This window comes from Perca fluviatilis, chromosome 4 (genome assembly GCF_010015445.1).
Source record: "Perca fluviatilis chromosome 4, GENO_Pfluv_1.0, whole genome shotgun sequence".
Taxonomy (NCBI): domain Eukaryota; kingdom Metazoa; phylum Chordata; class Actinopteri; order Perciformes; family Percidae; genus Perca; species Perca fluviatilis.
Genome location: NC_053115.1, coordinates 40,609,916 through 40,885,280, shown reverse-complemented (window position 1 = coordinate 40,885,280; position 275,365 = coordinate 40,609,916). Strand labels below are relative to the sequence as shown.

At 40.0% G+C, this 275,365-nt stretch overlaps 8 protein-coding genes, 3 long non-coding RNA genes and 2 pseudogenes across 17 annotated transcripts in view; 1 reads left to right on the top strand and 12 right to left on the bottom strand.

The window, feature by feature from the left end:
• Window positions 1–12,432, bottom strand: part of LOC120557310 (myelin-oligodendrocyte glycoprotein-like) — a 41,406-nt gene extending 28,974 nt beyond the window's left edge. For 3 of the 4 annotated variants that reach the window (XM_039797509.1, XM_039797511.1, XM_039797512.1), the window contains exon 1: window positions 12,101–12,432. In XM_039797509.1, coding sequence (XP_039653443.1) covers window positions 12,101–12,185 — 85 coding nt within the window. In that variant the 5' untranslated portion in view covers window positions 12,186–12,432. The remainder of the gene's footprint in view (window positions 1–12,100) is intronic. The other variant, XM_039797510.1, reaches the window with a different exon arrangement.
• Window positions 8,060–9,964, top strand: LOC120557314. Its single transcript, XM_039797518.1, has 5 exons — window positions 8,060–8,655; window positions 8,786–9,261; window positions 9,385–9,436; window positions 9,530–9,707; window positions 9,888–9,964. The coding sequence occupies exons 1-4, from the start codon at window positions 8,379–8,381 to the stop codon at window positions 9,568–9,570; spliced, it is 846 nt and encodes a 281-aa protein (XP_039653452.1). The 5' UTR covers window positions 8,060–8,378; the 3' UTR covers window positions 9,571–9,707; window positions 9,888–9,964.
• A 6,787-nt stretch (window positions 12,433–19,219) lies between the features above and the next one.
• On the bottom strand, window positions 19,220–25,234 carry LOC120557128 (annotated as a pseudogene).
• Window positions 25,235–27,634: 2,400 nt separating this feature from the next.
• On the bottom strand, window positions 27,635–44,293 carry LOC120557313 (annotated as a pseudogene).
• A 19,890-nt stretch (window positions 44,294–64,183) lies between these two features.
• Window positions 64,184–78,053, bottom strand: LOC120556655. The gene is made up of 10 exons (XM_039796295.1): window positions 77,973–78,053; window positions 77,567–77,689; window positions 76,887–77,086; window positions 76,624–76,783; window positions 76,279–76,392; window positions 76,101–76,151; window positions 70,908–71,243; window positions 65,100–65,366; window positions 64,802–64,939; window positions 64,184–64,592 (listed from the first exon to the last, which is right to left on the bottom strand). The coding sequence occupies exons 2-10, from the start codon at window positions 77,682–77,684 to the stop codon at window positions 64,465–64,467; spliced, it is 1,512 nt and encodes a 503-aa protein (XP_039652229.1). The 5' UTR covers window positions 77,685–77,689; window positions 77,973–78,053; the 3' UTR covers window positions 64,184–64,464.
• A 9,178-nt stretch (window positions 78,054–87,231) lies between these two features.
• Window positions 87,232–146,390, bottom strand: LOC120557677 (V-set domain containing T-cell activation inhibitor 1-like). Of its 2 annotated transcripts, XM_039798229.1 has the most exons (6): window positions 146,217–146,390; window positions 141,984–142,328; window positions 101,261–101,299; window positions 100,303–100,326; window positions 88,342–88,426; window positions 87,232–87,280 (listed from the first exon to the last, which is right to left on the bottom strand). In XM_039798229.1, the coding sequence occupies exons 1-6, from the start codon at window positions 146,284–146,286 to the stop codon at window positions 87,247–87,249; spliced, it is 597 nt and encodes a 198-aa protein (XP_039654163.1). In that variant the 5' UTR covers window positions 146,287–146,390; the 3' UTR covers window positions 87,232–87,246. The 2 variants fall into 2 exon arrangements, with proteins under 2 accessions (XP_039654163.1, XP_039654164.1); XM_039798230.1 differs by lacking the exons at window positions 87,232–87,280; window positions 88,342–88,426 and adding an exon at window positions 96,635–96,761 and having other exon boundaries at window positions 146,217–146,387.
• On the bottom strand, window positions 110,974–112,252 carry LOC120557697. The gene is made up of 3 exons (XR_005639004.1): window positions 112,193–112,252; window positions 111,168–111,696; window positions 110,974–111,077 (listed from the first exon to the last, which is right to left on the bottom strand). It is a non-coding gene; the product is annotated as an uncharacterized LOC120557697 (long non-coding RNA).
• On the bottom strand, window positions 112,847–125,472 carry LOC120557698. The gene is made up of 5 exons (XR_005639005.1): window positions 125,289–125,472; window positions 125,116–125,154; window positions 120,384–120,407; window positions 113,064–113,195; window positions 112,847–112,874 (listed from the first exon to the last, which is right to left on the bottom strand). It is a non-coding gene; the product is annotated as an uncharacterized LOC120557698 (long non-coding RNA).
• Window positions 146,391–150,803: 4,413 nt separating the features above from the next.
• Window positions 150,804–163,585, bottom strand: LOC120557681. 2 transcript variants are annotated; one of them, XM_039798235.1, is made up of 7 exons: window positions 163,421–163,585; window positions 160,498–160,776; window positions 160,095–160,187; window positions 154,112–154,135; window positions 152,005–152,115; window positions 151,790–151,817; window positions 150,804–150,859 (listed from the first exon to the last, which is right to left on the bottom strand). In XM_039798235.1, exons 1-7 carry the CDS (start codon window positions 163,488–163,490, stop codon window positions 150,844–150,846), a joined length of 621 nt encoding a protein of 206 aa, XP_039654169.1. In that variant the 5' UTR covers window positions 163,491–163,585; the 3' UTR covers window positions 150,804–150,843. The 2 variants fall into 2 exon arrangements, with proteins under 2 accessions (XP_039654169.1, XP_039654171.1); XM_039798237.1 differs by having other exon boundaries at window positions 152,005–152,109.
• A 5,574-nt stretch (window positions 163,586–169,159) lies between these two features.
• On the bottom strand, window positions 169,160–200,459 carry LOC120557684 (butyrophilin-like protein 1). The gene is made up of 7 exons (XM_039798240.1): window positions 200,344–200,459; window positions 200,192–200,230; window positions 199,254–199,526; window positions 185,382–185,657; window positions 184,507–184,530; window positions 176,281–176,389; window positions 169,160–169,747 (listed from the first exon to the last, which is right to left on the bottom strand). Exons 3-6 carry the CDS (start codon window positions 199,333–199,335, stop codon window positions 176,322–176,324), a joined length of 450 nt encoding a protein of 149 aa, XP_039654174.1. The 5' UTR covers window positions 199,336–199,526; window positions 200,192–200,230; window positions 200,344–200,459; the 3' UTR covers window positions 169,160–169,747; window positions 176,281–176,321.
• Window positions 200,460–216,538: 16,079 nt separating this feature from the next.
• Window positions 216,539–219,082, bottom strand: LOC120557687 (butyrophilin subfamily 2 member A2-like). Of its 2 annotated transcripts, XM_039798243.1 has the most exons (3): window positions 218,346–218,429; window positions 217,769–218,113; window positions 216,539–217,109 (listed from the first exon to the last, which is right to left on the bottom strand). In XM_039798243.1, exons 1-3 carry the CDS (start codon window positions 218,350–218,352, stop codon window positions 217,105–217,107), a joined length of 357 nt encoding a protein of 118 aa, XP_039654177.1. In that variant the 5' UTR covers window positions 218,353–218,429; the 3' UTR covers window positions 216,539–217,104. The 2 variants fall into 2 exon arrangements, 1 of the variants encoding a protein (XP_039654177.1); XR_005638994.1 differs by lacking the exons at window positions 216,539–217,109; window positions 218,346–218,429 and adding an exon at window positions 218,783–219,082 and having other exon boundaries at window positions 217,775–218,113.
• Window positions 219,083–228,634: 9,552 nt separating this feature from the next.
• LOC120557700 lies at window positions 228,635–229,422 on the bottom strand. The gene is made up of 3 exons (XR_005639007.1): window positions 229,344–229,422; window positions 228,910–229,248; window positions 228,635–228,771 (listed from the first exon to the last, which is right to left on the bottom strand). It is a non-coding gene; the product is annotated as an uncharacterized LOC120557700 (long non-coding RNA).
• An 8,344-nt stretch (window positions 229,423–237,766) lies between these two features.
• Window positions 237,767–240,093, bottom strand: LOC120557675. The gene is made up of 5 exons (XM_039798225.1): window positions 240,022–240,093; window positions 239,739–239,932; window positions 239,430–239,577; window positions 238,581–238,785; window positions 237,767–238,493 (listed from the first exon to the last, which is right to left on the bottom strand). Exons 2-5 carry the CDS (start codon window positions 239,888–239,890, stop codon window positions 238,186–238,188), a joined length of 813 nt encoding a protein of 270 aa, XP_039654159.1. The 5' UTR covers window positions 239,891–239,932; window positions 240,022–240,093; the 3' UTR covers window positions 237,767–238,185.
• Between the last annotated feature and the right edge of the window lie 35,272 nt (window positions 240,094–275,365).

The window sequence follows — 275,365 nt, the reverse complement described above, 5'->3', positions numbered from 1 at the left end:
TTTTAGTAATCGAGTATTCTACCGATTATTCCATTGATTAATCGGATAAGAAATACTAACAGCAATAGTAAATATTTATTATTGCTGTTTACTACTGTCGTTTGTATATATACAAAAGACAGGTTTCCTTTTTTAGAAAAAGCAACACTTTTTATTGCCAAATTCCAAGACCCTTAAAAAAAAATACATTACAATAGTAAATTTTTGGTGGCCCAAATGTTAATAGTTTTCACCCCATTCCCCTTCTTGCCTCTGGCTCTTTGAACTGGATATGCAAAAGAGCTGTTCACTGACCAGAGGGTAAATGTGACTGTACAAAGCTGACAGCAGGGCTATTCAACTACACTGTTCTGGGGGACACATTTTCAGAAGCCTAATACACAGTGAGGAGAAAGAATGAAGAATACAGACATCCCCGGCATGATGACGTCATTCACGTGCATATTAAGTAGCCATGCTGGGGGGAGGAGCCGGTTTGTCTCCAAAGATTAGTTGCAAACTAATAAACAGTTCTACAAACCAGCTTTCATTTTAGCTTGTTGGTAAAACATGGCATGCTGTAGGCTAGTTGTGTAAAACAGCGCGGTGGACGAGAGCAGCAGTAGTGATGTGCGGATCGATACTAAAGTATCGATATTTACGATCCCAACGTCTCCTGCTCTAGTATCAATTCTCATATAAAAAGATCGATATTTAAACTCAGTAATATGAAGTGAGTGTTTATGTTATCATAAGTAACTTGTTGTCACCATAGACAGTATATAAGGTTGTCACCTGAAAAGTCTAATTATATCCGGTTAGGGGAAGGAACTACTTCTCCTTCCGCCTGTCAGTTGTGTGTACACTGCGGCTCTGTGACGGAGCCAGCCGCTGCAACAGCCCTTCTTTAATTTCCCCCTACGAAGACTGCAGACTGCAGAGTGTTTATGGCTGACCGCAAAAGGAGTCATGTCTGGCTGTATTTTAGATGTAAAGACAGCAGTGTGGACATTTTTTTTATTTGTGTGTTTTTTTCAACCTGTTTTACTGTACAAGTCTCTGAGATTTTCTTTATAATTAAATAATATGAGAGTAGTTTATTGTCTTGTCATTATGCAGCTATAGCCTACTTTGGAATTGGTATTTGTCACATCACACTACAAATAAAATACGTAAAAAGTATTGGTATCGGTATCGGCAATACCAGCCTGGGTATTACTTGGTATCGGATCGAATAGGAATTAAGTGGTATCGCACATCACTCAGCAGCAGCCGTGAGCTACCTTGTGTCGGGTTGGCTCTGTGGAATGGATGAGTACACCGGATGTTTGTTACAGAGGTGATGTAGCAGCATATTTGCAGCTTAAAATGATGCCAAACTTTGTTGTTTTCTCTTGCCTGTCTCTTGTGTTTATATACTGTCCATGCCTGTGGTGTGCACAGAAACGTCAACCTCTTGTGCGCTAGTTATAATCCTCCGTGCGGAAACACAGTGAGCCGTACAACCTTAATTACATTGATTTAACGATGCTTCGAGGCAAAGATTTATGCTTCGAGGATTTTTTGTAATCGAATTATTCGAGGAATCGTTTCATGTGCAGTCATTGTTTTCACCTTCGTTTGACTAGTTCATAACTAAACTAAACCCAGCCATGCCGCGCCGCCACATCCTGTGCCACACACCACCGGAAGTAGGCTACATCCCTCTCACCTCGGGCACAGTTTGGACCCCTCCCCTCTGGCAGGAAGCTCAGGACCAAAACCTCCCAGCATAAAAACCTTTTTTTGTTGTTTCTCCCTCTCTGCAGTCAGCCTAATATTACAGTAAGACACAGACTGAGGGCTCAGTGTGAGCCAAGTTTCAGAAGATTTAACTATGTTATTTACGTTTGTTTGAATCTCTCCTCTGCCGCTACGTCATCTTGTCTTTCCACGTAAGCAACAGATCAATGCCACTGATGGTCCTGCTGCCTGCAGGATCTTCTAAATCCTGGTGTAGGACCTGAGTCTCTGCCTCTGCTTACTGCTGCTCTAATGGTAACTCAGCTGCTGCTTGCTTTAACCACTCGGCTTCCAGGACCAGGGGAGGTTTGAGTATTTTAGATCCATGTTTACTAGTTTGCTTCTTCTTCTCTGTCATTGTTGGTGCATGGCTGCATGTTCTGACATCTTTCAGTCTTGATACTAGCTGATAGTCTAATCTCCCTCATTAATATATCATAAATATGACCTGTGTGTGTGATGTTGAAACTCCATTATCAGGCTCAGATCATTTGACTAGTTGATGCTATTAAACCATCACCCTCCACTTAATGTTTTCATTTTTCTTTCAGAATCTGTCCTAAAAGACCGATCAGGAGAAAACAAAGGTGATGATGTCACTGATGTGTGCTATAACTCTGACCAAAACCTCCCACCATAAAAACTGGTTCTTCCTGTCTGCGGTCAGCCTTATTACAGTAAGACCCAGACTGAGGGCTCAGTGTGAGTCAACCTCAGAAGATTTAACTATGTTATTTATGTTTGTTTGAATCTACAAAACACTTGGCAACACTTGAGAAATGTCATCGCTGCACCAGCATTGAGGTTATTTTATTTTTGCCTTGTCATTATAATCATCACCAGCAACAGGTGGAGCACGAGCAACTCCAACCTGAGAGACTTTTATCTACAAAAGGAATGAGAACTGGAATGAGCTTAACAATATATATTATATTTGGAAAATCCTCAGAGTCTGGAAGTTGAGTCTAGTCATTTTTCAAGCTCAAATATCAAACATTTGCTTGTTTCAGCTTTCAACTGGAAGAATGTGATACTTGTTTTGTTCTATATGAAGAGTAAGTAAAATATCTTAAGGTTTTGTTGCACTTGTATGACTAAAATGTGGCCATGTTTATCTCAGAATGAGCAGTTTCAGAGATGTCTGAAGCTGCAGCCAACAACCAGGAGAAACTGGTTAGCACCGAGGAATATTTGGGTTTAGTCCGGTTTAATCTGTCACTTCACACAATCAAACAGGAGTTACTGTTACTACACAAAACACGCTTCAACTAAACTACCAGACACTACTTTTCATATGCATCCGGTTTAGATTGTCCAAAACTGAGGTGGGGAAGGCATTCTGTTATTGTTATGCCATTTATAAATATAATGTGTTATAATGATAATTTTGTGATAATCTGAAATGTGAATTTCTATGTGCAATATAATGACGACGCAGAAGTTGGCATCCGATTCGCAGCTTCCGATTCGGTAGTTAAGGGGAAATTTAAGGGAAACTTAAAACTGTCCGATTCAGCAGGGAAACACAATTTACATTGCTAAGTGACTGATCCTGAGTGTTAGTCACTAAGGTAAATTATTAATTATGTCTAAAACACACTTTTAGATTTGTGAAAGCTTTATTGTCTTTATGAGAACACAATAAAGGGAGATTTCACTGTTTTTTTCATATGTAGACCACATTGGACCAGGTCCAGATCCAAAACCGCAATACCTAGACTTGTCAAATCTGGACTACATTATCCCAGAGAGGCTAAAGAGTCTTAAAAACAGATTTCATACTTTTATAGCAGGTCCACTGTTTTATTTTATTGCCACAGCATGACCTTTGCTAACTGACATTCAATGTAGAAGTCCACGTCTCTCCATGTCATTTCCTATATCCATGAGCAGGTCTTCCTTCTCACTTCAAAAGAAAAGTAGAAAACGTTATTTTTACCTTTTGGAAATCAATCAAAATATCTTCATAGATTTGCCAATGGTTTAATTTACTCTTCAAATCCTTCTCCTTCAACATAAGTGTTGTTCTCTCACCTTTCCTCAGAAAATAGAGGCAGGACTGAGTAATTATTAAGATTTCTTCTTTGATGATGAAACTCAGCTGGACAGGATTGTGAAATACCTGTCAAACTTCCTCGACAGCTGTAACACACTCTCTGATAAAGTGTGCACCATGGTGTCTTCTGACAGGATCAAATACATCATAAATGTGTTGCTGTCACAGGTAGATCCACAGCAATTCCACATTATATTTATGAAGATATTTTTTTTCTATGACTTAAAGTGGATATGTAACTTTTAGTTTGTGTTGATTCTAGTGGCCACTTTGGACAAAAGTGGTAGTATTTTCACCACACCTGCTGTCGTAAAGGTCTTTTCTTTACGGTGCTGTATTGCCCACTGTAGATTACAGAGTTTGCGTTACCGTGTTTACACGAGTACAGGGGAAGACCTGCTCATGGATATAAGAAATTACATGGAGAGACGTGGGTTAATTCTTGTCCAGTTTTGACAAGTTTAGGTGTAGTGGTTTTGGATCTGGACCTGCAATGTCTTACATATGCAAAAAAACTGTAAAATCTCCCTTTATTGCATTTTCACAAATAGAATAAAGTTTTCACAAATCTGACATTGGGTTTGTAACACTCTTTAGCCTCTCTGGGATAATGTAGTCCAGATTTGACAAGTCTAGGTATTGTGGTTTTGGATCTGGACCTGGTCCAATGTGGTCTACATATGAAAAAAACAGTGAAATCTCCCTGTTTTCTCATAAAGCCAATAAAGCTTTCACAAATATAAAAGTGTGTTTTAGACATAATTAATAATTTACCTTAGTGACTAACACTCATTCAATACAATAAGAGGTTAAACAAACGGAGGATCAGTCACTTAGCAATGTAAATTGTGTTTCCCTGCTGAATCGGACAGTTTTAAGTTCCCCTTAAATGTCCCCTTAACTGTCGAATCGGAAGCTGCGAATCCAATGCCAACTTCAGCGTCGTTAATGTAATGTAAAATAGCATTTTCAACCACGAGCACACAGCGAAAACAAACAAATCAACAGAGCAAAAAACTGTAGGCTAACTGTACGTACACACCGCCGCCGACTTGAGCTTCTAAAGATACCGGAAGTCATTAATTTACAATGGAAGCTGGCTTCTCTCAGCTGCAAGGAGCGTCAAAAATCGGTCGGCGTCGCATTTTGGGCGTTTTGAGCATAGATATAGAACAATACATATGACATGACGTCATAACTAATGGCATAACTGTCCACCATCTTACTAGGGTACTGTTTACTATTGTCACATTGACATATATATAATGGACCAATAGACCCCGTTGCTCTGGACGGAGACCAGTGAAGGCTATTAGAAGCACTTTTCCGGTGATCTCTTGCTTTACTGCGTAGCCTCCAACTGACGGAGACAACGTAAATGTGACGTGAGCAACCTGTCTGAAAGTGTGAAGTCTTCTGGTAGCTGTGCCAAGAGAAATCTCAATCATTCCCAATCTTACAGAGAAGGAGAGCGTAGGTATATGTAAGGAGATAACATAGGCACAGGCTAATTATTGCTAACTAACATGCTAGTTAACATTAGCAATTAAACCTAAACAGCTAATGTAAGTCGAAACTGCCTGCAAGCTTCTCCTGTACTATACGGTAATTCCTCTACTGTGCGACAGTAAGTCGCGTGGTTATGACACAATCGTTAGCCTATTTTTACAAAAACGTCTGCTAGGGAGCCATAACGTGAGGTACAAGCTAATGGAGCCTTTTATACATTGTCGTGTTTCTTTAGAACTAAACAATGGACAAATAGAGTCTTTAAACGCTTCAGATGTAAAGTTATTCGCTGTCAAAGTGACGTAAAAAAAAATGGCGGTCAGTGGAATGCTAACAGGAGGTGATACCTTTGTAGCAACAAAATGGCGCCATCGGAGGTTCGAGTTCTGAAGCGAAGCTTACCCCCTTGTATTGTCACCTATGGCAGCAAGTATGGTTGTCAGCTGTGCAGCACCTAACTGCTTTACCAGAAGGACCAAAGAGACCCAGGAGGCTGGCATCACTTTCCACATATCGGTAGAAGTAGATAGAGTATTTTTTCTCTTCTTTTTTTAACTATAAATACAGAAAAGTTGGTGACCTAGCTAGCTAGCTAGCTACGTTGCCTAGCAACTGTTAACAGACCGGCTGAGATGTCAGTTAGTGGTGATTGCTAGATAGCTCTTAACAGCATTTATGAACAGCAAACATTGTTTTAGTTGATTGATTTTTGACATCAAATAAGACGTTTAGTAACGTTAACGTTCTAACAGTTTTTTCTAACAGTTAATATTACCCCTACATTGACTGCTATGAGGCTGATTTCACTCAATCGGTTTTAAGTTTTCAGTTAAATTAAAGTTAACTACAAGTACTCTTCTTTACTCCTAAATGTCATTTTACTAGCCTGACGTGGTCATACTCAGATTCTAGTCAGAATGTGAGTCTGAAACCGCTCCATTGGGCTCTGATTATGGGGCGTGTTCCAACTGAACCAGGAAAGAAAATTCCTCTGCACTCATTGGATAGACCTACAACCAATCAGAGCATGTGACGTATGTTGAGCGACACATAGTTGTCAACAGCAGCACGGTTGTCAACAGCAACAAAAATCAGCTGGTCGTTCGCTGGAAGATGAGTGTAAACGATCTTTGCCGGTGTTGTAAAACTAATGTAAGGATAAAAGGAGTACTTACGAACACGAAATGTATATTTGAGAGAAATAATAAAGGTGAATGTATTTATGAACAAGTTCTCCGTTTAGGATTAGAACTCGAAAATACAGCAAAAAAATCTTCTCGCATATGTCGGTCCTGTCAAAACTTGATAACATGGTTGGAACGCGATATGCCCGTTTTAAAAAAATGGACAGACGACGAAGGAGACCAGGCTGAAAAAGAAGAAGTGTGTTCATCTGAATCATCAGAGAAAAGAGAACGGGAGCCTACTCCCTCCAAGACGCCCAGGGCTCTGAAGAAGTTTTGTCCCAATCCGTCAGATTCAGAAAATAGCACTATTGTATCTGGGTAAGATTTAACGCAACAACCAATGAAAAAAAAGCAAAGAGCAGCATACAGACACTTCCCTAAACATTTGCTCATTCAGAGACCTGAGGCCTGTACTACGAAGCAAGATCAACTTGTCCTGGATCTCTTTCAGTTCCCGGCTTCACCTAACCTAACAACCGCGGTCCTGCATAACCCGTGTCACGACGCTGGTTATCAACTAGTTAGTAGGAAAGCTGGCAAAAAAAAAAAATATAGCATAAAAATAGCTGACGCTGTAGATGCGTAAATCACAACGCTTATTAATATCACTTCCTCATCAGTCAGGACCAAGATCTGACCATAATTACACTTGTGCTTTCCATAAACTGTCGTTGCTTTAGCCTATTATTTCAGTTGCAACCCTGGCAGTGGGAAGCGATCGTGAGAGCAAATAAAAAATATAAAAACATAATTCAAACCGATGTGCGCGTTGGCGACACACGGCTCAAGAAGCCGATATGTAATTCCCTCCCATTAAAATATATATTTCATAAAAATACCAATCAGGGAATGTTAACGGGGTTGTCGATCTCTAAATATTTTAACTTTTATGAGCGAATCTCTCTCTCTCTCTCTCCACCGAGCTCCGCCTGATCTTCTTTAGGAATGGTGAGAGGCGGGTATGGCTGCAGCCTGGAGCGTCCCATGTCAAGCCGTGAGACGGGACGGCATGACATGGGACGCTCCAGGCTGCAGCCATACAATCTTGAATGGTGGTCGAGTATTGATTGGTCAGTAGGCGGTGCTTTAACACCGGTTGATCTCTAATCTCCAACTTAACCTGCTCCCGACCAGGTTAGGTGTTCAGCATGAGTTACCACGGCGATTGAACCCGATAACAAGTGAGCCACCTTCGTAGTAGGCTACAGAAAATCCTCGGTTGAGCCTGAATTTAGCTCGTTAACGCCAAATCCTGCTTCGTAGTACAGGCCTCAGAGGTGTCACTCTTGCCTGTCTTCAAAACTTGAGAGCCCTGTAATTTACCTATGGTTAAAGTTAAAGCCAGCCCAAATTTTCAGGCTAGGTGTAGTGTGAGCAAATGTTACCAGGATAAACTAGCTGGCTAGGCTGTACCATATCTCGTCACACTGTTCAATTTTCATATATTTTCAGGTTTTCACCCATTACCCATCACAGACTGTTGCCAAGGTATGTCATCCAGAAGATGCCTCAATAGTGAACAGCATCAATAAGAAAAATTGCTGCAAAGTTAATAGTGAAGCATAATCATCTTGTGGAGGAAATAAAGGTGCACATCCTGGAGCTAGTAAGCAACGAATGTAAAAATATCTGTAATCCCAACAACGATTTTATCCTGTGAAAGTCAACTCCAGATGATCTGAAAGCCTTTTCATTCACCAGTTTAGAGGCAGACCTAAAAAGTTTTTCACCATTCCTTTTCTCCATTCTCACAACTGTCACCAACCACTCTGGAACTGCAACTTGCGCAGCAGCTTCCATTGCTTTGAGAGGAAGAGAAGCCCGCCTGTCAGCCTTTGCATACTACCTAGGTAGTATACTACATTATGGTGGGGCAAAAAAAAGCAGTGTTTCACAGGCTGAGCAAAATGGCCATAACAACAACTCACAAAAACTCTGTAGATAAGCAGAAAGAGTTGGCACTGTTATGTGGGGGGTCTGTAAAAATGTTAAAGGTCCAGAATGAAGTTTTCCTGAACTCTGAAGCAGAAGGGAACATCGATGTTGGCCAGAGAGTGGACACCAGCGAAGACCAAAGCACAAGTGATCCGAATGGGCCACTTAACACTATCGGGAAAAGCATGGAAGAGCTTCACTTGTCAGGTGAGATGACAAATGACCCATATATATATATAAACACACCAAAACACATGAATGAATGTTATGTGCCTATCTTTTGATTAATAATAATAATAATTATTGTAATTGTTTTTACTTTTTTCTTTTCCAACAGACGAAATGGCTCATAGCATAAATGACTCTGAAATCGCTGTGCTACCTTTCAGCAGATTAAGTGACTCTGAAGCAGCAGAGCTGGGCTTGAGCTCCTTCGCTTTTCCGATCACACCCTCCACTCCTCCACCAACATATTCCCTAATATTTGACAATCTGGACTTTTTCATGCATGCACATCATCAGTCCACCCTGCACAACAACAAATCCATACACTGGATTCATCATATTGCAGTCCAAGATAGAATAACGACATTTCACCTTGGCAATGACAGACCGGACCATGATATCCTTCAGTACGACCTTTGCAACTCACTCCCCGGACTAGAAACCCAAGCCCATATGCGTTGTGAGTTCATTGTTCTTGGGAGCCGCATCCTTACCCAGTACCTGGCTGTTTTTAAACCCTTCTTGAATGTAGTGGTTCACCACTTGCCACATCAATATACAGAGGAGATGGCTAAGTGCTCCACTGATGTAAGTAATGATTTAAATCTGCAAAAAAACAACTAAATACACATAAATTCAACTCAAAACATTACTGCAATGTCATCTGATATTTATTCTTCTCAAAGTACCCTCTGGGACTACTCTTTAAAGATGAGAGCAAAACGTCAGATTTGGTGGATGTACTTCGCCACCTTCAGAAAGAGTAAGAATATAATCAGGCTCCACTATCAGTTTTTGGCAGGAGAAGGGCTTTATTGAAGCTTATAATTCCACCATTTGCATGTAATCCTTTTAGGTATGTGCCAAAGGGACCAGATGGGGTGTCAAATGTTTTAGTAGGAGGTGACCGGCTGACTGAGGGGAACTGCCGAAACATACAGTGGGCCTTCGCAGATGGTGCTACAAAGGAAGACAGGCTGGAAGGTCTCATCTTTAAGTTTGAGGACTGGCATGCCATCAGAAACCTCTTTGAAGTGAGTAACAAACTATAGAAGAATCTTGATTAGTAACGAAATGAAAGTGTCACACCACTACTTTAGATAAATATTTTGTTTTTTACAATTGAGTAACACTGTTTGATAGAATACTTCAAGTGCTTTTGCGTCAAGTTATGTTTATCCTTTTTTAATCACAAGTCTTCAATGTTTATTAAGGTCTATCATCGGATTTTCTATGATGGTGCATCCTCAAAAGACCATGGCACACTTCTTGCCAACATGATGAAGTTGAGGTACATCTGCTATCTGCAATACCATAAATACATACTGTAGAATTATTACAGTTGTTTCAACGGTCTGCTTTATTTTTTTTCATTTTATTTTCATTTTCTTTATTTATTTAAACAGGGACAACGTACAATATACATTAACCTTAGACAGGAGAGATGCATTATACCAGGTTGTAGCACATGTGCTAGTTTCCACCTGTAGTCCCTGGGCAGGCTGATGATTATCATTACATTACGCTTGTCTTTATAGTCTAAAAAATATTGTTGTTAACTCCAATGATTGTAAGTACTTTTTGGTGACAATGCTTTTTCCACAGCTGTTTCACAGAAATCCAGTTCACATGTCTGGATATTTAATGAATTGGGTTGTTATGGGATGGGGAACACAGTCCTACTATCATGAACGCAGCCCTGCTGTTCTCTGGGGGGCATTATTTCAACTAATGCACTGGTATGGTATGCTTTCAACTTAATGCATATTTTCACTAACTGTGTGTGGGCAGTAGAGGGTTTGTCAAGATGGTTGGTGCAGCAGTGTTAAAGAGCACACTGGATACACAATACTCTTACTGTGCTTTAACACATAACGTGTGCATGTGTGTGTGTGTGTGTGTGTGAGAGAGAGTGAGGCGGTGGTAGCGTAGAGGTTAAGGACCTGTTTGGCATGCAAAAAAGTTGTGGGTTCAATGTCCTTATTCAATCCCCTTGTAATATAATTGACATTTGTAACTGACTTTGGATAAAAGTGTCTGTTAAATGAATACATGTAAATATCTTTAAGAGATGGACAGAATAACACTGAGAAAACTATGTCAGCCATTCGCTAAACTATATATTTCTGTTACATAGGTGCAGCAATGCAAAACAAGGTCCCCATGCAGCTTACAATATCTATAAGGCTACACGACTCAATTTGAATGCATGGTCTTCTTTTCTGTGACTCGGTGGTAACAACTGTGTATATCGACAATATTAGACCACGAGTTATCGTTACTGTTAAAAAATATGTATCAGTCTCAATGTGTAGCTTAGTAGGTGGCTGTGATGAAGTAGTAGTAGTCCATATGGCCGTAGATGTGAGGAAAGAAACTGGAAGCGGCTTCATACAGAGCTTTGATAGCTCACTGTGTAGAGCTGCCGACTCAGGTGTTAACTATTATATTTATGCCACAAGATCGAAACCAGCTCGACCCGAACTTGAATGATTATATTGTTTTAAGATCTTTTTTTTTTTGGAGGTGGCTGTGATGTGGTGATTACTTAGAAAAACATGTTTGCGACAGTAGATCTGGGAAACTATTTGAAAATCGGCAGTAATATGTTTGTGTGTGACGAATCTGGTGACACAGGCGGACCACATCGGCAGCTGTTAGTTAAACACAACATACGGAAACCAGTTAGGGTAGAAACCAGTAAGGTTATAACACCGGTCACCTCGTTTCTAAACAGTCCGCTCGCAGTGAAGTCCTGCACGGATGAACAGCTGGCGGCAGCTCGCTCTGCCTGCATTCTGCTGCGGTTCAGCGGCTAACGAGCGATAACTGCTAACAGACACCGCTGCGACCAACAAACAATACAAATTCTGTCCTTATATATGTAATCTATAAAAGGTTTCTAGTGTCAATGTATTGGCCGTGCAGTGGCTGCTTGTGCTTTTTCTTCAATCGTGTGTTGAACATGATCGAAGAATGCTGCCGTGTCAGAGCGGCCAAAGCGTCAAACAGCTTCCCCGTACTTTATGACAAGCGTCCTCGACTCGACAGGGCGGCCAGAGCTTCTTTGCAGCTCAAGTCGGCGGCGGTGTGTACGTACAGTTACAAGTGTAGTGAAGCGGCTCTTTTGTAAAGATAACGGTTTTCGGTTAGCTAATGACAGCACGTTTAAAAGGCACAGTCTGAAAGATATTTTGTAACCACTGACATATATAAAAGTTCATAACCGAGTAACGTAGTTACCCATCATGCTTACAGCATTGTTAACTACGCTAACAGGTGAGAATACTGTCATTAGAAGTTAGCTAGCTAAAGTCAGCTTCCATGTTGGTGTTACCCAATACACCCATAGTGCTAGCTAGCTAACGTTACCACTGATAAACTGCGTATGGAATTAGCTAGCTAGTTTTACAGTTAACTTTCTCACCTTGTTGTTGTCCTAGTGTCAGTCCAGAGAAAGCTAGCACACAGAACAGAAACAGCCGCTTCAGAAATCCAGTGAGACCAGACATGACAAAACGTTGTTAACTAATATCAGTTAATGGTGCAGCTATCAAGTAGCTAGCTAGTCAGTTTGCCTCACGTTAACTACCGTTAGAAGTCAAATGTCCCAAAGTATCCGATCTCATAGTCCTGGGACGCTGAGTCCTGGAGCAGAGCCGCTTTGTGTCCACTCTCTCTGTAAGAAATAGAGATGAGCAGTCAGCGCAGTTGATTATAATGGACGCGCTTCTGTGGGTGTGTAATGCTTTCCAGTTTATCCGGTTTGGTCTTTAAACGGGTGTTACACACACACACACACACACACACACACACACACACACACACACACACACACACACACACACACACACACACACACACACACACACACACACACACACACACACACACACACACACACACACACACACACACACACACACACACACACGTTCTCTCACTACATTCATGGACTAGCTACACCAAAGACTTTCTAATGAGTAGACCGGCTTTACCCATCTCTACAAACATGATCAAAGCCATAAACAAGATGAATTTTAATTTCATATGGAGAAACAAATGTCAGTAGGCTACATAAGGAAAATCGACATGGTTAAAAACTCTGAAGATGGAGGTGCAAATTTTGGTTTATTGTCCCAAATTTCATATTTTCAAAAATGGTTGGAATAGACTTTCTTCTGCGATGTGATTTTGAATGCAATTCGTTACTAGCTAGTCAATCTTTCTGCTGTCCATCAGCAGGTCCTTCTCTATTGGAAGTTAATCTACAAAAATAATTTCACACGTCATAATACTCCAGTTTGGAATAATAGATAGGCTACATATTGATAAGCAGAAAATCTGTGGACATGGAGGAATGGAAATCAAAGGGAATCTGGGCAATTTCTCATTTTATGGACAGTAATGGACTCTTGTTATAGCACGAGTTTTGTGAGAAATATCAACTTCAATGCAATGTCAAGCGTTATGACAGATGGTTGAAAGCTATACCAATGTCTCTGAAATCACTGGTGAGAGAAGACGTTAGGTACTCCAAGGTTTCTCCTGGTCTGAGGCAGCTCTGCATCCAAGGAATTGATTTCTGTGATTACTGATTATAAATATGTCCTCATTGGTGTAAAATGACCTCTGCCAATGATCTGACTTATACTTGTAGGGCAAGAATTTCTTATCTGTATTTACCATTGACATATATATAATGTATTTACATTGGACGGGCAAGTAATTCCGCCATTTTGAAAAACTCTAATCGCTGAGAGGGACATAGAGCACTAGCCTACCTGTCTAGCTAATCCCCAACGTGTTTTCGTTCAGAGCCAGCGTCACGTGACTGAAACCAGCTGAACCGGAGAAGGAGATCAGTGAGAGGCGCCTGTCACCGCCCCGGCAAATGTGAAAGCCTGCGCATTTTGCGTATTTATTGTCATGACACATAAAAAACACAATGTCCCTTTATGATAGAAAAAGAGAAAAAAAGTAGTACATTCTTGTAGTGCATTTTTTTAAATTTGCACACTTATGAATTCTTTGGCCAGATAATATGGACGGCATCTTAACATTAAAACAAGAATGTAAAAATGAAGGAAATAAAAGAATTTTATGTTGTCTGGAGGCAAAATATTTCATGAGGGAAGAACTGTTTGGCCTCAAAATAAACACTGAATGTAAATATGACATGTGTTTTTTGAATTGGTTCAACAGCTGGAATGGTACGGCCCTGCACACCGCGTAGACACAGCGGTGAACGGTTGTCTCTCTGACACCAAACGTCTCGGCCCCAACCCTGATTCTGGCTAGATGGCCGACTGGTCCAACACTCCCTCTCTCCATTTAGCCAAAGAACTCAGCTTCTACACTCTTTGATTTAACGAGACGGTTTGAAATCTCTAACCATGTCTAACATCAACTTGTGATGAAAGAGTTGAGTTTATTCACTCTAGACCAGTTGATGGAAATTCTAAGTTGAATTTTTTCTTCTTTTTTTTTGCGACATTTTAGAAGTTCCCTTAACAATTAGATGGAAACATGGCTATTGAGAGAAAGATATGAGATCTGCTGATCAGACAGGTCCTCCCTGTTTCTGTAAAGGGTAAAAACATTTTTTTTTATTTTTATTTTATAAGAATAAGAAAGAATTGTTTTAAGAAATACATTATGCCCACATGTGCTATAAAGACACCATAGCATATCTGAATGCCTAACAAAGACATGATACATGCTTTTCTCAAAAAATCTTCTCCAATAAAAAAAAAAAAAAAATCCAAATTAAAACATATTTACACACAAGTAATAAAATAATTAAGGCAACATATGTTACGAAGTGCTTTACAATTTTTTGGGGTTTTGATTTCCTTATGATCTGTTGGTATTATTATCACAACTGTATCTTCATAATGATTATCTTGTCATTGATATCTGGAAGAGAGTTCTTTATTCAGAATTAAAAATAAAGTCACTCTCTAGTTGACAACTTGTTCAGACTTCTGAACTTTAAACCACTTTTAGAGAAAGAGAAAATAGTATCAACCATAATTGCCTCATTTCACAAGCGTCCTCTGAGTTTTAGAATAATTGAATGAATGACATTTTGATCATGGCGTCATATAAATAACTATGGCCAGCTGGCATGGGCCGACAAGACACCATAAATTCATACAACAAAGAGCAGAGTGCAGCGTAGACATTTCACACAACAGAAAGTACAAAAATCAGCTTAAGTATCTTTTTACAATGAAATCATCAGACCATCATTATCTCCAACTGCAGGGACTGACCCGCCAACTTTTAGATTGGTAATAACACCAACAGACAGACCAAATAAAACCACAACATAGGTATACACGTTTTGAAAACAATAACAACCACACAAAAAAATTTAAATAAGAAATTACATTAAATAAAAAATCAGGAACTTGACAGTGCACACCCACCCCTTCCCACCCCAATGTAGTGCCACTTAGATGCCCTAAAGACTAATGCCTGCGTAGTGAATCTTAAAGGGGTGATAGAATGATTATATAGGGTATTTCACACTGTTCCTTATGGTCTCCTAATGGGGTATGTAACATTGGTTGGGCTGAAAATGGCCTGGTTGATATTTGATTGGCCCTTATGCATCCCTGTGTTTTGGCCCTATTTGTAACAAGAGCTTTTCTTCCAAATATGGTATGGTCATGAATATTTAGATGAGCTGCGCGCTCTGATTGGTTGAGCGAACTTGCCATACGCGCACATTAGAGACGCGCTGATTGGTTGAGCGAATCCCCAATACACATACATTAGAGAAGCGACAGAATCTCATATTCCAGACACTGCAATGTTTCATTACCAAATTCCCTTCTGAGACTTTTTAAGCGAGAAATCAACTATATAAAGCTGAAATATGGGCCGCGTTTACAAAAATTGATGGCTAATTGCAAATTTGGTAAGACGTGTCGGACTTTAGGAGCTCCACACAGTCTGAGAAAGCGGCAGCCTGCTGGGCTCCATACCCAGGGCAAAGTCACCCTTTGTGGATACTGCACTACGGGGCTCCGCCGGCAGCTGCGCGGCATAACTAATATATTTACGGTTTGAATTACCCCGATGGCCACTTATATAACATCATTCCCCAATGTCTTATAAAGCTAACCGTTGTGTCCGATTTGATTTTAAGGCATTTTTATGAACGCATAGCGTCTTTGTAGGAGCGAGCAGCTGCTTGCTATATGTCCCATTCATTACAATGGGGAAATACCGCAGCTAGCTAGCTACATTTCGTCATAACTAAATTATATTTACAGTTTGAATTTCTACCACTTATATAACATATTCCGTCTTATAGCTACCGTTGTGTCCGATTTGATTTTAAGGCATTTTATGAACGGCATGCCTTTGTAGGACGAGCAGCTGCTTGCTATATGTCCCATTCATTACAAGGGGAAATACCAGCTAGCTAGCTACACTTGCCATAACTAAATTATATTTACAGTTTGAATTTCACACCACTTATATAACATCATTCCCCAATGTCTTATAAAGCTAACCGTTGTGTCCGGATTTGATGTTAAGGCATTTTTATGAACGCAAGCGTGTCTTTGTAGGATCGAGCAGCTGCTTGCTATATGTCCCATTCATTACAATGGGGAAATAACGAGCTTTGCGCTTTCACCTCGCATAACTAAAGTATATTTACAGTTTGAATTTCGACACGGCATGAATATTACAGGTTCCTCAAGGTCTTACAAAGCTTAGCTAACACTTGTCTGATTTCGGATTTCAATTGAATGTATTTTTGTGAATGTCAGAGTTAGAGAGGAGGCTAGCTAGCTCTCATTGATGGACTCCATCTCACCGCGGCTCTATCAATGAGACTCGCGGACAAAGAGGCTTATTTCCCGATTGTTTGTTTAAATAACTCAACACACATACCCATTATAAGATTAACTGGAACCTGCGGGCTGCGGTAAAAGATTGCGCGGCTAACAAGCTCGCTGACACTGCGGGTCAGGGCGGCGATGTAGCAACCCAGGCAGCACCAACACCGGCACTAAACTCCGACACACAGAAAAATTTGCAATTAGCCATCCTTTTTCGTAAAGCGGCCCATATTTGAGCTTTATATGGTTGATTTCTCGCATAAAAAGTTTCAGAAGTGAATTTTGTAATGGAATAGCAGAGATCTGCGTGACCCAGCTAGATTCAGAAGACTACCTGATCTCAGGTCAGTTGTGTAGCCTATGTAAATGTTGGGGCTGACCGTTCTCTTAATGGGCGACAAAGGTTCCGATTTTGGGGCGCTTACGTAAGCAACTCAGCTTTGTTGAGATTCGCCCGTTTTCAGCGGCAGTTTCAAAATATGAGATTTTCATAGTAAAGGGGTTGTCAGTGGGACTTTGAGCTTCTATGTATGTCCTATTTACCCACCGAACTGTCGTTATTCAACTATGACAGGGTAAAATCGGTTTTGCATTCTATCACCCCTTTAACCGTTCACTTTTCCATAAATAATATTTCCCTTTAAGCCTCCCAGCTATTGAAGTAAATATAACAACGATATTTACATAGACCTTTTCATGTAACAGATGTTACAAACTGCTTCACAAAACAAAACCTGAGAGGATCAATTACAAAAAAAATCAAATAACTTTAATTGTATCAGGTGAGTTTCTTTCTTCATTTCTTTTCTTATTACCACTTTAACATAGGTAATGATTTTTGTAGGTTTTGTTCATCTCATTATCACTTTGGTAACTTTTCACTCTGTTTAGTTGAGTTTCTTTGGAGCTTCATCTCGTTCATTCAGCTGCTATAAAGTCTGTAACTATAGTCCAGTGGAGAGACTTTACAACAGTGAGAAAATATAATATGAGATGGTGAAACAGAAAAATAAAACAAGGTCACATACAAAATAACATAAAAAGGAACACGCAGAGAGCTTAACAATCATGTTGACCTACAGCAACATTATAAAATAAAATCCCTGTAATATAAACCTTATTAAATCTTTGTTGATCTGTCAGAGTGTAGATTGTTATGTTGTTGATTTTTCTTGTTTTTGTAAATTATATAGTAATATTTATTTGGTCAAACTCACTCTGTAGGTCCAACCAACAACAGACCATAATAAGTCTCACAAAGATCTCCTATAAGGCAACAGGTTGCATACCTTACACTCAACATTATTTACAGACACACAAACACACCGTACTTCTATACTTGTGAGGACATTCGTTGAAATAATGCATTCCTTAACATCAAACTTCACATCTAAATGTTTAACCCAAACCTGATTCTGACCTGAATCTTAAAACCAGAGGCCCGTTCCAGAAAGCAGGTTTAGTGAAAACTCTGAGTTGGTTAACCCTGAGATGAGGGAAACTCTGGGTTTTCCGTTCCAGAAAGAGAGGTAACTTCACCTCGGAGTCAGTTACTATGGTAACTGAGTCTGTGAACCTAACCTGGTCGGGAGCAGGTTTTCTTCAAGAAACCTCGAGTTTCTCTCAGTCTCCTCCCTCTGAGAGGGAGGAGAAACTCATTTCCTCATTCATTCATTCAGTCTGTATCAGGCGCATTTTAATGCAGTTTGTTAACTGCATGAATAAAAAAACGTATTGGTTTATGTTAGGCAGACTATAAAATGTTTTTTTTCTCAAACATGTCATGTCCTTTTGTCGACGATCCCGCTGATGAAAAAGCTGTATTAATTCACAGAGAGTTTACGTCGGGAGATGATATTGAGTTTTTTCATTTCCACATAACCGATTTGAGAGGTATTTTTTATCACAGTATTAGATATGTAGATACCTTATCCTTCCACTAGTTCAACATCGTGGACAGGCTTTAACATCCCAGCAGATTCTTTGTGTCGCATTACGTTTTTTGCAAACAGCAGTTTTCTTTCTAACAGCAGCGGATCATACTGTAATAGTAAAGCCACTGTATGTAGAGCCGTCAGAAAAGTGTGATCGCTCTGAAACGTTTTTTAAACGTGTTCCCTGGACACAACCAGTGAGAGCCATTAAAAAGAAATACATGATTATACTTATAATTCTGTTAATGATCATGGTGCTGCAGCCTCAGAATGGGAATAGTATAGTTTACTTTTTCGCCCGCAGGATTGCACCTGAATAAAATTATAAGTGTAGTCTACAATTCCAGTTTTCACCAGTAGCCTAATATTATAAGTTAACTGTGATTAAATATGAAATTAATACACTGTTAATGCGTACGCATTGACTCGCAGCAGCAATTTTTCTCCCCACACCAATTCTCTCTCTTTTGCAGCAGCAGCCGCGCGGTCTTGCTTTTTAACGAAATACATATTCAAACTCGCTGTTTGTGCGCAGGTATTTCCGCCGACCCGTTTGTTTGTGGTTGTTACCATGGTGAATCGTAGAATCATGGCTCCATTCATACTGCCTTTTGTGCACGCGCGTAACCCTGAGTGAACATACTCCGAGTTGATTGAACCAACTCATATAAGCTGTTCTGGAACCGAAAACTCAGAGTTTCCCCTCTCAGGGTAAATCAACTCAGACATCAGGGTTAGACTCAGAGTTTGTTAAACCTCCTTCCTGGAACGGACCTCAGGTCTTGACCCCCAAACAGGCATTTCAGAGTCTGTCAAAAAATGAGGACCGCACAAAAAAAAAAAAATTCAAACTGGTTTTCACAAAGATATGTACAAGTAGTAGGTAGCTCAAATAAAATCTGATTGGCTCATAGCCGTGTAATAATAACCACATACAAAGGCTAGGATTCAAATTCCTCAGAATTAGACTAAACTTACCTCTAATGCGGTGTATTGTGATGATCTTTGTGACTCTAAGCAGAGCTTGAACTGCACCAACAATCAGAACTCCCAAAACCAATCCACCAAACAACCATCCGATGGCCACTTTACTGGAGGAGTCCTCACACAGTTTCTCTGAAACGCATCACAAACAGCTGATGTAACTCAAACTGCATCTCAGGTACAGCACACAGACTACACACAACACTTAAATGTGTCTGAAAATATTTAAAACTAATAATAAATAAACAAATTAAATTATTTCCTGATTAAACCACCAAGAAAGAAATCTCACCACTGATATGAACAGAGGTCTCAGCGTGAGTCTGATGACTGATTTCCTCCTGTGTTACTACACAGAGATAGTTGTCTGTCTTGGTCACAGTAGTGTTGAGAGTGATTTAGTAGCTGCTTCCTCTTTCTAAGATCTGTGGTTCCTCAGCAGGAAGGGTGTTTCCAGCACTGTCCTTCCACTCTAGTTTAGGTTCTGAAGCCGCCCTTTGGACCTCACACTGCAGCAGGGCCCAGTCAGCTGTAGCATCAAGTATTGTGACAGATGGTTTCGGAGTGGCAGCTGTGAACAAAGTTTAAACAAAAGCTTATTAAAGATGAATACAATAAAATGATAGAAATGTGATAATATAACATTATTGTTAATCCCTGACTGTAGATACATTGTGTTTAAAGAGAAGAACAGAGAAACAGGAAATCAGAATGTGAGCTTTAACTATTTTTGGGTTATTAGATTACATCAGTGACATCATCACCTTGGTTTTCTCCTGACCGGTCTTTGAAGACTTGGTCTGAAAGACAAAGGAAAACATTAAAGTGATGGTTCGGAGTAATTTCACCCTAGGGTCCTTTGCACCATGACCTCGAGCCAAACACCCCCCAGAAGCTTTTTTCACCTGGGTCGAACATTGGGAGAGTTAGCGTAGAGTAGCGTTATCAGCTGGATAGCTTAGCGCAGAGGCTAATGGATCCAAAGTTTCTCTTAACATTACCCCACTAATAATGCCCGAAATAATATCAAATGTCTACAGTAGTACAGATAGGTTATGCACTCATAAAACGATGGATTGTAAAGTTTGTAAGTACACCAGAAGTTTATGTAAATAACACTTGCCTGCTGGCTTCTGCTCTCTGCTGTTGTTGTTGCTGCTGTAAGACGAGTGCTTAGGGACCGTCTACAAATTACAACACCGAAAAGAGATGCAACAAAAATATTTATTAATTTAACTTTTTTTTTAAAATAAGTGCTGTAGAATAACTAGCAGGAGACAAGTTATAATTGAGGTAAGTTTGGAGACATTACCTTATTTAATCATTAAATTAATAAATATTTTTGTTGTATCTCTTTTCAGTGTTGTGGTTTGAACGGCCTTAAGCACTCTTACTGCCCGGTAGTAACAGCAGCAGCAGCAGAGCAGAAGCCAGCAGGCAAGTGTTCATAAACTTCTGGTGTACTTACAAACTTTCCAATCCATCGTTTTATGAGAGCATAACCTATTTGTACTACTGTAGACGTTTGGTATCATTTCGGGCATTATTAGTGGGGTAATGTTAAGAGACACTTCGGATCCATTAGCCCCTGCGCTAAGCTATTCAGCTGATAACGCTACTCTACGCTAACTCTCTAACTCAATGTTAGACCCAGCTGAAAAAAGCTTCTGGGGGGGTGTTTGGCTCGAGGTCATGGTGCAAAAGACCCTAGGGTGAATTACTCCGAACCATCACTTTAAGTGGAGGGTGATGGTTTAATATCATCAACTAGTCAAATGATCTGAGTCTGATAATGGAGTTTCAACATCTAAAATGCAGCGGGGAAACACCAGTAATGTCAGGTTTACATGGACTTTCCGTTTGTTGTTTCCCATTCACATTCCCCAGCACTCACTCCCCTCATCCGCTCACAATCTCCTCAAGTACTGATTGCACACACCTGCACTTCATCACACCACATCATCAGATTCACACCTGCATCTCATCAATGTCCACCTACTTAAGCAGCACAGACACACTCACTCTTTGTCGGGTCTTACATACATGTCTTCATGACTCTCTGACTGACACGCTATTCCAGCTCAATCCAAGTTTACCTGTGCTTTGTCTCCTGTTGTCTGCCGCTGATCTACACCTGCCTGCTCAGCTACAAGATTCCTGCCTGTTGCTTCCTGTTCCTTGTTTGACTCTTTGTTAATTAAAGATCTACTCATCACTTCAGTCTGTCTCCTGGTCAGTCGTGACAAGTAGAAGCACAAATCACACACACACACACACACACACACACACACACACACACACACACACACACACACACACACACACACACACACACACACACACACACACACACACACGTCATATTCATGATATAATGAGGGAGATTAGACTATCAGCTAGTAACTAAATGGAGAAGATTAATACCACTCACGTCCTTACAGCAAATATGAAGCTACAGCCAGCAGATGGTTAGCTTAGCTTAGCATCAAGACAGATAAATGCCAGAACATGCAGCCATGCACCAATAATGACAGAGAAGAAGAAGCAAACTAGTAAACATGGAGGTAAAACACTCAAACCTCCCTTGGTCCAGGAAGCCGAGTGGTTAAAGCAAGCAGCAGCTGAGTTACCATTAGAGCAGCAGTAAGCAGAGGCAGAGACTCAGGTCCTACACCAGGATTTAGAAGATCCTGCAGGCAGCAGGACCATCAGTGGCATTGATTAGTTTCCATATTTTATACCATAAGCATCACATGTTGAAACTATGAGAAACCTCCTGGTCCAGTGAATAATTCTGAATTTGTAACTTTCTCAACATCACTGAGAGTGCTCCTCGTTGACAGATCGTATTTAAACAGTGGAAATGTCTCTGGATAGTTTACTGAGGCAGCTCCTCCATTAAACCCATGACAAAACTATATATTTGGATGAAGACATTCATAAAAACTCAACATGTGATTTATGTTTTGAGGTTGTTGATGATTTAAGGAGGGAGCAGGAGGGGAACCGTTCACATGCTGCCTGTCCATCAATCTTAGGGCTGGGTACCCAACTTTGATACTTTTTAGGCACCAACTGAACTTCCTCATAAGTATCAAAAAATTAAATATCTAAGAGTAAGTCTCATCACTGTCAGTGAGCCAATAGGCATGCAGCATGCTTCTAAAAAGATCTAATCATGTTTGTGATTGGCTGTCCAACGTTTCACGTCGTACAGACATGCAGCAAAAACTACGTTACGGGGCGCCCGGATAGCTCAGTTGGTAGAACGAGCGCCCATATATAGAGGTTCACTCCTCGACGCAGTGGGCCGGGGTTTGACTCAGACCTGCGGCCCTTTGCTGCATGTCATTCCCGCCTCTCTCTCTCTCTCCTTTCATTTCTTCAGCTGTCCTGTCAAATAAAGGCCTAAAATTAAAATAATAAAATAAAAAATAAATAAAATAAACTACGTTACGCACAGAGATGGGGCTCATGTGTGTGTTGTTGCATTTTGAAAAGGCTGGACTACAGTGTGTGTGTGTGTGTGTGTGTGTGTGTCACAAAAACTTTTGTACCATAATGTGTAAAGTTGTGATTTATTTTTGTTAAAATAGGAACAACATCCAATAGTTGTGTTGTTCATATGTTTTAACAACATCCTGGATCTGTAGTTTCTTTGTCAGAGGTTTAAACAGAAGACTGAGTGGACAAAGAAGAACAGTCCATGTTCTAACCTCAAATGACAGCTGGAGATCAACAAACAATAAATCAAGAATTTAATGTTTAATAAAAATACTCACCAACAACAAGTTCAATGGAGAATGTTTGACGTGGGCGAAGACGAGGAAAATCACAGGTGTAGTTTCCACTGTCAGATATCTTTGTATTTCTGATGATTATGGAGGCGTTGCCGTACTCAAGTTGATCTGGAAAATGAGAGACTCGACCTTTGAACTCTTCACTCTGACCTGGACGACCGTTGTTGTAATGAATGCCTGCGTCATACATGAACACCTCCTGATCCTCATCTTTCTGAGGAACCTTCTTCCAGTCAAAGAGTTTTGATACAATACTCTCCTTGGTGCTGAGAGAACAGGGTAACACAGCATCACTGTCTTCTTTCACAACCACTTTAACACCACCTGGACCTGAAAGACAAAACATACTTTAATCATTATGTTTAAATAGTGAAAGTCAGGTTAAGGCAAAGAAAGTGAGAGAAAATCTGAATACACATAACATTCTGACAGTGTTTTGCATCATCTGTCTTTTCTTCAACGGTTATTTCATTTCACCTTGCCATTATGAACAACAAGTTATTATTATGAGAAACTCAAACTCAATTAAAGCTGCAAGCAGCGATGGACGGGCCCTCGCGCCTCTGCGCGCGTCGGGGTTACCGGTGGACGCTGCTCCTTGCAACCGTGCATTTGCGCGCCACTCAGACACCGCAAGTCATCACCAATGAAAAGGCAACTTCCCGCTGAGTTCAACAATACATCACACAAGACTCTACGTCATAGAGTTAATTAGCTGTGAAAGGCGGCGTGGCCAAAGTATAGGGTGCGGGCCAAACCTTTACCAATAAAAAAGGAAGTCTCTGCTGAGTTCATTGATACCTCACATAAGACTCTACCTTAAACGGTTTAAATGCTATGAAAGGGGGCGTGGCTCAAGCATAGGGAGCGGGCCAAACCATCACCAATGAAGAAAGAAGTCTCTGCTGAGTTCAATGATACCACACACAAGGGTCTACATCAAACGGGTCATTTGTTATAAAGGGGGCGTGGTTAAAGCTTAGGGGGCGGGTCAAACCCTCACAAATTAAAAAGGAACTCTGTGCTGAGTTCAATGATACCTCACACAAGACTCTACCTTAAATGGTTCAAATGTTATGAAAGGGGGCATGGTCTGAGTAAGTGGGCCTGGTTAAAGTATAGGGGGTGGCTCAGTATCATAACGTACACTCAAGTTAAATGTTAAAGTATAGCACCTTGACTTTTAGGCCTTTATTTGTCCTCAGGGTTGGACTCTTATGAATCGTGAAAAGTTTCGAGGTAATCGGACAATGTACACTCGAGTTACACCCACTTCCTGTTTCGGCGGCGAAACGCACAAAATGGCTGCCCCGCCACGGCCACACCCTATGACGAAAAGTTTTTCTTTTAACAACTTTTCATCTTTAACATCTTAAGATGGCATCTTAAAAGAGTTTAGTAAATTGAAACAAATAAGACAGACTGAGACTAAAACCAAGTTGGGTTTATTAATTAAGATATATTTGCAAATAGGAGCAACATGATTTCACAAAAGGCCGCAGCCCAGTGTGGAGTCAGTTTCTCAAATGAGTGAACAGAACACCAGGCTTATATGCATCTTCAGAGTGACAGCACACACACACTTGGATTATTATGACACTACAGTTCTTACAGGCAATCTGATACACATGAAGACAATCAGAAAAAACACAAGAGACATCTCGGAGCCATCTCACCTCCTCCTCCCTGTACGAGAGTTTTAGGGTGACCTTGTAGCCCCTATCTGTTCAGGCAAACAGTGCTCACATTATGTTCCAGACTGGACGTCTCAGCAGTTAGAATCAAAATCTGCATGTGGGAATGAGATAAACTCTTTCAGCATTTGTGAAAGAAGTAAAGTACAAATTAAACATAAAAATATAAGGAATTATGCTTAAATGTAATTTTCCCATTACATTACCGCCATCTTGTGGTGTTGAGAGGACGGAGCACTGAAGGACGACATGGTTCTCTTAATACATCCATGGCATTGACGGTCCATGATGGACTACACTCAAGGTTGGAATAAGATACTGTCGGTACACGATCCGTTCTGCCTGCACGATCCGTTCTGCGCATGCGCAAGATAATACTGTTTTACCGAGGATACGACCTGCATCATCTGTTCCACGCTAGCCTATTTTTAGCCTCCACCGGGAAGCTAACGTTAGTTTAGCTAACAGCTAATTTGGTTAACCGCTAGCTGACAGCTAGATTCAGTCTAAAATAACGTTAAGTCAAACTTAATGGGAAAAGCAGGCTACAGCTACATTAAGACTTTACAGTAATAACAATAAAGACAAATATTGAGTGATTGTATTTTAAATGAGCACAAGTAAAGTAGAACTGACGTAACAGCTGTTATATATGTTAACGGTTATTTTCAAGTTTTATTTTGAGGGTTTAAAGTTTCATGTTGTCTCAGCTAGCGGTTAGCCGAATTAGCTGGTAGCTAAACTAACGTTAGCTTGGCTGTCGACCGAAAGCGTGGAACGGATCGTGCAGTGTCGTTAATCCTCGTACAACAGCGCATGCACGAACATTTTGCGCATGTGCAGAACGGATCGTGTACCGACAGATACTACAAAGCTATATAATTCACGCGTTAATTTAGAACGTAAGTAAACAGTCAGTTTTACCAGATCTACTTCCTCACATTTTAATGGTCACCCTGCAGCCAATCAGAGTAAAGTATTCGCCCAGACCAGACCATGGTATAAGCTTCTTTTTTAGTCTATGGATATAAACCATTTTAATGGATTATTTCAATAGTTGGTTGAGAGTAAAGAGATGACAGAAAACGTTTCAAAGTAAAAATATTTTGCATATTTATACATTCAGATTTTTTTTTTAATTACAATTAAACTTTTAACTCAGTTTTTCACAAGAAAACTTCACAGTAACTTTAACCCCCACAAGGCCACCAGGTTGCAATACTTTATTGAAGAAATGAAAAAACATAATTATGTACACAATAATATCCCCAGATGTATAAATCACATACATATTCAAAAGGCCAAAATTCCTCCTGTCTCTCTATTAGGTGAGAGCCAGACAACGTTTATCTTTAACTGTATCAGGCAAACTCTAGATGGCTCTTTATGAAATATAATCTACAGTTTTTACTGCACAGTATTCTATTATCCTTTGGCAATATGATTTTAAAAACAAACAGACTCCTGCTTCAAAGATTCAAAATAATTTATTAATCACACACTTACAGCAGCAGCAGCAAGGGCAAACAGAGACATGATACACACTTTTATAAAAAATATTCTCCAACAAAAAACATACATTCCAAAAGTAAAAAAATATTTACACAAAAGTAATAAAATAGGCAACATATGTTACAAAGTGCTTTACAATAAAAACATGTCATTTCTAAAGGATATTTTCCAGCAGAGTTCAGAGTAGACATTTCACACAACAGAAAGTACAAAAATAGAAAATCAGCTTAAAAATCTTTTTACAATGAAATCATCAGACCATCATTATCTCCAACTAACTTCTATCACCTGACATTTGGATTAAACGGTTCTTCAGATCAATTTACATGTCTCGTGTGTGTGTGTGTGTGTGTGTGTGTGTGTGTGTGTGTGTGTGTGTGTGTGTGTGTGTGTGTGGTAAACTTTTAGATTGGTAGGCGACCTCTCTACCACCCGAGACGCTCCAATAATACGTAACAGCAATGGGACCATTCAGAATGTTAACGTTATCTAACAACTAACTAACTTCTCAGCATCCTATTTAGTTATTTAGTTACAGAATTGTTGCTTTGTGATCGACCCAGCTGTTTCTTTTCTCGTCTCCAGTTTTAACCTACATGGTGTAGACGTTACATTACATAAACATAACAGATCTGTAAGATAATTAAAAGTGATGGTTCGGAGTAATTTCACCCTAGGGTCCTTTGCACCATGACCTCGAGCCAAACACCCCCCCAGAAGCTTTTTTCACCTGGGTCTAACATTGGGCGAGTTAGCGTAGAGTAGCGTTATCAGCTGGATAGCTTAGCGCGGGGCTAACGGACGTTAGTATTGTCACGTTTGTATCTCGTAAATGACCCCACTAATAATGCCCAAAATGATACCAAACGTCTACAAGTAGTACAAATAGGTTATGCTCTCATAAAACGATGGATTGGAAAGTTTGTAAGTACACCATTGCGATTTTAAACATTTTAAACATACTGCAATATTCTGCGATATATTGCAATGTATTTACCTTTTTTCCAACTTCAGATTTTTCCCAATTTCAAATGATGTCCCAAAAGGACAGTTTTGTCAACATCTGTTTTATCTAAAAAGATAAATTTCTTTGTTTGTTCATCTCACTTCAATTGTATTGGTGCAAAATGTGATTGTCAAGCAGACAAACTGACCAAGAAATATATCATAAAAGAACGATACTTGGCTTCTGTGTATCGATACAGTATTGCCATGAAAAATATCGTGATACTATGCTGTATCGATTTTTTCCCCCACCCCTAGCCTGGGGGCTAAGCCACCCCCATCTTTCAATCCTAGTAACGTCCTAAAATAGGCCTAACCACGTCCCTGATTGAATGTCTGTTATATTCATACCGTTGCCAAATGAGTTGCTACAATTAAATAATTAAGACTATTAGCTCCACTAAAGTCTCTCTGGATTTCTCAGTATGGCTATGTGCGGGATCACGGAAGGCTTGTATCATGTGGACGCATTGACAGTGTTGTTGTCACTACTTAGAATTTATCATGGGGGTTACAGAAACTACGCATTAAAGCTTTACACATTTTGGGGATTAAGTGGCAGCCCTTTTTGGATCTTCAGATGATCGCCTGTTCTGGTTGCCCAAATCTAGAACCTGCAGCAAAGAAAAGAATACATTTCATAAGGTCAACTTTTATATTCTACAGACATGATTTTGGTGGCCAAAACAAATAGATTTACATTTCATTAAAAGTCTGTTATAAAACGTGTAGCTGAAATAGGCCTGTCACAATAACTTGCTGGATAATAAATTGTCCCAGAAATTATTGCAATAAACAATAATTTCTTATTAGTCTTTGTTATTGTCGTTCCGAGACCATTTTCATCTAATATAATAATAATGGCATAATAATGCAGGTACACCTTTTCAAAGATCAATACACTGTTAGTTCTAAAGAATATTTAACACTGGAACTGGAAGACATTTTAAATATCGACAATATGTTTTTGACCTCCTTTTAGTATGTTGTCTTTCACGCTGTTGGACAGTTGTGGAATTGACGTTTGTGACACGTCTGTTCTCCCAGGTAATTCATACTAGCTGTCAAATGTTTGCAGCATTCGTCGAGTGTTTGTGCGATAGACTACAGACTCTGTACTAGGGCTGTCAACGAATATTCTAAATTCGAATATATATTCGAATAGTTTTTAAAAAACGAATTTCGAAGGTGAAAATTAATATTCGAATAAAAAAAAAAAAAAAAAAAGTATCGCGGTAGCAGAGGCTGTCTGCTTTGCTAGCGCGCCTGAAAGCCGTTACATACTGGATGCAGCCCAGCTGGAGAATACAAATGTGACATCATGAGATCGCCGTGACAATTTATACCTGCGCTGGTGCTCGCAACACTAGCTGCAGTCTGACTATCTCGACAGGCCTAAGCTCAAATCAAGCAATCTGATTGGTTCATAGCCGTGATAATAACCATATACCTCAGCAATTATGTCTAATTCCTTTACACAGTAAGTATCACTGATAAAAAATGTTAGACTACTGAACTGATAGCTGGTAACACACACACACACACACACACACACACACACACACACACACACACACACACACACACACACACACACACACACACACACACACACACACACACACACACACACACACACACACACAGGACCCCCTGCTGGCACTGCTAAGAGACTTCACCATCCAGACAGACTATGAGAGTGACACTGATTTGCTTCAGAGCAGGTACCTAAACAAAGAGTCTCCTCCGTTCTTTCTGACCACGGTGGGAAACGTGGAGCAGGAAAAGTTAACCCCCTCCTTGATCTCATGTTGTTTATGGAGAAGGAGAACCAGGAAATGAGTCGGGGGGAATGTGATGCTACCAAGCCACGGCCGAGCTGACCAATCACAGTTGTTACAGTCTGCGTCCACATGTAGTTAAATTTTTTGAGAGGTGCACGTTAGGCTACTATGTAGGTATCCTATCTACGCATACCTATGTATGTACCTACAGGCTAGATTTAACACAGGACTATAAATTGGATTTAAGCCTACACATTTTAAAAGTAGTTGTTAAGGTCAATCTGTTATGTTGATGTTAACAAATTACAGATGTTGATTGAAACCAATTGTATAAACCTACCTTTATAGCAGTGTATTGTGATGACCTTTGTGACAACAAGCAGAGCTTGAACTGCAACAATAATCACAGCTCCCAAAACCAATCCACCAATCATCCATCCGATGGCCACTTTACTGGAGGAGTCCTCACACACTTTCTCTGAAACGCATCACAAACAGCTGATGTAACTCAAACTGCATACCAGGTACAGCACACAGACTACACACAACACTTAAAATGTGTCTAAAAATCTTTAAAACTAATAATACATGAACAAATTAAATGATTTCCTGATTAAACCACCAAGAAAGAAATCTCACCACTGATATGAACAAAGGTCTCAGTCTGAGTCTGATGACTGATTTCCTCCTGTGTTACTACACAGCGGTAGCGACCGGTCCTGGTAACAGTAGTGTTGAGGGTGATGTAGTAGTGGTCTCTCTCTGAGGTCCGTGTCCCCTCAGCAGGAAGTCTGTTTCCAGCACTGTCCTTCCACTCCACTCCAGATGTTAGAGAAGCACCATGAACCTCACACTGCAGCAGGGCCCAGCCAGCTGTGGCATCAAGGATTGTTACAGATGGTTTTGGAGAGGCCGCTGTGAACAAAGTTTAAACAAAAGCTTATTAAAGATGAATACAATAAAATGATAGAAATGAGAAATGTGATAATATAACAGTGTTGTTTATGCCTGACTGTTGATACATTGGGTTTAAAGAGAAGAACAAAGAAACAGGAAATCTGAATGTGAGCTTTAACTATTTTTGGGTTATTGGTTATTTTGATTGTTGGTCAGATAGAACCAGACACTGGGACACACTGGGCTCTGGGATCTTGGTCGGTCATTCTAAATAATAGTAATAACTCTTGGTCATTCTAAATAATGGTAATAACTCTTGGTCATTATAAATAATGGTAATAACTCTTGGTCATTATAAATAATGGTAATAACTCTTGGTCTGGTCATTATAAATAATGGTAATAACTCTTGGTGAGAAAACGTTGACGGGCCGTTTAGAGACAGAGTCAGACCTTCAAACACAGATCAGGAGAAATCATTGGTCAGTCCTGATTGATGATGTCAGTGATTTCTACACCTGCAGCGTGTGCTACAACTCTGTCACCCAGAGGCTGGGGATTATTATTATTATTACTATTATTATTATTCAAAAATTCAGACACAATACCTTCACTTAAAATTGTTGGCATTTAAACATTATAGAGATCAGTGACATTATTCAAATTAGGACTCCCTTCATCTGTGTTTTAAGATAGATCAGTGTAGATCTAAAATACATTAGATCAATATGATATTTCATCTTAATATTAGATATTGATCTGATGTATTAATATAACAACACATGGACTTCATAGAGAACCAAATGTGGCTGAATGAACAGAGAGTGAAGGGGAGTGATCTTGTGATCATTAATAGTTAGTTAATCCCTGTCCCCCTCTGCTCCTGTCTACCTGCTACACTGGGTGACAACAACAACAACAGGTCAACATGAAGGTACTGCATCCCAAGATTTAAATGATCCTGAGGTCTACACAGTTATAGCACACATCAGTGACATCATCACCTTGGATTTCTCCTGATCGGTCTTTGACCACAGGATCTGAAAGACAAATGAAAACATTAAGTGGAGGGTGATGGTTTAATATCATCAACTAGTCAAATGATCTGAGTCTGATAATGGAGTTTCAACATCTAAAATGGAGCGGGGAAACACGAGTAGAAGCACGAATCACACACACACACACACACACACACACACACACACACACACACACACACACACACACACACACACACACACACACACACACACACACACACACACACACACACACACACCACGTTTAGAATGAGCTTTAGAATGTTCAGACTATCAGCTAGTAACTAAAGGGAGCTCAGCAGGTGGGAATGATAGGGCAGCACTCCACTTATCAATTACAACCCGAGTTCCAGAAAAGTTGGGACGTTTTTTAAATTTTAATAAAATGAAAACTAAAAGACTTTCAAATCACATGAGCCAATATTTTATTCACAATAGAACATAGATAACATAGCAAATGTTTAAACTGAAGAAATTTTACAATTTTATGCACAAAATGAGCTCATTTAAAATGTAATGCCTGCTACAGGTCTCAAAAAAGTTGGCACGGGGGCAACAAATGGCTAAAAAAGCAAGCAGGTTTGAAAAGATTCAGCTGGGAGAACATCTAGTGACTAATTAAGTTAATTGATATCAGGTCTGTAACATGATTAGCTATAAAAGGTATGTCTGAGAGAAGCAGAGTCTCTCAGAAGTAAAGATGGGCAGAGGCTCTCCAATCTGTGAAAGACTGCGTAAAAAGATTGTGGAATACTTTAAAAATAATGTTCCTCAACGTCAAATTGCAAAGGCTTTGCAAATCTCATCATCTACAGTGCATAACATCATCAAAAGATTCAGAGAAACTGGAGAAATCTCTGTGCGTAAGGGACAAGGCCGGAGACCTTTATTGGATGCCCGTGGTCTTCGGGCCCTCAGACGACACTGCATCACTCATCGGCATGATTGTGTCAATGACATTACTAAATGGGCCCAGGAATACTTCCAGAAACCACTGTCGGTGAACACAATCCACCGTGCCATCAGCAGATGCCAACTAAAGCTCTATCATGCAAAAAGGAAGCCATATGTGAACATGGTCCAGAAGCGCCGTCGTGTCCTGTGGGCCAAGGCTCATTTAAAATGGACTATTTCAAAGTGGAATAGTGTTCTATGGTCAGACGAGTCCAAATTTGACATTGTTGTTGGAAATCACGGACGCCGTGTCCTCCGGGCTAAAGAGGAGGGAGACCTTCTAGCATGTTATCAGCGTTCAGTTCAAAAGCCAGCATCTCTGATGGTATGGGGGTGCATAAGTGCATACGGTATGGGCAGCTTGCATGTTTTGGAAGGCTCCGTGAATGCTGAAAGGTATATAAAGGTTTTAGAGCAACATATGCTTCCCTCCAAACGACGTCTATTTCAGCAGGACAATGCAAAACCACATACTGCAGCTATTACAACAGCATGGCTTCGTCGTAGAAGAGTCCAGGTGCTGAACTGGCCTGCCTGCAGTCCAGATCTTTCACCTATAGAGAACATTTGGCGCATGATTAAACGAAAAATACGTCAAAGACGACCACGAACTCTTCAGCAGCTGGAAATCTATATAAGGCAAGAATGGGACCAAATTCCGACACCAAAACTCCAGCAACTCATAGCCTCAATGCCCAGACGTCTTCAAACTGTTTTGAAAAGAAAAGGAGATGCTACACCATGGTAAACATGTCCCGTGCCAACTATTTTGAGACCTGTAGCAGAAATCAAATTTGAAATGAGCTCATTTTGTGCATAAAATTGTAAAATTTCTCAGTTTAAACATTTGCTATGTTATCTATGTTCTATTGTGAATAAAATAATGGCTCATGTGATTTGAAAGTCTTTTAGTTTTCATTTTATTAAAATTTAAAAAACGTCCCAACTTTTCTGGAATTTGGGTTGTATTATGATTTGCTTTGTTGTATAAGAAGATCGATACCACTCACGTCTGTACGGTAAATATGAAGCTACAGCCAGCAGATGCTTAGCTTAGCTTAGCATAGGGTGAATAGATTTCCCAGAACTAAAACCGGGACACTTTGCGCGTGACCGTAGTGCGCGTGCATCCCCCCGCTTTTTAACAAGAACATGTGCCAGCCCAGGTCAGACAGATTACAGACGTAGACCGCTACCATTGACTGACACACACGGTGGTTAAATTGGCTTTTGTAGGGAGGGGGAGCCCTTATTTACGGTGAATGGTCATCATTCAAAATCGTGCCGTAAAATGACTTAATGGGTTTTACACCAAAGGGGCTCTTTTTCCAGTATGTGTAAGGTAGGGTTGAGTAGTTATTCAAGAGAAATACTTTACAATTCACTTACTTTATTATTATTTTGTACCTTTAATGTTAACAGGCAGGCAATGGATTTCACCCTCGGAAAATGTATGAAATTGAACATGTTTGAAAATACTGTTTGGCAAATATGTAAACATCTTTTTAAACAAGAAAATTATGTTGATTTAAGAGAATCAGGGCCAATTTCTTTGGCAGTTTATGTTATGTTTGATTTAATCACACCGACACGGGAGGTCATTACTCAACTCAATGCATTAAAACAACCCAAACAACACTTGAGGCACTTGTGTGCGGACATAACAGTTTACACTTTAAATACATCACATTTACTTATTAACATACTACAATTCATGCATTCATCAGCTTCCAAATGTAAAGGCAGGCTCCTCTGGTTTATGCTGCCTTTGTCTACAGGCAGCATGGTCTGCTGACCTCCTTGTCATCACCCACTTCCTAACAAACTTAGTTGGTTTCCACAACTCTAGTGGTGGACCCACTAACTAAACGCCTGGCTCTCAGCTGATCCAACAGCTGATTGGTTCAGAATCAACTCAACATGATGACGTTTTGTATAAGCTTTTAGTTTTGCTATGTGTCTGATTTAAAGGATTATTCTGTACAGAACACATGTAGTGTGGCTGATAGTGACGTTAAGAAGTGAGAGAGACTAAATCTGTTCAGATTACAGATCATCTACAGTCTGTTGTGTATTAACATCAGCACCAGATCGCAGGTAGAGCATTTTGACAGCTACTCTGTCTTTATAAAACAGCTGGAGACTGTGTAGCCTACAAGGTGATTTATGGGTCTGATAACATTTTATTTAAATCGGAATTGGACCTAACAGGATTTGAGTGATTCTGTGACTTCCTGTTCAGCCTGAAGGCTGCTGGAAACGGCTGCAAACTGTCCAACTTGACAGCGGATTTTTTAGCGTCCCGACAGGCTTTTGTAGGGACTTGGGACAGGCAGCTCAAAATCAGGACTGTCCCGGTCAAACCGGGACATCTGGTCACCCTAGCTTAGCATCAAGACTGAAAGATGCCAAAACATGCAGCCATGCACCAACAATGACAGGGAAGAAGAAGCAAACTAGTAAACATGGATCTAAAACACTCAAACCTCCCCTGGTCCAGGAAGCCGAGTGGTTAAAGCAAGCAGCAGCTGAGTTACCATTAGAGCAGCAGTAAGCAGAGGCAGAGACTCAGGTCCTACACCAGGATTTAGAAGATCCTGCAGGCAGCAGGACCATCAGGGTCATTGATTAGTTGCTTACGTGGAAAGACAAGATCAGGTAGTGGCAAAGGAGAAGAGAAGAAAAAGATGGCAGGTCAATTTTTATACCATAAGTATCACATGTTGAAACTATGAGAAACCTCCTGGTCCACTGAATCATTCTGAAATTGTAATTGTCTCAACATCACAGAGTGCTCCTTGTTGACAGATCGTATTTAATCTGGATAGTTTACTGAGGTAGCTCCTCCATTAGACCCATGACAAAACTATATATTTGGATGAAGACATTCACAAAAACTCAACATGAGATTTATGTTTTGAGGTTGCGGTTATATTTAAGGAGGGAGCAGGAGGGGAACCGTTCACATGCTGCCTGTCCATCAATCTTCGGGCTGGGTACCCAACTTTGATACTTTTTAGGTTTATCAACTGAATTTCTTAAGTATCAAAAGATTAAATATCTAGGAGTAAGTCTCATCAGTGGCAGTGAGCCAATAGGCATGCAGCATGCTTCTAACAAGATCTAATCATGTTTGTGATAGAGCTGGGCAATATATCGATATTATATCAATATCGTGATATGACACTAGATATTGTCATAGATTTTGGATATCATGATATCGTAATATGGCATAAGTGTCTTTTCCTGGTTTTAAAGGCTGTATTACAGTAAAGTGCTATAATTTTCTGAACTTACCAGACTGTTGTAACTGTTCTATTATTTCCCTTTACCCACATAGTCATTATATCCACATTACTGATGATTATTTATCTAAAATCTCATTGTGTAAATATTTTGTGAAAGCACAAATAGTCAACCCTACAATATCGTTGCGGTATCGAGGTATTTGGTCAAAAATATTGTGATATTGGATTTTCTCCATATCACCGAGCCCTAGTTTGTGATTGGCTGTCCAACGTTTCACGTCGTACAGACATGCAGCAAAAACTACGTTACGGGGCGCCCGGATAGCTCAGCTGGTAGAACAGGCGCCCATATATAGAGGTTCACTCCTCGGAGCAGCGGGCCCGGTTCGACCAACCTGCGGCCCTTTGCTGCATGTCATTCCCCTCTCCCCTTTCATTTCTTCAGCTGTCCTGTCAAATAAAGGCCTATAATGCCCAAAAAAATTATAAAATAAACTATGTTACGTACAGAGATGGGGCTCAAGTGTGTGTTGTTGCATTTTGAAAGGCTGGTGTGTGTGTGTGTGTGTGTGTGTGTGTGTGTGTCAAAAACTTTTGTACCATAATGTGTAAAGTTGTGATTTATTTTTGTTAAAATGGATCGTTCAGGAACAACATCCAATAGTCGTGTTGTTCATATGTTTTAACAACATCCTGGATCTGTAGTTTCTTTGTCAGAGGTTTAAACAGAAGACTGAGTGGACAAAGAAGAACAGTCCATGTTCTAACCTCAGATGACAGCTGGAGATCTACAAACAATAAATCAAGAATTTAATGTTTAATAAAAGTACTCACCAACAACAAGTTCAATGTTGAATGTTTGATGAAGACGGGGAAAATAACAGGTGTAGTTTCCACTGTCAGATATCTTTGTATTTCTGATGATTATGGAGGCGTTGCCGTGTTTCAATTGATCTTTAAAATGAGAGACTCGACCTTTGAACTCTTCACTCTGACCTGGACGACCGTTGTTGTAATGAATGCCTGCATCATACAGGAACACCTCCTTCAGATCATCATCTTTCTGAGGAACCTTCTTCCGACAAAGAGTCTTGATACAATGTTCTCCTTGGTGCTGAGAGAACAGGGTAACATGACATCACTGTCTTCTTTCACAACCACTCTAACACCACCTGGACCTGAAAGACAAAACATACTTTAATCATTATGTTTAAATAGAGAAAGTCAGGTTAAGGCAAAGAAAGTGAGAGAAAATCTGAATACACATAACATTCTGACAGTCTTCTTTTCTTCAATAACTCTCCTAAAAGCATCATACTGCAGAGAGTCTCCATCAAACACTCTGATCTCTTTCTCTGACAAAGATCAGAGATATTGTTGCTGAACCAGCATAGCGGTTATTTCATTTCACCTTGCCATTATAAATAACAAATTATTATTATGAGCAACTCAAACTCAGCCACTAAATCTGAGAACTGGGATGTTGAAACATCAAGTGTTTTTGGACCTATAAAAAGTAGTAAAGTTTTTTTCTCTATAACACTTCACACAGACGGTTTAAATCAACGGAGAATAACTGGAAGACAGAGTACTGAGCATCAGTAGTAACATGAGGAAATCCTGCAGTAATCACATGACTCCTGACTGTAAGTAGACTTTTGACAAGTCACTTATGGCCTGGACTTCATGTAAATAACATACCTACTAATGACTTAAAATAATAAATATTTATCCATAATTATTAGTACTGAGATTCTTGCTGAAAGCAGCTGCAGTCTAAACTAAACTAAACACCAACCTGTTGGAACCATTGACTGTATAAACTAGGGGCTAACACAGAAACATGAGGTTTAATATGAACTTCACCACAACATCAACACATCATGTACTTGATATGATGACAAGATGCCTGAAATACATTTTACACTCCTTTAACAGCACAGCTCTCCACCTGGAACGTTCATAAAACCAAAGACTCGACAGATCTTTAACAACATCTGTATGACAGCTCTTTAACATCTATATGACAGCTCTTTAACATCTATATGACAGCTCTTTAACATCTATATGACAGCTCTTTAACATCTATATGACAGCTCTTTAACAACATCTATATGACAGCTCTTTAACAAGTCTATATGACAGCTCTTTAACATCTATATGACAGCTCTTTAACAACATCTATATGACAGCTCTTTAACAATCATCTATATGACAGCTCTTTAACAACATCTATATGACAGCTCTTTAACAACGTCTATATGACAGCTCTTTAACACGTCTATATGACAGCTCTTTAACATCTATATGACAGCTCTTTAACATCTATATGACAGCTCTTTAACATCTATATGACAGCTCTTTAACATCTATATGACAGCTCTTTAACAACATCTATATGACAGCTCTTTAACAACATCTATATGACAGCTCTTTAACAACATCTATATGACAGCTCTTTAACAACATCTATATGACAGCTCTTTAACAACATCTATATGACAGCTCTTTAACATCTATATGACAGCTCTTTAACAACATCTATATGACAGCTCTTTAACAACATCTATATGACAGCTCTTTAACAACATCTATATGACAGCTCTTTAACAACATCTATATGACAGCTCTTTAACATCTATATGACAGCTCTTTAACATCTATATGACAGCTCTTTACAACATCTATATGACAGCTCTTTAACAACATCTATATGACAGCTCTTTAACAACATCTATATGACAGCTCTTTAAACATCTATATGACAGCTCTTTAACAACATCCTTATGACAGCTCTTTAACAACATCTATTACAGCTCTTTAACATCTATATGACAGCTCTTTAACATCTATATGACAGCTCTTTAACATATATATGACAGCTCTTTAACATCTATATGACAGCTCTTTAACATCTATATGACAGCTCTTTAACAATCTATATGACAGCTCTTTAACAACATCTATATGACAGCTCTTTAACATCTATATGACAGCTCTTTAACATCTATATGACAGCTCTTTAACAACGTCTATATGACAGCTCTTTAACAACGTCTATATGACAGCTCTTTAACATCTATATGACAGCTCTTTAACAACATCTATATGACAGCTCTTTAACAACATCTATATGACAGCTCTTTAACAACATCTATATGACAGCTCTTTAACATCTATATGACAGCTCTTTAACAACATCTATATGACAGCTCTTTAACAACATCTATATGACAGCTCTTTAACAACATCTATATGACAGCTCTTTAACAACATCTATATGACAGCTCTTTAACAACATCTATATGACAGCTCTTTAACATCTATATGACAGCTCTTTAACATCTATATGACAGCTCTTTAACATCTATATGACAGCTCTTTAACAACATCTATATGACAGCTCTTTAACATCTATATGACAGCTCTTTAACAACATCTATATGACAGCTCTTTAACAACATCTATGACAGCTCTTTAACATCTATATGACAGCTCTTTAACACGTCTATATGACAGCTCTTTAACATCTATATGACAGCTCTTTAACATCTATATGACAGCTCTTTAACAATCTATATGACAGCTCTTTAACAACATCTATATGACAGCTCTTTAACAACATTTATGACAGCTCTTTAACAACATCTATATGACAGCTCTTTAACAACATCTATATGACAGCTCTTTAACATCTATATGACAGCTCTTTAACATCTATATGACAGCTCTTTAACATCTATATGACAGCTCTTTAACAACGTCTATATGACAGCTCTTTAACAACATCTATATGACAGCTCTTTAACAACATCTATATGACAGCTCTTTAACAACATCTATATGACAGCTCTTTAACAACATCTATATGACAGCTCTTTAACATCTATATGACAGCTCTTTAACATCTATATGACAGCTCTTTAACATTATATACAGCTCTTTAACATCTATTGACAGCTCTTTAACAACATCTATATGACAGCTCTTTAACAACATCTATATGACAGCTCTTTAAACATCTATATGACAGCTCTTTAACAACATCTATATGACAGCTCTTTAACAACATCTAACAGTTTTAATTATATATTTATATATATTTTAACATCTATATGACAGCTCTTTAACAACATCTATATGACAGCTCTTTAACAACATCTATATGACAGCTCTTTAACATCTATATGACAGCTCTTTAACATCTATATGACAGCTCTTTAAACATCTATATGACGCTCTTTAACATCTATATGACAGCTCTTTAACTAACATCTATATGACAGCTCTTTAACAACATTATATAACGACTAGCTCTTTAACATCTATATGACAGCTCTTTAACATCTATATTGAAAAATGTGTAACAACAACAAGTGGGTCCCAATTATGAAGTGGAACGAAATTCATTGGCTATTTCAAACTTTTAAACAAATAAAAACTGAAATATTGAGTGCAAAATTATTCAGCCCCTTAAGTTAATACTTTGTAGCACCACCTTTTGCTGCGATTACAGCTGTAAGTCGCTTGGGGTATGTCTCTATCAGTTTTGCACATCGAGAACTGACATTTTTGCCCATTCCTCCTTGCAAAACAGCTCGAGCTCAGTGAGGTTGGATGGAGAGCGTTTGTGAACAGCAGTTTTCAGTTCTTTCCACAGATTCTCGATGGATTCAGGTCTGGACTTTGACTTGGCCATTCTAACACCTGGATATGTTTATTTGTGAACCATTCCATTGTAGATTTTGCTTTATGTTTTGGATCATTGTCTTGTTGGAAGACAAATCTCCGTCCCAGTCTCAGGTCTTTTGCAGACTCCATCAGGTTTTCTTCCAGAATGGTCCTGTATTTGGCTCCATCCATCTTCCCATCAATTTTAACCATCTTCCCTGTCCCTGCTGAAGAAAAACAGACCCAAACCATGATGCTGCCACCACCATGTTTGACAGTGGGGATGGTGTGTTCAGGATGATGAGCTGTGTTGCTTTTACGCCAAACATAACGTTTTGCATTGTTGCCAAAAGTTCGATTTTGGTTTCATCTGACCACAGCACCTTCTTCCACATGTTTGGTGTGTCTCCCAGGTGGCTTTTGGCAAACTTTAAACGACACTTTTATGGATATCTTTAAGAAATGGCTTTCTTCTTGCCACTCTTCCATAAAGGCCAGATTTGTGCAGTATATACGACTGATTGTTGTCCTATGGACAGAGTCTCCCACACTCAGCTGTAGATCTCTGCAGTTCATCCAGAGTGATCATGGGCCTCTTGGCTGCATCTCTGATCAGTCTTCTCATTGTATGAGCTGAAGGTTTAGAGGGACGGCCGGGTCTTCGTAGATTTGTAGTGGTCTGATACTCCTTCCATTTCAATATTATCGCTTGCACAGTGCTCCTTGGGATGTTTAAAGCTTGGGAAATAATTTTGTATCCAAATCCGGCTTTAAACTTCTCCACAACAGTATCTCGGACCTGCCTGGTGTGTTCCTTGTTCTTCATGATGCTCTCTGCGCTTTAAACGGACCTCTGAGACTATCACAGAGCAGGTGCATTTATACGGGAGACTTGATTACACACAGCTGGATTCTATTTATCATCATTAGTCATTTAGGTCAACATTGGATCATTCAGAGATCCTCACTGAACTTCTGGAGAGTTTGCTGCACTGAAAGTAAAGGGGCTGAATAATTTTGCACGCCCACTTTTGCAGTTTTTTATTTGTTAAAAAGTAAGTTGAAATAGCCAATGAATTTCGTTCCACTTTATAATTGGGACCCACTTGTTGTTGATTCTTCACAAAAATTACAGTTTTATATCTTTATGTTTGAGGCCTGAAATGTGGCAAAAGGTCGAAACGTTCATAGGGGCGAATACTTTCACAAGGCACTGTATATGACAGCTCTTTAACATCTATATGACAGCTCTTTAACAACATCCGTATGACAGCTCTTTAACATCTATATGACAGCTCTTTAACATCTATATAGACAGCTCTTTAACAACATCTATATGACAGCTCTTTAACATCTATATGACAGCTCTTTAACATCTATATGACAGCTCTTTAACATCTATATGACAGCTCTTTAACATCTATATGACAGCTCTTTAACAACATCTATATGACAGCTCTTTAACAACATCTATATGATGGCTCTTTAACATCTATATGACAGCTCTTTAACATCTATATGACAGCTCTTTAACATCTATATGACAGCTCTTTAACAACATCTATATGACAGCTCTTTAACATCTATATGACAGCTCTTTAACATCTATATGACAGCTCTTTAACATCTATATGACAGCTCTTTAACAACATCCTATATGACAGCTCTTTAACATCTATATGACAGCTCTTTAACATATATATGACAGCTCTTTAACATATATATGACAGCTCTTTAACATCTATATGACAGCTCTTTAACAATCTATATGACAGCTCTTTAACATCTATATGACAGCTCTTTAACAACATCTATATGACAGCTCTTTAACATCTATATGACAGCTCTTTAACAACGCTCTATATGACAGCTCTTTAACATCTATATGACAGCTCTTTAACATCTATATGACAGCTCTTTAACAACGTCTATATGACAGCTCTTTAACAACGTCTATATGACAGCTCTTTAACATCTATATGACAGCTCTTTAACAACATCTATATGACAGCTCTTTAACATCTATATGACAGCTCTTTAACAACATCTATATGACAGCTCTTTAACAACATCTATATGACAGCTCTTTAACATCTATATGACAGCTCTTTAACATCTATATGACAGCTCTTTAACATCTATATGACAGCTCTTTAACATCTATATGACAGCTCTTTAACAACATCTATATGACAGCTCTTTAACAACATCTATATGACAGCTCTTTAACAACGTCTATATGACAGCTCTTTAACAACGTCTATATGACAGCTCTTTAACATCTATATGACAGCTCTTTAACAACATCTATATGACAGCTCTTTAACATCTATATGACAGCTCTTTAACATCTATATGACAGCTCTTTAACATCTATATGACAGCTCTTTAACAACATCTATATGACAGCTCTTTAACATCTATATGACAGCTCTTTAACATCTATATGACAGCTCTTTAACATCTATATGACAGCTCTTTAACAACATCTATATGACAGCTCTTTAACAACATCTATATGACAGCTCTTTAACATCTATATGACAGCTCTTTAACATCTATATGACAGCTCTTTAACATCTATATGACAGCTCTTTAACAACATCTATATGACAGCTCTTTAACATCTATATGACAGCTCTTTAACATCTATATGACAGCTCTTTAACATCTATATGACAGCTCTTTAACAACATCTATATGACAGCTCTTTAACAACATCTATATGACAGCTCTTTAACAACATCTATATGACAGCTCTTTAACATCTATATGACAGCTCTTTAACATCTATATGACAGCTCTTTAACAACATCTATATGACAGCTCTTTAACATCTATATGACAGCTCTTTAACATCTATATGACAGCTCTTTAACAACATCTATATGACAGCTCTTTAACAACATCTATATGACAGCTCTTTAACAACATCTATATGACAGCTCTTTAACAACGTCTATATGACAGCTCTTTAACATCTATATGACAGCTCTTTAACATCTATATGACAGCTCTTTAACATCTATATGACAGCTCTTTAACATCTATATGACAGCTCTTTAACAACATCTATATGACAGCTCTTTAACATCTATATGACAGCTCTTTAACAACATCTATATGACAGCTCTTTAACAACATCTATATGACAGCTCTTTGACAGCTCCTGAATTATGATAAACAGCATAAAGATTATAAAAGAAACATTTACATATATATATGATGTAGGAAAAAGATGGTAGCCGATCCCTCTCACCCCGGACACTAACAGTGTGAACCCCTCCCCTCTGGCAGGAGGCTGAGGCCCATCAGGACCAAAACCTCCCACCATAAAAACTGGTTCTTCCTCTCTGCAGTCAGCCGTGTTAACAAGGGCCCGGGACCCCCACTGACACTGACAGACCCTCTAGCCCCAGCCCCATCTCTAGTCACTACACTCTGCACTGACCAACACAGGGCTTAAACTGGTATACGTGCAGTTTAGTGTCCAAAATTATTTTCCAAAAACTGATCATCAAAATGATGAGGGTCTTATTTGAGACAGGTTGCCCTAACCCTAAACCATAATCATAACCATAACCCAAACACATGTTAAACAGCTGGTTTAGCTGGTTCATAATTAAGGACATTGTATGCAGGCTTCAAAATTAACTTTTTCGTCTACCAGCCAAATGGCTAATGAATGTTCAAATATTACCAGCCATTCAATAGATTACCATTGGGTTTTTTGGCTGGTGAGTGAAGCCAATCTACCAGCCACTTGCATATTTCACCAGCATTTGGCTGGTAAACGGTGCTAATTTAGAACCCTGATTGTATGGGGAATGTGGGACAATATGTCAGGGACAGTGAATTCCTTCATCTCAATGTAACAAAGACTAAGGACCATTAACCCATGAGAGTAGTATGATCAAGGGACAGGTCCTAGACTTTGTAGAGAACTACCTAAATACCTGATTTATATCGACGACAAGCTGAATTTTAATTTTAACACTGAGGTGATGTGAAAGAAGGGCCAGCAAGAACTACGAACTGATTAGCGTCTGATATCTGTTTCTTACCGTGTTCCTGTCCGAGTATTAATCCATTTAAAGTCAGAGGAAAGAAGAGGGTCACCCAAAGTTTAACACCAAACATGTTTCCTCGAAGTAGCGCAAATAAACAAACGACGTTAGCTCACACTGCTGTGTTAGCAAACAAGTTGGTGTAATAAGTTAGCTCCGGAAATGTAGCACATTTCCGTTTCCTTCTTCTTCTTCTTTGGGATTTTACGGCAGCCGGCATCCAAAAAGTTGCATTGCTGCCATCTACGGAACTATCACCTTAGTGCACTATATCCGATGATACAGTCCAGTGTCTACTAAAAATTTGAAAAAACAACGTTTTCCCCTCCCGCTTGATCCTACTTCTAAAATACTTTTCAGAGACACTTCTTCCAAGCCAATTTCTTGCAATTCTCTGAGTAGATCATATCGTTGGCGGTCATAATTTCTACAAGAAATCAAAACATGTTGCACTGTCTCCGGCTCCTGACATGAACACAAACCACTCTGGTGCTTTCCTAAAATAAATACAGTGCTGTTCAGAAACGTGTGACCAATCTTCATTCTAGAAATAATAACCTCTTCCCTACGTCTACCCTCCCTTCTTTAACAAACATAAACTGAGTCAGTGACCTTACTAGAGATTGAGAATAAGTGCCCCCCTTTGTGTTCTTGCTCCCAGAGCTGTTGCCATTTTAAAATTGTTCCCTGCCACACAATACTTTTACCCTCCGCCTTAGATAGATTAATGGTGACATCTATAGCCTCCTTTTGAGCAGCTTCCTTGATCAACTTATCAGCCTGTTCATTTGTTGCAATACCTACATAAGCTGGGACCCATGCGAATTATATATCATATCAACACTTTTTGGTTCTGAATCTGTTCAGTCCATTGCACTGCCATCAGGATTGCATACAACTCCACTGTGAACACACTTAGGAAATTTGAGGTTCTTTTACAAGCTTGGGCATTCCACCGCTGAACAACAGAAGCTGCTCCTGTAGCACCTGTTTCTTGATCATTTGAACCATCAGTAAAAATTAATATGTGTTTCTGATATCTTTCCATTATATGACATTGGAATTCATGAACCAAATCCGATTCAAGATTTTCTGACTTAAGCCAAAGCATCTCTAAATCAGGCTTTGGGACCTCCATTTGCCATAAAGGAACTGATGGCCACAGTACACCTGGACAAAAGGTCTTGTCATGTATAGACATTTCCTGTGCTACTGTCTCCCCTGTATATCCAAAACTTGGAAGTCTTGTCACGTCTCTCTCCCAGCTTTTTCCGTTTCCTGGAATGGCAAAGGCTTTTTACTCTGCCTCTGATTGGCTAGTACTCGTTGCCTTCGTTGGTTGGATTGGTTGGGTTTAGGCAGGGAGTATGCGATTAGGCGGAGTTTTTCCTTATACTCTTATTTCTCAATCCTGAGAGTTTTGTTGGTCAGAGGCATAGACTGTATATTATTAACAGTCTGGTCAGAGTTTTTTTTTTTTTTAAACATCTTTATTTAGAACACAAAAGAAAGATTACAATGACAAACTCAATGTCTGATAATTCAAGTAGGCTATAATTCTATCAGTAATACAGTCACACCTCCTGAACTGAATATTTTCATTTAACAATATTCATAAGTATCCATTATTGTCAGTGAATGATGACCTATAGTAAATAACAAATAAGGTTTAAGTACCAAGAAACAGTACATTAAAGAATAGCAAAAATGCATATACAGTATATACACGCACATATATATGTATATAGATATACAAATAAAAATAAAATAAAAAGGGAGCAAGGGGCTAGAAAAGGTTAAATTCAGACATAAGTGTACAGAGCTTCCTGGCTTGAGCGCTACTGACCTTTTTATACATTTGTTGAGCATAGAAAGTTTGTTTGGTAGTGCATTTCACACTGGGGGGGTGGGGGGAGGAGTCTTTGCAAACTGACATTTGTGTATATAATATTTAGTTATTATTATAAGATTATTAACTAAGAATTCAATTCTTTGTCCTTTTAAATTATTCCTAACTGGATAGTTTTGAAATCTATATATGGATTTGTAGCTTAGCCAGTCATGTAATGATTTCCATAAGCTTTGGATCATATCACAAGTCTAACAGGTGCTCTGTAGTTTCTAGATCTGTAAGACAGAGGTGACAGTTATCAACATCAAATTTGGACCTTGTAGCGATAAATTCATTTGAAGGATAAATATTCACAATTTTAAAATACATCTCTTTGTATTTAGGAGGAATTGGAAATTTCAGGAATTTAGTTCTAATATATCTCATATATCAATATTTTAGTTTTTCCACAGTTATTGAGAAGAAGTTTCGTCCTTGTTGAACCAGGATACATACAAACAATTGCCTTAGAAATGCATTATTGCATTTTTTATGTAAAAGATCCACATAATCAATATTTATAATTTGTAATGTAGGTGTTGGTGTATTATCTAGATTATTTTGGATTATCTGAATAAGTGCCATTGGAATGTTTGGTGTCATAATTTCAAAATCGAATGCCTTTATCCCACCTTCCTCATAACATTTGAGCAAATCTCCTTTTTTGATGTAATGATGTTTATTTTTCCAAATAAAATCTTTTATCTTCGATAAATCTTGTAACCAAATATTCAATATTTTCTTACATTTATCGATAGTGTTTTGAATATTCTTTTTCTCACTAGTGTCTGATCATTTGGTTATCCAGACTCCTGTGTTGTTGTGGATGATCATAAGTTCACAATATTTTGTCAAGTTTCAGACGCAGACCGAAAGCTTGAGAGAATGAGTCTATAGTATGTGAGGCTAAAGGAATTTGGTCTTTGTTTAGAAAAAGCGTTGTGTCATCAGCTAGCTGACTTATGCAGGGTTTTTCCTGCATAGAAAAAGTATTGCCCCCAAAGAGGTTTTAGCCAGAGGCAAAGAAAAATCACGAGCGCCAAAACATCAGATTTTCAGCAGCCAGCCTCCATTTAATCCAAAGCAACTACTTTATGTATATACACATATACCACATTTCTAGGATTTTTCTTAACATTAGCCCCAATGTTCCCACAGCCCTATGCTCCCTCATTTGTAGCACATTTTCAAAATTAGGTCTTGTGTTCCTACATTTCCCTTCAATTTAAGCCCTATCCTCCCACAACATATTTTAGGGTTAGGGGGATAAAATCTGATACAAATTTATGAAAAAGGAAATATGGGAACATAGGGCCTAATTTTGGAAAAGAATCTTAGAAATGTGGAAACACTGGGCTGTGGCAACATAGGGCTGTGGGACCATTGGGCTGTGGGACCATAGGGCTGTGGGACCATTGGGCTGTGGGACCATTGGGGTGTGGGACCATAGGGCTGTGGGACCATTGGGCTGTGGGAACATAGGCACGCTCCCGTCTAGACAGCCAGTCCTTTTGTAAAAGGTCATCAGCGAAACGGATCCCTTCTTCTTTGCAGACTGCCGATGTTTTGGTTCGCCTCCAGAAGTCATATCTTATTGCCCGTTTGGCAAAAAGAATAATGATCTGCCGATGCCTGAAGAATAATGATCTGCCGATGCCTGTTTTCTATCATCCTTCCAAATCTGTGCACGACGTCGACTGCCTCGTCCATATGTGTCGCCAGGTTAGGTGCAATTTTACCCAGGAGCTCCACAACCTCCACTCTGATTTACTCATTGACTTTTTCTTTTTTACCTTTCATACGAAGACACCATCTTCTCTTGTATGTTTCTTGGTTCAGTAAACGTCCCTTCATGTCATCGTTTTCCTTCCTGAGGATGTCCAACTGTTTTTCAAGGTTTTTGACTTTCCCCGTGCGTTCCTTTAGCTCCTCCGAATTAAGCTGCACCGTTTTAGCTATCGCCGCTAGCATACAGCGTCTGCTCATTTCTTCCATGCGGTCATCGACCCGTTTGCCCAGTGAGTCGATAGTGTGTAATATAGTTTCCATAGAAGTGTTTGTGGCTACTTCTGATAACGTACCTTTTGATTTCTTCTCCACATGGGCTTTTTTCTGGAGTAATTGTCCCGTTACCTCTATCATGTTTGTTGGAGCTAGCAATCTCCATCGGCGAAGCATTAGCATAGTTGTGCTCTCTCCACAGTCTTTGGTATTTTTGAAAGGCATGTTTTTAGCAGCTAAAGGTTTATTGTTTTTCATCATGTTTTAGGCTGAGTTCAGGAGAAATATAGACGGAAAAGTGGAATTTTAAGCTTCAAAAAATTTTACATCGGGGCTCAGTTGGCGGAGCTCGGAGGAACAGGTCTGTTCAGCACGCCATCCAACCGGAACTCTCATTTACAAGGTAAGTAAATGGTCAGCTTTACTGGAACTACTTCCTCACTTTTTAATGGTCAGCCTGCAGCCAATCAGAGTAAAGTATTCGCCCAGACCATGGTATAAGCTTCTTTTTTAGTCTATAAGTCATTTTAATGGCTTATTTCAAGTTGGTTCAATCAATCAATCAAAATGTATTTGTATAGCGCTTTAAAACAACCAGCAGGTATCCAAAGTGCTTCACATCTGGAACTAAGAATAGACAACATATCTTGCAATAAGAAGGATGAAACGTAGAAAACCGTAAAATCATAAAAGGTTACACAGAAACAGGAAGAGGAAATTGTCACACCACTACTGCGTATTAAAAGCCATTCTAAACAGGCAGGTTTTGAGTTTAGACCTAAAAAGAGCTACATCTGTAGTTGTGCGAATATCAGGGGGTAACTTGTTCCAGAGTCTCGGGGCAGCAACCGCAAAAGCCTGATCACCCCATCGTTTGTACCTTGACCTTGGGACTTCTAAAACCAGTTGGTTAGAAGACCGCAAGGACCGGCTGTGCTCACGCAGGGTTAAAATCTAGGTACTCCGGGGCCAGGCCATTAAGGCCTTAAAAACAAACAATAAAATCTTAAAATCTATTCTAAAACGCACAGGGAGCCAATGTAGGGTGAAAAGAACGGGAGTGATGTGTGCACGTCTAGATGTTTTTGTTAAAAAGCGAGCAGCAGCATTTTGCACAAGTTGAAGACGTGAGATGGAGGTTTGATTCACACCAACATAGAGAGCATTGGTTGAGAGTAGAGAGATGACGAAATGTTTGAAATTAAAAATTATTTGTATATTTATACATTCTGAATTTTACAATGAGGAAAAGTAGATTTTTTACATGGCAATTAAACTTTTAACTTAGTTTTTCACAAGAAAACTTCACAGTTCCTTTAACCCATACAAGGCCACCAGGTTGTTAATGATTATGAAAAAACATAATTATGTACACAATATCCCCAGATGTATAAGCACAAACATATTCAAAAGTCAAAAGATTTAATCTTTAATTAATACCACAATGGGGACATGAACACAGTTGCAGCAGCAAACATAAAGACATGACACATGCTTTTATCAAAAACAACATGAACATGAAATTCAATAAAAGAGGTATTTCTGCCCCTAATGATAGGACAGCTCAAACATGAAAGGGGAGACGGGGGGGAGACATGCAGGAAACCATCACAGGTCGCACACAAACCCTGGACCTTCTGCGTTGAGGAAAAACCTCTATAGATACCTGCTCTACCAACTGAGTGAACTGGCCACAGTAATAAAATAAATAAGGCAACATATGTTACAAAGTGCTTTACAAGACAATAAAAACATCTAATTTCTAAAGGACATGTTTATGGACATATCATAATTCCCTCATTTAACAAACTTCCTTTGAGTTTTAGAATGAATGACATTTTTATCATGGCGTCATGTATATACACTGTAACTATGGCCAGCCTGCATGGGCCGACAAGACAGCGTCAATCCATACAACAAAGAGCAGAGTGCAGCGTAGACATTTCAAACAAAAATAAAAAATCAGCTTAAATATCTTTTTACAATGAAATTGTCAGACCATCATTATCTCCAACTAACTTCTATCATCTGACATTTTGATTAGACGGTTCTTCACATCAATTCACGTCTCATGAATGTAAATTAACTAGATTTATTTACATTAATAATAATAACGATATTTACATAGAACTTTTCATGTAACAGATGTTACAAACTGCTTCACAAAACAAAAATTGAGAGGATCAATATAAAAAAAATCAAGTTACTTTAAAGGTCCGATGACATGCTGCTCTTTGGATGCTTTTATATAGACCTTAGTGGTCCCCTAATACTGTATCTGAAGTCTCTTTTATATAGACCTTAGTGGTCCCCTAATACTGTATCTGAAGTCTCTTTTATATAGGCCTTAGTGGTCCCCTAATACTGTATCTGAAGTCTATCACGCACACAGATGTATGGACACACAGATGCACAACTCAGGTACGTAAAATGCCAAAAAAAAACAGTTTACTGGAGACTCAAACTCACAAGCAAAGGTGTCAAAATCGGCAGGCAAACACGGTAATCCGAAAAACAGGCAGTGGTCAAAATCCAGGGAAACAACAAACTACAAAACAGGACACTAGGAACACGCTTGAAGGCTGAACACAAAGGAAGCAGACGATCTCGCACTGGGGTAAGGGAAAGACTGACCTTAAATACACAAAACAGGTGAGACAATGAGACACAGGTGCAGCACATTAGGGCGGGGACATGTAATCACAATGGAGGGAAAAAGACAAACAGGAAGGGAACAAGAACACTAACAGAAACCTTCAAAATAGAACCAGACATGGAAAGAACCTACAACAGTGAGAACAAAACGTAACACAATAACTCGACACAGGAGCAGGCATGACAGTACCCCTCCCTCAAGGGCCGACACCCGACGGCCCAGGACCCTCAGGATGGAGGCGATGAAAGTCACGAATGAGGTCAGGATCCAAAATGTTGCTGGACGACACCCACGATCTCTCCTCCGGTCCATAACCTTCCCAGTCCACAAGGTACTGACGACCCCTGCCGCGCTTCCTGACAGCCAGAAGTTTCTTAACCGTATACACGGGACCCCCATCGATGATGCGAGGAGGAGGAGGAGCCGGAGCCTCAGGAACCAGCGGACTCGCCAGAACCGGCTTAACTCGGCTCACGTGGAAGGTAGGATGCACTCTCATGGACCTAGGAAGCGTCAGTCTCACAGCAACAGGATTAATGACTTTCCTCACAGGAAATGGACCAACAAAACGGGGTGCCAACTTACGGCTCTCGATGCGGAGGGGAAGGTCCCGGGTACTAAGCCAAACTTTCTGTCCTTGAGTGTAGGTAGGAGCCTTGGATCTCCGACGATCCGCAGCTTTCTTGTACTCGGAAGACTTATGAAGCAAAACTTGACGCGCCTGGTCCATCCTCCCCGACAACGGCGAACAACGGTGGGCTGCCGGAACCCCCACCTCACGTTCGAGCGCATCAAAGATGGGGGGTTGGTATCCGTAGACACACTGGAATGGAGTAAGACCGGTAGAGGAGCAGGGCAGGGTGTTGTGGGCGCATTCCACCCAAATCAGTTGCTTGCTCCAGCTAGCAGGATCCCTGGAGGACAGGCAGCGAAGACCCACCTCCAACTCCTGGTTCAGCCGTTCAGTCTGTCCGTTGGACTGTGGATGATAGCCAGATGACAGACTCACGGTGGCCCCAATGAGACTGCAGAACGCCTTCCAGAATCGTGAGATGAACTGGGGTCCCCGATCTGACACCACATCCTTGGGAAGTCCATGAAGCTTGAACACATTGGACAGCATAATCTCTGCCAACTCTTTGGCAGAAGGTAACTTGGGCAACGGAACAAAATGAACCATCTTGGAGAACCTATCTACAATGGTGAGGATAGTGGTGTTACCCTCAGAGAGAGGCAAACCTGTGACGAAGTCCAGCGATAAGTGAGACCACGGTCGAGAGGGAACAGGAAGCGGATGGAGCAATCCAGCAGGGGGTCGATGAGAAGACTTGTTCTGGGCACACACTGGACAAGCTGCCACGTACTCCTTCACAGTATCCACAACCCCGGGCCACCAGAACCGTTGACGCACCACATGAACTGTTCTCTTCACTCCAGGATGACACGACAACATACTGGAGTGGGCCCAATGGACCACTGTAGACCTGAGCTCAGGAGGGACAAACAAGCGGTTCGGTGGGCAGCCGACCGGGACAGGTAAGTTAACAGTAGCACCCTTTACTCTCTCTTCTACCTCCCATGAAACAGCACCAATAACGCAGGATGCAGGAAGAATGGTCTCCTCCGACTTGGGGAAGGAATCAGGGTAAAACAGACGAGACAAGGCATCAGGCTTGGCGTTCTTGGAACCAGGACGATAAGACAGTGTAAAGTTGAATCTAGCGAAGAACAACGCCCACCTGGCTTGCCGAGAGTTCAGCCGTTTTGCAGACCGCAGATACTCCAGGTTCTTGTGGTCGGTCCAGACCAAGAAAGGGAGCTCCGCCCCCTCCAACCAATGTCGCCACTCCTCCAACGCCACTTTCACGGCCAGCAACTCCCGGTTGCCAACATCGTAGTTCCTCTCTGCAGGAGACAGTTTATGGGACAGGAAAGCACAGGGATGTAGCTTACCATCCGAGGGAAGGCGTTGGGAGAGAACCGCCCCCAGCCCAACATTGGAAGCATCCACCTCCACCACAAACTGTCGGCAGGGATCAGGCATGGTCAGAACAGGAGCCGTCACGAAACGTTCTTTCAGGGACTGGAAGGCAGAGTCGGCTCGAGGAGTCCACTCGAACCTGGTCTTGGAAGAGGTCAGTTTATGCAATGGTGCAGCAACAGAACTGAAGTTTCTCACAAATTTCCGATAGAAATTAGCAAACCCCAAAACCGTTGAACCTCCTTGCGAGTAGCGGGGACCGGCCACTCCTTAACTGCCTTGACCTTCTCGGGATCCATGCGCATCACCCCCTCTTCCACAACGTATCCCAGAAAGGACACCCTGGAACTCACACTTCTCCGCCTTAACAAACAGGTCATGGGTAAGCAGTCTCTGCAGAACAGCACGGACATGTTGGACATGGTCATCAGGGTTACGGGAGAAAATCAGAATGTCATCCAGATACACAAACACAGAAACATTCAGCATATCTCTGAGGACGTCGTTAACAAAAGCCTGAAAAACAGCAGGAGCATTAGTCAAACCAAAAGGCATAACTAAATATTCGTAATGTCCACTAGGAGTGTTAAAGGCAGTCTTCCACTCGTCCCCCTCCCTAATCCTAACCAAGTGTTAAGCATTCCTCAAATCAAGCTTGGTAAAGATAGCAGCACCTTGCAAAAGTTCAAAAGCAGAAGAAATCAATGGGAGGGGGTACCTGTTCTTCACTGTAATGTCATTGAGTCCACGATAGTCAATGCAGGGGCGCAGCGACCCGTCCTTCTTTCCCACGAAGAAGAATCCAGCCCCGGCTGGTGAAGACGAGGGCCTAATGATACCGGCCTCCAGAGCCGAGTCAATATAATCCTTCATGGCCCGTGTCTCAGGTGAAGACAAGGAGTACAGACGTCCTTTCGGCGGTGCGGACCCAGGAAGCAAGTCAATGGGACAGTCATATGGTCTGTGTGGCGGTAAGGCAGAAGCCCGAGACTTATTGAATACCTCCCTCAAATCCATGTAACAGGAAGGAACAGAGGATAGGTCAGGAAAATCCCCCTCCGCAGCAACCTCCGCGGTCACCGAGGGAACAACAGGAATCACCTCCCCGGGGCCGGCCGGAGAGGGTACCGGGTCCATAGCCACCCTGGCCAGAGTAGGCACAGAAACGACCCCCACCGACGCACCTGCTGGTCTGGACTGGAAACACCTACTGGAACACTCCGTCCCCCACCCAGTAACAACCCCCAAAGTCCAGTCGATGTGAGGGTTGTGTTCACGGTGCCAGGAAAACCCGAGAATAACTGGGGACAGAGAGGAATCAACCAACAAAAACGAAAGAGTCTCCGAATGCAGGTCAGGAAAAACCAGAGCCACAGGAGGTGTGCGATGAGTTACCTGCCAGAGTAACCGGCCGTCCAGCGCTGTAGCCTTCAATGGTGTGGGTAGGGGAATCGAAACCAGTCTCAACTCCTTCACCAGGGAAATGTCCATGAGACTGGCATCTGCCCCGGAATCCACCATAACCTCCAGAGACCTGGACATCTCCGTGGAGGAAACAGTCACAGAAAACAATGGACGAGAGGGAATGTTAGTAACAACAGTATGGCTCACCAGGATCCTCTCCCGCCCTGGTGAGCCTCTCCTTTTACTGGACACCGCCCGATGAAATGACCCAGCTGCCCACAATAGATGCAGGCTCCCTCTCGGAGTCTCCTCTGTCTCTCCTCAGGAGTGAGACGAGCTCTACCCAGCTGCATGGGCTCCTCCCTCCCAGCCGGCTGCGGGAGAGAAGCCACCGGTCGAGGTGGCGGTGAAGGAGATCCTGTCTTGCCCGAGAAGCCCCCACCGGGAAAATCCCGCGATGAACTCTTGAAGGCGCCCTTCTCTCTCTCACGCTCCATCAACCGTTTGTCAATTTTGATGGCCAGAGCAATGAGAGCGTCGAGGTCCTCTGGCAGATCCAAAGCCGCCAGGTGATCCTTTAAAGCACTAGACAGGCCACACAGGAAGGCATCCAAAAGAGCAGTCTGATTCCATCCACTCTCAGCTGCCACCGTGCGGAATTCAATGGCGTAGTCCGCCACCCTCCGCCTGCCTTGACGGAGATTCACCAGCACCCGGGCCGCTTCTCTGCCCGGAGTGACATGCTGGAAGATCTGTGTAAATGCCTGGGTAAAGTCAGCAAAAGAGTTGCACAGGTGTGAATCCCTATTCCACTCTGCCGTAGCCCATGCCTCTGCCCGACCAGTCAGATGAGAAATCAGGTACGCTATTTTAGCTCTGTCTGTGGGATAATGGACTGACTGGAGCTCATAATGCAATCCACACTGCGTTAAAAAGCAACACGACAGTCACCGGACTCCACGGAGAACCGTTTTTCGGCCGGGACAGATGAGGCAAATCAGAGTAACTGGCAGGCGGCTGAACCGATGAAGCAGCAGAACCAGCAACCACCGTGGGCCCAGGGGTAGAAGCCGGACCCATGGAGCCTTGAGAAGCAGATGACGTAGAAGCAGACTGGATGGCTTGGAACTGCGTAGTCAGAAGAGAAACTCGATCGCCAACGGCTTTCTGGAATCCCAGCTGACGCTCCGCCATACCACTCAACTCCTGTTGAATGGTGGACAGCATTTCCTCAAACTGGTGAAGCCGCTGTCCTTGAGATCGCAGCGTTCTTGTACCTTGTTTGAGTCGGCGGTGTCCATATTGTGGCGAGATCGTACTATCACGCACACAGATGTATGGACACACAGATGCACAACTCAGGTACTGTAAAATGCCAAAAAAACAGTTTATTGGAGACTCAATAAACTCACAAGCAAAGGTGTCAAAATCGGCAGGCAAACACGGTAATCTGAAAAACAGGCAGTGGTCAAAATCCAGGGAAACAACAAACTACAAAACAGGACACTAGGAACAGGATTAGCAAGAAGCTGAACACAAAGGAAGCAGACGATCTCGCACTGGGGTAAGGGAAAGACTGACCTTAAATACACAAAACAGGTGAGACAATGAGACACAGGTGCAGCACATTAGGGCGGGGACATGTAATCACAATGGAGGGAAAAAGACAAACAGGAAGGGAACAAGAACACTAACAGAAACCTTCAAAATAGAACCAGACATGGAAAGAACCTACAACAGTGAGAACAAAACGTAACACAATAACTCGACACAGGAGCAGGCATGACAAAGTCTCTTTTATATAGACCTTAGTGGTCCTCTAATACTGTATCTGAAGTCTCTTTTATATAGATCTTAGTGGTCCCCTAATACTGTATCTGAAGTCTCTTTTATATAGGCCTTAGTGGTCCCCTAATACTGTATCTGAAGTCTCTTTTATATAGGCCTTAGTGGTCCCCTATTACTGTATTTGAAGTCTCTTTTATATAGACCTTAGTGGTCCTCTAATACTGTATCTGAAGTCTCTTTTATATAGATCTTAGTGGTCCCCTAATACTGTATCTGAAGTCTCTTTTATATAGACCTTAGTGGTCCTCTAATACTGTATCTGAAGTCTCTTTTATATAGATCTTAGTGGTCCCCTAATACTGTATCTGAAGTCTCTTTTATATAGATCTTAGTGGTCCCCTAATACTGTATCTGAAGTCTCTTTTATATAGACCTTAGTGGTCCCTAATACTGTATCTGAAGTCTCTTTTATATAGATCTTAGTGGTCCCCTAATACTGTATCTGAAGTCTCTTTTATATAGGCCTTAGTGGTCCCCTATTACTGTATTTGAAGTCTCTTTTATATAGGCCTTAGTGGTCCCCTAATACTGTATCTGAAGTCTCTTTTATATGGCCTTAGTGGTCCCCTAATACTGTATTTGAAGTCTCTTTTATATAGACCTTAGTGGTCCCCTAATACTGTATCTGAAGTCTCTTTTATATAGACCTTAGTGGTCCCCTAATACTGTATCTGAAGTCTCTTTTATATAGACCTTAGTGGTCCCCTAATACTGTATCTGAAGTCTCTTTTATATAGACCTTAGTGGTCCCCTAATACTGTATCTGAAGTCTCTTTTATATAGACCTTAGTGGTCCCCTAATACTGTATCTGAAGTCTCTTTTATATAGACCTTAGTGGTCCCCTAATACTGTATTTGAAGTCTCTTTTATATAGACCTTAGTGGTCCCCTAATACTGTATCTGAAGTCTCTTTTATATAGACCTTAGTGGTCCCCTAACTAGAGCCAGTCCCACAATGATCTTTCCTTAGGATGTGCCATTTCTGTGTCTGTAGCTATTGAGGAGGAGAGAGGGGGGGGGGGCAAGGTGGAGGGTGGGGGTGTGTCCTTGACCAACTGCCACTTTGCTCATTTGAAAGCCATGATGTCTCTCTCTCTCTCATGGGTTGGCCAAATTCTCTGGGCGGGCAAAGCAGAGAAAGGGGAGGTAACCTTTCTCCTTATGACCTCATAAGGAGAAGATTCCTGATTGGTCCATCTGAGCTTTCATTTTCTCAAAGACAGAGCAGGATAACCAGGGCTCGGTTTACACCTATCACCATTTCTAGCTACTGGGGGACCATAGGCAGGCTGGGGGAACTCATATTAATGTTAAAAAACCTCATAAAGTGAAATTTTCATGCCATGGGACTTTTAATTGTATCAGGTGAGTTTCTTTTTTCTTAATTTGTTCTCTTATTACCACTTTAACATAGGTAATGATTATTTTTTTGTAGCTTTTGTTCATCTCATTATCACTTTGGTAACTTTTCACTCTGTTTAGTTGAGTTTCTTTGGAGCTTCATCTCGTTCATTCAGCTGCTATAAAGTCTGTAACTACAGTCCAGTGGAGAGACTTTACAACAGTGAGAAAATATAATATGAGATGGTGAAACAGAAAAATAAAACAAGGTCACATACAAAAAAACATAAAAAGGAACACGCAGAGAGCTTAACAATCATGTTGACCTACAGCGACATTAAATAAAATCCCTGCAATAAATATGATCTTTGTGAAACCTTATTACATCTTTGTTGATCTGTGTAGATTGTTATGTTGTTGATTTTTCTTATAGATGTAAATTATATAGTAATATTTATTTTGTCAAACTCACTCTGTAGGTCCAACCAACAACAGACCATAATAAGTCTCACAAAGATCTCCTATAAGGCAACAGATTGCATATTTACACTGAACATTATTTACAGACACACAAACACACCATACTTCTATACTTGTGAGGACACTGGTTGAAATAAGGCATTCCTTAACATCAAACTTCAGATCTAAATGTTTAACCCAAACCTGATTCTGAGCTGAATCTTAAAACCTGAGTATGGTGTTCATTTTAGGACATCGTCAGATCTCAGACTCAAACAAAACGGCCTCAGCATCAAAAAAACCTCTTTCAATCCCAGAAAAAGTGGTCTCAGAAAACCCTCTGTCAGCCTCAGACAAAAAAGAAAGTTGTCAGAGATAATGTTGCCCAAATGAGGGAGCTGTTGACTAGCTTTCTGAATTAGCTCTGCCAATGATCTGACTTATCCTCGTAAGCCAAGAATTTCTTATCTGGATTTACATTGGACGGGCAAGTCATTCCGCCATTTTGAAAAACTATAATGGCTGAGAGGGACATAGAGCACTAGCCTGTGCTAGCTAATCCACAACGCGTTTTCGTTCAGAGCCAGCGTCACGTGACTGAAACCAGCTGAACCGGAGAAGGAGATCAGTGAGAGGTGCCTGTCACCACCCCGGCAAATTTGAAAGCCTGCGCTGCACTTTAGTTCATAATGGAGGGTCATACTTATGCCGAGCCACGGCAGAAGGAATCCTCGTCGCCGAAAAAAGGGAACGGCTACTATAACGGCTACTATAACGGCTACTATAACGGCTACTATAACGGTTACTATAACGGCTACTATAACGGCTACTATAACGGCTACTATAACGGTTACTATAACGGTTACTATAACGGGTACTATAACGGCTACTATAACGGTTACTATAACGGCTACTATAACGGCTACTATAACAGCTACTATAACGGTTACTATACGGCTACTATAACGTATACGTTTATAACTTACGCGACTATCGGTTACTATACGGCTACTACGGCTACTATAACGGCTACTATAACGGTTACTATAACGGTTACTATAACGGGTTACTATAACGGCTACTATAACGTTTACTATAACGGCTACTATAACGGCTACGTTACGCTACTATAACGGTTACTATAACGGCTACTATAACGGCTACTATAACGGCTACTATAACGGTTACTATAACGGCTACTATAACAGCTACTATAACGGTTACTATAACGGCTACTATAACGGCTACTATAACGGTTACTATAACGGCTACTATAACGGTTACTATAACAGCTACTATAACGGTTACTATAACGGCTACTATTACGGCTAGTTAGAACACGCATTTGAAAAAGCGAGGCGCTAGAGAGCATTATTCGTTTGAATGCAAAATACAATTTCACCGCTAGAGGGGAGAAATTCCTACACAGTGTGCCTTTAAAAAAGATTGAAGCCATTTCATTTTTAATACACCATTCATAATTTCAAAATCTAATGTCTTTAACCCACCTTCCTCATTACATTTGAGCAAATCTCCTTTTTTGATGTAATGGTTAATTTTAAGTTCACATTTGTCAAGGTTCAGACGCAGGCCCAAAGCTTGAGAGTCTATAGTATGTAAGACTAAAGGAATTTGGTCTTTGTTGTTTAGAAACGGCGTTGTGTCATCAGCTAGCTGACTTATGCAGGGTTTTTCCCATAGACAGTATATAATGGACCAATAGACCCCGTTGCTCTGGACGGAGACCAGTGAAGGCTATCAGAAGCACTTTTCCGGTGATGGCCAGCTTTACTGCGCAGCCTCCAACTGAGAGAGACAGCGTAAATGTGACGTGAGCAACGTGTCTGAAAGTTGTAAGTGTTCTGGTAGCTGTGCCAAGAGAAATCTCAATCCTTCCCAATCTTACAGAGACGGAGAGTGTAGGTATATGTAAGGAGATAACATAAGCACAGGCTAATTATTGCTAACTAACATGCTAGTTAACATTAGTAATTAAACCTAAACAGCTAACGTAAGTCCAAACTGCCTGTGAGCTTCTCCTGTACTATACGGTAATTCCTCTACTGCGTGAGTAAGTCTCGTTAGTTATGACACAATCATTAGCCTATTTTTACAAAGCCGCTGCTGCAGAGCCATAACGTGAGGTACAAGCTAATGGAGCCTTTTATACGTTGTTGTGTTTCTTTAGAACTAAACAATGGACAAATCGAGTCTTTTAACGCTTCGGATGTAACGTTATTCTCAGTCAAGTGACGTAAAAAAAAAATGGCGGTCAGCGGAATGCTAACAAGAGGTGATGGCCAGTTAGCAACAAAATGGCGCCATGATGGCTCGAGTTCTGAAGTGAAGCTTACCCCCTTGGTTTTTCCTGCATAGAGAAAGTTTTGGCGCCCCCAAAAGAGGTTATTAAGGTATAAACACAATGTCCCTTTATGATAGAAAAAGAGAAAAGAAAAAGTAGTACATTCTTGTAGTGCATTTTTTTAATTTGCACACTGATGAATTCTTTGGCCAGATAATATGGACGGCACCTTAAAGTGATGGTTCGGAGTAATTTCACCCTAGGGTCCTTTGCACCATGACCTCGAGCCAAACACCCCCCCAGAAGCTTTTTTCACCTGGGTCGAACATTGGGAGAGTTAGCGTAGAGTAGCGTTATCAGCTGAATAGCTTAGCGCAGTGGCTAATGGATCCACGTTTGTATCTTGTAAATGACCCCACTAATAATGCCCGAAATTATACCAAACGTCTACACTAGTATATATAGGTTATGCACTCATAAAATGATGGATTGGAAAGTTTGTAAGTACACCAGACGTTTATGTAAATAACACTTGCCTGCTGGCTTCTGCTCTCTGCTGTTTTTTGTTGCTGCTGTGAGACGAGTGCTTAGGGACATCTACAAATTACAACACCGAAAAGAGATGCAACAAAAATATTTTTTAATTAAACTTTTTTTTTTAACTAAGTGCTGTAGTATAACAAGCAGGAGACAAGTAATAACTGAGATAAGTTTGGAGACATTACCTTATTTAATCATTAAATTAATAAATATTTTTGTTGTATCTCTTTTCGGTGTAGTAATTTGTAGATAATCCCTAAGCACTCGTCTAACTGCAGGTAGCAGCAGCAGCAACAGAGAGCAGAAGAGAGCAGGCAAGTGTTCATAAACTTCTGGTGTACTTACAAACTTTACAATCCATCGTTTTATGAGAGCATAACCTATATATACTAGTGTAGACCTTTGGTATCATTTCGGGCATTATTAGTGGGGTCATTTACGAGATACAAACGTGGGTCCATTAGCCCCTGCGCTAATAAGCTATTCAGCTGATAACGCTACTCTACGCTAACTCTCCCAATGTTAGACCCAGGTGAAAAAAGCTTCTGGGGGGGTGTTTGGCTCGAGGTCATGCTGCAAAGGACCCTAGGGTGAAATTACTCTGAACCATCAATTTAACATTAAAACAAGAATGTACAAATGAAGGAAATAAAAGAATTGTATGTTGTCTGGCAAAATGTTTCATGAGGGAAGAACTGTTTGGCCTCAAAATAAACACTGAATGTAAATATGACATGTGTTTTTTGAATTGGTTCAACAGAATGGTACGGCCCTGCATGCGTAGACACAGCGGTGAACGGTTGTCTCTCTGACACCAAACGTCTCGGCCCCAACCCTGATTCTGGCCAGATGGCCGACTGGTCCAACACTCCCTCTCTCCATTTAGCCAAAGAACTCAGCTTCTAAACTCTTTGATTTAACGAGACGGTTTGAAATCTATAACCTTGACATCAACGTGTGATGAAAGAGTTGAGTTTATTCACTCTAGACCAGTTGATGGAAATTCTAAGTTGAATTTTTTCTTCTTTTTTTTTGCGACATTTTAGAAGTTCCCTTAACAATTAGATGGAAACATGGCTACTGAGAGAAAGATATGAGATCTGCTGATCAGACAGGTCCTCCCTGTTTCTGTAAAGGGTAATAAAAAAAAAATTAAACTGGACAATATATTAAACAAGCCCACTCATTTTTTTAAATATATATTTATTTTATAAGAATAAGAAAGAATTGTTTTAAGAAAGACATTATGCCCACATGTGCTATAAAGACACCATAAAATATTTGAATGCCTAACAAAGACATGATACATGCTTTTCTCAAAAAAATCTTCTCCAATAAAAAAAAAAGAAATTCCAAATGAAAAAATATTTACACACAAGTAATTAAGGCAACATATGTTACAAAGTGCTTTACAATTTTTTTTGGTTTTGATTTCATTATGATCTGTTGGTATTATTATCACAACTGTATCTTCATAATGATTATCAAGTCATTCATATCTGGAAGATAGTTGCGAATTCAATGGCGTGATCCGCCCCACCCTCCGCCTGCCTTGACGGAGATTCACCAGCACCCGGGCCGCTTCTCTGCCCGGACACATGCCTGGAAAGATCTGTGTAAATGCCTGGGTAAAGTCAGCAAAGAGTTGCACAGGTGTGAATCCCTATTCCACTCTGCCGTAGCCCATGCCTCTGCCCGACCAGTCAGATGAGAAATCAGGAACGCTATTTTAGCTCTGTCTGTGGGATAATGGACTGACTGGAGCTCATAATGCAATCCACACTGCGTTAAAAGGCTCGAGCATTCTATATTCAAAATAAAGGAATAAAGTCACTCTCTAGTTGACAACTTATTCAGACATCTTAACTTTAAACCAGTTTTAGAGGAAGAGAAAAATAGTACTAACCATAATTGCCTCATTTCACAAGCTTCCTTTGAGGTTTAGAATAATTGAATAAATTACATTTTTATCATGGCGTCATGTATATAAGTATGGTCAGTCTGCATGGGCCGACACAACACCGTAAATTCCAACCCAGTCTCACGTCAGTTCGTGATGGCATCACGAAATTAAATCTATTAGAACCGAAATAATATAATTAAAATAAAGAAATGCATACCACGATAACAGCTAAATACATGTTGATGTAGTGTTATAGTTTTAAAAATATCAATAAACAAAGCAATCCAGCTTCCCTGGCCGAAATAATAACGAAATAACATTAAAAGAAATACATATAAACCGTGATAAGATCTGGTGAATAAATGTTGATTTAAACAGCGATTATTGGGCTAAAAATACCAATAATATCAAAGCTGTATCCAGCTTCTCTTCTGCAGCCCAAATGGCAGAAAGATTTGTGCTGTGATTACGAAAGATGCTTCTCATTGAAATACATTAGTTTAAAAAACACGTAAATCTTCACAATAACTTGAGGGTATCAATTTCTAAAAGATTTAGAACTGACGTGAGACTGGGTTGTAAATTCAAACAAAGAGCAGAGTGCAGCGTAGACATTTCAAACAACAGAAAGTAGAAAAATAGAAAATCAGCTTAAGTATCTTTTTACAATGAAATCATCAGACCATCATTATCTCCAACTGCTGGGATTAAACCACCAACTTTTAGATTGGTAGGAGACCTCTCTACCACCTGAGACGCTCCAATAATACGTAACAGCAATGTGACCATTCAGAATGTTAATGTTATCTAACAACTAACTAACTTCTCAGCATTCTATTTAGTTATTTATGTATTTACAGAATTGTTGCTTTGTGATTGTTTTCTCATCTTCAGTTTTAATGTTTCAAATATTTTTATTATGAAGCATAAGAACAACAGTATTACAGTTGTTGTGGAATGGATATCTTGCTTCTTTTCAAATACTGAACCAAAAGACAAACCGTACAAAGATGTAAAGGGCCCAGCATTACACAAATAACACCAACAGACAGACCAAATAAAACCACAACATAGGTATTCAAGTAATTGAAAACAATAACCACAAAAAAAAAAAAAATCAGGAACTTGACAGTGCCCATTCACCCCTTCCCACCCCAATGTAGTGCCACTTAGATGCCCTAAAGACTAATGCCTGCGTGGTGAATCTTAACTGTTCATCTTTTCCATAAATGATATCATCGGTCTCCTGATCTTTTCAAACTCCTCCAGCCTATCATTAAGGATATCGTCTCCAGTTTTAAACTCCATAGTGTAACTACACGTTATATTACATAAACATTAGAGATTTTAATGTAAGCCTGAGAGCTGATCTGAGATCTGTCGGTCTCACAGGTCACCTGATTATTGAGGGCTTTAGTTCTGTCCTTTTTCCTTTAACCCTCCGAGCTATAGGAAGTTAATATTTATAATAATAATGATAATTAAATAGAACTTTTCATGTAACAGATGTTACAAACTGCTTCACAAAACAAAAAATGAGAGGATCAATATAAAATCAAGTTACTTTAAGTGTTTAAAGAAGAAGAAAAAAAAGTTTCTTTTTTCTTCATTTTTTTTCTTAGTATAACTTTAACAATACACAATAACACAAGTTATTTCGGATATAACGGATACTTATGAATATTGTTAAAAGAAAATATTCAGTTTAGGAGGTGTGACTGTATTACTGATCGAATTCTACTTGAATTATCAAACATTGAGTTTGTCATTGTAATCTTTCTTTGTGTTCTAATTAAAAGATGTTTAAAAAAAATAAAAAATTACTGTTGGTCGCGGTTTCCTTACTCCACCTCTGATTGGCTTACACTGGTACCTCAACCAATCCCACTCCTCATGCCTAAACCTAACCAATCCAACTAACGAAGGCAATAAGTACTAGCCAATCAGAGTAAAATGCCTTTGCCATCCCAGGAAACAAAATGTTTCCCATCCGGAGCTAACCTTACTTGTTTGCTAACACAGCCCTGTGAGCTGTTTATTTGTGCTACTTTGGGGAGACGTGTTTGGATGTAGCATCTCTGAACGCTCTTCACATGAACCCTTTACCTGGTCGCCCAAACCGTTTCCCTGCTGACGAGAACCTGCAGCAAAGAAAAGTATACATTCCATAAAGTCAACTTTTTTATTACACAGATATTATTTGGTGGCCAAAACAAATAGATTTACATTTAATCAAAAGTCTGTTATACAAACCGGTAGCTCAAATCAAATCTGATTGGTTCATAGCTGTGTTATAATTACCACTTACAAAGGCTAGGATTCAAATTCCTTAGAATTAGGCTAAACTTACCTTTATTACAGCGTATTGTGATGATATTTGTGACTTTAAGCAGAGCTTGAACTATAGCAACAATCAGAGCTCCCAAAACAAATGCACCAATCATCCATCCGATGGCCCCTTTACTGAAGGAGTCCTCACACACTTTCCCTGAAACACATCACAAACAGCTGATGTAACTCAAACTGCATCTTAGGTACAGCACACAGGCTACATAAAACTTTAAAATGTGTCTAAAAATCTTTTAAACTAATAATACATGAACAAATTAAATTATTTCCTGATTAAACCACCAAGAAAGAAATCTCACCACTGATATGAACAGAGGTCTCAGCGTGAGTCTGATGGCTGATTTCCTCCTGTGTTACTACACAGAGGTAGTTGTCTGTCTTGGTCACAGTAGTGTTGAGAGTGATGTTGTAGCTGCCTCCTCTTTCTGAGGTCTGTGGTTCCTCAGCAGGAAGTCTGTTTCCAGCACTGTCCTCCCACTCTAGTTTAGGTTCTGGAGCCGCCCTTCGGACCACACACTGCAGCAGGGCCCAGCCAGCTGTGGCTTTCAGAGTCCTGATGTAGGGTTCTGGAGAGGCAGCTGTAAACACAGTATGAACAAAAGCTTATTAAAGACATGTGATAATATAACATTGTTATGTTATTTTAAGTATTTTTTCTTATGAGAAATTAGATAATTAATTATCACTGAAAGAACAGTTTTCTATGTATGTAAAAACTGGTCTAGATCTATGAAATCATTTCTATGGCACTAAAATTAAGCTGAAACGACACATTTTCTGCTTCTGTTTTACATCTTTGTAAACTGAATATTTTGGGGGGTTTGATTGTTGGTCAGATAAAACCAGACACTGGGACACATTGGGTTCTGGGATCTTGGTCGGCCATTCTAAATAATGGTAATAACTCTTGGTCATTATAAATAATGGTAATAACTCTGGGTCATTATAAATAATGGTAATAACTCTTGGTCTTTATAAATAATGGTAATAACTCTTGGTCATTATAAATAATGGTAATAACTGTTGGTCTTTAAAAATAATGGTAATAACTCTTGGTCATTATAAATAATGGTAATAACTGTTGGTCTTTATAAATAATGGTAATAACTCTTGGTCTTTATAAATAATGGTAATAACTATTGGTCAGAAAACGTTGACAGTAGGGCTGCACAATTAATCGCAATTGTATCGAAATTGCAATTGCAAATTTTGTCTGTGTGTCGGAGTTCAGAGGCTGGTGCTGCCTGTGTTGCTGCCTCGCCGCCTGGCCTGCCTTCCTCCACAGACCCCGGCCTGCTGTGAGGTAGATGGAGCTCAGTCACGGCTGGCAGCCCACAGCACTCCATACCCGCGCAAAGTCACCGTTTTGGGCTAATGGACTACGGAACGCCGCTGCTCTGACAGAGCACCAGGGCCTCCAACTCCCCTCTTCCTGCTAGCTAAATGCCTGGTATGTGTGAGTGAGAGCGCGGTCAGCGAGCTTGTTACGCCAGCAATCTGTTACCACAGGTTCCAGTTACTCTTTTAATTGTGTGTAATTATAATGTGTTGAGTTATTTAAACAAACGATTGGGGAAATAAACGCCGCTTGTCCGTGAGTCTCATTGATAGAGCCTGCGGCTGGATGGAGCTCTATCAATGAGAGCTAGCTAGCCTCCTCTTAGAATTCCTCTGGAATTTACAAAAATTCATTAACTTGAAATCTGACACAGTTGTTAGCTTTATAAGACATTTAGTTAGATGTTGTATAAGTGGCGTGACGAAATTCAAACTGTGAATATACTCGAATTACGCCGAAAAGGAATCTAACTATCTGTGATTTAGGATTGAAGGGACAGTCACAGCTAACGAAACACCTAGTCTTCACAAATATTAATTGACTTGAAATCGGAAATATGAAATATGAGACCTGCTGTCGAGTCTCCCATGTGTTTCTATGTAGTTTGCTCAAACCAATCAGCACGTAGCTCATTCTGAATATTCATTAGCATACCATATTTGGAAGAAAAGCTCTTGTTCCAAATAAAGCCATATTCACAGGATAGTTAAGGGCCTAATAAAATAGCATTCAGGCAATTTTCAGCCCAACCAAAAGGACACAAGGAACCTCAAGGAACAGTGTAAAATACCCTATATAATCATTCTATCACCCCTTTAAGACAATCAGGGCCAATATCTTTGGCAGTTTATGTTATGTTTGATTTAATCACACAGACACAGGAGGTTATTACTATACTCAATGCATTAAAACAACCCAAACAACACTTGAGGCACTTGTGTTCAGACATAACAGTTTACACTTTAAATACATCACATTTACTTATTCACATACTACAATTCATACATTCATCTTCCAAATAGAGTAAAGGCAGGCTCCTCTGGTTTATACTGCCTTACAAACTTAGTTGGGTTCCACAACTCTAGTGGTGGACCCACTAACTAAACGCCTGGCTCTCAGCTGATCTACCAGCTGATTGGTTCAGAATCAACTCAACATGATGACGTTTTATATAAGCTTTTAGTTTTACTATGTGTCTGATTTAAAGGATTATTCTGTACAGAACACATGTAGTGGTGCTGATAGTGACGTTAAGAAGTGAGAGAGACTAAATCTGTTCAGATTACAGATCATCTACAGTCTGTTGGGTATTAACATCAGCACCAGATCGCAGGTAGAACATTTTGGTAGCTACTCTGACTTTGTAAAACAGCTGGAGACTGTGTACAAGCTGATATATGGGTCTGATAACATTTTATTTAAATCGGAATCGGACCTAACAGAATTTGAGTGATTCTGTGACTTCCTGTTCAGCCTGAAGGCTGCTGGAACCAGCTGCAAACTGTTCCTTTTTGGCACTGCCCCCGGCTGCTGCCGCCCGCCCTCACCCGCAATAAAACGAAGAAGAAGAAGTTTCAGTTCATTTCCGCCCAGTATTTCCGCTCTGTTTGCGCACAAGACAGGTGTCAACAAAGACAGATGTAAGTGGACAAACGAGGAGACAAGATACTTTTTTAATTTAATTTACCAGAAAAATATAACAGCTATTTTAGATAGCAAAAATCAAAGAAACGCCATAATTTATCAGGAGCTCGCAAAGGAAATGTCCAACAAAGGTTACGACAGGGACATTCTAAAAACGCTTAACGTGAAAAAGCTTAACGTGAAAAAGCTTAACGTGGTTTAATGTATCTAAACAACGATCAATCATCACCAGATTTATCATGGTCATATCTTGTCATGAACACTTACGCCTGTCAAAAAAACTAAATCGAAATCCAACGATTATAGAAGTTATCTCACGTTAATGTTATCTTCATCAGTGGCCGTATGGCGAGGAAAAAGCTTAACGTGGTTTAATGTACCAAAACAATGATCAATCATCACCAAATTTCTCTCTCATATTACCCATCATAACCACGGAAAACTGTCAAATAATCTAACCCAATGTCCAATTATTATGGACGTTATCTGACATAACGCGTTTCTGCTTCAGGGCAGCGGAGTGGCTGGGGGTTGACTCTCCACGGTTCTCATTGGCTTTATAAGTCCTAATGTGAAAAAGCTTAACATGGTTTAATGTACCTAAACAACGATAAGTCATCACCAAAAAAATCCTCTTCTATATTGCTCATCATAACCACTTAAAACGGTCAAATCTAACCCAATGTCCAAATATTATGGACGTTATCTGACACATTAACGTGAGATAACTTCTATCGTTGGATTTCGATTTAGTTTTTTTGACAGGCTTAAGTGTTCATGACAAGACATGACCATGACACATCTGGTGATGATTGATCGTTGTTTAGATATTAAACCATGTTAAGCTTTTTCACGTTAAGCGTTTTAGAATGTCCCTTACGGCAAGCCGTGGGACGTCCTGCGGAGTAAATGGAAGGCGCTCAAACAGCGATACACGGCTCAAAAAAGAGAGTTGTCTCGCAGCGGTGCCGGAGGGAAAATATAAAGCAAGTTCCACCTTTTTGATGAGCTGGATCATATCCTCGGCCAAAGGCCCATCGGAGCTTATAGCTTGGCTTCTAATATTAACAACAACTACTTCAGTCTAGCAAAACTTTGTTCGCAAAAGTTTGCTTGAATCTTGTGCGATTCAGTGCAAAAATGAATGGAAACACCTTAAAATGTCTCAAATCAATTCGATATACCAATTTAATCGCAAAACAGCATGTGACGTCATTACACACAGGTTTTTATTCGCTTTAAAGCCGTTTGATGGAAACACACTTTCACCAGCTTTATTCGCATGAGTTTTTTTACCGAACTTCAGATAATTCGATTGACAAGTTGATGGAAACTTAGCTAATGACAGGCAAGAAGAAGCAAACTAGTAAACAGGGATGTAAAATACTCAAAACTCCCTTGGTCCAGGAAGCCGAGTGGTTAAAGCAAGCAGCAGCTGAGTTACCATTAGAGCAGCAGTAAGCAGAGGCAGAGACTCAGGTCCTACACCAGGATTTAGAAGATCCTGCAGGCAGCAGGACCATCAGGGTCATTGATTAGTTGCTTACGTGGAAAGACAAGATCAGGTAGCAGCAAAGGAGAAGAGAAGAAAAAGATGGCAGATCAATTTTTATACCATAAGTATCACATGTTGAAACAATGAGAAACCTCCTGGTCCACTGAATCATTCTGAAATTGTAATTGTCTCAACATCACACATCATCAACATCACAGATACTATATCTCAAGGGGTTATCCTGAAATAAATTCAATCCAATTCAATTCAATTCAATTCAATTCAATTCAATTCAATTCAATTCAATTCAATTCAATTCAATTCAATCACTGGGAGTGCTCCTTGTTGACAGATCGTATTTAAACAGTGAAAATGTGCTCTGGATAGTTTACTGAGGTAGCTGCTCCTTTAAAGCCATGACAAAACTATATTTTTGCATGAAGACATTCACAAAAACTCAACATGTGATTTATTTTTGTTTCATGTTTTGAGATTGTTGTTTTATTTAAAGGAGGGAGAGGAGGGGAACCGTTCACAGATACTGTTTAGGTTTATCAACTGAACTTCCTCCTTAGTATCAAAAAATGCAATATCTAGGAGTAAGTCTCATCAGTGGCAGTGAGCCAATAGGCATGCAGCATGCTTCTAACAAGATCTAATCATGTTTGTGATAGAGCTGGGCAATATATCGATATTATATAGATATCGTGATATGACACTAGATATCGTCATAGATTTTGGATATTGTAATATCGTAATATGGCATAAGTGTCTTTTCCTGGTTCTAAAGGCTGCATTACAGTAAAGTGATGTCATTTTCTGAACTTACCAGACTGTTGTAACTGTTCTATTATTTCCCTTTACCCACATAGTCATTATATCCACATTACTGGTGATTAATTATCAAAAATCTCATTGTGTAAATATTTTGTGGAAGCACAAATAGTCAACCCTACAATATCGTTGCGGTATCGAGGTATTTGGTCAAAAATATTGTGATATTGGATTTTCTCCATATCACCGAGCCCTAGTTTGTGATTGGCTGTCCAACGTTTCACGTCGTACAGACATGCAGCAAAAACTACGTTACGGGGCGCCCGGATAGCTCAGCTGGTAGAACAGGCGCCCATATATAGAGGTTCACTCCTCGGAGCAGCGGGCCCAGGTTTGACTCAGACCTGCGGCCCTTTGCTGCATGTCATTCCCCCCTCTCTCTCCCCTTTCATTTCTTCAGCTGTCCTGTCAAATAAAGGCCTATAATGCCCAAAAAAATTATAAAATAAACTATGTTACGTACAGAGATGGGGCTCACGTGTGTGTTGTTGCATTTTGAAAAGGCTGGACTACTGTGTGTGTGTGTGTGTGTGTGTGTGTGTGTCACAAAAACTTTTGTACCATAATGTGTAAAGTTGTGATTTATTTTTGTTAAAATGGATCGTTTAGGAACAACATCCAATAGTCGTGTTGTTCATCTGTTTTAACAACATCTTGGATCTGTAGTTTCTTTGTCAGAGGTTTAAACAGAAGACTGAGTGGACAAAGAAGAACAGTCCATGTTCTAACCTCAGATGACAGCTGGAGATCTACAAATAATAAATCAAGAATTTAATGTTTAATAAAAGTACTCACCGACAACAAGTTCAATGTAGACTGTTTGATGAAGACGGGGAAAATAACAGGTGTAGTTTCCACTGTCGGTCACCTTTGTATTTCTGATGATTATGGAGGCGTTGCCGTACTCAAGTTGATCTTTAAAATGAGAGACTCGACCTTTGAACTCTTCACTCTGACCTGGACGACCGTTGTTGTAATGTTTGCCTACGTCATACAGGAACACTTTCTGACTTTTATCTTTCTGAGCAACTTTCCTCCAGACAAAGACCCCTGATACAATGCTCTCCTTGGTGCTGAGAGAACAGGGTAACATGGCATCACTGTCTTCTTTCACAAACACTTTAACACCACCTGGATATGAAAGACAAAACATACTTTAATCATTATGTTTAAATAGAGAATGTCAGGTTAAGGCAAAGAAAGTCACATTCTGACAGTCTTTTGCATCATCTGTCTTTTCTTCAATAACTCTGCTAAAAGCATCATACTGCAGAGAGTCTCCATCAAACACTCTGATCTCTTTCTCTGACAAAGATCAGAGATATTGTTGCTGAACCAGCATAGCGGTTATTTCATTTCACCTTGCCATTATAAATAACAAATTATTATTATGAGCAACTCAAACTCAGCCACTAAATCTGAGAACTGGGATGTTGAAACATCAAGTGTTTTTAGACCTATAAAAAGTAGTAAAGTTTTTTTCTCTATAACACTTCACACAGAAGGTTTAAATCAACGGAGAATAACTGGAAGACAGAGTACTGAGCATCAGTAGTAACATGAGGAAATCCTGCAGTAATCACATGACTCCTGACTGTAAGTAGACTGACTGTAAGTAGACTTTTGACAAGTCACTTATGGCCTGGACTTCATGTAAATAACATACCTACTAATGACTTAAAATAATAAATATTGATCCATAATTATTAGTACTGAGATTCTTGCTGAAAGCAGCTGCAGTCTAAAACTAAACTAAACACCAACCTGTTGGAACCATTGACTGTATAAACTAGGGGCTAACACAGAAACATGAGGTTTAATATGAACTTCACCATCAACACATCATATACTGGATATGATGAAAAGAAGCATGGAAATACATTTTACACTCCTTTAACAGCACAGCTCTCTAGCTGGAACGTTAGTGAAACCAAAGACTCGACAGATCTTTAACAACATCTGTATGACAGATCTTTAACAACATCTGTATGACAGCTCCTGAATGATGATAAACAGCATAAAGATTATAAAAGAAACATGTACATATACACACACACACATATATATACACACACACACACATATATATATACACATATATATATATATATATATATATGGGCGATTCTTAGACTACGGGCACTTCCATGTCCTTTGATCATATTTTATAAAAAAACATTTAATTTTGAAAAATTCACACTTTCATAGTTAACTTTACAATGAAAGTACTTCAGGAACTTTTTACCGGTAGTCTACAATAATTTTTTCACCTTTTTAAACATCATTATAGATGCAAATATTGCTGTTTTGTGCTTGTCCCACACCCAGACTTCAGATCTTCAATAATGAAAAAGAAGTGTCAAAAAATGATTTATCTATTTTTTTTTAATATGACTGAATAAAGTATCAGTAAAATAATCAAAACATAATTGAGGTATTTAAGGTCAGACAACTATTAATGTGATTTTATATACAAAATGTAGTTGTCCCACAGTATTGCCGTCATTTCCACCACAACGCTGTAATGTCCCTTTTAAAAAGATTTTATGAAAGATTGTTTGGGTAGTTTCTATGGAGATGAACAATGACATCACAGCACATGTCTGCCATGGAGGAGATTTTGAATTTCTTCAACAATTTGGAGAAGAAAACTCAAGTTAAATATTGCTTGAAATGAAAATATTTTTATTGTATGTCATTTCCAAACATGGCGTAACATCAATTGAGTTTGTAAATAAATAGATTTTTTAACATAAATAGATGTATTTTGCATGCATGCAATGCTAGCTACTAATTCATAGCTAATCTGTAATACTAGCTTGGATTTATTTACAAAATACTATAGGATTGTCATTTCCACCACCGTCATTTCCAACACATTACCTTCTTGGGTGGAAATGACATTTATACTTACCAGGTGCAATTTATAGATTGTGTGGCCACATATGTATACCAAATATAACCAATTAGAATGTTACAATTTTACAATCACAATTAATGCGTAACTTACATTTTTCATGTGACTATTTGTAGTTAAAGTCGTTTACAGTAAGACTGTAACTTTTCATCTGGTTATGGAACCAAACAGACTAATGACTAATGAGACTAATGATTTGTTAAATGGAATTGTCTGCTTCAGAAGGTTTCAAATAAATGACTTCTGTTTTTCTACATGGACGTCCATTAATTGTCATTTCCACAACACCCAGTCATTTCCACCACCTCATAACTTTTTTTTAAATATCAACAAAATTCTAATCACTCATTAAAAACTTTTGCATAGTTTATTGGATAATGTTCCACTTAATGTAATAACACAAGTAGTTATTTTTCTGAAATGTATCTAACCAATCCAATATTATATTTCAGGTTGCGGTGGATGTAAGCTTTGTGTTTGGTCCTCATGACAATTAATTTACTTAATCCACAAATCTATGGTAATTGCAAAATAGGTATAAACTGGTAAAACTATGTGTGAAAGTGGTCTTACACTGTTAAGAAATGATGTATATCATACTATTTTTAAATAATAATCAAATATTTACATGTGATGGAAATGACATTTGTTCAGCTCGGGTCAGAAAATAGGTTAAAATACACCAATTTGTCTTATAATGTAAGTGCGTTCTCTTATGGATCATCAAACTAGACTAGTTATATTAACCTGTTAGACTGTGACAATTTTGATTTGAACACTTTTTTCCCCTTCATGTTCACAAGGCCAAAAGTGCCTGTAGTTGAAGAAACACCTTCAACTTATATATATATATATATATATATATATATATATATATATATATATATATCTAATAGAGTATATATATATATCTAATAGAGTCTAAAATAGAGTCGGGACTTTAACACGTTAATTAATTACAGACTTTAATGTGTTAATTAATTACACAAAAACACGTTAAACATTTTTTACGCATTTGAATCACACTTATTTTTGCCCCGCGGGACGTTTCTCACGAGATGAGTTTCGGCGGACCGATTATACTGGAGCACCAACTAGCGTTCATGACTTCAGACAACAACAAACCACAGTGAACATGAACGAAGAAGCTGACGAGACCGCTTTGGTTGGCCCAAATATATATATATATATATATATATATATATATATATATATATATATATATATATATATATATATATATATATATGACACTGACCCTCTAGCCCCAGCCCCATCCCCACCTTTAGTCACTACACTCTGCACTGACACTTCATCTGACTATACAACACAGGGCTTAAACTGGTATACGTGCAGTTTAGTGTCCCAAATTATTTTCCAAAAACTGAGTGTCCAAAATGATGAGGGTCTTATTTGAGACAGGTTGCCCTAACCCTAAACCATAATCATAACCATAACCAAAACAGCTGTTAAACATCTGGTTTAGCAGGTTTTTAATTAAGGACATTGTATGGGGAATGTGAGTGTCAGGGTCCCACCGGCACTAGCACTCACTCCTCCCTCTCATTCTCCAGCACTCACTCCTCCCTCTCATTCTCCAGCACTCACTCCTCCCTCTCATTCTCCAGCACTCACTCCTCCCTCTCATTCTCCAGCACTCACTCCTCCCTCTCATTCTCCAGCACTCACTCCTCCCTCTCATTCTCCAGCACTCACTCCTCCCTCTCATTCTCCAGCACTCACTCCTCCCTCTCATTCTCCAGCACACACTCCTCCCACTGATTCATACTCCTCGTCACTCACGCCGATCAGACTCTCCCAGTCCCCTTAGTACTAATTACACACACCTGCACCTCATCAAGCCTCATCCTCAGTTCACCACCTGCAGCTAATCAACAACCACCTACATAAGCAGCACAGACTAGTCTAGTCTCGTTTCTACATGACGCTCTGACTCACACACGTTATGCCTAGTCTATCCAAGTTTACCTTACCAGTACTTTGTATCCTGTTGTCTGCTGCTGCTCCTCCTAAACCTGCCTCCCCAGCTACCGGATTCCTGCTCTTTGTTGGATCATTGTTAATAAAGATCTGCTTCACTACTCCAGTCAGTCTCCTGGTCGTCCGTGACAGTGAGACAATATGTCAGGGACAGTGAATTCCTTCATCTCAATGTAACAAAGGACCATTAACCTCATCAAGGGACAGGTAACTACCTAAATACCTGGCTTTTATCGACGACAAGCTGAACTTTAATTCTAACACTGAGATGATGTGAAAGAAGGGTCAGCAACGACTGAACTACGAACTGAAAAACATCTGAAACCAGTTTCTTACCGTGTTCCTGTCCGAGTATTAATCCATTTAAAGTCAGAGAGCAGAAGAGGGTCACCCAAAGTTTAACACCAAACATGTTTCCTCGAAGTAGCGCAAAGAAACAAACTATGTTCGCTCACAGTGCTGTGTTAGCAAACAAGTTAGCTTCGGTATAGGAACGTATGGGAAAGGTAACACCTTATATATATCAATGGGTAACACATTTCCATTTCCTCGTTAGTACTCGTTGCCTTCGTTGGTTGGATAGGCGGAGTTTTGTCTGGATTGGAGACCCCCAAGCAGATGTGGATCAGCAAGCAGAAGTCTTCTAAAGCTTCTAAACAAGACTGTTCCTCCTTCCCCTCCCCAACCAAATGCCCATCAACTTCAGCTCTGTGGTAAACAACCACACCACATTTTTCATACAAGTTACAGTATCATACTGTACAATGGAACTGCGGTAAGGGCATCATACTGTAAAAAACATGTACACTTATGGTATTGTAAGGGGGTAGTTACAGTGACTCCGCATATCTACATAACAAGTCTAACAGTGTATTTCATGGTACATTTTAACGTCCATTTTGAATTTGATGCCAGCAAGACATTTTCAAAAAAAGTTGTTGGGGTAGCACATTTTTTATACATCTTCATGCAGTGAAGATAAGGCTGTATGCCTAGTGAAGATGAAATACGCCTCTGTTTAATGGTGGGTTAGACAGAGGAAGAAAAAACAATCATTGGAAGACACTTACATTCACTTTCGCAGCTGCTGGAATCTGCATGAGGGGGAGGCATCTGCTTTTCTGTGTTGAAGAAAAAAATTATCAAAATGTAAATTACTTAAAACTCCAACCATTTGCAAAGGTATAGATCAGTCTTACAAAAAAAAAAACATCACCGTTACTTGGCCTTACTAAAGGCCTTGTGTACCTTTTTCTGTTGCTCTTTTTTTTCTTCCTCCATTTCGGTCTCCACTGTACTTCAGCCAGGTTTTAATTTTTTCCTCGGCTTCCACCACTTTTGTGCCTTGTTTTTTGGCTGCATCTATCAGCATGAAATTAAAGAAAATTAAACAGAGAAAGGGTTAGCTGACAGATCATCTGAGTTGTATTTTGTAGAGTTCTGTACGATTAGTTGATTAATTGGCATTCTTCCATTGACTTGTATTTCATTCAATGACACATTATGTGAGACTGTAAGGGGTTGTTTCCTCTTTTGCTATTTCAAAGTTATGTCTAAGTTTTGAATATTTGAATGTTTTTTAAAACATATCACCTATGACAACTTTTGCCAGCAAGAGCGCAGAAAAGGGGCTCTTCTGTCCTCTCCCTTGCCAATTAAAATTGTTGGCCAACTCATTGGTCATAATCTCCCTCATGATTCTGTGGACAATGTCTTTGGCAGATGTTCCACCCAAGCTGGTAAGATATCTTGTCTATGAAAACAAATCATGTGTTAAGCAGCAGTAAATCAGGTCTAGGTCTCTATATATGTTAGTATTATTTTAAGTGAAGTTACAGAACATCATTAGAATTTACTAGAGAACGTTGTGTGTCTCTGTTTGACAGCCTATCCTCCAGATCTTTTATGCCTGTCATGCTCCTTAAAGGAAACTGAAATTCCTCATTTACAACTTCAGCTGCATTCTCTCTTCTCAGTATGGCCTGAAGGAGGAGCGAATTCTGCCTGACTTGACCCTTTATCTCTTCCAGCATCTGATAGAGCCGGAGTTCTCTTTCTGAATAAGACAAACATAAGATGCAACATTATAACTATACAGAATTGAACGTATAAAGAGAGAGACTGTGTCTCTTGTTTTGTTGTCTTTATCATAACATAACTTTTCCAGCCTTTTGTTGTATCCATCCCAGCTTTTTTTTTTAGACATGTTGCTGGCATTAAATTCAAAATGTGCTTACATTTCCTATAAATTAGTAAAATTTGACATTTTCAACATTTGATATGTTGTCTATGTCCTAAATATGGGTTTACAAGAGTTGGACATTTTACATAACATCCCAAGTTTTTTTTAAATTGTGGTTGTGAAAAGGGTTTGTCATTTGAAAATAGTAAAACTTAGCCAGGCAAAGTTCTTTTTGGTTACATTCATTTTATTTTTGTTACTTGAACAGTTTCTAATTCATGTTATAGACTAAAAGGGTAATTGCTAAAAACTCCAAGTAAACTATTGTAAAAGGTTTGGAATAGTTATACGTACCATCTTGTCTTGGTTCAGGGACTGTCACAGCAGGTGCTGATGGTGCAAATAGAGGTATGGTTGGCAAGGTCAGGCTTTTGGCTCCATTACTGCAGAATTTCTTTTTTGGTCTTTCCATTGTCTCTGCATATGAAACAGTAAGAAACAGAATCAGTAGAATGTACAATCTATTTACTTCCATCCAGAGTTTCGCCGCAATCTTATACAACAGGAAAGTGACTATTGTTCAAAAGTTCCTTTCAACATATCGTCCCCTTGGAATTATTATTCTATTTACATTCTATCTACAACTCTAGGGACGATATTCCCAAATCTTTAATTTGGATTTAAGGAATCTTTGGTGACCATTATGGGGAAATAATTCCTCAAGGCTGGTGCAATGACCACTGAATGTTTTCGTCTGTACCTGTGTGGAGCCGGCTTGTTGAGGCCTGCACTGGAGGTCTTCCTGAGGCTGTACCAGATGTAAATCCATTTACATATTTTGCCAATGGTCTGTTGGACACATTAAGAGTAATCAATTTTTATACTGCAAATAAGCAGTAGGCTATAAAAGGAGAACAGAGAATAGTGGAAACATACACTCTTTTCCGTACACTGTCCTCATCTGTAGACTCCAAACTGTTGCCTTCACAGAACTTCACCAGCTTTCTTCTGGCTTTTTCATAGGAATCTAAATATAGAAACAAACAACATCACTATCTGAACATTTGAAAAGAACTGCTTGTCTAGGCATAGCTCACAAGGAGCATCTTTAATTTTGAGCAATAGATTTGAATAGTTATTTCTCTATATTTCTTAATACTTACTCAATAACTTACCATACTCAGCCACCCATTCAGTTTCATATTCGTCCCATTCTTCATCAGGAGTTTCATTTTTTTCAACTGCTTTTCTACATCTTGTACCGTTATATGGGGGCCAAAAGGAAACTTTTTTGTCGATGCTCAGCCAGTCACTTGGTATAACCTCGATCTCATTCTTTTCAGTAAAAACAACTATTGAATACATCTATAAAAAAAAAAAATTTAAAAAAATATCTAGTGTTACAAACTATATACATTTATTGAAGCTCTATTAATTTCCCTAACTGTGGAAATGATCTAAACTATTCTAAATCTTATTATTACTATTCGTTATGATTGGTAAGTACTGTACATTTGTCAGATGCAGAAGGGGGGGGGAAATCAAGCAGTATGCAGTAAAGGATATGCCACAAACCCATCCTTATACTGTAAAAGAAGGACTTTTGAAACAGTCTGCGTAGGAACAATAGTCAATGACTGCCCGGGTTGTTTCACAAAGGATATATCAAGACTCGATGAATCAATGGGATAGGTGAAAAAAGATGACTTGTTTTGGAATTTAAGACAGACTAGATGCGATGCTTCCTTGTCTTTTAAAATATTTTTCACTATATAAATATCTCCATTGAACAGAATATAGTTGTCTCCCTCTGATAAACTAATTGAAGATCCACCATTTACATATTGCTTATACTGTGTAAACTGCTGAGATGTCACATTGTATGGAAAAGGCCCATTCTTATGTTCCTGGTAAAAACCATCCTTGCACACCCTTTTTTTAGTTCTGACATTTGCTTTTTCTGACAATCTCCTGATGATCTGTTGAAGGGGGCCTGAGGGGGTCCTAATCATTTTTTTTAATGTGTAGAGGAAGTTCTCAAATGGGAAAGCTGAGAAATTATGCAGCACACCAAACTGCCTTGCATCATTGGCAAGATGTGTCAGCCCGTGTATGTTATACACAACGTAATTACCATAAACAGATTGAAAATGCTCAACAAATGTGATCAGTAACTTTTCAGCAAAATCACAGTACTGGAGGCACAGTGAGGGGCAGCATAAAATCCGAATGGCTACATGCAGAAGCATAAAATTGTGGTATAGAACATTTGGCAGATGGTCTTTCAGTGCCACTGGACCAGTGTACAGGAGAAAAGTTCTGAACTCTGTTGCTTTCCACCTATCTACCTCAACAAGTGATCTCCCCTTCCGTGCAAACTCTCTGGGGAGTGTCATGGCAAAGGACATAAGAGCTGCAGAAATTAGGCCTATCTGATGAGCACCTAAACGAGTTGGAAGTGGTCCCTTCATCCAAAAACCTATCAACTTTCTCATAACCCCAAGAAAAACCAGGTGCATAACATCTAATGGAAATTGGGTAACCATACCAATTCCAACCCCTGTCAAAACACTGGTCCCTTTATGGTGAAACTCATCATCTTTATTAATAAAAGACGTATCTGTCCTTAAGGGTGAATCAACTTCAGGAAAAGTCATGCGATTTTCCGCCCATGTTCCCTCCTGTGTGCATTTTTCACAGCCGTGGTATGCATTGTGGGCTTTAATGTTTTTTACAAAAGCCCTCGCACTTGCGTCGCAAACAAAATTGGAAATTTTAATATCTACACATTTGCCAATTACATCCACACCCTCTAATTTAAGCTTTCCATATTCATTCACAAATGTTTCCAGGAACAGATTGACATTCTCTGGTTTTTTAGATCCAAGATATAAAGCGATGACGAATGGTTGCTTTGTTTTGTCTTCCTCTACCAAGCCTAGAATGGGCCAGAACTGCTGATTGCTGCTTTTGAACAAAGGTAGTCCATCAATATTCACTTGTAAATGAATGGCTTTTGGGAGAGGGTCTATCTGGTTTAACACATGCCTAATGCCTTTCTCAACTCCAAAATAATGCATGGTGCCACCAGCAATCTGCTGGACCTCATAATTTGTTTGAGTACTTAAAAGAGTGCGGGCATCCTTCGGGAGATATGGATGATATCTTCTCAGGATGCCCAAGAGCCCATTTAGGTGGCATTGTGGTATTTGGCTGTCTATTGCCCAACCTCTGAGCTCCTCCCCAAGACACTCTGCAGACTCAACAGATTCGTCATCACTTGAGTCAGTTTCTGTTAGAGCATCTGACCAAAATTCACCAATCACGTTATCGTCAACATTAAACTCAGTCTCTAACTCGTCTGATTCATAGGACATGGGCCAATCAGATACAGCGTCTGACCACACATCATCAGCAGGGGCGTTTTTTGCCAGGCATATATTTACGTCGGCTGCGTCAGATTCAGCATTGACGTTAACCTCACTATGAACCTCACTAAGGACGTTGTAAGCCCTCCGCTTTGCCTGACGTTTAAGTGTTCTGTCTGAATAAATGTTTGCAGACATAGCTAGTGTGTAGTTACGTAGCTATCTCTGTAGCGTACTATGCTGCCAAACAAATAACTAACGTTAATTACAGCTGATTTCGATTCTGTTTAATCTAGCTAGCGGTATGCCTACGAAAGCTATGTTTACCTAGCTATGGCTCGATAGCTAGCTAACGTTAACTGTTAGCTAGAAGCTAGCAGGCTAGATGTAGATGCTAGCTGTCGCTAAATTACCGGTATGCTAAATTATAAGGCGAAATTTACATCAGATTGCTAACGTGAAGCCATATAACAGATCGAGCCTTACTAGATAACAGATTGATTACATATTGAAACAAATAGCTATATAACAAAACAATATATTTAATCGAGCAGATTACCTTGGACTGGCTGGGCTAACGTTAACGGCTGAAGTGGAGGCTAACGGTTAGAAGATAACGGAAAATAACGGTATACAATTCTATATCACACACTCACCGTTTCTCCTGTAAGAATGAGCTCGCGGCTCATCTTTAGGGCCGATGCATCCAGACGTTTAGATGGTATTCATGTTGTGTAAGTAATATAGCGAGGACAGGGTATGATACCTATAAAATACGGTATTTACATAAATAAACTGTACATTGTTTACATACGGTGTTTTATATGTCAAACGGATCTGCTGCTGGGTAAGGTTTGTTTAGATGACTTGTCAGACAAATAAAACAATGATTAACAAGTAAATGTTTCTGAAATGTATTGTATGAAACCGGGTAAGCTAAAAGTAAGTGTCTGTGTTGGTGACTTGTTTGTCAACACACTGGGCGCAGATATGAGGCTGCTGTCTGTAGCAAAGCTCTTTTTTTCGATAAGGGATTAGCCCAGGAAAATTTATTTAAAACCAGATGTAACGTTTTTACAGCAGACTGTAATAAACAGCCACTGTGTCACAGCACTTAATGAAAGATTCTGGACTTAAAACACATTCAATGCATATTATTATATTTTGCACATTATGCAATGATTTGCACATGTTTTATCTTGTTTTTGTATGTTATTACTTATACTGTATTTATACAGTAAACTTGTTTTGCATAAACTTTAATAAAGTACTTAAAATAAGGAAAGATTGAACATGTTACCTCATTTTACCCCCTTATGTTACATTTTCAGTTTTACACAAAATGGGAATGTAGAGGAAATTATTATTCTTATATTATTTTATTCATCCATCTTTTGTCATATGATGTCCTGTCATTTCTTTGTAATCTTTAATAAATACATTGTTCTGATTTCACACATTTGATGCATTGTATTGCTTGGAAAAAACGTCATAAAAACGAGCCAGACAAATATTCTTTTCGCCATGTTTACTGGGAAGAGTGATAAAACATGAAATGCTGCAAGCATATATTTTGAAGTAACGTAATTCGGCCATTGCAGCTGACCATACGAACGTTGGCCCAACGTTGTATTTCTGTCAGATAGGTCGGGCCATCGCAGCTGACCATGCCAACGTTGGCCCAACGTTGTATTTCTGTTGTATAGGTTGGGCCAACGTAACCAACCAATATTGACGTTGGCCCAACGTCTGTTTGCTACCTGGGTGTCCTGCTAAGTACAGGAGTTGAAGAGGTGCTCTGTCTGGATGATAATGCAGGCCAGCCGGTCGTATCACAAATCTCAGGGCGCTGTGCTCTGCCCGTTAGTCGTCCTCCCATTTCCCAGGAAAATTATTTACTCTTAGGTTTTGCACCAAAAGAGTTCCAGGGAGGACTGCCACTTGTTGATTTAGTATCCGTTCCACAGCCCTCTTGTTTCTTTGTGGTCTTGCTGGTGCTAGTTAGCCGTGTGTTAGCATGCTTTGTCCATTGTTTTGGGTCACTGGTAAAGTGGTGTCATTTCCACATGATCTGTTCACTTCCACGTTTACTTCTAACTGGTAAATTTTGGTTTCCAGAACTGCAATCTTCTGAAGGAGTTTGTAGTAGTCCTCTATGGAGAAGGGTGGCATCTTGCTGCTAATTAGCTTTAGCTACAGTCACTTTAGGACAGGCTTGAGCTATTGGTAGGCCACGCTCACGCAGAAATATGTTCAAATATGACAATAGCCTACTAAGTATCCAAGAGCCGCTGCTCATAGTTTCTGTCAGAGGAAAAGCAAGATTATCAGCAAAAATATGCAAGCAGAAGCAGGAGCAAGCAATAGAGCGTCTGCACTGTAAGAAGCAGGATGTAGGAAATGAAAGGGCGATTTGTGGCAAACCGGATAGCAGAATGATAGAGAGTGTCGACGTTATTAAGTCGCTCATGAAACAATGTCCGATTATTGAAATGAAATGAGCTGGTTTGACCATAGAGATGAGAGAAATATGCACTAGTCCAAAACACAGCACCTTCTTCCTGTATTTACATTTTTGCTCCCGCCCCCCTAGACACATCTGACCAATAAGTGCTGGTTGAGTATCTCCATTTGATGCTACTTTATACATTTTACTTCACTACATTCATCAGACATATACAGTAACATTAATTTCATCTTACATATGTATAAAACATTATATAATACTATAATACTTGTTTGCTCTTTAACCCTTGTGTGGTCCTTCGGGTCCCAGTGACCCGAAGGACAACACAAGGATTATGTACTTCCCTTTACAAGAAACAGGGTTTAGAGAGCAATTCTCAACAAAGTAAAGTAAGTAAGTAAAGTTTATTTCTAGAACACATTTAAACACAGTTTAAGCTGACCAAAATGCTGTACAAACAAGAACTAAGGTGCTGTATTAACCCTTGTTTAGAGAGCAATTCTCAACAAAAAAACGGTGAAGTACATAATCCTTGGTTGTCCTTTCCTGGTCACTGGGACCCGAAGGGCAACACAAGGGTTAACCAGCTGACCGCCAGTTTCTTTGGCAATGTAGCACCAATTTATAATATATATATATATATATATATATATATATATATATATATATATATATATATATACATATAGTACAAGCCAAAAGTTTGTACACACTTTCTCATTCAATGCATTTCCTTTTATTTTCATGACTATTTACATTGTAGATTCTCACTGAAGACATCAAAACTATGAATGAACACATATGGAATTATGTACTTAACAAAAAAGTGTGAAATAGCTGAAAACATGTCTTATATTTTAAATTCTTCCAAGTAGCCACCCTTTGCTTTTTTATTAATAAGAGAAAACATTCCACTAATTAACCCTGACAAAGCACACCTGTGAAGTAGAACCCTGCCATGGGCCAAAAACTCCAGCCCTAACCCGGCCCTGGCCCGTGGTGTTCAAGCCCTACCCAACCCCAGCCCGACAATGAGGAGAGAAGCTAAAATAAGCCCAAGCCCGACCCGAGCCCGATCTGTAAAAAAAAAAAATGGCCCGAGCCCAGGCTTGCAGGGCTCTACTGTGAAGTGAAAACCATTTCAGGTGACTACCTCATGAAGCTCATTGAGAGAACACCAAGGGTTTGCAGAGTTATCAAAAAAAGCAAAGGGTGGCTAATTTGAAGAATCTAAAATATAAGACATGTTTTCAGTTATTTCACACTTTTTTGTTAAGTACATAATTCCATATGTGTTCATTCATAGTTTTGATGCCTTCAGTGAGAATCTACAATGTAAATAGTCATGAAAATAAAGAAACACATTGACTGAGAAGGTGTGTCCAAACTGTACATATATATATATATATATATATATATATATATATATATATATATATAAAATACACATACACACATATATGTATATATATATATATATATATATATATATATATATATATATATATATGTATATATATAAAGCGCCATTCTACTGACAGCCCAGTTTTATACCAAAAAATCAACCCTCTTTTCAGCCATAAAATACATCTAAGTAAATAATCTGAGTACTGCTTCCAATAATAACCTTGGTGTGGACATCCAATGAGAGATGTCAGTCAGACAGGCAGAGGTGCGAGCTGCTACCTGTGTTTTAGACTGGGGAAAAGAGAGAATTAGTTGGGTGACGTCTGCGTAGCTGTGATAGGAAAAGACATGTGAGTGAATAACAGAACGAAGAGAGTTGGTGTACAGAGAAATGAGGAGGGGACCCAGGACGTAACCTTGAGGGACCCCAGTTGTGAGTAGACATGGTTCTGACACAGATCCTCTACAAGTTACCAAGCAGGTGTGGCCTTTGAGGTAAGATTTGAGCAAAGAGAGTGCCGAGCCTGAGACACCAGATGCTGAAGGGTGGAAATAAGGATCCACTGGTTCACTGTGTGTGACTGTTAATATTAATGGACGGGTGTTTTGATTTTAGCAATTTCCTTTGAGTAAGAGAGCAAAGGAATAAAGTAAAATAAGTAAGTCAGATGACTTCTCTGTCTGAGTCGCCAAGAAAAAGCAGTGGAGGGGCATTTTCTGGGATGTTTGAAAGGAGGACCTCTAATTCCTCCAAGAACTCTCCCAAAGGTCCTGGTGGACGGCATATAACTTATGGTCACAGCGTGAAATTTAAAAGACAGTGGAAGAAAATGTGGCGGTGGGTAGAGAGAAAATCTCCATTTGGGGGTGATGAGTAGGCTTGGGTGTTTGAGTAGGCCCAGGAGAGAACAGCAGGGGTGGATGTGTTGGCTGTTGGGTGTGTGGAGCTGGTGGGATAGATAAGGGTGGTTTGGATCTGGTACTGTATGTATGTCCGAGGCTGATAGGAAACATGAACAGGAATGAAAAATTTACACATGATTCAAAAGGTAAAAAGATACTTAGCTCACCTAGCCTTCTGAAAGGATTCCCGCCTAGACCCTTCCGTAGACTCATTTGTCCTTCTGAGTCTTCGTCGGAGGAGTCTGCCGCTGAAGCTGCCCCTTCAAACAAATGCCAGTTGTTAAATACAAGAGCTGATGATGGTTGGCTACATGTGCTGACCACATCCCTGCTAATGAGCCAAACAATGTCCCTGCTGGTGATCGCTCAACAACAATGCACACACCAGCCTACTTACCTAAACAGGTAGAAAGTAAATCAGAAAGTAAGGCTACATTTACACTGTTTTGTTTTTTAAAGAAGCATTTTAACCCAAAAAAAATCTCCCGGCAAGAGTTTTTGTAGCCTGGCTCCGCCCTCCTACGTACTTCCGCTCAATTTTCATTTTCCTTCAGTAGTCCGTCTGGTTTTGCGGTTTTCTCCGGTCAAATCTTTGGCGGCCCAATCAGCGAACAGAGGGAGTGGCTGAGAACGATGACGTTGAGGTTGTGTGCTAGTTTGAGTTGTAGCTCCGTAATGGCGGCAGAAAAAGATGCAAGCGAAGCCATTCGGTCCTTTGTGGCAACACTGCCGAATATCCAGAAGTTAAAACCCGAGCAAGAAAAATCTTTGCTGAGTTTTGTTGGTGGCCATGATGTTGTGGCCCTCCTCCCCACGGGGTTCGGGAGAAGTTAGATTTTCCAGTTCGCTCCGTTAGTGGTGAAGGAGTTGGCTAAGGCTAACGCTAGCAATGCTAACATTAGCGATTGGTTATAGCAGATCCAGAGTGGCTCTGGACAGATCCAATAGTTTTAAACTTCAACAGAGTACCCGCCTTCAAGGAAGTTAACATGGCCAGACTCTCTGTACAAATGAAATGTACCATAGTCTAGTAGGACCAGGCTAGAGTTTTACCTCCAGTAGCAGAACTAATCTCTGTCCTTAATAACGTAAGAGGAGTATCAATTGACAATTTTGTCTTTGTTTAGACTGATGATGAGGTAGAACTGTTGCTGAAAGTAACGTGACTACAAGGCAAAAACGGCAGAACACAGACTAGGAGTCCATCTGACGTTACTCTGGGGTTGAAAATCATGGATGTATAAGTTCAACATAAAGAAAATACTTTGGAGAAGAGCAGGGATTTATTAGCTTGGACCGACGGAGAGGTGGAACTGTTACTGAAAGGTCTGTAAGCCACCTAACCGATAAGACTGAATGACCAAATGTCTCCGTTTGTGCCCGTCCAGACTACAAAGCAACCCTAGAGTTTTCAAACCAAAACAGGGGCAGCAGTGTTTCCAAAAGTCTCCGTTTTAGGGTCTCGGAAACGCTGCAGTAGTGTGGACGCGAGGCCTAAACGTAGGAAAAGATATTTGTTTTTAAACCAAAACGTAGTGGTGTAAATATAGCCACAAAGGTTCAGTTTTCACTCAGTTTCAAACATTTTGAAAATGAATAACCAACTATTTAAATTATTATCTATTGAATAAATAAACTCACCACTGATATGCACAAAGGTCTGAGCATAAATCTGTTGGTTGGTTTCCTCCTGTGTGACGACACAGCTGAAGTTGTCGGTCTTGAACACAGTAGTTTGGAGGGTGATGTAGTATCTGTCTCCTCTTTCTGAGACCTGGGGCCCCTCAGCAGGAAGTGTGTTTCCAGCACTGTCCTGCAGCTCTACTTTAAGGTCTGGAGAAGCATCTTGAACCTCACACTGCAGCAGCACTGAGTTGTTTGTTGGATTATTAAGTATCTTGACAGATGGCTCTGGAGCTGCTCCTGTGAACACAATGTGTTAACGGACAATATGTGTAGTGGCCCTTCTCACTGCAAACACTATTTCTGAATCGTTTTTTTCTGATATAATGTGTTTCCCCACTGTAACACATATGGCAAACAGGTGAACAAGCAAAAGACATTCATTGCAAAGCCATATTAAACCAAATTAACAGGTCAGGTTAGCAAAGACAGGCCATCCTCAGACCACACCCACACAGGATGGACAGATGTAACTAGACTATAGGAACAAACAACCCGGTCTCACGGCATTTCGTGTAAATGTCACGTTATTTTTAATCTATTGATACGTGTTCACAGGGACGTTTTTCTCGTTTTTTATATATTTTTATAATTATTTTTAAATACCCTACGGGGAAAGGACGCCTCACACGCCAGGAGACGGCCGAAAAGGACGCCTCATACACGCCGGGAGACGGCCGAAAAGGACGCCTCATACACGCCGGGAGACGGACGAAAAGGACGCCTTATATGCTGGGAGGCGGCCACTGGGGACGCGACTATGGGGAAAGGACGCCTCACACGCCAGGAGACGGCCGCGGGGGACGGCCGCTGGGGGCCGTTTTCTTTTACCATTTATGTTATGTATGTGATGTTGTGTATTTATGTGATCGAAATAAAATTAAAAAATAAAAATAAACTTGTCATATTGTAGTTTCTACTTTAGCTTATTGTAATGATAAGATACTTCAGGCCACCGTAGTCGCGGGGGCGACGACATTGGGGTGCGTCTGGAATGAGTAGGCACAAGTGTGTAAGCTCGTCAATAAAGAAGCAGGTTAACTCATGTTGGGCTAACTAATCTTTATTAATCATTACCGTTCATGACACATCAAAAAAAAAAGAAGCTACAGGCAGTTGGCAGGATGGACAGTTTCTGGGAAATCCAGATGCCCCACCTTCTCACGACAAAATGGCACACACACACACACACAAACACACACACACACACACACAGAAATGATGCCACAGCATGATTAAAATTAAATGTAAAACAATGACATTTCCAAATACATATTCAGTGTAATGATCAGTTTTCTTACCGTTTAGTTGAGCAGACGTGATTCCAGAGTGAGTCAGGAGGCAGAGACACAGAAGAGGAAGAAGCTCCATCGCTGTCGATGTCTCCTAAAGATAAAGCATCACTTTAACATCTCAACGTCTCTAATAACAGAGATGGAGCCACTCCTAACGGGTACCAGCAATTACAGCACCACTTCCTGCACAAATCCTTCAGAATAAAAGCGTCATCCTCACATACAGTAACTATGACTCATGCATTCTGCACAAAAGCTGCTCATAATGTGTTCAAACTGCAAAAAGCGCTTTATCTTCACACGGACATTACATCTTGTTATTATATGAAAACCTCAGAGCCTCAAATTAACTCTTAAATTCACTGCACAGTTTCAACTTTACTGTTGCACAAATGTCTTCATCTCCTGACCACTTTATCAGCAGAAGTAAAACCGTTTCCGGTGCAATTTCTTCAGAATAAAAGTTAATTATCTAAATGTTGTACAGAAAGGAGATACTGTGTGAGTTGGCAGTAAGATGCCGCCGTTCTGCATCACCAACCAGGTAAAATGTTATTAATACTTTCTGATAATTTGATTATGAAGTAAGGTATGGCTAAACCACAGATGCATTCTGGCATAGGACAACAAAACTCTGGGTTGGAACTTGTTTTGGTGGAACATTTGCACCCCGCAAAAGAAAACAGCCACATACAATACTGAATGAAGTTAACTGTTGACACACTACAGTAACATGAGCTATTTAAATGAGCTGATACATAGTTAAACCTCATTAGATCTTACCAGTGTATCTCCGTGTGTACTTCGTCCACAGCAATCCCACACACCTCACACGGTGGATGTGAGACAGTTATCCTGGAAATGTTCTTCCGTGGATCCAGACTAGCAAAAGGGTTAAAAAAGGTATTCCTGCAGACTGTACCATTACACCCATCTTTTGTAATCCTAAGACTATTATGTGTACTTCTACCTGAGATCTTCTCTAACAGTTTGTATTGATGACAAACTCCTGCAGCTGAATCTGACATAAGAGAGATATTACTTTTAAACAACCATTAGCGTATAGTTAGACTTAAAGGATGTGTAAATACCACTTTTTTAAGTGAACTTTGGGTATACACATAATGACATAATGAATAAAGATGATGAAAAAGCTTAATTTGAAAGTGTTACAGTCTATCTGTATTATTAAGTCATGTTCTTCCACGGATTCTCCCAGATTCACGTTAACTTCCAGCTGCTTGAGTAAATATATATTTAGATTTATATAGATGGAGTGATTGAGAGTTTCCCAAAAGTCATTCTAGATATCAGAATTAAACTTTATTATGACGATCAATGTGGAGGATTAATCAAAAAACTGAAACCTGTTGAGCAGCCAAGATACATGTTGAAGGATCAGAAGTATGTTTGTAGTTTGTTTCTTTTATTAAAGTTTGAACACAGAAAACATCCACAACAGTCACAACATACAGTTTGACATATTTCATCTTTTATTTAGATAGAAATAGTGAAGAGCTGCCTGAAATTACATGATGCCCTGAGAGTGCATCAGATAAAACATACTGTACATACACAATTCTGATATCACAGCCAACAACAGTGTCTAGTTTAACCTGACAAACTCTTGGCTTAGCACCTTAAGACATAAAAAGAAGCAGAACATGATTGTCCTAAGCAATGTCAATTACACAAATATCAAAATAAAAAAATAAGTCACATTAGATTTTACTTTGACTACAAAAAACATCACATTTCTTTTACAGCGCGACAGCAGGCTCTGGTCTTAAAAGTTCTGTTTTCTAATGCCCATCACATCTAGCTCAGTTAGGACTTTTAACAACTACAAGCAGCAGTAATAATAATATTAATAATATTAATAAAGCAGTTTATATGTCATTCATCCATTCACACCCGATGACAGTGAGCTACCATGCAAGGAGCTGTCTGACCATCGGGAACAATTTGGGGTGTCTCAAGGACACTTGGACGAGTGGACAAGAAGAGCTGGGGATCAAACCACCGACCCTGCCAGCAGGTATCTCAACATTATCTTTTAAAGGAGACATATTATACTAATTTTCAGGTTCTTACTTGTACTTACTTGAACATGTTTACATGTTTTAATGTTCAAAAAACACTATTACTTACTTTACTATTTTCCTTTCCGCTAATTTTGTCCAGTGGACACTCGCAGTACTGCAACAAAAAACCTTGAGCTGAGAAAGTGATTTAAAAACCTGTGACGTGAACTCTCTCTCTCTCTCTCGTGTGTGTGTGTGTGTGTGTGTGTGTGTGTGTGTGTGAGAGTCGGTCTCTCTCACTGCGTGCCTTATCACCTGTGTCTCTCTCTCTCCAGCTGTGAAGTCAAGACGTCCAAAATCACCATAATCCTGGGTGTTTTATTTTGAAATCTGTTCCATTTTGTAAAGTATGCGGCTGTGCTGTGGCCTTCCTGTATATGATTACCTTCCTGGCTTGACATATTTGCTGGCGGCTCGCCAAAGAATTAGAGGAGACGCCAAAATGATCGCTGCAGTGCGCGGGCTGCTGGCGCGGCCGCTCTGCTCATGATCGCAGCCGATATGAACGGACAGATTGGATAACGGGTGCCGAAATGGAAATAGCTTAGAATACATCCATGGTGGAGATGAGGGGCCGTATTCACCCTTTGCAAACACGTGACCACGACCACGTGACGACGCCATGACGGACGGCAGAATCACCGGAAGCACAAGCTAAACAGTGTAGTAGACGAGCGGAAAGTTTCATTAGTTTCAATCAGTTTAAAATTATTAACACTAAATAAAGTGTAATAATAATACTATCTTCGTCGTGCCGTTATCGGTGGAGGTAGGGCATCTGGTAGGTGCTCACAAAGAGCAGGATTTGAAGAAGTTGGAGATGGGAGGATTGGATACCTTCTTCCTTCCTCCGTTTTCACGGGTTAGGGTGTAGGGTTCGGATGTAGCTAGACCGGAAGCAAAATTACGAATCCCACTATGGCCACGCGGCATAAACATTCAAATGCAAAATAACACTCAGTAGCCTAGCTAACCCGTTTCACACACACACACACACACACACACAGACAGACGGAGACAGGCAGACACACACACGCAAAATGTCTGAGCGGAGACACGGGAGAGTGGAGAGGATCGCAAATCGAGAAGAGGAAAGAAAACACTGAGAAACATGGAGAGACGCTAGTTAGCTTGGAAACGATCTAAGTGGAATAACGAAGCTGAAGAGGTGTAGCTACACTACGGCACTTTTCCTGTCTAACAGCAGTGCTTTAGAACAAACGTTGTGCTAGTGTGCCTGGCTAAAGTTGGAGCTGACGGACTAGCTAGCTAGCTAAAGTTGGAGCTAACGGCGGAGAGTTGCTGGTTCGGAGGACGCTGATTTTGGACCGCAGAGGACAACAGCGTGTTTCCCTGCTGAGGAGGACTTTGCCGTAGCTGGTGACTGGTTTTCGTGTTTGAACTGTGTTTCTGGGACTAACAACTAACTGTAATTTGGATTTCTGTGTGTTTGCTTCACTGAAGATAACGTCCTGCTGGCTGCTGCACGTCCACATGAGCCCGCCCGTGGTAACACAGTGGTTTAATAGGGTTTGAGTAAGTTTTACATTGAAATGCTGTAGGGGAGGAATCATTTTGTGTAGCTGGAGTGGTATAAGTGGAAACTGATAAAGAAACGGGTAAAGGGGTAGCTAGTTGTGTGTAATATCATTTGAAGAAATATTGCAGTTAGCATATTTGAAGGGTGTGATTTGTGTGTGTTTTTTTGTTATTCAATCTAATGGCTAAATGTTATTTATACATTTAAGTTATTGTTCAGTAAGCCGTACCTTTTTTGTTAGAGTTGTCTGGGGTCAGTTATTCCAATACAGCACAATAGATTTGCTGGTTAAAAGTAGGGTGGTATATGACTAATATATGACTAAAATAGGGTGGTATATGACTAATATATGACTAAAATAGGGTGGTATATGACTAATCCAAAATAGGTAAACCTCTGTGGTAGCTACTTTAAAGAAATGAACCCAAACACTTCATCATTCCAGTCTAAAGTTACTTATTGCAGCTTGGGCATTGCACTTGACAATGCAAGTTTGTCAAGTCAAATATCCTATATGGCTTTAATAGAAAAATGTATTTTGAAGCGTCGTGATGCATCGAGATATCGAATCGAAGACCTGATAATCGTAATCGAATCGAATCGGGAGACCATTGATTCACACCTCTAGTAGCTAGTAGGCTCGTCACGGCAATTAGCTTCGGAGCGAGTAGTGACTCTACAGTCAGTGAGAGAAACAAAGTGTCTCCTCTGTTCTTTCTGACCACGGTGGGAAACCTGTAGCAGGAAAAGTTAACCCTCTCCTTGATTTTACGTTGGTTATGGAGATCGAGAACCAGGAAATGAGTCGGGGGAAACCATAATCACTATGACGACCAGCCACGCTTGCCTCAGGCATGAGGCAGTACTATCTGCAGTGGAAAATGGAGGTAACAGTGTTACATTATGTGACAGATTATTAGTTCCAAGTGAGAATGTTAGTGTGAAATTGAACACTACGTATATGCCAATGTTGTTTTCAATAAAAAAAACATTTGCACAAAGCAAGCCGATCCACTTTTCCATGTTGATAAGAGCATGAAAACGAAAAAATATAATGGGACAAAAAGAAATCAAGGGACATTTAGAACAGATAAAAATGTGTGATTAATTGCGATTAATCGTGAGTTAACTATGACATTAATGCGATTAATCGCGATTAAATATTTTAATCGTTTGACAGCACTAATTTTTTTTTTTTAGGTCGGGTAGAATCTAACAGTTGCGTGACCAGAGATGTAACAAACCCCGGGTAAATATTGGAGATGTATTTGAAAGTTGGAGACAGCTGAGAGCCCAAAAGGATGCCGAGTTGGCTAATTTCCTCCTGAACAGGTGAGCATTAGCTTCAGGCTAATTTATCACGGCTATAAGGGACGGGCATTTTATGTCATTTCAACATTAGTGTACTCACACGGAATTAGCTATATAGTAGGGTTACAAAAATGTATTTGAGCGATATCCTCCGTGTTACTTGGTGTCCTGTTTTCTCCCTTTCATTCCAAACCACACAGTTACCAACCTGCAGGTGGAGGCGGTGGAGACAGGCTCGGACATACACACTGCGGGACGCTGTGGACTTGTGTCAGTCTCGCAGGTGGTTTCAGGAAAGAGGCTGCATGTGCAACGGTTAATGATCAGTTATTTAATTTCAATGTGCTATCTTTTGGAAGGCTGGCTGCCAAAAATCGCCACTTACTAGCTAATTAATTAGCCTGAGGTAAATGCTAGCTATCAGTAAACAGAAGTGACGTGGTGGCTGGCGTCTGTTGTGTGCGCCAGTGTGTGTGTGTGTGTGTGTGTGTGTGTGTGTCGGCCCGCCCCCGCGAAGCTCCAACATGCAGACAGCAGAGGAGGAGAAGAAAGTAGCTGCACCTTCACCAAAATGAAGACTGAAAAACTGAACTATTTTGGTACAACAATTTCTCACCATGTGGCACATATATATAGATAGATATAATTTATTAATTATATATTATTTAAATTTAATATTTTGTGTTAGTGTAGTGTAATAAATAATTGTTAAATGTAGTGCAGAGTCTGTAGTCTATCGCACTTATACTCAAATGTTTGTGCACCATGACTGAAAATGAGAGATTTCCATTATACAGTGCCTTGCGAAAGTATTTGGCCCCCTTGAACGTTTCGACCTTTTGCCACATTTCAGGCCTCAAACATAAAGATATAAAACTGTAATTTTTGGGGAAAAAAAAAAAAAAATGGGTCCAATTATGAAGTGGAACGAAATTCATTGGCTATTTCAAACTTTTTAACAAATAAAAACTGAAAAGTGGGCGCAAAATTATTCAGCCCCTTTACTTCAGTGCAGCAAACTCTCTCCAGAAGTTCAGTGAGGATCTCTGAATGATCCAATGTTGACCTAAATGACTAATGATGATAAATAGAATCCAGCTGTGTGTAATCAAGTTCCGTTATAAATGCACCTGCTCTGTGATAGTCTCAGAGGTCCTGTAAAGCGCAGAGAGCATCATGAAGAACAAGAACACACCAGGCAGGTCCGAGATACTGTTGTGGAGAAGTTTAAAGCCGGATTTGATACAAAAAGATTTTCCAAGCTTTAAACATCCCAAGGAGCACTGTGCAAGCGATAATATTGAATGGAAGGAGTATCAGACCACTACAAATCTACGAGACCCGCCGTCCCTCTAAACTTTCAGCTCAAACAATGAGAAGACTGATCAGAGATGCAGCCAAGAGGCCCATGATCACTCTGGATGAACTGCAGAGATCTACAGCTGAGGTGGGAGACTCTGTCCATAGGACAACAATCAGTTGTATACTGCACAAATCTGGCTTTATGGAAGAGTGGCAAGAAGAAAGCCATTTCTTAAAGATATCCATAAAAGTGTTGTTTAAAGTTTGCCACAAGCCACCTGGGAGACACACCAAACATGTGGAAGATGCTGTGGTCAGATGAAACCAAAATCGAACTTTTGGCAACAATGCAAAACGTTATGTTTGGCGTAAAAGCAACACAGCTCATCACCCTGAACACACCATCCCACTGTCAAACATGGTGGTGGCAGCATCATGGTTTGGGCCTGCTTTTCTTCAGCAGGGACAGGGAAGATGGTTAAAATTGATGGGAGATGGATGGAGCCAAATACAGGACCATTCTGAGAAAACCTGATGGAGTCTGCAAAGACCTGAGACTGGGACGGAGATTTGTCTTCCAACAAGACAATGATCAAACTAAACAAATCTACAATGGATGTTCACAAATAAACATATCCAGGTGTTAGAATCAGTAAAGTCAGACCTGAATCAATCGAGAATTGTGGAAACTGAACTCTGTTCACAAACTCTCCATCAACCACTGAGCTCGAGTGTTTTGAAGGAGGAATGGGCAAAATGTCAGTCTCTCGATGTGCAAAACTGATAGAGACATACCCCAAGCGACTTACAGCTGTAATCGCAGCAAAAGGTGGCGCTTACAAAGTATTAACTTAAGGGGCTGAATAATTTTGCACGCCAATATTTCAGTTTTATTTGTTTAAAAGGTTTGAAATATCAATAAATTTCGTTCCACTTCATGATTGTGTCCCACTTGTTGTTGATTCTTCACAAAAAATTACAGTTTTATATCTTTATGTTTGAGGCCTGAAATGTGGCAAAAGGTCGAAAAGTTCAAGGGGGCCGAATACTTTCGCAAGGCACTGTATGTCCCCTTTAAAATTAAATTAATTGAGACAGCTGGTGCAGTCTTGTTTCCTTTAGCTGAGGATCATAAACAAAATGTAGTTAAAAAAAAACAACAACCACAGATTGTATATTGACTGACTTTATCTAAATAATTCCAGGAGAACACAAACAGTCCGTTCTTCAGCAGCTGCCTTTTGAATTTCAGATTCTGTGGTAATAATGTTTTGGTCACTTCATGGTCAAACTACAAGTTACTTTACTAACATTGGAGTCACTTCTGCAGGTGGGGTGGTTTTCAAAGTCATTATATATATATATATATATATATATATATATATATATATATCATAAAGTCATTTCCTTGCTGACTGCGTGAGACCTCACAGCGGCCTCAGTACAGAAGAAATTGTCAGACGAGGAGTCCACGAAGACACGGAGATTGTAGAAGTTCCCTCCATGCAGATTTATCTGAAACAATCACATGTTTACAAGTCAACCAGCTGTCCTGGACTCATCAACGGACTTCAGGCAAAGTCACCTCATATAGACAACTGACCTTTTTTTTACGGCATTTTGGGCGGTGTTAGGACACATTTACACACACACACACACACACACACACACACACACACACACACACACACACACACACACACACACACACTTACATCCTGTTTCTTACATGTAAAAATGGCTTTGAAATTATTCTATTTTTTAATTCAATCTCCTAATGCATGGGCATACACAGGGTTTAAGAAATACAGAGGTCCAAAGACTAAGCTTACTGGGGAGAGGGGGGGGGTTCGAAGAAAAAAAAAGAAAATGTGCATTTTAAAACATTTGGAGAGAAAAAATTTGATAACAATAACTTTAAAACCATGTAAGTGGGCAGGAGCATCATTGATCTGTCATAAAGTAATACATAAAAATCAGTTTAAATGTCGCAATTATTTAGTAAAGTGGAAGAGACTATACATGTTGCAATACCTGTGTCATTGATCATTGATCATTGATCATCAGGCCTCTCAGGTCATCAGGCAGAGGTCTTCAAGCTGTTCCCAGAATCAGATCCAGGTCTGGTGTCTTCAGTTACTGTGGTACTGCTCTTTGGAAGAAGCTGCATTTGGACCTGAACTACATCACTGTGTCAACATTTTAAAAAAAAACTAAACTTTAATATTCTCTCAAGCTTTTGGTTAATTACAGTGTGTGTGTGTGTGTGTGTGTGTGTGTGTGTGTGTGTGTGTGTGTGTGTGTGTGTGTGTGTGTATGCTTGTACTGTATTCTTATTTTTGTTGTTTATGCTTTTTTGCTTTCTTCTTCATGCTATGCTTATATGTTGTCTTTGAATGTAAAAGGTGCTTTATATATAAAATTGCCATTGATCATATTACCTTAGAACAGAGCCAGACACTATTTAGTTTTTATAGTTGTATACATATCCTAATATGCCTATCTCAGCTTTGACCTGTCTCTCTTACACAGAGAGAAGAGTCTCCTCTCTAAGTGAGCTGGGCCTAATTTGTACTTAAAACATGATGCACTAAATGACAACATAAACACCCATCTTGATACATGATTGATAGAGAATGTTACTAAACTTACAGAACTAGAAAGCAAAGGGAAAGTGTGTGGGACCTGTAAATGATCTGGATCCCACAGTGGGATTACATAGTGAGGTCACATGTATCTGGTTTCCTGATTATAAGTGTAAGAGTATTTACAATAAAAATGTAATATATATATATATATAAAAAACCACATATTTCTTTTTTTTTTTAAACGATGGTGCTGTTGGTTAACCTTCTATGTTGCATCTTCAAAAAATTGAAACAGCACATTGTAATTTCTGCATCTATTATCAAAGTATTTATTAGTAATACAGTGGAAATGATTAGAAATGTGAATATTTGGTTAGCATGTTGATTTACGGTATGTGCCCCTAAATCTTCTGGTTGCGCCCCTAAAATTTTCAGTTGGGGGCCACTGTGCTCCTAGTGAAAAAAGTTAGTCCGGATCCCTGGTATCATATTCTATCTGGTTTGTTTAATATGTAAAAAAGTGATTTCTTTCTAAATCATCTTGTCATGTTGTCATTTTTTTGTTTCTGTGTTTGAGAAATTTATTGCTGAACCCAGCCGTTACATCCCGCGCCACCCACCACCACAACTACATTCTCAGCCTGTGGGAATCACTGCTCTGACCTCCATTGTAATAATTATTTTAGAGAAACAGGTCCGGTCTGAGATCTTGAGGCAGTTTGCATACAGGCCTCACAGAGGGCTATCCTTTGTTTTCCGACCAGATATCCGTTACCTAATGCTTCCTTTGTGTTGGAATTCTAAACTCTGGTGGATTTATGAAGACTATGGTTAACTGCTCCTCAGATCTCTGCAGGGTAAATCTGAGTTTTCTGTTGTCTGAGTAAAACAACGTTTGAACGTACACATGTTCCACTAAAACATGTTCCTTCCAGAGGCTATTTAGCAGCAGCACGGGGCTCCGTGCAGCGCTTAGTGCCGTCCAAGACGGTTGTGATTGGTTTAAAGAAATGCCAATAAACCAGAGGTTGTTTTTCTCTTATCCCGTAATGCTGTGTGGACTAGCCAGACCCTCCTCCGCAGCGTTGTGGAGGAAGGTCTGGCAAAGCGAGATTAGGGTCAAAGGTATTTTGTCTGACCCAAAGTGTTTTTGTAGAAGGAAAAATCACATGAACAAAGACACTTTAAGAGTCAGACCATTGAGTACCTGGAATGCTATAAATACCTTGGGACCATCATTGATGCAAAATTGAACTTTGAAGCCAACTGTGAAGCTGTGTGCAAAAAGGGTCAACAGTGCTCGCATTGTTTAAGGAAACTCTCATATTTTAATATTGATCCAACCATAATGACCATGTTTTATCTGGATTTTACTGAGTCAAGATGGGTGTCCATTAGGCCTGCACGATTCAGGGAAAAATATGAATCACGATATTTTAGCCTAAAATTGATATCATAATTCTCTGCCACGATTTTTGAAGTGTAATGTTTATTGACCACATGAACCATGACAAAACAAAACAAATTGGCAGTACCAAACAGATTTTATTTTGGCACCTATAGCACATTGCGCATCACCACAAGCCTGTAAACATAGAGGCTTCAATGAATAAAGAAAATAAAGTATATACTGGCCATTTAAGTACAGTAGGCTACCAAAAATAGTGACATATAACACATTGAACTAAATATGGCCCTGATACAGGCTCTATCTGAACTCCTTGAACATGTCTTTACATAATTAAAACATGTCAATCAACATGCTGCAGCTACAGCTTCAGTCTCTAGAGAAATGGAATTTGTCAATTGCCAATTTAAGTACAGTATAAAAAACAGAATGATTTGATGATTATCAAAATAAAGGCCGAAAATACCCATAAAATAATCTTAAAAAAAAAAAAAAAAAATCAAATAAAAATTAAATTGTGAACAGGGGTGAATCGACATTGTGATTTTATAACGATTTATCGTGCAGGCCTAGTGTCCATATAGCCGTTGTTTTAACAGATGGGATCACCTCACTTCCCAGCATTGCTCACTAGTGAGCTTGCCACCAGTTTCTCTTCACTGACCACTGACAAGCAAAGAAACCAGTCTAGACCCTCCTACAACCGCGATGGCTGCAGCTGATTGGACGAACACTTCACATGGGGCTGACTGCTCTCTGATTTCAAAACCAACCATATTGGCGGCTCGATTGGAATACGATCTCATACTTTACTGAAACGTGTTTCTGAAAACATTTTAAGCGAGAAATAGGCTTCATTTCAGATCGACAAAGGTCAGCTTAAATGATTTTTGTCAGCTTTGGAGAGACGGCGAGCCGAGCCGGCTGTTCCTCACTGGCATAAAGTTGGTTGGATTCAACTTTATGCAAATGAGGAGATGGCGACTCGATGCCCCACTTCTCCAAAGTCCCCGCAACGCTACCAGATTGCAATGCACGGCGCTCCCATAGAAATGAATGGGAAGCGGGAAAAAGACGCTGACAATGGAGACACACCATCAGTCTTGTCATGTTCCTTGGGGTCATGGTTTGGTGAGAGGAATCCTTAAACCAGATAGTGAAATGGTCCAGTCAGCTGATTGGGGAGCCACAACTTAACCCAGCATCCCTGTACACCAGACAGTTACAGAGGATAGCTCCATCTATCTTAAATGATGACCCCCCCCCCTTTGGACAGGGATTTTAAGCTTCTTCCCTCCAGACAGAGGGTTTTAATCCCACGGTGCAGAACAAAGCTTTGTTCCTGCTGCTATCACTGAGCTGAACAAGAGGTAGTGATATTTGCACAAATATGATAGAAGCATTTTAATTGGATTGTAAAACTGCTTTTATCTTGACTTTATTTGAGAGATTATTTATTTGATCTCTCTCTCTCTCTCTCTCTCTCTCTCTCTCTCTCTCTCTCATGTCCTAATTGCTGGAAACTTGAGTATTTCTATTTGTATTAGATTAGAGTAGTAGTAAAGGACTTGTGTCAGTTCTTGGTGGGTTTTCGTAGTTGTGTGTCATGATGGATGTCTTACTCTTGCTGCAGAACAAATCTACCTACGGGTACAAATAAAGTATCCTGAAAAATGATCAGTAAAGATACTTGTTGATGTAGAGATCAGTGACGGCATCAAAATCAGGACTCACCTGAGGTTTTCTCTGGTCCTTTACCTAAAAGAAAAAAACCCAAATATGTTAGAGTGCTTGTGAAATATCATTCATTATCTTGGCAGAGAGGCAACACTGAGAAAAACACCTGAACTTAGTTTCCTGTTGAGTGAACAGAATTTGGTTTTCACCATCTAAATGTGATTGGAGAAAAAGAAGCCAGTCTCATTCTGTGGGGACTTAGGAGGGTCGCTGGTTCAAGTCCCCGTATGGACCAAGTACAGTCTGTGGACTGGTATCTCGAGAGGAGCCAGTTCGCCTCCTAAACAAGGCACCGGACCCCCAACTGCTTGGGGTACATGTCCATGGGCTACTCCTTTGCTCTGACACTTCCTCTCCATGAATGCATGTGTATAGGTCCTGGGGGATTTCACAGGGAGCTTTTCTCAACTGCAACTCCGCTAACATTCAACAAAGTTGATTAGAGTCAACAGAAAAAGTGTAATTGCAGAGCAATTGCAATATAAGGGAAGTGATCGCACCAGTGACCAACAAAACCTGGTCTAAAGTCAATAGCGCAGCATTTCATTGTTATTTTAACAGCAAATTAGTAAAATGCGCCTAGGCTTATGCACAGCGCGCGCACTCTGTGCTTGACACACACACACACACACACACACACACACACACACACACACACACACACACACACACACACACACACACAGTCCTGGTATTATACAGATTAAAATGTTTCAGTATTAAGAGACAGAAATATACATGATCAAAATGAGCCCTAAGAGAACAGGCTAAACAGAACATTAGTTAGTGCTTGTGAAGTATTATCAACTTGAAAAACAGTTACAAAGAAATAAAATATGTTGGTGTATAAATGTCACAGTATGATCCCCAGATTTAACATGTTTTGAATCATATCAGGCCTGTGATCACATACATGTGAGAAGTAGAGAGTAACGTTATTAAAATCAGGACTCACCTGGGATGTTTTCCCTTCTTCTGTCTTTTAAGACAGGATCTAAAAAGGTAAAACAAAAACATTAGTGCTTGTGAAATATTAGCCCTTTTTACAGACACTTCAAAATAAATTGTATTATCTTGCAGACATATTTAAATGTTTAAAAAAAAGAGCAGACATAATGAAAATACTCACCAACAACAAGCTTAATGTAGAATATTTGGGGTGGCTGAAGACGAGGAAACTCACAGGTGTATTCTCCGCTGTCAGATATCTTTGTATTTCTGATGATTATGGAGGCGTTGCCGTGTTTCAGTTCATCTTGAAAATGAGAGACTCGACCTTTGAACTCTTTACTTTGACCACCTAGACCGTTGTTGTAATGAATGCCTGCATCATACATGAACACCTCCTTCAGACCATCATCATTCTGAGCAACTTTCTTCCAGACAAAGAGTTTAAACTCAATGTTCTCCGTTTGGTAAGCAAAGGGTAACACAGCATCACCGCCCCTCTTCCATGTGTACTGTTGGTCCTGAAAGATAAAATCATGTATTAATCAGTATGTTCACATGCAGAGTAATTAAGTTAAGACAGACATATGGAAGTTTTTTTTTGTGATAAACATACAAACTTAAGCTATAACAAAAAAAAAATCTTGTTGTTTTGGCCTTCTTTTGCACATTGTATTTAGAAAATCCTTTGCACTGCCCTCCAACCACATGTTTGCCCATTTTAGTTGTTCAGGATATATTTCAGATTTTTATCCTGAGTTTATAACCTGTGGAGGTGGAGCTGCAGTGGAGACAGGTGTGTGGATAGAGCAGGAGAGCAGTGCCAGCTGAGTTGATTGTCTCAGCTGTTGGTTGGAATTGAGGGGCCATCCACACAAATTAATCCTGTAAACGCACTGCCTGAAGATGCACTTTTTTGAAACCTGGTCCCAGGGTGAAAAAATTCGAAAATGCCGGCCTTGCGTCTTCGTTTGGACGGTGAAGCCTCTTATCCCGCGACGACGTCTCATAACAAAAACAACAACAACAATGGCGGACTACATGCTTGTGTTCCTGCTGGAGAAGATATTAGGCTCGTTGGAGATGAGCCAGGTATGTGAAACCATGAGAGGAGGGCAGGGGACCCACCAGACCCACGTTTACATGGTCAAAACGCCTCTCTGGAACCAGGAACAGCTCTAACGGGGCTTTAGTGTGGCGGTGTACTTTGGCCCGTTGGCACTCAACCCAGGTGTTAGCCCAGTCCCTAACGTCCTTCTTGAGGCCGTGCCAAACAAACTTTGCTGCAACCAGTCTCTGTGACGCTTTCGAACCTGGGTGGGAGAGACCATGGATGGCATCAAAACTCACACAGGAGTGTGGTGCCGACATCGCCAAAAAACACGTCCTCAATCTGCAGCCCTGTAGTTGAGGTCCTCAGGAGTTGTACGTCCGGGTCTGTGGCCTGATCCGTTGCCATGCGGTTGTAATCCAAACCAAGATGGACTGCCCCTGCCACAGCCCGTGACAGGCAGTCCGCCACGTGGTTGTTCTTACCGGCAACGTGCTGCAAGTCCATAGTACGAACCACATAGTACGACCATGGAACCAAAGTGTCTGATGGCGAGGTAGAGACCCAGCAACTCCCGGTCGAAAGTGCTGTACGTCCGCTCACTGGGGCGCAACTGACGGCTAAAGAAAGCTAACGGCTGCCAGGCCCCGTCTACCCACTGCTCTTAGACAGCACCGACAGCGTAGTCCGAGGCATCTGAGGCGATGGAGGCCGTAGGAGAAGGATGCGCCAGCATTGTGGCATTCGCCAGGGCTGCCTTAGTGGCAGCAAAAACCTTGTCCCTGCTCTCAGTCCAGTCCACAGCGTGCTTGGGTTTACCTTTCAAGGCCTCATGCAATGAGCTGAGCAGCTCGAGGGATGAAGCGGTGGTAAAAATTCACCATACCGAGGAACTCCTGCAGGGATTTGACAGTGAGCGGGCGTGGGAACTGTGTGACCGCCTCCACCTTTGATGGGAGAGGGACTGCGCCGTCCTTAGTGACTCTGTGTCCCAGGAAGTCAATGGTGGAGAGACCGAAATGGCACTTGGCGGGGTGACTTAGCGCCGGCCCTGGCATTTCCCGACCCGCCGAAACTGCATGGTGAACGGCATTTGTTAGCTTTGGGTCCAAACTTTGCATGGTAAAAACACAAGCCTGAAGACTGTTCGGGGCCAGAAAGCTGTTGTAGGCCAGAAGACTGCCGCCAAAGAGAAGTGGTTGCAGCGATGAGCATGATGTGCGTGGGAAAAAGCGCTCTCACTTGGGAATGCAGCTGACGCAGGAAAAGCCAAATGAACAGAAAATCGGGTCTGTGCTCACCCAAGAGATCCAGCATACGGTCCATGAGCTCGGACGGTTTGCTGTCACCCAGTCCTTGAAGGGAGAAAAGCCTGCTGGCTCTCTCAGCGTCCGACAGTTCAAAAGTTTTCAACAAGTGGGCTTTGAGTGGTTTTATACTTTGTTTTATCTGCGGTGATCTCACGCAACGCGAAATGCGCTTCAGTCTGGGCGAACCATGCCGACACCGATGATTCCCAGCAGGGGCGGAGCTAGACTCTCAATACAGTGGGGCGGAGCTTCATCATGGGGCCCTCTGCTATAAAGTCATTTTAAAATTGTAACCGTTAAAAAAAAAACGGTAAAATATCTGATGAATGCACGTTATAATGTGTCACTTGTTGAGCCAAGTAAACCTTTATGTCCAATAAAACACAAGGAAAAGCCACATTTTTTAACAAGTTTGTATTGACGAACAAAGAAAACAGTTTGCCAGTCAAGTAAAATGTTTCAGCACCATGGACAGCGACAGCTGATGGACAGCGATGGTGCTGAACAGGCCAAGTGCACTCAATCAGTGCCACACTATATAATTGACATGGCACTATTGTATATATGTTTGATAAGAAGAGCAGGATTATCACAACGTGAGATCATGTGCAGTAATTAGCTTCTTTCAGCTAATAATCTGCAATGTGTCACTTGGCGAGGGCCCCGTTCTCGTCAAGTGACGCAAGATCGGCGGCGATTGAGGGGCCCCTAATTGGCACGGGGCCCTGGGCCGGCTGCACCCAAGCACCCACGCTATCTCCGCTACTGATTCCCAGAATTTGGGGAGTTTGAGGGTAATAGCGTTGGCGGTCATGATCGTGTCGTGTCTCTGGATCCGTCCAGCAGACTAACGTCAGGGTCACCAGTGTGGAAATTGCAGTAAATTGCAAGACACAATTTCTATTATATACGTGTGTTGTTACATTTTTTGCAGGAAAACAAACTCACAGGAAAAAGGCGTTCAGGGTCCGATGTCATCAGATCCCTGAACAGTCATAATTACATGTATATGTATTACGTTTATCACTGTATGAAGAACCATACTAAGAACAAAGTGCTGCGTTTATAATCAACAGTGTGTAGAACCACACTTAACAAATAAGGTGAATTATGGAAGCAATTAATTCATTTTCAGTTGGTAAATCTCCTGGTATCGATGGAATCCCAACCGAGATGTATAAGATTTTCTTTACAGAAATTAAAAAACCCCTATTAGAATCTTTCAATTTTTCTATTCTATCTAACTCACAAAGAGAGGGAGTTATCTCAATACTCTTAAAACAAAATCCTGATGGGAAATATAAAGATCCCAAATGGTTAAAAAATTGGCGGCCATTGACCTTGCTTTGTTGTGATACTCGTATTTTAACTAAATGTATTGCTTTAAGAATAAAAAATATAATTGGAGATCTTATAAAAAATAATCAGACAAGTTTTATTAAGGGAAGATTTATTGGAGACGGTTTGAGACAAATACTGGACACGATAGATTTTTATGAGAACCATCAGGAACCAGGATTATTGTTTGTTGCTGATTTTGAAAAGGCGTTTGATAAAGTACAATGGAAGTTTATAAAACAATGTCTTGGCTTTTTTAATTTTGGGAATAATTTAATACAGTGGTTTGAAACTCTTTATAATCATCCTGTTAGTCGAGTGATCAATAATGGTCATATATCAGACACTTTTGTATTAATGCAAGGAGTCCGTCAGGGGTGTCCTTTGTCGCCATATCTTTTTATTTTATGTATTGAAATTCTGGCTATTAGAATTAGGAATAATCCAGATATACCGGGTTTATTTCCAAATGGGCAAGAGATTAAACTGACAATGTATGCTGATGATGCTACCTTTTTCATAAAACCAACACAATCCACTTTGGAAGGATTAATAAAGGAATTAAATATTTTTTCAAAAATATCTGGATTGAAACCTAATTTTGAGAAATGTAATATTTTGAAAAAAATTAAAAAATACCAATTTTATTTTAAACAGTTCAGCCCCTGTTAAATGGATTAATGGAGAAGTTAATATATTAGGGATTTATTTACCGGACAACTTCAAAGAAATTGTTAAATATAATTATGAGAGAAGGATGGAGAAGGCTGATAGAATTTTACAACCTTGGAGGGGAAACTCTCTGACAATTCAAGGAAAAGTAACTCTGATAAATACATTAGTAATTCCACAATTTGTTCACTTATTAATGCTTCTTCCTTCACCTAGCACAAAATTCTCACAGTTTGAACAAAAATTTTTCAAATTTATATGGAATGATAAACCAGATAAAATTAAAAGGCAATATTTATATAATTCTTATGATAACGGTGGACTGAAGTTAAAAAATCTTCAAATGATGGACTGTTCCTTGAAAGCCTCTTGGGTGACTAAAATTTATCACAACAAACAATGGATTACGAGCCAGAGATTATATTCAGCCTTTTCCTTCTTTTCGAATAATTTGTTTCCTTTTTACCAATTAAAAACAATACATATTGATAAACTATTTCAAAGTAGTTTAAAAGAATTATCACCATTCTTCAAGGATGCACTGAAGGCTTGGTTGAATTTCCAGTACTACCCCCTCAGATAGAATTCAAGATATTCAGACACAGTTGCTATGGATGAATTCCAAAATTATGGTTGGAGACAGGCCATTGTTGTGGGAGGAATGTGTTAAAAATGGTTTTAAATTTTTGTCAATGACCTTTTAGACTTATCTGGAGATTTTATTTCTTATGAAAACTTGAAAACATTTTTTAGCATTTCTCTCGATCGGTTACAATTTAACCAGTTAATTTCTGCAATTCCCCCAAATTTGGAAAAAGAAATTGCAAAATGATAAGAAGAATAAATTAATGGTTTGTCTCCCACCAATAAGATGTTTAAAATGGTTATCTGGTGCAAAGATAAATAAAATAATATATATTTGGAAAGTAAATATCACAGGCACTGCACTTTTTCCACACAGAACCTGCTTGTTTTGGGAAGACGAATTTAATGAACCAATTTTGTGGAAAGATTACTTTAAAACAATTTATAGAACTACAATTGATTCATATTCCAGAATATTTCAACTTAAAATCTTTTATAAAAATTATTGCAACAAAAAAGTCTCTGGTTAAGTGGCAGATAGAAAAAGACCCTTGTTGCAAGTTCTGTGGGGATGAGGAGGAAGACCTGATGCATTTGTTTTATTTTTGCCCGCATGTGGCTAAATTTTGGACCAAGATACAGATATGGTTAAGGTCTATGGATATTGTTTTGCCGAATCACACCTCAGAATGTTTTGTTATGTGTATATGAGGGTAAATGTAATCACTTTTTGAATATGATTGTTTTGATAGGTAAAATGTTTATTTTTAAAGCTAAAACTACATCAAATTTATGTATAAAACACTTTAAGAATAGACTTTATCATCAGCATATGCTGGAAACAATCATAGCAACAAATAACAACAGAATAATTGAACATGAAAAGAAATGGAATGTTTGTTTACTTGAATTAGAGGATTGATTTATATTAATTTTTTTTTTTTTTTTTTTTGTTGTTTCTTTATTTTTTTTGCTTTTTGTTTTTTTTTATTTTTTTTTTTTTTTTTTTTTTTTTTTTAAAACACTACGAATGTGGAGTTGAATGTGGTGGTGATTGTGGTGTGATGGGAGGGTGGTAGGGGTGGGTGGGGGTGTTTGAAGCTTGTTTTGTCTTTGTAATTCTTAATTTGTTCTATGTATTAAATAAAAAAAAAAAATAAAAAAAAATAAAAAAAAAAAATAAGGTGAATTATGTATGTCACATTCACTACACTCTCATATTTAGTTTTTACACTGTGCTCTCTCTGTATACTTTCTTTCCTTTTTCATTTCATTCCATTTTATTTCATCTCTCTCTTATTTTTAATAATGTTAATCTGTATTTTTATTTTTAACCAAAAGCCCTACTAGGGACACGTGTCATGAATTAGCTTCAGCTAAAAACACTATGATACATACATCAGATGACTGTTTAAGCTTATCTATGTTTTTTGTCCCTATCTAAATAAACTTTAATATAAATGTAATATTTTAAAATGCACATCAAACCTCAGACCAGAAAGTGGAGAGCTGGCAGGAAGTAACATGGGGAGATTGGGCAGTATCCCATAATAAACACACAACTGTTTTGATCCTTTCCAGTTTCTAAAATGTGAGGATTTTTCTGCATTGAGATACTTTTACTACTTTAAAGCCTACATTTTCCAGTGTTGTAATAGTACTTTTACTTAAGTAAAGGATCTGAATACTTCTTCCATCACTGCTTGTCATAAAAAGAAGCTACAGACAGTTGGCAGTAGATGGACAGATTCTAGGAAATGTACAACAAAGCCCCACTTTCTCCTCACGACAAAATGGAGACCACACCCACATATAGGCAGCAGAAATTATGCTACAGCTAAAGTTAATAAAATTATCAATATTTTTTATCTGTGCTAAATATTACAGTCCTTCCAGAAAAACGCGATTATGCGATCGCATAATTCAATGCATAATCAGCCAAAGTCCGCATATTTATGCGGGGCCCGCATTTTTTTCAAACACGCTGCACTTTCGCCGCATAAATTGCCGATTTCCGCGCAAAATATGCGGGGGTTGCATGATTTCATAATAATTTTCGTTGCAAAAAAAGTCACATATATCTTGAAAAATGAAAAGAAAAATGTTGTGATTACTTCACACAAAAACAGCCATTTTCCCCTGTTGCCATGGGACCGTTATGACGTGACATAAATGTGTCATCAAATCACTTGTTTTTCTCTTTTTCTTCACACCGCAGTTTTTGCAAGTTCGCGCAATTTCATCGCATAAAATTGCATAAATATCCAGCATACTCCATCGCATTTTTTAAGGAAACGTGCCGCATAATCAAGGATTTTTGGCCGCAACAATCAAAAAACTGGAAAAGCATTTTTCTGGAAGGACTGATATTAGGAAACATTTTGATGTGACAGAAGCTGAGCAGCATGATTAAAATTCTGTTTCCAGACCTCTGCATGTTTACAGTTGCTTCAGACGTTTAAATAAAATGAAAAATTACATTTGCAAATACATAACTCAGTGTAATAATCAGTTTTCTTACTGTTTAGTTGATCAGACGTGATTCCAGAGCGAGTCAGGAGGCAGAGACACAGAAGAGGAAGAAGCTCCATCGCTGTCGATGTCTCCTAAAGATAAAGCACCACTTTAACATCACAACGTCTCTAATAACGGAGATGGAGCCAATCCTACTTGGTACTGATGTAACAGCACCACTTCCTGCACAAATCCTTCAGAATAAAAGCGTCATCCTCACAGAACCAAGACGACTCAGGAATTCTGCACAAAAGCTGCTCATAATGTGTGCAAACTGCAAAAAGCTCTTTATATTCAAACTAATATTAAAATATTGTTATTAAATAAAAACCTCAGAGCCTCAAATTAACTCTTAAATTCACTGCACAGTTTCAACTTTACTGTTGCACAAATGTCTTCATCTCCTGACCACTTTATCAGCAGAAGTAAAACCGTTTCATGTGCAATTTCTTCAGAATAAAAGTTAATTAACTTCCACAGAAAGGAGATACTGTGTGAGTTGGCAGCAAAATGCAGTCGTTTTGGATCACCAACCAGGTAAAATGTGATTAATACTTTCTGATAATTTGATTATGAAGTAATAGGGATAGGAGAAAAAAACTCTGGGTTGGAACTTGTTTTGGTGGAACATTTGCACCCCGTAGTGTTGACACACTACAGTAACATGAGCTATTTAAATGAGCTGATACATAGTTAAACCTCATTAGATCTTACCAGTGTATCTCTGTGTATTGCGTCCACAGCAATCCCACACACCTCCACACGGTGGATGTGAGGCAGTTATCCTGGAAATGTTCTTCGGTGGATCCAGAATAGCAAAAGGGTTAAACACATGGGAAGGTACCAGCAGCAGCGGAACACAGAGTGTTCTTAGTCAATATATCTGCTCGCTCCCGTTCCTGCAAACTGTACCGTTACACCCATCTTCTGTAGTCCTAAGAGTATTATGTGTACTTCTACCATGAGATCTTCTCAGGTAGAAGTATTTGTATTGATGACAAACTCCTGCAGCTGAATCTGACATAAGACAGTTATTGCTTTTAAAGAATCATTAGCATATAGTCAGACTTAAAGGATGTGTAAATACCACTTTTTTAAGTGAACGTTGGGTATACACATATTAACATTAGTATGGCGTTATATTAGTGCCAAATACTAATATAACGCCATACATTAGTTTTTTAGGAAAAAAGTAAAGATGATGGAAAAACTTTATCTGAAAGTGTTACAATCCATCTGTATTATTAAGTCATGTTCTTGCACGGATTCTCGCAGATTCACGTTAACTTCCAGCTGCTTGAGTAAATATATATTCATATTTATATTTATATAGGTGGAGTGATTGAGAGTTTCCCAAAAGTCATTCTAGTTATCAGAATGGAACTGAAACCTGTCGAGCAGCCAGGATACATTTTGTAGTATCAGAAGTATGTTTGTAGTTTTTTTTTTTTTTTTCAAAGTTTGAACACAGAAACATCCACAACAGTCACAACATACAGTTTGACATATTTCATCTTTTATTTAGATAGAAATGATGAAGAGCTGCCTGAAATTACAGGATGCCCTGAGAGTGCATCAGATAAAACATACTGTACATACACAATTCTGATATCACAGCCAACAACAGTGTCTAGTTCAACCTGACAAACTCTTGACTTAGCACCTTAAGACATAAAAAGAAGCAGAACATGATTGTCCTAAGCAATGTCAATGACACAAATATCAAAATAAATTATATTTTACTTTGGCTACAAAAAAATTCACATTTCTTTTACAGCGCGACAGCAGGCTTTGTTCTTAAAAGTTCTGTTTTCTAATGCCCATCACATCTAGCTCAGTTAGGACTTTTAACAACCACAAGCAGCAGGATAATATTAATAAAGCAGTTAATGTCATTCATCCATTCACACCCCAATGACAGTGAGCTACCATACAAGGAGCTGTCTGACCATCAGGAGTAATTTGGGGTTCAGTGTCTTGCTCAAGGACACTTGGATGAGTGGACAAGAAGAGCCGGGGATCAAACCACCGACCCTGACAGCAGGTATATCAACATTTTCTTTTAAAGGAGACATATTATACTCATTTTCAGGTTCATACTTGTATTTTCAATTTGTATGAGAACATGTTTACATGTTTTAATGTTCAGAAAACACTATTACTTACTTTAATATTTTCTTTTCCGTACTTCTCTCTCTCTTTTCTCTTTTTTTTTTTTTTTTCTCTCTCTCTCTGTGTGTGTGTGTGTGAAGTCAAAACATCCAAAATCACCATAAACCTGGGTGTTTTATTTTGAAATCTGTTCCATTTTGTAAAGTATGCGGCTGTGCTGTGGCCTTCCTGTATATGATTACCTTCCTGTATATCATTACCTTCCTGTATATGATTACCTTCCTGTATATGATTACCTTCCTGTATATCATTACCTTCCTGTATATGATTACCTTCCTGGCTTGACGAGGCTGACGCGGCCACTCATGATGATAAAGGGTGCCGAAATGGAAATATCTTATAATACATCCATGGTGGAGATGAGGAACAGTATATTCTAATCAGCCTGCATGTGACATAGGAAGAGGAGCTGAATCTGAATGGCTTGTTGAATTACATCAGATTGAGGATGCCCACAAAGAACTGGCTGGGTTGTTTGATTTCAGGTTTTGGGTTGGTCGGCCCTCCAGATACTCAAATGTTTGTGCACCATGACTGAAAATGAGAGTTTTTCATTATATGTCCCCTTTAAAATTAAGTGACAATGCTGACGCAGTCTTGTTTCCTTTAGGATCATAAACAAAATGTAGTTATTTAAAAAAAAAACACAGATTCTATATTGACTGTCTTTATCTAAATAATTCCAGTAATTTCCTTGCTGAGTGTGTGAGACCTCACAGCGGTCTCAGTACAGAAGAAATTGTCAGACGAGGAGTCCACGAAGACACGGAGATTGGAGAAGTTCCCTCCATGCAGATTTATCTGAAACAATCACATGTTTACAAGTCAACCAGCTGTCCTGGACTCATCAACGGACTTCAGGCAAAGTCACCTCATATAAACAACTGACTGTCATTTTCATAGGACTACCTTTTTATACGGCATTTTGGGCGGTGTTAGTAGGACACATTAACACACACACACACACACACACACTTCAATCCTGTTTCTTCCATGTAAAAATGGCTTTGAAATGATTATATTTTTAAATTCAATCTCCTACTGCATGGGCGTACGCAGGGTTAAAGAAATACAGAGGTCCAAAGATTAAGCGTATTGGAAAACAAAGAAAAAGGATTTCCCTGATCTAAATATGTGCATTTTAAAACATTTGGAGAGCAAAAATTGGATAACAATATCTTTAAAACCATGTCAGTGGACAGGAACATAATTGATCTGTCATACAGTAATACATAAAAATCAGTTTAAATGTTGCAATTATTTAATAAAGTGGAAGAGACTATACATGTTGCAATACCTGTGATCTTTGTCATCAGGCCTTTACGGTCATCTGGTTGAGCTTTTCAAGCTGTTGCCTGAATTAGAAAACAAACTCAAAACTTTAATAATTTAATATTCTCTCAATCTTTTGGTGTGTGTGTGTGTGTTGCTTGTACTGTATTCTTATTTACTACTACATTACTACATTATTCTTTTGTTTTTAATGTAAAACACTTTGAGTTTACGTAAAATGAAAGGTGCTTTATAAATAAAATTGCCATTGATCATATTACCTTGAAAGAGAGCCAGACACTATTTAGTTTTTATAGTTGTATACATATCCTAATATGCCTATCTCAGCTTTGACCTGTCTCTCTTACACAGAGAGAAGAGTCTCCTCTCTAAGTGTGCTGGGCCTAATTTGTACTTAAAACATGATGCACTAAATGACAACATAAACATCCATCTTGATACATGATTGATAGTGAATGTTACTAAACTTACAGAACTAGAAAGCAAAGGGAAAGTGTGTGGGACCTGTAAATGATCTGGATCCCACAGTGGGATTACATAGTGAGGTCATATGTATCTGGTTTCCTGATTATAACTGATTACAGGACAGACATTACAAGACTAAACTTAAAACAATACCTAATAGAGTATTTACAATAAAAATGTACTTTTTCCTTATCTAGGTGGGTTTCCTGGGTCTTGTGATCCTGCAGTAAGGAAAACAAGTTAAGAAGTAAAACCTAACTGACTTGATCCTACTCTGGTGTAAATACCAACACAATGATTAATGACTGAAGATAATACAACCTCAAAGACTCTAAACATGACATACATATATAAATAATGTGTTGTCTGCTCATCATGAATATGTTGATACAATATTTTATTAAACTTACCTTTTTTATAATTGGGTTGCCTAATTTCAAGAATAACAACAACAACAAAAACTGCTGCAGCAACAATCGTTCCAATTAATCCAATAAATGAAACAATCAATGCAACATCCAACAATCCAACATTGGGAGACCCTGAAACAGAAGATAGAAAGTTAATGTAAGACTCAGAATGGAACACAGATCATATACAGCAGATTGAACATCACAGTCTACACAAAGAGAACAACTGAAGGTGCATTCTCCTGAAACCTGAACTCTAAAACTCTTTGCAGATAAAACCAGCCGTAGGATGAATGTGACCAGAAACAGAGATGTTAGCTCTGATCTTCTGGACAGTTTCCTCCTGCTTGGTGAAATATTACAGTATGATGCAAACACTGGACACTACGCCTGCATAAGTATCCCACAATGCAATGCGGTAGTAACGACAACATTCCCAGACAAACTGACAGAAACCAATCAATAATGCTCTAAATTACATTTCTACATATTTAAATGATGCTCAGCGTAAATTCTAAAAGGAAGACTTCATATATCTTTTCCATCACTCATAACGATCAGCTGTTTCATGGTACGTCACTTGTCAGTAGTAATCAGTTCCAGCTGTGTCGTTGTTAGTAAACCAATCAGAGTCGGCCATTTGTCACGAGCCTATCACAGCAGGACATCCTGCTTTAAAATCTGCTCTCTCTTCCGCGGTTGGCAGTTGTCGTTTCAGGAAATCGAGTGCGTCCCGCCTCCTCCCCTTCTACCACCGGTGGTCACACCCTCGGACTCGGGTGTCGTCTGCGCTTGGTTGTCATGGTTCCTCTGCTCCTTCATCACCACCACCAGTGTCTGGACTCCATCGGGGGATATGTTTGGGTTTCCTTAACCCTTTATGACATTTGGTTTCGATGGAGTCCAATCTCCAGAGACTTGTTATATTTACATGTTTGTCTGTACAATAAATATGTTCATAATTGCAAAGGAAGTCTCTCCTGATTGAAATGACTGTTGGTCTAGTTATTTACCCTTTTTCAGTTATTTAAGCGTTATCTGGCGATGCCGCTAGAGCAGAGGTCGCCAGGGGTTACCTTGGTTACGACGTTGAAAATTACACTAAAATGATAGTTTACATGCTGAGTCTGTGGTGCAGAATATGTGATTTCAGACGTAAGCTGAGTGTCTGTTGGTTGGGGGGTGGGGTCAGCTCTGCAGTTATTGGGGCTCAATAGGAACAGAGAGATACAGTTTGGACTTATGCAGCAGGAGTCTCTTGAAGCTCCAACTCTTGAAGCTAAATATACGTTGAACTCATTTATAAAAAGCTTTAAAGAATATATATATAGAGATTCATATTTAAGAACGCTCATATTGACATACAGTTTCAGGTCTCTCAACACAATTATCTCTTCTAGCGAATTAAACAACAAAAGAATCTATATTTTGTTTTGGGAAAATGTTTGAGCATAATTCTATTGTGAGACAATAGACATTATATATATATATATACAAAAAAAAACATATTTCTTTTTTTTTTAAACGATGGTGCTGTTGGTTAACCTTCTATGTTGCATCTTCAAATGTGACACTGAAATTGAAACAGGACATTGTAATTTCTGCATCTATTATCAAAGTATTTATTAGTAATACAGTGGAAATGATTAGAAATGTGAATATTTGGTTAGCATGTTGATTTACGGTGTGTTCCCCTAAATCTTCTGGTTGCGCCCCTAAAATTTGGGGGTTGGGGGCCACTGTGCTCCTAATGAAAAAAGTTAGTCTGGAGCCCTGGTATCATCTTCTATCTGGTTTGTTTAATATGTAAACATGTTATTTTTTTCTAAATCATCTTGTCATGTTGTCATTTTTTTGTTTCTTTGTTTGACAAGTTTATTGATGAACCCAGCAGTCACATCCCGTGCCACCCACCACCACAACTACATTCTCAACCTGTGGGAATCACTGCTCTGACCTCCATTGTAATAATTATTTTTGAGAAACAGGTCAGGTCTGAGATCTTGAGGCAGTTTGCATACAGGCCTCACAGAGGGCTGTCCTTTGTTTTCCGACCAGATATCCGTTACCTAATGCTTCCTTTGTGTTGGAATTCTAAACTCCGGTGGATTTATGAGGACTAAGGTTAACTGCTCCTCAGATCTCTGCAGGGTAAATCTGAGTTTTCTGTTGTCTGAGTAAAACAACTTTTGAACGTACACATGTTCCACCAAAACATGTTCCTTCCAGAGGCTATTTTGCAGCAGCACCGGGGCTCCGTGCTACGCTCAGCGCCGCCCAAGACGGTTGTGATTGGTTTAAAGAAATGCCAATAAACCAGAGGTTGTTTTTCTCTTATCCCGTAATGCTGTGTGGACTAGCCAGACCCTCCTCCGCAGCGTTGTGGAGGAAGGTCTGGCAAAACGAGATTAGGGTCAAAGGTATTTTGTCTGACCCAAAGTGTTCCTCCACAGGTTCCCCACAAGGGTGTGTGTTGTCAACTTTGTTATTCATTCTTTTCACAGATATTTGTCAGAGCAAATATGACAACAGAACCATAATCAAGTATGCAGATGACTCTGTTGTTGTTAGTCTGCATCGTGACAACGAGACCAGCCTCGGTCCACTCATTAATGAATCTGTGTGCTGGTGTGAGGAGTCTTACCTCCAGGTTAACATATCTAAAACTAAAGATATGCTCATTGATTTTAGAAGGAAAAAAAATCACATGAAAGAAGACACTTCAACGGTCAGACCATTGAGTACGTGGAATGCTATAAATACTTTGGGACCATCATTAAAAACAAAATTGAACTTTGCAAGCCACTGTGTATTAAGCTGTCTTTGTCAAAGTCAGTTAAAAAGTCTCCATAAATCTTATATTGTTAATCATTATGCTGTTTTATCGTGGTTTTTACTGAGTCATTTTTTTTAAAAAAAATTTTTTTTATAGACAAAAAAAAAAAAGTTAAAAAAAAAAAAAAAAAAAGATACATACTGGCCATTTAAGTACAGTAGGCCAAAAATAGTGACATATAACACATTGAACTAAATTAGTCCATGGGCCAGACCAGATATTGGTACCATCTGGGTGGGCAAAACCATACCTATACTAAATTGTTTATGGGGTTAATATAAGTTAATTATAATATGATAACCTTTCCACAGGCCCGGCTTTTTATACTTTTTTTTAGAATTAGTCATTTTCCTACTTTTATGTATTAGAATTATTTTTGAAAAATACACAAAACGTCCAGTACCGTAATAACAGTGATCTAATATTAATCCCAAGCAAACTAAAATATATTTTACATATTAATAGGCATAATAAAGTCGATATCTTTGAATTGAACATTGTTTTGAGATGTGAAAAATATAAAAGAAAAGAAAAATAACACATGTATTGTCGACTCTATGCTGTCTACTATTGGAAAGTCATAAAATGTACAGACGATTTGTTCTTAATTTTTGGATAATATATTTGAATTAGTTTTGTTATCAGGCTCATGTGGAATGTATTAGGTTTCAGCTTTGTAACACAAGAAAAGAAGAAACATTGAATTTCAGGAAAATATTAACACATATGCCCAGAAACTCCATTATATTCCAAAATCTGTGTTTATATTGGTCACAACCTTCATTGCTATTCAGTCTCAGGTGTAATGGAGGGCAGAAAGTATAACAGAGCCGTCCAGCTGCACAAGATAGTCTACGAAGCACTTGCGCCTTGCCTGGAGAGGCTTCCTACCATGGCTAGAGGTCAAACACCCGACACAGCTCCCTCAGCTGGAGCAAGCCCTGGAGAGCATTGCCAGCTTCAGCGACGATATCAGGCAGGAGGCATTCACCAAGCTTCTTGATAATGCAGCATGTGCCTGCACCATGCAACTGTTCCAAGTCTACCTCGAATCTCTGCAAAACCAGCATAACCTTTCATCCTTCTGGATGTCCTACATTGACATAACAGAGATCATGCTTGGATTGATTCGCGCTACCAGAGAAGGCAACTGGATGCTGCATCTTGCATGCATCCGAGAAATGATTCCCTGGTGCTTCGCTTATGACAAGCTCAACTACGCCCACTTCCTGCCCTACTACTATGCCATGATGAAGCAACTGCCTGTTGACCACCCAGATGTCCATGAGCACTTCTCATGAGGAAGCTTCTCTGTCCAGATTGGCTGCAAAAACCCCTTCGGGAGTATACCAGTCGACCAGACCATTGAGGAGACCGCTACCAGAAGACAGCATAGATCAAAAATGCTGAGAGGGTTAAGAGAGGCACAGACACAGGAATTCAGTTCAAGAACATTGTGTCAGGCCACAAGATCCAGCAGTGGAGGAGACTGCTCTCCAGTGCTACCAACAAGACACGCCTGATCGCCCACTTGGTTGAAGAATGGAAAGAGTCCAAACACAGAGAGAAGCTCCAAGACAAGACTCTGTACCTCACATGTGGCGAAGACTGCTTCAAGCTGGATAAAGAGCACTGCGAAGAGGCAACAGAGCTGAAATCATCACAGGAGGAAGCGGATACGTGCATGCTTTTGCATGCTCTTCATGCAGCAGAGTCAGGCTACAGCGCGGTGATCATACAGATGTTCTGGTTCTGGGTGTGGCCTTCAGCAGAGATATCCCATGGCCACTGTTCCAGAAGAGCGGCACCCAGAACAGAATGAGGTACATTGACAAATCCAAATTGCGCCTGTCTCTCGGCAGCAGTTCCGCATATGCCCTGCTCGGCATGCATGCCTTCAATGGCTGCGACACTGTCAGTGCATTTGCGGGACGTGGCAAAGTGGGTGCCCTGAAACAGATGAAATCACAGGAAGATTGCCGAGAAGCCTTCCTGGAGCTCGGTCGGTTATGGGCTGTGTCTGATGAGCTGTTCGAGAAGCTGCAGGCAACCACCTTTAAGATGTATGTGCCATCAACCAGCACTGCAGAGGTCAACACTCTTCGCTACCAACTATTCTGTGTCAGGTGAGGAAAGGTTGAATCCAGCCAGCTTCCTCCATGCAAAGATTGCCTCCTCATGCACGCCATCCGAGCCAACTACCAGGCTGTTATCTGGAGGCTCAGGTCTCTGCAAACCATGCCGGCTGTGCCGAGTCCCGAGGAGCATGGGTGGAACACAGATGAAGACGGGCAGCTGACAATCCAGTGGATGCGAGGCACCCCAGCACCTGATGCCGTCCTGCAGCTATTATCCTGCAAGTGCACCAGGTCATGCAAGCTACCTGATTGCACGTGCCTCGCCAACAGCCTGAGCTGCACCAACCTGTGCAAGCTGCAAACCTGTACTAATCAACCTTGTGAGGAGGAGCCCGCTCCACAGCTGTCAGAGTCTGATACCGAAGATGATGATGACTAGTACTTTATTGAAATTTTGTGATGATTTTGTAATGACCGTTGTTTTCACCATACATTAAACATTGTGGTTTTTCTAATCTTTGACTGGCTCATCAATCATCGTCTCAATGCTCTTTCATGATATTGTGGTATTGCGGTTTGACGCTAATACTAGCCATGTACTAGCCATGTTTTTTGGAATTATTGCCTTTATCTCATTATTTCATTAATTTAGAACCTACTTTATTCATGATGAATAATAAATTCACTTGATAAATTATCAAATGGATGAACCAGATTATTTCCATGGAAGGTACTTTTACTATTTCTTTCACTGACAGGGGTCAGTCACTTCAAACAGTCATAACCACTACTAAGCTGCCAGTTGGCAAGGGTTATCATGTCAAAACATTATCTAGGGGTGCATAGGATGTAAAAAATCGCAACTAGAATTTGCCCACCTAGATGGTACCAATACGTGAAATTTTGGGTCTTGGCCCAAGGACTAAATATGGCCCTGATACAGGCTCTATCTGAACTCCTTGAACATGTCTTTACATAATTAAAACATGTCAATCAACATGCTGCAGCTACAGCTTCAGTCTCTAGAGAAATGTCAGTTTGTCAATTGCCAATTTAAGTACAGTATAAAAAACAGACTGATTTGATGATTATCAAAATAAAGGCCAAAAATGCCCATAAAATAATAAAAAAAATAAATAAATCAAAGTCATTTAAAAATTAAATTGTGAACAGGGGTGAATCGACATTGTGATTTTATAACGATTTATCGTGCAGGCCTAGTGTCCATAAAGGCGTTGTTTTAACAGATGGGATCACCTCACTTCCCAGCATTGCTCACTAGTGAGCTTGCCACCAGTTTCTCTTCACTGACCTCTGACAAGCAAAGAAACCAGTCTACACCCTCCTACAACCGCAATGGCTGCAGCTGATTGGACGAACACTTCACATGGGGCTGACTGCTCCCGAATTTCAAAACCAACCATATTGGCGGCTCGTTTGGAATACGATCTCATACTTTACCGAAACGTGTTTCTGAAAACATTTTAAGCGAGAAATGGGCTTCATTTCAGATAGACAAAGGTCAGCTTAAATGATTTTTGTCAGCTTTGGAGAGGCGGCGAGCCGAGCCGGCCACTCCTCATTGTTTAAAAAAAATAAAGTTGAATCCAACCAACTTTATGCAAATGAAGAGGGGGTGACTCGACCAGAATGCATTGCACGGCGCTCCCATAGAAATGAATGGGAAGCGGGAAAAAGACGCTGACAATGGAGACACACCATCAGTCTTGTCATGTTCCTTGGTGTCATGGTTTGGTGAGAGGAATCCTTAAACCAGATAGTGAAATGGTCCAGTCAGCTGATTGGGGAGCCACAACTTAACCAAGCATCCCTGTACACCAGACAGTTACAGAAGATAGCTCCATCTATCTTAAATGATGACTCCCCCCCCCCCCTTTGTACAGGGATTTTAAGCTTCTTCCCTACAGACAGAGGGTTTTAATCCCACGGTGCAGAACAAAGCTTTGTTCCTGCTGCTATCACTGAGCTGAACAAGAGGTAGTGATATTTGCACAAATATGATAGAAGCATTTTAATTGGATTGTAAACCTGCTTTTATCTTGACTTTATTTGAGAGATTATTTATTTGATTTATTTTTATTTATTTATTTGTTTTCTCTCTCTCTCTCTCTCTCTCTCTCTCTCTCTCGTCCTAATTGGTGGAACCTAGAGTATTTCTATTTGTATTAGATTAGAGTAGTAGTAGTAGTAGTAGTAGTAGTAGAGGACTTGTGTCAGTTTTTGGTGTGTTTTCGTAGTTGTGTGTCATGATGGATGTCTTACTCTTGCTGCAGAACAAATGTACCTACGGGTACAAATAAAGTAACCTGAAAAATGATCAGTAAAGAGTTACATCATATACTTGTTGATGTAGAGATCAGTGACGGCATCAAAATCAGGACTCACCTGAGGTTTTCTCTGGTCCTTTAACTAAAAGAAAAAAAAAAATATGTTAGAGTGCTTGTGAAATATCATTCATCATCTTGGCAGAGAGGCAACACTGAGAAAAACACCTGAACTTAGTTTCCTGTTGAGTGAACAGAATTTGGTTTTCACCATCTAAATGTGATTGGAGAAAAAGAAGACAGTCTCAGTCTGTGGGGACTTGGCATAGGAGGGTCGCTGGTTCAAGTCCCCGTTATGGACCAAGTACAGACTGTGGACTGGTATCTCGAGAGGAGCCAGTTCTCCTCCTAAACAAGGCACCGGACCCCCAACTGCTTGGGGTACATGTCCATGGGCTACTCCTTTGCTCTGACACTTCCTCTCCATGAATGCATGTGTATAGGTCCTGGGGGGGGACACCGGTCGCTGCTCCTGTGGCAGACCACGCTACCCCCGGCTATTTAGATTTATTTTATATTTTAAGACTTTTTTTTATCTGCGATGGACGTCAAGAAGTGCTGGTTGTTGCTGTTTTGCACATACCTCCTGCAGTCTTTGGACAATCGAGGGTGTTATGCCGTGAGAGTTTGTTACTCGTTTGCTGAATTGAAAAGGGATTGGAGCTGGCCTGGAACAATGGCATTCAAGAATTTCCGAAAGAGATAATAAGACGGAAGAGAGGTAAATCTGGCGGAGTTTTAAAGAGACTTAAATCACGGAGATGTCGGCCCTATATTCCGTCTATGATCATGGGTCGATTGGGAACAAAATGGACGAACTGAAAGCCAATGCCCTGTTCCTCCACGAATATAGATCAATAAGTTTGATTGTCTTTACCGAAACTTGGCTCAACAGAAATCACACTGATGAACTAGTGGTGGTGGATGGATTTAAAGCTCTTCGAGGAGACAGAACGGCGGATTCGGGGAAGAAAGGAGGCGGTGGACTTATGGTGTATCCCACTGCGCAAAGACACGTCCAAACGACGTGTTGTCTACGTCGTTTTTGCACGTCCAATTTTTTTCGACGTCTACCGAACATCCATTATTGACGTCGAAAGGACCGCTGTATAAGGGCTAATTGCAGTCCAACTGTGGTCATTGTGGAAGTCTTTTCTACGTCAAATTCAAACTAATTTCAGACATCTTTTTTAATGCTTCTTAGCTCTGTGCATAACTGTAGTACCATTTCAGAAGGTGGCATACGGTTTCAGTTTATTTTCCTACAGCTTAAAAGCTTGCTTCCATGAAACCGTATATATCTATGCCATGAAATCGCCTTCCCAAACAGCGCCAAATGCTTGGTGTGTTGCCCGCCAATCAGATTCGGCGTTTGTGTGGTCATGATAACGTGCGGCCTCAGCCAGAGTGGTGTTATTTATATGTCAATTATTTAAATTGCATTTCCAAATAAATAAATAAATACATTTATTAATTAATTATTTAAAATAAAATAAACCAGTAGAGGGAAAACAGGAATATGTAAAATAACAAAATATAATGTACTCAATAAATAAATAATGTATAACAAATAATGTTTAATCACAAATCATCATATTCATATTCATTAATCATGTTGTTGACAACAATGTTGATATTTGTCATAAATAAACAATATTACATTAATAAATGTCAATTTCCCACACATGTTTAAGATGTCCACATGACGTCCAAAAAAGTTACCTAGTCTGACGTTCAAATGTTGAACTGCATATTGACGTCCAAATGGGGTCATTGTTAGACGTTCAAATAGCAGACCTAGTTTGCACGTCGTGTAGACGTCAAGAATTGGTCTGGACCGACGGACGCAATTTAGACATGATCTGCACGTCCATCAGACGTCTAATGTTTAGTGGGATGTAAATGAGGAATATTGTCACCCAAATAATATGTCCATTAAGACACATAATTGTACCCCAAACTCTGAGATAATGACTGTTAGTGTTCGCCCATATTATATCCCTCGTGAATTTTCACATGTGGTTGTGATGGCAGTTTATGTGCCACATAGAAATGTGTCTAAGGAGGCGGCCGAGGAGATACAAGCGGCAGTGTATAGGATCGAGTCTGCGTCGCCAGACGCGTTTGTTGTGGTAACTGGGGATTTTAACCATTGCTGCGTGAAGACAAGTGGGTCACACTACTATCAACATGTCAAGTGTAACACAAGGGGGGGAACGGTCCTTGACCATTGTTACACTAAGGTTAAGGATGCGTATATGTCCAGAAGTTTGCCAAGTTTGGGCAAGGCGGACCATAATTTGATTTTGCTCTGTCCCAAATATATCCCACTTGTAAAGAGGCACAAAAAGGAACTGATCACGGTGAAAAAGATGACAAAAGACGCGATGGAGAGACTGAAAGATTCGTTTGAAAATACGGACTGGGCAGTTTTTGAAAATAGTGCCAAGGATATAAATGAATTTACTGAATCTGTCTGTGGGTATATACAATTTTGCAATGATATGTTTGTACAGGAAAAAGGGTTAAGGTATATGCAAATTGTAAACCATGGATGAATGCTGAAATTAAAAGGTTAATTAATGACAAAAGGAAATCCTTTGCTAAGGGAGACAAGAATACACTGAAAAAGATCCATAAAGAACTTAAAAGGGAAATAAACAAAGAGAAATATCGGTATAAATGCGAAATAGAAAATTATTTTAAAGAAAATGATATGAAGAAAGTCTGGGAAGGAATGCGGTTAATGAGCGGATATGCAGGGAAAGGGAAGGTAAATAGATCCCAGTTAAATGGCACAAGGGAATATGCTAATAATCTAAATCATTTCTATAATAGATTTGATAAAATAGACTTTTCTGATGAAAGACAAAGACTCAAGGATATGATTGGCAGCACAGAGGATGATAACTATAGCCTGCAAACAAACAATCAGGAGGTATATGGTATGTTTATGAGGCTGAAAGCTACCAAAGCAGCAGGTCCAGATGGATCCAGATATTAAAAGGCTGTGCTTTTCAATTCGCAAGCATTTTTTCAAGTATTTTTAATTATTGTTTCTCTCATAAAGTGTTACCGGATTTATGGAAACAATCTTGCATTATACCAGTACCTAAAAAGAAAACTGTTGAGTGTATGAATGATCTAAGACCAGTGGCGCTAACCTCTATAGCTATGAAGGTATGTGAGAGAATTGTGTTAAATAGTCTGAAGCCTCATGCAGAGAAATTATCTTGACCCTGCCAATTTGCTTATCAGAAAGGGAGAGGGGCAGAGGATGCTATTGTCTGTAAATTGGACAGTGTCTATGCTCACCTGGATGCAGGGGGACGGTGTGTGAGAATTCTGTATTATGATTTTAGCTCAGCATTCAATACGATACAACCACACATCATTGTAAATAAGCTTTTAATGATAAAGGTTCCAGGTGTATTTATTTCTTTTATTCTAAATTTCTTAGAGAACAGGTCTCAATTTGTTAAGCTAAACTCAAGAATTAAGTCAGACAAGATCATGACAAACACAGGTTCACCTCAGGGAACTGTTTAATCACCCTTTCTTTTTACCATTTACACTGCAGACTACCGTCCACAACAGGCAAGCTGTCAAGTTGTTAAATTTGCTGCGATACAGCTCATTGGGTTAATTGAAAATGATGACTATAGTCACTATCAAAACGAGATAAAAGCTTTTGTTGATTTTTGTGATACTCATTTCCTAGAACTCAATGTTAAGAAAACTAAAGAATTAGTAATTGATTACAGGAGAAATAAGACGACAACTGAGGCAGTGGAAATTAAAGGATCAGAAATAGAAAGAGTGAACACATACAAGTATTTGGGCATTGTTTTTAATGATAGGCTAACATGGACAGATCATGTTGACTTACTGATGAAAAAATTAAGTCCACGGGTATACTGTATGAGGAAGTTGCAGTCCTTTAAGGTGAATACAGATGTGGTGAGAATGTTTTTTATGTCAGTTATATGTAGTGTTTGGAGCTACTGTGTGGGGGTTGGGGGGGGGGAATGCTGGGATAACCGAGAAGGCCAGGATTGATAGAGTGACTAAAAGGGCTGGAAAAATGGTAGGAGAGTTAAATACAGTGGATCAAGTATATGAAGACCGTCTGGCAAAAATGACACAGAAAATACTGAGGGAACCGGGTCACCCTCTTCATGATAATCTGACTGGTAGGGTTATAGAACGTAGTGGTAGGCTAAGGCCTCCCGTGACACGAACTAAGCGGTATGCTCTTTCTTTTATACCTCAGGCTATCAGACAGCACAACAAGCACTTTAAACGTACATTTTTATAAATTTTGTATTGTATTGTATTATATTGTATTTATTGAATTGTATTAGGCGGGTGTGAGCACTGTAATTTCCATTTTTATGGATGAAATAAACTTGACTTTGACTTTGACTTTGGGGGTTTCACAGGGAGCTTTTCTCAACTGCAACTCCGCTAACATTCAACAAAGTTGATTTGAGTCAACTGAATTCAAAATGAACTGAACTGCTCCGTTCTTCTGTTATTGAAGCTGCCTGTGAATACTCAGCGTAAAGCACAGGGAGATCAAATCCAGCGTTTGATGGTGTCATAGAAGAGCAATTGCAATATAAGGGAAGTGATCGCACCAGTGACCAACAAAAACCTGGTCTAAAGTCAATAGCACAGCATTTCATTGTTATTTTAACAGCAAATTAGTAAAATGCGCCTAGGCTTATGCACAGCCTGTGATCACATACATGTGAGAAGTAGAGAGTAACGTTATTAAAATCAGAACTCACCTCGGATGTTTTCCCTTCTTCTGTCTTTTAAGACAGGATCTAAAAGGTAAAACAAAAACATTAGTGCGTGTGAAATATTAGCCCTTTTACAAACACTTCAAAATAAATTGTATTATCTTGCAGACATATTTAAATGTTTAAAAAAAAATAGCAGACATAATGAAAATACTCACAAACAACAAGCTTAATGTTGAATTTTTGAGGTGGCTGAAGACGAGGAAAATCACAGGTGTATTCTCCGCTGTCAGATATCTTTGTATTTCTGATGATTATGGAGGCGTTGCCGTGTTTCACTTCTTCTGGAAAATGAGAGACTCGACCTTTGAACTCTTCACTCTGACCATCTCGACCGTTGTTGTAATGAAAACCGAAACACCTCCTTCAGACCATCATCTTTCTGAGCAACTTTCCTCCAGTCAAAGAGTTTAAACTCAATGTTCTCCTTGGTGCTGAGAGAACAGGGTAACACAGCATCAGTCCCTCCTTTCACTGTGATGACTGTTGGTCCTGAAATATAAAATCATGTATTAATCAGTATGTTCACATGCAGAGTAATTAAGTTAAGACAGACATATGGAAGTTTTTTTGTGATAAACATACAAACTTCTTGTTATTTTGGCCTTCTTTTGCACATTGTATTTAGAAAATCCTTTGCACTGCCCTCCAGCCACATATTTGCCCATTTTAGTTTTTCAGGATATATTTCAGAGTTTATAACCTGTGGAGGTGGGCGTGGCCTGTAATCAGCTGCAGTGGAGACAGGTGTGTAGATAGAGCAGGAGAGAGCAGTGCCAGCTGAGAGCATTGATTGTCTCAGCTGTTGGTTGGAATTGAGGGGCCATCCACACGGAAAAGCTTGTTTTGCATCTTTTGGGCGATCATCCAAATGAGTCCTGAGCATACGGCCTGAAGATGCACTTTTGAAACAAAATCTGGTCCCAGGGTGAAAAAATTCAAAAATGCCGGCCTTGCGTCTTCGTTTGGACGGTGAAGCCTCTTATCCCGCGACGACGTCTCATAACAACAACAACAACAACAATGGCGGACTACATGCTTGTGTTCCTGCTGGAGAAGATATTAGGCTCGTTGGAGATGAGCCAGGTATGTGAAACCATGAGAGGAGGGCAGGGGACCGACCAGACCCACGTTTACATGGTCAAAACGCCTCTCTGGAACCAGGAACAGCTCTAACGGGGCTTTAGTGTGGCGGTGTACTTTGGCCCCTGCACTCAACCGAGGTGTTAGCCCAGTCCCTAACGTCCTTCTTGAGGCCGTGCCAAACAAACTTTGCTGCAACCAGTCTCTGTGACGGCTTTGAACCTGGGTGGGAGAGACAGTGGATGGCATCAAAAACTCACACAGGAGTGTGGTGCGGCATCGCCAAAACCACCTCCTCAATCTGCAGCCCTGTAGTTGAGGTCCTCAGGAGTTACGCGTCCGGGTCTGTGGCCTGATCCGTTGCCATGTGGTTGTAATCCAAACCAAGATGGACTGCCCCTGCCACAGCCCGTGACAGGCAGTCCGCACATGGTTGTTCTTACCGGCAACGTGCTGCAAGTCCATAATACGAACCACATGAAATACGACCATGGAAACGAAAGTGTCTGATGGCGAGGTAGAGACCCAGCAACTCCCGGTCGAAAGTGCTGTCTTCGCTCACTGGGGGGCAACTGATGGCTAAAGAAAGCTAACGGCTGCCAGGCCCCGTCTACCCACTGCTCTAAAAAAAGGAGGGGGGGGGGGGAGTTGTTTTTTTTTTTTTTTTTTTTTTTTTTTTTTTTTTAAAAATAATTTTTTTTTTTTTTTTTTTTTTTTTTTTTTTTTTTTTTTTTTTTTTTTTTTTTTTTTTTAAAAAATTAAAAAAAAATTTAAATATAAAAAATTTATTTTTTTTTTAAAAATATGAACTGTGTGACCGCCTCCACCTTAGAGGGACTGCGCCGTCCTTAGTGACTCTGTGTCCCAGGAAGTCAATGGTGGAGAGACCGAAATGGCACTTGGCGGGGTTGACAATTAGCCCATGTTGGCTATAAGCCGCTCAAACAGGGTGCGCCAGGTGCTGAGATTTGGACGTGCTTGCTACCAGGATGTCATCCAAGTACACAAAAAAAGGCATGTCCCGCAAAACAGAGTCCATGAGGCGTTGAAAAGATTGAGCTGCGTTTTTAAGGCCGAACGGCATGCGCAGGAACTCAAACAGACCAAACGGCATGATTAGTAAAAATGTTTCAGCACCACGGACAGCGACAGCTGATGGACAGCGATGGTGCTGAACAGGCCAAGTGCGCCTCAATCAGTGCCACACTATATAATTGACATGGCACTATTGTATATATGTTTGATAAGAAGAGCAGGATTATCACAACGTGAGATCATGTGCAGTAATTAGCTTCTTTCAGCTAATAATCTGCAATGTGTCACTTGGCGAGGGCCCCATTCTCGTCAAGTGACGCAAGATCGGCGGCGATTGAGGGGCCCCTAATTGGCACGGGGCCCTGGGCCGGCTGCACCCAAGCACCCACGCTATCTCCGCTACTGATTCCCAGAATTTGGGGAGTTTGAGGGTGACAGCGTTGGCGGTCATGATCGTGTCGTGTCTCTGGATCCGTCCAGCAGACTAACGTCGGGGTCACCAGTGTGGAAATTGCAGTAAATTGCAAGACACAATTTCTCACTTTGAGCACACGAATACATGTGTTGTTACATTTTTTGCAGGAAAACAAACTCACAGGAAAAAGGGGGCCGCGATCCCTGAACAGTCATAATTACATGTATATGTATTACGTTTATCACTGTATGAAGAACCATACTAAGAACAAAGTGCTGCGTTTATAATCAACAGTGTGTAGAACCACACTTAACAAATAAGGTGAATTATGTATGTCACATTCACTACACTCTCATATTTTGTTTTTACACTGTGCTCTCTCTGTATACTTTCTTTCCTTTTTCATTTCATTCCATTTTATTTCATCTCTCTCTTATTTTTAATAATGTTAATCTGTATTTTTATTTTTAACCAAAAGCCCTACTAGGGACATGTGTCATGAATTAGCTTCAGCTAAAAACACTATGATACATACATCAGATGACTGTTTAAGCTTATCTATGTTTTTTTTTGTATCTGTCCCTATCTAAATAAACTTTAATATAAATGCAATATTTTAAAATGCACATCAAACCTCAGACCAGAAAGTGGAGAGCTGGCAGGAAGTAACATGGGGAGATTGGGCAGTATCCCATAATAAACACACAACTGTTTGGATCGTTTCCAGTTTCTAAAATGTGAAGATTTTTCTGCATTGAGATACTTTTACTACTTTAAAGCCTACATTTTCCAGTGTTGTAATAGTACTTTTACTTAAGTAAAGGATCTGAATACTTCTTCCATCACTGCTTGTCATATTTTGGTTTCTACTTTAGCTTATCAAAAAAAGAAGATTCAGACAGTTGGCAGTGGATGGACAGATTCTAGGAAATGTACAACAAAGCCCCACTTTCTCCTCAACACAAAATGGAGACCACACACACATATAGGCAGCAGAAATGATGCTACAGCTAAAGTTAATAAAATATCAATATTTTTTCTCTGTGCTAAATATTACAGTCCCTCCAGAAAAACGCGATTATGCGATCCCATAATTCAATGTATAATCAGCCAAAGTCCGCATATTTATGCGGGGCCCGCATTTTTTCAAATACGCTGCACTTTCGCCGTATAAATTGCAGATTTCCGCGCAAAATATGCGGCGCTTGCATGATTTCATAATCCCCGAATTTTCGTTGCAAAAGAAGTCTATTTTAAGTCTATATCTATCTATTTTAGCAGGAAGAAAAATGAAAAGAAAAATTTTGTGTTTACTTCACACAAAAGCAGCCATTTCCACCTGTTGCCATAGGAACGTTATGAAGTGACGTAAATGTGTCATCAAATCACTTGTTTTTCTCTTTTTCTTCACACCGCAGTTTTTGCAAGTTCCCGCAATTTAATCGCATAAAATTACATAAATATCCCGCATATTCCATCGCATTTTTTAAGAAAAACGTGCCGCATAATCAAGGATTTTTGCCCGCAATAATCACAAAAAAACTTTTTCTGGAAGGACTGATATTAGGAAACATTTTGATGTGACAGCAGCTGAGCAGCATGATTACAATTCTGTTTCCAGACCTCTGCATGTTTACAGGTGCTTCAGACGTTTAAATAAAATGAAAAATTACATTTGCAAATACATAACTCAGTGTAATAATCCGTTTTCTTACTGTTTAGTTGATCAGACGTGATTCCAGAGCGAGTCAGGAGGCAGAGACACAGAAGAGGAAGAAGCTCCATCGCTGTCGATGTCTCCTAAAGATAAAGCATCACTTTAACATCACAACGTCTCTAATAACGGAGATGGGGCCAATCCTACTTGGTACTGATGTAACAACAGCACCACTTCCTGTACAGATCCTTCAGAATAAAAGCATCATCTCTACAGAACTATGAGGACTCAGGAATTCTGCACAAAAGCTGCTCATAATGTGTGCAAACTGCAAAAAGCTCTTTATCTTCACACTGACATTAAATATTGTTATTAAATAAAAACTTCAGAGCCTCAAATTAAGCCTTAAATTCACTGCACAGTTTCAACTTTACTGTTGCACAAAATGTCTTCATCTCCTGACCACTTTATCAGCAGAAGTAAAACCGTTTCAGGTGCAATTTCTTCAGAATAAAAGTTAATTAACTAAATGTTGCACAGAAAGGAGATACTGTGTGAGTTGGCAGCAAAATGCAGCCATTTTGGATCACCAACCAGGTAAAATGTGATTAATACTAAGCCAGGATACATGTTGTAGTATCTGAAGTATGTTTGTAGTTTGTTTCTTTTATCAAAGTTTGAACACAGAAACATCCACAACAGTCACAACATACAGTTTGACATATTTCATCTTTTATTTAGATAGAAATGATGAAGAGCTGCCTGAAATTACATGATGCCCTGAGAGTGCATCAGATAAAACATACTGTACATACACAATTCTGATATCACAGCCAACAACAGTGTCTAGTTCAACCTGACAAACTCTGGCTTAGCACCTTAAGACATAAAAAGAAGCACAACATGATTGTCCTAAGCAATGTCAATTACACAAATATCAAAATAAAAGTCACATTATATTTTACTTTGGCTACAAAAAAATTCACATTTCTTTTACATCGTGACAGCAGGCTTTGGTCTTAAATGTTCTGTTTTCTAATGCCCATCACATCTAGCTCAGTTAGGACTTTTAACAACCAGAAGCAGCAGGATAATATTAATAAAGCAGTTAATGTCATTGATCCATTCACACCCCGATGACAGCGAGCTACCATGCAAGGAGCTGTCTGACCATCAGGAACAATTTGGGGTTCAGTTTACTATTTTCTTTTCCGCCAATTCTCTCTCTTCTCTCTCTCTCTCTCTCTCTCTCTGTGAAGTCAAAACATCCAAAATCACCATAAACCCGGGTGATTTATTTTGAAATCTTTTCCATTTTGTAAAGTATGCGGCTGTACTTTGGCCTTCCTGTATATGATTACCTTCCTGGCTTGACGAGGCTGACGCGGCCACTCATGATGATAAAGGGTGCCGAAATGGAAATATCTTATAATACATCCATGGTGGAGATGAGGAGCAGTATATTCTAATGAGCCTGCATGTGACATAGGAAGAGGACCCAAATCTGAATGGCTTGTTGAATTACATCAGATTGAGGATGCCCACAAAGAACTGGCTGGGTTGTTTGATTTCAGGTTTTGGGTTGGTCGGCCCTCCAGATACTCAAATATTTGTGCACCATGACTGAAAATGAGAGTTTTTCATTATATGTCCCCTTTAAAATTAAGTGACAACGCTGATGCAGTCTTGTTTCCTTTAGCTGAGGATCATAAACAAAATGTAGTTATTTAAAAAAACAAAACACAGATTCTATATTGACTGACTTTATCTAAATAATTCCAGGAGAACACAAACAGTCCATTCTTCACCAGCTGCCTTTTGAATTTCAGATTCTGTGGTAATAATGTTTTGGTCACTTCATGGTCAAACTACAAGTTACTTTACTAACATTGGAGTCACTTCTGCAGGTGGGGTGGTTTTCACTCTTACTTATTTAATTAAACTTATAGGTCCTATTTATGAAACTGAAAGTAAAGTCATTTCCTTGCTGAGTGTGTGAGACCTCACTGCGGCCTCAGTACAGAAGAAATTGTCAGACGAGGAGTCCACGAAGACACGGAGATTGGAGAAGTTCCCTCCATGCAGATTTATCTGAAACAATCACATGTTTACAAGTCAACCAGCTGTCCTGGACTCATCAACGGACTTCAGGCAAAGTCACCTGATATAGACAACTGACTGTCATTTTCATAGGACTACCTTTTTATACGGCATTTTGGGCGGTGTTAGTAGGACACATTAACACACACACACACTTCCATGTAAAAATGGCTTTGAATGATTATATTTTTAAATTCAATCTCCTACTGCATGGGCGTACGCAGGGTTAAAGAAATACAGAGGTCCAAAGACTAACCGTACTGGAAAACAAAGAAAAAGGATTTCCCTGATCTAAATATGTGCATTTTAAAACATTTGGAGAGCAAAAATTGGATAACAATATCTTTAAAAACATGTCAGTGGACAGGAGCATCATTGATCTGTCATACAGTAATACATAAAAATCAGTTTAAATGTTGCAATTATTTAATAAAGTGGAAGAGACTATACATGTTGCAATACCTGTGATCTTTGTCATCAGGCCTTTACGGTCATCTGGTTGAGCTTTTCAAGCTGTTCCCTGAATTAGAAAACAAACTCAAAACTTTAATACTTTAATATTCTCTCAATCTTTTGGTGTGTGTGTGTGTGTTGCTTGTACTGTATTCTTATTTTTGTTTTTAATGTAAAACACTTTGAGTTTACGTAAAATGAAAGGTGATTTATAAATAAAATTGCCATTGATCATATTACCTTGAAACAGAGCCAGACACTATTTAGTTTTTATAGTTGTATACATATCATAATATGCCTATCTCAGCTTTGACCTGTCTCTCTTACACAGAGAGAAGAGTCTCCTCTCTAAGTGTGCTGGGCCTAATTTGTACTTAAAACATGATGCACTAAATGACAACATAAACATCCATCTTGATACATGACTGATAGTGAATGTTACTAAACTTACAGAACTAGAAAGCAAAGGGAAAGTGTGTGGGACCTGTAAATGATCTGGATCCCACAGTGGGATTACATAGTGAGGTCATATGTATCTGGTTTCCTGATTATAACTGATTACAGGACAGACATTACAAGACTAAACTTAAAACAATACCTAATAGAGTATTTACAATAAAAATGTACTTTTTCCTTATCTAGGTGGGTTTCCTGGGTCTTGTGATCCTGCAGTAAGGAAAACAAGTTAAGAAGTAAATCCTAACTGACTTGATCCTACTCTGGTGTAAATACCAACACAATGATTAATGACTGAAGATAATACAACCTCAAAGACTCTAAACATGACATACATATATAAATAATGTGTTGTGTTGTCTGCTCATCATGAATATGTTGATACAATATTTTATTAAACTTACCTTTTTTATAATTGGCTTGCCTAATTTCAAGAATAACGACAATAACAAAAACTGCTGCAGCAATAATCGTTCCAATCAATCCAATAAATGAAACAATCAATGCAACATCCAACAATCCAACATTGGGAGACCCTGAAACAGAAGATAGAAAGTTAATGTAAGACTCAGAATGGAACACAGATCATATACAGCAGATTGAACATCACAGTCTACACAAAGAGAACAACTGAAGGTGCATTCTCCTGAAACCTGAACTCTAAAACTCTTTGCAGATAAAACCAGCCGTAGGATGAATGTGACCAGAAACAGAGATGTTAGCTCTGATCTTCTGGACAGTTTCCTCCTGCTCGGTGAAATATTACAGTATGATGCAAACACTGGACACTACGCCTGCATAAGTATCCCACAATGCAATGCGGTAGTAACGACAACATTCCCAGACAAACTGACAGAAACCAATCAATAATGCTCTAAATTACATTTCTACATATTTAAATGATGCTCAGCGTAAATTCTAAAAGGAAGACTTCATATATCTTTTCCATCACTCATAATGATCAGCTGTTTCATGGTACGTCACTTGTCAGTAGTAATCAGTTCCAGCTGTGTCGTTGTTAGTAAACCAATCAGAGTCGGCCATTTGTCACGAGCCTATCACAGCATGACATCCTGCTTTAAAATCTGCTCTCTCTTTCGCGGTTGGCAGTTGTCGTTTCAGGAAATCGAGTGCGTCCCGCCTCCTCCCCTTCTACCACCGGTGGTCACACCCTCGGACTCGGGTGTCGTCTGCGCTTGGTTGTCATGGTTCCTCTGCTCCTTCATCACCACCACCAGTGTCTGGACTCCATCGGGGGATATGTTTGGGTTTCCTTAACCCTTTATGACATTTGGTTTCGATGGAGTCCAATCTCCAGAGACTTGTTATATTTACATGTTTGTCTGTACAATAAATATGTTCATAATTGCAAGGAAGTCTCTCCTGATTGAAATGACTGTTGGTCTAGTTATTTACCCTTTTTCAGTTATTTAAGCGTTATCTGGCGATGCCGCTAGAGCAGAGGTCGCCAGGGGTTACCTTGGTTACGACGTTGAAAATTACACTAACAAACGATAGTTTACATGTTGAGTCTGTGGTGCAGAATATGTGATTTCAGACGTAAGCTGAGTGTTTGTTGGTTGGGGGGGGGTCAGCTGTGCAGTTATTGGGGCTCAATAGGAACAGAGAGATACAGTTTGGATTTATGCAGCAGGAGTCTCTTGAAGCTCCAACTCTTGAAGCTAAATATACGTTGAACTCATTTATAAAAAGCTTTAAATATATATAGAGATTCATATTTAATAACGCTCATATTGATATACAGTTTCAGGTCTCTCAACACAATTATCTCTTCTAGCGAATTAAACAACAAAAGAATCTATATTTTGTTTTGGGAAAATGTTTGAGCATAATTCTATTGTGAGACAATAGACATTATATATATATATATATATATATATATATATATATAAAACCAAATATATATATATTTTTTTAAACGATGGTGCTGTTGGTTAACCTTCTATGTTGCATCTTCAAAAGTGACACTGAAATTGAAACAGCACATTGTAATTTCTGCATCTATTATCAAAGTATTTATTAGTAATACAGTGGAAATGATTAGAAATGTGAATATTTGGTTAGCATGTTGATTTACGGTATGTGCCCCTAAATCTTCTGGTTGCGCCCCTAAAATTTTCAGTTGGGGGCCACTGTGCTCCTAATGGATGTCCGTTACCTTATGCTTCCTTTGTGTTGGAATTCTAAACTCCGGTGGATTTATGAGGACTATGGTTAACTGCTCCTCAGATCTCTGCAGGGTACATCTGAGTTTTCTGTTGTCTGAGTAAAACAACTTTTGAACGTACACATGTTCCACCAAAACAAGTTCCTTCCAGAGGCTATTTTGCAGCAGCACCGGGGCTCCGTGCAACGCTCAGCGCCGCCCCAAGACGGTTGTGATTGGTTTAAAGAAATGCCAATAAACCAGTGGTTGGTTTTCTCTTATCCCGTAATGCTGTGTGGACTAGCCAGACCCTCCTCCGCAGCGTTGTGGAGCAAGGTCTGGCAAAGCGAGATTAGGGTCAAAGGTATTTTGTCCGACCGAAAGCGTTCCTCCACAGGTTCCCCACAAGGGGGTGTGTTGTCAACTTTGTTATTCCTTCTTTTCACAGATATGTGTCAGAGCAATATGACAACAGAACCATAATCAAGTATGCAGATGACTCTGTTGTTGTTAGTCTGCTTCGTGACAACGAGACCAGCCTCGGTCCACTCATTAATGAATCTGTGTGCTGGTGTGAGGAGTCTTACCTCCAGGTTAACATATCTAAAACTAAAGATATGCTCATTGATTTTAGAAGGAAAAATCACATGAACAAAGACACTTTAACGGTCAGACCCCTGAGTACGTGGAATGCTATAAATACCTTGGGACCATCATTAATGCAAAATTGAACTTTGAAGCCAACTGTGAAGCTGTGTGCAAAAAGTGATTTTATAACGATTTATCATGCAGGCCTAGTGTCCATATACGCGTTGTTTTCACAGATGGGATCACCCCACTTCCCAGCATTGCACGCTAGTGAGCTTGCCACCAGTTTCTCTTTTCTGACCACTGACAAGCAAAGAAACCAGTCTAGACCCTACTACAACCGCAATGGCTGCAGCTGATTGGACGAACACTTCACATGGGGCTGGCTGCTCCCGAATTTCAAAACCGACCATTTGGAGGCTCGCTTCGAATACGATCTCATACTTTACCAAAACATGTTTCTGAAAACATTTTAAGCGAGAAATAGGCTTCATTTCAGATCGACAAAGGTCAGTTTAAATGATTTTTGTCAGCTTTGGAGAGGCAGCGAGCTGAGCCGGCCACTCCTCATTGGCATAAAGTTGGTTGGATACAACTTTATGCAAATGAGGAGAGGGCTACTCGACGCCCCGCTTCTCCAAAGTCCCCGCAACGCTACCAGAATGCATTGCACGGCGCTCCCATAGAAATGAATGGGAAGCGGGAAAAAAGACGCTGACAATGGAGACACACCATCAGTCTTGTCATGTTCCTTGGGGTCATGGTTTGGTGAGAGGAATCCTTAAACCAGATAGTGAAATGGTCCAGTCAGCATCCCTGTACACCAGACAGTTACAGAGGATAGCTCCATCTATCTTAAATGATGACCCCCCCCCCCCTTTGTACAGGGATTTTAAGCTTCTTCCCTCCAGACAGAGGGTTTTAATCCCACGGTGCAGAACAAAGTTTCATTCCTGCTGCTATCACTGAGCTGAACAAGAGGTAGTGATATTTGCACAAATATGATAGAAGCATTTTAATTGGATTGTAAACCTGCTTTTATCTTGACTTTATTTGAGAGTGTCACGTCTGCCTCCGCTCTTATTGTGTTTTCTGTTTGTTTTCATTAACTTACTGTTTTATTTTGCATCCACTGTTTGTCTTCATTCACGTCACTTGTCTTCCTGCCTTTGTTTGTTTCCCGCCGTTTTTGATTACCTGTCTCCGCCCTAATGTTATTCACCTGTGTCTAGTTGTCTTCCCCTCCCCCGTGTATATATACTCACCTGTGTTCACTTGTTCTCTGCCAGATTGTTGTAGCTCCATGTTGACTCACTTTCCAGCGTTCCCTTGTTTTGTTTCCCCGTGTACCCTGACCTATTGCCTGTATCATCGACCACGTTTACCTGCCTGTTGGATCTGTACCGTTGCTTGCATTGTTCTGGGTGCAATAAACCGATCACCTTTATCCTTGCTTCCTGAGTCGTGCATTTGGGTCCGCCATTGTAGCCTGACAGTACAATCTGGCCAAGATGGACTCAGCCGACTCCGAGGCAGTGAGAGCAGCCCTGCGGGCGCAGGGTCAGCGTCTGCAACAACAGGAGGAGCAGATTGCCATTCTGCGGAATGAACTTCTGGCTATGGCTAGTCGACAGGAGAGCCAGGTGGTCGGACTGGGTGAGCAAGTCAGCCAGCTGGTCACCCATGTTCAGCAGTTGACAGCGAGGGATTCCACTGCTGTACCCAGCACCGGGAGCAGTTCCACAGCCGTCTCCAGCCCCGCAATTTCGGGAGGTGATCCTGTCAGGGAGACAGTCCCTTCTTCACCATTCCCACATCTCGCCAAACCGGAGAGGTTTTCAGGAGAATCGGGGGGTTGCCGGGCATTCCTGACGCAATGTGAGTTGCATTTCGAATTACAAGCAGCCGCATATCCCACGGACCGGGCCAAGGTGGCTTTTGTTATCTCCCATCTCTCCAGAAGAGCTGAATCCTGGGCTGCTGCGGAATGGAGCCGCAAATCTGTGGTATGTGATTCCTACGTCAGTTTCACTCAGACTTTCACTCAGATTTTTCAAAATGTTACTCCTGGGAGGGAGGCTGCCCGAGCCCTGGTGGGTCTGCAGCAAGGGAAGAGAAGAATCTCAGACTACGCTATTGAGTTCGGTATTCTAGCTGCGGAGAGCGGCTGGAACTCATCTGCCCTGTGTGATGCTTTTTTACATGGACTGTCACCTGTCATGAAAGATCAACTGATTTCCTTGGACTTACCCGCCGATCTGGATGCGCTGGTGGCGCTGACTGTGAAGATTGATAAACGTCTCCTGGAAAGAGAGAGGGAGAGACTACAGGGGAGAGGTTTCTCTACCTACCAGCCGAGGGCGCCAGAGTCATCTAGGGTCTTCCAGCGTACTCAACCTGGGACGTCTGAGCTACGTAGCAGTTCCTCTATTGGCCAGCAGAGGAGATTTGACTCATCAAGAGAGTTTCATCGCACTCAATCTACGGCATCTGATCCTCGCAGTCCTTTGGGTTCGTCCTGATGAGCCGATGCAACTGGGAAGGACTCGTCTGTCGCCGGAGGAGCATCACCGTCGCAGGAGAGAGGGCCGCTGCATCTATTGTGCTCAGCTGGGACATTTCATTGCTTCCTGTCCAGCAAAAGAAGGGGCTCACCAGTAGGAGAGAGGGCGCTGGTGAGCCGTACACATGTTCCTGTTTGTCCCTCTCGACCCAAGCAGGAAGTTACCCTGGTGAACGGATCGGTCTCTCGGATTCAGACTGTGTTGGTGGATTCTGGTGCGGACACTAGTCTTATGGATGCGGCTCTCGCCAGGGAGTTGTTGTTGAACTTTATTTGTCTTCCCAAGCCTTTAGACGCTACTGGATTGAATGGAAGACTTCTCTGGCGGGTTACTCATCGCACTTCTCCTTTGTCAATGACTTTTCCTGATGGCCACACAGAGAGTCTGACCTTCCATTTGTTCGATTCCCCGGTTCACCCAGTTGTTCTTGGGTTTTCGTGGCTTACATTGCACAACCCGCACATGGACTGGGTTTCGGGCACGATACTCAGCTGGGGAGGAAATTGTGAGCAGACCTGTTTTCCGGCTAAGTTGGAGGTGGGGGGAAATGACATTGTTACCCCTACCGTTCAGCAGGAGAGGGATTCAGTTGACTCTCCTGATCTTTCGGGCGTACCGGGGATTATCTGGACTTAAAGGACGTCTTTAACAAGACAAAGGCTACATCGTTGCCACCCCATAGACCTTGTGATTGTGCCATAGACTTGTTGCCTGGTACGTCCCCACCTGTTTTCCCTGTCTCCTCCTGAGATGGCGGCCATGAAGGATTACGTGGAGGCTACGGGGGATTATTCGTCCTTCCTCATCCCCGGCGGGGGCCAGTTTCTTCTTCGTGGGAAAGAAAGACAAGTCTTTACGGCCCTGTATTGATTACAGGGGACTCAATGACATTACGGTAAAGAACCGTTATCCTTTACCTTTGATTTTCACTGCCTTTGAACTGCTTCAGGGAGCCACAATCTTCACCAAGTTGGATCTTCGTAATGCCTACCACTTGGTGAGAATGAGGAGTGGAGACGAGTGGAAAACGGCCTTTAACACCCCCACAGGTCATTACGAGTATCTTGTAATGCCGTTTGGACTTACTAACGCTCCAGCTGTGTTTCAAGCGTTAGTTAATGACATTCTCAGAGACATGTTAAATATCTTTGTGTTTGTTTACTTGGACGATATCCTCGTCTTTTTGTCCGACCATGACACTCATGTGCAACATGTTCGCCTGGTACTTCAGAGACTTATGGACAACCAGCTTTATGTTAAAGCTTAGAAGTGCGAGTTTCATGTGTCCACTGTCTCCTTTCTGGGCTTTGTAGTGTCGGAAGGAGTGATCCAGATGGATCCAGAAAAAGTAAGAGCGGTTGCTGAATGGCCTACACCCACTACTCGTAAGCAAGTCCAGAGGTTTCTGGGCTTTGCTAATTTCTACCGGAAATTCATCAGGAATTTCAGTGTGGTGGCGGCTCCTCTTCACGACCTCACTTCAATCAAGATGCCGTTCCAGTGGTCTCCTGCAGCCGAGCGGTCGTTCTCCCGCTTGAAACACAGCTTCTCCACCGCTCCTGTGTTGGTACTGTCTGATCTACAACGCCAGTTTGTGGTGGAGGTGGATGCGTCTGATGTGGGTGTTGGAGCTGTCCTGTCTCAACGTTCGTCGCAAGATGAGAGACTCCATCCTTGTGCTTTCCTGTCCCGTAAGCTGTCTGGAGCTGAGAGAAACTCAGGAGGAGTGGCGGCATTGGCTGGAAGGGGCGGAATAGCCATTTCCGTCTGGACGGATCACAAGAATTTGGAATACCTGCGTTGTGCTAAAAGACTGAACTCTCGCCGGCCCGGGTGGGCCCTGTTTTTCAACAGATTTAACTTCACTTTGTCGTACCGTCCTGGGTCCAAGAATGTGAAGCCTGATGCCCTGTCCCGTCTGTTTGATCCTGACCCCTCTTCCGAGGTGCCCGTGAACATTTTGCCTGAGTCCTGTGTTATTGGGGCCATAACCTGGGAAGAACGGGTTAAGAGGGCTCAAGATGGGTTAAGTGTTCCTGCAGGTTGCCCTCCCAACCGCCTGTTTGTTCCTGCTGACCTTCGGGCTCAGGTCATCCATTGGGCTCACACTTCACTTCTCTCTTGTCATCCGGAATCCAATGGACAGACTGAGCAACTTAACCAAGAGATGGAGAAGGGTCTTCGCTGCCTGGTTTGTCCGAGTCCTGCATCTTGGTCCAAGATGCTTCTCCATCACCCCGTCGGCAGCCATTTCGTCCCCCACGGCGCTCCACCGCCGCTGTTTTCTGCTCTAGAGAGAGAGGTAGGGGTGCCCTCGGCTATGGCCTTGGTCAGACGCTGTCGACGGACCTGGACGAGGGCTCGACAGGTTCTACTGAGCAACAGGGACCGCTACAAGAGACAAGCTGATCGACGGAGGTCTGCGCCGCCCCATTACCAGGTGGGCCAGAGGGTGTGGCTGGCCACGAAGGATCTTCCTCTGCGTACCGAGAGCCGGAAGTTGGCCCCTCGGTTCGTGGGACCGTTTCCTGTTTCCAAGGTGATTAATCCTGTTGCTGTCCGGTTGAAGCTGCCCAGGGCTATGAGAGTACACCCCACGTTCCATGTGAGCAGGGTCAAACCAGTCCAGGAGCGCGCACTGGTCCCGGTCATGCCGCCTCCTCCTCCTCCTTGTCTTATTGACGGGGCCCTGTTTACACCGTCCGCAAGCTGTTGGCTGTCAGGAAGAGTGGCCGCGGCCGTCAGTTTCTGGTGGACTGGGAGGGGTATGGTCCGGAAGAGAGGTCATGGGTGTCGGCCAGCAATATTTTGGGCCCTAGTCTCATTCAGGACTTAAACAGACTGCATCCTGACGTGCCTGGTGTCCGGTGTTCGTCCTTAGAGGGAGGGGTACTGTCACGTCTGCCTCCGCTCTTATTGTGTTTTCTGTTTGTTTTCATTAACTTCCTGTTTTATTTTGCATCCACTGTTTGTCTTCATTCACGTCACTTGTCTTCCTGCCTTTGTTTGTTTCCCGCCGTTTTTGATTACCTGTCTCCGCCCTAATGTTATTCACCTGTGTCTAGTTGTCTTCCCCTCCCCCGTGTATATATACTCACCTGTGTTCACTTGTTCTCTGCCAGATTGTTGTAGCTCCATGTTGACTCACTTTCCAGCGTTCCCTTGTTTTGTTTCCCGTGTACCCTGACCTATTGCCTGTATCATCGACCACGTTTACCTGCCTGTTGGATCTGTACCGTTGCTTGCATTGTTCTGGGCGCAATAAACCGATCACCTTTATCCTTGCTTCCTGAGTCGTGCATTTGGGTCTGCCATTGTAGCCTGACAGAGAGATTATTTATTTGATTTATTTTTATTTATTTATTTCTCTCTCTCTCTCTCTCTCTCTCTCTCTCTCTCTAATTGGTGGAACCTAGAGTATTTCTATTTGTATTAGATTAGAGTAGTAGTAGAGGACTTGTGTCATTTCTTGGTGTGTTTCCGTAGTTGTGTGTCATGATGGATGTCATACTCTTGCTGCAGAACAAATCTACCTACGGGTACAAATAACGTAACCTGAAAATTAATCAATAAAGAGTTACATCACTTAATGTGATCTTTATCTTTGAGGGACAGTGTGGGGACTTGGCGTAGGAAAGTCCCCGTATGGACCAAGTACAGACTATGGACTGGTATCTCGAGAGGAGCCAGTTCACCTCCTAAACAAGGCACCGGACCCCCAACTGCTTGGGGTACATGTCCATGGGCAACTCCTTTGCTCTGACACTTCCTCTCCATGAATGCATGTGTATAGGTCCTGGGGGGTTTCACAGGGAGCTTTTCTCAACTGCAACTCCGCTAACATTCAACAAAGTTGATTTGAGTCAACTGAATTAAAAATGAACTGAACTGCTCCGTTCTTCTGTTATTGAAGCTGCCTGTGAATACTCAGCGTAAAGCACAGGGAGATCAAATCCAGCGTTTGATGGTGTCATTGAAGAGCAATTGCAATATAAGGGAAGTGATCGCACCAGTGACCAACAAAAACCTGGTCTAAAGTCAATAGCGCAGCATTTCATTGTTATTTTAACAGCAAATTAGTAAAATGCGCCTAGGCTTATACACAGCCTGTGATCACATACATGTGAGAAGTAGAGAGTAACGTTATTAAAATCAGGACTCACCTCGGATGTTTTCCCTTCTTCTGTCTTTTAAGACAGGATCTAAAAGGTAAAACAAAAACATTAGTGCGTGTGAAATATTAGCCCTTTTACAAACACTTCAAAATAAATTGTATTATCTTGCAGACATATTTAAATGTTTAAAAAAAATAGCAGACATAATGAAAGTACTCACCAACAACAAGCTTAATGTGGAATATTTGAGGTGGCTGAAGACGAGGAAAATCACAGGTGTATTCTCCGCTGTCAGATATCTTTGTATTTCTGATGATTATGGAGGCGTTGCCGTGTTTCACTTCTTCTGTAAAATGAGAGACTCGACCTTTGAACTCTTCACTCTGACCATCTCGGCCGTTGTTGTAATGAATGCCTGCGTCATACAGGAACACCTCCTTCAGACCATCATCTTTCTGAGCATCTTTCTTCCAGTCAAACAGTTTAAACTCAATGTTCTCCTTGGTGCTGAGAGAACAGGGTAACACAGCATCAGTCCCTCCTTCCACTGTGATGACTGTTGGTTCTGAAAGATAAAATCATGTATTAATCAGTATGTTCACATGCAGAGTAATTAAGCTAAGACAGACATATGGAAGTTTTTTGTGATAAACATACAAACTTAAGCTATAACAAAAACAAATCTTGTTATTTTGGCCTTCTTTTGCACATTGCATTTAGAAAATCCTTTGCACTGCCCTCCAGCCACATATTTGCCCATTTTAGTTTTTCAGGATATATTTCAGAGTTTATAACCTGTGGAGGTGGGCGTGGCCTGTAATCAGCTGCAGTGGAGACAGGTGTGTAGATAGAGCAGGAGAGAGCAGTGCCAGCTGAGTTGATTGTCTCAGCTGTTGGTTGGAATTGAGGGGCCATCCACACGGAAACGCTTGTTTTGCATCGTTTGGGCCGATCATCCAAATGAATCCTGTAAACACACTGCCTGAAGATGCACTTTTTGAAACCTGGTCCCAGGGTGAAAAAATTCAAAAATGCCGGCCTTGCGTCTTCGTTTGGACGGTGAAGCCTCTTATCCCGCGACGACGTCTCATAACAACAACAACAACAACAATGGCGGACTACATGCTTGTGTTCCTGCTAGAGAAGATACTAGGCTCGTTTGAGATGCGCCAGATCTGCGCAGAATGGATCACCGGTGATCGCCGCCCAATGCATGCCGGTTAGATTTGTGTCCGACTTGATCCCGACTTGCTCTGACGTCATGCACACGTGGTCAACGACAACCTCACAAGATCAAGGAGGCCTGGTCAGAGGACATGTCCGAAGAAGTCCCGAAGCGGGCAACCCAGGTGCCGATAAATGCCCGTGTCATCTCGACAGACGCCAATGATGTCAGTGGCACAGCCTCAGGCCAGCGGGTGGTCCTGTCAACCATGGTTAACAGGTATGTGAAACCATGAGAGGAGGGCAGGGGACCGACCAGACCCACGTTTAAAATGCCTCTCTGGAACCGCGAACAGCTCTAACGGGGCTTTAGTGTGGCGGTGTACTTTGGCCCGTTGGCACTCAAACCAGGTGTTAGCCCAGTCCCTAACGTCCTTCTTGAGGCCGTGCCAAACAAACTTTGCTGCAACCAGTCTCTGTGACGCTTTCAAACCTGGGTGGGAGAGACCATGGATGGCATCAAAAACTCACACAGGAGTTTGGTGCCGACATCGCCAAAAACCACGTCCTCAATCTGCAGCCCTGTAGTTGAGGTCCTCAGGAGTTGCACGTCCGGGTCTGTGGCCTGATCCGTTGCCATGCGGTTGTAATCCAAACCAAGATGGACTGCCCTTGCCACAGCCCGTGACAGGCAGTCCGCCACGTGGTTGTTCTTACCGGCAACGTGCTGCAAGTCCATAGTACGAATCACATAGTACGACCATGGAGCGAAAGTGTCTGATGGCGAGGTAGAGACCCAGCAACTCCCGGTCGAAAGTGCTGTATTTCCGCTCACTGGGGCGCAACTGACGGCTAAAGAAAGCTAACGGTTAAAGAAAGCCAACGGCTGCCAGGCCCCGTCTACCCACTGCTCAAAGACAGCACCAACAGCGTAGTCCGAGGCGTCCGAGGTGATGGCGATGGAGGCCGTAGGAGAAGGATGCGCCAGCATGGTGGCGTTCGTCCAGGGCTGCCTTAGTGGCAGCAAAAACCTTGTCCCTGCTCTCAGTCCAGTCCACAGCGTGCTTGGGTTTACCTTTCAAGGCCTCGTGCAATGAGCTGAGCAGCTCGAGGGATGAAGCGGTGGTAAAAATTCACCATGCCGAGGAACTCCTGCAGGGATTTGACAGTGAGCGGGCGTGGGAACTGTGTGACCGCCTCCACCTTTGATGGGAGAGGGACCGCGCCGTCCTTAGTGACTCTGTGTCCCAGGAAGTCAATGGTGGAGAGACCAAAATGGCCCTTGGCGGAGTTGACAATTAGCCCATGTTGGCTAAGCCGCTCAAACAGGGTGCGCCAGGTGCTGAGATTTGGACGTGCTTGCTACCAGGATGTCATCCAAGTAAACAAAAAAAAAGGCATGTCCCGCAAAACAGAGTCCATGAGGCGTTGAAAAGATTGAGCTGCGTTTTTAAGGCCGAACGGCATGCACAGGAACTCAAACAGACCAAACAGCGTGATTTGCCAGTCAAATAAAAACTTTTCAGCACCACGGACAGCGACAGCTGATGGACAGCGATGGTGCTGAACAGGCAAAGTGCGCTCACATCAGTGCCACAATATATAATTGACATGGCACTATTGTATATATGTTTGATAAGAAGAGCAGGATTATCACAACGTGAGATCATGTGCAGTAATTAGCTTCTTTCAGCTAATAATCTGCAATGTGTCACTTGGCGAGGGCCCCGTTCTCGTCAAGTGACGCAAGATCGGCGGCGATTGAGGGGCCCCTAACTGGCACGGGGCCCTGGGCCGGCTGCACCCAAGCACCCACGCTATCTCCGCTACTGATTCCCAGAACAGTCATAATTACATGTATATGTATTACGTTTATCACTGTATGAAGAACCATACTAAGAACAAAGTGCTGCGTTTATAATCAACAGTGTGTAGAACCACACTTAACAAATAAGGTGAATTATGTATGTCACATTCACTACACTCTCATATTTAGTTTTTACACTGTGCTCTCTCTGTATACATTCTTTCCTTTTTCATTTCATTCCATTTTATTCCATCTCGCTTTTATTTTTAATAATGCTAATCTGTATTTTTATTTTTAACCAAAAGCCCTACTAGGGACACGTGTCATGAATTAGCTTCAGCTAAAAACACTATGATTTTTTGATTTTGTATCTGTCCCTATCTAAATAAACTTTAAAATAAATATAATATTTTACAATGCACATCAAACCTCAGACCAGAAAGTGGAGAGCTGGCAGGAAGTAACATGGGGAGATTGGGCAGTATCCCATAATAAACACACAACTGTTTTGATCCTTTCCAGTTTGTAAAATGTGAGGATTTTTCTGCATTGAGATACTTTTACTACTTTAAAGCCTACATTTTTCCAGTGTTTTAATAGTACTTTTACTTAAGTAAAGGATCTGAATACTTCTTCCATCACTGCTTGTCATATTTTGGTTTCTACTTTAGCTTAACAAAAAAAAAGAAGCTACAGACAGTTGGCAGTAGATGGACAGATTCTAGGAAATGCACAACAAAGACCGCACACCCACATATAGGCAGCAGAAATGATGCTACAGCTAAAGTTAATAAAATATCAATATTTTTTTATCTGTGCTAAATATTACAGTCCCTCCAGAAAAACGCGATTATGCGATCGCATAATTCAATGCATAATCAGCCAAAGTCCGCATATTTATCATCATATTTATTATTATTTTTTAAATACGCTGCACTTTCGCCGCAGAAGTTGCCGATTTCCGCGCAAAATATGCGGGTCTTGCATGATATCATAATCCCCGCTTTTTCGTTGCAAAAAAAGTCACATATAGGCTATCTTAGCAGGAAGAAAAATGAAAAGAAAAATGTTGTGTTTACTTCACACAAGAGCAGCCTCCCCCTGTTGCCATGGGAACGTTATGAAGTGACGTAAATGTGTCATCAAATCACTTGTTTTTCTCTTTTTCTTCACACCGCAGTTTTTGCAAGCTCCCGCAATTTAATCGCATACAATTGCATAAATAACCCGCATATTCCATCGCATTTTTTAAGAAAACGTGCCGCATAATCAAGGATTTTTGCCCGCAACAATCACAAAAAAACTCCGCATTTTTCTGGAAGGACTGATATTAGGAAACATTTTGATGTGACAGCAGCTGAGCAACATGATTAAAATTCTGTTTCCAGACCTCTGCATGTTTACAGGTGCTTCAGACGTTTAAATAAAATGAAAAATTACATTTGCAAATACATAACTCAGTGTAATAATCAGTTTTCTTACTGTTTAGTTGATCAGACGTGATTCCAGAGCGAGTCAGGAGGCAGAGACACAGAAGAGGAAGAAGCTCCATCGCTGTCGATGTCTCCTAAAGATAAAGCATCACTTTAACATCACAACGTCTCTAATAACGGAGATGGAGCCAATCCTACTTGGTACTGATGTAACAACAGCACCACTTCCTGCACAGATCATTCAGAATAAAAGCGTCATCTCTACAGAACTATGACGACTCAGGAATTCTGCACAAAAGCTGCTCATAATGTGTGCAAACTGCAAAAAGCTCTTTATCTTCACACTGACATTAAATATTGTTATCAAATAAAAACCTCAGAGCCTCAAATTAAGCCTTAAATTCACTGCACAGCTTCAACTTTACTGTTGCACAAAATGTCTTCATCTCTTGACCACTTTATCAGCAGAAGTAAAACCGTTTCAGGTGCAATTTCTTCAGAATAAAAGTTAATTAACTAAATGTTGCACAGAAAGGAGATACTGTGTGAGTTGGCAGCAAAATGCAGCCATTTTGGATCACCAACCAGGTTAAATGTGATTAATACTTTCTGAATTTGATTATGAAGTAATAGGGATAGGAGAAAAAATCTCTGGGTTGGAACTTGTTTTGGTGGAACATTTGCACCCCGTAGTGTTGACACACTACAGTAACATGAGCTATTTAAATGAGCTGATACATAGTTAAACCTCATTAGATCTTACCAGTGTATCTCTGTGTGTACTTCGTCCACAGCAATCCCACACACCTCACACGGTGGATGTGAGGCAGTTATCCTGGAAATGTTCTTCGGTGGATCCAGACTAGCAAAAGGGTTAAACACATGGGAAGGTACCAGCAGCAGCCGGAACACAGAGTCTTCTTAGTCAATTTATCTGCTTGCTCGTTCCTGCAAAGTGTTACACCCATCTTCTGTAGTCCTAAGAGTATTATGTGTACTTCTACCATGAGATCTTCTCAGGTAGAAGTATTTGTATTGATGACAAACTCCTGCAGCTGAATCTGACATAAGACAGTTATTGCTTTTAAAGAATCATTAGCATATAGTTAGACTTAAAGGATGTGTAAATACCACTTTTTTAAGTGAACGTTGGGTATACACATAATGACAGAAGTTTTTTAGGAAAAAAGTAAAGATGATGGAAAAACTTAATCTGAAAGTGTTACAGTCCATCTGTAGTATTAAGTCACGTTCTTCCACGGATTCTCCCAGATTCACGTTAACTTCCAGCTGCTTGAGTAAATATATATTTAGATTTATATAGGTGGAGTGATTGAGAGTTTCCCAAAAGTCATTCTAGTTATCAGAATGGAACTAAAACCTGTTGAGCAGCCAGGATACATGTTGTAGTATCAGAAGTATGTTTGTAGTTTGTTTCTTTTATTAAAGTTTGAACACAAAAACATCCACAACAGTCACAACATACAGTTTGACATATTTCATCTTTTATTTAGATAGAAATGGTGAAGAGCTGCCTGAAATTATGATGTCCTGAGAGTGCATCAGATAAAACATACTGTACATACACAATTCTGATATCACAGCCAACAACAGTGTCTAGTTCAACCTGACAAACTCTTGACTTAGCACCTTAGGTCATAAAAAGAAGCAGAACATGATTGTCCTAAGCAATGTCAATTACACAAATATCAAAATAAAGAAATAAGTCACATTAGATTTTACTTTGGCTACAAAAAAATTCACATTTCTTTTACATCGTGACAGCAGGCTCTGGTCTTAAAAGTTCTGTTTTCTAATGCCCATCACATCTAGCTCAGTTAGGACTTTTAACAACTACAAGCAGGGGGGGAAAAAAAAAAAAAAAAAATAATAAAAAAAAAAAATATAATAAAAAAAAAAAACACACCCCCCCAGAAAAAAAACAAACAAAAAAAAAAAAACCAAAGGAAAAAGGAAAAAAGAGGGGGTCGGTGTCAAACAAAAAAAAAAAGAAAAAAAAAAAAAAAAAAAAGGGGAAAAAAACACCCCCCCTGACAGCAGGTATATCAACATTTTATTTTAAAGGAGACATATTATGCTCATTTTCAGGTTCTTATTTGTACTACGAGAACATGTTTACATGTTTTAATGTTCAAAAAACACTATTACTTACTTTGCTATTTTCCTTTCCACTAATTTTGTCCAGTGGACACTCGCAGTATTGGAACTGTGTGTGTGTGTGTGTGTGTGTGTGTGTGTGTGTGTGGGGTCAGTCGGTCTCTCTCACTGCGTGCCTTATCACCTGTCTCTCTCTCTCTCTCCAGCTGTGAAGTCAAGACATACAAAATCACCATAAACCTGGGTGTTTTATTTTGAAATCTGTTCCATTTTGTAAAGTATGCGGCTGTGCTGTGACCTTCCTGTATATGATTACCTTCCTGTATATGATTACCTTCCTGTATATGATTACCTTCCTGTATATGATTACCTTCCTGTATATGATTACCTTCGGACAGATTGGATAACGGGTGCCGAAATGGAAATAGCTTTTAATACATCCATGGTGGAGATGAGGAGCAGTATATTCTAATGAGCCTGCATGTGACATAGGAAGAGGAGCTGAATCTGAATGGCTTGTTGAATTACATCAGATTGAGGATGCCCACAAAGAACTGGCTGGGTTGTTTGATTTCAGGTTTTGGGTTGGTCGGCCCTCCAGATACTCAAATGTTTGTGCACCATGACTGAAAATGAGAGTTTTTCATTATATGTCCCCTTTAAAATTAAAATTAAGTGACAACGCTGATGCAGTCTTGTTTCCTTTAGCTGAGGATCATAAAAAAATGCAGTTATTAAAAAAAAAAACACACACAGATTCTATATTGACTGACTTTATCTAAATAATAACAGTCCAACAAGCCATTCTTCACCAGCTGCCTTCTGAATTTCAGATTCTGTGGTAATAATGTTTTGGTCACTTCATGGTCAAACTACAAGTTACTTCACTAACATTGGAGTCACTTCTGCAGGTGGGCTGGTTTTCACTCTTACTTATTCATTAAACTTATAGGTCCTATTTATGAAACTGAAAGTAAAGTCATTTCCTTGCTGACTGCATGAGACCTCACAGCCAGTGTTGCCACAGTTACTTTGAAAAAGTAACTTAGTTACTTTACAGATTACTTGATTTTAAAAGTAACAAAGTTAGATTACAAGTTACTTTATTAGTTACATGCAGCAGCTGCCGACAACACCCCTACAGCTTCAACATAAAGATGACAACCGGTTTACTGTGAGGCAGCTCAGCGTTGCCAGTAGTCGGATCTGGTTTATTATGGCACGAAAGAGAGCGAGTCAACGGTGTTTAAGGGCAGCATTTCCGCTACAACATAGACCAACTGCCCGACCAACTTCTTCAACTCTCCCCACTTACTGGTTTTGCACCGATGTCCAGCTTGTGTTGTTTGGGTGGTGGGGGGCCTCCTCCTCTCTGCTTCGCACCACCTGCTGGGACTTGCTCTGTAAGTTTGACTGCAGTGCTGCGACTCCAAATGTTTCTTCCAATTTGATGTAGTCGCCACCAGCACAGAGTGTACAACCAACCTTAATATTGCCGTCTTTAGCTGACACAAACTCTAAATAGAGACTGTATTTCCAGCTAGAAAACGCGCATCTCTCTCCTCCCTCCATTGTTGTTTACGTTTGTGTCGCTGCGTGGTACACGTGACCTGTCCTCATGCTGAAAACGTGACCTGTCGCATACGTGACTTCACTCCCCGAGACGCAAGAAGAAAGCAAAAATATATATTTTTACTAAGGAAAATGACAAATAGTAACGCACGTTACTTGGATAAGTAACTTTAATCTGATTACTGGTTTGGAAATAGTAACGCGTTAGATTACTCGTTACTGAAAAAAGTGGTCAGATTAGAGTAACCCGTTACTAGTAACGGGTTACGTGGCATCACTGCTCACAGCGACCTCAGTACAGAAGAAATTGTCAGACGAGGAGTCCACGAAGACTCCGCAGATTGCAGAAGTTCCCTCCATGCAGATTTTACAAGTCAACGAGCTGTCCCAGACACATCAACGGACTTCAGGCAAACTCATCTGATATAGACAACGGACTAGGACTACCTTTTTATACGGCATTTTGGGCGGTGTTAGTAGGACACATTAACACACATACACACTTACATACACACTTACATCCTGTTTCTTACATATAAAAATGGCTTTGAAATTATTAGATTTTTTTATTCAATCTCCTACTGCATGAGCATACGCAGGGTTTAAGAAATACTGAGGTCCAAAGACTGACTGTACGTACACACCGCCGCCGCCTTGACCTTCAAAGTTACAGGAAGTCATTCATTTTATATGGAAGCCAGCTTCTCTCAGCTACAGGAAGCGGCAAATCCGTGTCGCGTTTTGTTTGTTCGAAAAAAAAAAAAAAAAAAGGATTTCCCTGATCCTGATGAAAATGTCCATTTTAAACCATTTGGAGAGCAGAAATCAGATAACAATAACTTTAAAAACCATGTCAGTGGACAGGAGCATAATTGATCTGTCATACAGTAATACATGAAAATCTGTTTAAATGTTCCAATTATGTAATGAAGTGGAAGAGACTATACATGTTGTCATTGATCATTGTCATCAGGCCTCTCAGGTCATCAGGCAGGTACATCACTGTGTCAACATTTCAGAAAAACACACAAAGCTTTTGGTTAATTACAGTGTGTGTGTGTGTGTGTGTGTGTGTGTGTGTGTGTGTGTGTGTGTGTGTGTGCTTCTTATTTTTGTTCTTCATGCTATGCTTATATTTTGTTTTTGTGATGGTTCGAGATTATTTAGTTTACATGATTCGGCAAGCTACCTGTGTGCTGTAGCTAAGCGTTACCAAGTGTAGACGCCTCTGCTTCTGCTCTCTGCTGCTGCTGCTGTTACTACCGGGTAAGAGTGCTTAGGGCATTATAAATTATACACCAAAAGAGATGCAACAAAAATATTTATTAATTTATATTAAATAAGGTATGTTCCAAACTTACTCAATTATACTTGTCTCCTGCTAGTTATACTACAGCACTTACTTTAAAAATAAGTTAAACTAAAAATATTTTTTTGCATCTCTTCGTGTAGTAATTTGTAGAGCCTAAGCACTATCTTACAGAAACCAACATCAGAGAGCGACCAGAGGAGTTATTTTATTGGTGTATTACAAATTAATCCATCGTTTATGAGTGATAATAATAACTATGTAGACCTTTGGATCATTTTGGGCATATTAGTGGGGTAATGTTAAGAGAACCGATCCTTACCCGCTGCTTCTAACGCTTACTCTTTTGGTCGATTTAAACCCTAGACGCCTTTAACAACATAAACACCCATCTTGATACATGATTGATAGAGAATGTTACTAAACTTACAGAACTAGAAAGCAAAGGGAAAGTGTGTGGGACCTGTAAATGATCTGGATCCCGCAGTGGGATTACATAGAGAGGTCACATGGATCTGGTTTCCTGATAATGACTGATTATAGGACAGACATTACAAGACTAAACTAAACTAAACAATATCTAATATATAAGTATTTACAATAAGAATGTACTTTTTCCTTACCTAGTTGGGACTTGCACTCCTAGTGCTCCTGCAGGAAAGAAAACAAAGTTAAGAAGTAAATCCTAACTGACTTGATCATACTCTGGTGTAAATACAAACACAATGATTAATGACTGAAGATAAAATAACTGCAAACACTCATATGACATTCATATAAAGAATGTGTTGTATGCTTATCATGAATATGTTTATTCAAAACATTATTTAAAACTTACTTTTTGTACATTTTAGGGTGCAACACTTGTATACAAGCACAGCTAGAAGAAGAACAAGAAAAACTGGGAGAAGAATTGCAGCAACAAGCCATCCATTGGGAGACTCTGAAACTGAAGATAGAAAGTTAATGTAAGACTCAGAATGGAACACAGATCATATCCAGCAGATTGGACATCTCAGTCTACACAAAGAGAACAACTGAAGGTGTGAATGCTCCTGAAACTAAAATCTAAAACTCTTCAGGCGTTTAAATCCTATTTATATCTGATGTCTGTGAAATGTGTTCTCTAAACCCTGAGCCGAGGCTCACAGGTACAAGTCAATGATTGACTCTGGGTTAACTCTTGTTTTTAATGACAGTTGTTGTTACAGCTGATTAGCTTTATTAAAAGAAAATATGACCCATCCAGCTAAACACACAGCTTAGCTAAGCTATTTATGTATACATTAATGTTTCAAGAGCAGTAAAAATAAAATTTTGAGGTAAATAACTTGAGTATTTGGCACCTCACTACATTTCAGAGGATTTGTTTATCAGACAGATTTAATAATTAGTTACTTTGATCTTACATACAAAACATATGACCAGCTTATCAAATATAATACTTGTTTGTTCTTTTGCTACTTTAAGTACATTTTACTAATACTTCTATACTTTTACTGAAGTAGTAATTTTGAATGCAGGACTTTTACTTGGTGGTTTTGATACTTTCACTCCAATAAAGAATCAGAGTACTTCTTTCAGCTCTGGCTACAGCTCAGTAACATCAACATTAAAATCATTATGGCTGGTCTGAAGTTCCACACTAACATGTGTAGTCTAAAGCCCCTGACACACCTAACCCGACGGCCGACCGTTGGCAGAAAAGCCAGTCGGACAGATCAGTCGGCTCCACGAGGTCCAAAAAGTGCCTCAGAACACACCGAAGCGACGCCGACTTGAGCATGTAATACGTCTCCATAACAGCAGGCGGCGCTAATCTATATTGTTGCCCAAAAAATGAAAACTGCTGATTGGATGAACACGTCATGTTTCTCCGGAATTTCAATGACTGTCATGACGGATTGTTTAGAATACAATCTCATATTGTACTAAAATAGTTCACCAAAACGTGTTTCTGAAAACATGTTGAGAGAGAAATAGGCCGTGCTGTTGCTGAATCTGTCTTCATTTCAGATCAACAAAGGTCAGTTTAAAAGATTTTCATCAGATTTTGAGAGACTCTAGTCACGCTCATCCCGCTCATCATCATTTCCAGGTAAGCACTCCACCAATCAGACTGGTCATAGAGTCCAACTGCCCGCCCTCCGACGCAACATGTCAGGTTGGCCAAAATGAGTCGGCTCTGCAGTTATTGGGGCTCAATGGGAACAGAGAGATACAGTTTGGATTTATGCAGCAGGAGTCTCTGGAAGCTCCAACTCTTGAAACTAAATATACGTTTGACTCATTTATAAAACATTTTTAAGAATATATAGAGATTAATATTTAATAACACTCATATTGAGATACAGTTTCAGGTCTCTCAACACAACACAATTATTTCTTCTAGCGAATTAAACAAAATAATCTAGATTTTGTTTTTGGAAAATGTTTGAGCATAATTCTATTGTGAGACAATAGACATGGTCATGATTTATTTATTTGAATTCATCCTTCAGCATAAAATCCTTTTGGAAGATCTCTTCAGCCTTTGCTGGTTCAATCAGAATTACTACAACTATAAAATTATATAAAAATACAAGTTGAATATTACTGGGCCACATAAGATACTTTTTTCTCAAATCCTTTTCACTGAAGTGTGTGTATGTATTGTTTCATACCTTACTTTTTTATTTAAGGTAATTTATTAACTTCAGAAAATAAAGTGTTCAGATTACATTAGTGTGACAGAAAACATATTTTAAATAATATTTAAAGATAATTTTGTAGCAGACAAATTATATTATTATTTTATAATTATTATAACCAGAAGTAACAAATGGACATTAAATACAATTCATAGTTGTTATGTGTTGGTGTATAAATGTCTTTCCTTATCGGTGATGAGTTACATCACACATGTTGATGTAGAGATCAGTAAATTCATCAAAATCAGGACTCACCTGAGGTTGGCACTGCTCCGTCACCTAAAAAGAGAAAACAAAAGATGTTAGAGTGCTTATTAAATATCATTCATCAACTTGGTAGAGAGGCAACACTGAGCAAACACCTGAACCTTATTTCCAGGGCAATATTTCAGAAAGTAGGTTTAGTGAGAACTCAGAGTTTGTTAACCCTGAGATGAGGGTAACTCTGGGTTTTCTGTTTCAGAAAGAGAGGTAACTTCACCTCAGAGTCAGTTACCATGGTAACTTAACCTCAGAGTCATTTACTATGGTAACTTAACCTCAGTGTCAGTTACAATGGTAACTGATCCTGTGAACCTAACCTGGTCGGGAGCAGGTTTTCTTCTCTCAGTCTCCTCCCTCTGACACAGCGCCCTTTCATTCCCTCATTCATTTATTCAGTCTGTATCAGGTGCATTTTAGACCAGTTTGTTATCGGCATGAATAAAAAAAAAATATGTTGGTTTATTAACCATGTTAGGCAGACTATAAAACGTTTTATTTTTCAAAATATGGCATGTCCTTTTGTCGACGATCCTGTTGATGAAGAAGCTGCTTTACTTCACAGGGTGTTATATGCCGGGAGATGATATTGAAACCCCGACATTTAAATGTTTAGATAACTTCCCATTTGAGCAGTATAGTTTTTCTTCCCAGTCGATCAGTTATGTAGCCTACATAACCATAGCCGTCCTCATATCACTAACGTCACCCATCTATGCTCTTAGATCCCAGCAGATTATTTGTGTCAATTAAGTTTTTTTGCAAATGGCATTTGTCTTTACAACATTGGTGATGTGGAGCATTTTAGTAAAGCCACTGTAGCAAAGCGCCGTCAGAAGAGTGTGACTCACTCTGAACATGTTTTAAACGTTTTTAAAAGGAGTTCCACAGTATTGCAGGAGAATGATGTAAACGCTTTGAAATAAAAGATTATGGATTATAATTAGGGCTGTCAAACGATAACATTTTTTAATCGTGATTAATCGCAGTTAATCGCATGTTTTATCACATGATTAAAATTCTATTATTTTGCATTTCAGAACTGTTTTTAAGTACATATTAACAATGGAAAGCAAGTCTTACCAGTGTATCTTGATTGGGAATCAAATGAATGCAAAGAAAGTTACTTTATGAACTTGACTTAAAGATTTGTATTAGTTTATTATGTATTTACTGTAAACAAAAGAAGAAAAAAGAAAAAAAAGAAGGGTACTAAACAACAGTCAGGACCTTGTTTATTGTTAAGGCCATGGTAAAAATTAAAGATTTAATAATAATGTAATAACTATAACAATAACTTATTTCACCAGTAAATTGCTGTTGAACGACAAAAACAACCACCAGATAGGAAAATGGTATTTTACAATTACTGTGAATGCACCATGAGGCTACCTGTTTTAAGTGAACACACCGTTTGTGTTGTTTAATTCCGACTGGGGCAGCTGCTGCGCTGCAGAGCACACTGTTAGGTCCCGCTGTTGGAATCCTCTACAGTGAAATACAGTCACACTGTTTAACGTTAGCTGTCAGCATTTTAACCCTGTTTAATCCAGCTGCTAGCTAAAGGTAGGGTAAAGTCTACACATCTGACCAATAAGTGCTGGTTGAGTATCTCCATTTGATACTACTTTATACATTTTACTTCACTACATTCATCAGACATATACAGTATAATTAATTTCATCTTACATATGTATAAAACATGATGTATAATACTTGTTTGCCCTTTAACCGCTCCTTTTTTTTTTTTATATATATATATATATATAGGGTTAAAATGCTGACAGCTAACGTTAAACAGTGTGACTGTATTTCACTGTAGAGGATTCCAACAGCGGGACCTATTGTACAAATGTAACGTCTCTTTTCACATTAGCGTGTTAGTGACTGACCTATCTGGGTGCGTTTTTAGATGCCTGATGGAAGTCTGATGTTGTTGATCCAGCATCATTTATCTTGGTGCCCAGGGGCGCCGTATAGGGGGGAAAAGTTAGGACAATTCCAAGGGCCCATGACTGACAGGGGCCCCAAAAAATAAGTAAAAACTAATATAAAATTATTAAACCATCATCATTCAAGTATATATATTTCAGATATAATAATAAAATTAATGATCTCTTTGTTTTACTTGTTTTTGGCAGTAAAAGTTAAATATCCCCATTGACCAAAAAGTAAACATCCATATTGACCGACCACCCCCCTGTATCTGCATGAAATGGTTTGGTCCTGCCTTAGCGCACTCAGCGATGGTGTTTAGTTGCGCCAGAACTACAGTGACCACAATGTTGCCAAGTAACGTTATATCAAAATCTGGTTTTCAAAAAAGGAAAGAGAGAAAAGAGAGGAAAAACAAATGAAAGGGTGTCAAACTGTAACCCAGTTTTTCACCAAGAAAGGTGGGTAGCCTCTAGTCTGTGAGTGGTATTAACCTGTTGGCTTAATGTCCATAGAGAAATAAGCTAGCTAGCTACAGACTAGTGTTAGCCTACATTTAATCACCATTTAATCAGTGCAGGGAAACGTTTAGCAAGATATTCATATTAAATCATTGTCCCTGCCCCTTTTAGCAGACTTAAAGTGATGGTTCGGAGTAACTCACCCTAAGGTCCTTTGCACCATGACCTCGAGCCAAACACCCCCCCCAGAAGCTTTTTTCACCTGGGTCGAACATTGGGAGAGTTAGCTAGAGTAGCGTTATCAGCTGAATAGCTTAGCGCAGGGGCTAATGGACCCACGTTTGTATCTTGTAAGTTACCCCACTAATAATGCCGAAATGATACCAAACGTCTACAAGTAGTACAAATAGGTTATGCTCTCATAAAACGATGGATTGGAAAGTTTGTAAGTACACCAGAAGTTTATGAACGCCTGCTCTCTTTTGCTCTCTCTGTTGCTGCTGCTACTACCTGCAGTTAGACGAGTGCTTAGGGCCGTCTACAAATTACTACACGAAAGAGATACAACAAAAATATTTATTAATTTAATGATTAAATAAGGTAATGTCTCCAAACTTACCTCAATTATAACTTGTCTCCTGCTAGTTATACTACAGCACTTACTTAAAAAAAAGTTAAATTAAAAAATATTTTTGTTGCATCTCTTTTCGGTGTTGTAATTTGTAGATGTCCCTAAGCACTCGTCTCTCACCAGTAACAACAACGCAGAGAGCAGAAGCCAGCAGGCAAGTGTTATTTACATAAACTTCTGGTGTACTTACAAACTTCCATCGTTTATGAGAGCATAACCTATATGTACTACGTGTAGACGCGTGTTTGTATCATTTCGGCATTATTAGTGGGGTAACTTACAAGATACAAACGTGGGTCCATTAGCCCCTGGCTAAGCTATTCAGCTGAAACGCATACTCTAGCGCTCTCCTAATTGTTCAAACCCCAGGTGTAAAAAAATCTGGGGTGTTTGGGGTGTTTTTTTCTCGAGGTCATGGTGCAATGACGCTAGAATCGAATCAACTGAACCATTACTTTAACAACAGATGAGTCAGCAGCACCCCAGTCTCCCCTAACTGTTCCCCTCCCTGTCCCAGTGAAGAAGGTGAGCAACATTGTGTTCAATGACATGCCAGTTAGCATCATTGCAGGGAGTCTGTGGGGATTTCTCTGTCTCTCTTGCTCTTTTTACCATTACAAAAAAAGAAAACGAAATATTTGTTAATGACAAAAATTCAAACACATTAATAAAAAAATATTTTATCACATAATGATCATTATGAAATAAAATAAAAAACAACAACAACCTACTGTCTGTACTGGATGATAGACAGTTGGAAACAGTGAGTAGCTTACCTGAAAAAAAACAATATTAAAATAATCCAGTTTGATACGTTCATTTAGATTGAATTATGGAATGACATCTATAGATACAGACTTTATTATTCCCATCATGAAGGACAATTTATTTGAGAAGCTTAAACACACACACACACACAAACACACAAACACAAAAAAATCTATGGTATCTAATATATGTAATCAAGTGGTGGTGATACAGAACTAGGTAATTTGGGTCAATGTTCTGTAGTGTTAGTGTTATTTATTAGTATATGGCAATCTTGCATCAAATAGTGAACTACATACTAGACTTGCATGCAGGGGTTAAATTGGGCCGGGGCTCTCCGGTGCTCAGCCCCAGCACATAAGCCTACTCGTGTCCGGATGTGCCTGCTTGCAGTCTAAATATGTCACAAAAAATATGATGAAAGTGATGCTTTTGAAAACATGATATTTCTGACAATAAATGAAAGATGTTTGAAATGGCATGCCTATTTTGTCTCGGCGGAGCTGAGATGACAACAATCAGAACACGGCAACAATCCGTCCAGAACTGCAGACAATTCATCACTGCGGGTCAACAATAACGCCAAAGTGTCTCCGCCGGTAGGATTAACCGATAAAATGCCTTCTCATAAAGCTAAAAACCCCGTTCGCAGCGGTGGAAGCTCGGTGCTCGGAAGCTGCACCGGCCGCTTCGAGTTCACGTCGCTGACCAAGCCGTGGAACCAGTTCTCGCTGTCGCATCTCCTCCAGCGGCTCGCCTCCGAGCATTGGAGAGCCCCACTCGGTACCGTGTGTGCGTGTGCGCGTGTTTGTGTGTGTGTTAGTAAAGAGAGAGAATGGGAGGTGTGTGTGAGGTGGACCTGGTGATCACAGACCCAAATCTTCTCAGCTGTTGCTATTGTCATATGCTGCACTGTCTCTTCATGTGGCACATTATGTTTGGCACACTGTATGGGTCATTTCTGATATCATAACAAGGTAATACAATGTGTAATCAAGTGATGACTGATTAACAGTAGGCCTAATGTAAATGCTAAATGCCCTAATACCTGTTGATACTACAACAATGCAAAATATAGGCTCTTAACCTTGCAGTTTTGCACATATCATGTAAGACTCGATTTCTCCATTTCTTTGCACAAAACTCTCCAGAAAGTGCCATTTAACGGTTTATTTTTAAAAAAAATTTCCTGTGGGTGCATAACCCTGGACCCCCCTAGGGAGAGCCCCCCCACATAACAAATTCCAATTTAACCCCTGCTTGCATGCATGTACAAATCACCAGCAGCAATTTATTGTGCTAGTACTAGTATTGAACTACAAGCAGCAAGACAGTTGCAAGCCTTTAATTAGAGTTCTGTAAAGCTTTTGATGGGACAGTTAGGTCCTAGAGATGTGGTGACAACAGCTGCGCAGAGGGGGCCCAATTAGATTTTTTGTCATGGGGCCCAAAATTCCTGGCGGCGCCCCTGTTGGTGCCACACACCTTGCTGTTCGCTTTCTGCCACTGTTTACAAGTTATTGAAAGCAAAACTAATTACAAACTCCGGGAGGACTTGGTGTCGCCATCGGCAATGCATTTTTTGATATGTGAGTGTGCGCTCATAGGCGCGTGCGTTACGTTGCACATTATGGCAAAGGGCAGGGGACATACAGCTCGTCATACGTTTCCCCGTATATGCGCCAATAAAAGAAAATAGAAATACATGAATAAATTTAGATTTAAAAAGCAATAATTGTATGAAAACAGGTTGTTGACGAGTCTCGAAGCTTGAGTCTGAAGTCTTTTGGGTCGAGTCGCAAGTCATGTCTGAAGCTGTTGTGCGACTTAAGTGCGACTCGAGTCTGAGTCCCCATCTCTGATGTCACGTGATTTTTTCTGTACCAAAGCAACTTTTGCAGCAGTGCTTAAAATTGAATTGTAGTTAATGGTCTGAAGCACGTATTGAAGGTTCAGTGTCAGACTGCCATCACTAGTGTTTGGGTGAGAGAGTAGGCCAAGGAAAGAGCAGCAGGGGTGGATGTGTTGGCTGTTAGGTGTGTGGAGCTGGTGGGATAGATAACGGTGGTTTGAATCTGGTACTGTTGTGAACATGTCCGAGGCTGATAGGAAACATGAACGAATGAATGAATGAATGAAAAATGTACACATGATTGAAAAGGTAAAAAGATACTTAGCTGACCTGGCCTTCCAAAAGAACTCCCGCTTAGACCCTTTCGTGGACTCATTTGTCCTTCTGAGTCTTCGTCTGAGGAGTCTGCCGCTGAAGCTGCCCCTTCAAACAAATGCCAGTTGTTAAATACAAGAGTTAATGATGGTTGGCTAAAACAGGGGCAGCAGTGTTTCCAAAAGTCTCCGTTTTAGGGGCTCGGAAACGCCGCAGTAGTGTAGACGCGAGGCCTAAACATAGCAAAAGATATTTGTTTTTAACGTAGTGGTGTAAATATAGCCACAAAGGTTCAGTTTAAGTGTGAAGTTTTCACTCAGTTTGAAACATTTTGAACTTGTGCAGATGTCTTCATCTAACATTTTGAAAACGAATAACCAACAATTTAAATTATTATATATTAAATAAATAAACTCACCACTGATATGCACAAAGGTCTGAGCATAAATCTGTTGGTTGGTTCCCTCCTGTGTGACGACACAGCTGAAGTTGTCGGTCTTGAACACAGTAGTTTGGAGGGTGATGTAGTATCTGTCTCCTCTTTCTGAGACCTGGGGCCCCTCAGCAGGAAGTGTGTTTCCAGCACTGTCCTGCAGCTCTACTTTAAGGTCTGGAGAAGCATCTTGAACCTCACACTGCAGCAGCGCTGAGTGGTTTGTTGGATTAAGTACCTTGACAGATGGCTCTGGAGCTGCTCCTGTGAACACAATGTGTTAACGGACAATATGTGTAGTGGCCCTTCTCACTGCAAACACTATTTCTGACTCTTATCATTTAACAGAAGCACATTTTTTTATATAATAAAATATATAATGTGTTTCCCTGCTGTAACACATATGGCAAACAGGTGAACAAGCGTTCATTGCAAAGCCATATTAAACCAAATTAACAGGACAGGTTAGCAAAGACAGGCTATCCTCAGACCACACCCACACAGGATGGACGGATGAAAAAGTAGACATGTATTAAACAATTCACATGTCGCTATAATGTTACAGATAACACCGTTGATGAATCCACAATACTAAAATGACGCATTAAACAATTTACACGTCGCTATTTTTTTCCATTTAAGAGGTGAATTCGAAGCGCAGCAGGGAAACTCTGCTTCTCTGAGTGCACGCTCGCTCCCATGGCCAGGAGATTCAAATCCTGACGGGGATAGGTCTGGCAAACTGGTTTCCTTCGAAGGATTCGGGTTATTCTGAGTCACTCGCTACACTGATCCAGGTTGGTCAAGTCACTTGAGTCATTATTGCTAAAATCACCAAGGAAACGCAGTCCTAGCCCATTGTCTCTAACCACTAACGTAGTACGAAGTTCTGTGGATTCACTCGGTGCAGACTCACCAAACAGGAAATGCCCACAGTGAATAAATTAAAAAAATTGTTTTTTTAAATCAATCGACCTAATTTTGATATGCTACATCTTTACACCTATAAGCATGTTATTTCAGAAGTGAAAGAATGGCTAGTGTTGTGGATTTGCTTTTCACCCTCACTCGAGGAGAGACTCAGATCATGGCTGATTCGCCCGACTGACCGACCGACCGACCGACCAGCCGACCGACCGACCCACTCACTCACTCACTCACTCAAGAATATGTAAATGGACTGTTTTTATATAGCGCTTTTCTAGTCTTAACGACTACTCAAAGCGCTTTAACATAGTACAGGAACCATTCTCCATTCACCATTCACACACATTCATACACTGTGGCCGAGGCTGCCGTACAAGGTGCCACTTGCTCATCAGATAAACATTCACGCACATTTACACTCCTATGCGCAGCATCGGGGCAACTCGGGGTTCAGTGTCTTGCCCAAGGACACTTCGACATGGGACTGCAGGGCCAGGGATCGCACCACCAACCTTCAGATTGGCAGGCGACCACTCTAGCACTGAGCCACAGCCGCCCCGAATATGGTTGGGCATTGTTTGGATTTTAACGATTCTGATTTCAATTCTTCCTTTCGATTCCGTTTCTTTTCGATTCTCGATTCCAATTCTTTGAGTGGGGGAGTTGAAACGGGTCACATTCCTATTTTCAGTTTGACAGGGCTTTTTCAATGTAAAATAAAGCCACGCTGCTTACTGTGCTCCATGGCTGCAACACAACAAGCGCCTGGCCGCTTCGGAAACCAAAACTTGCGCGTATTAAATTGGGAAGCGATAGTCGGATTTGAAACCAAATCCTCTAAACAATTCCAAACCATTCCAATGAAGAAACGATTCTACTGGAATCGTAATTTTTGAAACGATTCAAAGGGGTGGGTTTGTTGTTGTTGAAAATTAATAATGAATAAAAAAATAAAGAAGTTTTGTTGTTTGTTGGTTTTATGTTTTTTTGTGTGTTTTGTTTTTTGTGTTGTTTGTTGGGTGGGTGTTTGTTGTTTTTTGTTTTTTTTTTTTTTTTTTTTTTTGGTTGTGGTGTGGGGTTTTGGGTGTTGTGGGGGGGGTTTTGTGTTTTTTTTTTTTTGGTTTGTGGGGTGGGTGGGGGTGGGGGGGGGTAGTGTTTGTGTGGGGTTGTTTTGTTGGTGTTTGTGTTGTTTTTGTTTTTTTTTTTTGTGGTGTTGTAGGTTTGTAGGTTTATTTTTTGGTAGTAGGGTGTTTGGTGTGTTTTTTTTTTTTGGGGGGGGTGGAGGGGGGGGGGGGGGGGGGGGAAAAGGGTTTTTTGGGGGGGGTGTTTTTGACCCCACCCAAACCAGGCCCGCCGCAGACTTGGTTTTAACAACAGGTAGGTAAACACAGCAGAGATAAATGGGCTTGTGGCAGCATACATAGTGGAGGAACTGTTACCTGTTTCTACAGTGGAATCGCCGTCTTTCCGAAACAATTAGGCCTACTGGGCAAAATACAGATATTGAAGAGGCCTTGTTTTGGACAAATCTTGGGCTGATGGTTACAACTTTGTTGTCATGGTTTAAAGAGCATACAAGAGAGAGCTTGTGTATGTCCAGCAGCTGAGCAGCCTGATTAATAATGTTTCCAGACCTCTGCATGTTTACAAATATTACCAATAATTACATTAAATTACATTTGCAAAAATATAACTCAGTGTAATTATCAGTTTTCTTGCCGGATTTATTTTAACATTAATGTTATGTATGTGATGTTGTGTAGCTTATCAAAAAAAAGAAGCTACAGACAGTTGGCAGAATGGACAGTTTCTGGGAAATGCAGATCAATGCCCCACCTTCTCATGACAAAATGGTACACACACACACACACACACACACAAACACACACACACAGAAATGATGCCACAGCATGATTAAAATTAAATGTAAAACAATTACATTTGCAAATACATAACTCAGTGTAATGATCAGTTTTCTTACCGTTTAGTTGAGCAGACGTGATTCCAGAGCGAGTCAGGAGGCAGAGACACAGAAGAGGAAGAAGCTCCATCGCTGTCGATGTCTCCTAATGGACAAACATCACTTTAACATCACAACGTCTCGAATAACAAGGATGGAGCCACTCCTAATGGGTACTAATGCAACAACAGTACCACTTCCTGCACAAATACAATAAAAGCGTCATCTCCACAGAACTATGATGACTCAGGAATTGTACACAAAAACTGCTCATAATGTGTGCAAACTGCAAAAAGCTCTTTATATTCAAACTAACATTATATCTGGTTAATAAATAAAAACCTCAGAGCCTCAAATTGACACTTAAATTCACTGCACAGTTTCAACTTTACTGTTGCAAAAATGTCTTCATCTCCTGACCACTTTATTAGCAGAAGTAAAACCTTTTCAGGTGCAATTTATTCAGAATAAAAGTTAATTAACTTACACAGAAAGGAGATACTGTGTGAGTTGGCAGGCATTTTGGATAATCAACCAGGTAAAATGTGATTAATACTTTCTGATAATTTAATTATGAAGTAATAGGGATAGGAGAAAAAAACACTGGGTTGGAACTTGTTTTGGTGGAACATTTGCACCCCGTAGTGTTGACACACTACAGTAACATGAGCTATTTAAATGAGCTGATACATAGTTAAACCTCATTAGATCTTACCAGTGTATCTCTGTGTGTACTTCGTCCACAGCAATCCCACACACCTCACACGGTGGATGTGAGGCAGTTATCCTGGAAATGTTCTTCGGTGGATCCAGACTAGCAAAAGGGTTAAACACATGGGAAGGTACCAGCAGCAGCCGGAACACAGAGTCTTCTTAGTCAATTTATCTGCTCGCTCATTCCTGCAAACTGTACCGTTACACCCATCTTCTGTAGTCCTAAGAGTATTATGTGTACTTCTACCATGAGATCTTGTCAGGTAGAAGTATTTGTATTGATGACAAACTCCTGCAGCTGAATCTGACATAAGACAGTTATTGCTTTTAAAGAATCATTAGCGTATAGTTAGACTTAAAGGATGTGCAAATACCACTTTTTTAAGTGAACGTTGGGTATACACATAATGATATAATGAATAAAGATGATGGAAAAGCTTCATCTGAAAGGGTTACAGTTCATCTGTATTATTAATTAATGTTCTTCCATGGATTCTCCCAGATTCACGTCAACTTCCAGCTGCTTGAGTAAATACAGTACTGTGCAAAAGTCTTAGACAGGTGTGGAAAAAATGCTGTAAACTAAGAATGCTTTCAAAAATATAAATGATGATTGTTTATTTTCATCAATTTACAAAATGCAATCACATCAATATTTGGGGTTACAACCCTTTGCCTTCAAACCACCATCAATTTTACAGGTACACTTGCGAAAAGTCAGGGAACGTTGAGGATAGTAGACACAGTGGTTGGCCAAGGAAACTTAGTGCAGCAGATGAAAAACACATCAAGCTTATTTCCCTTTGAAATGGGAAGATGTCCAGCAGTGCCATCAGATCAGAACTGGCAGAAACCAGTGGGACCCAGGTACACCCATCTACTGTCCGGAGAGGTCTGGCCAGAAGTGGTCTTCATGGAAGCGTTGCAGCCAAAAAGCCATACCTCTGACATGTAAACAAGGCCAAGCGACTCAACTATGCACGAAAACATAGGAACTGGGGTGCAGAAAAATGGCAGCAGGTGCCGCTGATGAGTTAAAATTTGAAATATTTGGCTGTAGCAGAAGGCAGGTTGTTGGCCGAAGGGCTGGAGAGCGGTACAGTAATGAGTGTCTGCAGGCAACAGTGAAGCATGGTGGAGGTTCCTGGCAAGTTTGGGGCTGCATTTCTGCAAATGGAATTTGAGATTAATGGTGTCCTCAATGCTGAGAAATACAGGCAGATACTTATCCATCATGCAATATAATATAATATCAGGGAGGCGTATGATTGGTCCCAAATTTATTCTGCAGCAGCACAACGACCCCAAACATACAGCCAAGGTCATTAAGAACTATCTTCAGCGTAAAGAAGAACAAGAAGTCCTGGAAGTGATGGCATGGCCCCCACAGAGCCCTGATCTCAGCCTCATCCAGTCTGTCTGGGAGAACATGAAGAGACCGAAGGATTTGAGGAAGCCTACGTCCACAGAAGATCTGTGGTTAGTTGTTATGTTTGGAACAACCTACCAGCCGAGTTCCCTCAAAAACTGTGTGTAAGTGTACCTAGAAGAATTAATGCTGTCTTGAAGGCAAAGGGTGGTCACACCAAATATTGATTTGATTTAGATTCCTCTTCTGTTCATTCACTGCATTTTGTTAATTGATGAAAATAAGCTAATAACACTTCCATTTTTGAAAGCATTTAGTTTACAGCATTTTTTCATACCTGCCTAAAACTTTGGCACAGTACTGTATATATTTAGATGTATATAGATCGAGTGGTTGACTTGAGAGTTTCCCAAAAGTCAATCTAGTTATCAGAATTAAACTTTATTATAACGATCAATGTGGAGGATTAATCAAAAAACTGAAACCTGTTGAGCAGCCAGGATACATGTTGTAGGATCAGAAGTAGGTTTCTTTTATCAAAGTTTGAACACAGAAACATCCACAACAGTCACAACATACAGTTTGACATATTTCATCTTTTATTTAGATAGAAATGATGAAGCGCTGCCTGAAATTACATGATGCCCTGAGAGTGAATCAGATAAAACATACTGTACATACACAATTCTGATATTACAGTGTATAGTTCAACCTGACAAACTCTTGACTTAGCACATTAGGAAATAAAAAGCACAACATGCTTGTCCTAAATAATGTCAATTACACAAATATCCAAATAAAAAAATAAGTCACATTAGATTTATTTTACAGCGTGACAGCAGGCTTTGGCCTTCTAAAGTCTTGTTTTTTTTAATGGCCATCACATCTAGCTCAGTTTGGACTTTTAAGAACTACAAGCGGCAGGATAATATTAATAAACAGTGCTGGGTGTAACGCGTTACAAAGTAAAAAAAGGGGGAAAAAAATAGTGCAACGCGCTACTACTGAAAATTTGGTGACGAAAAGTAGTTCCTTTTTCAATTCGGCGCAACGTTACTTTTCCCAGGGACAGATTTGACAGCGGAACTTCCTTCTCAGCTGCACGCTCACAAGCTCCACAAAGTACCTGACAGAGGCTGATAGTAGCGGAGCAAAGCTGCAGCCAACGCTAACTTTTGAGAGCGTTTTAAGCTTTGTGGCTTTTTGCTGGGCGGCGTTCTGAGCCAGGCAGACACAAAGCTGACAATCTCACAGATGGATGCCGTGGAGATGGCCTCATACATACACGCAGCGGACTTGTGCCGGGTGCAAGGACACGCAAGGATTTCCAGAAAAGACGCTGCATGACCTCGGTACAAGTTGATACAGACATTACATAGTATACACAAAGTAACGAGTAAAGTAAAAAGTTACTTTCCATAGGGGGTAACTAAGTAAAGTAACATTACTTTTTTAAGAAGTAATGAGTAATGAGCAAACACTACTTTTTAAAAGTAACTTCCCCAACACTGTTAATAAAGCAGTTTATATGTCATTCATCCATTCACACACACTCACTCACACCCCGATGACTGTGAGCTACAATGCCAGGTGCTGTCTGACCATCGGGAGCAATTTGGGATTCAGTTTTTGGTTGGTAGACACTCCAGATACCTAAATGTTTGTGCACTAGCATTGAAAAGAGATTATTTTTTATAACATGTCCCCTTTAAAATTAAAGGGATACTTCACCGATTTCTCCATATTGTGGGTCTGGAAATTTTTTTTTTGCCCAGAGGCAATGGACTACAGCCAGTAGTAGGAGCTACTTCCGCATGTTTTCAACCCGCCCATAGGGGTTGGACTGTCGTCTTTACCCAAAGATTGCCGAAGCAAAACGAGCGTCACCCATCTTGAATCTTCGCTAAACTTTCTCAGCAGAAAAGTTTTACAACAATTTTGTGCATTCAAACAACCGCACATGTGTACCACCGGGATACATTGGTACAGATCGGAGAATATGCGGGACACTTTATTATTTTATTTATTATTTAATATTCAACACACTACGCCAGCTACACCTGCCTGCTATGGAGACCAGCGATGTTGCTCGATGCCTCTGGCCGGGAAAGGGACATCATCAGCAGGGGACGCAGAGTGTCGGTGGAAAGCTAACGCTAGCCGGCCACCTGTTCCATCCATCCTGCTTGCAAATGTCCGCTCATTAGACAACAAACTGGACTACATCCAACTTCAACGAAACTCCCAACGCAAGTTCAGAGACTGCTGTGTTTTTGTTGTTGTGGAAACATGGCTGAACAACAGTGTAACGGACTATCCAGCTACCAGGCTGGCTGCTCTGTCGCCGGGTAAGACTAGTGGAGGTGGGATGTGTTAACACGGACTGGTGCAGAAATGCGGTGCTTGTATCCAATTAACTGCTAACTGCTGGTGGAGTTTGTGACCATTAAATGCCGACCATTCTACATTCCACGCAAATTTACGGCTGTGTTTATACTCCGTGTTTACAGCCCACCAAGCGCTAATGCTAGTATGTGTTAGCTGAACTTTACGGAGCCTATCATGTGTGTGCACTAAATGTAGCCTGTTTCATATGTCGTTTTTATATAATGTCGTTTTTATATATTTTAAATGTGTAACACCACTTCAGTCACGATGAAAATTAGTTTCGTGTATATGGTTGAAATGACAATAAAACACACTTGAGTTACTGTCTCACTGTCTGTCACCGGTAGGTGTGGCTTGGGAGTAGACGCTAAAGCAGCGAAGCAAGTGCATTCTGGGATTTGGTGTCTTTCATTCACATGAGCCAAAAACAAATTTTCTGGCTTTTCTCGGCCTAGAAGGCACCAATAAAAAAAAAAAAAAAAGAATTCACATTTCTACTACACCAGTGACCCAATTTAAATTCATATTCATCATTCCAACGGTGAAATATCCCTTTAAGTGACAACGGTAATGCAATCTTGTTTCCTTGAGCTGAGAATCATACATAAAAAAACAAAAATTATTTTTTTTTAAAAAATAAAAGAAAAAAACAAATTTTCCTAAACTTCTATTCTTCCAAAAAACTGGCATGGCCATTTTCAAAGGGATCCCTTGACCTCTGACCTCAAGATGTCTGAATGAAAATGGGTTCTACGGTAACCCGACAGGTCTCTCCTTTACAGACACTCCCATTTGATAATAATGCCATGCAGTTTTTCTCATGCAGTATACATTTTTATACAGTACAGGCCAAAAGTTTGGACACACCTTCTCATTCAATGTGTTTCATTTTTATTTTCATGACTATTTACATTGTAGATTCTCACTGAAGGCATCAAAACTATGAATGAACACATATGGAATTATGTACTTAACAAAAAAGTGTGAAATAACTGAAAACATGTCTTATATTTTAGATTATTCAAAGTAACCACCCTTTGCTTTTTTATTAATAAGGGGAAAAATTCCACTAATTAACTCTGACAAAGCACACCTGTGAAGTGAAAACCATTTCAGGTGACTACCTCATGAAGCTCATTGAGAGAACACAAAGGGTTTGCATTGTATCAAAAAAGCAAAGGGTGGCTACTTTGAAGAATCTAAAATACAAGACATGTTTTCAGTTATTTCACACTTTTTTGTTAAGTACATAATTCCATATGTGTTCATTCATAGTTTTGATGCCTTCAGTGATAATCTACAAAGTAAATAGTCATGAAAATAAAGGAACACATTGAGTGAGAAGGTGTGTCCAAACTTTTGGCCTGTACTGTATTTGTATATTTCTGCACACTGACTTCTGACTGGAAAGCAGAGACTTTTGGGAATTCAATGAGCAGAAAACATGTCATATATGTAACACTATATCAATATATACTCAACATATCAATAAATTCTCATTCCACATCTTGTGAAAAGTCAATATACCGCCACAGAAATGTTGCACATACTGTGTGTGAGTATGTGCAACATTTATGTCTTTCACATTTGCTTTTTTAACATTATCAATAGTCACAAAACTCAGAATTTTGAAAAGTTATCCACATACGATACAAAGCCCAATTCTAGGTCTTAACTCTCAAACTGACCTTTTAAGAAGTTGAAGAGAAAATGTCCTCAATCTCTAAAAATGTCCTCACTCTTTTGTTCTAAAATTCAAAGTGGTCCTCGCGAGAAAAGAAGTATGATACCACACACATCTGCAGAGAACTTTAAAGTTGGTGTTGATTGGGGCTCTGGCTCCTTTTCGGCCGGGTCACTTTTGTCTCACAATGAACCTGAAGGACAGAGAACAAAACAACATGAATGAAAATCTGTTCTGTCTTGATCCTATTCAGACTGCACAATCTATACCAAGTTTCCCTTCTACAGTTTTTATCTGTGTGGTACACTCAAAAGGCTTTTTTTGTATTTTGATATGTATCATTCTGTGTTTCACAAGGTTTCAAACAAGACTTTACAGAATGGACTTTCACTTCCTGAGTTTATTCCTTAATTTAATTAATTTGGTTCCAAAGTTCCTGGAAGTTTTTGGTCAAAAGTGTCACTCCACTATGAACTCCACTGCAGACTGGAGTCTCCACTCGCAGAGTGACGGCTGATTCATTATGAACGAGTCCAGCGCGGGTTGAATGCACATCAGCAGGTCATCGGCATTACACGGTGTTAGTGTGTAATGTCCATATCTAGCCTACTCGACCGGTTGCGCAGCCACGATGGTCCGTGCATTGTCGTAGACACATGCAGCCTCTTTTCTGGAAGTCCACAGCGGTCTGCTGCGTGTAGCCTAGTCTAGCCTATGTATGAGCCCATCTCCACGGCATCCATCTGTGAGGTTGTAAGCTTTGTGTCTGCCCAGCATGGCTCAGTACTAAAGTAGTTTGAGTCTTATTTAAAGAATAAGGACTACTTTGTGTCTATAGGGAATTATACATCTGAGCATACAAATATGATGTGCGGAGTTCCCCAAGGCTCAGTTCTGGGGCCTCTTCTGTTTAACATCTACATGCTTCCACTGGCTCAGATAATGGAAAACAATAAAATAAGTTAGCATAGTTATGCGTATGACACACAAATTTATATAACCTTATCGCCAGGGGACTATAGTCCAATACAACAACTGACTTAGGGGCCATCCACACGGAAACGTTTTTTTGTGCAAACGCACGTTTTGCATTGTTTGGGCCGACCGTCCAGACGAATCCTGCAAACGCACTGCCTGAAAACGCACTTTTTTGAAACCTGGTCTCAGGGTGAAAAAATCCAACACGCTCGTTTCGGCCGTATGGATGGTGAATACGGATCCGTATCGATGATGTCATCGCCACACCCCTCTTTTACACCCTCTCCCACGGCCGCTGACGCACACAACTGCGTTGAAGCTAAGCGAGCATGTCCCATCTCCATGGTTACACCAGCTCACTTCATCTAAATACTGTGTCTCTGCTCCCTGACCCTTCCCTCTGGATTCTACACAAGATATATTGCTAACGTTATGTAGCCAACGTCATTCATGGATCATTGATGTTTGTTTGACTGCCGATGTTAGAGCTAGCTAACGTTAGCGCGCTACTAGCGCGCTGCAATCATGCAAAATAAAAGGCAATCCAACAGCACATTATACAATGTAAACAAAGACACGTTTTCTTGCGGCAGCCTTTATAAGATGAGCAGTGGTGAAAGGTATTATAGTCCACGGATGTATTAAGAGAACGTTATAATCTAGTCATGTTATGATAGGAAGTAGAAGTGACTATTCTCCTCTTCTCCGTTTTTGGTGAATTTCTGTAGCAGAAACAGCGCCGCCTATAGGCCTGGAATATGAAGTAGCGTGTTGAGTCATTTACAAGTGGATTCGTTTGGACGCAACTTTTCTTGAAACGAATCCAGGGAAGACGGGTAAAAAAAAGATTGTTTTGGTACGTGTGGACGGGGCCTAAGTGCATTGAACAAATTAACGACTGGATGTGCCAGAATTTTCTTCAATTAAATGACGAAAAAACTGAGGTGGTTGTTTTTGGAGCAAAAGAGTAACGATTAAAGTCAGCACTCAGCTTCAAACGACAATGTTAAAAACAAAAGACAAAGCCAGAAATCTTGGTGTAGTCATGGACTAAGACCTGAATTTTAACAGCCACATTAAGACAATTACAAAGTCAGCCTATTACCACCTTAAAAATATATCAAGGGTTAAAGGACTTATGTCTTAGCAGGATTTGGAAAAACTTGTCCATGCTTTTATCTTCAGTAGACATGACTACTGCAACGGTGTCTTTACAGGTCTCCCTAAAAAAAAAAATCAATCAGACAGCTGCAGCTGATTCAGAACGCTGCTGCTCGAGTCCTCACTAAGACCAAGAAAGTGGATCACATCACTCCAGTTCTGAAGTCTCTACACTGGCTTCCAGTGCCTCAAAGAATTGATTTCAAAATACTTTTGCTGGTTTATAAATCACTCAACGGTTTAGGGCCAAAATACATTTCTGATCTGCTGCTACACTATGACCCACCCAGAGCCTCTCAGATGGTCTGGGACAGGTCTACTTGTTGTTCCCAGAGTCAGAACTAAACAGGGGGAAGCAGCATTCAGTTTTTATGCTCCACATAACCGTAACAAACTCCCAGAAAACTGCAGGTCCGCAGCAACTCTCAGTTCTTTTAAAACAAAGCTAAAGACCTATCTTTTTGATGTTGCCTTTCTTTAAATAATTGTTCATTTGTTATAGACCCTTTGCACGTGACGTCACACTCTACTCCTGCAAATTATGAACGCCATGACGGACGGCGGAAGAGCTATTCTGTAGACGGACGGCAAGTCAAACGAGAACGTGTTCGCTGCTTATATACTGTGTATTGTTCGCTGTTCTTGTTCTCACGAGTCACATACACAATCTGCAGAGTAATCCTCACCAACACAAGCATGTGTATGTATTGCCTCTGTTTTAAATGACTGATAAATAATAATAATAATAATAATAATAATAATAATAATAATAATAATAATAATAATAATAAAACTTCCTCACCCAGCTAGCTGCCGTGCTAACCAGCTGTTCCTGCTAACAGGTCCCACATAACTATCATTGGTTATTCACTGACCTACATATCCCAAAAAGTAAGCCGTTCCCTTGATCATTTAACTTAACACGCATACAAAAAATATTGGTTAAATTAAAGATGACATGGCACGGAAACTAGCTTCAAAAAGGCCAAACAACTGAATTAAATGCGGGTCTGCGGAGCTCCTACCCCAGTTAGCCGACCAGCTAGCTGTCGAAATATCCACCGGTCAACAGCGAATATAATCACAGATAAGACGATGGCTAGATGCTACATTATGTGTGGTTAATACTAATCATAGACACTCCGTGATTTACTGCATGGATTAACGTGTGTTGAATTATTTCCCAGAGCTGGGATGCGTTCAGGCATCCATTAGAGAGTTGCATCGGCTCAGCCAGTGAACAACGGTACGTGCCTGTAGCTAGCTTGCCCTGCTAGCTGATAGCCGTTAGCTGCTAGCTGCCGTCCTGTGAGTGTATTCAGACAGGCTTCTGTGATAATCATCCCAATAACAATCCACGGTGGTGTGGCTATGTCCACCAGAGGACAGGTCATGTCACGTATTGAAGTGTATTCCCCCCTAAAAAAACAAAACAGTAGTGCGGTAGTAGCTGCTAGTTGTGGCAAGAAAAGGTAAACAGTAGTGTGCCGATCGGAGCGTAGTGTGTGAAGAGCAGATTTGTTTACAAGGGAAGAAGCTTGGAGTAACGTAATTATGGAGAATATAGCAGATATACAACACAGGGAAGAGCCTTTTGAGTTATATGGTCGTCCTTATTTATTCGAATCCGAGTATACAGTCGAAGAACTAGCCTCACAAGAGTTGGAAAGAACGAGACAGACAGAGGGGCAACAGGCAGATGAACTTGCTGCTCCAAGCACAATGTTAAGGCTAGCCTTCAGTAACTGGAAGACTTATGGTGCGTTCTTTTTGTCTTGTAATCGCGACTAGTAGCTCGAGCATGACGTCACATCCGTGTCGAAAAACGAATAACCGCGGGTTGTTGCATTCTTTTTGTCACACAATACTACGAGTCGGAGAAAAGATGGATTTTTGTAACATTTTTAGTAACATTTAGGATTCTATTCACCCAGTTATTGACATATTACACACACATATTTCACAGTTTGATACATGAAAATTACGTTTTGATTAACGTTAACGTTAGGCTACTGCTCTGCTTTCTGCTCAAGACTCGGCTTAAAGCCATTGTTGTCATATAGCAACCGAGTGTCTCTAGCCAATTTGAGCTGCACAAGCTACAAAATAACTAATCAGGCGGTATTTAACTCCTAATAAGACTGTAGCGACATGCCTATAGGTAACAGTATACAGCGCTATGTTTAACTCCTAATAAGACTGTAGAGACATGCCTATAGGTAGCAGTATACAGCGCTATGTGTATCGACTTCTTCATTTGGTTACAACAAAGACAAAAGTGCTTAAAATTGTAGAAAAACACAATGTTTACTACGTGTGATGCACGACGTAGCCATCTTTGAAAGTGAGCTCGGGGTCCTCCGAGTTCAGACGACTTGAGGAGTCGTAAATACGACCTCGGGGGCATTCTTTTTGCAACTTCCGGGTCGTAACTCCGGAAAACGACTCGTAAAACGACTTCGGTGGACAAAAAGAACGCACCAATAGCCACACCACCACCGCTCCATGGATTGTTATTGGGATGATTATCACAGAAGCCTGGCTGACTACACTCACCGGACGGCAGCTAACGGCTAGCGGGGCAAGCTTGCTACCGGCAGGATCGAGACAGGGACCAGGGTAGGTGAATTTAAACAATGTCTGAAGAAGCCATAAAGAAGAAGATAGTATTATTATTACTACATTTTATTTAGTATTATTTATTTGAAACTAATGAAACTTTCCGCTCGTCTAATACACTATTTAGCTTGTGCTTCCGGTGATTCTGCCGTCCATCATGGCGTCGTCACGTGGTCGTGGTCACGTGTTTGCAAAGGGTCTATACTGAAGTTGCATTGATGACACTGTATGACAATCGATATCTGCTCTTTAATGTTTAATTGGTTATACTGCACTGTAACTTTTATTCAAATATTTTCTCTCAGTTCTTTAAATTCTTATACTGCACTATCAATTTTATTCTTGCCTTTTAATGTTTTTAATTTGTTTTTAATCGTTGTCTAACTTCTCTTTACTGTTTTATGTAAAGCACTTTGAATTGCCCTGTGTTGCTGAAATGCGCTATACAAATAAAGCTGCCTTGCCTTTGTAGGGCGGCCGATTTAACTGCCAGTCCTCAGCGATGTAGTGGCATGCGCCTCGTGGCTCTGGCACGCTCAGAGCACCGTCCAGCAAAAAGCCACGAAGCTTAAACCGCTCTCAAAAGTTAGCGTTGGCTGCAGCATTGCCCTGCTACTACCAGCCTCTGTTACGTACCTTGTGGAGCTTGTGGGCCTGCAGCTGAGAAGGCAGTGTCGCTGTCAAATCTATCCCTGGGAAAAGTAACGTTGCGCCGAATTGAAAAAGGAACTACGTTTCGTTACCAAATTTTCAGTAGTAGCGCGTTACACTACTTTTCCCCTGAAAAAAAGTAGTTACGTTACTTTGTAACGTGTTACTTAGCCTCAGGGGCGTCGGACTGGGGGGAAAAGGGGACTGAGTACCCAGGGCCCTCATGTGAGGAGGGCCCAAAAATATGCTAGAATGAAAAGCTGTGGATGCAGGGAGGGCCCCATAGAAAATGCCTTTCTACAGGGCCCAGAAGTTTTTGGGCTACGCTCCTGCTTAGACTGTAATAAATCCCTCTTAACTTTCCTTGACAAGTTAAGAGAAAGCGCCATTTCTAAAAGTCTCTGTGTTCAGCTCTCAGTACTTTTGTAGCTGCTTCCTGAATCTCTGTGGTTTAGAGTTTAGTTTCACTTCTGTGTTCCTTTTTGTACTTTCACACATCAGCCTCATTGTGGTAAATACTGCACCATCAAGTTCAGTTGTATTAGAGAAGTGTGAAGTTACTGCTGTTGCAAAAGATTTCTACTTGCAAACTGACAGGACGCTAAAATTAAAAAAATAAAAGGTCTAATCTAACATATATGGACATATTCTGCTGTATTTGGTCAGCAGATCAGAGTTGCAGGACACAATAAAAGAATTTGTCAGCAGACATGCAAAATGTCATCAAGATATATGATTTGACCTGACTCTGTGGTGCACCGTGCCAGCACAGCTCCACTTCTCACTGCGGTTAGCGGCATGGATCGACACATCAACCCCCCCCCCAGAAAAACCCTTAGACAGTTTTATATTAAATGGTCTGAATTTTGCATTATATGCTTCGGCAACACGCGCCATTTCTGCGGCCTGAATGCCAAAATCTCTTTATCTGACTGTAAAGAAAAATACATTATATTCCTAAGCTACTCCTGACTCTGTTTGACTGTTTAAATATGCAGGTTTTATTTTATTCTACACTGGCATTTTTACTATTCAGTTTACAGTTTAAGCAAGAAGACTAAACAAAGACCCCATTAATGCCTGTTATTATCATGCAATCTGTTTCTGCTTATCTTATGTAGATAAGGATGTTAAAGCCCTACTACTTCACTGGTTTGGGCTTTTTATTTGTTTTTATTATTTTGTAGTCAAGCTTTTTACGTATTTGCAGAGTTTCCACTCCGATGTGGAAACATAGATACAAAGTACCTGTTATGTTACGGATTGCACATTATGGACACATTATGTATGTTGAAACAATGCATTATTTGAACTTACCGTAGACCGTTAGTCATTTCCAGGCGGAGCTAGATGAACACCTACAAAAACAGAAATTCTGCGAGAACTACAACAGCAACTCCAATCATCACTTTCCTCAAGTTTTGATCTGAAACACAGAACAAGAAGGTGATGTTACTCTCACAATGTAACTGCAATCATGTAGAGAATATTAGTCAGAACTTACACAATAGAAACATTTGAAGGTGTGAATTATAGGGCTGGGCCATATGGAGAAAATCAAATATCCCGATATTTTTGACCAAATACCTCGATATCAATACCGCAACAATATTGTAGTATTGACTATTGGTGCTTTCACAAAATATTTACACAAAGAGATTTTTGATAAATAATCATCAGTAATGTGGATATAATGACTAAGTAGGTAAAGGGAAATGAAAAGCTAGAACAGTCTGGTAAGTTCAGAAAATGACATCACTTTACTGTAATGCAGCCTTTAAAACCAGGAAAAGACAACACTTATGTCATATTATGATATTACGATATCCAAAATCTAAGATAATATCTAGTCTCATATCACGATATCGATATAATATTGATATATTGCCCAGCTCAAGTGAATTATCATGAAAAGTATGAGAACTGATAAAAAACAAGGTTGTTTGCAGATTAAAACCCCACTCAGAGGAATCCCACCAGGCACAGTGACATCAACATATGGCTACTCTTCTTTAATTTGATTACACAGTGGAAGTGCAGGTTTGTCAAACATGCCTGTTGAATACGGTCATTTTATAAACTTTCATAGACTTTTGTTTAACAAACCTAAGAACCTGTTCCGCCTCAAAGATATAATTTCAAAATGCAGCTCAAAAGCCTCTAGGTAGTGCTTTATTTTGAAACACTTCTAGTTTCTCTGATCATCATATTACACTATTGAACATGTGTTCCCTAACTTTACTGCCTGCAGCAAAAACAAGGATATGATACAGATTTCAGACAGTTATTTGGATTTCGTGAATGAAGGATCAAACTCAGTCTCTGTATCAACTGTTCATTTAGTTATTTAATTAAATCTGAAAAATGAATGCCCATGGTTTAAAATATTTCTAAAGGTCAGACTGAGATCAGAGTTTAATTGATTTTTATATTTTTCAGTCAGTTTTAATTGCTGTGGCTAGCATTACTTATAAGTATTAGTATCCAAATGCTCCTCAGATAGTCCCATTTCCTGAGTTGAGAAGTCGTTCTTCCGACTTTGGCGTGTTCATGAGCTTTAACTTGTAATGTGCGAAACAACATGGACCAGGGTGGGAAATTAGCACCCGCCACCAGCCAACGGCGGGCATTTTTTGACTTTGCCTTGTATCCCAGCCACAGTGGTGGGTGGATTGTAAAACATTCCTTGTAACGGATTGGACAGCTTTTGTCAAAGAATGCTGTTGCTAAGTAACAATGTGAGTCGCGTTATGTTACTGCTAATGAATCCCCAAAATTTCCGGATTTTGCTGCTTCATAATAAAAACATTCAAATACCAAAATAACTGAGGACTTTTATTGTGAAGAACTGTTAACAGCCGGGGCTTTGACCACGCATATTTCCGTCAACTCCAGACTTTTGTCGAGTAGTCTTTAGCGCTAGTCTGTGACACCATGTAGCTGTACTTGCTTCCTGCTTCTTACCCCACAGTGACATTAGCTACAAAAGAGAGCGACATGCACTTCGTGTGGCTCGTGAAGTGCCTAGCCTACTCCTGGATGCTTGGCAACAGTAAACAGAAATTCTCCGGTGCTACCTTCAAGCACGTCTTAAAAGTTACTTCAGAGGTATTGTTAAGTCACAAGAACGACGTTTTTGGATTTAAAAGTACTTATTTCTCGATAAAAGTAACAAAATATATGAGATAAAATGCCGAACATATCAGATATATATACAGAAATACGATGTCCAGAAGCGTTTTCCGCCATCTTGAATTATTTTCTTCGACTCGAGTCACTGACCTACGTCACGCTGCCCCTTCACTCAGATTGGCTGTCGCTTTGTCGCATCGCTCCACATTTGCATAAAATAGACTTCTTGTCTATTTTGGCCCCGCCTTGCTGGTGGCAGCGGCGAGCTCGTCGCTTGTTGCTGGCAAACGGCCACTCCCATTGAAAATGAATGGTAGCCTGTCGCTTTGTCTCTGTCTCTTATAGCTAATGTGACTGTGGGGTTACAGTGCAGACGCTTTGCTGCTTGCTCCTGCTTCTGCTTGCATATTTCTGCTGATAATCTTGCTTTCCCTCTAAGAAAAACTATGAGCAACGGCTCTGGATACTTATAAATCACTGGACTATACATTTTTTATAGACATAGTAGGCTATTGCCATATTTCAACATTTTTCTGCGTGAGCGTGGCCTACAAATAGCTCAAGCCTGTCCTAAAGTGACTGTAGCTAAAGCTAATTAGCAGCAAGATGCCTCCCTTCTCCATGGAAGACGACTACAAAGTCCTTCAGAAGATTGCAGTTCTGGAAACCAGAATTTACCAGTTACAGTGCCTTGCGAAAGTATTCGCGTTTTGAACTTTTCGACCTTTTGCCACATTTCAGGCCTCAAACATAAAGATATAAAACTGTAATTTTTTGGAAGAATCAACAACAAGTGGGACACAATCATGAAGTGGAACGAAATTTATTGGATATTTCAAACCTTTTAAACAAATAAAAACTGAAATATTGGGCGTGCAAAATTATTCAGCCCCTTAAGTTAATACTTTGTAGGCCACCTTTTGCTTGCGATTACAGCTGTAAGTCGCTTGGGGTATGTCAGTTTTGCACATCGGAGACTGACATTTTTGCCCATTCCTCCTTGCAAAACAGCTCGAGCTCAGTGAGGTTGGATGGAAGCGTTTGTGAACAGCAGTTTTCAGTTCTTTCCACAGATTCTCGATTGGATTCAGGTCTGGACTTTGACTTGGCCATTCTAACACCTGGATATGTTTATTTGTGAACCATTCCATTGTAGATTTTGCTTTATGTTTTGGATCATTGTCTTGTTGGAAGACAAATCTCCCGTCCCAGTCTCAGGTCTTTTGCAGACTCCATCAGGTTTTCTTCCAGAATGGTCCTGTATTTGGCTCCATCCATCTTCCCATCAATTTTAACCATCTTCCCTGTCCCTGCTGAAGAAAAGCAGGCCCAAACCATGATGCTGCCACCACCATGTTTGACAGTGGGGATGGTGTGTTCAGGGTGATGAGCTGTGTTGCTTTTACGCCAAACATAACGTTTTGCATTGTTGCCAAAAGTTCGATTTTGGTTTCATCTGACCACAGCACCTTCTTCCACATGTTTGGTGTGTCTCCCAGGTGGCTTTTGGCAAACTTTAAACTACACTTTTATGGATATCTTTAAGAAATGGCTTTCTTCTTGCCACTCTTCCATAAAGGCCAGATTTGTGCAGTATACGACTGATTGTTGTCCTATGGACAGAGTCTCCCAGCTCAGCTGTAGATCTCTGCAGTTCATCCAGAGTGATCATGGGCCTCTTGGCTGCATCTCTGATCAGTCTTCTCATTGTATGAGCTGAAAGTTTAGAGGGATGGCCGGGGTCTTCGTAGATTTGTAGTGGTCTGATACTCCTTCCATTTCAATATTATTGCTTGCACAGTGCTCCTTGGGATGTTTAAAGCTTGGGAAATCTTTTTGTATCCAAATCCAGCTTTAAACTTCTCCACAACAGTATCTCGGACCTGCCTGGTGTGTTCCTTGTTCTTCATGATGCTCTCTGCGCTTTACACGGACCTCTGAGACTATCACAGAGCAGGTGCATTTATACGGAGACTTGATTACACACAGCTGGATTCTATTTATCATCATTAGTCATTTAGGTCAACATTGGATCATTCAGAGATCCTCACTGAACTTCTGGAGAGAGTTTGCTGCACTGAAAGTAAAGGGGCTGAAAAATTTTGCGCCGCCCACTTTTTCAGTTTTTTATTTGTTAAAAAAGTTTGAAAGCATAGCCAATGAATTTCGTTCCACTTCATAATTGGGACCCACTTGTTGTTGATTCTTCACAAAAATTACAGTTTTATATCTTTATGTTTGAGGCCTGAAATGTGGCAAAAGGTCGAAACGTTCAAGGGGCCGAATACGCATCGCAAGGCACTGTAGAAGTAAACGTGGAAGTGAACAGACCATGTGGAAATGACACCACTTTACCAGTGACCCAAAACAATGGACAAAAGCATGCTAACACACGGCTAACTAGCACCAGCAAGACTACAAACAAACAGGAGGGCTCTGGAACGGGTAATAAATCAACAAGTGGTAGTCCTCCCTGGAACTTTTTTGGTGCAAACCCTAAGAGTAAATCATTTTCCTGGGAAATGGGAGGACGACTAACTTGCAGAGCACAGCGCCCTGAGATTTGTGATATGACCGGCTGGCCTGCATTACCATCCAGGCAGAGCGCTCTTCAACCCGCGCCCACCCCCGGGCGTTTTGGAAAAAAAAGCCGTGGACAGCTGCAAAAGGGAAAATTAGCAACAAAATGCCTCCCCAACAACTGAGTGTGAAGATGGAGAACAGATTTGCTGCTCTGCTGCAAGACCCTGGACATAACCTGGATTGCGTCTCACCGTCACACAGCAGGGTAAAGACAGAGCAATTCTAAAACTTAAAAGCTACAGGGAAAGCTAACAACTGGGCCTCAAACTCTGATTGTGGGTGACTCTGCTGTAAAAGATATCAAAAGCAGTAAAAACACCAAAATACTCTGTTTTCCCAAAGACATGGTGTCTGACTTGACCCAAAGAATCCCAGATATCGTAGCAGCACACCCAACTGTGAAGAACATTATACTGCACATAGGGTCAAATGATGTTGTAAAGCAAGAATCTGAAGTGCTGAATCGTGAGTTTATGAATCTGCTGAACACAGTCAGCTCCATAAATGCGAAGGTGTTTATCAGTGGCCCTATACCGCCAGTCAGAGGAGGAGCTGAGAGATTCGGCAGACTGTTGGCACTGAACAGATGGCTTTCAACTGCATGTACAGACCATTCTGTGCAGTTCATTGACAATTTTAACATTTTCTGGGACCGCAGACATATTTTAAAAAAAGATGGACTTTTCCTTAACAAGCCAGGAGTAAAGCTGTTCACCTCTAGCCTACTTTACTTTCTGCACCACACATCTACTCCCTCAGCCAAGGGCACAAGACAAGATAAATCAACACAAACAAAACAAGAGGAAGACACAACAAAGTGTGGCAGTGATCCTCCACAGCCCCCACCTGATCAAGGATTTGACCATGGGAGACCACAGAGCGGAGATAAGAAATCTCAACACCCCCTTTCACCTGTCCAACACTTCTCAAACCCCCTTACCAACCCAATTCACCCTTTCCCCTGTTTCCCCCTGCCACATGATGGGGTTCACTGATCAGATGGAGCAGCTGGTAGATGCTGGAATCAAGTTTGCTCCAATGTCTTCTCCCATCATTCGCCCCCAGCATCAAACTGACCCTGTTTTGACTTAATCACTAAAAGTAAAACGCCAGGTACCTCTGCCCCCTCAAGGACTGCAGCGAACTCCTTCTCCCCAGACTGATAAGTATGCTTGTGTACAAAATGCAACAAGCTTTAACTGATATGTGCTGGGTCCAGGCTGCACGCCTAGTGGCACTCATGACTCTTTTCAGGACAAGCCTGGGCCCTGTGTATATTCTTCTTCAATCTATGTTGTGATAGGTAATAGAAAAAAAATGGTGAATCTGCTAAGTAAGAAAAAGAAGCACTTAACTGCCAACTTAGCAAATTTAGCATCCATTCCTCGTCAGCAACAACCTGTCCCAAAAAATTATTTTAACACAATAACACTAGCCTTACTAAATGTCAGGTCTTTGGCAGGTAAATCATTTTCAGTTTTATGAGTGAGAATAGAGTGAATAAGAAAGGAGGTGGAGTCACCATTTTGTTTAGTGACTCATTCCAATGTACTCAAATATCTTATGGAAACTTTGCTTCTTTTGAATATGTGGCTCTTCAGCTAAGATCCTCTCCTCAAGCTATACTTCTAAATATCTACAGGCCACCTAAATACTGTGCAAACTTTCCACTCGCAGATCAGTCTGGCATGTTGAGATAGAGAAAATTTGGAGCCGTTCGCCAAACGACCGACCAATCAGCGTTGGTTTTGAGGCGGGTTTAGGTGGTGATAGACAGATGGTTTATCCAATCAGCTAACCAGTATTTTCAGACAGCGGTAGCGCTAATTCTGTTAGCCGCTCGCTAATGCTTTTTTCTCTTGGATCCTTCTTTTGGAATATGGACCGGGAACCTGAAATGGTGCCTTTTATTCGTACATTCTCGTTACACAAACGGCAAATATCCTTTACCGACATGTTGCTTGCTTGCTGAGCTAACGAGCTATGCTTTTCCTGCAGCAGCAGGGGCTTGTGGTTGTATTTTCATACGCTTTGTCGATCTGATTGGTTGATTTGGCCCGTTTATCACCAACATAGGTGGTGATAGACAGATGGTTTATCCAATCAGCTAAGCAGTATTTTCGCCCCTTCCCAAAAGTTCTCCAACGGTAAGTTCCCAGATGGATATGCCGAGCAAATGCGAAGCAATCCATCCGGCGGAGTCAGGTTACCAAAAAAAGCAACTTTCACTGTCTCTTGCAACTTCATTGCAACAAAAATACAAAAGGCATCGCAACTTTTATCGAATTTTTTTTACAAAAGCTCCCGCAAAATCAGCCATTTTGGGCTGCAACAATCTCAAAAAAAGGCTGCGAAATCCTGGAGGGACTGTTTAATGCTATGTTACTGAGAGATGAGTCAATATTTTTTCTGTTCATTAAACATGTAGGCCTACAATTACTGTAGATTATGATTGACCAAACACAATTTTACCATGGTCTCGCAGGCTTTTTTTTACATCACTTTTTATTTGCCTATATTAATAAAATATGTATTAACAATAAAAAATAATGTATTGAAGCAATTCAAAATATGCTAGTGCACTTTCATAAATTTGAATTCCGGAAAAAGTGGCTGGTAAAAAATATAAGTGGCTGGTAAAACTGGGCATCCACAAGCCACTGTGGCTGGTGGGCAAAAAAGTTAATTTCCCACCCTGACATGGAGGTTACAAAGATGTGTTGTGTTTTATTGCTTAGAGTGTTTAAACAACACACATCTGCATGACATCGAAGAGCAAATGAAACGGATCGGATGAGCCATGAAATCTGATCAAATACCGGTATTCCGACACCATATGAAGGCAGCATAAATGCTCTATCTCACAATTTTAACGAAAGTGAAAAATAATTTGGGTATCTCCCCTTTAATTCTGCTCCAGAATTGAAAAGATTCTTACTTGGCTAATGCTACACCCTTACACCCAGTTTCATGAAAATCAGGCCAGCAGTTTTTCTGTAGTCTTGCATTGCCAGATTTTTCTCCACAGCTTTGTGTCAGCGCTGGAATAAGATCTGGCTACACCACCGATCTCTTCTGGAGTAGGGGAATAACACTCTGGCTTGTTTGTATTTTTTTAAACCAATCCCAATCATCCTGGGCAGCGCTAAGTCGCAATAGCGGAAATACTAAGAGGAAGGATGTCAGGCTTTATTTCCAGCAATGTGCATCCGTTGAGATCAGACTAATTTTACTGTAATCCTGCGGACAGAGATAAACTGAACCAAAAGCATGACCTCCTTGGCGGATGTAATAATGATACTGTAGCAGGTATAACATCCCCAGCTCTCTGGTTTTTGTTAATATCGTAATTTCAATATGTATCAGACCATAGAATTATTTTTCAAAGGGCTTTAAACCCCAAAACACAATGTCCATCCAAAATTCAGAGTCAGAAGAATTCATCATCTGGCACCATACATGTCTGTACATATTTTCATAGCATCCATTTAACAGTTGTTGAGATCTTTCTGTATGGACCAAGGCAGGGGACCGACTAACGGACCATCCCAGGAGCCAGGCATGGCTTTAGAATGGCTAAAGAGTCAGAATTAGGGAATAATATAAGAAGACCACACCTTGAGTAAAGAATATTGATCCTTTGTCAATGGATTATTAGATATTATGTATCATAGCTCTGGATGGGCAGCTATAAGCAGCAAGCTTACATTTTATGTACAATATGTACCAATCAAATGATGATACAACAAGACAAAAACTATGATTTACATGTATATGAAGTTGTTAGGGCCTTTGTACAAGAGTGACATGATTGGAAAGTTAACATACCTGAAGGATGTGTCTGCGATCCAGCTGAGGAAAGATAAAACAGTAAGAAATTAAAAAAATGATTGATGTATGTTCTTGTTTTAAGAGATCTTTGTGCTGCATTCAACACTTTTGACCACAACATCCTAGTAGGGATTGTTAGGTCTTTGTAAATTATAGTGTGGTCTAGACCTACTCCATCTGATCATGAAGTGTGCTGAGATAACTCCTGTTATGATTTGACACTATGAATAAATTGACTTAAGTACATATTTTTGCATAACTTATATTAATTTCATGTAACTGTAACAACTTAAAAATCTTTTTACTAAAATGTGAGGATAAAAATGTTACTTCTGTAAGTAAGTGTTCTGTAATTAAATTAATCTGTAGTTAGTGCTTTATTTTATGACCGTACCAGATTTCTTTTCTAATGCTGTGTTTTCAGTTAGTTCTTCTTTTAATGAACCAACACTCTGCTGCAGTGTATGAAGTGTAAAGAACAGGTTTATCATCTGGGACCCTCACTGCAGAGCAACGAGTCCTAATAACAAGTTTACTTTGTCCAGAAAAAACTTTATTTGCTTCCACGGTATCAAACTATTACCAGGCACCTTCACTGCATAGATTTAGAGTTAGTTAGTTAAAGTATGGGCCCTGTTTTTAGTTTGAGTTCAGTTTCTAGTTAAAATAATAGAATCATCAATAACTATTTCTTCATGTGTAGTGTGTCAATCATTTTGGTTGTGTGTTCATGTGTAACTCAGCCGAAACACTGCAGTTTGCAACAATAAATTATAATAAACGTATTTATTATGTTATTCATTTATGTGATTTGTGTGACTCAGCTGAAACTTAGTTTGCAACAATGATTAAGGTAGAAGGAGGAATCTCACCATTTAGAGGCACATAAATCTTATCAGAAATGGAATGGTTGATCGTCTTCTGTGTGACAACACAGCGATAGTGGTCAGTTTTGGTCACAGAAGCGTGGAGGATGATGTCGTAGCTGCCTCCTTTTTTTGTGACCTGTGGTTCTTCAGAAGTAATCATGTTTCCATCACTGTCCTCCCACTTTACTTCAGGTTCTGGAGAAGCACCTCGGACTTTACACAGCAGCAGCACTCCATCCTTTGTTTTAAGTATGTTGAGGTATGGTTCTGGAGATGCACCTGTAAAGATGGTGCAAACGGACAATTAGTGACACATCACTTATTGTGTTCATCCCTTCACTGCTTGTTTATGTGGACTAGTGTGTTCAGAGAAAAAACACAGGAAAAAGAGAGAAACATAAAACTCCAATATTTGACAACACTTTTAACTTCTACCGAAAGAGTAGAGGGTTTGGTAACTGTTTACTACTGCAAACACTAGACTATTACTGACTCATATCATGACAGAATCACATTTAAAGTGAAGACATTTGGATAACCCCATGCTACGTTTGTTGTTCGGATAAGATTATTAAATTAAGTATCGTCTGATAAATATACATTAATTTCTTTTACACTAAATGTATTATTAAATACATATCAAATACATTATCAAATATAAAACATGTCTTTGTTTTTAGGGTTAATCAATCTATCTATCTATCTATCTATCTATCTATCTATCTATCTCTTGCAATTATGTGCATTCAAACTACCGCACATGTGTACCACCGGGATACATTGGTACAGATCGGAGAACATGCAGGAACCTTTATTACAGACGGAATACTCGACACACTACGCGATTCGCAGACCAGCACCTCAGCCTGTGGTGACGCTCGATGCTGCTAGCCGGGTAAGGGGACATCGAAAGCGGTGTGCGAGAAAGCGGAAATGCGGAACGAGGGCAGGAGTTCGAGCTAGGTGGGAAAGCTAACGCTAGCCGGCCACCTGTCCCATCAATCCTGCTTGCAAATGTCCGCTCATTAGACAACAAACTGGACTACATCCAACTTCAACGAAACTCCCAACGCAATTTTGTGTTTTGTGGAAACATGGCTGAACAACAGTGTACCAGACTCCGCTATCCAGCTACCAGGCCTGCTAGCCTTCAGAGCAGATAGAGATGCTATGTCAGGTAAGACTCGTGGAGGTGGGCTGTGCATATATGTTAACAATGACTGGGGCAGAAATGCGGTGCTTGTATCCAACTGCTGCTCACCGCTGGTGGAGTTTGTGACTGTCACTTGTGTTGTCCTTCGGGTCCCAGTGACCCGAAGGACAACACAAGGATTATGTGCTCGTTACTTTGTTGAGAATTGCTCTCTAAAACCGGTTTCTTTTAAAGTAAGTAAGTAAAGTTTATTTCTAGAACACATTTAAAACACGTTTAAGCTGACCAAAATGCTGTACAAACAAGAACTAAGGTGCTGTATTAACCCTTGTTTAGAGAGCAATTCTCAACAAAGTAAATGGAAGTACATAATCCTTGTGTTGTCCTTGGTCACTGGGACCCGAAGGACAACACAAGGGTTAAATGCCGACCATTCTACATTCCATGCAAATTCACGGCTGTGTTTATACTCAGTGAATACATCCCACCACGCCCGCCGATAGGGGGACAAACGGGTCTGTTGTCCCGGGCCCAGAGTAGGGGGCCTGCACTGGGGCCCCAGAACTGGGGGTCCCAGAATGGGGCCCTCATTAAATTATGGAATAATTGAAAAAAAAAATTTAATAGGCCTATTTGTGGAAAAAAAATATGTAATATTTGAGAACATAAAAGCTTTTATTTGTTTTCTTCCTAATTGTCCTTGAAATAGTGGTCAAGAACCCCCCACCCCCAACACACAAAATGGTTTGGCCACTTATCAAAATTTGATGTTGTTGAAGTTCAGTACGCTCAAAATTTCCGGTCAGCACAAGTCCGGTGCTCAGAAAAGGAAGGAAAAGAGAAGAAGAAAATAGAGGCCTTAGAGATTTTCTAAACAAATATAAAAAAAAAGGTGGTGACGGTGAAGCTGGAACTGTCAACGTAGAGCGAGGTAAAAACAGCGCAGCCAACGTTTACGAAGTCATGTAGCGGAAGCTAACAGGCCAGCTCTCATGTTAACGTCCATTAGCTCGTATAAAAGCCTGAGACAACACGTTCTCTTTACAGAAAGAGTTGAGTTTGGTAGCTCCGTCAGAGAGGATGAGACAGAGAGGAGAGAGATCCAGCTGCTGTCAGGTGACAGAGAGAGTGATGCGGGAGGGGCCCGCAGCCTCGCAACGGAGGGACAGAGTCAGGCTATCGGTGAGAGAGAGAGAGAGAGAGAGAGAGAGAGAGAGAGAGAGAGAGGGAGAGAGAGAGAGAGAGAGAGACAGAGAGAGAGAGAGAGAATGCGGAGGGGCCCGCTGCCCTGTCGGAGAGTCTGAGCAGGATGGATCAGAGACTGATCACACACTTAATTTCAGTGAGAGATGTGAGGAGAGGAGAGGAAGATCAGATTAGAGGAATATCAGAGGAGAGGAGCAGGAGAGGAAGAGGAGAGGAACAGGAGAGGAAGAGCAGAGGAGAGGAAAAGCAAGGGAAAAGGAGAGATCTGGGCGCGGGGGCCCATCTAAGCTTATCTCGTCCCGGCCCAGGCAAGACTGTCAGCTGGCTTGCATCCCACCAAGCGCTAATGCTACCAATGCGTTAGCTGAACTTTACGGAGCTATCAGCGAGCTCCACATCCGGATGGACTATTTATTGTTGCTGGTGATTTCAACCACGCAAATCTCAAGAAAGTTCTCATATTCTACCTTCACCTCACGGTGAACCTAACTTATAACAATCAGGGCTCTGTTACAAGTCTACTTATACCCTGTCTTTTCTTGTATGTTGTCTGTCCTGTCCCTTGTCTGTCTTAAATGCTCTACTTTAAGTAGTAATTGCACTTTATGTATAGTCTATTCACCCTTTGCAAACACGTGACCACGACCACGTGATGACGCCATGACGGACGGCAGAATCACCGGAAGCACAAGCTAAACAGTGTAGTAGACGAGCGGAAAGTTTCATTAGTTTCAAATAAATAACACTAAATAAAATGTACTTTCTTATTTATGGCTTCTTCTATTGAACACGTCGTGCCGTTATCGGTCGAGGTAGGGCATATAGGTGCTCACAAAGAGCGGTATTTGGAGAAGTACCCTTACCGACCCTAACCTTATTCCTCCCTCCGTTTTCACGGACCTCATTAAATCGCCGAGTCTGCCCGACTTCAGTCTACACGATCTTTAACACTATGTGGTAAACTGGGTATCCCCAGACACTGTTGCTGATCTCAAACCTTTTAAAAGTCTGGATGCTTACCAGTTCTTTGTAGCTGGCTGGGTTACAGGGACGCGATGCTACGCTAACGGCGGGGGGAGGTACCTCATAATGGCTAGGGTTGGGTACAGTTTGGATTTTTATGATTCCGATGCCGAACCGGTACTTTTAAAACGATTCCGATTCCTAACTGATTCCTAAACCGATTCTTGAAAAACTGAAAAATGACAAAAGAAAGGCTTTTTTAATGGAGTTTTTTTCCAATTGAAAATTATTTAAATTTAACAATATATTAACGTTTTAAAGTACTTAAATATATTATAAGTAAACCAGTCACCTAACACAACTATAATAATTTAACAAATAAAAGTTACACTATTAACAAGTAACAACAAAATAAATGTTGAGTTGGTATGCCAACCAGCTTCAAACTTTAGCAGTTCTTTTGCAGAAAAATGACTATATTTGCCTTCACTGGCGAGATACTACACCTCTCCTGACTTATGGCATGTCCTGCACAGGCAACATTGCATCATGACTTTGCGCGTAAATATATACGCCACTTTCATAAAGCCAAATGGCGGTTATTTATCGCCATTTTCAGCTATCCACGTGTGCGATACACGCTGGATACAGCTGATGTAAACAGACCCACCACGCGGCCTCGCCACGCTATGCCGTTATCGCGTGAACGCGACGTACTATCGCGAGAACGCGACGTACTTATCGGAGAACGCACGTACTATCGCGAGAACAACGTCCACCCCCGCCTGTTAAGAAAAAAACATGGTTGAGTTTAGGAAAAGAACACAGGGAAAGGCTTTAGTAACAAAACAGTGACAAAAACACGGAAAATAACAACAAAAACACGCTTTACGACAAACAACAAATGGTTGGGTTTAAGGAAAGAAACATTGGGTAAGGCCTATTAAAAACTAAAACTTAAAAAAAACCCCGCAAAAACGGCCAAAAATCGCCACACGCGCGGCGTAACCCGGCTCTCCCAGGTGAAAGTCCTGTGTTTTTGTTGACTAGCGATCACGTGCAGTCAGTGAATGGTTAATATGCTTTTACGTCCGTTTTGGTGAGCCCAAAGGGAAAATATGCCATTTTAAAAGTAGCCTACATTTACGATAGCTAGCTAACGGTAGACTACAGAGAAAGAAGGAACATGAAGAACATGAAACTTTGCTTCAAGTATCACCAGGAGCTCTACACCTTAACGCAAGCATTGACAACATTTTTGAGCAACTCACCGCAGCTGTTGTTGTTTTCGCCGCGGCCATTTTATCAGTCAAAAACAATTGATTTCGAATGCAACATAACAGGGATTTTTATTAAAAACAATATTGACCTTGTAGTTGAAAAGGAGCTCTCATATGGAGTCTGTTCATCCGCATTCGGATATCGACTCGTTTTGACTGCTGAGGTGGTAGTGGCCGGAAACAACAACAGCTGCGGTGAGTTGCTCAAAAACTTTTTAGTAAATCTGTGTACACAAAGAATGTTGTAAATGGTTGCGTTAAGGTGTAGAGCCCTCTGGTGATGCTTGAAGCAAAGTTTCATGTTGTGTCGAGCCTTCTTAGTATTTCGGAAATAGCTATTTTGAGACTAGCATAAAAGTGCCCCTATCACTCCCATTCAAAAGGCCATTTAACCCAAAAAACAGGATACAGTGAATCTTACAAGTGGCGATTCGGTCCCAATTATGTTTTTAAACTAAAGTTTGACTCACGTACATTCACAAAAATACCCTAGGATGCATTTTGGCGAGAGTTACGCTTTAAGTTTGCTGTAAAAGTTTGAAACTACAATCCAGCGTTGTTTGAATCACAGAAATCTGTTCAGATTAGATCTTAATGAGTGCAACATGGACATGTATAGTACTAAACAGCATGACGTTATAAGGATCTCCAAAACACGGATTCAAACCATTTAAAAAATTAACAATAATAAACTTTGGATAGCCTTAGTGTAATATGATTCAACAGGAGTTAGGAGGTGCACACAGCCAGGGTTGAGATTTATAACATTTAACTTTATGTATTGATCTTCGTATGGGTTTAAGGTTAAGTTATTAATACATTTCACCTCTGGCTAACGTTAATCAGGTCATTTAACTGCTGAACCATACATTTTATTTGACAAACTAACCAGATTTAGCACAGCTACACTTCATCTGTATCATCTTCTATTTGGTTTGTTTAATATGTAAAAAAAATATATTTTTCTAAATGATCTTGTCATGTTGTCATTTTTTTCAATAAATACTTCATAAACCTTTGTTTGACAAGTTTATTGCTGAACCCAGCCGTCACATCCCACCACCCAGCACCACAACTACATTCTCAGCCTGTGGGAATCCCTGCTCTGACCTCCATTTTAATAATCTTTTTAGAGAAACAGGTCAGGTCTGAGATCTTGAGGCAGTTTGCATACAGGCCTCACAGAGGGCTGGAGGAGGCTACAGTTACTCTGCTTAACGGGCTTTTAAGACCCCTGGATGGTAAAGGGACTTCTGTAAGACTTTTATTTGTGGATTTGACCTCCTCTTTTAACACGGTCCAACCCCATGTTTTAACCAGAGGGCTTTGAAACAGTTTGATTTAAGTAATAATCTGGTGGGTTGGATCCTTGACTTTCTAACTAATAGGACACAGATAGTTAGGGTCTATGTAGTCTAGAGCCCCGACCTTCCACTTCTGGGATTCCGCCGGATGTCCTTTGTTTTCTGACCAGATTTCTGTTACCTAATGCTTCCTTTGTGAGGACTATGGTTAACTGCTCCTCAGATCTCTGCAGAGGAAATCCAGACAGCTAGCTAGACTATCTGTCCAATCGGAGTTTTCTGTTGCACGACTAAAACTACTTTTGAGCGTACACATGTTCCACCAAAACAAGTTCCTTCCCGGAACTATTTTGCAGCAGCACCGGTCGGTGCAGCGTTGCGCTGCCCAAGACGATTTTGATTGGTTTAAAGCAGTGTTTCTCAACGGGCGGACCCACCGTCCGGGGCGTTCAGAAGATGACGGGAGGCGCTGGAAGCAATATTTTGGAAAGGGGGGCGTTTGTTTGAAAGCTAGTTTAAACCAAAGATTCCCAATAACAATACATGTTTACACTTTAAACTACTTGGTCTGCTACATTACAACCTGCCAGTTCACGCCACTGCGACTGGACGAGACGGTGGATCATAACTCTTCTTCTCTTCTGTGCTTCTGTCAGCTTCGTTTGGCGCAGCTCCGCGCTGCCTTCCAGGAAACGGGACGTCAGAGCATCATCTTAACTGACCTCCGTACTTCAGCGTGAAGCTGCGTTCAGATAATTTAAAAAAGCAATCGCTGCAGGGTGGTGCGACGTCCTGTTGTGTTCTTTAACCCCCCAATGTAGCACAAGTAGACTTTATATTTCACAGTAACAGTTTTTTGTCAGATCGTTTGTAGAACACAATGTTTCCTACTGCACGTGAAGGCAGCTCTTCATTTCACGGAGAAATAGAGAAAGAAAAGAGACGAACGAGAGACATCGACTGTGCTTTGTTGTTTGGCAAACATTTAGCTGTTCCACAAACTGCCGGGCACTTTAGGGCTTGGGTTTGGTGGTTTAAAACTTTCTTGTGGAAGCGATGGAGGCAGTGATGTAACCGTTTACTGTACGGCACTCTCACACCTCCTCAAAACAGCGTTGCAGTGTGACGTGGGGTTGAGTTTCTCCAAAGGTATTTTTCTGCCATTTACTCGCAAGACAGGCGATAGTAAACCTAGACTCTTCTAAACATCAACAAAGGGCTCTCACTAACTTTCAAAGGTTGTAAACTTATTTCCATTCGGAAGTAAATCCTTCTGCTTTTACCCCTTGATAAGTGCCAGCTTGTTTTCCGTTGGAACAATTTGATTATACATTTAGATTTGAATGAAAAATAGATTTGAATGTTAAATTGCTTGCCGTTTCTGATTGGCTGTTGTTAGCCAATTTAAATTGAATGTCAAATGGCTGCATTTCTTTTTTTAAACACCTGTAAATATAATTTCTATATTCACATGGCTTTTTTGATAAAAAATATGGTAAACTAATAAATATGTTGTTTGTCATTCAATGATATGATGTTTTGATTATTTTTGATAACAATAGTAACAAAAATAATAGGCCTAATATTAGGGCGTAATCATTAATATTCGGGTGAACTAGCTTACATCTTATTTGATGGGGGGCTGTTAGGAACCTGGATAATGGATAGGGGGGGCGCTGGCACAAAAAAGGTGGAGAACCACTGGTTTAAAGAAATGCCAATAAACCAGAGGTTGGTTTTCTCTTATCCCGTAATGCTGTGTGGACTAGCCAGACCCTCCTCCGCAGCGTTGTGGAGGAAGGTCTGGCAAAGCGAGACTAGGGTCAAAGGTATTTTGTCCGACCAAAAGTGTTCCTCCACAGGTTCCCCACAAGGGTGTGTGTTGTCAACTTTGTTATTCATTCTTTTCACAGATATGTGTCAGAGCAAATATGACAACAGAACCATAATCAAGTATTCAGATGACTCTGTTGTTGTTAGTCTGCTTCGTGACAACGAGACCAGCCCCGGTCCACTCATTAATGAATCTGTGTGCTGGTGTGAGGAGTCTTACCTCCAGGTTAACATATCTAAAACTAAAGATATGCTCATTGATTTTAGAAGGAAAAATCACATGAACGAAGACACTTTAAGGGTCAGACCATTGAGTACGTGGTAGTAGTAGTTTGTCAATTGCCAATTTAAGTACAGTATCAAAAACAGAATGATTTGATGATTATCAAAATAAAGGCCGAAAATGCCAAAAAAAATATATATATATATAAAAAAAAATAAAAGGTAAGTCATTTAAAAATGTAATCATGAACAGGGGTGAATCGAGATCGTGATTTTATAACGATTTATCGTGCAGGCCTAGTGTCCATATACGTGTTGTTTTCACAGATGGGATCACCCCGCTTCCCAGCAGCCACCAGTTTCTCTTTTCTGACCACTGACAAGCAAAGAAACCAGTCTACACCCTCCTACAACCGCGATGGCTGCAGCTGATTGGACGAACGCATCACGTGGGGCTGACTGCTCCCGAATTTCAAAACCGACCATATTGGCGGCTCGTTTGGAATACAATCTCTTATTTTACCAAAATAGTTCAACAAAACATATTTCAAAAAACATTTTAAGCGAGAAATAGGCTTCATTTCAGCTCGACAAAGGTCAGTTTAAATGATTTTTGTCAGCTTTGGAGTGACGGCGACGGCTGCTCCTCATTGGCATAAAGTTGGTTGGATTCAACTTTATGCAAATGAGGAGAGGGCGACCCGACGCCCCACTTCTTCCGCAACGCTACCAGAATGCATTGCACCACGCTCCCATAGAAATGAATGGGAAGCGGGAAAAAGACGCTGACAATGGAGACACACCATCAGTCTTGTCATGTTCCTTGGGGTCATGGTTTGGTGAGAGGAATCCTTAAACCAGATAGTGAAATGGTCCAGTCAGCTGATTGGGGAGCCACAACTTAACCCAGCATCCCTGTACACCAGACAGTTCCAGAGGATAGCTCCATCTATCTTAAATGATGACCCCCCTTTGTACAGGGATTTTAAGCTTCTTCCCTCCAGACAGAGGGTTTTAATCCCAGGTGCAAAACAAAGTTTCATTCCTGCTGCTATCACTGAAGCACTTTGGACAGCGTCTGATATTAATAAACTGTGAATAAAACTTAAAAAAAAAAAATGTTCGCCCGGGTTAAGGCTGCCGCCGCACGACTTGGGCGGGGTTCCATATCGTTTGGGCCAGGCCCAGTAGAGTTTGGCAAAATATGGTAGGTCATTTGTGGGGGAATTTTTACTTGACAAATAACAGACATGGTTGATTGGCACGTGATTAAGATCACAGACAACCTCCGTAATTATTACAAATGACTAGAGGTCACCAGGTAATACTAATCGTGTGCTAATAGGGCTTAATACGCTGTTTTGTGGCCTATATACTATAATATTCACCGTTTCCATCTTCATGTTCACCTTGAGTGTTTTCAGTTAGTTCTTCTTTTAATGAACCAACACTCTGCTGCAGTGACTGAAGTGTAAAGAACAGGTTTATCATCTGGGACCCTCACTGCGAGAGCAACGAGTCCTAATAACAAGTTTACTTTGTCCAGGAAAAACTTTATTTACCTCTATGGTATCAAATTATTATTTTCTAGGAACCATCACTGTATTTACTGAGAGTTGAGGTTTGGTCCTTGTTTTTAGTTTTTCAGTTTCTAGTTAAGAAATAAAATAATAAAATCATCAATAACTAAAATCCTACCTACATCTTTAAGTGTCATTATTCTGTTTGTGATTCATGTGACTCGGCTGAAATACTGCAGTTTGCAACAACAATTAATAAATCACTCTTTGTAATGAATTCCCACTAGGTGGCAGTATTAGTATGAAGGTAAATATGGTGCAAAAGGTGAGAGCTTGTAGAACAAAAAACTTTTATGTTAAAATTTGCACTTGTAAAAAATATTCACACACGTGATCTGAATTTGAAGTCACACAAAGAAAAAAAACACATTTACTCGTGTACTCTTTTTTTTTTACTCCGGTTCATTTTCCATCACAACCACATCTCAACTCAGTGATTACAACCTCTGGAATCTGTCTTGTGGATGAAAGTCTCGCCAGGGATGCGCAACTTGGCACGTGTTACCCTCTGATGAGGGTCCGTCTGGGGCTGCAGGACCTGGAGCTCACCGCCACGGTTTCAGTTTGACTGTTGAAAAGGGTTAACATATTTAAAAAAGGTATTTATTTAGAAGCAGGCTGGCTGGTTAGTTAGCTAATGCTAGCTTGCTATTCCACCAAGCTTCCATGCTACATAAATAAGCCGGCCAGAGTCGTCCCTCATCTGGCGATAGAAACCCTGCTCTCCCCGTCCTGTTGGCTCAGAGCTCCACAGCCTAAAGGCTGTTTTATTAGTTGGCCAGAGGCTCCACGAGAGCTCGCCGGAACCCTACGGAAGTGGTCTGATGTTTATACTTGTGTGCTGGTGTGTGCGTCGAGCTTTTTTTTTTTTTTTTTTTTGTAAAGGTTTGCGGGTGTGTAGTGCGTAGTGTTTTTTTTTTTTTTTTTTTTTTTTTTTTTTTTTTTTTTTTTTTTTTGGGGGGGGGGAGAAGGGGGAGGGAAGAGAGAGAGGGGGGGGGAGCGGTTGGGGGGGAGCACCCCTCGAGCGTCCCGGTGAGAGAAACAAAGTGTCTCCTCTGTTCTTTCTGACCACGGTGGGAGATCTGGAGCAGGAGAAGTTAACCCTCTCCTTGATTTCATGTTGTTTATGGAGAAGGAGAACCAGGACATGAGTCGGGGAAATGCAACGCTACCAAGCCACAGCCGGCGGACATGCATCGCGGAGTGGCGTGTAGTTACATTTTTCGAGAGGTGGGCGCCAGGCTACGCGTAGGGTCCGGCGGTAGGCATAGACACAGACGGGTCTGCGGGTCTCTGGGGGTACGCCACATGATTTTACGCGACAACTATAAAATGGCCTGAAGTCCACAGGTATCATTAGTTTTGCACCAAATGTATTGCGAAAAGCTGCGGCAAAAGTCGAGGCACAGATTGGCCACTTTGTGATGCGAGAGCACATAGTGAAGTTGCAGTGACAGATTCCACAGGTTGTAATCACTGAGTTGTGGTTGTGATGGAAAATTAACCTGAGTAAAAAAAATTAAAAAAGTACACGGTAAATGTTGCATTACAAGTTTGTCATTGTGTTGATGCAAATACCAATCTACACATTTGTGAATATTTTTCTGTGACTTCACATTCAGAATACAGGTGTGTGAAGATTTTCTACAAGTGCAAATTTCAATTTACAAGTTGAGATTTTCTTTACAAGCTCTCATGTCTTTTTTCTTTGTGTGACTTCAAATTCAGATCACATGTGTGTGAATATTTTTTACAAGTGCAAATTTTAACATACAAGTTCAGATTTTTAGTTCTGCAAGTTCTCACGTTGTATTGCACAAGCTCTCACCTTTTGCACCATATATACCTTCATATATTAGCTATATAAATGGATATGGACTTACACTCTTATTAATGTATGTGTTAACAGCTAATACAGATGTCAGAGCCTCAGTATATTTTGGTAGAAACACTGTTACATTAATGTGTTACACCCTGTTTTATTTTTTCACTTGTGGAACAGATGTTGCCGATTCTTTGACTTCAGTCACTAAATCATCCCCCCAACAAGTGTTTTCATGTTGATCCTCAGGATCAGGTTGTGACAGCTGATTATAAATCTTTTACTGGGTGTGAAGTTTTACTAAATTATAAGTAAACATAATTAGTTTCATCTGTAGGCGTCCAATCAGAGAAGAACATCAACAATACAAACATGGAAATTATTTCAGCATCACGAGCTGCAGCAAAACTTACAAGACCTTACCCAAAACTTAGAAACTTACCTGATCTAAAAGTTTTAATGGATCAGGTGAAATATTAAACTAAGTTAGTAACATACAGACAAACAAACAAATACAGAAGGTTCTGCTTTTTCGTCTTTTCTAGATTCTGTATGCAGAATGTTTGAGTTATAGTATAATATGTATTCATGTTGTTTAGAGCGACATAATATGCTGCTTAACAGACATAACTTGGCCATTAAGTGTAACATTATTAGGTAACACTTTACTTGAAGGTATCGACATAATCATGACATGACACTGTCATAACCATGACATGAAACTGTCATAACTATGACATGACACTGTCATGAATGTGTATCATAAACAAGTCATAAACGGTGATGACTTCTGTCATACTTATTTAAGTTGTTATGGTTATCATACAAGTTGACATTGTTTGGGTTGTATTGATTATGACATCCTGTTCCATGTCATGTTGTCTTAAGAAAGGACACTCCAAAGAAATGTCAACTTGTCATGACCAAGACAACTTCTGGCAATGTCACTTTGATTAATGTCAAGTTGTCATAATCAAGACAACCCAAACAATGTCAACTTGTCATGACAAAAAATGAATGACACTTAATGACAGAAGTCATAAAGGTTTATGACTTGTTTATAATGTCTGACGTCACAGTGTCATGTCATAGTTGCGATACACATGTCAGTCACGATGATGTTGATACCTTCAGTGTTACCCATTATTATTGCCATAACTTTGAGCAATATTAGATTATTTAGTAACATATAACTTAACTATATTTAACAGGTCTTATGTCATGTTTTCTGTAGAGAACAATCAGCTACTCCACAGTTACATGTAGTAGTTAGTTTGTGTTAATATTTCTAACAACAATCTCAGCTGTATGCTAAAATCAGAAACCTTTTCATTCCCAAACGTATCATGGTAGAAGCCGAAAACACTCCAGACTTTGTTTTCGCGTGTTTTCATCTCAACTAAAGAAGAAACTAACTGTAGAGAGAAGAGTCTCAGAATCAGAGCTGACCTTCAGTCTGTACAGTGATAACGTAAGAAAACAACATCTGGGCATTATGTTTCTCTATGGTGTGATATGGAATAACTTGTATTTTGATACTACGGGTCCTATTTTAAACCCTGTGCAGCGCATGCAGTCCAACGCAAGTGTCTTTGCTAGTTTAAGACCGACGCAGTTGTCAGTTTCCCTGTCCAGTGCCCGCGTCGTTTAAAACAGCAAATGCACCTCCGCGCACATCTGTGCGCCCCATGGGCGTGCTGGTCTTACAGGGAGGTGTGTTCAGGTGCATTCTGGGCGTATTGCCATCTTGAGGCAGCGGGAAGTGATCGCACCAGTGACCAACAAAACTGTAAAGTGTGCAAATCCGCCATCATAATAGCAATGTGCCAAGGTCCAAATGGGCTGGCTTTTAAAGGGAATGGGAGATGATCTCTGATTGGTTTATTGCATGTTACGACCAAAGACCATTAAAATAGGGCCCTACAAGTGTTACTCTGACGCTGCACAACACTTCTCAATGTTCATCATTTCTGTCCCTAGAATCCTTCTCTGAAACATGTTTACTAATAGTAAATGTAACTCTGTTAATGTGACGGTGTATCATGTACACACATTTAGTATCAGTGTATAATCATAGTATTAGAAAGTCACAAAGAGAACAACTGATGATGTACGGGCTCCTAAAAGGTGAACTCAGACTGATGACAAGGTCAAGTTTAGTCTCTATTTAATCTGTGAATTTGACTGTTGAATGTTTCTAAAGTTTGTGTTTTATTCAGCACAAAATACTGAAAATACAGAAATAAGCTTTAGAGCTAACGAATGTACAAACCAACTGTGTGTGTTAATATGTAACAGTACTGAACTACAAACTCATTCTAGCTCTTATATCTGTAGATTAATGAAGTGGAGTTTCAGTAGTTTTCACTCAGTTTGAAAAATTTCCAACTTCAGCAGATTTCTTTGTCCCCATTTCCTTTATGTTCAGTCTGAACACACATTCATTTAAAAGAAAAAAAAGAATAACCTAAGCACAATTATATGAATATGAAAATACAAGTAGTAATCTCACCATTGAGGGGCACATAAATTTCAGCAGAAATCTGATGGCTGATTGTCTCCTGAGTGGCTACACAGCGATAATGGTCAGCCATGGTCACAGTAGCGGTGAGAGTGATGTAGAAATGGCCTCCTCTCTCTGAGACTTGGGGCTCCTCAGCAGTAAGGATGTTTCCAGCTCTGTCCTGCCACTCTACTTTAGGTTTTGGAGTGCCATGAACCTCACACTGCAGCAGCACTCCATCCTTAGTTTTAAGTATTGTGACAGATGGTTTTGGAGCTGCACCTGTGAACATAATAGAAACAATAGAAATAGATTAAAATGGACAGTTATATTATTAAACATGTACTATCGGGAGCCTCAAAGACACATTCCAGGCAGCAACGTCTGAGACGGCATGATATTTAGAAACACCTTTAACTTCTTCCAATATGAGCTAGATTCTGACTTATATCATGGCAAAGCACAGATACAGCCAAAAACCTTTAGACTTCTGTGAGATTTGTTTTGCTTAAAAAATATAAAATAAACACCACTGTATCAAATATGAAACATTGTACTTAAAAGGTCCCATATGGTGAAAATGGGTTTAAAAATAAATGCAAGCATGACCATAAAGAATCAACACCTCTCTGAAACAGTTTCTATAACAACCGATTATTATAACCTTCATAGGATTTATTCCTGAGTGCTTGGTCTTAGCTATGTGTACCTAATACATTGAAATTAAGTGGATGTAGTTAGTACTATGGTTTTTCATTGGGATGGATGAACAAAACGTGACCAATGCACAATTAAATCATATTTTTAAACACTGACTGATAAATAAGTTTATGTTGGCGTATAAATGTCAGTTTGGTCCACAGATTTAACGTTTTTTGAATCATATCAGGCCTGTGATCACATACATGTGAGAAGTAGAGAGTAACGTTATTAAAATCAGGACTCACCTGGGATATTTTCCCCTGTTCTGTTTTTTAAAACACGATCTAAAAGGCAAAACAAAACATAGTTAGTGCTTGTAAAGAATTATCAACTTGACAGACAAAAGCAGAAATTGTTATCCAGCAGAAATCTTTAACTGTTTAATGAACGTACTCACCAACAACAAGCTCAATCTTGAATGTTTGAGTTGGCCGAAGATTTGGAAAAAAACAGGTGTAGTTTCCGCTGTCGGCCACCTTTGTATTTCTGATGGTTATGGAGGCGTTGCCGTGTTCCGTTCTTCTACAAAATGAGAGACTTCGACCTATGAACTGCTGAATCTGACCACCTCTGCCATTATTGGAATGCTGGCCGTTGGCATAAAAGAACACATCCGCACCATCTTTCTTCCAGTCGAACACACCTGACGTAATGTCCTCCTTGTTGCTAAGGGAACAGGGTAACATAACATCTCTGTCTTCCTCCACTGTGATCGGTGCTGGCCCTGGAAGATAAAAACATGAATTCATCAGTGTGTTTACATGCAGAGTCATTAAGTTAAGACAAGAATAACTAATGTTTATAACAAGAAACGTCTTGTTTTTTGGCCTCGTCTTGAACCATGTCTACAGCAAATCCTTTGCACCAGATAACATGTTGACCCTTTTTACATTATATTTCTTTATTAGGCCTACTTCAGTCCATCTATTTCTTTCCTCATATAATAATGATGATCTTGATAATAAGATGATCCTTTATTTACCCCCAGAGGACAGATATGAGTAAAGATAAATACAGGAAGTAAAATATATTTTTTCCAAATTAAGACGGCAACAAAGACAATGAGTGACTCCAGCAGCTATTTGTAAAAAACTGTCATTTAATGTGGCTGTAATTGGTAATATAATGTTGAAGTATGAGGCCCATTGTTTTTGGGGATGCTCTGGAAGTTAGTTGGTCCGTGACATTTCTTTATTGGGTAAGTGGTCATTGGTCTGAAAACGTTTGATAAACAATGTTCTAAACTACACTCAAGGAGAGGGCTCACACTGAATCTACTACAATCTAATAATACAAAGTGTCTGTGCACAGATATAAAGCCTGGCCTGACCCCCCCCCCCGTCACATCCCAAACAACCTAACAGAAGACTTACTACTTCAGAAGGATAAACTGCAAACCAAAAATTGTATTGTAGCTAAGAGTTGTTATGAAATTTGTCCTTCATTTTTAATACATTTGCTTCAATCCATCTATTCTAAGAGGAAGTAAATCTTCCACATAATAACGTCATTACTTTGTATACAGGAATCACACCACACTCATGAATAATTAATAACACTGAACTCTTTCTATTTTTCCCAAGCAATGACAAACATCAACGTGCGGTTTTAAAAGTTAAAGGCTTTCTCTCTCTCTGCATATTGTGACCTTCCAATAATGTGAGTGTATGAACTTGAGAGTGGAGCTGGTGGAAGAATTACAGAAGTCTCTCTTCTCTAGGGCAGAAAGATTACTACTAGGACTTTCACTTCCTGGACACAAACAGAGAACAGCTGCAGTGCTTGTGTCGGTTAATAAAAAAATAAGAAAAAGACAGTTTGACAATGATCTGAATACTATACATACATGTCACTATTCACACAGTGCTTGCTTCACTGACTGGTGTATTGTGGGTATGTAGGTAGGTAGGCCAAAAACAAGAAGCTTCAGGCAGCAGATATAAAGAGTTTCTAGGAAATGCACACCAACGGCCCAACTTCTCACAACAGGATGTAGCATAGGCCCGCCCACACACATGCACGGGCACACACACACACACACAACCAGTGTGAAAATATCATATTTCATCATAAGTGATACAAGAGTCCAAAGTTAGGTAATCGGTGTAACTGTTAATCTGGTTTTATATAAAGAAGAGATTCTTGGAAATAGTGTTCTGTCTGCAGCACATCATTGCTCTACCTTCTTCTCTACGGTTGTCTGAAACGGGCCAGTAGTACTCACCAGAACTGATACCGGCACTTCTGATCTGTGTCCCCATGAGTACCCTTACTTCTAAATCTTATCAGTATTATTAATAGGCTAGTCTCGCTTTGCCAGACCTTCCTTCACAGCGCCGTGGAGGAAGGAAAAAATTTCCATGCGCCATGGTTCTAAAGGGTTGTACTTAGTGTCTTCATTAATCAGAGGTGTGTTTTAGGCGTAACATGCAATAAACCAATCAGAGATCATCTCCCATTCCCTCTAAAAGCCAGGTGCTATTATGATGGGAGATTTGGGGGGGTAGGAAGGAAAGAAGAAACTGATCTGCTGGTGCCTGAAGTGAAAGCGTGCGAGCAGATCATACGTGGCACCAGCACTATGCCACCAAAACTCCATAATACTATTTCTTAGCTGCTACACGTCCCTGTGTGTGTAACAGGCATAGCATGCATGCACATTTGACTAATTTGCGGTTAAAACAACCAGATTATTCTGTTGATTATTTTCTCGATTAATCGATTATTTATTTGGTCTCCAAAATGTCATAAAATAGTGAAAAATGTGGATCAGTGTTTCCCAAAAGTCCAAGATGACGTCCTCAAATGTCTTGTTTTGTCCCCAACTCAAAGATATTCAGTTTACTGTCCCAGAGGAGAGAAGACACTAGACATATTCACATTTAACAAGCTGGAATCAAAAATTCTTACTTTTGTCTTAAAAAATTACTCAAACCGACTAATAAAAACTAATCAAAATAGTTGGTGATTAATTTAAAAGTTGACAACTAATCAATTAATCTTTGCAGCGCTAATACTATTTACATAAATAAAGAGATTTGCATGCAGAAAAGGCACAAATTGTTGCAGAAAAATGTACCAGAATGCAGAAAGATTAGCTGGGGACGACCACCAGACAGCCCGGTTATAATATAACACTTTTCCTTAAGTAAAGGATCTGAATACTTGGTCCATCACAGCTTGTAAACATCCTGGGGTTCCTACTTTAGTTTGGTTTAACAAAAAGCTTCAGGCAGCTGGCAGCGGATGAAGAGTTTCTCGGAAATGCACATCAATGCCCCACCTTCTCACGACACACACACACACACACACACACACACACACACACACACACACACACACACACACACACACCTGCAGAAATGACGCCATATCTAAAGTTACTAAATAATATTTTTAATCTGTGCTAAATATTATTATACATAATGACCGCAGCTGAGCAGCATGATTAATATTCTGTTTCCAGACCTCTGCATGTTTACATTGAAATAATTAATAATAAATTACATTTGCGAATAGGGTATACAGGCCTAGCCTATTTTAGTGTAATGATCAGTTTTCTTACCGTTATGTTGAGCAGATGTGACTCCAGAGCGAGTCAGGAGGCAGAGACACAGAAGAAGAAACTCCATCGCGCGTCGATGTCTCCTAAAGATCAGACATCCCTTTAACATCACAAATTCTCTAATAACGGAGGTGGAGACAGCTCCTACCGGAGGTGGGTGGGGGGCGGGGGTGATTGGCTGATCAGAAACACTTTCGGTTCTGAGGCAAGCTGCAACAACAGCACCACTTCCTGCACAAATCCTTCAGAATAAAAGCATCATCTCCACAGAACTATGACTCATGCATTCTGCACAAGATCTGCTCATAATGTGTGCAAACTGCAAAAGCTCTTTATCTTCACACCAACATTAAAGCTGATTATTAAAACAAAACGACAGAACTAAAGATTAAGCTATATATTCACTGTTAATGCACAAAACACACACTTCTTCTGACCACTTTATCAGCAGAAGTAAAACCTTTCCGGTGCATTTTCTCCAAAATAAAAGTTAATTAACTAAATGTTGCACAGAAAGGAGGTAGCTTACTGTTAGTTGGCAGCAAAATGCAGCTGTTCAGGATCACCAACCAGGTAAAGTGGGATCAATATTTTTTGATAGCAAAAAAGTCTATACCATTGGTTTCCCAAAGGTAGGTCGGGGGACCCCGAAGGGTGTCCTTGAGGGTGCTCCAGGGGGTCCGCAGCAAAGGGGAATCATTTTTCACAAACATTCCATCCATAAGTAACACAATGACAGAATGTATGACTGTTTTGGTCATAGGTTTCTCTCTGTTATAAAACACCAAAAAATCCTAAATCAAGGTCGAACTCTGGGAGGAAATTTTTACCCATGGGGGCTCCGTGGTCTATTTGGTTCAGTTTAGGGGCCGTTTTTGGAGTTAGACTGCATCTCCTCCTCCTGAAAACACTCCCATAGATTGTTTGTTTAAAGGTGCTGTACAGGTGCAGCACTCCAGGCTGTAGGTGGTGCCAGAGGAGCCGGATTTTTTAAAATGACCTGCTTCATGTAGTTCTACTGAAACATAGGACAGAAAGTGTTTTTAGAAGTCTTACCTACTGCACCTTTAAGTGTAGAGCTTGAGTCATACTTCTGGTGTAAAATCTACGCAGTGGCTACATACGGACCCCCACCCGTGAGCCTGACGTGCACCTCTCCAAAAATATAACTACACGTCACGTCAACGCACGCTTACCGGGCCGTGGCTTGGTAGCGCTTTCTCCGACTCATTTCCAGGTTCTCCTTCTCCATAAACAACATGAAATCAAGGAGAGGGTCTCACTTCTCCTGCTCCAGATTTCCCACCGTGGTCAGAAAGAACAGGATTGCCCTGAATGTTTACACATCAGGCTCCGTCTCTGGCTAAAGGGGGAAAAGCTCGGAAATACCTCACAACCCCCTCATACGCACACATCTATTCACATTTATTTCCTTGTGCCCGGACATGGCACATGTCCTTGTGCCCGGACATGGGTTTTCCCCTTAACTTGTTTGGGGACATGAACTCCTCTCCACAGCTAGGAGCCAAACATCCATACTGACCTCCAGCCTAGAGGATGTTCACCGCTCCTATACAGCAGCAGTCAGTGTGGTGCTGGAAGTAATAAATATGTGGAATACATGTTGTGGATGCAGCTACGTCCGTAGGGAGTTGGGTTGAGAACCGGAGAGTCACCAGTTCAAATTCCCATATGGACCAAAGTATGAAACCTTGATCGGTAGCTGGAGAGGCACTGGACTGCCAACTCACACTCATCTCATGGAGCAGCCTTCACTCTGACATCTCTCCTTTAGTGTGCACAGCATGTCTAGGCCATGTGTGTGTATTTCAGGCCTGTGTGTAATTTGTATGCAACTGTACAAACCGAGTGAAAATTTGAATTTCCTCTTGCGGGATAACTAAAGGCATGTCTTCTTCTTCTACATACGAATAACAGTGCTTTACTTTTCGTAGCTATACGAATGGTTCATGCCACAGCTTGCTGAGGTCTAAAAACACTTACAAAATGCCCAAAAGCGACTTACAAAAAGTGCATCCAGCCACGTGCATACAACCCCAAAAAGTGCAAGAGTCATGCAACTACACCAACTGAAAGTGCTACATTTTATTCAATGAATGAAAAAGAAAGTTTCCTGTTGCTTTTGTTACCTCTGTAACACATGGCGTCTCCTGTTACTTCTTTCTACTTTTCACTTTTCTTTCTTTAACCTTTATCTACGGCTTCCTGAGGTAAATTTGGGATTTGTTATATTGGGCTATATAAATAAAATTGACTAAGCTACACGTGACCTGGCACCAGATGGCAGTGTACAAAAAAATAACTTTACTGTCCTTAACTTTACAGGTCAAATGGCTACTACAATATACATGAATAGAATATACACTGTAAAATATTACAGACCCATTTAGTTATGTCCACTTATTTCTTATTTTTAACTGAACGAGCTTATACAAGTTGTGGATTTTGAACTCAACTTTATGAGTTTTTAAAGTTAAACTTGCATTTATTCATTGGGTTGACTATTTAAAAAATGTATGTGTTGATTGAACTTGGGTTTGTGTAAGTTAAGTTATCAGTTGAAAAAAAAGGGTGTGTGTGTGTGTGTGTGTGTGTGTGTTGCAACAAAAAGAGCTGCCTTTTGAGTTTAAAATAACCTGTCTTCTTCCATGGCAAAGTTAAAGCATGGACACAATAAATTAATTATACACCGCATAAGTGATGTAGCCTATTCAAATTTCTACTAAAATATAACATGTGTTTTGGCAAACAAGAAAGCACTGTTGCCCGGCGGAGGGAGTACCTGTCAACAACTTGTGATTTCGACTCTTCCTCAAATTGAAATGGAAAGTTCTTTTCAAAAGTCAAACGTTTAGCTCCGCCCACCATTTAGCCCAACCCCGATCTGTGTACTGCAGTCAGGACTGCAATTGGTTCATTGGCTGGCCAATTCCCATGATGCAGGCGGTAAATAGAGTTGTGTTAAAATTTGCTGAAAATTTTGCAGTTTGTTCAAAATACAAATGAATGAATTCTGTTTATTAAACGTGTGTGTTTAGAATGTAGTGTTTTGTTGCCTGGTAATTGTCATTGTTATTGCTGGTTTACATTTGTAACCATGAGTTAAGTGACTGTTACGTTTGATAAGAAGAGCTGGAGTATTACAGTGTTAGATGTTGAGCAGTATTAGAGTTCCTTCAGCTGTTAATCTGCAGCATGTCACTGTACTACTGGCAACTTTATGCCAAGTGACACAAGATCAGCAGAGAGGCTCCTATTTTGCACGGGGCCAGGGGTGGCCCCATCTAAGCACCCATGCTATGTCTGCGATAAATGTGGTTATGTTGTTTTAACTTGAAACTGTGAGTTGAAATAAAGCAGAAAAGTATGTCTGTTATACTAGGCAAGGAAGGTTTCTTGCATTATTAAAGAAAATAAATTATTTGTTTTAACTTAAAGTATGAAGTTAAACCAAGTAATACAAAGTTAAATCAACTAAAAGAACAACTTTAACAAAACTAGAACACTGTAGTTACATCAACCTCATTAACTTTAATTTCTAAGTTGAAACAAAGGCAGTCTTCAAGTTGAGTGAACTTCGATTTTCAAGGCAGCAGAAGGGAACAGGATTGCATTTCTAAGTTAAACTAACATGAAATTTATTAGTGTACATTTTCTTGTTTACATTAATATAAACTTGTTGATAATGTTCGGGCGATGTTCTAGTTAAAAACCAACTCAAAAATGTTCTTTGTTTTAATGTAGCTGTCTGTGTTCTTGTTTTAATTACTGTTTTACCAGGTTCTCCTTCTCCATAAACAACATGAATTCAAGGAAAGGGTTCACTTTTCCTACTACAGATTTCCTACTGTTAGCACAGGCGAGGCGCTTTGCCGGTTTCGCTCCAAAGCTAATTGCCATCACTCTCTCTACCACACACTCCCCACGCCCTGCTGAGATCGACGCACACACCAACGAACAAGTATAATCTTCAGGCCACTTAGGTAAGCTACGGCGAAAACTTTACGTGGAACCTCCCCAGGATCATAAATCAAGCTCAACGGGCCAGTTGTTCAAAACATTTAATCTGGATCAAAATTATCCGGATTTGGAAATCCCATTTTTTGCTATTCAGGATCAGGTAATCCATCTTACTTTTATGCCGTTTTTTCAAAGCAACATTGGATTGGATCACCCTGATCCAGATAGACAGTTTTCAAGATTACCAAATCGGATTACCAGTGCTCTAAATGGGACAACATATCACAATGTGGGCTATCAGCTATGTAAAGAACAGGTAGGAGAGCCAACATGGGGTCACTGGAAGTGTTTCTAATTTTGAGACAAAACACAAAAATAACATAACCATACACTTCCATTCATAATTTCTTTTATGACCCCTCATCTGAGTTACAACAAATAAAAACAAATATACTGTACATTAACAAATATATTGTGGATATTTTGAAAATGTCTTAAAAACAAAAGGCTAAATGTCCAATAGTTAACAATATAAAGAATGTTCAGGGTTCTTCTTCATCCGAGGAGGAGAGACCAGCATTTCTAAGCCCTGATTTTAGGAGGTGGATCTGAAGTTTGGCTTTGGTTTGCTGCAGTTTGGTCAGCTTGATTAGTTCCTCTGCCAGGACGATCTGTGCTTCTGCTCTTTCACTTTCTCGTGTAGACATGGGGACAAGATCATTTCTATTTTTATTTTATTTTACTATACTGAATAGCTTAATTGGTAGCCTATGTCTACTTCATCTACTTTATCACTGTTACGGTTACACTAGTCAAGAGCAAAATATAAAATTATATACAATACATGATACAAATGTATTATTTGACCAATTTTAAAGTTTTGCTACATTTTCTTCCTGGAATCCACCTTGAAATCCTACCCCCTGTTGGGATCAGGATAATCCTGTTTTTTGGATCAAAGTTATCCAAATCCTACTGACAACTTTTGAACAACACAAACTGAAGGTTTGATCCAGATTAAAACTATGATTGGATTCCGTGATCTAAATCGGATTTCAGAATCCTTCTTTCCCTTTCGAACAACCTATTTTCAAGATTTGATCCAATCCGATAACCAAAATCCGATCAGATTACCTTTGAACAACTGGCCCAACGTGATGAATAATGCTTCCACTTGCCAATAACCAGAAGGGAATTTGTGTACTGGTACCAAGCACACAGCCATGCATTGGGCAGTTATGAGGCTCTGTTTGTGCATGTTTCTGTAAAATCATCAGCTTGTTTCCGTTGCTTCTGCTCTTCTCTGGAAAGGTAATAAAGATTCTTGATGAGCGATGACACTTTGATTTGTTGGAAGTCTTCTGAAAGGAAACCCTGGATCAGAGTAGGCTGAAATGAACTCCCAAATATCTGCAGCCAGTTATTTAGTTCTTTACTCAGCTATACGTGTAAACGATCAATCACATTACATAAGAAGAGAGTTGCTTAAGGCAGGGTCTCCCCTTTTCTTAACCGGACCTATTCAGTGGGGCAACATCAGGGGCCTCCTCAGGCTCCAGCCCCAAATGTTTTTTAAAAGCCCCTAATCTTTGAGGATTTTAAAAACAACTTCAACTTTGTGTCATTTCCCCTCAGTCTCTCTCACTGGACCGGCAAATCAATGGAGCAAAATTACGGCCGAAATTTCGCCAAATTTCATTGTCTGTGAACTCTACTAAAAAGGTTTCAAGATTAGTTATGTTGTTTACGCCAAATTCCTACCCTACCTATGTTATGCAACTTCAAAAATAGAAATATCAGTTTTTGCCTCTCAGGTGGCAGGATTGATAATGAGTCATCCTCAACATTAGTTGTGTTCTGGTTTTAGAATAATAAAGACATTTGGAGAACCTTTTACACAAAACAGGATGTCAGCTCTACAGGATGATTCTTTAATTTGGCGGCTAACATGTTATTCCCAAATGATGTACAAATTTTGGGCATTCGGTTATAAAATGGCTTAAACAATATTGCAAATAGCTGCCATAAATGGAGCATACCCCCGACCCCCCCGGTTTTGGGATGAGCCCTGAATGTTTAAACATCTTGCTCCGTCTGTGGCGCACACATCTGCAGTAGCCTAATGATGCCAAATCCAAAGTTATCAGGGGCCTTTTTAACTTGTGGGAAATTGTTGTGCAGATCTAACACACTGGAGTCCCTCCTGGCCTTTTACTAGAAAGATGGTTTTACTGACTGTGGTTTTATCTGTTTAATGAATGGATACATGTTAGTGAAGGACAGGTTCAAGCTTGCTATGCATAAGAAAGCTATTGACTTTTCCTTGGAAAAGAAAATCTGATATGGTATTAATTAAAACATAAAACATCCTAACTGTGGCTGTTTCTTCAGGTAACAGGCACGCCTGAGGTACCTGGCACGCCAACGTTTGATTCCTTAGAAATAATCGGTTACAAAACAGCAATGTGTTGCAACACCCACGTCTGATTTCTCAGTGTGTTGCAACACACGTCTTGCAGGAAAAGCAATGTAATGTAATGGACAATTCCGCTTCCAACCTGTAGGGGGACCGAAGAGGAAAACTTTACATAGTGTTGCTTTAAAGCTCAGAAAAAAAAACATGCATCTTGGCCAACAGGATGTCTCCACATGGACAAATGAAGTCCTCAGTCCTAAAAGTACTAAGTTTTTAAAACAGCTACAGGTTATACAGAGCAACTATACTGGATCTTATTTCCTTGTGCCCGGGACATGGGCCATGAACACTTGTGTTTTCCCCTTAACTTGTTTGGGGAGATGAACTCCTCTCCCCGGCTAGGAGCCAAACATCCACACAGAGCTCCAGCCTAGAGGATGTTCACCCTTCTATACAGCAGCAGTCAATGTGGTGCTGGCAGTATTAAATATATGGAATACATGTTGTGGATGGAGCCAAGTGCTGTAGGAGTTGGGTTGGGAACCAGAGGAGAGTGTTTAATTTGTATGCAACTGTACTAACAGAGTGAAAATTGTGAATTTCCTCTCGCGGGATAACTAAAGGCATGTCTTCTTCTTCTACATACGAATAACAGTGCTTTACTTTTTGTAGCTATACGAATGGTTCATGCCACAGCATGCTGAGGCCTAAAACATATGTCAGAAGAATGCATTAGGCCAGGGATTTTCAAAGTGGGAGGTGGGGCTCCCCAGGGGGGCTCCAAACTGTTTCAGGGGAGGCTCAGTGAATGGAAGTGAAAAATGATATTAGTTATTACATAAGTTATCAATAAAAGATCTTATAGAATAGCCTAAATGTGTCAAGAGATGGTTCAGAGATTACAGTATTTTTGGTAAAATCTTAAATTCTATCAAATAAGATGAACAGGATGACTAGATGGTTAAAAAAAAAAAAAAGCAGTGTTTGGTCTCAACTAAAGCTAGGACTCCTGAAACTTTGCACTTGTGTTTCCAACTTCCCTTTATTAATTATACCACAGCCACAATTACTATGGTGCGGCCGATTTGCCAATCAGTGGCCTATAGCTGTCAATCAAAATCAGTGGATCAGAACTAGAACCAAAATATGGGAAGTCTTAAAATAATAACTATTATTCTTAAAATATAAACAAAAACTGTTTTTTTGGCTCCTACAGTACTGTTTCTCCCCCACTTTCCCAGAGTCAGAAACTAATAAATGTCTGAGGACAGACCTTTTTTATGTATGTGGTGTAGTCTAAATTAATATCAAACAGCATTATTAGGCTATATTTGGCTCAATTGTTGAGTATCTGTGGCATCAAATAACATAATCCTGATCCTAAAGTGTTCCGACCCCTACGATGGATTTGGCGACAGTAACCCGACAATCAAAGTGTGACAGAGTCAGTGTAAAAGTGAAATATGTGGTTTTATTCCTAACATGGTTCACAACAGGTTGGTGGAAGATGGTGGGAGATGGGACCTGGAGGTTGTGCCAAACAAATGAAATTAATATAACAAAACTAGGCCTAGCTCACCACTAGCTCTACAAACAAAACAAGTCAAACCAAATACCTAACCAGCTTCTCTAAAAAGATAAAGAGAACATTACACAGATGGCAACAACCACTAAACCTGGTGTGTCTATACAAAGATCAACGATGTGCAAAATGTACAGGGTAACCCAACTTACCTAAGGTCCTCAACCTCTCAAAACTCTACAGTTTAATTACCAAACAGCACCAGCTTAACCCTTGTGTGGTCCTTCGGGTCACTGGGACCCGAAGGACCACACAAGGGTTAAAGGACAGGAAGACCAGCAACCAGCCAGCAGCTCAGAGCAAGAGAGAATCCTTCTCAGGAGTCCTCCTTTTATTGACTGCCACCTCGAATACTGATTGGCCAACTCCAAACACAGGTGGAAAGCAATCATCACAATCATCTGGAGAGAAAACAGCAAGAGGAAGAACAACAAGAGAGAGAGAACACATGCAGACAGGCGCTTTCTCTGGCATGTAACACCCCCACCCATATAAGTCCAAGCAATGCTAAAAAATATTCTTCATATCCAGAAGACAAGTGGAGCTCCATGGACTGGAACTTGGCACCGCAAATCCATTTTGCACCGAGATAGTCAACCTCCTTCTTCATGACTTCCCTCTTTGCGCGAGACTTACCCGATATGCATGCTGCTTGAGTGGCTCAGGGCGGGTCAGAACAACGTCATGAGCTATGACAGAAGTTTGAGAGGGGATGTCATTAAACAAACACAGGAAATGACTTATTAGTTCCTTTACATCTTTACTCTGGTCATCAGGCAGATGAGACAAGTAGCAGTCCAAGATGGACATCACTTCAATGTTACTCAGCCTGGCACCTCGTGGTGTAGCACCACGCATCACCAGCACCTGGGGCCTCATGTATAAAAGATTGCGCAGCTTTCATACCAGAAGATGGCGACGTCCAAAACTTGAAAAGTACCTATGCACAGAAATATTCACATATAAATATATAATATATAAAACCGGGCGTACGCCAGGTCCTGCGTACTTCTTTATAAATCACAATCAATGTGAAATTGAGCGCACACCAACCCGTCAACAAGCCACCAACCCGCCTTTGTCTCCTCCCATAAATGAATATGGAAATTACAATAAATGCGACCCCGCATCGTCATTCTTTGTCCAATCACAATGGGTAATCCCGCTGCAGACGGAAAAGAAACTTCACCGACTGTGAGGTTGAGGTACTGATCACGGAGGTGGAGGTTTGTCATCTCGGATAAGCAATAAAAGAAAATGCCCAGAGTAGCAAATGGTGACCAGGCGGTGAATGCACCGATCCATGGCAGAAATAAAAAGAAAGTCTATATCGAAGTGCAAATCAAAAGAATAGCGCCACACCAGTTACAGAACAACATGCATCTCAGTCTGTCCAAATTACGCACAATAAGTAGTTTGAACTCACTGATGTAATGCCATTTATTACGGAAGTGTTAGTAGGCTCAGTGAAACGCTGAGTCCAGCGCAGGGAGATCCGACTCAGAGGAGGAGAGGTTGGTGAGGCCAGCGTCTCCACGGCAGGTGACTGCTGCACGGATCCGGCTGCGCCATGCATGGATGAAATAATGAAATAGTAAATAGGACTACAGTAACAGAAATATGTGCAGAATCAAGACAGTCAAGACGGCCCATTGTTTGGTGGACTGGGTACACCTTGTTCACTTAAGCCTACAAATCATCCACGGGATTAATGACGCATCACATGAGTTTGCCCCCAGACACAGCGTTTGTTCCTGGGGAAATGGATCCGGTTGGCCCGCCTCCTGTGCGCCATGGATGTCTGAGCCTCAGCAACTAAAGACTTTTGTTGCCAGTAAGATATTTCATCTATGGGAAATACAGAGGATGACTGAAAGTATTTCCTAAGTGGATTTATCATTTATTTCCCATCCTCATGTTTAACAGAGATTATGTTTTTTCATATACAACGTCACAGACGTTATGCCAGTAACTGTAGTGGAAACTTTATTTTGTAATGTTTGGTGATTTTCGACTTTTCAGTTAGAATTCTCCATGTTACAGAGCCAGTAAAGACTTTTGCGGACGGCCCGCACATTCTCAACGACTGCTCAACAGTTTGTGTGGCCCGCACATTCTCACGTCAAGTAAATTTTTATACATCACAAAGTGTCTGTGAAAACCAGAGTACAAGCTTTTCGCGTACGCGTAACGTTTATACATGAGGCCCTGGAGAGCTCATCTTCGAAATGGAAGCCATTTGCCAGCTGGATGCTCACCCGGACTGACTCACTTTAACTCCCCCGGTGTGTACCGAGTGGTACGGTTTCATCATGTTGACATGACACACTCTGGTTCGTCGCTTGCGATCAGGGGTCTGGATGACGTTTACCGATTTTCTTCTCCACAACATAAGGACCAGAAAATTTAGTAGAGAGTACAGAACCGGGTATAGGAAAGAATCAAAACCTTGTCGCCTGGCTGGAACAAGTGTGCAGCTACTCTACGATCATAGCGTTTCTTCATCTTGAGCTGGGAAGAAGTCAGCACTTGTTGGAGGCGATCCTTGAGCCCAGCAACATACTGTGGAATACTTTTGACTCTTTTTTCCGGCATGACCAGTAGCTCCTTAAATACCTTCAAAGGACCTCTCACCTTGTGTCCGAACACCAGTTCAGCAGGTCTGAACCCTAGAGACTCCTGTACAACTTCACGGGCTGCAAACAACACAAGCGGTCGAGTCCTTCCGCGACTCATTACAGTTCTTGCGTAACATGGATTTCATAGTCTGATGAAATCTCTCTAGTGCTCCCTGACTTTCAGGATGATAGGGACTAGAGGTATGTTTAACGCCTCATTTTTGAAGTGCCACCAAACACCTTTGATTTGAAATTGGTTCCTTGATCCGTTTGAACCACTGTTGGCAGACCAAACATTGAAAAGAAGGTCACCAGAGCTTTGACAACGACAGGAGCCATTATTTTCCATAGTGGGATGGCTTCTGGAAACCTAGTGGAAGCACACATAACAGTTAGGAGGAACTGAATACCAGATTTAGTCTTAGGCAATGGTCCCACACAATCACTCTTTGAAATGGCTCACCCATTAATGGGGTGGAGAGGAGCAGGGGGAATCACCTGGTTTGGTTTTCCAGTGACTTGACACACATGGCAGGTACGACAAAAATGAACATTAGACTTCAGTCCTGGCCAAAAGAAATGCTTGAGGACTCATCATATCATAACGTTTGGTTTCAGCCTACCACTCCTCAGTAAATACATAAAATACATCCTCGGTGGAGCTCTATCGCCATCTTGTGTCGTGTTACTGGAGTTACACAAGTCTAATATCATCATCAGTCCTGTCTCTTGTGAGGAGATGATCACATGATTCCATTCCTGTTGTTAGAGATTGGTCTGTTTTAAGGTCCATATATTGAACCCCTTCACATTTTTTACGCGACTATTTGCATTTTTCTATATTTACTGTTGTGAGAGTATGCATACTTATCACAATATCATCCACCGTCATCATCAGCAGCAGAATCTCACCATGTCTCAGCCCAAGCATGAAGTAGAACCGTACCAAATCATGTATATGAGCAATATTACGGAATGTATTCATCCGCGCACACCATGTCTTCATTCAAACAGGAGTTTCATGTTCTAACAAGATAATTGATCACATTATAACATTAAAAATATCACGTTATAACAATAAATGATCATGTTATAACATGAAAAGTATCACGCTATATCCATCCATCCATCCATCCATTGTCAACCACTCATCCCGCCCACAGGGCGGGGTTGGAGCCAATCCCAGCATACGTCGGGCGAAAGCGGGTACACCCTGGACAGGTCGCCAGTCCATCGCAGGGCTATCACGTGATAACAATACATTACCGTTAGAACATGAAAACTATCATGTTACGTTATAGCGTGATAAATAGTACATTGTAATAAGAATATGTTCTTGTTATAACTTGATAAGTTTGTATGTTGTAAAAAGTGTAAAATATGTTGTTATAACGTGAAAATATGTTATAACGGGAAAATATGTTGTTATAACGTGAAAATATGTTGTTATAACATGAAAAACATCTTTTATTACAATGAACGTTTCGGTAATAACGTATACTCATGTTTTTCTCTTTCTGCCGTGGCAGCACTACCCTTCTGTACCCAATCAGCTGAGACTGTCTGTAAACTCGTGGTAATAAAAGGCAGAGCGGCTCGCCACACAACAGGATGTTCAACTCAGCCCCGTTTCAGTTTATAAAACATGTTGCTACGTTTTGTCGGGGCTGAACGTGGCCCAGCTCCACAACAACAGTACTTCCTATGTCTGTTTTGATAGGGTCTCGAAATACAAATAATGTGATATATTAATATATGTGTGTAGAATCCTAACTGAGGTATGATTGCTAGAATGGGATAATGCCTTGCCTTAAGTATTTACAAAAAAACAACTTTATTATGTATGTACTATGCACTTTATTTTATTTGTATTTATTGATGTATGTACCATAATGTATTGTCAATAGAGCCTTGCCACTTTGTACATTTGTTTTTAAGAAATGCAAAATCAATATTCCTACGAGGAATACGCAGTTGTAATGTAATGAATTATTCTAAATAGTTAAAAAAAAACACTTCCTTGTTTCACAAGTAGCTGAACTAACCAATCAGACGCTAGCAGAACTTAGACTGAGGTTAATGTGAGGAAACCACAGAGGTAGATTCATAACTGCTGATATAAATAAACATGTAAATATGTCAATAATATAATAACTGTGTAAACAAATATGTCAACAGTTAACTGTATAAACATTGTAAATAAAAAATGTCAGCGTCATTTCCATATTAAGGAAAACAATTTGATTGGAGATTTTTTTTTTTTTTTATTTTAGTTCAGTATGTAGGTCTCTATGGTTCAGCCAGGACTGCACTCACTGAGTTAGATAAGAATACCACATCTCAGCCTTTACTATTCTTCTAAATACACAAGCAAGACATGATTGTCTAAAGAGAAAACAACTGTAATAAAACACAATATAAAATAACAAAAAAATTAAAATGAAGTGACCTTTTTACACAATATATTTCACACTTCAAACCAACACAGAAAACGTTGCAATTAATGTCTGAATACAAAAGACAAGACTTATAAGAGCATCATCATGTTGACCTGGTCCTCTCTGCTCTACACACCTCTGGAACAGGAATACTGCAGTACAAGTCTTACAAACAAGAGCAAACAACTGTAATAAAACACACTATAAAATGCAAAAAAAGTAAATGAAATTACCTTTTTTTTTTACACAATATTTCACACTTCACATCATCACAGCAAACGTAATTATGTCTGAATACAAGAATACAAGACTTATAAGAGCATCATCATGTTGACCTGGTCCTCTCTGCTCTACACACCTCTGGAACAGGAATACTGTACAAGTCTTACACACAGTTACACAATCAACTAGAACTGCAAGACAAAATCAATGAGCTTATACATTGTGATATAACACAAGCATAAAATAACTGAAAACTAAAGAAATGTTTCCAGTAACACAGAAATTATCAAAGCATCATTAGAAATTTAATGGATGATGTTCATCTGGCTCTGGAATTTAAGCTGCAGGAAAAAGACAAAACAATATTAAAGAAATTAAATTAAACTTTCTTGATCATAATCAGGCTGCACAAACTGCTAACACATCATTTATTTTGGTGGCTGATCTACACAGATTTACCCCCTCCAAAAGTAAAAGAGAGAAAGAGAAAGAAAGTATTATGTATTACGCATTTATTTGTTTGAAATAATAGTAGATGCCTACTGCTTTGTGTGTGTCGCTGCATGATTAGAATAGAGTCCTACATCAAATCTATTCAATCATTTTAAGAATAGAATAATATCTTAAGTACATTATAACATTCTGTCATTTGAGCGCATAGAGATCATTTTTAATCACACATGGCTGTAAAACTAGAGGCCAGACTTCAAACAAACATTAAAAACTATACATAAAAGTAAAGTTAACTTTTGTTTGGTTCACTTTGAAACCAAAACCAAAATGCAGATGCATCTCTCAGCAACATGAGGCTGTGTGCACACTCAGAATTAACCTACTACAGACTGCTGATATTTCATTAAGAAATGTGAAACTGACACCATCGATGAGTTCAAAGTTTTCATCATGTTTGTTCAGATGCAGCAGCTAGATAACAAGGTGGAGACCAGGCTCCAGTCCTTAAATGAGAGGACATCTTTAACTGGTTTATCAAAGTACTCACCAACAACAAGCTTAAAGTGGAATTCTTGACGTTTCTGAATTAATGGAAAATCACATCTGTAGTATCCACTGTCAGCGTTCGTCATATTTCTGATGGTTATGGAGGCGTTGCCTTGTTCCAGTCCATCTGGAAAATGTGAGACTCGACCATTGAACTGCTCACTCTGACCTGGACGCTTCTCACTGTAAAGATCACCATTATCATACAGGAACACCTTCTGACCATTATCAGTTGTCCGGGAAACTTTCTGCCAGATAAACTGTGTTGACGTAATGTCCTCCTGGTGCCAGAGGGAACAGGGTAAAGTAACATCACTGCCTTCTCTCACTGTGATGAGTTTTGGTTCTGGAAGATAAAAACATGTATTAATCAATATGTTTACATGCAGAGTCATCAGTTAGTAATTATTAAGGCAGAAAAAGTGTAAGCAGAATTATTCCACAAAGGCAGTTTTACAAGCAGTTTAGTCTGTAGTCTAATTTCTCCTGCATAATTATATCTGCATTTTTTTTTTTTATATATAAACCAAATATTTGAACTATGTTTAAGCTTGTACTGCATTATAACATTTACATACCTTTCATTACATATATTCAATCATTTTAAGACTAGAATGAAATTATCTTGAGTACATTATAATATCCTGTCGTATGAATTTAAGCAGCCCCATCTTTTCACTCTCGGCTTCACACATATGGCTGTAAAACTAGAGGCCAGAGTTCAAACAAACATTAAAAACTATGCATAAAAGTCAAATTAACTTTTGTTGGTAACTTTCAAAACCAAAAACAAAATGCAGATGCATCTCTCAGCAACATCAGCGCCGTGTGCACACTCAAATTTAATCTACTACAGACTGCTGATATTTCATTAAGAAATGTGGAACTGACGCCATCGATGAGTTCAAAGTTTTCATCATGTTTGTTCAGATGCAGCAGCTAGATAACAAGGTGGAGACCAGGCTCCAGTCCTTAAATGAGAGGACATCTTTAACTGTTTACTCAAAGTACTCACCAACAAGAAGCTTAAAGTAGAACATTTGAGGTTTCTGAATGAATGGAAAATCACATCTGTATTCTCCACTGTCAGCCCTCGTCCATATTTCTGATGGTTATGGAGCCGTTGCCTTGTTCCAGTTCATCTGAAAAATGTGAGACTCGATCTTTGAACTGTTCACTCTGACCTGGACTTCGTCACTGTAAAGATCACCTTTATCATACAGGAACACCATCTGACCATCATCAGTTTTCTGCCAGATAAACCGTGTTGACCGAATGTCCACAATGGTGCTGAGTGAACAGGGTAAAAATAGCATCATCGCCTTCTTCCACTGTGATGACTTTTGGCTCTGGAAGATAAAACATGTATTAATCAATATGTTTACATGCAGAGTCATCAGTTAGTAATTATTAAGGCAGAAAAATTGTAAGCAGAATTATTCCACAAAAGGCAGTTTTACAAGCAGTTTAGTTTGTAGTCTAATTTCTCCTACATAATTATATCCGCATTTTTTATTTTAAATATAAGCAAAATATTTGAACTATGTTTAAGCTTGTACTGCATAATATCATTTACATACCCTTCATTACATATATGCAATCATTTCAAGAATAGAATACAATGATTTTGAGTACATTATAACATCCTGTCGTATGAAATTAAGCAGTCCCATCTTTTCACTCTCGGCTTCACACATATGGCTGTAAAACTAGAGGCCAGAGTTCAAACTAACATTAAAAACTATGCATAAAAGTAAAGTTAACTTTTTGGTTGGTTACTCTCAAAACCAAAACCAAAATATAGATGCATCTCTCAGCAACATCAGGCAGAATGCACACATCTGTAGTACAACTTTTTCAAACAGATGTTACAAAGTGCTTCGCAAAAACAATACAAACTGAATTCATAAAAAAAGAAAGTAACTTTAATACTTTATCAGGTGTGTTTTTACATTTTTGTCCTCCTGACTTTAACATTTTGTTGAGTTTCTATGTAGCTTCATCTCGTTCATATAGCTGCTATGAAGTCTGTTTAACAACAGAAATCGTGAAACAGGAAAATAAAACAAGATCAAATACCAAAATTATGAAAAGCAAAATTCAGAGATCTGAACATTCATGTTGACCAACAGCGATGTTGAAGCTTTAGTGCGTAACTTTCTGATATTAATGAATGTCCGTTACATTCAAGCCATTGCAAAATGAGTTACTACAGAGCTGTGCGATCACGGAAGGCTTGTATCATGTGGACGCGACCGACAGTGTTGTCGTCATTACTTAGAATTCCTCATGGGGGAGACAGAACTACACACTATAACTTTACATCTTTGTTGCTGTGTCAGAGTGGTGTTGACTCGTTGGTCCTTTAGGACGCTTGAGATTGGTATGTTGTTGATTTTTCTTATAGATCTTATATATTGTAATATTTGTTTTATTAAACTCACTCTAAGTCCAACCAACAACAGACTAACAAGTCGAAAACAAGTAGTCACAGATTTAGTATATCCCGTGTGGTGCACCGGGTAGTTAAGGTGTAGAGCCCCTGGTGATACTTGGAGCAAAGTCTCATGTTGCGCGCATGCTCTGCCTCGTCTTCTCTGTTTTTGTTGAATTTCTGTAGCAGAAACAGTGCCACCTATAGGCCTGGAATATGAAGTAGTGTGTTAAGTATAAAGCTCTTCCTTTATATGCAGTAGGTGCTGGACCTTCAGCTGGCTGCCACACACCACAGAGAGAGGACTGGACTGTTGGAGATGGTTTTGGTAGCTGTGTGAAAACATTGAGCAACAGGCCGTGGGCCTGCCTGTAGCCGGGCTATCAGAGGAGCACGGTTTGTAGTTGTAAAGTTGTGTTAAGTGTGAGCAGTCAGAGAAAATAAATTGGCCTGTAAACTTTCTGTCTGCTGTGGTCTGTGCTGAGGGTAACCCATGGTGGCAGCCAATCTTGCTACATCACCTTTATTTTTTTTTCTTCTAATTCTTATGTTTCACACTGGTCTTAAGCATGCAATAAAAACAAATAACGTGATTCTATGAACTTCGGAGCTGAGGGATGAATCTTGTGCAGTAGCGCCATAGAATTTTAACTTCACGTATTTATGTTTAAGGGGAAATAATCACAGAAATCTGATCACAAATTGGTCTGAAGTAGATCATCAATTTTTCCCTATAAACAACTAAACTACAATGAGCTGGATCCACAGGACAAGCCTCCACCTGAAGGAGTCAGTTGTGAAAACTAGTTGGCAAGCTAACAGAGATTAAATATATAACTGCTGGAAATCTCTCGGAGCCATCATGCTACAAATGCAAACTACAAAAAAAACTGAAAAAACAAAACAAAGGGAGAAACCAATTCCAGTAATACGCTGTGTCTTGACTTGCATGAAGAATTTTCCATTTTTATATGATTAATAAAAGTTGAATAACATCCAGTTTAAACTGAGTTCAGCTGAACACATTAGAAGCATGATGGAGGCTTAGTAGTTGAGATCATTCCATATACTGTTGAAGTAGGAGGTCTGTTGTTTTGGGATGTTTTGGTAGTTAGTTGGTCTGGGAGATTTGTTATTGAGTAAGACAAGTTGAGGGATAAATCATGTTAATATCAGCCTGATGGCCCTCATTATGATTTATTGTATTTCAAATAGGAAGTGAAAGGGGAAAAATAAGAGTTTCCATTTTCTTATGTATAATATTTAATGAAGTGAGATCAACACACCTAATGAAATCTGATGAGTGTTTGTTTAACAGTGATGTCATTTATATACATCAGTTCTTCGTGGTCTTGGTATTATACAGATTAAAATGTTTCAGTAGAGAATGCTGGCATGCAATGTTGTCTTCTGTCCCTGAATGGTCAGACAAATAAATAAATGTAGGGTAACACCACTGCTCTGCAAAGACACAGATGTAGTAACATCCTATGAACCTGTTGGTATTACAGCTCTTATTATTGACCACATACTGTCTCCTCATCAGATACAGCAAGTAGAAACACTACACAGGTTATTCTACTTCAAAAAGAAGGAGCGAAGAGAGAGAGAGAGAGAGAGAAAAATCTCAACTTTCTCTGGTTGAAATTATTTAAATGTGGAGCTCTTAGACTAATAAATACATTTTTAAATTCACATCAAACCTCAGGCCAGAAAGTGGAGAGTTAGCAGGAAGTAACATGGGGGATTGGGCGGTATCCCATAATAAATACACAACTGTTTGGATCGTTTACGGTTTCTAAAATGTGAGGATTTTTTTTACATTAAGTACTTTAATTTAACTTTTTAATACTTTAACTACATTTTCCTGATGATAATTACAGACTTTTATTTAAGTAACATTCTCAATGCAGGACATTTGGAACAGAATATTTTTACAGTGTTGTATTAGTACTTCTACTGAAGTAAAGGATCTGAATACTTCTTCCATCACTGCATTAGAGAGAGCAGTATGAACTAAGGGGAATGTGTTCACAAAGATAAAGATTAGGAGAAATGTAAAACAAAGATGTATATCAGCAGAAGGAGGAACACGTGGGATCTGTTAGATGCGGAAATGAACATGTGTACATGCTACATAGATTTTTTGTAAATACAAAAAATAGGATGCTAAACAAATATAAAAATGAGGCATGAATGGCAATGTGTATATGAATGGGAATGTATTTTTGTTGTTTATTTTCGGTTTCATATCTTCTGCACATAACATCTGTGTTAATATGTAATATATAAAATACAGAAATGATTAATAATACACTTTATAAGACTGATAAGATCCTGAGGGACCTAAGAACAAAATAAGAATAACATAAAATGTAAAAAGTGTAGGTGTAATAAGTCAATGCTATAACCTAAACAATAAACTATAAAAAAAAAAAATACATTTTCATATTGTAGTTTCTACTTTAGCTTATCAAAAAAAGAAGCTAAAAGGCAGTTGGCAGGATGGACAGTTTCTGGGAAACGCACAACAAAGCCCCACCTCACAACAAAAATGGACACACAAACACAGACACACGCCACATTTAAAGTTACTAAACAATCAACATTGTTGAAAAATTGTGTGTCTGCTGTGGTCTGTGCTGAGGGTAACCCACGGTGGCAGCCAATCTTGCTACATAACCTTTATTTTTTCTAATTCTTACATTTCACACTGGTGAATGAATTATTAATAACATTGAACTCTCTTTTTCCCAAATAATGTTGAACATCAACTCGGTATAGGCCTTTCTGTCTCTCTGCAGATTGTGGTCTTTGTACTGAAGTCTTTACACTGGCTTCCAGTGCCTCAAAGAATTGATTTCAAAATACTTTTACTGGTTTATAAATCACTAAACGGTTTAGGGCCAAAATACATTTCTGATCTGCTACTACACTATGAGCCACCCAGACCTCTCAGGTGGTCTGGGACAGGTCTACTTGTTGTCCCCAGAGTCAGAACTAAACAGGGGGAAGCAGGGCGTTCAGTTTTTATGCTCCACATATCTGGAACAAACTCCCAGAAACCTGCAGGTTCACTTCAACTCTCAGTTCTTTTAAATCTAAGCTAAAGACCTATCTTTTGATGTTGCTTTTCTTTAAATAATCTATTTTATTAACTTTAATTTCTTATACTGCACTGTAACTTTTATTCTTATACTGCACTATCAATTTTATTCTTGTTTTAATTTGTTTATTAATGTTTTAAAATTGTTTAAAAATTATTTTCTAACTGCTCTTTAATGTTTTATGTAAAGCACTTTGAATTGCCCTGTTGCTGAAATGTGCTATACAAATAAAGCTGCCTTGCCTTGCCTTTCAATAATGTGATTGTATGAACTTCAGAGTTGAGCTGAGTTAGAAATGTTACAGATGTGCTTTTCTCTTCTAGTAAGATTCCTACCATGACTTTCACTTCCTGGACACAAACTAAGAACATTATTATTTTATAAGATGACAATATGTCAATGTTGTCTTCTGCCCCTAAATGGTCAGACAAATAAATAAATGTAGGTTAACACCACTGTTCTGCAAAGAAACACATCTAGTAAACATGAACCATAAGACTGCCTAAGGGGTCCAGAAGGAGCAAGTCCAATTCCCTGTGTCAGAAGAGCACCTGCTGGTTGGGTAATAAAAGATATTATAGATGTGAGAAAGCTCAGTGACTGGTCAAGACTGGTCAGAACCATTGGCTGGGTATTGCGAGCTGCCAAAATGTGGCTTAGGTTGAAGGACCTGGGGTCTCCTTTTATAAATGTGGCGTGACGCACAAAACGGGGCTGAAAACGTGGTATGCCACTTCCCACGCAAGTTGTGTGATTTATAAAAACAAACTTAACGGGAGAATGCGCGGTCCTCCACGCAAACTCTGACCCATGCATACGCACATTTTGGAGACAAAATAGGAATTGGCGACGCAGATGGTCTTCAGATTGTATCTCAGAGTGGTGGATACGACTAGTTGATGCTGTGATTTTGGCAAGTTGTTAACAATCAAATTGTTGTAAACATAAATACTGCGGTGAACCCGTGTGTAATGCTGTACGATGGCACTGCTGGCCCTGCAGGAGGAAGAATCAGGTGAAAAAGAGACTTCAGGGACCATGACAATGACTGGCTGATATGCCAATTTAAATTCCCTAAAGCTGAGCTCTTGGATCTATGTACTGAATTGGGTCCAGTAGAGAGGGCAACGCCGAACCGTGCCATCTCGGTCCAAATACAGGTCCTCGCTATTCTGGGGGAAACCGGCTGTTTCCAGAGGGAAATGTCAGACAGCTAAGTTTTTTTTTTAAACAAATATTATATATAATCTTCAACTTTATCACTAAGGCTTGTTTGGATATAATATATAGTTCTGTTAAGTCGTATTATATACTCCTTGGTATATCGAAAGCTGTCCCTGAGTGCCGAATGCCTGCCGTTTTGGACGTATTATTAATATATGTAGTCTATAAATCAGGGTTCCATACACTGTGCAAGAACAGGCCAAAATTATAATTCAATTTGCAGCAATTCCTGAACATCTGAGAAGTTTTGTGCTTTTTCTCCGCCAGTCGTCATGATTTGGCATGATTCAGTGTAACAAAAGAACAAGGGGTCACTAACAAGGGTCACTAACATACTGATCAGCATTCACGAGGTGCTTTGCATTGACTATTTATGGTTAAAATGGGCGGTACAGGGCGGGATAAGAGGCTGATCCACATACGCCACTACCTTGTTGTCAATCTGTGATTTATAAAGAGAACATTGCTTACAGGTGTGTTCGACTTTTTGTTCGTAGTCTCCATATTGCATATATATCCAAGAGCACAGCTCTAGGGAATCTAAATCGGCATATTAGCCAGTCATCATCATGGGCCTATAAATCGTTATTGTCCCTAAAGACTCTCTCCTAATTCTTAATTCCTAATTAAGGGTAACAATTGCGCAAGAGCTTAACGGCTGTATTTTCAAACTTTGACATTTGATGATATATGCACAGTATCAAAGACCTATATTTAGTTATTTACAATATGTTCTGCAGTTATCTAATGGTAGAGTATTTGATGCTATCCTGTATTCCATGCAGTTGGGCCATCTCCTCCTCCTGCGCTCCGTAGCGGACAATGTGACAGTGAGACAGCTGATTAAATCTTAAGAACAAAGTTTTTTTTTAAGATTTGAGTTTGAGGTGTTTATGGAACAATTATCACTCAGTAACAGCACAAATAACACTGCTGGATTTAATCTTTATGGTAATGTGGATGATACGAATTGAAAAAAATGTAGTGAGGCATCAATACTAGAAAATATTGCAAGTAATCTTATTCCCATTTACTTTCTGCAGTCTGACTTCAGTTCACCCCTCACCATCTGCGTCGCCAATTCCTATTTTTTCTCCAAAATGTGCCTACGCATGGGTCAGAGTTTCGTGGAGGACCGCACATTCTCCCGTCAAGTTTGTTTTTTATAGCTCACAACGCGTTAGGAGGTGAAAGTGCGTGCACGCTTTTCAGCCCCGTTTTGTGCGTCATGCGTTTATAAAGGAGACCCTTGACCAGCAAAGAATCAAAATGGGAGGCGAAGTCACTTAGGGACAAAGCCAAGCTAGCTGTGCTGATGGTGGGAGAACATCGCAGCACTGAGAAATATCTTTGTTGCTGTTCAAGAGAGCGTACGGCAGGGTTAAATTGGGATTTGTTATGTGGTGGACCTCTCTCCCTATAGGGGGTCTGGGGGTATGCCCCCGGAAAACAAATTTGAAAAATAAACTGTTAAATGGCACTTTCTGGAGAGTTTTGGGCAAAGAAATGGAGAAATTGAGTCTTACATGATATGTGCAAAACTGCAAGGTTAAGAGCCTATACTCTGCATTGTTGTAGTATCAACAGGTATTAGGGCATTTAGCATTTACATTACTGTTAATCAGTCATCACTTGATTACACATTGTAGGCCTACCTTGTTATGACATAAGAAGTGACAAACGTGTCACATGAAGAGACAGTGCAGCATGACAGTAGTTCAACAGCTGAGAAGATTTTGGTCTGTGGTGACCAGGTCCACGTCACACAAACTTCCTTCTCCCAAACACACACACACACACACACACACACACACACACACACACACACACACACACACACACACACACACACACACACACACACACACACACACACACACACACACACACACACACACACACACACACACACACACACACACACACACACACACACACACACACACACACACACACACACACACACACACACACACACACACACACACACACACACACACACACACACACACACACACACACACACACACACACACACACACACACACACACACACACACACACACACACACACACACACACACAACACACACGACAGTGAGAACCGGTTCAACGGCTTGGTCAACGACATGAACTTCGTAGCTGGGCTTTGAAAGCACCGGGCTTCCACCGCTGCAAACGGGTTTTTAGCTTTATGAGAAGGCATTCTTCTGTTAATCCTACCGACATAGAGACTTTGGCGTTATGTAGTTGACCCGCAGTGATGAATTGTCTGCAGTGCTGCGGTTGTGTTGCTGTGTTCTGATTGTTCTCATCTCAGCTCCGTCAAGACAAAATAGGCATGCAATTTCAAAAATCTTTCATTTATTGTCAGAAATATCATGTTTTCAAAAGCATCACTTTCATCAAATTTTATATGACATATTTAGACTGCAAGCAGGCACATCCGAACAAAACGAGCAGGCTATGTGCCGGGCCGAGCCCCGAGAGCCCGGGCCCAATTTAACCCCTGGGTGTGTACATTGCTGGCACAAGAAACCCAGAAAGTGAACCATGAGGGAATAGAAGGAATCCTTCTCAAGATGAGGAAAAAAGCATGTGTAATAAAAGGTCAAAGGCTTTTATAGTGGACAGCTGTGTGGTCTGCAGAAAGATTGTCAGCAGATCATGAGTGACCTTCCACCTGAGCGAAGAGGCCCATTTGAGTTCACAACCGTGGACCTGTTTGGCCCTTACGAGGTAAAAGATGAAGTTAGGAAGAAAGTCAATCTCAAGGTCAGGGGGATTGTCTTCTGCTGCATGACTTCAAGGGCAATACATACTGATGTAGTTAGTGACCAGTCATCCAAGGGTTTCCTGCTAGCCTACCAAAGGTTGACTTCAATAAGAGGGCATCCCAGTAAACTCTGGTCTGATCCTGGCACTAAATTTGTGAGGGCCAAACCTGCTCTTGAGGAGCTTCACACATTTATGGATCGACTGAAAAAATCTGAGCTTGAAGAAGAAGCTGCCAAGCACGGGACAAAGTGGTTTTGGAAGATCCATCCTGCAGATTTTGCCCATAGGAATGGAGCAGCAGAGGCAGCTGTCTGGATAGTGAAAAGGGCCCTGATCAACCTCGGAGGAAATGGAGTTTACACATTGTTGGAATTTCAAACATTTCTCTTCATGGCAGCCAACCGGGCAAATGAGAGACCAGTTGACGCAAAGACTCAAGTCCAGGAAAACTGTGTGGAGTACCCCATTATCCTCAACTCTCGTTTATTGGGAAGAGCCAGTGCGAGAGGGGACCGAGGAGATTTGCGCTTTGAATGCTAACCTTACAAGAGACTTCAAAGTACTCAGGCAGAGGTCAGCAAATTCTGGACGAAGTGGAGCCAGTTGGCTGGCCCCAACCTGTTCATAAGGAGCAAGTGGCATATCAGGCAGCGAAATGTGGCTGTGGGAGATGTAGTCTGAATGCTCCCAAAATGCCCTGAGAGGTCAGTACAAGTTGGCCAGAGTAGTCAGTGTCGATACTGACAGAAAAGGCATCGTGAGAGATGCACGTGTGAGAACCTTCCCAAGCTACCCTGTACCAGTCATGGGGTCAGTCAAAGAAGGAGCCGCAAAACTTCAAGTGGCAAAAGGTACAAAGAGACTCTCCAGTAAGATCCCTGCCACAATTCTCCTTAGGGATGTCAGACGGCTGGTTATCTTATCCCTGCTGAAGAGCAGCAGTTAAGTTAAATGACTGGTCCTCATTATGACTGATTTACTGTATTTTAAATAGGAAGTGAAAGGGAAAAATAAAGAAAGCTTCTACTTTTATGTTTTAATATTTTATCAATTCAGCTCTTTCAAAGCCTGAAGTGAAATCAACACACCTAATGAAACCTGATGAGTGTTTGTTTAACAGTGAGGTCATTTACATACATCAGTTCTTTGTGGTCCTGGTATTATACAGATTAAAATGTTTCAGTATTAAGAGACAGAAATATACATGATCAAAATGAGCCCTAAGAGAACAGGCTAAACAGAACATTAGTTAGTGCTTGGGAAGTATTATCAACTTGAAAAAACAGTTACAAAGAAATAAAATATGTTGGCGTATAAATGTCACTGTATGATCCCCCAGATTTAACGTGTTTTGAATCATATCAGGCCTGTGATCACATACATGTGACAAGTAGAGAGTAACGTTGTTAAAATCAGGACTCACTTCAGATATTTCCCCCGTTCTGTCTTTTAAGATAGGATCTAAAAGGTAAAAACAAAACATGAGTTAGTGCTTGTAAAATATTAGCACTTTTACAGACAATTCAAAATAAAATTGTATTATCTTGCAGACATATTTAAATGTTTAAAAAAAAGAGCAGACATAATGAAAGTACTCACCAACAACAACAAGCTTAATGTGGAATATTTAAGGTGGCTGAAGACGAGGAAAATCACAGGTGTATTCTCCGCTGTCAGATATCTTTGTATTTCTGATGATTATGGAGGCGTTGCCGTGTTCCAATTCTTCTGGAAAATGAGAGCTTCGACCTTTGAACTCTTCACTCTGACCATCTCGACCGTTGTTGTAATGAATGCCTCCATCATACAGGAACACCTCCTTCAGACCATCATCTTTCTGAGCAACTTTCCTCCAGACAAAGAAGATGTTCTCCTTGGTGCTGAGAGAACAGGGTAACACAGCATCAGCCCCTCCTTCCACTTTGATGACTGTTGGTCCTGAAAGATAAAATCATGTATTAATCAGTATGTTCACATGCAGAGTAATTAAGTTAAGACAGATATATGGAAGGTTTTTTGTGATATCAACATACAAACTTAAGATATAACAAAAACAATCTTGTTATTTTGGACATTGTATTTAGAAAATCCTTTGCACTGCCCTCCAGCCACATATTTGCCCATTTAGTTTTCAGGATATATTTCAGAGTTTATAACCTGTGGAGGTGGGCGTGGCCTGTAATCAGCTGCAGTGGAGACAGGTGTGTAGATAGAGCAGGAGAGAGCAGTGCCAGCTGAGTTGATTGTCTCAGCTGTTGGTTGGAATTGAGGGGCCATCCACACGGAAACGCTTGTTTTGCATCGTTTGGGCCGATCATCCAAACGAATCCTGTAAACGCACTGCCTGAAGATGCACTTTTTGAAACCTGGTCCCAGGGTGAAAAATTCGAAAATGCCGCCTTGCGTCTTCGTTTTGATGGTGAAGCCTCTTATCCCGCGACAATGTCTCATAACAACAACAACAACCATGGCGGACTACATGCTTGTGTTCCTGCTGGAGAATATATTGATATTGCGTTTGGTTTCTTCTTCTACTGTCTGTTTGTATACAGCGCGCAGCTTTATGCGCGCGCTCTGCCTCGTCTTCTCTGTTTTTGGTGAATTTCTGTAGCAGAAACAGTGCCACCTATAGGCCTGGAATATGAAGTAGTGTGTTAAAGGGGTGATAGAATGATTATATAGGGTATTTTACACTGTTCCTTAAGGTCTCCTAATGGGGTATGTAACATTGGTTGGGCTGAAAATTGCCCGAATGATATTTTATTAGGCCCTTAACTACCCTGTGAATATGGCTCTATTTGGAACAAGAGCTTTTCTTCCAAATATGGTATGCTCATGAATATTCAGAATGAGCTACACATGGGAGACTCTCATATTTCAGACACTGCAAAGTTATACATTGTTTATCGGGCTATTTCGTTATTAAATTCACTTCTGATACTTTTTAAGCGAAAAATCAACTATATAAACCTCAAATATGGGCCGTTTACGAAAATTGATGGCTAATTGCAAATTTAGTAAGACTGTGTGTGGGAGTTCAGCCGCCGGTGCTGCCTCGCCGCCCGTCGGTGCTGCCTCGCCGCCCGGCCTGCCTTCCTTCACAGACCCCGCCTGCTGTGAGGTACGGAGTTCGGTCACGCGCTGGCAGCCCACAGCAGGGACTACCAACACCGCTGCCCTGACAGAGCTCCAGGGCCTTCAACTCCCCTCTTCCTGCTAGCTAAATGGCCCGTTGTGTAGAGTGAGAGCACCGTCAGTGAGCTTGTTACACCAGCAATCTGTTACCACATGTTACACACATGTCACGCCACTTATACAAAATATAACTAAGGGTCTTATAAAGCTGTCGGTGTTAACGGTGTCCGATTTGAAGTTAATGAATATTTGTGAAGACACAGTGTTTCGTTAGCTGCGACTGTCCCTTCAATCCTAGCTATGTGTAGCTACAAACCACGGATAGTTAGCTTCATTTTCGCCTTAATTCGATTATATTTACAGTTTGAATTTCGTCACGGCACTTACACAACATCTAACTATATGCCTTATAAACCTAACAACGGTGTCCGATTTCAACTTAATGAATATTTGTGAAGACAAAGTGTTTCGTTAGCTGCGACTGTCCCTTCAATCCTAGCTATGTGTAGCTACAAACCACGGATAGTTAGCTTCCTTTTTGCCTTAATTCGGTTATATTTACAGTTTGAATTTCGTCCGCCACTTACACAACATCTAACTATATGTCTTATAAACCTAACAACGGTGTCCGATTTCAATTTAATGAATATTTGTGAAGACAAAGTGTTTCGTTAGCTGCGACTGTCCCTTCAATCCTGCTATGTGTAGCTACAAACCACGGATAGTTAGCTTCCTTTTCGCCTTAATTCGATTATATTTACAGTTTGAATTTCGTCACGCCACTTACACAACATCTAACTATATGTCTTATAAAGCTAACAACGGTGTCCGATTTCAAGTTAATGATTTTTTGTGAAGACTAGGTGTTTCGTTAGCTGTGACTGTCCCTTCAATCCTAGCTACAAATCACGGATAGTTAGCTTCCTTTTCGCCTTAATTTGAGTATATTTACAGTTTGAATTTCGTCCGCGCCACTTATACAACATCTACCTAACGCCTTCACACTGGCAGTTGAAATCAGCTCCGTACATAATACGCTACCCCAGCGGACGTGTTACTACACCGTTGAAAAGCTTCGGAAGCGATTTACAAAAATGGCAGAACAACCAGAAGGACTGATAAGTCTCAGAATGTCCGATTCTCTCTGACCTCTCTTACACAGATATAAATAGAAAGGCTGCTGCGTGGAGTAAAGTTGCCCAGGACGTTGACATGTCAAGTTCGGTTAAATGTGATATAGCGGTATAATGTCAATAGTTAGACGTCTGTTGCTAGCTAACCAATTAGCATTAGCAGGTTTGTTTATCAGTACCATAACAACGCTAACTTCCGTTGGATAGGAACCGTCCGTTAGCTTTTCGCAAGAGTTAAAATTTTTTGAGACGCATCCGGATGACCAACTGACACGATTTTTTCGCACCGTATCGTTCGGACCCGGTTCGGACCCATTCGCATGCGGTCTGCGAATCTCCATAGGAAATTAATACTTCCGGTCATTTCGAGCCGTAATCGGAGATGATTTCAACTGCCAGTGTGAAGGCGGGTAAAGATCTTATAAAGCTAACAACTGTGTCCGATTTCAAGTTAATGAATATTTGTGAATTCCGAGAGGAATTCTAAGAGGTGGCTATGCTAGCTCTCATTGATAGAGCTATGTCCAGCCGCAGGCGCTATCAATGAGACTCACGGACAAGCGGCGTTTATTTCCCCAATCGTTTGTTTAAATAACTCAACACATTATAATTACACACATTAAAAGAGTAACTGGAACCTGTGGTAACAGATTGCTGGTGTAACAAGCTCGCTGACCGCGCTCTGACTCACACATACCGGGCATTTAGCTAGCAGGAAGAAGGGAGCTGCAGGCCCTGGAGGTCTGTCAGAGCGCGCTGCTTAGTGGTCCATTAGCGGTGTTACCGGTGACTCTGGCGTGGTATGGCTGCCAGCCGTAACGGAGCTCACAGCAGGCCGGGCGTGAGGGCAACAACCCAGGCAGCACCGACGCTGAATTCCGACCCACAGTCGGAAAAATTTTCGCAATTAGCCATCCATTTTTGTAAAAGCGGCCCATATTTGAGCTTTACATAGTTGATTTCTCGCATAAAAAAGTTTCAGAAGTGAATTTTGTAATGGAATAGCAGAGATCTGCGTGACCTAGCTAGATTCAGAAGACTACCTGATCTCAGGTGTCAGTTGTGTAGCCTATGTAAATGTTGGGCGTGACTGTTCTCTTAAGGTTCCGGATTTTTGAGATGCTTACGCAACAACTAGCTTTGTTGAGATTCGCCCGTTTTCAGCAGCAGTTTCAAAATATGATTTTTCATAGTAAAGGGGTGTCAATGGGATTTTGAGCTTCTATGTATGTCTTTTTACCCACTGAACTGTCGTTATTCAACTATGACAGGGTAAAATCGGTTCTCGCATTCTTTATCACCCCTTTAAGTATAAAGCTCTCCCTTTATATGCAGTAGGTGCTGGACCTTCAGCTGGCTGCCACACACCACAGAGAGAGGACTGGACTGTAGGAGATGGTTTTGGTAGCTGTGTGAAAACATTGAGCAACGGGCCGTGGGCCTGCCTGTAGCCGGGCCATCAGAGGGGCACGGTTTGTAGTTGAAAAGTTGTGTTAAGTGTGAGCAGTCAGAGAAAATAAATACTGTTGGCCTGTAAACTTTCTGTCTGCTGTGGTCTGTGCTGAGGGTAACCCACGGTTGCAGCCAATCTTGATACATAACCCTTATTTTTATTTTTTCTAATTCTTACGTTTCACACTGGTCTTAAGTATGCAATGAAAAATTAACATTGAACTAGGGTTGCACGATATTGACAAAATGTGATATTGGGATATCGATTATAAATATTACGATATAGATATTAATTTTGATATTTTTAAACATATGTAAAATTACAAACGTTACGGGAAAACACATCAAAATAGATTCATAACAAATACAACACAAGGTTTATTTCAACTGACACATTGGACTGGTCCAACGTGAATAAATAAATAAGGACCATGTCTACAGAACAGGACATGTTTTACTGGTTGGACATTATAAAATAAATAAATAAAGAGAACAGGAAATGTTTTACTGGTTGTACAGTATCAAATAAATAAATAAAGAGAACAGGACATGTTTTACTGGTTGTACAGTATAAAATAAATAAATAAAGAGAACAGGACATGTTTTACTGGTTGTACAGTATAAAATAAATAGGAGAGAACAGGACACAACTTTTCTTTCGCTTCTCTTATTTGTTCTGTTTTGTTGTCTCTATTTCTTCACTGTCACTCTGCTGAAATATGCACACCGTAGTGCGCTCCATAGGGTTTGTCACCTAGTGGACCGGGGCGCTGACGTGCACCAACATGTGCAAAGTGGCACGGTAACTGGCCAATGATTATTGATTATAGCGTTTCAAGCAGGCTCTAAAGCAAACACAACTAAGCCACACAGCCAACAGACGGGACGAGCTCCACAAAATAAACAAAATATTGCATACTTATATATATTTATATTATTATTATATATGATATTGCGATAACGATATTGAGTCGATATATCATGCACCCTACTACATTGAACTCCCTCTTTTCCCCAAATAATGTTGAACATCAACTCGGTATAGACCTTTCTGTCTCTCTGCAGATTGTGACCTTTCAATAATGTGATTGTATGAACTTCAGAGTTGAGCTGAGTTAGAAATGTTACAGATGTGCTTTTCTCTTCTAGTCAGATTCCTACCATGACTTTCACTTCCTGGACAGAAACTAAGAACATTATTATTTTATAAAGTGACAATATGTAAATGTTGTCTTCGGCCCCTGAATGGTCAGACAAATAAATAAATGTAGGTTAATGTGGCGCCAGTTTTTAGGTTATTATGTTAATATTGAATATACGTTGTTCATGGGACCCCCATACAAAATTTAGAAACAGTTTAGTTTCTCGCCTATTCATTATTTTTGTTATTTTAAAATGCATGTAGTTACAGCAAGAAAGACTGTCTAGCAGTGTGTAGAGTCAGTTGCACTCCTCGCCGCTAGGCGGCGACATTGACCAATAAATGGCAGGATGAACGCTAGGACCAGAACTAGCTATCAGTAGGTGGCATAGTAGGTGGATGTGGGACACAAAGAGAGGATCCGGCGAGGCGGGACATTGGGGAGTGAGACGCTGGTAGACAAGTTTGTTGATCTTCAATTTAGGTTAGACAGACAGACGGTCGTTCGTTGTAATTCACTGCTTCCTTTCGTGCGGTAATTCGGAGAGGTGTGTGTTGGAAACTTTGTGACGTGTTGTGATTTTGGATTGGATAGTGTGGGTTTTGTGAGGAACTGTTTGAAGGGTATTGCCCGACGGCCTGTATAGGTCCGGGAACGATATCCCTGAGCAGGTCTTAGCAAACTCAGTAGATAGATTCGAAGTGAATCCGTGTACCATTCGTTCATTCGTTTTTCAAAATAAAACCAAAACTCAAAAATCAAATAAATGACTTGTTTCCTCAATATTCGTTTCCAAAACCAAAAGGAAATAACGGATAAAAACTCGTTTTTCCCATTTGCAATTTTGTGCTCAAATTAAAAATGGAAAAAACGGATAACGAGCGTTTCACCCAGTTTCATCCAGTTTTTATATTTTTATTTGACGCAAGATGCATGACCCGGATGTGACCTTAACTCGTGGGACAACGACACCACCAAGAGCGAAGAACAGCCTATGTTGTAGCAGGTAGCAACTAGCAACAGAAATGGATATTTTTGTGCTTTTTAGTGGAAGTAAGAGGGTTACTCTGAAGCCTGAAGACATGACCACAGAGAAGATATCGTTTATTTTCCAGGTATGTATCTTATTTAAAGCAATAAAGCGATATAATATAACGTTATGGTGTTTTAAATACTGGTAGACGCACATACCAATCTATCCAACGCTATCGTTTATTAAGTTATTAGTGTGTTCGAACGGATTATGGTGTGATGTTTTTATTTTTACGTTGTTTTAGGTTAACATTGATTTGCATGCCACACTCATCTTAGATTAAAACAAGTGAATTAAAAGATGTTCTCTGCTTTAGCTTGAACGCTTATATTATACTTTAGCTTTTTGTAGCAGTCACTGTGAATATGTCATTAAGTAACAATTACTAATGAAAATGTTGGTGAATACAATGTGAATCCATTATTTTGTAATAAAAGCACAAAAACTGTGTGTGTTGGCTGGACTGTACACCTTTTGGGGCTTCTGTTCTATCCTGAACTCCTGTCATAGGTCCAAAAGGAAACCGTTTATTTGACGGACGACACCAAGCGTGGACCTATTTCCCCGACCTGATGGTGACTTCAACTGCTTTGACCTCATCGCCAGAGGCCATTATGAAGTGCATGGTGACAGCACCACTGTGGAAAAATCTGCCGGGGCACTTCCCTCAAGCCAGGCTGCCCGCTTTTCTTTCCATCGCCCACCAAGCACTGCCACAAGCTCCTCCTGTCCAATTCCAAGGAGCACCACCAAAACTTTTGTGAGGTGAGTGAAAAATAACATTTACATCTTGCTAAAACATCTGTCACTACTGTTATACTTTCTTTTGCTACATTATTTGAGCAGGTGTGTCCAACTCTGTTTACTGGTATCCCTTATCCTGCATATTTACCATCTGTTCGTGCTGCACCTGCAACTTATCAGCAAATTAAGCTAGTTTATCCAAGACCTTGATGACCGCCTTACATTAAGTGCTTATTGTTCTCACTATATATATTAGGGTTCAACAATTAATACAAATATTATTGTAATTGCAATATTGCCAAGTGCACTATCCACATCACAGGAACTGCAAGTATTTTTTTATTTGTTCTCATCAATATTCAGGAATGTCTTCATTGCTGAAGTCCTGAATGGAAAGCTAGAGACCACCAAGATGGTTACAGTCCGCTTCTCAGAGTTTGAGGCTTGTGTGGCACCAATCACCAGTAAGGTGAAAGAGGCCCTTGGACAGCAGGAGTCATTTATTTTGACAGATAGTCAGGGCAACGAAATAGTTGACTCTGATGGAACTAGGGGTATGTTTTAAATCATTGCTGTGTAAATGATATTTTCTGCAGTCACATTAAGAACTTAAGTGCACAAACAGTTCACACATAACATCTGAATTAGGAAAAGTACACCTAAACATTCTCATATTAAAGTACATTTTGCATTGATAGCTTTCTTGGGTGCTTCAAATCTGTTTATACTGTCCTATTATTAAAATTCATAACCCACATATAGGATATACGTTATCAAAAATACTGCAAATATTTTATTAAAACATAATAAAATGTCCTATTTTTTCATTGCAGGATCAGCATACTGGAAGCAAAATTCCAGGAAAGTATTTGCAGTACCTGAACCACAGATGGAACTGCTACAAGTCAATAAAAGGAAGAGGTTGAGGTAACTGAAAATTATTCTATTTTAAATTTTTTCCACACCATTCATGTGTTTTCTTTTGGATGACATGATGCTGTGTTTGAAAAAAACAAATTATTAAGGTCTAATTAAATGTTACATTGTACATTTTTTTATGTTTTTCAGTCGAAGAGAAGATACTGGCCTTCAAGAGGTTATGGCAGATATTGAAGAAGTTGTCGAAGCAGCCCAGGGACTAAAAGAAGTGTCGAAGATGATTAAGGATTTGAGTGGATTTGCACATTCCACAGTGACAGAGGCTGAAGTAGCTTCCTTAAGAGTTGTTTTTGCCTGTCTTGTCTGCAAAGGTTAGTACCGTTTTACAATGGATCATTAGGAAGATGTAATTAAAGATCAAAATCACTTCACTTCTGTTTGTGTTTTACTAGATTTGATATGCTGTGTGGATTTAATTTATATTTGGTCATTGTAGTTTGGCCTACGTACTGAAAATAAATGAAGTGCATATTCTTTTTTTTAACCTACAGGTCCTGTAGACAAGCCAATGTTCTCAACATGCTGCAGAACCCTAATCGGGTGTAAGGCATGTGTTGCGGAGTGGAACAGCAGCCACAGTTACTGCCCGAAGTGTTGCGCTGTGGATTTGGAGAACAGCGTTCATGAAGTGGCTGGACTCTCTGAGGCGCTGGCACCACTGGAGAAGTTATTCCTTTAGTATGTTGCTATGGTGGCAACAGATGTTCATACAGTTCTTCAGAGCCTTGTTTTTATAGAGGAATAATGTCTAATGTTAACAGTATTATTGTCACATGTAATTGTGGCACTTAAATGAGGTTTTACAAGATTTTCTACTTGTTATACAAGATTTTCGACTTGTATTTTTTCACATTAAAAGAAATATGCAGACCCCTGTACAAACTTGGAATTTATTCATCTACAACTGAGCTTAAATCAGTTTCTCACAACTACTGTACAAACATATGCATAGTTCATTGGTGGAAAGTTGAGATACTTGAGTATTTTCTTTTCATGACTTTTTACTTCTCCACTAAATCTCAGAGGAAATATTCTACTTTTACTCCACTACATTAATTTGACGGCTCACAAATTTAGTACAATTTCATGTTATAAATTAGCAGTTTTACACAAGTACAGCTGAAAAGAACAAGTTGATTAATCAATAAGTCAATTGATATATTAATTGGCGTGAAGGCATTTTTCATGTAAAAACATCTTAAGGTTCTAGCTTTAGAAATGTGACAAATATAACCACACAGTACTTTTTGTGTACCTAGTCTACCACTGGCCTAGTATGAGATACCCCCAACTGTATTTATCTTGCATGTCTTTCAGTTACATTGATCAGATAGAACAGTGCCTCCTGAAACACACTATGGTCATTGTTAACCACTTTTCCAAAAAGAAGAGACATGTCTGGAAACCTCTCTCCAAACAGCTGCTCAGCACGACATCGGTCTTGCTCTGATGAAAATGGGTCAGAGCCAAAGGCAGATACCCAAGTCAGGGAGGACCCCAACTCCTGCTCATACATGTGTGCTGCCTCGGCGGCGTTGGGCAACAGCTCTGTGGGAATTCTTGCTGGACAACAATTAGCTGCAAGTTGGTTTGGTATCCCTCTGCCTAAAATGGGCAATTATTTGTATTAGTTTTGGACAAAATTGTCAATTGTTGTAAAGCTCCATACATACAAATACTAGCGTAGCCTACCTGGTATCCTATGGGCATTCCAGGACTGCACAACCCTGGCAAGTCCAATCTGACTCACTTGACATGCCAGGTTGGAGACACAAAATTTGGTTATATTATCCTGGATGTCGAGCAGCTCTTGATCCAGCAGGTGAACCAGGGCCTGTTTTATTGGATAGTTCACCCGATTGTTGACCTCTGGCCAAATTCTTTCCACACGAAGGTTCTGTTTAAACAAAAAACATTTTTAAGACTGATTGGAAACACCTAAGATCAGAAAACCCAAATCAGAAAAAGTTAGTCTGGTGTGTAAATACAGGTATAAGCAGTAGTAGACAGCATTAATTTACAAATGTCCTTTGGTCTTGAATTATGTTGCAGACAGTTTGAAGTCAAGGTATTTAAGCTTTCAATTGATATGTAAAACATAAATATTCTGCCATTCAAGCCTGCACTTTCTCCCAAGAGTTGGGACATAAGTACCAATAAGTGATGAGTTGAAAAATTGAATAATGATGCTATAGGTAAACATCTAATTTCAGCAGTGATTGTACAAGTTAACAACATCGCAAGCAATCAAATCAGCCATTGAGTAGAAGCCTGCAGTGTGGAATAGGCTTAATGCTTACCCTTACTTTTCTTTAGAAAAAATCCAAAAGACGTGGTCCATATGGTACAGGTTTTACCAGTTGAGTAATTGAGATTCCCTGCCACAACATTTTTTGAAAGGTGTTGCAGGCTTGAATGGCAGGGATAGATAATTACTATCAACCATTTATTGATTTGGGATTTTAAATATTTTCACTTGAAATATATTTTGCTTAATTTCAAAAGTTACTTATTATCTGTAATCAGTAGGACAAAATTCACCCTTGAAGAAGTTGTCTGTACATAAGGTAGCCTGTTGATGTTACGTCTGTGTTGAGACAGCTTTTCTTGCATGTACAGGGTCAAGTAAAACTCCCTGCCATGATCCACTCGGATTTGGTCCCACATGCCGTTTTGGACAACTGCTTTCCTGTAATAGAAAATGTGTAGATTATATGGATACATATGTGGATACGATACGTTCAAATTCCTATGTAGCACATACTGCTTGTAATGTAAAAATACTGACATTGTATGATAATCCCACATAGTGCTTATTATTTATTGTTACTGTTATTAACATTGACTTGCCTGTAAACTTCCTCATAAATAACAAGGTTGTTTTTCACTGGCATTGTGGATTCAGCAACAATTTTGCTGCTGAATCCATCAATAGCCAAGACATGCGTCACTCCAAACATTCCCAGCTTCTCATTCTGGTCTAGGTGGAGTTTATGGCCCATATACTCAGCGTGGTAAGGAACTGGATTCAGATTACGTGCTCCCTAAAACAAAGTATAATTCAATCAATGCAAGTTGTAATAACAATAAGTTTTACCTTTTTTCTCAAATATAATCAATATAGGTGACTTACTTGGCGACGCAGCTCATTATACGGCTGGTGTACCTCTTTGAGAATTCTTCCCACTCGAGATTCTCCTGCCCTTACCCCCAACTGATGACAGGTATCCTGTCATGAATTTTGGGCCGTAACATGGACCTGTCTGTTAAGACAAAACATTTGAATTAATTTGAACAATAATTAAATTTGAAATGTAACTTTTTTTTTTAATTGTAAACATTAGGATTAGAAACTATAAACAAGTACCAAGCTGCAAACATTACACTGCTCCCTCAGGCTGTCTTTGTTGTGTGCAGGTCTAGGATAGTAATTCAGGTCGGGATTTTCCATCTCCATCTCAGGCCACCCTATCCCTGGTTATTGTGTGTAGGGCAGGCTAACTGTATTTTTATTAATTCTGCAGGTCACAAAACACTCACTACAAAAGTTTAAGTATAACAGAATTGTCTATTCACCTATCAAACCCTAACCAATATTTTCAGTTTAGCCCACATTAATGTTTTAAAAACAATAGTCTATAACATTAATGTGTAGCTTAGACTACTGTAGGTTCCAGCCCTGTGTGCTTAAAGCTGAAAATTTTAATTTCTGGTCAGATATTATATAGCACTAAAAAGAAAATTCTATCTCTGAGTGAGTGAGAAAGAACAATATTTGTAAATGATAATCAGGTTAATTTTCTTGTTCTAATGTGTAGAATTATTTTTTAAACTATATTCACTCTTTTATAATTATTACTGTATACTAGATCTCCATGATATACGCTAAAAGTCATTGATTCCATTAACATTATGATAAACCCACTATAATAAGCTACATAATGGGTGTATGGCAAAGTTAGCCTACATTTTAAAGGTTGAAAAACATTTAAATCAGTGTGATCACCCTGTTGCACTGAGTATTGCTCTGATGTAATACCGCCAGAGTGCCGTGCTCACCGTGTAAGGTTAACGTTAGCTTACACACTCTAATTAGACGTTACTTAATGTTACTTAATAGGCTACTTGGTTAACGCAACCATGGTCGGTAGCCTACTTTCTTTCTTCCTCTTGTGAGGCACTTACCTTATCTATCGATGACATGATTGCCGTTTCCAGTTCTGCGTCTGACACATGTCTTTTTCGTCTGAGCTGGTGTTGAACACAGAATCTTCTGACAGACATTTCCGAGCATCTCGGGACATCTATCTGATGCAGCGCGGTGGAAATCTTGGCATGCGTTCTACCATCCTCAAAAAGCTGGCGAATTAAGTCGGAATATTCATCCAGTCCGGCCATGTCGCTACTTCTTGTCTTGACCTCTTGTTTGTTTGGCGGACTATGGTCCTAATAAAGGTCACATCCGGGTCATGCATCTTGCGTCAATTAAAAATATAAAAATTGGATGAAACGGGGTGAAACGCTCGTTATCCGTTTTTTCCATTTTTAATTTGAGCACAAAATTGCAAATGGGAAAAACGAGTTGTTATCCGTTATTTCCTTTTGGTTTTGGAAACGAATATTGAGGAAACAAGTCATTTATTTGATTTTTTGTAGAAAACGAATGAACGAATGGTACACGGATTCCCTGACCCTGGACCTGGTAAGCAAGTCGTGTAGTGAGTTTTCTGTAAAGGACAAATTGTTAGTGAACTTTGGTGTAACGATACATTCTCACACAGGTGGGGATACTTTATCTCAGAGTCAGCCCATGCCCAAGGGGTGGATAGGGATGAGGGTGGCTGGAGCATGGTGAGTAGTGTAATTGACAAATTACAAACGACTGCGAGGTTATAATTCTCAGGATAGTGATATGGAAAACCCACAGGTTAAAGTAGTAAGGCCTAATCCAAGCAGTGATGAGGAATTTAAAGTTCTGATTAAAGTAAAAGGAGGGGCTGGATTTGCTACAGTCAGTCCCCTTAAATTGACAAATGAACTAAAAAAAGGGATTGGTGACATATTGCATGCCTCTATTTTACAGAATGGAATGATTTCAATTATGTGTAAGTCGGAAAATCAACAAGTTAAGGCTCTCAAAATTAAAACTGTGCTTGGCAAGGGAGTGGAGGTGTTCAAGCCAAAATCGATTACAGAGGTAAAAGGAGTGATGTATAATGTGCCAGTGGACATATCTGAGCAAGAGATATTGACTAGTTTAAAAGGTGGTAATGTTGTGGCTGTAAAACGCATGGGCAGAAATGAGAATGGTAGAGGAACTATCCCTATCCTTCTCTCCTTTAAAGACGATGTGTTACCGAAGAGGTTCATGTTGGGATTTATGAGTTATCCAGTGAAAGAGTATGACAGACCCCCTTTGAGATGCTTTCAGTGCCAGAGGTATGGGCATGTGGCAGCTGTGTGTAATGGAAAGAGAAGATGTAGACAGTGTAGCCAGGAGCATGATGGGAAAGATTGTAATGAACCTGTGAAGTGTTGTAACTGTGGGGGTGAACATCCAGCTTCCTTCAGGGGGTGTCAAAACTATATCAAAGCAGGTAATGTGGAGAAAATGAAAAAAGAGAAGAAAATATCTTATGCTGAGGCAGTGAGAAGGGTGGAGTGTAATGGTGGGGTAAATCAAGATCAAGGTGTGATTAAAGCAAAAGATGTAGTAAAGGGTCATGCTTTTACTGATGACTCTGTTGTGATTAGCAAAAAGGACTACTGGCGTTCATGGTTGAAGCAATGTGGAGAGTTAAAATGGTTGCAAAACAAAAAGTCAGATGTGGCATCGAAATTGCTATTGCTGCAGAAAAATTTTTGGGATTCACGGGGATCAATCCAAAGGAATTGTGGGAATTTACGTATACTCCAGACAGTGCAGATCAAAGACCAAATGGGATCGACAGATAGAGTTGGATGATAATGAGGAAGAGGAAATGGACAGCAGACTTGAAGAGGATGTGGGTGATTAGTGTTTTATGTTTTACATAATGCAGTGGAATGCTAGGAGTCTTGCGTAATGGGCAAGAGTTTAAACACTTGATAGACTGTCTTGGAGAAAAACCAGATATTATTTGTATTGAGGAAACTTGGTTGAACCCGAGATTAGATTTTAGAATACCGGGGTACAAATGTGAAAGGAAAGATAGGGAGAATATATCAGGAGGAGGTTGTGCTACATTTATTAGAAATGGGATTCAGTATAGAAGAATTGAAATAAAACGGTGTTAGAGTGTGTTTTTACAGAAGTTTGGACTGATCGAGGGAAAATCTCTACTGTAAATTTATATAATCCGTGCATTAAGTTAGAAGAGAGTTACTTTCAGGAAATTGTAGATAAGATTTGTGTACCAGGGATTTGGGTTGGGGATTTTAATGCTCATAGTGAATTGTGGGGAGGTGAGAAGAGAGACAGAAATGGTCAAATTGTAGAAGATTTTATAGATAAGAATAATTTTATTGTGTTAAATGATGGTCGTCCTACATGGTTTAATATAAGTCGGGCAATGTCATCTTCTATAGATATTACAATTGTATCAGCAGAGTTAGCATCGATCAGTAGGTGGGAGACAATGGAACTATATACAGTAGGAAGTGATCATGTGCCAATAATTAGTAAATTTGGTAGGTGTCTGCTTGAGGAGCCAGTTCTTAGTTCCCTGCATCTTAATTATATAAAAAGAGCCAACTGGTTCAAGTTTGAGAATCAAGTGAATGTGGGATTATCACTGATAGATAGTGAAAAGGAGTAGATGAGTGGAATAGGTCTCTTAGCAAAGTAATGTGAGATGCAGCAGTAAAGAGTATTCCAAAGAAAAAGTTCGAGTAAGAGGAGTAATGGTACCATGGTGGACTGAAGAATGTAATTCGCCGGTCCAGAGATAGGAAATAGGGCATATCAAGATTTTACGGAAACATCTATTAGAGAATTGGGCTGTTGAATATAAGAGGCTTAGAGCTAAGGCTAGACGTGTAATTAAAGAAGCAAAGAAGCAAAGTTGGAAGACTTTCTGTAATAATTTAGGACCGGATACGCCTACAAAAAGGTGTGGCACCTAGTTCATAGAATGACAGGTATTTTTCGGCAGACAGAGATTCCTGTCCTCCACTGTGATGGGGATGAAGCTGTAAATAATAAAGGGAAAGCAAGTATGTTGGGCAAGCAATTTCAAAAAGTACATAGCTCTAAAAATGTAGATGATGTAAACAGGAGAAGGAGATGTCAAATATCAAGAACTAATATGGCTAAACTGTTGATTGATTGTGATAATTCTGATGATATTAATGTATTTTTTCAATAGAAGAACTACAAAAGCTATTGCTCAGGGTAAGGATACCTCACCGTCAGGGATGGGTTGGGATACCAGTTATTTAAAAATTCTGGTGATTTGTTAGGAGAAGAAGTTATTGCCCTAATTAATAATGTATGGGAGAGTGGCTGTCTGCCTAAAGAGTGGAAACATGCTGTAATTATTCCCATTGTAAAACCAGGGAAAAACCAGATGACCCAAGTTCTTATAGACTAATGCGTTAACCTCTGTTTTATGTAAAATTATGGAGCCGCATGATTACTGACAGACTTGTGGATAAGCTGGAGAAAAGTGGATATTTTGTGGAATATCAGAGTGGATTTAGGCAGGGGCGGTCTACAATGGATGCTGTGTTGGATTTAGATATTGACATTAAAAAAGCCATCGCGCAAATAAAGAAGCCGTTGTTGCAGTGTTTCTGGACATTGAAAAAGCTTATGATATGCTTTGGAAGGAGGGGTTGCTTATTGCACTTTATGATGCGGGAATCAGAGGAAGAATGTTTAACTGGATTAAGAATTTTTTAAGTGATAGGACAATTCAGGTAAGGGTGGGAGGGGAATTATCAGAGGAGTTTGGGGTAGAGAATGGAACCCCTCAAGGAAGTGTTATAAGCCCGGTCCTTTTTAATATACTAATTAATGGTATGTTTAGTAGAGTGGGAAAAGCATTTCGGTTTTCACTGTTTGCAGATGTGGGGCCCTCTGGAAGAGAGGGGAGGAACCTGTCATATGTATTTGGCCAAATTCAAATTGCTTTGGAGAAGGTATCTGAATGGGCTAATGATTGGGGTTTTAAAATATCAATAGAAAAAAACTAAATGCATGGTATTTGGATATAAGAAGAAAATGCCAACACAGCTGATACAAATATATGATACAACTATTGAAAGAGTAAAACATTTTTAAATTTTTGGGGATATGGTTAGATGAAAGGTTGACATGGAAAAAGCATATTGAGATGGTTTTATCTAACTTTGGGAAAATAATTAATGTTTTAAGGTGTGTGGCTGGGGCTGAGTGGGGGGCTGATAGTGACACTATGATGTTGATATATAGAGCAATGATCAGATCAACTATTGATTATGGGTGTATGGTATATGGGACAGCGCTCAGCCCCCTCCCGTGATTAACCAACTTGATGTAATCCAAGCAAAAGCTCTTAGAGTGTGTAGTGGGGCGTTTCGCACAAGCGAAATATCTGCGCTATTAATAGAATCAGGGAGATGCCATTGGCTATAAGAAGACGTAAACTTTGGTTGAAGTATCTAATGAAATTAAAAGGACAAACTGGAAAATTACCGTAAAACCTACTGAGACAGCATTGGGAGTTTATGGGAACAGCAAGATTGGTTAAAACAAACTTTGTAGAAACACTTAAATCTATGGCAGAAGACATTGGTATTGGGAATTTAAATGTATGTCCTCCGTATGTCGTTCAGATGTACCTTTATGGTTGATTCCAGATCCCATTGTTGATTTATATTTTATGAAAACAAGCAAAAGAAAGATGTCAGCGGATGTAGTGGAGGAGATAAAAGCTCGGCAGAGTCACATATGGGGAGGCTATCTACAAATTTATACTGACGGATCAAAGGATCCTGAGAGCGGTAAAGTGGCTTTTGGTATTAGTATACCTGAAATAGGTTATAAAAAAGATGGAGGATTTCAGATCGCTTATCAGTGTTTACTGCAGAGTTGGTGGCTGTTCTATGGGCATTAAGGTGGGTTGAAGATAACAAACAGGAACATTCTGTCATATGTAGTGATTCAGCCGCATCCCTACTTACAATTAAAGGTACCAAAACTAAGTCCAGGCCAGATGTGCTTGTGGAGATTATGCAGGTGTTGTATAGACTTCATAAAGCAGGGTATGAGGTGGGGTTTATGTGGGTCGGCGCAGAGGGTGGGGAAGGGAAAAAAGGGCGCCAAAAAAGCAGTGCATAAAAAAAAAGGAGGAAAAAAAAAAAAGAAGAGTTCAAATTGATGTGCGAGTATGGGTCACCAGACTACACTGAAATAATTAATAGGTCAGTAAAAGAAATGTGGCAAAATTCATGGAATTGTGAAAAGAAGGGAGAAGTATTATGCAGTACAAAGATGGTAGAGAAAGAAATATGGGGTTATAGATGTAAGAGAAGAGCAGTAGTTTTATCCAGATTGAGGCTTGGACACTGTGGACTGAGGAGTGGGCTGGCTCTGATTGGTAAACATCCTGATGGGAAGTGTGAATGTGGGGACAAGGAAACAGTGAAGCATATATTAGTGCAGTGCAGGAAGTACTCTGGCAGAGGAAGAAATTGTTTAGAGAACTGGGTGCAACTGGAGAAACTGTTTTTACTGTATGCTCTTTATTGAATTTGGATAGTTGGAGTAAAGGGAAGAAACTGATGGAGTACCTGCGACATATTGGAGTATATAATAAGATGTAGTTAATTATACTTATTTCTACTTGAGATGTGGATAGTGGGTAGACACCAGAGGAGGGCAGCAATACGCCATAGATGCGTCTAGCCTGCGGAAATAAGAAGAAGAAGAAGAAGGACCAGAACTAACGTGAGTTTTTTTAGTTTTGCAAAAGCGTCTGCGATCGACGGCCGCCATTAGACTTGTGATACTACAGAACAACTTACGTGGTCTTTCTTCTGTTAATTACAGGTAAATAACAGTATGAATCAAAACATGATCATATGTAGTGTTGTTAATTTATCAAGAAGCCTTCTTGACGTGTGTTGTGATAGTTTAAAACGTTAGCATCACAAACGTTAGCACTGCTGTTAGCTAGCTGGTGAAGTCCATGTGTATCTGTTGGGCTGGCGTGTTGTGTGAGCATTTATGATTGGGTTCCTTTTTGTTATTCAGTGCCAGATGTTATTAAATGTTGATAATATAATCTGTTAAATTTATGTGTTTAGAATCACTGTATAGCATGTAACTGGGGCAGCTGTAATGATGCAGGGTATTTTGTGTTCAATTGAGAATGTGCTGAGGGACATTTTGGTTTTATTATTGTGTTTTAGTTTTGCAAAAGCGTCTGTTAACGTCGGCCGCCATTAGACTTGTGACACTACAGTACAACTTATATGGTCTTTCTTCTGTTAATTACAGAAATGGAGTTTTTGAACATTAAAATATGTGGCACCAGATTCATCCTTCTGTCGTCAATCTGCACGTGCTACATTAACACCACTGCTCTGCAAAGAAACACATCTAATAAACATCCTATGAACCTGTTGGTATTACAGCTCTTATTATTGACCACATACTGTCTCCTTATCAGATACAGCAAGTATAAACATTACACGGTTATTCTACTTCAAAAAACAGAAGAGAGAGAGAGAGAGAGAGAAAGCGGAGGAGAGAGAGGAGAGTAAAACATGTAACTTTCTCTGGTTGAAATATTGAAATGTGGGGCTCTTAGCCTAATAAATACATGTTAAATTAATGGGGAGCTTATTGAAGTGAAGTATCTGGAAATAATTATAAACTATCAGTTGAATTTTAAAAGTCATATCAAGAAAATCTGTAAAATCATTAACATACCTGCAAACGCAGAAGGGATGAGAAAGGTGACACATTTTATATACACACCCCGCGTTACAATTCGGTCCGGTAGATAAAGGTCGTTAAGGTAACGGTTCCGGTATTAGCACCAGGTCTGCGACCCCAAATAAAAACTCTTCGGATCTACACAATTCCGCGTGTATGCCATTTTCCCATTCAAAACGGCGATTTTCGCCAAAAGCAACTACTTTGCAGGTATGCATTAAGGCCAACTTGGGCTGTTTTATGACGATAAGAAACTACTTGACTCTTGACTGTGCTTTTATTTTGATAAATTCTATGATTCTCTCACACATATCGTATGGCTTAACCACATGGTCCCAAGCTCACCAGTCATCAGTTAAGACCATGGAGTGTCTTTATAACCGAGACTTGAAAGTCCTGGACAAGAAGAGAATACGGTTAGCCTGACAAGCCAGACCCACATCAAGATGTAGGGTCTGGGAACTCATCATTGACGAAGCTCAATCCGGTGCGGGATAAACGGTTGTCTTTCAAATTCCCTCTCGCACGTAATAGGATAGCGCTCCAACCAGGTAGAGCAACGAAGAAGGTAGCAAAGCCAGTTTGTACATTAAACTTTTGCCGTATCCGGTTGGCAAAACTTCGAAACACATCTTCCTTTTTTAAGAATGATTTCTGTGCCGTTCTTTATTCTTTCCTCAAAGAAAAGAGCTTAACTCCAAGTCTTCCATAAGCCCTGCCCACCGACTGTATACACGATGTGATTGGCCTGACCAAAACTTGTTTTTTCCAGCTCACAAGTCAATGGAGAGTGCCTAGACCCCCTGGCTGCAAAATAAATTTGCTGCTACTAGGGTGCGTCTAGATTTCTAGGCTAGAATAAGGTACCATCACTGCCAAATTCTAAACAAACATAAGATTTAAGTTTCTTATGAGGTCATAAGGAGCAAGGTTACCTCCCCTTTCTCTGCTTTGCCCGCCCAGAGAATTTGGCCCACCCATGAGAGAGAGAGAGACATCATGGCTTTCAAACAAGCAAAGTGGCAGTTGGTCAAGGCCCCCCTCCACCTCCACCCGCATTTAAAGCTACAGACACAGAAATGGCACATCCTAAGGAAAGCTCATTGTGGGACCGGGCTCTAGTGGCTGTAATTCTGCACCAAGGCTGAATTTATGGAAAGAGACTTCAGATACAGTATTAGGGGACCACTAAGGCCTATATAAAAGAGACTTCAGATACAGTATTAGGGGACCACTAAGGTCTATATAAAAGAGACTTCAGATACAGTATTAGGGGACCACTAAGGCCTATATAAAAGAGACTTCAGATACAGTATTAGAGGACCACTAAGGTCTATATAAAAGAGACTTCAGATACAGTATTAGGGGACCACTAAGGCCTATATAAAAGAGACTTCAGATACAGTATTAGAGGACCACTAAGGCCTATATAAAAGAGACTTCAGATACAGTATTAGGGGACCACTAAGGTCTATATAAAAGAGACTTCAGATACAGTATTAGGGGACCACTAAGGTCTATATAAAAGAGACTTCAGATACAGTATTAGGGGACCACTAAGGTCTATATAAAAGAGACTTCAGATACAGTATTAGGGGACCACTAAGGCCTATATAAAAGAGACTTCAGATACAGTATTAGGGGACCACTAAGGTCTATATAAAAGAGACTTCAGATACAGTATTAGGGGACCACTAAGGCCTATATAAAAGAGACTTCAGATACAGTATTAGGGGACCACTAAGGCCTATATAAAAGAGACTTCAGATACAGTATTAGGGGCCACTAAGGTCTATATAAAAGAGACTTCAGATACAGTATTAGGGACCACTAAGGCCTATATAAAAGAGACTTCAGATACAGTATTAGGGGACCACTAAGGTCTATATAAAAGAGACTTCAGATACAGTATTAGGGGACCACTAAGGTCTATATAAAAGAGACTTCAGATACAGTATTAGGGGACCACTAAGGCCTATATAAAAGAGACTTCAGATACAGTATTAGGGGACCACTAAGGCCTATATAAAAGATACTTCAGATACAGTATTAGGGGACCACTAAGGCCTATATAAAAGAGACTTCAGATACAGTATTAGGGGACCACTAAGGCCTATATAAAAGAGACTTCAGATACAGTATTAGGGGGACCACTAAGGCCTATATAAAAGATGACTTCAGATACAGTATTAGGGGACCACTAAGGCCTATATAAAAGAGACTTCAGATACAGTATTAGGGGGACACTAAGGTCTATATAAAAGAGACTTCAGATACAGTATTAGGGGACCACTAAGGCCTATATAAAAGAGACTTCAGATACAGTATTAGGGGACCACTAAGGTCTATATAAAAGAGACTTCAGATACAGTATTAGGGGACCACTAAGGCCTATATAAAAGAGACTTCAGATACAGTATTAGGGGACCACTAAGGCCTATATAAAAGAGACTTCAGATACAGTATTAGGGGACCACTAAGGTCTATATAAAAGAGACTTCAGATACAGTATTAGGGGACCACTAAGGCCTATATATAAAAGAGACTTCAGATACAGTATTAGGGGACCACTAAGGCCTATATAAAAGAGACTTCAGATACAGTATTAGGGGACCACTAAGGTCTATATAAAAGAGATATGTAAAAAAAAAAAAAAAAGAAAGGATAATAAAAAAAAAATTTTATACAGTTTTAGGGGGCCACTAAGGTTTACAGTATAAAAAGCAACCAAAAGGCAGCATGTCATGGGACCTTTAAATTGGTCTTCAAATGCCTAAATAACGCTGCTTCGCCTCCACCCCTTTGCAAAACAATAACAAGACAGCAGAGTGGTACCAGGTCCACCAACCCGATCAGCGTTAAAAGACAATTGTAGTATCTCTTTCCATAGAACATAATTTACCCAAACTGCCTTCTCAGTAAAAGGGCAAAACTATGGAACTCTCTGCCAGACCACTTGAAATGTATCCCAACATTAGCCACCTTAAAAAAACAAAACAAATTGTGGCTAACTCAGGAACAATATTGCTCTCATATTTAGTTTTTACACTGTACATCAGATGACTGTTTAAGCTCTATGTTTTTTGTTTTTTTTATCTGTCCCTATCTAAATAAACTTTAATATAAAAAAATGCACATCACACCTCAAACCAGGAAGTGGAGAGCTGGCAGGAAGTAACATGGGGAGATTGGGCAGTATCCCATAATAAACACACAACTGTTTGGATCCTTTCCAGTTTCTAAAATGTGAGGATTTTTCTGCATTGAGATACTTTTACTAATTTAAAGCCTATACATTTTCCAGTGTTGTAATAGTACTTTTACTTAAGTAAAGGATCTGAATACTTCTTCCATCACTGCTTGTCATATTTTGGTTTCTACTTTAGCTTATCAAAAAAGAAGCTACAGACAGTTGGCAGTGGATGGACAGATTCTGGGAAATGCACAACAAAGCCCCACTTTCTCCTCAAGACAAAATGGAGACCGCACACCCCCCACACACACCACGGAATGACGCCACATCTAAAGTTACTAAACTATCATATTTTTGATCTGTGCTAAATATTAGGAAACATTTTGATGTGACAGCAGCTGAGCAGCATGATTACAATTCTGTTTCCAGACCTCTGCATGTTTACAGATGCTTCAGACGTTTACATAAAATAAAAAATTACATTTCCAAATACATAATCAGTGTAATCCTCCCTCACTCCTACTTGGTACTGATGCAACTACAGTAACACTTCCAGAACGGATCCTTCAGAATAAAAGCATCATCCTCACATAACTATGACTCATGCATTCTGCACAAGAGCTGCTCATAATGTGTGCAAAATGCAAACAGCTCTTTAAATTCACGCTAACATTAAATCTGATAATTAAGTAAAAACTAAAGAGCCTCAGATTAAGCCTTAAATTCACTGCACAGTTTCAACTATAGCCTACTGTTGCACAAATCATGTCTACTTCTCCTGACCACTTTATCAGTAGAAGTAAAACCTTTCCGTGCAATTTCTCCAGAATAAAAGTTACTTAACTAAATGTTGCACAGAAAAGAAGTTACTGTGAACAAAATGCAGCTGTACTGGATCAACAACCAGGTAAAGTGTGATCAATACTTTCTGAATATTTAACTGTGGAGTAAAGTCTGGCTACACCACAGATGCATTATGGGATAGGAGGGGAAAAAACGCTCTGGGTTGTTTGCCTTTCTTTAAACCAATCACAATCGTCTCCAGGCGCTTAAGCTCTGGATGCAGCGATGGTGGCTCTGCTAAAGAAAAAAGGCTGAAAAAGTGGGGTGTGTCTTATAACAGGGGTCTAGACCAGGGTCGGCAACCTTTTGATATGAAGTGCCCTTTTCAAAATTTCTTGTTTATTAGTGTGCCATGTTAACATAAATTCTTTTTATGATAATCACATCAAAATGTAATATCTGTAATTTTATTCCATAGCAACATTTGATAACATTTATTTCTCATAATCAGGACCTTGTAATTATTATTATTATTATTATTGTATATTATTATTATTATTATTATTATGGAAACATGGTTTTAGTATGCAGTCCTGATTGGTGGAAAATGGGCTGACAAAAATATCACTGTCAAAGAGCCTGAAGCGAAAAGTTGTGGAAAAGCCCAGCTTTAATGATGAATGGACTGATAAGCAGGTCCTGTATGCCTCATTTTCAATGAAATGATGCTGTGGCAAAATAATAATACCACAACCAGCATCATTATCAAGAATGAAGAACACACATAACGATTAGGGTCATTCACGTGCATATTAAGTAGCCACAGGTATTTGTTTTGGTCTTATAATGCATCCATATTTACCGGCTTCAGCGGAGAGGATGGTTTCTTCAGACAGCTTAAGGCTATAAGAATTTGTCAAAATTTCAAGATTCCCTGCAAACTAAGATAAACAGACTACAAACCGACAGCTTTTGTTTTAGCTTGTTTTGTAAAAATTAACTATTTGCAGAGTAGAGCTGTGTTTGCGGAAAACAGCGGGTGGACAAGAGTGGACTGAGCAGACAGAGAAGATTGAAATATCGCTTTCTACATGTTGATGCCGGTGTGCCAGTTTAGCTGGTGATCCTGTTATCTGGTGATATTTGCATGAAATCAGTGAATATTCAACAAGGCCCTGCCTCGTTTCTGCTCTGCCTCCGCCCTCGAATGTGCAAGAGGTTCACATTTTCACAAGGTGTTTGCAAGTGAGACCAAATAATGGAAACATCACCAGTTTACATGTCAGTTTAAGCATTATCCACACAAATACGACACATACTGTATGAATGAAAAAATAAATAAAACAAAACACGGATCTAGCTGGGATTCAAACCTTGGATGTCATGGACAAAAAAGTTAACGGACTATCTTCTCCATCATCTATACCACTACACTACACACCACTGAAATGATGTTGTGATTTCTATTTATACAGTGCCTTGCGAAAGTATTTGGCCCCTTGAACTTTTCGACCTTTTGCCACATTTCAGGCCTCAAACATAAAGATATAAAACTGTAATTTTTGTGAAGAATCAACAACAAGTGGGACACAATCATGAAGTGGAACGAAATTTATTGGATATTTCAAACCTTTTAAACAAATAAAAACTGAAATATTGGCGGTAAAATTATTCAGCCCCCTTAAGTTAATACTTTGTAGCGCCACCTTTTGCTGCGATTACAGCTGTAAGTCGCTTGGGGTATGTCTCTATCAGTTTTGCACATCGAGTGACTGACATTTTTGCCCATTCCTCCTTGCAAAACAGCTCGAGCTCAGTGAGGTTGGATGGAGAGCGTTTGTGAACAGCAGTTTTCAGTTCTTTCCACAGATTCTTGATTGGATTCAGGTCTGGACTTTGACTTGGCCATTCTAACACCTGGATATGTTTATTTGTGAACCATTCCATTGTAGTTTTTGCTTTATGTTTTGGATCATTGTCTTGTTGGAAGACAAATATCCGCCCAGTCTCAGGTCTTTTGCAGACTCCATCAGGTTTTCTTCCAGAATGGTCCTGTATTTGGCTCCATCCATCTTCCCATCAATTTTAACCATCTTCCCGGCCCTGCTGAAGAAAAGCAGGCCCAAACCATGATGCTGCCACCACCATGTTTGACAGTGGGGATGGTGTGTTCAGGGTGATGAGCTGTGTTGCTTTTACGCCAAACATAACGTTTTGCATTGTTGCCAAAAGTTCGATTTTTGTTTAATCTGACCACAGCACCTTCTTCCACATGTTTGGTGTGTCTCCCAGGTGGCTCTTGGCAAACTTTAAACGACACTTTTATGGATATCTTTAAGAAATGGCTTTTTCTTCTTGCCACTCTTCCATAAAGGGGGCCAGATTTGTGCGAGTATACGACTGATTGTTGTCCTATGGACAGAGTCTCCCACCTCAGCTGTAGATCTCTGCAGTTCATCCAGAGTGATCATGGGCCTCTTGGCTGCATCTCTGATCAGTCTTCTCCTTGTATCAGCTGAAAGTTTAGAGGGCGCCGGCTGGGATCGGCGTTGCAGTGGTCTGATACTCTTTCCATTTCAATATTATCGCTTGCACAGTGCTCCTTGGGATGTTTAAAGCTTGGGAAATCTTTTGTATCCAAATCCGGCTTTAAACTTCTCCACACAGTATTTTCGCGACCTGCCTGGTGTGTTCCTTGCTTCGCATGCTCTCTGCGCTTTACACGGACCTCTGAGACTATCACAGAGCAGGTGCATTTATAAGGAGACTTGATTACACACAGCTGGATTCTATTTATCATCATTAGTCATTTAGGTCAACATTGGATCATTCAGAGATCCTCACTGAACTTCTGGAGAGTTTGCTGCACTGAAAGTAAAAGAGGGCTGAATAATTTTGCACTTTCCAGTTTTTTATTTGTTAAAAAGTTTGAAATAGCCAATGAATTTCGTTCCACTTCATAATTGGGACCCACTTGTTGTTGATTCTTCACAAAAAATTACAGTTTTATATCTTTATGTTTGAGGCCTGAAATGTGGCAAAAGGTCGAAACGTTCAAAGGGGCGATACTTTCGCAAGGCACTGTATATTGGACTTTTAGTCACGTTAACACAGGTTAACATAGGAGAAATATACTGCATGTTAACTGGTGATATCACAATTTAACATGGGCAAATGCAAGCCTAGAAAGAGTAAAGTAGGTTCATCTTTGCCTCACATACCGAAAACTAACTGATGTACAACAAACTGGCATGACCCCACTTAACACTTTATTCTGTTTTGGGGGTAAAAATAAAACACATCAGTCATGCCAACATTTTATTTTAATGTTATAAACAGCTGGTCGAAAAAGCAGAGTTTGAGACGGAACGAGCTATTTAAATGAGCTGATACATGCATGTATCAGCTCATTTAAATAGCGCATGTTGCGCTGGATTTTAAAACTTTTTTTTTTTTTACACACAAAAGATGTGAATGCACTATAATAAGCAGTGGTGTCTAATGAGATGAAGCGGTCATACAAGACATAATATAGTGTATGTGTACATGTATAATTTTCTTTAATTTTGCTTTTAACCCTTATTTCTCTTATCAGTACCTGATGTGTGTTATCTCTACTGCTAAACTTAGTAAAAGATTAAAAATGTCCCTCTTAGATATGGAAAGTTCTGTCTTTTTTTTTCTGCGGAAATATGGTATTTATTTATTTATTTTATGTAGATTTCCAGAGACTCCAGAATGAAAACCACGCCCTGAGGGAAAGCACGAGCAGGTGAGAACATGCACTCTTTCTTAAATTTTACTTTTTTGTGTGTGTGTAATGTAGGTTCAAAATTACCAAATGCCTTTTCATTTTGTAGCTTCGGATGACAGCGGCTCACTTCAAGAGCAGGTGAAGCAAGTTGGGACAATGGACGTTTGCTTGCACTTGGCAATCAGGTAAACTTGCAAACACCTGTGGTTGTTGGTTTAATTCCCACCGGGGCCACCTGTACATGTAGTAGACCGAGATATAAATGTCATAGTTTAGTAGTTGAGGGACCAGGACTGACTACTTTATTCTTTTATTCTGGGAACCCCTGTAGGTGCAGATCAGACCCTAATGCTGCGACGTCTTGGAGAGTTTGGCGATGTTGTGCGTAGCATGGACAACAAAATGGAAACTATGCAGCAACATTTCAGTGCCAATGTGTCTGTTGGAGAGCCACTGATGAGGCGGTCCAGGTTAACGTTACGCGTTACCTGAAAGCATCTGACCGTGAAGGCGGAAAAAGGCGCCGCACAGCTGAGAGGGACCCACAGCCGACCCCTTAAAACCTAGGCTGACTACTGACACCCCCGCATCACTGACAACTGGAACACTTTCTTTATCCTGCAGTCAGTAACATCAAGAAGCCAGAAGTGCCAGACTACACTCACCCAATCCACACTATTCTCTGTGGAAATTATTTCTTCTTCTTTTTTTTTTTTTTTTATTCCCCATGACCCTGCCTTGAGGGCAGCTCCTTGGATGGATATGGGATGGTGAGATTGTTTGTCCTTTATACAGGCGGCACGAGGGATCACCGAAGATATGCCCTTTTGGCTGCCTCATTCTGGAGATCCCGTAGTCAGGCTTGAAAGACTGATTATCATTACTTAGACTGTCCCGCAATTCTTAGCCCACTACCCCACGCAGACCCCAACCACTCCACACATTCTGATTGGCTGTGTTCTCTACAGCCAGATTTCCTGCTGTTAATTGTGTTTGTTCCCACTTGTTGTCATGTGTAAATTTAATGTCAAAATGTATATTACCTGGTATCCTGCACATTCTTTAATGCCAAAGATCTCAATTACTTCCTATACAATTTGCTGCTTATTTCATTGTTACAGTGCTTAACTATTCTATTTATAAATATAGCTTGTAAATCCTAGATTATACCTCTAATACTTGATATCTGCTCATTATCTGTTCTGGTACCAAATATTTTACTTAACGTAACTTTAGTATTGGCTTATTTCATTCAGTCAGTGCGTAACAATGGTATTATAGTTTGTAAATCCTATTTCAAACCTGTTACTTGATATTGCACATTAACTAGTACCAAAATTCTACTTTCATTCCATCAGTGTGCTTAACTGTTATTCTATTAAAAGTAGCTTGGAAATCCTATTTCACCAAATATTCTACTTACTCTGTTTTTAACATTTGCTTTTTTCCGTTTTGTCACAGTGCTTAACTTTTATTCTATTGTTAAATAGAACTTGTAAATCCTTGTGTCACAAGTCAGCATTGCAGTTATAATGGTCGGTTCTACTACTGTTTTAACTCAGTATGTATGTATGTGTAAATATATAATATATATGTGTGTGTATTTAAGTGATCTGACACGTCTTGTTTCAATGACAGTTACTGTACTTTGAAATGTGGAATTAAAACGCCAAATGGAAATTTGTCTGGTTTGATCAATCATTATTCTTGATAAACTGCATGCTATAAATATTAAATATAAATAAATGAATATATATATATACACACACAATAAGCGGCGGAGATCGCTCGAAAATAGCGTTTGCCTCCGACGGGCCACCTTTGGTATAACGGCCGGGCGCCGCGGGCCGGGCCCCGGAACGTAAAGAGAAGCGTCAGAATGGCGATTACGCCATTCTGACGCTTCTACTGCCTCTGGAGCACCACCGGTGGTCCGCCTACTAATTGCTATCTGGGTGGTTAAACCTCATTAGATCTTACCAGTGTATCTCTGTGTGTACTTCTGTCCACAACAATCCCACACAACTCACACGGTGGATGTGGAGACAGTTATCCTGAACATGTTCTTCGGTGGATCCAGACTAGCAAAAGGGTTAAACACATGGGAAGGTACCAGCAGCAGCCGGAACACAGAGTCTTCTTAGTCAATTTATCTGCTCGCTCATTCCTGCAAACTGTACCGTTACACCCATCTTTTGTAGTCCTAAGATATATATATATTTAGATTTATATAGATGGAGTGGTTGAGAGTTTCCCAAAAGTCATTCTAGTTATCAGAATTAAACTTTATTATGACGATCAATGTGGAGGATTAATAAAAAAACTGAAACCTGTTGAGCAGCCAGGATACATGTTGTAGTATCAGAAGTATGTTTATAGTTTGTTTCTTTTATTAAAGTTTGAACACAGAAACATCCACAACAGTCACAACATACAGTTTGACATATTTCATCTTTTATTTAGATAGAAATGACAATTCTGATATTACAGCCAACAACAGTGTATAGTTCAACCTGACAAACTCTGGGTTAGCAACTTGAGAAATAAAAGAAGCAGAACATGATTGTAATGTCAATTACACAAATATCAAAATAAAAAAATAAGTCACATTATATTTTACTTTGGCTACAAAAAATAAATCATATTTCTTTTACATCGTGACAGCAGGCTTTGATCATAAAAGTTCTGTTTTCTAATGCCCATCACATCTAGCTCAGTTAGGACTTTTAACAACCACAAGCAGCAGGATAATATTAATAAAGCAGTTTATATGTAATTCATCCATTCACACCGATGACAGGGAGCTACCATACAAGGAGCTGTCTGACCATCGGGAGCAATTTGGGGTTCAGTGTCTTGCTCAAGGACACTTGGACGAGTGGACAAGAAGAGGCGGGGATCAAACCACCGATCCTGCCAGGAGGTATCTCAACATTATCTTTTAAAGGAGACATATTATTATTATAAAATATATTTTGTCCAGTGGACACTCGCAGCATTGCAACAAAAACCTCCCAGTGACCCAGAAAGGATCCTGTGGACCACCATTGTAAAAAAGACGTCTGTGAAAATGCTGCCAGAACACCTCCAACTGCAAACATGGCGGTTTTAAAATTTTGAATCCATGGACTTTATATATAAAATATATCCGGCTGTGCTGTGGCCCTTCTGTATATGATTACCTTCCTGGCTTGACACACTTGCTCGCGTCTCCAAAGAATTAGAGGAGACGTTGAAACGATCACTGCAGTGCACGGGCCAGTAATCAATAACATTTTTTCAGATTGAGGATGCCCACAAAGAACTGGCTGGGTTGTTTGATTTCAGGTTTTGGGTTGGTCGGCCCCTCAGATACTCAAATGTTTGTGCACCATGACTGAAAATGAGAGTTTTTCATTATATGTCCCCTTTAAAATTAAAATTAAGTGACAACGCTGATGCAGTCTTGTTTCCTTTAGCTGAGGATCATAAACAAAATGTAGTTATTTAAAAAAAAAAAAAGATTCTATATTGACTATCTATATTGATTATCTAAATAATTCCAGGAGAACACAAACAGTCCGTTCTTCACCAGCTGCCTTCTGAATTTCAGATTCTGTGGTAATAATGTTTTGGTCACTTCATGGTCAAACTACAAGTTACTTTACTAATATTGGAGTCACTTCTGCAGGTGGGGTGGTTTTCACTCTTACTTATTTAATTAAACTTATAGGTCCTATTTATGAAACTGAAAGTAAAGTCATTTCCTTGCTGAGTGTGTGAGACCTCACAGCGCCTCACCGTACAGAAGAAATTGTCAGACGAGGAGTCCACGAAGACACGGAGATTGGAGAAGTTCCCTCCATGCAGATTTATCTGAAACAATCACATGTTTACAAGTCAACCAGCTGTCCTGGACTCATCAACGGACTTCAGGCAAAGTCACCTGATATAAACAACTGGCTGTCATTTTTATAGGACTACCTTTTTATTCGGCATTTTGGGTTTGGTGTTACGCGGCATGCGCGGGCGCACACACACACACACACACACACACACACACACACACACACACACACACACACACACCCTGTTTTATACGTAAAATGGCTTTGAAATGATTATATTTTTTAATTCAATCTCCTACTGCATGGGCGCACACGGGGTTAAAGAAATACAGAGGTCCAAAGACCAAGCGTATTGGAAAACAAAGAAAAAGGATTTCCCTGATCTAAATATGTGCATTTTAAAACATTTGGAGAGCAAAAATTGGATAACAATAACTTTAAAACCATGTCAGTGGACAGGAACATAATTGATCTGTCATACAGTAATACATAAAAATCTGTTTAAATGTTCCAATTATTTAATAAAGTGGAAGAGACTATACATGTTGCAATACCTGTGATCTTTGTCATCAGGCCTTTACGGTCATCTGGTTGAGCTTTTCAAGCTGTTCCCTGAATTAGAAAACAAACTCAAAACTTTAATAATTTAATATTCTCTCAATCTTTTGGTGTGTGTGTGTGTGTGTGTGTGTTGCTTGTACTGTATTCTTATTTTTGTTGTTTATGCTGTAAAACACTTTGAGTTTACCGTAAAATGAAAAGGTGCTTTATAAATAAAATTGCCATTGATCATATTACCTTGAAACAGAGTCAGACACAATTTAGTTTTTATAGTTTTATACATATCATAATATGCCTATCTCAGCTTTGACCTGTCTCTCTTACATAAACACCCATCTTGATACATGATTGATAGTGAATCTGACTAAAGTTACAGAACTAGAAAGCAAAGGGAAAGTGTGTGGGACCTGTAAATGATCTGGATCCCACAGTGGGATTAAATAGTGAGGTCATATGTATCTGGTTTCCTGATTATAACTGATTATAGGACAGACATTACAAGACTAAACTTAACAAAACAATATCTAATAAAGTATTTACAATAAGAATGTACTTTTTTCTTACCTAGGTGGGTTTCCTGGGTCTTGTGATCCTGCAGTAAGGAATACAAGTTAAGAAGTAAATCCTAACTGACTTGATCCTACTCTGGTGTAAATACCAACACAATGATTAATGACTGAAGATAATACAAATCAAAGACTCTAAACATGACATACATATATAAATATGTAATAAATGTGTTGTTCGCTCATCATGAAAATGTTGATCAACAATCTTTTATTAAACTTACCGTTTTATATACTTGGCTATAAGCCTATTTTGACGAATAACAACAACAGCAAGAACTGCAGCAACAATCAATCCAACAATCAATCCAACAATCAATCCAACATTGGTAGACCCTGAAACAGAAGATAGAAAGTTAATGTAAGACTCAGAATGTAACACAGATCAAATACAGCAGATTGGACATCACAGTCTACACAAAGAGAACAACTAAAGGTGCATTCTCCTGAAACCTAAAACTCTTTGCAGATAAAACCAGCCGTGGATGAATGTGACCAGAAACAGAGATGTTAGCTCTGATCTTCTGGACAGTTTCCTCCTGCTTGGATACACAGCTGAGAGTTGGTTCTGGTTTTAGTCTCCGTAGTGAAGAAAGAGGAGGAGGAGGAGGAGGAGGGAGGAGGAGGGTGATGTTTATATCTGATGTCTGTGAAATGTGTTCTCTAAACCCTGAGCCGAGGCTCACAGGTACAAGTCAATGATTGACTATTACCCATCCAGCTAAACACACAGCTTAGCTAAGCTATTTATGTAGAAGTAAATTTTTCATGAGCAGTGTTGGGAGTAATGGCGCTTTAAGTATAACGGTGTTACTAACGGCGTTATTTTTTCAGTAACGGAGTAATCTAATTAATTACTTTTCCCATTGTTGTAACGCCGTTATCGTTACTGAGGGGCCATCCACACGGAAACGTTTTTTTGTGCAAACGCACGTTTTTGCATCGTTAGTGACCGGCCGTCCAGACGAATCCTGCAAACGCGCTGCCTGAAAACGCACTTTTTGAAACCTGGTCTCAGGGTGAAAAAGTCCAAAACGGCTCGTTTGGCTTCGTATGGATGGTGAATGCGGATCCGTATCGATGATGTCATCGCCACACCCCTCTTTTACACCCTTTCCCACGGCCGCGTTAAAGCTAAGCCAGCACATCCCATCTCCATGGTCAAACCAGCTCACTTCATCTAAATACTGAGTCTCTGCTCCCGGACCCTTCCCTCTGGATTCTACACAAGATATATTGCTAACGTTATGTAGCCAACGTCATTCATGGATCATTGATGTTTGTTTGACCGCCGATGTTAGAGCTAGCTAACGTTAGCGCTAACGGCGTTCGCTACTAGCGGCGCTGCAATCATGCAAAATAAAAGGCAATCCAACAGGTAAAACATTCCAATTGGTAAATTTCTGTAGCAGAAACAGCGCGCCTATAGGCCTCGCGTTTGGGACGCAACTTTTCTTGAAACGAATCCAGGGAAGACGGGTAAAAAAGATCGTTTTGGTACTGCGTGGACGGGGCCTTAGAATGTAAAGTGGCGTTACTACAATTGGGTTGAATGAAGCGAGGTGTCAGGCTTTGGCTAAACACCAGCTGCCTGGAGAGAGCGGGGTGGGGGAGGGGAATGACACCGTTGCAAATGTGATGATGATTGGCTGGGTGGGCAGATGTCCTGCTCATTGCTGTCTCACTGCAGCTCCGGCCTACCACTAAACACAAGACAGCGACAATGGCGTACGAGCCAGGGAAATTCAAAGGTAGCCTTCTCCAACTGGAAGTACCGGCACTACTGCGCTCATTGAAATTAAAGGCAAGAATGTTTATGTAACATGCACGCTATGCCCAGGAAAAAGACTTTATCCACGTCTGCCTCAAGCAACTCCAATCTTATGAAGCCCCTCACATCAACACATGCTAACACGACACTTGTTGCTGCTGCTAACCCAAGCCCAAGCCTGAATGCAGCTCCAGCGAGGAGACGGACAGAGCCACTCTGTTAAAACAAGCAACGTCGATTTTTCGGGTCAGCAACATCTTTGACGTTTAAAGATGTTATAGAACGTATTAGTGTTATAGAACATAAAAATAACATCAGTTACTTTGCTGAGAACTAATTACTTTTACAATGTGGTAACTGAGTTACTAAATCAATTACTTTTTGGGAGAAGTAATTTGTAACTGTAACTAATTACTTCTTTTTTGCCAGAATATATTTATTAAGTTTTGTGCATACACAAATACAAGACAAACAGCATCAATGCCTATCAGAAAGCTATCTCTATACAAAGCAACAATCTACAAATATTTAACACTTATCTTTAAAAAATAAAAATAAGAATAGGATACATAAGTTATACAAATCAGGTGATACAAATTATTGTCCAGAATTAAACTGCAGTGCCCACACATCTCAGTCATTGTCATCTGTTAAATCCAAATCTTTGGTATAATCAATAAAATTATTCCAGATATTCTCAAAAAGTCCCTTGTTTGCCTTTTAGCACATATGTAATCCTCTCTAGTGGCAGAGCAGACAGCATCTGCCGTAACCATAAAGTGCCTCTTGGTCTACATGTTTTTTCCAAAATAAAGCTATACATCTTTTGGGCGTTAAGCAGACTAAGGTCTATAAATGTACGTTCATTTTTAGTATAGTTATGCTTCTCTGGATATAAGCCCAATAAAAACAATTTTGGTTCTAATATTATTTGTTTAGAAATAATATTTTGAATAATGTCTTTTACTTCTTCCCAAAAGAGTGTAATTTTTGTACAATGCCACATACAGTGAACTCTACATTGTTTACACTTTGAACACACATCAGGAATGTTTCCATTATATCGACAGAGTTCCACTGGTGTCACATATGTTCGCATTAACCATTTAAATTGAATAACTTTAAAACGAGTATTTATTGATGTTGTGTGGGCTAAAGTGCATGCATCTTGCCAGTCTTCCTCTGAAAGTTGTAATGACAAATCATCCTTCCAAGCTCTAAATCTATCATGAGAACTTTCAGGAACGTAAGACATAATCAATCATTATAAAACTGAGAAATAGTGCCTTTCTTTTGACTATCTTTTAACAACAATTCTTCCAAGTCTGAAATAGTAGGTTTCGCTAGCCTGGTTGACACCAGACACTTCTCAGTTGTAACTGAGAGTGGGTCTGGGGAAGGTTTACTGATAGTTCATTTCGCAAAGGGCGGCCCACGAACGCATCAGCGGCTCAAATGCCTCTCGGGCGCGCATTGGATAGTCCTTCAACCAATCAGGACCAACGATCCGGGTGAAGCTTTTCACATCCAATATCTAACTAAAAAATGTGATTTTGGTTTTTGGTGTCGTCCCTCCACGCCCTACTTTTTCCCTTGCAGGTGTTGCATGTTGGAAACTTGTTATCTTCTGCACACACGCTGAAGAACGTCCAAACAGCTGACATGTTGCAGGTTAATTCACCAGGTTCCCGTACATGCGAGAATAGCGCGGACACGCGGCGTCACACGGCAGGGTACACGCACACACGCGGAGAAGTTGAGAGAAAGGAAAAAGAGACTGTCTCTATCCGGTGTGCGTGCGTCCTTGAGAACTGTAACTAGTATAACTTCTGTTGTCAGTTAATTGTAGCGTTGACCTCCATGAAATCGCCATATGTCAGACTGATCTGCAGCTTCGCCGGTCATGGCCGAGCACGTGAAGCCACGGTAGCCGTCATGTTGAATGTAAACAAAAGCTGCTCGCCGTTGCTGCGCTATCGTCGTCGCGTTAAGCCCGCCTCAACGGTCGTGATTGGTGTAAAGCCCGCCTCAGCGGTTGTGATTGGTGCCTCGATTTTGAGAACATTGGAAATGGGTTTGAATGGGCTCTTCGCCAGACTGACCTGCAGAGCAAATTTCAAATTTGCCGGAAGTTCGTCAAAGGGTTTACCCAGGCTAAGGTTTCGCTAATGTATTGTTTTGACTTGCTCTTATAAAACTCCTAAGTTGGAGATATTTAAAGAAATGTTTTTATCTAAGTGAAATTTATCCTGTAATTCTTGAAAGGTCATAAGTATGTCAAATTTTGGTAAATACACATCTCGAACCATTCTCAGTCCCTTAATTTCCCATAACTTAAATGTTGCGTCTGCCCTGCCTGGTGGAAAAAATTGGTTGCCCCATAATGGACTAAATTGAGACAGACAGTGCTGATCTTTCAAAAGTGTCTTCACATCACTCCAGACTTTTATCATGTTTTTAAGAATTGGGTTTTTAATTTCTCTTAATAGTTTTCTTATTGTATTTGGTATATATATATATATATATATATATGAGGGAAGAGGTAAGTTCAATCCTTGTGATTCCATTTCTATCCAGTGTGGTGAATGATTAACTAATTACTTTTTAAAGTAAGATGACCAACACTGTTCATGAGCAGTAAAAAAAACTATTTGGAGGTAAATAACTTGAGTATTTGCATTATATGCTACTTTATACTTGTACCTCACTACATTTTAGAGGATTTGTTTTTACTGCACTACATTTATCAGACAGATTTAATAATTAGTTACTTTGATCTTACATACAAAACATATGATCAGCTTATAAAATATAATACTTGTTTGTTCTTTTGCTACTTTAAATACATTTTACTGATACTTCTATACTTTTACTGAAGTAGTAATTTTGAATGCAGGACTTTTACTTGGTGGTTTTGATACTTTCACTCCAATAAAGAATCAGAGTACTTCTTTCAGCTCTGACTACAGCTCAGTAACATCAACATTAAAATCATTATGGCTGGTCTGAAGTTCCACACTAACATGTGTAGGCTAAAACAGTATGGGAGATGTTTTAGTATGTCCAACATCTTGATGATCTAGTATGAAACCAATAGTAATGTGAACTGCATACTATATCCGTGAAATATTACAGTATGATGCAAACACTGGACACTCGCCTGCATAAGTATCCCACAATGCAATGTGGTAGTAACTACAACATTCACAGACAAACTGACAGAAACCAATCAATAATGCTCTAAATTACATTTCTACATATTTAAATGACTGCTGGTCTAGTTATTTACCTTTTTCAGTTATTTAAGCGTTATCTGGCGAATGACGCTAGAGCGGAGGTCGGCAGAGGTTACCATGGTTACGTAAGGAAATGACAGCTTAGTGCTTCGGAAAGATACACACTACTGTTTATTTAAACAAAAACATGTTGAACTATAGTTGAGTGTTGAGTCTGTGGTGCAGAATGTGTGATTTTTGAGACGTAAGCTGAGTGTTTCTTGGTGGGGGGTTCGGCTCTGCAGTTATTGGGGGCTACTGGGAACAGAGAGATACGGTTTGGATTTATGCAGAAGGAGTCTCTTGAAGCTAAATATACGTTTGACTCCATTTATAAAAAGCTTTAAAGAATATATAGAGATTCATATTTAATAACACTCATATTGAGATACAGTTTCAGGTCTCTCAACACAACACAATTAATTTCTTCGAGCAATTAAACAACAAAAGAATCTATATTTTGTTTTTGGAAAATGCATAATTCTATTGTAAGACAATAGACATGGTCATAATTTATTTATTTGAATTCATCCTTCAGCATAAAATCCTTTTGGAAGACCTCTTCAGCCTTTGCTGGTTCAATCTGAATTACTACAACTAGAAAATGATATAAAACTACAAGTTGAATATTACTGGGCCACATAAGATACTTTCTTCTCAAATCCTTTTCACTAAAGTGTAATTTGATGACCCTGCGGAGGCTCCACGCAGACCTTCGGGCCTAGCCAACATAAGTGGCCTGAAGTTTATATTTGTGTGTTGGTGTGTGCGTCGATCTCTTTTAAGAGAACAGCAGGGCCGACGTGGTGTGTGGGGGAGTGTATGGTAGAGCGAAGTGAGAGAGTCATAGTGAGAGAAACAAAGTGTCTCCTCTGTTCTTTCTGACCACGGTGGGAAATCTGGAGCAGGAAAAGTTAACCCTCTCCTTGTTATCATGTTGTTTATGGAGAAATAGAACCGGGGCGCCTGTTTCACAAAAGCAGAATATCTAAATCCAGGATAACAGATAAAGCGAGGCTTGACCTAGTCTAATCTGTGCATCCTGGCTTTAAAAGTGCGTCCACGAAGGCCAGCCAGGCTGAGGAGGAGACAACTAGGTCGGCCAGGCTGAACTAATTCAGATAGATGCGTCCAACGGCTTTCCTCAAAAGACCGCAAGGTCGACCACAGATTACTGATACCATCCAAATGGAGAATACACATTGTACATACTTTATACAGAGTGAGCAGCAGCTTCTTGTGGCAATTATGAGAAGCCGAAACACATTATTTGTATAAAAAGAAAAGAAACACAGCCGCTGTAATGAAACAGCGAGAAAGCGGGGCACACGCATCACGGACCATCACGGAGCCTAAACATATACATTAACGGACCACTGCTCTGAACTGAAACCGTCATAATCATTCCATTCAAGGATTAGGCTACTAATCATTTTCACAAATTAACAGTTGTACTCTTTGCCTTAAATGTAAGAAGATAGTATGTTACTCAGGAAATTTACAATGATCAATTTTCTACAACGCCAGAATATGATGTGAATATCTCTTTCAATCTGTTCCTCTCTCTCATGGGCTAAAAATATAAATTTCCTAAGTCATATTAACTTCCACTACTCGCTTTTAATGCAAAGTGTAGAACTCATTGAATGGTTTCAGTTAAGAGCAGTAGTTCATAAATGTATATTTTAGACTATCATTCAGTCGGTCCGCTATTATCTGCCATGCTTTTCTCCGCGTTTCTTTTTTTATTTTTTATAGAGGCCGAGTTTCCTTCTCTACATATTATATGCCTTGCTCCCTCGGTTATAGACATAGAAAATAAAGATACTGAAGAAATTGGACTCTAAAATCTAGAAACTATGAAGATAATTAAGTGATAAATTCCATGCACACTGTAAACATGAATGGAACAGAGTGATATTATTTATTACCCCCAGCAATATATAGGCACAAAACCATTGAGGTGTCCTCTCCCTGTTGTTAGATGAATGTAGTAGCCGACATCACTAGATAGTTATTGGTCCAGTGAACTAAAACTATAATTTGGGAGGATTGTACAATTAGGATATGTTATTAAATTGTACAATCCTCCCAAATTATAGTCCCAGTTTACTGGACAACATAAATTGTGTTCTAAGAATGCCAAATACACTGCACATGGAAGTGGAACAAACATGATCCTTATTGTTAAAGAATTTAAAAAAAATGTATCAACTAAAATAATTCAAGGTGCATTGGTCAACTATAGAAATGTACAGCATTGTATGTATTGCTCTTAGTAACAGACTTCATTTAAAAACACATTTGAAATGTTATCAGCCTTTTTAATCATCTCAACAACTGCCATACTATATTCATCAAACTTCTAACAACAATAAACAGCAGTCTTCATACAGCAATATAACAGTAACAATGACTGTCACAGGAATAATTATAAATAAAAAATAATGGTTCACAATAACAGTACTTAAATAAACAGCAATATGCACCTGTTGTATTTTAATCCAGGCTGATAATGACAATATGGTTAAAACCCTGCTGGGTGATCAGAAAAGGCTCCAGGATTAAATAAATCCTGGCTGTTAGCCTGGTAAGGAGCAGGCTAGCGCGCTGTACAGAATAAATCTCCATGGTGATTTATGTGTCTCCGCTTTCGTGAAACCGATTCAAGGCTTAATTCATCCAGGATAACTGGGAAATCCCGGCTTAATCCCCTTATCTTGGTTTTGTGAAACAGGCCCCAGGAAATGAGTCGAGGAAACGCTTAACGCTACCAAGCCACGGCGGTATGCGTTGCGACGCGTAGTTTACATTTTTCGGTGGTCCCACGCAACTTCTAGGCAAGTCCTGCCCTACGAAACCAGCCCCGATTGGTTGACCCTAGAGGAGTTATAGGTTAGGATAGCCGACTGGTCAGGGGATAGGACCTGAACAAATCGGGTCGTATTACCTTGGATGGACGTCTGCCCAATAGTAGCGTGTAATGCTACTGAAGGGCGGGTCTTACCTAGAAGTTGCGGGGGTTCCACAATAATACAGCTGCCGTCGCATAGTGTCCGTGCTCCACCGCATGTAGCCATGGTGTAGATTTATGCAGAAGCATGAATCACGCTTGACACGTGTGTATGTATGTTTCATACCTTTTTTTTATTTGAGTCCGCTTAGGCTGATCTAGTAGCTTAAGTTAACTGCTAACTGGAGCTAACCGCTAATCGAGCCTTCAGTCAATGATGCCGTACCAATTAACTGGAACGTTATTTATGCACTCAAGTCCGAATAAAACACGGCATTTTATTAAGTTTGCTGTAAAAGTTTTTAACTACAATCCAGCGTTGTTTGAATGACTGAAATCTATTCAAAAATTAGATCTTAATGAGTGCAACACGGACATGTATAGTACTAAACACCATGATGTTATTAAGATCCCCAAAACACGGATTAAAACCCTTTAAAAAATCAACAATGATCCATAACAACCAAAATTAACTTTGGATAGCCTTAGTGTAATATGACTTAACAGGAGTTAGGAGATGCACACAGCCAGGGTTGATTATAACAACATTTAACTTAGTATGTACATTAATTTATGTATTGATCTTAGTATGGGTTTAAGGTTAAGTTGTTAATACATTTCACCTCTGGGTAACGTTAATCAGGTCATTTAACTGCTGAACCATGCATTTTATTTGACAAACTAACCAGATTTAGCTGACAAAGCACAGCTACACTTCATCTGTATCATCTTCTATCTGGTTTCTTTAATATGTCATGTTGTCATTTGTTTCAATAAATACTTCATAAACCTCTGACAAGTTTATTGCTGAACCCAGCCGCACATCCCGCGCCACCCACCACCACAATTAAATTCTCAGCCTATGGGAATCACTGCTCTGACCTCCATTTTAATAATCTTTTTAGGAGAAACAGGTCAGGTCTGAGATCTTGAGGCAGTTTGCATACAGGCCTCACGCAGGAGGGCTGGAAGAGGGTAGCAGTTACTCGGTTTAACGGGCTTTAGGACCCCTGGATGGTAAAGGGACTTCTGTAAGACCTTGATTTGTGGATTTGAGCCCTCCTCTTTTAACACGATCCAACCCCATGTTTTAACCAGAAGGCCTTTGAAACAGTTTGATTTAAGTAATAATCTGGTGGGCTGGATCCTTGACTTTCTAACTAATAGGACACAGATAGTTAGGGTCTATGGAGTCTAGAGCCCCGACCTTCCACTTCTGGGATTCCGCCGGATGTCCTTTTTTCCGTTTTCCGGATGTCCGTTACCCTAATGCTTCATTTGTGTTAGCATTCTAAACTCTGGTGGATTTGTGAGGACTATGGTTAACTACTCCTCAGATCTCTGCAGGGTAAATCCAGAAAGCTAGCTAGACTATCTGTCCAATCAGAGTTTTCTGTTGACGCACTAAAACTACTTTGAGCGCACGTATCCACGCAAAATGTTCCTTCCTGAGAATATTACGTTGCGCAGCACCGGGCGCCCTGCACCAGCACCACGACTGTCATTGGTTTAAAGCAGTGTCTCAACGGGGGCGTACACTTCCGGGCGGCCGCGGTAGGGAAGACGGGAGCGAATAATATTTTTGGAAAGGGGGGCATTGAGGTGCCCGCGAGGCGTTTGTTTGAAAGCACAATTTAAACCAAAAAGATTCCCAATAACAATACATGTTTACACTTAAACTACTTGGTCTGCAAATATTACAACCTGCCACTCCACGCCACCGCGAAGGGCACGTGAGGGGGATCATAACTCTTTTTTTTTTTGTGCTTCTGTCAGCTCGCGCAGCTCCGTGCTGCGCCTTCCAGGAAACGGGACGTCAGAGCATCGTCTTAAATGAGCTCCGTACTTCAGCATGAAGCTGCGTTCAGATAATTTTAAAAAAGCAATCGCTGCAGGGTGGTGCGATGTCCTGTTGTGTTCTTTAACCCCCAATGTAGCACAAGTAGACTTTATATTTCACAGTAACAGTTTTTCGTCAGATCTGTTATAGAACACATTTCCTACTGCACCTGAAGGCAGCTTCATTTCACAGAGAAAGAGAGAAAGAAAAGAGACGAAAGCGAGACATCGACTGTTCTTTGTTGTACATCAACAAAGGGCTCTCACTAACTTTCAAAGGTTGTAAACTTATTACCATTCAGAAGTTAATCCTTCTGCTTTTACCCCTTGATAAGTGCCAGCTTGTTTTCCATTGGAACAATTTGATTATACATTTAGATTTGAATGAAAAATAGATTTGAATGTTAAATTGCTTGCCGTTTCTGATTGGCTACTGTTAGGGTTAGTTTACCTAATTACAGTTTGAATGTTACATATCTAGTCGTTCTGATTGGCTGCTGTTAATTTAAAATGGTTGCATTTTATTTTTAAACACCTATAAATTTACACCTGTAAATATAATTTCTATATTCACATGGCTTTTTGATACCTGGGAAACTAATAAATGTTGATTGTCATTCAATGATATGATTTTTTGATTATTTGTGATAACAATAGTAACAACAATAATAGGCCTAATATTAGGGCGTAATCATTAATATTCGGGACAACTAGCCTACATTTTATTTGATGGGGGCTGTTAGGGACCTGGATAATGGATAGGGGGATAGGGGGCGCTGGCACAAAAAAGGGTGGAGAACCACTGGTTTAAAGAAATGCCAGTTTTCTCTTATCCCGTAATGCTGTGTGGACTAGCCAGACCCTCCTCCGCAGCGTTGTGGAGGAAGGTCTGGCAAAGCGAACTAGGGTCAAAGGTATTTTGTCCGACCGAAAAGTGTTCCTCCACAGGTTCCCCACAAGGGTGTGTGTTGTCAATTTTGTTATTCATTCTTTTCACAGATATGTGTGAGAGCAATATGACAACAGAACCATTATCAAGTATGTAGATGACTCTGTTGTTGTTAGTCTGTTCCCAGAAAACGAGAAAAAACACCAGCCCCATCCACTCATTAATGAATCTGTGCCTGGTGTGAAGGAGTCTTACCTCCAGGTTAACATATCTAAAACTAAAGATATGCTCACTGATATGCTGACTGACCATGTTTTATCGGGCTTTTACTGAGTCAAGGTGGGTGTCCATTAGGCCTGCACGATTCGGGGAAAAATATGAATCACAATTTTTTAGCCTAGAATTGATATCACAATTCTCTGCCATTATTTTTTCCTCATGAAGTGTAATGTTTATTACACACATGAACCATGACAAAACAAAACAAATTGGCAGTACCAAACTGATGTTTTTCTGGCACCTACAGCACACACGCGCATCACCACAAACATAGAGGCTTCAATGAATAAAGAAAATAAAGTACATACTGGCCATTTAAGTACAGTAGGCTACCAAAAATAGTGACATATAACACATTGATTTTTTTTTTTTTTATTTTTTTTGTGGGTAAAATATTGTGTTTTAAAGGCTTTTTTTTTTTTTTAAAAATTTTTTTTGTTCAGGGTATCAACTACATTTTTCCAACGGCCAGAATTTTTCTAAGCAGACACTCCGGGGGCTGGACTTTCAAATAAAGAAAATAAAATGAATTTATACCTAATACGCCTAATATGAGAGAGAGAAAAAAAAAAAAAAAAAAAAAAAAAAAAAAAAAAAGAGAGAGAATTTATTTACATGTATTAGTGTGAGCAAACTTCTAAAAACATGGAAACTCCATAATGATAACTCTTTAACTAGAAAAAGATCTCAGACTAGGAGGCAGTTCACTGAGGAGTGATGGTTAAAGTTTGTGATTACGGAAACATGGTTGTAGTATGCAGCGTTCTGATTGGTGGAAAATGCTTGCAGAAAGAAACGGCTGTTGTCGGGTAAACATGTCACTGTCAAAGAGACTGAAGGGAAAAGTTGATGGAAAAGCCAAAAGCCCAGCTTTAATGATGAATGACTGATAAGCAGGCTATGCGCGTCAGCATTATGCATCACTTGCAATGAAACGATGATGTTGCAAAATAATACAACCAGCATCATCAAGAATGAAGAATGCAAACATAATGGTCGCGTCATTCACGTGCATATTAAGTTGCCACGTGCATCTGTTTTGGTCTTAATACATCTATTGATTTATTGCTCCGGCGCGAGAGGATGGTTCATTCAGCCAGCAGTTAAGTTCATAAGAATTTGTCAAAATTTCCAGATTCCAGGCAAACTAAGATAAACAGTTAGACTAAAAACCGACAGCTTTTGTTTTAGCTTGTTTGTAAAAATTAACTATTTGCAGAGTAGAGCTGTGTGTTCGTAAAACAGCGTGGTGGACAAGAGTGGACTGAGCATGTTCAACATGTTTATGCCGGTCTACACAGGTGAGTGCATTGATAAGTATTGACTTTTTACTCACAAAGGTTTAATTGTAGCCTATTTACAGTAGCGGGAGTTCATCTGCCCCAGCGGCCGTTGGCTAACTCTCTGTATCGTTCCCAGTCAGCTGCTGCGTGTTTTAACGCACACACATCTTGGCTCAGCTGTGTGTGTGGAGTGGGCATCGCTGTACAGAATCCGGCATGAGAATAGAGATGCAAATACAGGGGCTGGGTTTGTGCTCTACCTGTGTAATGTTACCTGCTGTAAATGCTTGAAATGCTAAATAACAGAACATATTTTTTCCTCTTTACATTTTCTGAATTCGGATTATTCTGCGGGCCAGACTAAAAGCTTTGGCGGGCGGATCTATCGGCGACGCCAGTTGACGATCCATGCTTTACATAATTTAAACATGTCAATCAACACGCTGCAACTACAGAGAAACTCTAGAGAAATGGAGTTTGTCAATTGCCAATTTAAGTACAGTATCAAAAACGGAATGATTTGAGGATTATCAAAATAAAGGCCGAAAATGCCCAAAAAATAATCTTTAAAAAATTAAAAATAAAAGTCATTTAAAAATTAAATTGTCAACAGGGGTGATTCGAGATCGTGATTTTATAATGACTTATTGTGCAGGCCTAGTGTCCATATTAGAGGTGTTGAAATGAATCAGATAATCGATGCATCAGGATGCAGACATGGACGATGCTGCATCGATGCAGTGGCCGACCATAATCGATTATAACGTAATGACGTCCATGGCATAAACATTCAAATGAAAAAAAACCACACACACACACACACACACACACACACACACACACACACACACACACACACACACACACACACACACACACACACACACACACACACACACACACACACACACACACACACACACACACACACACACACACACACACACACACACACACACACACACACACACACACACACACACAACGCGTTATTTTTTTGTTATTCAATCTAACGGCAAATATTATTTGTACATTTAAGTTATTGTTCAGTAACCAATACCTATTTTGTTAAAGAGTTGTCTGGGGTCAGTTATTCCAATACAGCACAATAGATTTGCTGGTTAAAAGTAGGGTGGTATATGACTAATATATGACTAAAGTAGGGTGGTATATGACTAATATATGACTAAAGTAGGGTGGTATATGACTAATATATGACTAAAGTAGGGTGGTATATGACTAATATATGACTAAAGTAGGGTGGTATATGACTAATATATGACTAATATATGACTAAAGTAGGGTGGTATATGACTAATATATGACTAAAGTAGGGTGGTATATGACTAATCCAAAATAGGTCAACCTTTGTGGTAGCTACCTTAAAGAAATGAACCCAAACACCTCATCATTCCAGTCTAAACTCTAAAGTTACTTATTGCAGCTTGGCCATTGCACTTGACAAAGAAAGTTTGTCAAGTCAAATATCCTATATGGCATTAATATCGAGATATCGAATCGCTGACCTGATAAACGTAATGGAATCGGAGATCAGTGAAGATTCACACCTCTAGTCCATATAGGCGTTTTTTACAGATGGGATCGCCCCCTTCCCAGCATTGCACGCTAGTGAGCTTGCCACCAGTTTCTCTTCTCTGACCACTGACAAGCAAAGAAACCAGTCTACACCCTCCTACAACCGTGACAGCTGCAGCTGATTGGACGAACACTTCACGTGGGGCTGGCAGCTCCCTAATTTCAAAACAGACCATATTGGCGCGCCGTTTGGAATACAATCTCATACTTTACCTAAATAGTTCACCGAAACTTGTTTCTGAAAACATTTTAAGCGAGAAATAGGCTTCATTTCAGATCGACAAAGTGATTGATTTTTGTCAGCTTTGGAGAGGCGCGCGCGAGCCAGTCGCTCCTCATTGGCATAAAGTCGGTTGGATTCAACTTTGCTTCTCCAAAGTCCCCGAACGCTACCAGAATGCATTGCACGGCGCTCCCATAGAAATGAATGGAGGCAGGGAAAAAACGCTGACAATGGAGACACACCATCAGTCTTGTCATGTTCCTTGGGGTCATGGTTTGGTGAGGAATCCTTAAACCAGATAGTGAAATGGTCCAGTCAGCTGATTGGGGAGCCACAACTTAACCCAGCATCCCTGTACACCAGACAGTTCCAGAGGATAGCTCCATCTATCTTAAATGATGACCCCCCTCCCCTTTTTTAAGCTTTTAAGGTTCTTCCCTCCAGACAGAGGGTTTTAATCCCACGGTTGCAGAACAAAGCTTTGTTCCTGCTGCTATCACTGAGCTGAACAAGTGGTAGCGATATTTGCACAAATATGATAGAAGCATTTTAATTGGATCGATTATTCGAGTCTCTCTCTCTCTCTCTCTCTCTCTCTCTCTCTCTCTCTCTCTCTCTCTCTCTCTCTCTCTCTCTCTCTCTCTCTCTCTCTCTCTCTCTCTCTCTCTCTCTCTCTCTCTCTCTCTCTCTCTCTGAGAACCCAGACGTTTGCTACATCGAGC

What these genes read in the sequence shown, in the direction of transcription:
- LOC120557684 (XM_039798240.1), bottom strand. Translation starts at nt 199,335, where the DNA reads ATGGCTGACCATTATCGCTGTGTAGCCACTCAGGAGACAATCAGCCAT. An exon ending in AATTTATGTGCCCCTCAATG is followed by an intron (nt 185,658 to 199,253) that starts GTGAGATTACTA and finishes CCATCTTTACAG; the next exon opens with GTGCATCTCCAGAACCATAC. An exon ending in ATCGCAGACACATCCTTCAG is followed by an intron (nt 176,390 to 184,506) that starts GTATGTTAACTT and finishes TCTGTGTTTCAG; the next exon opens with ATCAAAACTTGAGGAAAGTG.
- LOC120556655 (XM_039796295.1), bottom strand. Translation starts at nt 77,684, where the DNA reads ATGGAAAGACCAAAAAAGAAATTCTGCAGTAATGGAGCCAAAAGCCTG. An exon ending in GAGACACACAACGTTCTCTA is followed by an intron (nt 76,784 to 76,886) that starts GTAAATTCTAAT and finishes TTGTTTTCATAG; the next exon opens with ACAAGATATCTTACCAGCTT. An exon ending in CTACATTGAACTTGTTGTCG is followed by an intron (nt 65,367 to 70,907) that starts GTGAGTACTTTT and finishes CTGCCTCTCCAG; the next exon opens with AACCCTACATCAGGACTCTG.
- LOC120557677 (XM_039798229.1), bottom strand. Translation starts at nt 146,286, where the DNA reads ATGGAGCTTCTTCCTCTTCTGTGTCTCTGCCTCCTGACTCGCTCTGGA. An exon ending in CACGTCTGATCAACTAAACA is followed by an intron (nt 142,329 to 146,216) that starts GTAAGAAAACTG and finishes TTTATCTTTCAG; the next exon opens with AACCAACAGTCATCACAGTG. An exon ending in CACGTCTGCTCAACTAAACG is followed by an intron (nt 87,281 to 88,341) that starts GTAAGAAAACTG and finishes TTGTGTTCACAG; the next exon opens with GAGCAGCTCCAGAGCCATCT.
- LOC120557681 (XM_039798235.1), bottom strand. Translation starts at nt 163,490, where the DNA reads ATGGAGCTTCTTCCTCTTCTGTGTCTCTGCCTCCTGACTCGCTCTGGA. An exon ending in CACGTCTGCTCAACTAAACG is followed by an intron (nt 160,777 to 163,420) that starts GTAAGAAAACTG and finishes TTGTGTTCACAG; the next exon opens with GAGCAGCTCCAGAGCCATCT. An exon ending in GACCTTTGTGCATATCAGTG is followed by an intron (nt 160,188 to 160,497) that starts GTGAGTTTATTT and finishes ATTTGTTTGAAG; the next exon opens with GGGCAGCTTCAGCGGCAGAC.
- LOC120557314 (XM_039797518.1), top strand. Translation starts at nt 8,379, where the DNA reads ATGGTGGGGCAAAAAAAAGCAGTGTTTCACAGGCTGAGCAAAATGGCC. An exon ending in GGAAGAGCTTCACTTGTCAG is followed by an intron (nt 8,656 to 8,785) that starts GTGAGATGACAA and finishes CTTTTCCAACAG; the next exon opens with ACGAAATGGCTCATAGCATA. An exon ending in CTTCGCCACCTTCAGAAAGA is followed by an intron (nt 9,437 to 9,529) that starts GTAAGAATATAA and finishes TAATCCTTTTAG; the next exon opens with GTATGTGCCAAAGGGACCAG.
- LOC120557675 (XM_039798225.1), bottom strand. Translation starts at nt 239,890, where the DNA reads ATGGGCCATAAACTCCACCTAGACCAGAATGAGAAGCTGGGAATGTTT. An exon ending in TACAGACAACTTCTTCAAGG is followed by an intron (nt 238,786 to 239,429) that starts GTGAATTTTGTC and finishes TTGTTTAAACAG; the next exon opens with AACCTTCGTGTGGAAAGAAT. An exon ending in GAATGCCCATAGGATACCAG is followed by an intron (nt 238,494 to 238,580) that starts GTAGGCTACGCT and finishes TGCCCATTTTAG; the next exon opens with GCAGAGGGATACCAAACCAA.